The sequence below is a fragment of the Ovis canadensis genome, chromosome 10 (genome assembly GCF_042477335.2).
Source record: "Ovis canadensis isolate MfBH-ARS-UI-01 breed Bighorn chromosome 10, ARS-UI_OviCan_v2, whole genome shotgun sequence".
Classification (NCBI taxonomy): Eukaryota; Metazoa; Chordata; class Mammalia; order Artiodactyla; family Bovidae; genus Ovis; species Ovis canadensis.
Window position 1 is genome coordinate 34,597,203 of NC_091254.1, and position 243,793 is coordinate 34,840,995.

The following is a 243,793-nucleotide window of genomic DNA, read 5'->3' on the forward strand; positions in this document are numbered from 1 at the left end:
CAGCTTCTCCTTCCCCCTTTGTGTCCACAAGTCCATTCCCTACATCTGCATACTATTCCTGCCCTGCAAACAGGTTCATCAGTACCGTTTTTCTAGATTCCATATATATGCATTCATATATAATATTTGTTTTTCTTTTTCTGACTTACTTCACTCTGTATAACAGGCTCTAGGTTTATCCATCTCACTAAATTGGTTCTGCTGAGTAATATTCCATTGTATATAGGTACTACTTCATGTCCTGGCTATTGTAAATTGCACTGCAATGGACATTGGGGTACATATGTCTTTTTGAATTGTGGTTTTCTTAGAGTATATGACAAGTAATGGGATTGCTGGGTCATACAGTAGTTTTATCACTAGTTTTTTAAGAAATCTCTATACATACAGATATTTTGAGGATAAATAATGGATTGGATGTAAAGATTTTATATTAGGGGTCAGAAAATTTTAACATTTTATGCCTGGTGTCCGTTACACACTTTAAGGCTTTTCCATATATATCCAAACTGTGGTTGTATTTATATACATAGGGTTTGCCTTCTAGAATAAAAGCATATCATCTATAATTTTTTAAAACTTTATTCAAATATCATCTTATACCTTCCTTACCACTCTTTCCCTCCTCTGAGAGATGTTCCCATGAACTCCTCGCATACCTGAATGTTCATTTTCTTCACAAAGAGCCTATAAGTCCATTGAAGACATAAATCACGTTTCACAGGTCTTTGTAACTAGATTTCACTATAGTGACCAGTGCGGTTCCTGAGACTCAGTAGATTCTCTAAAAATGTTTATTAATTAATGAATAATGGGAATCAGGTCTGTATATATATTGCTCATGATAATCCTTTTCTCAGCTTCCATGCTATCTTCCTAAATGGCTCTTCTCCCTAACATCCGAAATTCTGTCATAGGTGTCAAAACTCCATGTATCTATGAATCCTTCCTTGCACTCAATTCTTTTCACCAACTAGCTACTGAGCCCTCTTTATTTCTGCAGTGTCTCTCACATCCACCGTCTCCTTCCTATCATCTCCTGCCACAGATTTAACTAACTTCTGCATTATCTCACTTGAGTACAGCTTCCTCATCTTCTGACAGCAATAGCCCTGATTTCCAGACAGGGGGCCTCTAGAGGGCAAAAGATTTAGCCCTTACCATACTCCTGGCATATTGCACAGGATACAGAAAAAAAAATTTTTTTTTAATAAAATGTGAACTCCCGCCTATTATATATACTGTATCCAGAAAAAAATATTTTCAAAGCAACTTCTAATCATGTCCCTTCATTCAGTTCAGTCACTCAGTCTTGTCTGACTCTTTGCGACCCCATGAATCGCAGCATGCCAGGCCTCCCTGTCCATCACCATCTCCCAGAGTTCACTCAGACTCACATCTATCGAGTCCGTGATGCCATCCAGCCATCTCATCCTCGGTCGTCCCCTTCTCCCCCTGCCCCCAATCCCTCCCAGCATCAAAGTCTTTTCCAATGAGTCAACTCTTCGCATGAGGTGGCCAAAGATCTGGAGTTTCAGCTTTAGCATCATTCCTTCCAAAGAAATCCCAGGGCTGATCTCCTTCAGAATGGACTGGTTGGATCTCCTTGCAGTCCAAGGGACTCTCAAGAGTCTTCTCCAACACCACAGTTCAAAAGCATCAATTCTTCGGTGCTCAGCCTTCTTCACAGTCCAACTCTCACATCCATACATGACCACAGGAAAAACCATAGCCTTCACTAGATGGACCTTAGTCGGCAAAGTAATGTCTCTGCTTTTGAATATACTATCTAGGTTGGTCATAACTTTTCTCCCAAGGAGTAAGCGTCTTTTAATTTCATGGCTGCAGTCACCATCTGCAGTGATTTCGGAGCCCCCAAAAATAAAGTCTGACACTGTTTCTACTGTTTCCCCATCTATTTCCCATGAAGCGATTGGACTGGATGCCACGATCTTCGTTTCAATGTTGAGCTTTAAGCCAACTTTTTCACTCTCCTCTTTCACTTTCATCAAGAGGCTTTTTAGCTCCTCTTCACTTTCTGCCATAAGGGTGGTATCATCTGCATATCTGAGGTGATTGATATTTCTCCCAGCAGTCTTGATTCCAGCTTGTGTTTCTTCCAGTCCAGCGTTTCTCATGATGTACTCTGCATATAAGTTAAATAAGCAGGGTGACAATATACAGCCTTGACGTACTCCTTTTCCTATTTGGAACCAGTCTGTTGTTCCATGTCCAGTTCTAACTGTTGCTTCCTGACCTGCATACAGATTTCTCAAGAGGCAGGTTAGGTGGTCTGGTATTCCCATCTCTTTCAGAATTTTCCACACTCATCTAGAGTCAGACATCCAGGAATGTGAAGTCAAGTGGGCCTTAGAAAGCATCACTACGAACAAAGCTAGTGGAGGTGATGAAATTCCAGTTGAGCTGTTTCAAATCCTGAAAGATGATGCTGTGAAAGTGCTGCACTCAATATGCCAGCAAATTTGGAAAACTCAGCAGTGGCCACAGGACTGGAAAAGGTCAGTTTTCATTCCAATTCCAAAGAAAGGCAATGCCAAAGAATGCTCAAACTACTGCACAATTGCACTCATCTCACACGCTAGTAAAGTAATGCTCAAAATTCTCCAAGCCAGACTTCAGCAATATGTGAACCGTGAACTCCCTGATGTTCAAGCTGGTTTTAGAAAAGGCAGAGGAACCAGAGATCAAATTGCCAACATCTGCTGGATCATGGAAAAAGCAAGAGAGTTCCAGAAAAACATCTATTTCTGCTTTATTGACTATGCCAAAGCCTTTGACTGTGTGGATCACAATAAACTGTGGAAAATTCTGAAAGAGATGGGAATACCAGACCACCTAACCTGCCTCTTGAGAAATCATATCCCTTACCAATTCAAAAACTTTTCTGTTTCCCATGAGTTACCGAATGTAAAGGATGCCATTCATTCCCCAAGCCCACATCTCCTCACCTCCCAAGTTTACTTGCTGCTCTGGAGTACAGTCCCAAGACAGTTTTTCACCTCAGAGTCCTCAGCATCCTCTTTTCTTCCTAGAAGTATTTCCACCATTAAAGGAGCTTGTTCTACTAAAGGTATAACCCAGAAGCTGGGAAAAGTCAAAACCCCTGAAGGTGACTCTCACCCATGTGATTTGGGAGCCACTGGCTGAATGCCTCAGTCTTCTCTCTCTTTAGCTGGGCTCGGGTTCTCAGACGGCCCAGTGCCCACAATGGTAAATCACTCACTAACAAATGTTTTATTGGCTTCTCTCCTTTCCCTGTCTCATTCCCTTACTTCTTCCCTTGTGATCCTCTATGATCACCTCCCAAATAAACTATCTCAACTCAAACAGTGACACTGAACAAAATTTAAACTTCTTGGCCTGTCATTCAAAGCACCCCATAACTTGATGCTAATCTCTCTTGCCAAGCTATGTCATCTTTTCCTTACACATACCCCACCCTCCGGCCTAACTGGTACCCACACGACTGCACTCTAAGTCAGAGTCATTGAGCATTTTCATGCATTAGTAATGGAGTGAGATCACTGCGATTCACTTAGACCAATAAAGTTTCTCTCCCTGGTGTAGGGAAGGGCCTCACCTACCTTAATGGAAGCCTCTTAGGGGAAGGGGACTACACTATAGGGCTTCTCAGGTGGCGCTAGTGGTAAAAAACCCACCTGCTAATGAAGGAGATGTAGGAGACACAGGTTCAATCCCTGCGTTGGGAAGATCCCCTGGAGAAGGGCATGGAAACCCACTCAAGTACTCTTGCCTGGAGAATCCCTTTGACAGAGGAGCCTGGTGAGCTTCGGTCCATGGGCTCACAAGGAGGTGGACACAACTGAAACAAGTTAGCATGCAAGCAAAAGACAATGGTTCAGCTGATGGATTGACAGCCAATAGTGTCTGCCACAAACAGGTGACAGGAAGATAAGAAAGAAAATAGGTGGTCACCAAACTCTACCAAAAAATGCTGGAGAAGTGCTGGTGAGCTGTAGTGAGGAATCTGACATATACTCCAGTAGCAGACACTTGGTAGATGCCCACAGGCCCAAATCCATCCCTTCTGGACACCTCCTTCACCCCTACCATAGGGCCCTCCCAATGCTGGCCCATCCTGTGTGCAAAGTGAGCATGTGTGCAGACATGCCAGGACCCCTACGCCTGTGCTAGGACCGCTTCTGCCAGAAAAGGGACCGTAAAACTACCACCCACTGTTTTTCAGAAGTTGCCACCCTCTGCTGTAAAGACTGTCTGCAAAGCCATAACCTCCAGCCTCAGCTTCAGAGACCCATTCCTTTCTGCTCATGAGTTTCTGTTCAACTTGGATGCAGAGAATTTCCAAGTGTGCTCTGGAGCTGCCGTGGGTTATGAGACATTAATCAAACACCCACTTGAAGTGCTTTGGAAGCACCTCTGGTTTTGGGTTATTGATTTACTCATGTTGAGTGAAGGTATATTTCTGGTCCAATCATGAGTTCATTTCAAGACACATTAAAGGAGGATTTTTCCTTACTGCTGACTTCAGGATATTGGTCCCTAGAGACCAGGTGCTTTTCACAGCTCCTTAGAGGCCCATGAGGAGTGATGGAAAAATGCAGCCAGGCATTGCACATGGAAGTCAAACATACTGGAATTCCATTTGCATACTGCCTTAATTTAGCTGTTATTGATTCTCCTGGGGAGCCCACTTCACACCTTCACACGTCTCCCTCAAATTGTTTCCATCTCAAAGGAGGAGATGAGATGGGAATTTAGAAGCACATTTTCTTCAAGACAGACATGTGTGCCCCAACTAAGTAATGGGCATTTCCTTCCATGAAGCATTTTTCACTATGGAGAAATGTTTAAGCACATATTCCTCTTTTTTTTTTTTTTCATATATAGTCTCCTTGCCAGAATGTTTATTTTTTATTATTTTTTAAATATAAATTTATTTAATTGGAGGCTAATTGATTTACAATATTGTATTGGTTTTGCCATACATCAACATGAATCCACCACGGGTGTACACGTGTTCCCCATCCTGAACCCCCCTCCCACCTCCCTCCCCGTACCATCCCTCTGTGTCATCCCAGTGCACCAGCCCCGAGCATCCTGTATCATGCATCGAACCTGGACTGGCGATTCGTTTCACATATGATATTATACATGTTTCAATGCCATTCTCCAAAATCAGCCCACCCTCGCCCTCTCCCAGAGTCCAAAAGACTGTTCTTTACATCTGTGTCTCTTTTGCTGTCTCGCATACAGGGTCATCATTACCATCTTTCTAAATTCCGTATATATGTGTCAGTATACTGTATTGGTGTTTTTCTTTCTGGCTTACTTCACTCTGTATAATTGGCTCGAGTTTCATCCACCTCATTAGAACTGAGTCAAGTGTATTCTTTTTAATGGCTGAGTAATACTCCATTGTGTATATGTACCACAGCTTTCTTATCCATTCATCTGCTGATGGACATCTAGGTTGCTTCCATGTCCTGGCTATTATAAACAGTGCTGTGATGAACACTGGGGTACATGTGTCTCTCAATTCTGGCTTCCTCAGTGTGTATGCCCAGCAGTGGGATTGCTAGGTCGTATGGCAGTTCTATTTCCAGTTTTTTAAGGAATCTCCACACTATTCTCCATAGTGGCTGTACCAGTTTGCATTCCCACCAACAGTGTAAGAGGGTTCCCTTTTCCCCACACCCTCTCCAGCATTTATTGTCAAGCACATATTCCTATAGGCACATGGCAGCCAGCCCTGGAGATGCTCACAAGGATATAACATCACTATTGCATGTGACAGCCTGTACCCCCATCCCTGATCTGCTACCTCTCCCTCGTGACCTCAGACAAGCCATTTGAATTGTCAGGGCCTCCTTTCTCTGATTTGCAGTAGTAGTAAGGATCAGTCTAGCCCTTCAGCCTCCTTCCCTGGATCCCTGCCCAGTTATCCCCACTCTGGGTCTGTGTAAACAGTGAAGCATTTTGTGAAAGTAAGCGATTCAGATTCCTACCTGTCCCTCAGATCCAGGTAAACTGTTCCTCCCTGGAGCTGTCAGTCACCAACCTGAATCTGGCAGTATCCAGATGCACAAACTAGCACTTCCTTAGTGGAGGACTCCTTGTTCTCCAGATTAAACGTGACTGTGCTTCTGCTCGGGCCGGGTATAGGAGTAACAGGAAAGACTCCTCAGTTTATGTCGCTCGCTGCACAAGGGCCATGACTCTTACGTCACTGAGATGTTCAGTGCGCCGCAGCCAGAGTTTGCCCAGGGGTCCCCTACCAGGTGGCCCGTGTCAACATTCCTCCTCGCTGATTCAAGCTGAAGAGTCGCATAACCATGATACTGAGTCATTTGGAGGAAACCCAAATTCAACAGGCACCTTGAGTTAAATAAGTGAGATCGAGAGATGGATGCACCAGAAACCAGGAATGAGGCTGGACACTCACCAGTATTTCAGTCATTTAACATCTTGAAGCATTTTAGCTCAAATCAGAAGATGTGACAGTTAATAATAATAGCAGCTAGTATAATGTTATCATTTCCTTAAATTTTATTGGGTTTTTTTTTTTTTGTAGGGGGGGATGCAGAGGAGGAGAGAAAAGTTTTTTCACAGAGTTTTGCTGTTTTAGAAGCCAAATATGGTAATAGATGCTGGAGTCAACATAACCCACTGGAAACTGGAATGCAGAAATTGGGGCAGGGAATTGTCATCACAGCCCCACTGCCAACTATAGAAAAGATCACATAAGGCAGCTTAAAGGATTGAGAGGCTGCAAAATTAAATGGCAAATTAGGCAACTTCATCACTGATAGGCAGACTGTCCAGGGAACGTGCCTGGAGTATCACTTCCTTCCTTTCTGGGATGCAGGTGAATTTTCTGGCTTTGCAGTTCAACTGGTCCTTCATGAACAGGAGATGAATACTACCAAATGTAGAGGGAAGAAGTTTTTTTCTCCAAGAGCAGAACATTTATCAGCAACATTTAGTACTTGCTGAATTTCTCATGGAACAGAGATTCGGTATTACAGGTGTGCTAAAGTTATCACGGTCCTTTTATTCTATGATTTTGTCACCTAAAGGAAGAGACTCGGGTAGAACAGCCATAGAACATACTGACAGCCGAAATGGAAGGAAACCACCCATTATAATTGCTTGGAAAGATTCTAGCATAAAGAATCCGTGCTAAGATGAGAACAGGGTGTGGAAACTAAAGGAAGCCATGAGGTGATTTTGAATCAGACCGTGGATGATGAAAATTTGGCAGAAGGGAACCTTCATATAACATATTTGCATGTCCAGATTTACAAATATAAAGTCCATGGCCCAGAGCTCTGGAAGAAAACCAGCTGAAGAAACAGGTTTAAACCCTGGGAGGGAAAGATCCCCTGGAGAAGGAGATGGCAGCCCACTCCAGTATGCTTTCCTGCAGAATCCCATGGACAGAGGAACCTGGTGGGCTACAGTCCACAGGTCTCAAGGAGTTGGACATGGCTGAGCAACTGAAAATGCATTAGAGAATAAGATTGTTGAGTTAGATATCACCTGGTTAATATTCAACATACCATAAATTATTGGTGTTATGTGTTTGACTAATGAGAAATTATTTTTAAATCTCTTAATCAAAGTCTTCAAATTAACAGGTGGCTTCCTTAAGTCTGAGAACTTGATTTAGAATTAAGCAGCAAGGCAAACCAAAGACATTCCTTGAGAAGATCCTTGGGTGGCCGTCACCCTCTTACACTGAAAGGATGTGTCATCCACTTTCTTGACTTCATCCTAAATTTTGGATAATTTTTCCAACATTACCTGTGTTATTGGATTGTTGTGAAGATTAGATGAGTTAATACACAGGAAGTCCTTAAAGCAGTGCCTGGCCTTTACTTTGCAAATGCTATTGAAATTAATTTGACTCTGAGTTTGCACAGTTAAGTCAGGTCCACTTAATAATACCCAGAAAGCATTTAGAGCAAAAATCAAAAACGCTACTCCTAACAGCATTACCCTCCCTTCACCAGGAGAGACTTCCCACTATTAGAGCAGAAGAGAAATGAAGAGCAATAGCTGTTGTAATTAACACTGAAAATTAGCACTAAGGGTGGGAGTAAAATGGAGCACGGAGCAGGGGGCAAACAGAGACTCAAAGGGCCAAGCCCTCAGCTGCCACATCCAAAGGGCCGCCAGATCCCTTGAGAAGCCTGGAAACTGCCACCTCCTCACCACTCGCTCTGATGTCTGGTGCCCAGAGTGTCGAAGCAGGTTCCTCACGGGGCTTCTCCCTCCTGCTGTTTCTCTGCCCTCCCTTCATCCTGCACAACCGCCACCAGAACCTGCTGCCTAAAACGTGGGTCCAATCCTGTCACTCCCCTGCCCCTCAACCTTTAGCAGTGATCTGCTCCTTCGGTGACTCCCCTCCATCTATTCTTAGCAGACCATTTCCACCCCCGTGTCCCCACCTGGCTCTGTACCCTCATCCTCCATTCAGGAGGGACCGCCTGGCCCCCCTCCACCACCCACACCCACTGCTCCTGCTCGTCCTCACCTTTCACATCCTTACAGGCCTCTCAACTCTTTCACTTCACCTCTTTCTTCCCGCCTCTGGTCCAGTGCACACACCATCACTGGTAGTAAATATTCATCTGCCGAGACTCCAACACTTTTCCTGGGGCAGAGCCTCACTGGATGCTTAGAAAACCTATTTCCCCATCTCTCAAGGTGCAGAGTCTACACTTCTTGGTCAATGCCAGGCTGTGTGCATAATTTCAGGCTGGCCCAGGACATCTCCCATATATCCTAGAGCCCGAGGCCCTTCCTGTTTGTGTGTGTGAGAGAGAAAGCACTGAAAAATAATACTAGAGCTGAGAAAGAAAAAAGATAAAGGCAAGAAAAGCAACTCCTAGCATTTAAGCATTTGATAGACTCTCATTGTCAAGTACGCTCTTCAGATATTCAGACTGCACCATCCGTCTGCTTTCCCCTCTTCAGCTCTAACACGTCGCTTAGGACACAGGACTACCACCTACCATGCTGTTCTGTTTCCTGGAGTGAAAACCAGAGCAGAACTATATCATTTTTCAAGGGGTCAGGAAGTTAACATAGTATAAGGGAAGAAATACTTCCTGAGAGGAAAGTACCGTGAAGAACCCTAGCCTTGGATTTTCAGATGCGGAAACGACACGTGGGCATGATAAGAAACACCAGGTTCAGACTCCTAGTCATACTACAGACGCTCTTCCTGTTCCTGGTGCAAGTCAAGCGAAGAAGGGCCATCTGATGCTGTTTATTAGGGTTTTCGCTGAAGGTCAATGCACAGGGAAGAAGATGAGGAAGCAGATGTCCTGTGTCCTGGGGGACACCCTCCACTGAACACTCCTGGGATTTGTGGAGGCAGCCACTCCGCCAACCGGGCCTTATTTCCAGCCGTAAATAGAGAAGGAGAGCCTGGGGTGTATCAAAGAAAAGAGTAGCTAGCTACTCAGAAGTCTGCAGCAGAGTGAGGCTTATTTTCCCTTTGTATGTCTGTAAATAAATGGTTTTAATTTGGGGAAACGTACATCTGGAGTGTCGATGTATTGCCAAACAGATAGAGCCTCATTGCAATATGACAACAGCATCCAGAAGGTTGTCTGCTTTCCGTGAAGTGTTGCCCAGAGGGTGCTCGGTGTCTCAGAGCTCAGCACGATCAGTGGTTGCCCATCACGGGGCGCACGTTAACCCGTTAATTCTTGGGAAGAATTAACCCGAGAATGACACTTGTGATGCTGGGGTCGGGTGTGTGAACCCAGGGTGTTCAGAATTCTTGCCTTGGTCCTGCCGCTGCCTTTACTTCATAGCAACTCCATTTAACCTCTTTGTGCCTGAATGCAACCCTTGGAAAGGGAGATTCGGTGTAGGGCAAACTCCCAGTGTGACTATTCCTTCTTTAAGAAAATTAAACTTGACATACTAGATAAATAAGGTCTGCTAAGAGCTTCATCATGAGATTCTTGAAGGCAGAAAACTCCGTGGTATACATGTAAAATAGACGTCGATTCATTTAAAAATATACTTTCATTCACACTTTCAAGAAACAGTTGTTTCTCACAGAAGAGTGCTTTTCTGAATTACATGCCCTGTTGCTGCTTAATCAATGCCTGTTGAGCCCACAGCACTTACCAAATATAAAACAAAAGAAATGTTAACTCTATAGCAAAATACTGCTAGCATCATTAGTATGAAATCATGGTGGCTCAGGTGGTAAAGAATCTGCCTGCAATGCAGGGGACCTGAGTTCAGACCCTGGGTCAGACATACCCCTGAGGAAGGAATGGCTACCCACCCCAGGATCTTGCCTGGAGAATTTCACAGACATAGGAACCTGGCAGGCTACAGTCCATGGGGTCAAAGAGTCGGACATGACTGAGCGACTAATACTATCCTTAACACATAGTATGTTAGCCCTAAAAAAATGATCTTGGGGATCATTTTGTTCTCTCTCTCCATATTATAGCTGAGAAAACTGAAACCCGCTGAGATAAATTATGGCCATTTCTGATATTTCAAAATATGTCACCTGTGTAAAATTTTTGTAATGTTAAAGTACGGATCAGTTAAATTGAGACATCTCAGAATGAAATAGCAAGTATTTCCACAAGTCTCCGTTTCCCAAAGTTATCTATTCACATGACTATTTGTGTGTTCATTACCGTTAATATCTTCTACCTTGTTTCGTTGGGGAAAAAAAAAGACAAGATCTGAAGAGGGGAAAGCGTAGGAGTTGTGAGGGAGGAAAGTTTTCTTTTTCTTTCAGATCCTTTCTTATTGTTTTCATGACACAACATGGACTTTGAGATTCCCTTAGACCCACGAGGATCTAGTGTGAACCAAAATAAGGCTCCTGTGTAAGGAGACACTTGCTTTTTCTTGTTATCTACGAGGTATTTACTATGAAGTCTGACCATCTTGGTGTTCAGAGAGAGCTTGGAGAAATTCCTGGTCTCCCAAATACGAGTAAGGAGGAAGCTCATTTCAGGGAAATTTGGAATGGCAGGGAGTGTAGATGGCCAGGCCGTGATGGTTAGGCTGGTGTGGTTGGCCTGGGGTCGCAGGCTTGCTAGCTAGGGGATGGAGAGGACTCTGCCCCCAGGTGTTCTGCCAGAGAGATGGATGCTTTCATTAACCCCCTTTACAGATGAGGCCGTAGCAGCTGGAGAGGCTCGCTGTAGAGATCAGCCATGCATTTTGTCTCTAGGTTCCCTGGCATTCTGGAAGGAACAACCGGGACTACCCCCTCCTCCATCTGAACTGGTGACTCTGGACAGTGCCTGTGAGGGGAAGAGGAGTGGGAGAGCGGGGGGGCACGGAGGGACACACAAGGAGAGTCGCTGAGAGATCCTGGGGTTTGGGGGTAAAATCCACCATAACTGTGCCCAACCTGGGTTCCATGAACCACACTCCTTATTAAATCAGCCTATGAATGCCGTCAGGAGAAGGAGATGGCAGCCCACTCCAGTGTTCTTGCCTGGAGAAGCCCAGGGACGGGGGAGCCTGGTGGGCTGCCGGCTATGGGGTCGCACAGAGTCGGACACGACTGAAGCGACTTAGCAGCAGCAGCAGCATGCGTGCCGTCAGGATTGTGGCGATTTCCTGCTGCAGTCCATGGGGTCGCAAAGAATCAGCAGGACTTAAGACTGAGCACGCACACACTGTTGCCTAGATACAGCCCTGGGCGTGGCTGGGCTCTTCCTGAACCATTTGAAGGGCCAGGCAGGGCTGTGCCTACACCCGGGACCACCTACACTGTCTCCCACTCACACAGTGAGCACCTGCCCAGGGCTCCTACGCCACTCCAAGCCCCAGAGGAGGTGACCCCATGGGGTCAGGGGATGTGGGCAGTGAGCCTTACATCTCCAGAAGAGGCAACCCCAGGGCTACCTGGGGAGTGGTTGGACAGGGTGAAGTAAGATACATGTGTGTGCGCGCCAGTGAGTGTGTGTACTTGTTCTTAGAATTCCAGGAACACTCGACTCCAGGCACATCTGACACTCCCTATCATCTCCCCACAGGCCAGTTGCAGGGGTGGATTCAAGCTTTGTAGAGCTGAAAATGTACATAATTGGAGGGCTCTCTTTATGAAAAATAATTACAAAATTATGAATACCATTTTGTGTGAAAATAAATATTTATTTAGAATGAGAAAAGAAACTACAGCAAATGACAATTTTAAAGATCTGACAAGTGCCAGAAACATTGTCTAGAAACATGTTTTGATTCATTAACAGCCTGACACCTTTACATGTTTTTCACATTTTCTTGGCTGGTCTTTGACCCACTTTTCCTCTGACGATGATATTGTATTACCATTTTCTGCAGAGAGAATGGACATAAAATTCAATTTCAATCTCTGTTTTCTAGCTGAAAACTTTCAGCTTCACAATTTCTCGTTGGCAATGTTTTACTTCTTGTTTTTTTTAGAACTGTTGTCAAACGTGGGGAAATCTCTATCAAGTTTCTTTCATATATGAGCTGCAGGATTTAAGGTTATTTTGACTTTTCTAGCACAATGACTAATCCTAGATATTCTTTAAATTGATAACACCCATTAGCCAGAGAATCATATATTGTATATTGTGGTGGTGAATATGAGTTTCCTGTTTTCTTCATTGAAGTCAATATTTTATGTCAGATCAGCAGGAAATGAAAACATTTTTCAGTGTGTTCAATAAATCATATGAATGATTTACTCTTCTTTCATTGACTTATCAAGTCATCCAAGAATCTGCCTATTACAGGCATACCTCATTTTATTAAACACCACTTTATTAAAATTTGCAAATACTGTGTTTTCTATAGACTGAAGGTTTGTGGCAACCCTGCATTGAGCAAGTCTTTTGGCGCCATTTTTTTCCAACAGCATTTGCTCACTGTATGTCTCTGTGTCACAGTAGATAATTTGGGCAATATTTCAAACCTTTTCATTATTGTTATATTTGTTATGGTGATATGTGATCAGTGACCTCTGATATTACTACTATGGCTCATTTGAAGGTTCAAATGATAATTAGCACTTTCTAGCAATAAAGTATTTTTTAATTAAAGTATGTACTGGTGATTTTTAGACATGCTGTTAGACATTTAATAGACTAAAGTATAGTGTGAATATAACTTATATATGCACCAAAGGAGAAGAGGGCATCAGAGGATGAGATGGTTAGATAGCATCAGCAACTGAGCATGCATGTGCACACACACACACACACACACACACACATCAAAACATTGCAGTGGTCTGGAACCAAGCCTGAAATATCTTTGAGATATGCCTGTATTTCTGTTTCCAGAAGATATCTCTACACACAAAATGTATTAGCCCAATAATTATATGAAGAAATGACTGTGTGTCATGTATATGCCTCAGTAAACCCAAAATAAAGAAATCCCCAATGCAGGCACCCTTTAACTATTCCCCAAAATGTCCTCAGACACTCTGACACCACTGGACAATAGGGAGAAGTGAGATCAGAAATAGACAGCAGTCTTAACTGATTGCAATGAAATATGTGTCTTTTGCAAATTTTACTGAAACATATGGACCAAGTGAACACATTTCCTCCTCCCAGGGTCTTGGTGCTCGAGCTCATGCTGAATCATGTTCAACTCTTTGCAACCCCATGGACTGCAACCTGCCAGCCTCCTCTGTCCATGGGATTTTCAAGGCAAGAATACTGGAGTGGGATGTCCCTTATATGGGAGAGTCCTGAACCACAAGCTCCCCTGGCTTCCTGGAGCACCCTCCCTTGGCTGGCATGTAGCTAGTATAAGCGATGGAGCAGGTACCCTTGGGTAATGCATCACCTAGTCAATACAGGCAACCCAGAGGAAGGAAGAGAGGGTTGGAGGCAGCCTTCCTGAAACGAAGCTCACGTTTCTTCCTGGGCCCTAGAAGTTGTAGATCTTGTTTAAACAGCAGTTCCACCCAGGCTGTAACAATGGAAGACAATTTATCAACAAGCAGAATCTAACGCCAACGCTTTTCTTCTAGTAACACTTATGAAACACAGTAAAACTATTTGATGAAAGCTAGGCTGACATGATCTCTAACAATTAAGTATTCTGTCACCCACAATCTGGCTTCAGTATTAAACTTCCTATTATTTTCTCTTCTAGCATGTTTTAACATTCTAGAAGTTTATCACAACTACATAGACCCTCTACTACAGCTTACACCTGTGCTATTTAACCCTAGTTACATAGTGAAATCACTTCAGTAACTTTATAAAATTCTGTTGCCAAGACTCCACCCCTAGTGACTAATTGGCCCAGGGAGTAGGGTCTAGGCTTCAGTATCTTTTTAAACTCCTAATATGTACCATGGGAAAAACAACTGGATTAGATTTCAGTACTCACTCCCTTAGCACCGCCTTGTGGGCCACTCTTAGAAGCTCACAGGTAGCTATTGCATACACATGATGTAATTTTGAGGAGCTTCCCTCTTGGCTCAGATGGTGAAAGCATCTGCTTGCAATGCGTGAGACCCGGGGTTCGATCCCTGGGTGGGGAAGATCCTCTGGAGAAGGAAATAGCAACCCACTCCAGTACTCTTGCCTGGAAAATTCCATGGATGGAGGAGCCTGGTGGGCTACAGTCCATGGGGTCGCGAAGAGTCGGACACAACTGGGCAACTTTACTTTCACTTTCAATGTAATTTTGACTGTTCGTTTGTTTTGTAAATTGATTTCTCAAACTTTGAGAAGTAAGGTCAGTTTGTTTCCTTGCCAAGTGCAGAAATTAAACGGCTGTCTAAAATAATGGTTGTTTTATTCGCTTTACCTTGGCCACCTGATATCATAAGCAGGTGACAGTGAGTGACACGCCTGAAGATGGGTGGCCCATAGGCTGCTTGGCCATATGTGACAACCCTGGTGAAAATAACATCTGAGCCAGAAATAAATGTGAATCTAGCCATAAAGAGATTGGCCCTCATATTTTCTCCAGATACAGTCTGATTACGTGGTCAGCTCTTTTAGGAGCAATTGACAGTTTCCTAGCCTGGCCTTGAGAATGGGGAGCTCTGAGAACAAAAGGTAGCCCTGAAATTGATTGTTATTTATATAAAGGGGTTCCAGACTCTTCCCACAGAGGAGGTTTGGGGGAGCGAGTGCTGTAGCTCACTTCAAGTGAAAAAAAATCCAGTTATTTTTGCTTATATAATGCCAGTGACCTGCATCATATTTTTGTCACCTCCTTAAATGAAGATGCCAGGCACTAAAGAACAGAATTCAAGAAATAAAGTAGCCATTTAAATCTTGGGACTTTTTTCTGTTGTTTTTTTTTTTGAAAAATCCTTGAAGAAATGTCATCTTGGTATTTCTTAATTTCTCAAGGCTTCCCTTATGTAGGAATTTTATTTATCCCACAGCAGAGAGGTAGACACTGGCAGAGAGAAATGCATCTCAGGTTATAGGATACACTTTGGTTGGAATCTGAGCCACTCCCGCAGCATGAGGAAATGAAGTTTCTATATCCAGGTAAAGGGCCCTCCTGTTTCAAAGGAGATCCCAAAATAGAAAGCATCAGAGTTTGTCTGGAATGGACAAGAAGACCCTTGTTCTTTCGCCACACTGATTCCCATATGAGGGAACAGAATTTATTTGGGAATTTCTCACTAACCTGGGAAGATCTTCAGTTCAGTTCAGTTCAGTCGCTCAGTCGTGTCCGACTCTTTGCAACCCTGTGAATCGCAGCACACCAGGCCTCCCTGTCCATCACCAACTCCTGGAGTCCACTCAGACTCATGTCCATGGAGTCAGTGATGCTATACTTTGTTCCATTAATTTGATCTCTTCATAGATAACTGTCAGGTCAAACCCAGAGCACTGGGAATGTGTGATCACTGCCTAACTTAATTCTTCTTTTATTAAAAACAATTCTGATCTTTCATGCCTTTATTAAAAAAAAAAATGGACCATGCAAAATGGTCCCAAGCTGTGATGTCCTTGGCTTGCTTTGTGACTCACCATTACTAACCAAAAGCTAGAGATAGGCTAGCTTGTATCATCTCTAAGAGATCTACACATGCTTTCCTAGAGGAGGCTGACCTAAGCAAATCAGCTTGGGGTCAATGGGTTCTACATTTCTTAAACCAAACAGATCCTCCTGGCTTCTAGAGTCTTTCTCTCCATAGTCCCTGGCTGTGAGACTGGGGCCCACAGTAACTTTAAAGAAGCAAATTTACCCTGAAGCCAGGCCATGGCACCACGGTCATTCACTTGCCTACTCTCTCAGTTAACAAATGCAACTTGACAGGAAAGGGAGATGGAATGTGGCCCCTCACCCGTGGTATCCTTGCTCCAGCTCTCAGTTCTATTCCTTAGAAGAGACCGATAAAAATGATGCTGAAAGAGTGCGCTCAGGGTAGATTGGGAAGGAACGTGGCATTTGTCCTGTTCAGCATTTTTCAACTCAAATGATAGTTCAAGTATTTATAGTCTCCTTTCTGAACCATTCAATACTACATGTGTGTTATACATATTTGGGTTCCTACTGAATTCATTAATAGATAGCAAATGTTATTTAAATATTCTTTCAGCAGTTTAAAAGTTTCTATCAGCAACCTAAAATGTTAACCCCCACAAAAAATGAAATTATTTTAAAGCAGCCTACAGAATCGAGATCAGGTACATAAGCTGGAAATCAATTGATCTCTGTTCAATTATATTTCAGTTCTTGTATTTAGAAAAGACTATGACTGCAAATAAGAGTGGGGCTAGATCACTGTTGCCCAATCTACTTCAGTTCAGTTCAGTTCACTTCAGTCGCTCAGTCATGTCTGACTCTTTGCGACACCATTAATTGCAGCACACCAGGCCTCCCTGTCCGTCACCATCTCCCGGAGTTCACTCAAACTCACGTCCATCGAGTCAGTGATGCCATCCAGCCATCTCATCCTCTGTCATCCCCTTCTCCTCCTGCCCCCAATCCCTCCCAGCATCAGAGTCTTTTCCAATGAGTCAACTCTTCATATGAGGTGGCCAAAGTACTGGAGTTTCAGCTTTAGTATCATTCCTTCCAAAGAACACCCAGGGCTAATCTCCTTTAGGATGGACTGGTTGGATTTCCTTGCAGTCCAAGGGATTCTCAAGAGTCTTCTCCAGCACCATAGTTCAAAAGTATCAGTTCTTCGGCGCTCAGCTTTCTTCACAGTCCAACTCTCACATCCGCACATGACCACTGGAAAAACCATAGCCTTGACTAGACGGTCCTTTGTCAGCAAAGTAATGTCTCTGCTTTTCAATATGCTACCTAGATTGGTCATAACTTTACTTCCAAGGAGTAAACGTCTTTTAATTTCATGGCTGCAATCACCATCTGCAGTGATTTTGGAGCCCAACAAAATAAAGTCTGATCTACTTAGGATGATATAATTTGCCTTCCTGGAGAAGGAAATGGCAACCGACTCCATGAACAGAGGAGCCTGGTAGGCTACAGTCCACGGGGTCACAAAGAGTCGGACATGACTTAGAGACTAAACAGCAACAGCAGTCTGTCTTATGCATAAATGGACACTTTTGACCTAAAAGTTTTAGGAATTATGTATCTTTGGTGGTGGAAGTTAATCAATCACACCTTCCATTTGGGGGTGGTTATATAACCGAGTTCTGGTTGGTAGACTGAGTAGAAATGAGAAGTATCTGACCAGGAAAAGCTCCTGTGTCCAGTCCTTGCCCTTCCACCATCCTCTGGTTGGATGATGAGGTCTATAAAGAGCAGAGCAGTCACCAGACAGCAGGAAAACAGGTCCCTGAGAGACCACCTGGGGCAGAGCCCCCACAGCCCTTCTGGCATGCACTGAACTGTGTTGTGAGCAAGAAGTAGAATCCTGCTTGTTAAGCAGCTACAAATTCGAGATGGGTTGTTAAAGCACTTAGCCCAGCCCGACTAACACTCTAGACAGAATGTGCTTCAGACAAGCAGAAGGAGAGTTCTGCAATAGAAAATGGGGATCCATTACCGGTTTTGAAATAGACTTGGTTTGAGAGGATGTAGGACTTGCACATGGAGCTCACTGGATGGAGTTGGTTGTTCTGGGACAAGCAGGTGGTGATGTGGGTCCAGAGAGTAGGTTTAGATCCTGGGTTCAGCCCAAGAGAAGCAGTTGGCATTCAAATCCTCCTCCCAGGAACTGGGGCTCCGTGGTTAGAATCCCCACCAGGAGTCCAGGGCAGGAAACTCCGTCATGGTAGCGGAGGGGACCGTGAGGGAGGAAACTCAGCCAAAGTCAATACTGAGAGACATCTAATCCTTTTCTGAAGTATGCTAATATAATAAAGGCTCCAGACACAGGGACTTTGTATCACGCTTTTAAGGCTTTACTCGCTGAGCGACACTTAAAGAAACAGTTTTTTCTTTGCAAGTTTTTGCATTTTAATAAGAGAATCAGAAAGCATTTTAAAGTAGGAATGGGTAATGGAAAAAGAGTAGGTGTTCCTTTCTTCTTAGTTGTATCTAAAAAGCATTTGTGTGTTTTCTTAGGTCTTGGATTCAGTAGCAATTATTTACTCTCAGGGCAGGAAAAGATAATTAAAAGATTAAAGGGGTTTGTCTTGCTTAGATCTTTAGACACATAACTATGGAAAACGGTCAGAGATGCAAATTCACTTCCGTTTGGAAAATGCCGAGGACACTGAACATCCCTCTGATGGCCCATTTTTCTTTCTTATTATTACTGTTTTGCTGTTATTACTATTTCATTCCCTCAATGAATGAACCCTGATTGTACCCCCTTAGAGCTGCCAGAATCTAAGGGGGCACACAAGAGAGTTGTAAGAATGAACCACGGTCCCCTCCCATCGGGAACATTCTTGAACTCATTTGGTCAATGTTTCGTGAGTGTTTATTCCTGCCTAGGAGAGCCTCCTGTGTCCAGCCCCGCTTCTGGGTCACGCTGTTTTCGGCTTTGGAAAAAGACGATGACTTCATGGTGTTCATGGAGTTCATGGTGTAACAGAGGGGTGGGTGAAGAATGAAGGAATTGTCTGAAACACCAAAAATAAATGGATTACTCACCTTACTTTATAAAACTGAGTGCCCTTTTGGCCAAATTGGGCATAAACTGAAACCTGGGAAATCCTGATTCCACCTAAGTTTGGGACAGGGTGGAGTGGGCGAAGGGATCCCAGGCAATGCCAGGACTCTCAGAGGATGTCTGGTTCTTCATCATCCCCTGATAATGCTGGCTTCCACGGTGATAGCCACCATCCATCAGGGTCTCAGCCCACAGCCCCTCAATCATGCGTGCAGGGTTTCATCAGCCTGGAGCCTCCTTATGCTAGGTGTGGGCCATCCTTGAGCCCCTGAGAAATTATTCAGCAGCTCCCAGGCTGCACCAAGGCATGAAAAACTCTGAGGCTATCTAGGTCCCATCTCTACTGCAAGTCATGACAGAACTTGTAAACAGGACGGTGTTACCAGCCATTCCCTCCATTAGAGCACTAGCGACTCCCTGGGACTGTCAAAGCCCCACTGTTGCTTCTCTGGAGTCTCCTGCCTGCCAGGATGCTGGGAAGGCTCTCGCTCGTGATCCCACACACCTGCGTGGGCATCTGTCCCACCTTACCCACGCCTGCAGAAAAACACATCCCTTGTGGAAGCACTCTTTATTCCCCTCCAACTCGTCTCTTTCACCTAAGCTGAGGAAGTCAGAAGCTCTGCTTTTCACCTTCACTGCTTTTTTTTTTCCTGGGCTTTGGTTTTGGAAACTCCAAAGCCAAACGAGGCTTCCCTTTCTCTGCTTTCAGTCAACACATCCTCTCCCTGAGTCAGTAAAACCACAAACAATGAGCTTTGTCTGGTTGGGAGTGAGGCAACAGATGGGCCAAGATGTAACAATACTGGTCTATTCAGCACGCACACATACGTGTCCTCCAGCCTCCAAATTACACAGAGATAACTGCTGCCTGGATTCACTCAATGCCCCTCTTCTCTAATGCACTGATAAAATCTGCACCGCAAACGGCCGGGTAACACACCTTGTCCCTGTCTAGATTCCTGTATTCAGTTTCACGGTTCTGTGCTGTTTGCTGATGCTCTTCTCTGTTTCACTTTGTCTGTGTCCCAGCTTAACCTGGAAGATTGGTCAGATTAGTTACTCCCAGAGTGATTTTATTAACTACAGAGAACTCTGTCTGCAATTTTAAAAAGCTGTTCTGATGTGACAGTTTAGACTCCAAACATGAGATTCTTTAACAACTACATTTCTGTAGCGCTGGCTATTCCCATTCCCAGTTGAAACTGCACACATCTGGGCAAAGGCAGAAACTTAAGATGATTTTGGCCTCCTCTAAAATGGGCTCCATAAAATGACTACTCCAAACTGTCTTCTCTGCGCTATTATGGAGGGGAGTGGTATTATAGGCCCCGCTGGTTTGGGGACAGCAGTTGAAAATTCTTCTGTTTACAAACGATCTAGAAAAACTGTCTCCTCATTTCTCCACTTCTTTGGAGTGATTTCCTCTTCCCTTGCAGCTCAGCTGCTAAAGAATCTGCCTGCAATGCGGGAGACCTAGGTTTGATCCCTGGGTTGGGAAGATCCCCTGGAGATGAGGCTACCCACTCCAGTATTCTGGTTGGGAGAATTCCAGGGACTGTGTAGTCCATGGGATCACAAAGAGTTGGACACGACTAAGCGACTTTCACTTTCACTCTGTGATTACTGCCTGTACTGCGTTGTCTTCATTCTCCCAATGGCAACAACAGGGGGGTTGATGATCTCTCTCCTGCGTTGCTTAAGTTTTTCTATGTAGCTGTTTGTCCACACATATGTGTGTATACACTAGCAAAATGCCCCTAACACTCTTTGAAGGGGAGGATGAGCGGGGAATGATTTAATTTGAGCAGGCAATGATTTAATTTGAGCAGGGAATGATTTAATTTTGCCTGGAGGGAAAAAAAAAAAAGGCTGGGCAGGGACAGTGAAGGCCTTATGCAAGAGGTGATGTTTGAAGGAGGTTTGAAGAATGAATGGAATTTCACCGTTCAGGAGAGATGGCTGGCTATCTTGGGGGCAGTAGGTGGTAGAGGACACAAACCAAGGAGTGCGGCAGACAGAAAGGGGCAGGAACAGAGGCATAGGTGCTCAGAAGACTGTGGTGGGAAAAGAACAGGGGCAGCTTCTGCTGATTAAAGGGCACGGAAACCACATCAGAAGAGAAATATCTATCACCAGTGTCCAGCCCTGGTTGGCTGTAAAAAAAGAAACTGAAAGTCTTTAAAAATAAAGCATATAGGCATGTAACGAAGGTTACCAAACTCAGAAGAAGCACTCCTTCCGCTGCCATTTCAAAAACTGCCCTTTGCTTGTCAGAGCTTTATGCAGGACTCACCCTCTCCGAGGAATAAAGAGCACCCAGATAGGGTACCTGTGAGTAACTCATTGCTACAACACCCCAGGCATGAACAAACAGAGAGAGCTTCCGTCCATCCTCCTTAGCGGCCCTTTGATGAAGAAAAGGAAGCATCTGAAGTTATACCCACTACCTACATGGATGTTAAACCCATGTGAAGTGGGGCTTTCCTGCACACCGAAACTTTCGCCTGCCCTCCAGTCCAGCCAAGTCACTTTAACAATGACGACCAAAATGATTACGCTGAATGAAACTCCAAGGGCTTGAGTATTTGATTTGAATAAATACTCCACTCAGTTCCTCAAATTCTCAAATGATAGGGATAAAACTTGCGGCCATTGAGTGAGCTGAGGTGAAGAAACACAAGAGCGTCAATGGCCTCTTGGAGTTTTCTGCTGCCCCCAGCTCCCCTCGCCTCCGAGGTTAGTGGATTAGTTTTGGAGCTCACCACCCCAGGCTCCTCCCTCATACTCTCAATTTCTCCTTGGGCGATGTCTAGAGATTAATCAGGGTGGCCCACCCAGAGAGTGACCACAAGCAAGCCAGCAATGGGCTGGACTCCCTGTTTGGCAGGAATGTTTGAGGAGGCTTTTTAAACTTTACAGAAATAAGGATCGTGACCCTAAGAAACATATTGCCTGCAAGTTTACCCTTGGGAAGCAACTTCCAGCCTCTCCTAGTTTTTAAAAACTCACTGAGATAATGAAGAGATCAGAATGCTCTCTTGGGATCCCAGAATGTCTCAGCTGAGAGAGCTTCCAGGAAGTAGTCAGTTTAAAAGACAGGGCCAGCTCTGGGTACATGCTCAGCCCTCCACACAGCTTGTCACTAGGCAGTTCCCAAGCGTGAGGCTACGCCTGGCCGTCGTCCTTCAGCAGCACAGAGCTGCTTTTTACACTTCGACGTGTGTCTCAGCCCCACAGTTTTCTTCTTGGAGTGTCCTTTTTCTTTTTTCTAGGAGCAAGGTAACTTCTGCTTGTCTACTGTGCTAACTTCTGCATGCAGTTAGCACGGGCGATCAGTGACTCAACACTGACCTCCACTGGTTGGCGTAGAAATACCTAATCCCTTTCTCTCCAGGCCTTGCACATTTTCACAGGTTGGGCCCGCCAGCACCTTGCTTGCATGTGCTAGGGTTTAAATGGTGATTGAAATTTTCAATGAGTATGGGCCTACCTCATGGGGTTACATGTGTAAATTCTGAAAAATTCTGGCCCAACAACATTGAACCTTGGGACCATAGACCTTGAATTTCCTCGAAGCCCCCATACTGCCACACACCAAGCAAGATGTTGCACTATTTTGCTTGCCAGATTTGGACGGTCAAGGTTCCATTCACAGGGATCCGAGAAATCTAGATCCATCTATTCCCCTGGTGATACTAATAACTTCTCAGTTTCCAGTATGGGCTTCCCAGGTGGCTAAGTGGTAAAGAATCCATCTGTCAGTGCAGGAGACCCAAGAGAAGCCGGTTCGATCCTTGAGTTGGGAAGATCCCCTGGAAAAGGAAATGGCAACACTCCAGAATTCTTGCCTGGGAAATCCCATGGACAGAGGAGCTTGGTAGGCTACAATCCTTGGGGTCACAAAGAGTTGAACACAGCTAAGCATATTCACACACAGGGTTTCCAACTGATTTATTATTATCTTTTAAATGCTGTAAACTCACTTTGGCATTGGTACCCCATTTTCAATAGTACAATAACCTTACCTAGACTCACCGTGTGCAAGGTACCATATTATCAATGCCTTCATTATCTGCCAGGAGGCAGTGAGATCAGTGCCCCCAAGTTTGGGCTGTAATTCTCCTCACGGGGGTCATCAAGGTTTGGAACCAGCCAGCCATGGTTTTCTGGAAAGATGGAAGGCAAAGTCAACAAGGGGATCTCTGGACCCTGAAAACGTGCAAGCCCACTATTTTTCCTGGAAATATGTCTGGAAATATTTACAGTACATCCTTTAAATCCAGAGCAGCCCCTCAGACACTGAGGCTCTTGCTGATGCTGATGAAAGGCTAACGGAGGCCTCCTCACTCAGGAGCTTACAATAAGGGAGCAATTGGAAGAGGAGAATCTGATTTGGAAATAACTGCCATTTGGTCCAACTGAACAGAGGTCAGAAAGGTCTAAGCAAATAATATAACAGGTGTTCCTGACTGCTAAGAAAACCAGAGCCAAAACCAAAACTTTAGGAGAGCAGACCTGTGTTATTTGAGCTGGTGCCTGCATTTGGAACAGGATGTTGCCTTAACACCACTGTCAAGATGAATTTTAAGCAGAAGTTTTAAAAGATACATTTGCAATAGATATAAAAAGTTGAGTGAAATAGCCTCAATGGATATCATTGTTGCTTCAATGCCCTTTAATGTATTTAACTATTTCATATCAATTTTGAGTAGGTAATATATTGAGCATTCATGCATACTCAGTTGCTTCATCATGTCCAACTCTTTGTAACCCCATGGACTGTAGCCCACCAGGCTCCTCTGTCCATGGGATCTCCAGGCAAGAATACTGGAGTAGGTTGCCAATTCCTTCTCCATATTACTATAGAGGAGAAAATTCTATCTATATAGGATTTATATAGGAAATCCTACTATAAGGATCAATAAACTATAGGACAGTTCCTTGTTTTAATAAACGAAGTTTTGCTAAAACACAGCCATGCTCATTTGCTTACATATTGCTTTATGATGGCTGAGTTGAGTAGCTTCAAGAGAGACTGTATTGTCTACAAAACCTAAAATATTTACAATCTGGCTGTTTAAGAAAAAGTTTGCTGGCTCCTGTTGTAAAAAGTTGGGTTTACATTTCAATATGTGTCACTGAAGACTCTTACAACTTTTTCTCATCTCAGCACCCACGGGCATCTTCTTTGTGGGACCTCTTGTGTCCTTGTTTGACCCTCACTGGTTTTGGAAGACAACGTTCTCATTTTTCGTTTTGGGGTCTCTGTTATTTCCTAGTTTTACAAAGGATAAGCTTTGTGTTACTATTTTCTCTGTTTTCCTTTCTGTTTTGGGGTGGTTTTCCTGAGAAGTGAATGAGAAATGCTGAATTTGCTCTGCATATTAAAATTAGAATTCCTCAGATAATATTCCAAGAAATTGTTTTTCGTTTGCCTCTTTGGCTGGCTCTTGGTCATTGAAGAGAGATCCTAGCATACTAGTTGTCTTTGTCCTAAATACATCTAGACATTTTCTTTTTAATTGTTTGTATGAGTTTTATAATTCTCTTTAGGTATGATTTAGTTCTCAGTGGAAAACATAAACATATATTTAAAATCTTTAAATATATAAATAAGTAAGAGAAATTTTATATTTTCTGTTGTCCTAAATCCTGACTCATATGGGACAGTTTAAAGTGATATTTAGCATTTTAAACATCAGAAGTAATTGTAAATAAACCCTGCTATAAATATTTTTAAAAAGAGATGGAAATAATATGCTTTAAAGCACTTCCCAACTTCACCCTCAAATTTTACTGCTATCTAAGTCTTATTTAGTTACATACTGGACTTATTTTTAAATTATAACAATTTTTTAGAACTTTAATATATTTGCATATTTTCCAAAGCCATCGTGTCCAAATATCTTCCCTAAATTTAATTTCATTTTTACTTATAAATTTAATTTTTAAAATGAAGTGAAATTTTAGTTACAATTATACAATTCAATAGGAGGCTTCTATGGTGGCTCAGATGGTAAAGAATCTGCCTGCAATGCAGGAGACCTGGGTTCATTTCCTGGGTGGGGAAAACCCCCTGGAGAAAGGAAAGACTACCCACTCCAGTATTTTTGGCTGGGGAAATCCCATGGACAGAGCGACAAAAACTTTTTCAAATAAAATACTATTCAATATTTTATTTCTGTCTGCTTCTCTGCCTTTTATTTTTAAGAGTAGTCTGTTTCTGCAAACTTTGTTGTTGCTATTGTTTAATCGCTGAGCCACATCTGACTCTTTTGTGACCCCATGGACTTCAGCCCACCAGGCTCCTCTGTCCTAGTTTTCCAAGCAAGAATACTGAAGTTGGTTCCTGTTTCATTCTCCAGGGGATCTTCCCACCCCAGGGATCGAACCCACGTCTCCTGCATTGGCAGGCGGATTGCTTACCACTGAGCCACCAGGGAAGCCCCTCCGCAAACTTCAATGAAGTATTTATTAATGGTACTTCATGGGAAATTCATACAAGGAGAGAGTCTTTTGGAAGAAACGTCCTTGCATGTAATTGCTGCGAAAACAGTTCCATAACTGTCTTGTACTCGACTGTGTCTCCAACACCTAAAGCAATGTGTGGCATATAGTAAACACCCACTATTCATCTGTAGAGTGATGATGGACAGGAGACCCTAATGCAAGATTTCTTCTGTTCTCTTGCTGTTGACTAGGTAGAGAACCAAAAAGTGAGACAGGAACTCCAGGAAGAGGAGTTAGTTTTGGTGTAGGTAAGGGTGAAAAAGATGACTGATTTAAAAACTGGGTTTAGGAATCAAAAGTTAAGCTCCAGAAATCAGGAATAGCGTTAGGTCTTCAAATGAGAAATTGTTGATATTCTTGCAAATTGCGCTTTTTCTATAAAATCATGGAATTAAAAATCTTTCCTCATTTCCAAATAAAAATAGAAAAGTCAAGGGCAATAACCAGAGGGATAAAGAAGCCATAAAGGGAACTACTGTGGTGTCCTGGGGTACATTTTAAATTAGAAGGCACTTCAGCAAAAATCTTTGTGTTGAAGACTTTTTAAAAATTGGATCAATTCCCAGTTTCCCAGGCAATTTACTCTTATGAAGCTTGTCTACGTGACTGACCCAACCATGAAAATGATAATAGCAGCTTGATGAACTGTCAGATAAAGCTTGGCGACTTTTCCTCACCAACCACTGGCCCCATAGGAAATATTAATCACTGCAGTTTTTACCTTGTACCAGATATTTAAAAACTAAAACTTAAGAAACTCATTTCCATGTGTTTAAGTAGGAAAAAGAGAGAGAGACAGAGAGAGAGGTTTCACTCAATCTATTCCAGAAATTATAGCCACCTTGGGACTAAACAGTTCTTTCAGCCTTAGCCCAGAGGCAATCACATGGGGACACTGTATGCATTTGGGGTGATAGAAATTGAGCTGTGGTCTAACCTATTGCATAATTTTCATTCTAAAATTACTTTGCTCTGGACATAATGACCCTATCAGTCAAGCTATCATCTGGCTAGTTAAATGAAGTCAGAAAATAATCTCAGCCGGTCTCAGAGGAGTGGGAATTCAACTGCCTGAGGGGCTGAGATTTCCTGAGAGTTTGTTCTAGATTTCTTGGGCAGGCATTTGGTCTTACCTTCAGTCTCCACAGCGAAGGCCATTCAGGCCAGAGAAGAAGCTGCTTTAGACGAGGCCTCTAACCCAAGATGGAAACACTTAACAAGGCCAGACTTTTTTTTTTTTCTTCCTTTCAGATCTAATGCATGAGATTGTTCCTAATTAGGCAGAGTCTGCCTCGAAAAGTACCCCCTCCACAAATGCAGGAAAGAGCTCTCCTTTAAAAATGTCTTCAAAACGAAGATACATCAGGCTTGAAAGTCAGTTTTCATTTAAGGAATCACAGCTGCATAAACAATGTTTGTTCACTACAAGAAGAAAATGTATCATCTTTGTCAGGATAAAGTAAGCACATCGGGGACCCTGTTAGTGACACGGTGTCACCCTGCATGGTCCTTTGAGATGGCAGGCACGAGAAGAGTTCAACAACGGAGGCAGCTTTCTTGCCGTGTTACCCCCTTTCTGACTCACATTTCAGACTGATCCTGCATTCAGACCACCCAAATTACTATGAGTGCTGGGAAAAGAGAGCAAGTAAGGTGACGGACCATTTACCATCCTTGTTCTCTATACTTTTCTGGGAAAGAAGTTCTTCAAAAAATAAAATAAAATTTACATTATTTCAAGAATTTCAGTGGTTGCAGGCATTCACTCCTGGTCTTGGGGTCTGACCCAGCCTTACAGCAATGTTTTCCTGACTTTAAATTTCATGGAGAAGTAAAATTGAAGACAGAGCCTGCCATACATTTACCTGTAAGAGACGGTTCAGTCTATTTTCTTGGTCCTTCTCGTCTCACTACCGAAGTTGAAGACTATGTCAACAACTGGCCCTGGCCCACAACTGGCATTTGGAAATCACTCCATTAGGGAAAAGACCACAGAGAACTTCTGGTGCCAAGAACTGTAGAAAGAGGAGGTGTCTGGTTGCACGCTGTCTGTGCATAGTCCTTCACAGTCATCCATCACGACTTATATCTCAGCAATCTGTAAGTGTTCTAAAGAGGCCTAGCGGGGGAATCAACTGTTGTGAATTTTTTTAGTTTATTTAAAAGTTTGGCAAAACTTACATTAAACACCACAGGAGTCTTAAATCTTTAAAGCCCTGTGGAATTTCAAAGAGCTTAATGATGTTTTCTTTTTAATGACCTTGACCCGAGAAATTAATTTTTTTTAAGTAGTGTTACTGTATTATAGAAAGGGTTCTAAAATTTTCAAGACATCGTGTGGTACCAATGAAAACACATAGACTTCCTGGTGGTTTCATGCAGGAAAATGTATACGTGTGTGTGTGTGTGTGTGTGTGTGTGTGTGTGTGTGTGTGTGACTGAGTGTGTGAGCTGGAAACACCTTCCAGGAAGAGCCGTGCTTTTATTTGTCAGGGCCCCAGAAACTTGCTGTGACCCCTCAAGAAACAAATTCTGCAATTTCTGTGCTTTATGCCGCTGCTGCTGCTAAGTTGCTTCCGTCGTGTCCGACTCTGTGCGACCCCATAGACAGCAGCCTACCAGGCTCCTCTGTCCATGGGATTTTCCAGGCAAGAGTACTGGAGTGGGGTGCCATTGCCTTCTCCATCAGTGCTTTATAGGGGGCTTCTAAACAGGAAAAAAAAAGCAGATTATTAATAGAAGAATGCAGGCAGAAACTGAATGTCAAGGAACCAGAGAAAGCATTTAGAAAGGGAAGCAACCAGAGAGGTTCCCGGAGGAAGACCATCGAGGGAGGCAGTGGCCATATCAGACCTCTAACAGAGTGTCCTTGGGCCTCTGTGGACACATGGTGGTCCTAACTGGAGCCTCATAACCTCTCTCTTTTCTGTAGACTCCTTCCTCTTTAACAGCAATGCTTATCATTGGCTGGAACCTTCTATCCCAGAAAGTATTGTAACAACTGGCATTTCTGAGAGGAAAATCTGCTCACCTGTGAAACGTTCCCGACAGGGAACTCTGTGGTCAGGCCCATGGAGAAAATAGATCCCCTCCAGGAAGCTAAGCATTAATGCCCCTCTCACCTTTCATCAGCCATTCATCTGAGCCACATGGCCTGGTAGCCCCAAGCCAAGTAGAGAAAGACAGCTACTCCAACAGCCTGTGCTTTAGCCATGAGGCTTAACAGCAGGAAGGCTGAATGAAGAGTCGGGAGAACTGGATTGGTCTCTGTACCTGAAGAAAAGTTGCTCAGATTCTCTGGCCTCGTGTTTAAAAAACCTGTAAGATGAAAAGAATTGGAGTTTATCTGTTTTTTGGTTTGCTTTTTATTCATTTCTTTACGGTATTTGTGTGTTGTTGTTTTTTTCACTTTTGTTTTCAGTAGTGGAACCCGTTTTTCAATAGAATTGCCCTTTGAAAGTTGATGTATACACATAGATAATGTTTTCAAAGATGAGTTTTCGTCTGTACATAGAGATGTAGGTGGCGCAGCGATAAAGAATCCAACTGCCAATGCAGGAGACACAGGAGACATGGGTTCAATCCCTGGGTCAGGAAGATCCTCTGGAAAAGGAAATGGCAATCCACTCCAGTATTTTCACCTGGAGAATCCCATGGACAGAGGAGCCTGTTGGGCTACAGTCTGTGGGGTCACAAAAGAGTCAGACATGACTTAATGACTAAAAAACAAAAAACAGAAGATGTAGGGTAAAGAACAAGAAAGGCCATGGTAAGATAAACAGTTTACTTCTGAGCACAAGAAAAGCAGTTATGAAGGACCTAAGGTCTATTACAGGACACTACAATCAGCCAGTTCAGCAGAAAGGCATAAACTTCAGTCTGCAGAATTAAAAACAAATGCTTTTCAATCAGTCACAGTTGGGATTGAGGGTATATGTAGCTTGTTGATATACATGAATAGTTGTATGTAGTTTTACATGTATAACTCTAGTTCATAGATAGGTAGATATTTAAAGTAATGGAGAAAAATCTGGAACATAGCTAAAGCTGTAGAATGAATGAGAAAAAATACGTATATTTATATATACCTTAAAACTTCTGTTCAAAGTTTGATTCAACCTATTGCAGGTGACAAGCCAAATTCTCTAAAAGATAAAAAACTAAATGAATTATTTTATTCTCAGAGTAAGCTACAATTATCAGAACTCTTCAGGTTGGTGGTATGATAGCTATGTCATGTGAAATGTACTTATACTGATATGTCTGAGTTTGACCAAAATTGCTGCAAGCCTTGGAAAGAAGGATAACTATGGGTTTAAATACACTCCCTTTAACAACTGGTAGTTAGTCAACAGTCTCTGACTCTTCACAACCCTATGGACTTGTAGCTCTCCAGGGTCCTCTATCCATGGAATTCTCCAGGGAATAATACTAGAGTGGATGGCCATTTCTTTCTGCACATTAACCTGAAAAGTCTCCATAATTTTTATCCAACATAAGAATGTATAAACACTTTGGGGTAAATGATAGAGGTCTTTGATTTACATATTGAAGAGATCCTGAAATTACATGGTAAAACAAAGAAGTGCTGTGTTTTATGCCTCAGCCATCTTAGGAGATATGCATTACTTTGGTTAAGTTCTATTTATTTTCCATGATTTACTTTTTTTATATGAAGAATACCACTTTTCTCTCTAATTAGATTGAAATAGAATTTCTAGGAGGTATTTCTTTCTACAAATGTGTTCTCATCAATTTTAAAATGAAATAGCAAATGTCATATTTTGATCTTTGAAATAAATAACCAGTTTATATTAAAGACCTTGAACTTCTATATTTAATGTCTAGAAAGACAAAAAGAACACAAAAGTGACATTTTAAGCAATATATATTTAAATTAAACTTCAACATGGAAAGTTTTTAAATTAGCAAACATCTACACCTGATAGGAGATCAAATGAGCAATATTTTACAGCCTAGTTTAAGATACAGAAAAACGCATTAAAAAGGGAAAAGACCGGCTCTGTATCTATCTGAGTGAGGTCATTGTCACCACTAAATATTTGAAGGGGTCTGTTGTGAAGTGAAAATAAATGAATTCATTTAAAGGGACAGGGGCACATTTGGAAATATTTACCTCATGATTTTGTCATATGGATTTAAGAAAAGAATTCACATGTGGAAATTTCATTCTGTCAACCCAAAGTAAGAGAATGCTCTTACTTTGATGATTTTGATGAAGATTTTCATGGTGGTCATTTTTGTTACCAAGAGCTTATCAACTTGGCAGAATGTCCAGAATGGGTTTTACAAAACTCTTTTATTTAGAAAATGAATTTTGAAGACAAGAAAAAGAAACAAACAGAAGTTGAATCCATGAGTCCTTAGCTCTCCTCTACAAACCAATCCAGTCTTAGGTTAAGCGGACCAATACTGGTGGAGCGCTGAGCAACCAGACCACCTATCCCTCCATCCGTCCATCCCTATATACATTTTTGAGAACTAATGTAGTTCCTGCAAGTAAATTGAACTTTAATTTAGTCATATAAATTATGTTGTTTATTTTTCTTCATATAAGTGAATGTTTATTGGTATGTTCCTTGGAGTAATGGAACAGTTTGTCTTTTTTTTTTTTTTTGGAGTACATTTGATTTACAATGTTGTGTTAGTTTTAGATGTACAGGAAAGTGATTTATGACTTAAGTCTATTTTTTTCAGATCATTTTCCCATATAGGTTATTACAGAGCATTAACTATAGTTCCCTGTACTAAATGTCCTTGCTGATTATTTTATATATAGTAGTGTATATGTATTAATCCCAAACTCCCTTTTGGTAATCATAGTTTGTTTTTTAAGTCTGTGACTCTATTTTGTAAATAAGTTCATTTGTATCATTTCTCTAGATCCCACATATAAGTGATATCATATGATATTTATCTTCCTCTGACTTAACTTCGCTTAGTATAAAAACCTCTAGGCCCACTCATGTTGCTACAAATGGTATTATTCACTCTTTTTATGAGTATTATTCCATTGTATATATGTATCACATTTTCTTTATCTGTTCCTCTGTCAATGAACATTTAGGTTGCTTCCATGTCTTGGCTATTGTAAATAGTGGTGCAATAAACATTGGGGTGCATGTATATTTTCTGAGGGTAATTTTCTCCAGATACATGCCCAGTAGTGGGATTGCTGGATCACATGGTAGATCTGTTTTTAGCTTTTAAGGAACCTCCATACTGTTCTCCATACTGGCTGTGTCAATTTACATTCCCACCAACAGTGTAGGATGGTTCCCTTTTCTCCACACCCTCTCCAGCATTTCTTGTTCATAGACATTTTGATGATGGCCATTCTGAGCAGTGTGAAATAATACCCCCTTGTAGTTTGGATTTGCATTTCTCTAACAGTAGTGACACTGAACATCTTTTCAGTGTTTTTTTGACCATCTGTATGTCTTCTTTGGAGAAATGTCTGTTTAGATCTTCTGTTCATTTTTTGATTGGGCTGTTTTTTGCTTTAGAGCTGCATGAGCTGATTGTACATTTTGGAGATTAATCCCTTGCATTGTTTGCAAATATGTTCCCCATTCTGTGGGTTATCTTTTCATTTTGTTTATAGTTTCCTTTGCTGTGCAAAAGCTTATAAGTTTAACGAGGTCCCATTTGTTTATTTTTGTTTTTATTTTTATTACTCTAAGATCCAAAAAGATATTGCTGCAATTTATGTTTTATAGTATCCAGTCTTGCATTTAGGTCTTTAGTCCATTTTGCATTTATTTTTGTGCATGGTATTAGAGAATTCTCATTTCTTTCTTGTACATGCAGCTGTCCAGTTTTCCCAACATGACTTACTGAAGAGACTGCTTTTTTCTCCATTGTGTATTCTTGCCTCCTTTGTCATGAATTAATTGACCATTTTTGTTCAGTTGCTAAATCATGTCCAACTCTTTGCAACTTGATGGATTGCAGCACGCGAGGCTTTTGTGTCCTTCACTATCTCCATGAGTTTGCTCAAACTCATTGAGTCAGTGATGCCATCCAACCATCTCATCATCTGTTGCCCCCTTTTCCTGTCACTCTCAATTTTCCCCAGCATCTGGGTCTTTTCCAGAGTCAGCTCTTTGCATCAGGTGGACAAAATATTGGAGCTTCTGCTTCAGCGTCAGTCCTTCCAATGAATATTCAGGGTTGATTTCCTTTAGGATTGACTGCTTTGACCTCCTTGCTGTCCAAGGGACTATCAAGAGTCTTCTCCAACTACACGGTTCAAAAACATCAGTTCTTCGATGCTCAGCCTTCTTTATGCTCCATCTCTCACATCCATACATGACTAGTGGAAAAAGCATAGCTTTGACCATACAGACTTCTGTTGGCACAGTAACGTCTCTGCTTTTTAATACATTGTCTAGGTTTGTCATAGCTTTTCTTCCAAGGAGCAAGTGTCTTTTAATTTTTTGGCTGCAGTCACCATCCACAGTGATTTTGGAGCCCAAGAAAATAAACTCTGTCACTATTTCCACTTTTCCCCCTTCTGTTTGCCATGAAGTGATGGGACTGGATGCCATAATTGACATCAGGTTCAGGGGTTTATTTCTGAGCTTTCTATCCTATTCCATTGTAAGTCTGTCTTTGTGCCAGTGCAACATCATTTTCATTATTCTGCCTTATAGTATAGTATGAAGTCAGGGAGCCTGAATCAGGGAGCCTGATTCCTAGAACTCCATTTTTGTCTCTCAGGATAGCGTTGGCTATTTGGGATCTTTTATGTTTCCACACAAACTTTAAGATTTTTGTTCTAGATCTGCAGAAAATGGCATTGGTAATTTGATAGGGATTGCATTGAATCTGTCGATTGCCTTGGGTAGTATAATCATTTTGACAATATTGATTCTTCCAGTCTAAGAACATGATATATCTTCCCACGTGTTTGTGTCATGCTTTCTTTCATCTTATAGTATCTGATAGTTTTCAGAGTACAGGTCTTGGAACAGTTCAGTTTTGACTGTAGTGATTACAGAAATCTCTACCTAGAATCAAATTCCATAGAACTACTAACTACTAACTACACAACAGTACATGTAGAGACTGATAAAAACTGAATAATGTTTGTAATCTGGTTAGTACCATTGTACCAATGTCAGTTTCCTGGTTTTGCTATTTTTTTAAGCCAAAAAGTAAGTATTATTTAGGAAGAGAGAATGTTAAGAATGTTGCAAAAAATTGGAAAACGTTGTAAGCATCACAAAATCTGGAATTATAGCATAATATAGTTTTTCTATAGTCATATAAGATATCATCATGGGGAAAATTGAGTGAAGAGTTTACGATACCCCATACAATATATATGGCAACTTTATATATGAATCTACAGTCTTTGAATAATATATTAATTTATAATTATTTTAAAATAAAAGGTTAAAAATAAGTAGATGCATATGTAACAAGTTATCAGGATACACATAAAAGCTCCTGAGCATTTTACTTGGCAAACTCTATTCTTCACTAGTCTTACTGCTTTTCCAAGGGCTACTTTCATTTTCCCAGAAACTCATTTGTTTGCAATGAACAGTTTTATAACCTTTAATGAAAAGACCTCTGGAAAATTATGATATGATAACTAGTACTCAAAAATCCCATTTAGGAACATGTTAGGTATGTAATCATTACTTTCAACGGGGTGTCATCCTGGAATTTCTTGTTTTTATGGATACCCACTCTAGTACCCTTGCCTGGAAAATCCCACGGACAGAGGAACATGTTAGGCTACAGTCCATGGGATCGCAAAGAGTCGGACACGACTGAGTGACTTCGCTTTCACTTTCATTATTAATAGAGGGCTTCCCTGGTGGCTCAGTGGTAAAGAATCCACCTTCAATGCAGGAGCCACAAGCGATGTGGGTTCAATCCCTATGTCGGGAAGATCTCCTGGAGGAGGGTATGGTAACCCACTCCACTATTCTTGCCTGAAGAATCCCAGGGACAAAGGATCCTGGAGCACTACAGTCCCTATGGTTGCAAAGAGTCAGACACGACTGAAGCAACTTAACCTGCACACATTGTTAATAGAAAAATACCTCCACTCAAAGATCTTTTCAACCTATTGATATTAAACTACTGAAATGGGTAAAGGAAAGTGTGAGAGGACACTTGGAAGTCATATGTTTATTGATACAGGAAATCACGAGCACACACACACACACACTCCTGCTAAATTGATTGGATTTGTTGTCAACTCTCTTCCTATAATTTCTATCCTAATTAGATCAACTATTGAGCAGTTTCAGTCATCAAAACACCTAGAAACAATGGACCCATTGTCTCTTCCATCTAGACAAGATGGTGATTTGCAGTAGAGTTAGGCCCAAGTTAGATAAGAATGTATATTTATTGATCCTTTGGCTAAATTTGAAGTAAATAAGCCCATGGACCCACTTAGGCTGCACCTAACTTTGTGAATGTTTGTGACTTGACAATGCAGTATTCCAGAAGAAGCAAGACCTGGGAACAGGAGCAGAACAACATTCAGTACAGTCTCATGGCAGTAATTCCAGCCCTATTAACTTAAGCACTCCTGATACTTGAAAAGCAGCAAAGCTACCTTTTTAATGGAAAATTCAAAAATTTAATTTCAAAACAGGAAATATTCTTGAAGTGGCTACCAAAAAAAAAAAGCATAGAATTTCATAATATAGGGTAGTATAGGTATTGTATCAACTAATTTTAATCAAACAAACAAAAGTGTGAAGAAAATTGCATCAGCAAGGTTTATCTTATTCTTTTTGTCTTTCTATCAAAATTGCCAATAGACAAGAAAGTGGATAGAGGAGCTTTATTCACATCCTAAGTATGACTATTTACCCTATGTGAGTGTGAACAGTATTCCTACTATATACACATTTAGTTCAATTTTGAGTTACACAGGAAATATATGTCTAACAGTTATTTAACTGAGACTCTAAGAGAGGCAAGGAAACCCAAGAAAAATCGAGAGAAAAGAATCAAAGACCAATAGCTCTTATCTTTAGTTATATATGAGGATGTTTAGATACAAAGCATTATGCAGTTAATAACTTTATGCATGATGGTCCAAGACAGAGTGAGAGGCTGAGAGATGAGAAGAGATGGAGACAGATTTTGAGGATAGCTGTCACATCAGCTATATGCAGATAATCAAACGGCTCGAAAGGTTTCAAGTGTGAGGAGCACTATGTTTTTTATTTGATCAAATCAATAAACCAATCAAATTCATTTGATGACTTCTTCATCTTCCAAGTTATCCCACTGCTTTCTTTGTGTTTAGGCTTATAACACCAGGCTCAGGTATTCTTCCTCCCCTGACCTCCCTTCCTCTAGCCCAGACACAAAGACACACACAGACACACACACACACAGACACACACACACACACACACACACACACATGTTCTAAGCATGTGCTGTGCCCCTATATGCCTCCATCACATTTAGAACTAGATTACACAGGCAGGAAAGGGAAGGACATTTATGTAACCTCATCTCTCCTCTCTGTAACAACTTAAGCCAACACTGTCTTTGGCAACATGTTTCTCAGATCCCTGTGAATTTATTTTTCCACCAGATACCCTCTACACTCCACAGACATTTCATAATGCTTCCTTAAGGAAAAAGAAAATGAAGCCATGATGATAACGAAGTCTTTATCAAGGCAAGAGGAACAAATTAGTGTTACTTCTGTCCTGGGAAAGATTCCTGTCAACCTTGAAACTGTCTCCTGACTTACAACTGTAAGTGTGGAGTAAGTATGAACTTGTCTATAAGAATAGAAATTTATAAACCAGGGCTCAGCTTTAAATATCACTTCCATTGAGTGCAGCAGCATGGAAGGCATCAGATAGAAGCAAGCTCTCTGGTAACATACACCAGGACTACAACAGCCTCGACTTTCGGTTCTGATGTGAGCTAAGTGAAACTAGGATGGTGGTATTTTTTTGGCTGTAGAAAGGAACACTGGGATCCTTGGTGCAGATACCCAGATTATGCAGAATACCTCTTATTCAAAGTTCTGCTGAATTTAGTGTCTTGGAACTCATGAATCCACAGAACTGACACTCCTCTGAGATAGATTTACTGCATAAGTATCTGGAATCAGAGCATAAGGAACAATGGAGAATGGGGCCAACTGTTTCAGAGACTCTTTAGACGTGAAAGATATGATTCTTATAGTCTTGCGTTCTGCACAGAACTAGTAACTGAATGATTTCCTACCCTTTAGTGGCCTTCATTTAAACCAAGGAAATTAACCCACTTTGGGGAGAAGCTGTAAGAAGAGTAAGAGCAGTTAAATGAGAGAAGAGAACTGATCCTGAGGAGGCCAAAGAAAATGGAACACAGCCAGAGGAACGTGAAGATGGCTTCTGTATGAGCAGAAGGCGTGCGGTCAAAGGCTGTAGGATCAGGCCAAGCTAGGACCTGGCGGAGCTTCCAGAAAAGCAAAGAAAAGAGTGAGGAGAGTATCTAGGGACAAGAGAAAGGGTTGTAGGTATGACCTTGTCACTTGTCTGCCCAGCTCTGCTTAAAGCCCTCAACATGGCCCCTATTTTTAATCCACAGGCAAATATGCTTCCAGAAATCTACTGTTATAGAGCATACAAACATAAGAGTCCAGGGGAATGGGGAGGTTCAGTATCTAAGGAAATCCAACAAAGAAATTATCAGATGACTCAAATTTTTCTCAGCATTATGAAGATACCCTCAAACTACCCTGATGCAAGTGTCACGCTTGTTCAAGGTGCTACATGGTATGAAATGAAACACATACACACACACACACACACACACACACACAGAGCCTGTCTCCAAGATGACCAAATGTCCCCCAAACTTTGCTGGAACCACAAAAATGTAGAAACTTCTATTAAGCATGATGATGGTGCCATGGCTGCGGAAGAAAATAGTCCACAGTAATAAAGTTTTAAAATGTACCTTTAAAGGCACATTTATGCAGCTTTAGGGTAAAGGAGAAAAGAAAAAAGACCCTACTCTTCTGAGTGTCCTAGGCTGGCCCAGTCACTATTAAGACGATCATCCTAGCTGTCCTTTTGTTGTTCAGTCACCACGTCAAGTCTGACTCTTCGCGACCCCATGGACTGCAGCACACCAGGCTTCCCTGTCCTTCACTATCTCCCAGAGTTTGCCCAAGTTCATGTCCATTGAATCAGTGATGCCATCAGTTATTAATGATGATCATCATAGTTATTAACCATTTATTGAATGATAGCTGCATAACTTTAAAACTCAACACCTGATCAGAATGTGCTGATTGTTTTAACCCTTAATACTGTCCTTTTAACTTATTTCTCAGATAGTAAGGAGTCTGCCTGGGTTCAATCCCTGGGTCGGGAAAATCCCCTGGAGAAGGGAACGGCTTCCCACTCCAGTATTCTTGCCTGGAGAATTCTATGGACAGAGGAGGGTGGCGGGCTACAGTCTATGGGGTCACCAAGAGTTGGACACGACTGAGCAACTTTCACCTCATTTTAACTTTTTTCTTTGAATTTAGATATTTACCAAAAGATACATAAGAGTTGGGGGATTTCTGGAGAAATCAAATTCCTCCATAAAAAACAAACAAATGAAAGAACAAACAAAGCAGCTGAAAGGACTAACCACATGACTTGTATGTCTTCATTCATCAGACATGTATGGGGCTACTGCTCTATACCAGGCTTGTGCAGCACTGGAGATATTGCCGTGCACAACATTCTGGTGCTTATTTGCCAGTGAGGAAAGACAGGTGTATTCATTTCTTATCACTGCTGCAACAAGTTATTACAAACTGGGTGCTTTAAAACAGCGAAACTTTATTCTCACAGTTCTGGGGATGAGGAGTCCAAAATCTAGATGTCAACAGGCAGCTCACCCTGTGAAGGCTCTGATTATTATTATCACCTAATTTTTTAAACGGGGCTTCCCTAGTGGCTCAGATGGTAAAGAATCTGCCAGCAATGCTGGAGACCCAAGTTTGATCCCTGGGCTGGGAAGATCCCTTGGAAAAGGAAATGACAACCCACTCCAGTATTCTTGCCTGAGAAATACCACGGGCAGAGGAGCTAGATATAGTCTTACCATACAAACCCAGTTTACAATTCCTCAGAAAATAAGTTACATGTATACATTATACTCTTTAAAAAAAAATCTAAAGCTGTTTCTGCTAAAACTTGAAGAGAAAAGCAGAATTTCGATTTACTTTTGTTCTCAACACAGTCATCATTAAACAACAGGAAACTTAGTTTTCCCTAAGCACATGCAGGGGGCTTCCCAGGTGACTCAATGGTAAAGAATCCACCTGCCAACCAGATGCTGGTTCGATCCCTGGGTTGAGAAGATCCCTGGAGAATGAAATGGTAACCCACTCCAGTATTCTTGCCTGGGGAATCCCACGGACAGAGGAGCCTAGCGGGCTACAGTCCATGGGGTCGCAAAGAGTTGGACACCACTTAGCGACTTAAACAGCAACAACAAAGCATGCACAGATTATTGTTGTTGCAAAAAGTCACTCTCTTTTCCTAGGCCTAAATGTTTAGGGAAATTTGCTAGTATATCCACTCCCTCCTTTTTTTCACCAGAATTTCCTACTTCACGGGGAATGTTTAGAAAGAGCACGAGGAGCTAGATGTTTTCACATGAGACTTTAATAATACTGTACTTTGTATTTACATATTATATAGTCTTGGTACTTCATAGCTCATTATCATTTCAAATTTAGAAACCAGTATATGAAAGCACAAAGTTTAGAAGCAGCTCTCCCCTGCCCGACAGCAAGTTATTAATGCCAGGATTGGAGCTCAATTACTGACACATGTGTTTGTAGTCCTTCAACCTTCAAAGATCATTTTCATAACATAAAATGAAGTGTTCAGTACGTAGGACATATCAGTTATCGAACATTCTGTTTATTCAAAATAATGTTAAGAACCATGGAGCTTTAATCATACAAATAACTATATTAAACCCCACGTGTGCTCAGTCACTTCAGTCATGTCCAACTCTTTGGGACCCTATGGACTATAGCCTGCCAGGCTCCTCTGTCCTTGGGATTCTTCAGGCAAGAATGGAGTGGGTTGCCATTTCCTTCTCCAGGGATCTTCCTGACCCAGGGATTGAACCTGTGTCTCCTGCGCCTCCTGCATTGCAGGCGAATTCTTTATCACTAGCCATCAGGGAAGCCCCATTAAACCTCATAGGCCAACATTAATATGAATATAGACTAAAGGTGTCATTCAATTAAAATTAATATTTAATATAAATTCATAAATGTATATACATATATAATCTAATTAGCTCCACGAAGTTGAATATATTTCAATCAAAAAGTCAGCAAACGTGTTAGCACACTTAAAAATGTGAACTACTGCTTTAAAAAATTTTCACCAACATGCTGTAATTCCAAAGGGCACAAATGCCACTGGTCAGACTGCTATGTATGCTATCAAGTGTCTCCTCACTGGAATAAAAGCATCCACTGTCTGCTGATTTACTCGGGAACTAAGGTATTCTCCAGTTCTCTAAGCAGTGCTCGCCGTTGTTTTAATTCCAGCATCTTGAATACTCATATGTCAGGGAGATTCTGTAAGATCTGTCTCCAGGAAGCACAGGCTACCATGTGGGCATCAGAAGGAAGATTAGCAAGTGACTGAATCAGCTTCTCGACTATCATTTTCAGACACTGGCTGGTGGGCAGCATTCATATCTCTGTCAAACTGCTGTCCTTCAGTTTGTAGAGTCAAATGACTGCAGATGTTTCTAAACTCAACACTGTCCTGAAAGGAAGAGCAAACACAAACAAGCAATTAGGGTATGGAGGACAGTCTTCACTCCCATCTTCTCTGATGACAGAATCTCAATTTTCCTCTCAGAGCATCATTCTCCTCCATTCTCAGCCCACACAGTTTGACCAACGCTAACCCTATTCCTCAACTCCAGGGGCAAGGTCAATCAGAGCACATCATCCCTCAGCCACTTCAACTGACCAGGGATGGGCAGATGACCTAAGATGGGTCCGTAAGCCACAGTCCCAGGAGATTGCTCAATTGGGAAAGAGAAGTTCTATTTAACTGGAGCTGTTGGAAAACATCTTGCCACCATAAGGAGAGAATTCAAATGAAAGTAAAGCCAACACATTTAAAAAAAAAAAGTAGAAACGAGATTAAAAGAGACTGACTTCAATTACATTTTCTGAGCATGTCAGTCTAGCTGTGCTTGGACAATAAATCCCAGGATTTTTTAGCTATCTGAATCAATAAATATTTCTTTCTACTTAAGCCATTTGGAGTTGAATTTCTCATGTGTGCTAAGTTGCTTTAGTCATGTTCAACTCTTTGCAACTCTCTGGACTATAGCCTGCCAGGCTCCTCTGTCCATGGGATTCTCCAGGCAAGAATACTGGAGTGAATTTCTCGTATTTGTTCTTAAAAGAGCTTTGATGAATACACAGATAGACTCTGTTCCTTTTATTCCACAATTACTATCTTCAAGATTCCCAAAACAGGATTTGGTATTTAATGAAAATGGTCCCAAGAAATATTTGATGCAAATCTAGAAAGAGTTCACAAGTAGTTTTAAAGAATGAACTAATTAAATAGATCTTTAATTTTCAAATATTTCACATTCTAAAATCCATTGCATGTAAATGGTACACTGAAATTATTCCACATCAGAGATAATGTTTGCTATATGTTTTATTTTAAATACAGTCGACTCAAAGAGCACAAGATTGAACTGCACAGGTACATTTATATACAGATTTTTTCCAATAAATATGAACTACAGTACTAGAGGCTCAGATGGTAAAAGTCTGCCTGCAATGCAGGAGACCTGGATTCAACCCTGGGTCAGAAAGGGCCTCTGGAGAAGGGAATGGCTACCCACTCTAGTATTCTTGCCTGGAGAATTAATTCCATGGACAGAGAAGCCTGGCAGACCACAGTCCATGGGGTTGCCATGGCTGAGCAACTAACACTATCACACTATCCATAGTTAGTTGAACCCATGGATTTGGAACCCTGGAGCTGGAGGGCCAGCTATAAAATCATACACAGATTTCTGACTGCTTGGAGGGCCAGCACCTCTAACCCTATCCTTCAAGATTCAAATGTACATGAAAACGACTCCCCCCAGACTTCTGGTTCTGTCACTTGGCACATACAGTTTCCCTATAAGGTCTTGCTACTAAATTCTAAGCAGTAGAACAAACATCCTTTCTGAGCTTGCAAGGGAGTAATGGAAATTTCCAAGGGCCAAGTATAAAAGAAAGGCAAATTACTTTAGCTGTGTGCCAATACCTATCAAGAAGAGAAAGCTGGTCTCTCTTGAGCTGGGTTTGGGGTAGAAGGTACAGTTGTCCTTATGAATGTGCGATGGCAGACCTGTACGATACAGTAGTTCCAGTTTGGAGTTGCCCTCTATACCATATACATGTTCATAGAGCACTCATGCCAAGAAGTTAATTTAAAAATTGGAACTGGTCTGAAATATCCATGGACACGTGGCAAAAGCAAACAAAAGCCTATTCCACAGAAACCTGTTCACAACCCATGCCCCACAATAGTACTGCCAGAAAGTCTGTTGAAGACAAACAGAATATGAAATTTAAAGTACAGTCCATCCTGATATAGTATATATAATGCAGGGCAGAATTAGACTCCAAGAATTTCAGGCATAAATTATAAAATATATGTATTATGGTTAAACATATAAAAGAAAAAAGTCAGAAAAAAACTCCCAAGAGAAAACAAGCTTGAAAAAGAACCTAATCCCACTTCTAGAAATGACAATTATCACAGCAAATTAAAATACTCAATGGGGAACACATTAATAAACACAGCTGAGGAGAAGATTGGTAAAGTGGATGATAAGTTTGAGGAAATTATCCAGAATGCAAAATAAAGACTTGGAAAATATGAGAAGTTGACTGACATGGACGACAGAATGACAAAGTATGACAAATACATTTTCAGGAGAGATAAGAAAGAACAAGAGAGAAGTAGTGGTCAAAGAGAATAATGGATAAAAATTATCCCAAATTGATTCAAAATGTGAATCCTAAGATTTAGGAAACAAAACAAGCTTTGAGTAGAAATAGTTAAATGAGATCCAAATCTAAACTCATTAAGGTAAAACTGCTCTTAAAAGCAACCATATAGGAAAAAGATGGCACTCAGCCTGGATAACCAAACAGCTAAGTTCCAGCCAACTTCTAAGCCACAACAATTGAAGATAACAGAATAGAATAACATCCTCAAATAACTGTCGGCCAAGATTTTTTTTTTAATTCCACTGAACTACCATTTAAATATCAAGGCAAAATAAACGTGCATTCATTTCAAAGCACAAAAGGAGTTATCACAGTAGACATTCACTGTCAGATCTTAAAGATATAATTCAGAAAGAGGAAATTCAAAGAGATGTAAGACGCAACCGTGAACAGAGAAACTTAAAAACACAGCATAAATCTAAAGATTTAGTTAATCAAAACAAAAATTTTAACAAATAACTTGGGTTTCACAAAAGCAAGATGGTTGTAAAACACTGAGGTGCAGTCCCACGTAGGATACAGTGGCGTTCTAAGACATTGCATCATTGAAGACAAAAGTGGCAGAGGGGATCAATTTTAGGCTTGTTAAGTATGCCTGTGAGAAATGTAAGGATCATTGTTAAAAGGAGAGAAATAGGAGGCCAGAAAAGTGGTGCCACGCAGGACAGGGCAAAAGTGTTCAGCTGCCCCTTCCCAGACTGAGTAAAGCACCGCAGGCTTTGAGGTCCCTTTCCTGTGGCTGCAGCGGACTTCGACCATGTCCAGAAGATAACAGTGCTGGAGTTTCTGTCCATGGGAAACCTTCTGTGGTATACAAATTTTTTTCAAGTATAGAAATAGTCCATAATATTTCAGAATCAGCAGAGGAAAAAGATATATCCAAAACTTAATTGATCCTACTGATAGAAGGTAAAAACGGAGAAATAAAGGATTCAAACATAAAGCAAGATGAATAGAAATCTAAAATGTGGCACAAATAAACCTATCTACAAAACAGAAACAGACTCAGCCATAGGGAAGAGACTTGTGGTTGCCAGGGTGGTGGGAGGCAGGGGAGAATGATGGTCTGGGAGTTTGGAGTTGGTAGATGCAAACCATTATATATAGGATGGATAAACAACAAGGTCCTACTGTAGAGCACAGGGAACTGTATCCGATATCCTGTGATAAACCATAATGGAAAAGAATATAGAAAAGAATGTATCTATGTGTAAAATTGAGTCATTTTGCTGTACAGCAGAGATTGGCTGCTGCTGCTGCTGCTAAGTCGCTTCAGTCGTGTCCGACTCTGTGCGACCCCAGAGATGGCAGCCCATCATTGCAAATCAGCTATACTCCAAATGAAAAAGTACCAAATAAGTCACTTTTTGAAATACAGTGGTTCCCAAGTTGGATATTCAAATTTTATCTGAATGCTAAAAGCAAAACATTTAAAACTAAAAACATCCAAGATTGAAAGTAAATGGATACTAAATATATATCAAGCAAAGTCAAAATAAATCCGGAAAAATCATTTTTAGGGATAAAATAAACTGCAACATGGACTATTGCCCAAGAAGACAGTTTTGTACTTGTGTGTGTCTAATATGATAACCTCAACTTACACTCAATCCACAGACATAAAGACTAATTTTAACTCATCTTTCTCAGAAACTGATCAGACAACAGGACATTCAGCCTAGAGAGAAAAGACTGAAAATCTTTTCTAATCATAAGCTTGGTCTAATGGAGACAAGCAAATATACTTTATTCTCAAACATCTATGGATTACTTATGAAAGATGAACGTGAAAGTCGCTCAGTCGTGTCCGACTCTTTGCCACCCCATGGACTATACAGTCCATGGAATTCTCCAGGCCAGAATACTGGAGTGGGTAGCCTTTCCCTTCTCCAAGGGATCTTCCCAATCCAGGAATTGAACCAGGGTTTCCTGCATTGCAGGCAGATTCTTTACCAACTGAGCTATGAGAGAAGCCCTATGACGTTATAGTAATGCCACAAAACAAATCTCAATATCAAATGTTATATCATTCAAATCAGAAAGGAAAAAATGAGAAACCAATAATATAGATAACCTTCCCCAAACAAGTATGACTTTAAAATCCACTTCTAAATAACTCATGGGTCAGTGAAAAAAATAATTGAAACTTTAAAATGCTCTATTTGTTGTTGTTCTTCAGTTGCTAAGTCCTGTCCAACTCTTTGCAACCCCATAAACTTCAGCATGCCAGGCTTCCCTGTTCTTCACTGTCTTCCAGAGTCTTGCACAAACTCACATGCATTGAGTTGGTGATGCCATCCAACCATCTCATCCTCTGTTGCCCACTTCTCCTCTTGCCCTCAATCTTTCCCAGCATCAGGGTCTTTTCCATTGAACTGGCTCTTCACATCGATGGCCAAAATATTGAAGCTTCAGCATCTATCTTTCCAATGAATATTCAGGGTTGATTTCCTTTAGGATTGATTGGTTTGATCTCCTTGCTGTCCAAGGGACTCTCAAGAGTCTTCTCCAGCACCACAGTTCGGAACATCAATTCTTGGGCACTCAGCCTCCTTTATAGTTCAGCTCTCACATCTGCACATGATTACTGGAAAAACCATAGTTTTGACTAGATGAACCTTTGTTGGCAAAGTGATCTCTCTGTTTCTTAGTATGCTATCTAGGTTGGTCATAGCTTTTCCTCCAAGGAGCAAGTGTCTTCTAATTTCATGGCTGCAGTCACCATCCGCAGTGATTTTGGAGCCAAAGAAAATAGTCTGTCAACTGTTTCCGTTGTTTCCCCATCTATTTGTCATGAAGTGATGATGGGACTGGATGCCATGATCTTAGTTTCTTGAATGCCGAGCTTTAAGCCAACTTTTTCACTCTGCTCTTTCACCTTCAAGAGGCAGTTTAGTTCCTCATCGCTTCCTGCCATTATAGTGGTATCATCTGCATATCTGAGGTTGTTGATATTTCTTCTGGCAATCTTGATATCAGCTTGTGAGTCATCTAGCCCAGCAATTAGCGTGATGCATAAAAGTTAAATAAGCAGGGTGATAATTTATAGCCTTGATTTACTCCTTTCCGTACTGAACAATTATGGAAATACCATATTTCAATTTGTGGGATGTAGCTCTGATGATAAAAGCATAGACTTAAATGTTTATAGAAGTAACGAATAACCACTTAACCAATGAAAATCCATGAGCTATGGATGCAAGGCAATAACTTAAGAGAAACAGATAAGAATAAAAAAAAAATCCTAAAAGTTGAACAAAGTTTGACAAGGAGCTAGTTTTTTAGTTTTTTTTTTTTTTCTAATTCTGTGTAGAAAGGGACGCTATTCTCCCTAATAAAAACTCTCTCGGTTGGGTGAGAAGAACCTGGGTTTCTGGCAAAGTGTTTACTAGAAAACATTCTCCAAGAAACAAAACAAATGTCCTTTCATTCAATTCGGCAAACAACAGCAGCAGGACTCCATGTGGGCTAACACACCAGAGTCGCCTTCTGGGAGTATTCACAGGTTACCACCCTTCTAGAGTGCTTTTCTCCTTAAAGCATTCTTGTTTCCCTGCCTTTGTGTGTTGCTTATTTATTTCTGCTCCGAAGGTATTAAGGGGCCCTGTAGATAATCTGTCCCACAGGTTTTGGAGTAACGTATATTGCTGGAGCATGTTGCTTGGAAATGAGAAACCAGAGGGAAAAAATGACTCTGGACTGCTTTCCCAAGATCCACATCAAGGGAAATTGTCCACTTGCTTTATAGAAGCAATCCAACTCTAAGTACAAAGTGGAAGGATCAAAGACAACATGCAAAAAGAAATTGAAAATAGAAGGACCCACCAAAATGTGTGCTGACGTGTGCCTATTAGCCAGTCTGCAAAGGCATTCATCACCCAGAGAAGATTAAAATGCCTTTAAAAACATATTTGTAGGCTGAAAATCTGAAGCCAATTTCACATTTACTGTAAAGAATCAAAGAAGGCATCTTTAGGGAAAATTATACATACAATAAAATTCCACTGCTGAGCTATACTGGTCCCTGAGGCCCTAGGTAAACTTCAGATCTCTGGCGAGCTTTGCAAAGTCTCTTTATTTTACTATTTTAGTACAGTATTTCCATTTAATCCTTTTTCAAATATATTAACAGTCAAAGAAAACAAATTAATAGGAATAGGCTTTCCATGGGACTCTTAAGCCAAGGAAGGGAAAAATAAAACAGGTGGTTGCTTCCCTTCCTTTCTGGAAGGTCTGAAGGCCAACTATGGATCCAACAGCCGTGACCTCCAACCCAACCTCTCCTGCAGAAGGTAGGGGCCGCCAGTGACAGCCTTAAAGCAACAGCATATAAAATGGCACATGGGTTTTCAGTAGAAACTCACATGATCAATACTGGTGATGATTTCACTTATGGTGCTTTCCACTCAATGACAGAAGGCATCCTCCCAGCAGCTTTTATTTAGCAAGTTCCAGATGCTTCCAGAAATGATGTAATATCCTACACGGTGCTTTGAGCGTTTTGCCAGAATTAGAACACGATGGTGGCTGAGCAATCTAAAAGCAGGTTTTGGAACGTCTAAAGCCTTGTGTAATCTCAGATTTTGGATATGAAATGTATTGATTGCTACAGTGGTCCAAATCGATGGCCAGCACTTACATTTTAAAATGAGTTGAGATAATCTCTCATGACTCAACTAATCTACTGGGACAATGGCCTCAGTCTGTTTGCCTGTTAATGAATCTGTTAAATTTATTTCGAATGTGTACTTAGCCTCTAATACATGACTTATTACTACACTGGATAAAAGGCAATAAGACATGGCACTTGACCTTTAAAGAGCTTATAACTTAGTAGAAGGAATCACACACATACAGCATATCTCCCAATGTCCAATGAAATGTGATGAGTGAGGGATATGGTATAAAAAAAACCAAACATAAAAACCCAGTCCTACAGAAGAACAGGCATTTATAGACTCATGATCTAAACATTGTACACAGTTCATTCTGGGGGGGAATGCTTTCAATAGCATACCTGATGCGTGGTTGCCCAAAATCTGCAAGATGCACAAGATGACAAAGTTATGGAGATTGTCTGAACAAAAATGTGAATGTACTTAACACTACCCTTAAAACAGTAAATTTCACTTTGGGTTTTTGTTTTTTTTTTTTCTACTACAATTAAAAAAAAAATAGTGGTTGAAACTATCAGGTTACTGCCAGCCTTTGTAGAAGGGAGTGGAAATTTGGATGAGGCATCAGCGAAATGGTAGGTAAGAAGGACTGTACAGTTGCTATAAGAGGGATGGTGTTGGGGAAAACAATATTTGACTCTTAGAGGAAAGAGATGGCCCAGAATTAGAATGAATGATGCTGTTACTGAAAGGTGTGTGGTCTGGCTGCTCACTGCTCAAAAGCCAATAAACAGGCCAGACTGGTGGGAAGGAAAGTCTGCTTTATTTCAGACGCCGGCAACTGGGGTGGGGAGGGTGGCAGACATGTGTCCAAAGGCCAACTCCCCCCTCTGCACCCCTCCACATTGGCAACCAGTGCGCAGGAGCTTTTATAGATAGTAGTGGGGAGGGGGCTACAGGCAGGAACAGCATCATCAGCTCTGACAGTCATCTTCAAACTGGTCATCAGTGGTCTGACCAGCATTGTGTTGGTTATCTAGGTACAGTTATTCTTCAGTTCCAGGGTCCACTTGTTCCCATTTCTTTGCAGTCAGTTCTCAGAACTGTGGCAGCTCATGTCCTGAGTACAATCTGGTCATCATGTAGTTGACTTGTCCACCTCATGTTTAGTATTTATGAGACAGCTCACAGGATATGGCTCAGAATACTATCTATAGCCCTTGAGAAAGAACTAAAGGTCCTTGAATATTGTTACTAACTACATTATTATTATTTAGTCTCCTTTGACTGTTTTTTCTTTGTTTCCGTGTTTCTCATTTCTCTGATTTCCGTGTTTCTCATTTCTCTGATTAAATTTATTCTTTGACTAAAATTTTCCATAGACAAAAGGCAAGCAAAGGTCGGGGGCCGGTGGAGGGTGGAGGCAAGGATCGTAGAGTCCTGCTCAATTTCAATACCAGCAAAAACCTGGAGCCAAGTTGGGCCTGGGACTGGAAGGAGATCAGTCTGAAAAAACAACAGAGCATCATGTTACCTATTCAGAATAAGCTGGTGCAGAAAGCCTTGAATGCCAGTCAAGTCCCTGGAACTTCTGAGCATGGCAAACCAGCATTTGAAGAACACTTGTCAAGCCTATGAGCCTGAGCACCTATTAGGCGCCAGGCTCCAAGCGAGGCTCCTTATATACCATATTTCACTCAGCCCTCACAATCATCCAGGAATTAGAGATGAAAAGAAATGCTGCTTGGAGAAATTAAATGACATCCCTAAATAGCACAGCAAGTAAGTGGCAGAGCTGAAATCTATCTCTCTCTCAAAACTCAAGTGTTCATCAAAGACTCACCCCACATCAGAGACTGGGCCAGATGCCAGGGTGACAGAGAGCAGAGCTCACCGTCCAGTGCGGGAGTCGGACCAGTGAACGGGAGGGACAGAGCTGCAGATGCCACCCTGGGGTGAACAGGGACACCATGGAAGCCAGCTACGAGCACCCAACTAGCTTTAAGGGAGGAACAAATATGTCTCCTTGTGAATTGTTACATGTTTCTTTTCCGGCTATATTCATGCTGTTTTTCTTAAGGTTAACTAAGCGTTAAGAAGCTCAAATTGGCGGTGATCATATCCAAACTGAAGACTGTCCCGTTGGTCCTGCCCTCTTCTCTGCAACATATTTGAGACGGCTTGGTTATCTGGAAAGGATTCAAGGCATGGAAGCTTCCACGGCCCATGTAAAGCCAACTCCTAGCTAATCAGAGACCTCCTAGCCAGAGCTCTCCCTTCCTCCGCTCTGTTCTCTCCCACCCAGTGGCAGGGAGGTCTCTTACAAAATCCACCCAACGTGTGCTCTTCTGCTTCGTACACTGTGTTTATTAGGAATGCACACGTCTGGAACCTTGACAACTGAAAATGCACCTGCAAAGTTCAAAAAGGGTAGAAAAGCTAAGCTCCTTTTTAGCTTTTTACTGAAAATAAACACTCCCATCAAAACCAAAGGCTTGAAAGCAGAAAGAATCTGGCAACAGGAGTCAGTTTCAAAGCTTGTTTTCTGAAACCAACACCAATGGATAATAAAGTCAAAAATTAAAAATGACTTTATAGGTTCTATAATACAGATAACTTTTAAACAATACACAAAGGTTTTTTTTTTACCCCCTCCACGACATCACCTTCAAAATCATGTCTAGATCTTCACAAACTATAAATCAATTCATATTCCCTTCACCTCTGGCTTTAAGATAAGTTGATTCTTTCCAAAACAGTCCTGTCTTGAGCTGCTTGCTCTTATAATGGTCTCCACAAGCTTGTTTCTTCTCACATTTTCCCTCCCACTCTCCCCAATGCCTAGCATCTTCTGCAATGAGTATTAATGAAAGAGCTTTTCCCCAGCTCTCTGTGATAAGGCCTGACCTTAGTGAACTTTGGCCTGGACAGCAGACCACTCTCCACTAAAGCTGCCCAGGGGCTGGCCCTTCAGGGGAACACAGATCCTCCCCTGGACCCATCAGAGTACTCCACGCTGGATACGCACGTAAAATGGGACTGTCGTTTCTCTATTTTAGAGGGATGTTATGAAAACCACACTATCAGGAACAGTATACTACAAATTGCCCCAGCTGCTCTTCGTTCATTGGTATCTGGCTTTAAACCACAAATTCGTAGGGCCCAGAACAGTCATCAGTTGCCTAAACTCAAGGTCAATCTCAAGTAGATATGCAACTGCATATTAATAAAACACCCAATGAAGAACCACGGTATCTGCCAGTCACCATAAAAAGTCTATCGTCCACAGGAAATTAAACATTTTTACTTGTGGTGTACCCAGTGTAAACGCTCACAAGTAACTATGGTGCCTTATGCATTTGCTTTGGGTACGGTACCATTTTCATTAGGAAAGTCCAGTGAAAAACACTTTGTGATGCATACAAGCACTCGATTCAAGTGCATTCACAAGGCAGACCCCAAAATTGTAAAATAAAGCACAGCAGCATTTCCACAAGACATTACACATTTAAGTATTTAGTTTTGCTTTAGGGCCATCTTGCAATATCTTTCCCCAAATGTTGATTTTGAAAAGATTTTATGTCCTGGTTTTCATATCATTCACCTTATAAGGAAAGACAAAGCCACAACGAAGCTACTTCTAGGGTTGTTACTGAGCCTTTTCCTGACATAGACATGCAATTTTGTCCCAAATAAAGAGCACTCCCCTGGCCATGGCTACTAATAATATAACCATGAGAACTTAATTATTCAATAGGAATATTAGAAATTTGTAAAAATGCCATTCTCAAATTTGCAGAAACTGGCTTTATTAACCAATATTTATGGGGGAAAAAAGCATTCATCATCAATGTCTTCCTCTGAGTAACTCAATATTCACACGGAATTTGCAAAGAGCCTTAGCAATGACTGTGAAGCCAAAGCCAACGGTTTTACAACCACTACTCTTGCTCTGTGGAATGAGAAAACCAGCTCAGACCACTGAATGTGACGAAATTATTGGTACCAGAATTAGTTAGTTGAATTCATAGGCAAGTTGAGCTCATAGGCAAGTGAGCAAAGGCAGGCAGGGAAGTTTTTCTGCCTCCAAAAGCTGGCATCAGCCATAGTTTCCATGAAACTTGCTTCAGAACAGAACTCTTGGAAACCATAAATGTCTTCAGCTATCAAAGGAAGATAGACAAAACTCAATCAGAGTGATTTCCTGATTGGTTGAGTTAACAGTCTCTATGGGTTGGTCACTTTTAGCAGTTTTTAAAATCCTAGACTGGCTTCCTTCTGGTGCTCCACACATTTCTATGCTCCCTTTGGATGGACAGTATTAAAGCCTCTGTGCTAATATTACTAGTTTGACAATGATTTCCCACATTTATCTGGGCTTTTTGTCACTATGTAAGGTAACCATGAGAACTTCCTTAGTGGCTCCGTGGTAAAGAATCCTTCGGCAATGCAGGAAACACAGGTTCGATCCCTGGTCTGGGAAGATCCCCTGGAGAAGGAAACGGCAGCCCACTCTAGTATTCTCACCTGGAGAATCCTACAGACAGAGGAGCCTGGTGGGCTACAGTCCATGGGGTTGCAAAGAGTCAGACACGACTTAGTGACTAAACAACAGCAAAGGTGACCATGATTTAAGGAGACACAAGTCATTCCGTGTTACGGACTGAATTGCCTCTCACCAAAATGCATATGTTGAAAAGCTAACTTGCAGTTTGACTCTATTCAGAGATAAGATCTTTAGGAAGATAATTAAAGTTAAACTAGGCCACACCCCTAATCCAGTAGGATTAGTGTCCCTACAATAGTAGGAAGAGACCTACGAGATATCTTGCTCTATGCACAGAGGAAAGACCACAGGACGACACAGTGAGAAGGTGGCCGTCTACAAGCCAGGAAGAGAAACGTCCCAGAAACCAATCTTGCCCTTAGACTTCCCAACCTCCAGAACAGTGAGAAAATAAATGGCTATAGTTTAAGCCACCCAGTCTGTGGCATTTTGTTATGGCAACCCAAGCTAAGATACTCAGGTTGCAGCTTGACTATTGTGACCCAAGCAGTGTGCAGACACACGGCAGGTATGACCGTGCCCTCTCAACTGTGCACGCTCATGTATTTGATTTCAGTGTGATGTTCACCACACGCCCATGAGCTAGCACTGTGAAAAGAAAGTGAAAGTGAAGTCGCTCAGTTGTGTCCGACTCTTTGCAACCCCATGGACTGCCTACCAGGCTCCTCCATCCATGGGATTTTCCAGGCAAGAATGCTGGAGTGGGTTGCCATTTCCTTCTTCAGGAGACCTTCCTGACCCAGGGATTGAACCCAGGTCTCTCGCACTGGAGGCACACACTTTATCATCTGAGCCACCAGGGAAGTCCAGGACTGTGACTGGTATCAATGGAAAGTCAGACAAAGCCACGTTTGAATAATGGGCTACTACTTCTTGAGCAAAGCTCTAAATTCCTCTGAGCCTCAGTTTCCTCCCATACTAAATTTTTATCAAACTGGTTAACTCCATCTTCTCCACCAAATTTAACAAGACTCAGTTTTGTTAAGCATTTTTCATCCACCATGAAAAGACTCGCTTCACGTTTTGTTTTGTTTTGTTTTTCGCATAAATTTGATGATTTCTTCCCTGGTGGCTCAGCAGTAAAGAATCCACCTGCCAATGCAGGAAAGGTGGGTTCACTCCCTGGATTGGGAAAATCCCCCCAGAGGAGGAAATAGCAACCCACTCCAGTATTCTTGCCTGGAGAATCCCATGGACAAAGGAGCCTGGTGGACTATACAGTCCCTGGGGTTGCAAAGAGTTGGACATGACTTAGTGACTAAATAACAACAACATACTCAAAAGGAATATGAAGTGTTGGCTTCTTAAAGAAAAGAGTGAACTACTATAAGGATATGTATTATTACTGTGGTGAGGGTTTCTCTCCATTTATGCCCAGAAATTTCAGTCCCTTAATGCTGGTGGTTTGATAGGCGAGTCACCCGTGGTCACATCTCTCAGTCAATCATCGGCCATGGACTAATGCTGACCTCTGAAAAGTCACTTCCTGGAAATGTCTTTGGGTCATTCTGTTTTTGTCAACAACCTCAGAAAAGTAAAGACAGAGTTTATGAGTCAGATCCATCAATATCAAAAATGAAATACAATAATAAATAGTCAATAAAGACTCCTGAAGAAGATTGAGGCATCGGTCTCTTAATAATAATACTAATAAAAGTTCAAAAGTATTGCAGTTTACCATGAACAGCCAGTATCTAAGACTTTGTATGCATTATCTCAATAACCTTTATAGGTCAAATACCACTGTTCCCACTTTACAGGTGAGGAGACTGAAGCACAAGAAGGCTAAATGACTTGGCCAAGAGTCTGCAGCAGGAAGCAGCAGAGCAGGTTTGAAATGCTCCATGGGACCAGATTGCTGTGTTGTTCCTCTTCCTCCTTTCTGTGGCAAGTAACACTGTGGGAGGGATCTGATGTTGGGGAAATTTCCACACACTTTTAAGTGCCACACAAGTGTTGTTTCCTTTAGCACAAATCCTCCTGAAGCCATTCTGGTGTATAAAATCAACCTGCATGGTCTTAATTTAAAAATATAGAAGACACGCATCCAAATCACTTGAGTCGACACTAGTAATGATGATGTCAAGTCTGTATAACCAGCACCCCCCCCCCTAGAAAGACAAACTGCTATGTCCTTGAGTCTAAGTGCTTTGTAATCATTACCCTACAATCCAAACTGAGATACTGCCTTCTCTCCTGACAATAAACCAAGCTAGCCAGGATGCTAGCCAGGAGACAAATCATCTAGAAAAACCACTTCTCTCTCTTCTGAAAGCACTGGCTGTTCTCAGGAGCCCTGAAACTCATTATTCCCCTGAAAGTGAATAGCACAGTCCAGTTTGCAAGCAAGTTGAGATCCCTTGTTCCTAATGAGGACTCTGGATGCCTCTAAAAACACTGGCAAACATGCACCCAGAAGTCTGCATGTTTGCTTGCGATGGAGAAGAAAGGGACCAGGACTCCAGGGGTTGGGGGAGTGAGGGAAGATTTGAGCATATTTATGGATTAAGGGAACTGGCAGAGGGAACGCACTGGAAAATACAAGGTGAGAGGAGAGAACTGAAAGAAAAAAGTCCAGGGGAAAGTCTAGAGGAAAGATTTGCTCCAGCGCTTAAGAGAAAGAATTTATCTGGGGGGTGGGCAAGGGTGGGAACCACAGTATTTCTTTATTAGAGGCAAGAAAGAAGATAATTGGAAATGAAATCTTTTAGGTAAAATGAAAGATATTTGTGTCAGATGGCCTCAATTTTCTAGACAAGGAGTGAGAGGGCTGGGGTTTGGATGAAGAAAGTTTGCAGAGAGTAGAAAATGTTTAGGACAAAAAGTCAAGTAGAGAGGGTTAAAAGGATTACCAAGTAGAAGTGACAGCTGTGTTAACCTCAAGTGGCATGAGCTGTAGTCCAGAGCAGAGGGCGGCCTTGCTATTAAGCTGGGTCAGGTCCTCCGACAATGGTTTTCTGGCCTGACCTTGCCTCTGTGATTTATCAGGGTCCTCTCTTCAGTCATTTCAACAGCTGCCTTTTTGCCTGCAAGATAATCCAAGGTCCTTAGTATGACCCAGAGGCTTTTTGCATCTGACCCCACCTAACTCTCCAGCATTTTTTTTTTTTTCCGCCTTCTGCCATACTGAACTAATTTTAGTTCCCCCAAAGCCCTAGGTGCTTTCATTGCTTCTGGGCCTGAAATCCCACAGCTCCTCAGAACTGTTTTTTTCCTTTAATGCCTGGAGAGTAAACATTCTTTTTTTAAAAAAAAAAAAAAAAAAAAAAAAAAACCTCCTCCAAGAAGCCTTTCTAGATCACCTAATGTAAAACTGATCACTCAGCTTTTCCTTTTGTCAACCCACCTGTGCCCTATATAGGTTCCTGGCATGACAGAGTACTTCATGTTTCATTAATTCTAAGGTGCATGTTTTTTCACATTTCAAAAATCTCTGAAGTGAGGATATGTCTTATATTTGATAGTGTGTCACAGTTTAATTGGTAGGATTTTTATTATTATTATTTCTCAGTGGTACCAAAAAGTGCATCTTACCTCAAGAGCACTGGTGAAATGCAGCTTCGTTTTTAAAAACTTTTTAGAATGAAGCAGTGATTCGCATCTGGAGGTGATCTCGTTTTCCCTCCCAGCACACACACTTCAGCAATATTTGGTTCTGTCCACTAGTGGGGAGGGTAGGCTGCTGGCATCTACTAGGTAGAGGCAGAGGATGCCCAGACCCTGCCCCGCAACCCCCATACACACACACAAAGAATCATCCTGCCCAAAACATCAGCAGTGTGAAAGTTGAGAAACCCTAGTTTAGGGTGACAATATTTATTCGGGTATATGCTATGCTTTATTATATTTGATTTTAAATCAATCTTCTAATATATATCAATGTTTTCCAAACGTTGGCTTGTAGAGCAAGAACAGCAACTCTTGAAAAATACCCTTTCTTCATCACCCCTCCCCCATGTCCGTCCACTAGACTCCCCAGAGAATGAATGAAGCAATATTAGGGATCAAAACTGGAAGGCCAGAGGGTCTAAAAGGGATCTGTGACCTTAAACAAATTAGGAGAGTTAATAGCAAGGCCAAGACTGGATCCCAGACCCCCAGATTTCCCTGCTGCCACGCAACCTGGGAGGCAGGCCGCTCTGCTCTCTGCCTAAGTTGGCTAACACAGTTTGGTACCTTAAGAGGAAACCTGTGCCCTTCAAATATGAGCAGCGCGACTTAGCAGGAGTTTAGCCTGAGTATTCACGCTTCAACACCCAGCACCCACGCCACTCTGGTGCTACTTTATGAGAATTTAGGTTGACTCTGTAAGGCCCCCTGAGCTCCGTGGGGAATTGGATTTATGCAAAAATAACTGCGATTCATAAGTGTGAAGGAACTTCAAATACATGTAGGTGATTTCGTCATACAAACGGCAGAGCGAACGGAACACGTGTATTGGAGGCTGTAGGAGAGCGGTTATTAATTTGGAAGGAGAGCAGGCAGAGCCTTCCTCCATGCCCAGAAGCTGCACGTGTGAAAAGAGCCTCGCACTGGGGCTGGAAGCTGATTCATGTGAGCGAGGGAGGGGTCCCAGAGGAAAGTTTTGGCAAAGCCTTTCTGTGTCTCCGTGCTGCAGTCAGGTGGGCCCCGATTGCCCACTCCCTCGAGCACCACCTGCCTCCTTCCCACTCCGAAGGCTGGATCACTCTGGGGGAGGCTCCACTCTGGATCTTGTGGCCCACCTTCGTGTCCACCAATCCCCTCTCCACTCTGCGCCGCCGCAGGGGGATGGATGCCGGAAGCCAGGCTCACCTTCAGGCGGATGGGGAAGGACCGCTCCTGCGGAGGGGGCCCAGGAGCGTCTGTCTGCTCCACTCTGACCAGCTCCGAGGGCCAGCGGGCTGCGCGTCGCCACCCGAGCCAGGATGCAGGGCCCGCGGCCCCCGGGAAGGGCAGCAGTTCCGCGCCCCCTTTGGCACCTCGCACAGCTTCCACCTCGGCGGAGCTCGCCTGCGCCCTCGGACCCCAGATTCCTGATCCCCCGGCTCCCGCCCTCCTCTTCCCTCCCTCTCCTGGGCCCTGCCAGCCCTGGGCCTGAGCGACACGCCGGGGTGGTGGGCACGTGGTCTAGGTCATGCGGGCTCCCGGGGGCGCCCGGACGGTCCCCTGAGGCCCCCTCCTGCTGCAGCAGCTAAAGGGTGTGCAGAGCCACTATCTGAGGGCCGGTGGAGACCTCTGAGAGCACGGGGCTGGCCCTCGCCTCCGCCGCCGGCTCGTTGCGCTCCACCCGGGCAGGTGCAGCCGCGAGCGATGGAGGCGGGGGCGCGTGGGGTCGCTGGGGTCATTTTCCCAGCCCGCCGCTCCTCCGCCTCCGGGCCTCTCGGCATGTGGGGCCCGCCCCGCCTCGCACCCGAGGTCAGCGACCCGCGCTGGCCCCAGCATTCGGTTCGAGTCCGAATGGGCTTGTTCCGACTCGAGACTGCCTCAAGTCCTGCTCCCCCCGTGCACTTGAAACCCCGCCAGATGCTGCGCGCTGGTTCGCCCCCTCTCCTGCCGTTTTGTGCGGAGGCATCTATCCAGGGATACTCTGCCCCCGTCTCCTTTGAAGAAGGCCTACCTGAGACCCTTTGGGGGCTGTGATGGGGGGTGCATGAGTTAAAGACCCACCAGAAACGAAAAGTGTGCAGGACCAGAGAAAAACTCACGAAACCAAGACGGTGCTTGATCCCCCTCCCACCCTTTCACAACCCTAGGGGAATTTTCAGGGACTTCGTGAAGTAGCCTTCAAGGCCTCTATCCCTCAACACAGAAGAAAGGGACTGTGTATCTTCTCAGGCCCCTTGTGCTGGAAGGGCCTGACTGCCGAGAGCAAAGTTGCCTCAGGGAGCAGCCAGGCCTGCTCGCATAGCAACTAGGGAAGCAAGGGCTTGGCACTGCCTAGATGAAGAGCCTCAATGTTTTTTTGTGAAACTCCCGAAGGACTTAGGCAGCAGAGTTTGAAGCTAAATCCTTTTACCAGCCATGAACCCGGGACAGCTGTACAAATAGTTGCTGGTTTTAATTAAACCTAACTTCAGCTACTTCCTTAACTTAGGAAAAAGGACTGGCAAATTTATGCTTTGATAAATTGGAAACTATTGGTGTGTGATTACACTTAAAAAAAAAAAAAGACATTTGAGGGGACTGGTAGGGAGGACTGTCTCAGAGCAGAGTGGTTTCCACTCTTTTCTTGCATGGGAAACAGTTTAGAATCTAAATTTTAAATGACCCCACAACCAAGTAAAATGGGACAAGGGTGCAGGCTCATGGCAGACAAGTAGACCCTAGCAGACCCAGAGGATGGGGTTTCATTCTTCCTTTAGAAGGAAAAGTCCATCTTTGAGGCTGTGAAGTAAGATCCGGGGAGGCCCTTGCATGGGAAAGTTTCTCCAGGGAGTCCATTAATCTAGAAGTGTGGTCATCAGAGATACAGGGAGGGATTGGGGGTCCTTGAAGGTCTCTTTAACTCTGGGATAATATGACCCCATATAATCCTCCCAACTCTCCAGTGAAGGTTCCTTCTCATTCTCAGTATTTTCTTTGCCTATGAAAACAAATCTGAATGCCAAGGTAAAGAAAACCTTTCAAAAAAAAAAAAAAGAAAGTGTGTTCACACTAATTATAACTCAGTGAAAATGCATGTCTGTGCATTGACAGAGAGGAAATTACTTTGGAGGGAAGTAAATAGTTTAAAGTTGATTAGATTCTCTTGAAGTTACTTAAGTTCATAATGAAAAAGAGAGAAATTCTTCTTTATTTATTTATTTTTTTAATCCTCAAACATTGAACTACATTAGTTCCCAGAGACTAACTGGGAATAACAAAAACTAACCCCTAATTTTCACAGAGCATGTCAGGTCTCCAGGGGTGCTCCTCTTTCCAGATACACTGGAAATCCTAGTGGACCCACTGTTCCACTATCAAATGACTGACTGTGAAAGCTTCTTGACAGATAGAATTCCAGCCAACTGCAGAATTGAAATCACCCAATGCAGACTGACCTGAGGCCCCAGTGTTCAAGATACCAGGCTGACTCTGAGAGCCATAACACCAACTGAATCGCCGGAGGTAAGAGAGATGGGACCAGAAAACCATGGGGCCTGGCATAGGGTGATACATGAGGCTTCATTAGCTGCCAGTGTTTTCTGGTATCCATTAGAGAGCACTGGATTATCTAGAAATTCAAAGCTTTGTCTGTCTTGGCCATGACACCTTTTCCTTTGCCATGACCTTGAAATGGCTGATGATATGAGGCCCCAACTGAGGAAAAGGATCCATAAACTATTGAGGTGAGTCCATAGGAGAGCAGATCTACTTTTGATCTAAAACACTTCCAAAGTTATATATGCTGGGCTACCAGACCAGGTAACTAATTACACAGTCCCTACTCACTGTACAAACAATTTAAGGCCACTGGACAATAAAAGTCACATCCAAAAGGATGAAGGACTGGACACCTGGTGTTTTTGCTTCACAGTATCTATTTCACTATTTTATATAAACCATACTCTAATTTCCCAGTAGCTAGTCTTTCTCCTCTGGGCTCAGTCCATCTCATCAGGTGGGATGAACCTGTTCCATACAAGTGGGCTGGAGCATCTAGGCTGAGGCCAACCACACATCAATCTGAGTTCCCACTGTGAATGGTTAGGAATGGGCACATGACATAACAGGAGCCAAAGACAGTATCATTTAGAATGCTTTCAGCTGAAAGTACCATAGAAGAGAGAATAATGGAACTGGAATAAAGTCCAGGCCAAAAGATGAAACAGCAAAAAAGATGAATTCCCCTGTAACAAGAAAGCTCCATATAAAATAATCAATAAGTTACTGTCTCAGATCAAGTAGTCTTCAGGAGTGTCAGATATCCAGGGGTCCTCCTCTTTCCCAAAATACTGGAACTCCAACTTTCTGAGGCTGGCACTCCTAATATCAAATAACTGACTGCATCACATCCTTGTGGATGTGAAGCCAAGATGTAATTTCTGGAGCTTCTTCAGCCATCTTGTAAGTCTGAAGACAGAGTCTGCCTGTGAATGAGCAACACTAAAGACAGCAAAGCCAAGAGATCTGGAGAGAGAGACTTGTGGTCTTATAACACCATCTGAGCTCCATATTGTGCTGCATAAGAAGAGAGCCCCATCTCTGAGCTTTTCAGTTATTTGTTGCATTGCTCAGTCATGTCCAACTCTTTGCAAACCCATGGACTGCAACACACCAGACTTCCCTGTCCTTTGACATCTACTGGAACTTGCTCAAACTCTTGTCCATTGAGCTGGTGATGCCATCCAACCATCTCATCCACTGTCATCCCCTTCTCCTCCTGCCTTCAATCTTGCCCAGCATCAAGGTCTTTTTTAATGAGTTGTTTCTTCACATCAGGTGGCCAAAGTATTGGAGCTTCAGCTTCAGCCTCAGTCCTTTGAGTGAATATCCAGTCCTTTAGGATGGACTGGTTGGATCTCCTTGCAGTCCAAAGAACTCTCAAGAGTCTTCTCCAATGCCACTTTAAAAGCATTAATCTTCGGCACTCAGCCTTCTTTATGGTCCAACTCACACATCCATATATGGTTACTGGAAAAACCTTGGCTTTGACTATAGGGACCTTTGTCAGCAAAGTAAGGTCTCTGCTTTTTAATATCTGTGCTGTCTAGACTTGTCATAGCTTTTCTTCCAAGGAGCAAGTGTCTTTTAATTTCATGGGAGGCTTCCCAGGTGGCACTAGTGGTAAAAAATAACAACAACAACCCATCTGCCAATGCAGGAGACATAAGAGACTTGGGTTCGATCCCTGGGTTGGGAAGATCCCCTGGAGAAGGGCATGGCAACCCACTCCAGTATTCTTGCCTGGAAAATCCCAAGGACAGAGGAGCCTGGCGGGCTATAGTCCATGGGGTGGCACAGAGTCTGACATGACTAAAACGACTTAGCAGCAAGGGGGAGATAGGAAGAAGCAATGTTTAATTAGATTGCAGCTATATGGCCCCAGCTATTTTTTTTTTCAGTTATACAAACCACTGAAATCGCTTTTTGCTTGAATTTGCTTTAGGTTAGTTTATGCCTCTTGCAGCAGAAAGTCACAACTGAAGCAAACTGCTTGAACTATATTATAGGGTAAATAAGTTAATGGAGTGATCCTAGGATCCAGTGTTTCTTGGGCAAAACCGTGCTAAAAGGTCCCTCCAACCATTTCCAGCAATGCTGATTCATTTACCTCATCTCTCTACTACCTCAACAGTTGTGGGGAAAGATAATCTGAACAACTCTGGTCGTTCCTAAAGACAGACAAGAGCATTGGAAAATGACTAGTGGAGACATTCATGACTCATGATGATGTGGGATGGAAAAGGGAACAGAATAGAAAAACTCAGTGAAGTAATAAGCATTTTTCTACCCATTAATAGACAAGGTTGAGGGTTGTTAGGTAAATGAGTATTCTAATGCTTCTTTTATTACAAAGGTTCTTTTTCCACATGAACAACAGATATGATCCCTTATGTGGAACCATGAGGAAGCCAGGCACAGTGAGAACAGAAGGGAGCTGGAAGAAGGTGCAGCTATGTGGAGCCTTTCTCAAAGGCCTTGGCAGAGCCCAGATACATCTGAGCCCTCCTTATATACTTTGGCAGTTTTCTCCAAAAGGGATCCAAGAAAATTCCAGAAATGGGGCCGTTAACCTTCAACACACTTCAGTGGAGTTCATATGTGGGGGCAAAACAAAACGTGTCCAAAAGAGACCAAAGAGTTATTATTCTTGAATGAAAATCATGATTGAGGAGAAACAGATGCTTTAGCGATATACCAAGATATGAAAATGTACTATAAAAGAGAAAACAATGGAACTAGGAAAAAAATGGAAGCCCAAAGAAGAAAGAGCAAAAAAGATCAAATTCCCGTTTTAAACACACAATTGTAATGTTTGAATATGCCAAGTCATAAAAATGCGCATGCGATTCTAACTTTGGCCTAAACATTTGATTAAAAAAAAAAAAATGCAGTCCTGCCACGAAACCTCTGAGTTGCCAAAAACAATTGTTTACACAGGGCAATGTGTTTTCGGGACGTCTTATATGTGCTGCCTGCCCAGGCCCTGTTAAGCTGGTGAAACTAAGTGAAGCGTAGTAAAACTAAGTGTAGAAAAATAGGGAAGTCTAGCAAAAGGAGGGAAAAGAGAAGTCAAAAATGTTGAACCCCACCTGCTTGTGCTGACATAATCTGATACGAAATTCACCTCCTCAACATAGAAAACACAGAGTGCCATTCCTTCTGGACACATACATCATTTTACTTGGTTCTGTCTTAATAAGTTTATGTCCAGGAAGAATTCTTGATGTTGGCAAAAAATGAATTCAAAAGTGGATTTTAAAAGAGTCAATATAACTTTTCTTAATTCTTGTGCTTTCAGTAGATGGTTTCCTGCTCAAGGGTAAGAGGACGGCCATGGATTTTCTTGCTGCTTGCACATGGTTCCAACAAGACCGCCCTGCTGTGTTTCCTCTGTGTTTCTGATTATAAGATGTCACCCCTGAAAATATCCTTTCTCTTTGCGGGAAGAATTTAAAACATGCTTTAGTTCCTGAACTATTGGCTTGGCCAAAAATTTCGTTTGGGTTTTTCTGTAAGATGTAATGGAAAAATTCAAACAGACTTTTTGGCCAACCCAGTATTTCAATTTTATGTGTAGATGTGATTTGTAATACTGAAACTGGGGAAGAAATGGTAATAACAACTGAGAAGGGATAAACATGGGGAGTGCTTAAATCAGACTAAATTCCAGGTTCTTTTTTAATTCCAGATTCTTTAATCTTAATGGAAAAAAAATGTTTCCACCCTCATTATTCTTCGTGATCACCCTCTTTTCAAACTCTGGTAGGTACCCTTTTAATGCAATGCGGGGGAAAAATGCTTGACTTGAATTGATATATTTTTAAAAATTAATCTTTCCTATCCCTTTCCTTATGTTCATCCTCAGACCCTTATGCATTTTTTCTCTAAGAAATTATCTACTCCAATGTCTTTTCTGTCAGGCTTCATGGTTGAACAGACATGGGGGTTTTATCCACCCTCTCATTTTCTCCTCTCTTCTATTTTTCCAGTGATCCCTTTCCTATAGTAATTGTAATAAAAAGGGGGATGGAGAGAGGGAATTCGGAGCCCCATGGTTTTTTGTTAGTTTTCTCTACAAGATCACTATGCCTGTGTTTCCATGAAGTCAAAACTTCATACTGGGAGATTCAGTTTGGTCTCCAACTCTTTTTTTTTTGCAGTCTCCAGCTCTTAAACCCTGGATGCAGCAAGGGAGAACTAAATCCAGTTTAGAGAGCTGGATTAGTGCCTTCCCACACTGGCTGTCTGTGCTAGGAAAACGAGAGAGGCCAACAGAGCTGCTTGCTTTGTTTGGTTATTTTAATCTAAATCATTTTGTTTCAAAGTATTATTGAGAGTGGTCCAAAAAGTTGAAATCAGGTAAAAATCACTTAAAAAATGAAGACCTGCTGATCATGACTGGAATGACCCATATTATTCCTTGGAGGAAAAAGATAAAATACTTTAAGATGTATGTTTACATAAAAACATGAAATGACATCTTTTAGTGTAAAGACTATTTTTCAGTTCTTATCATATGGTTCTCTGACTGTTCCCTGTTAATTAGCAAGTGGGCTCTTATAGATGCTAATCTGAACATAAAGTTCAAATATTCCATAGAAGTGATCAAATTTCCAGGTATTTGTTCCAAAAAAACTATATGTAAATTTTATTTGGTCTTTGCTTCCCATTTAAAAATTGAAACCACATTCAATAGGATCCTTAAAGCCCTGTTCATATATCTAAGCTTCCTCAGAAGCTTAAATTGTAGCCTTTGATGCCTCACTCTTAGTTAATGGTAGATAATTTGTTAAAGAAGCATTAAAGGAATTCTTAATTTCCTACTCTTTTTAGCTAAGAATAAAATCTAAAATGTTAGGTGAATATTATTTTAATATACAATTCTGTTTAACAATGCCTTATTTTTTAAAAAAAAGTTTAATGACGGTTGTTCCAAAGCCAGGGTTAAAAAATAAAATACACATAGTGGGCAAGAAGTATACCGTGAAATCTCTTTGTTCTTGTTGCTCAGTCGCTTAGTCGTGTCTGACTCTTTGCGGCCCTGTGCACTGCAGCACGCCAGGCTCCCCTGTCCTTCACTGTCTCCCCGAGTTTGCTCTAACTCATGTCCATTGAGTTGATGATGCCACCCAAACATTTCATACTCTGTCACCCCGTTCTCCTCCTGCCCTCAATCTTTCCCAGCAGCAGGGTAAAATCTCTTATTTACTGAAATTTACACTATGTTTTAAATTAAAAGTTTTTAGCTCCCATCAATGTCCATGCTAATATTTTAAATTCCCAAATTTAGCACTCATAGGGGAAGGGAAAGTAATGTAGTATGGAAGCTAACAGATTGGGCTCTAATAGATGGTAAAAAACATCTGCCTAGAGAATTTTCAAAAATTAACAGAAAAACTATACGAAGAAAGAAGAATTGACTTTAGATACATATATAGTAAACATATAAAACCTGATTCACTTTCCTATGCACCACAATGGCCGATTAGAAATGTCAGGGGGGAAATGGCCCAATTCTTAATAACAACAAGTGTATAAAATAGCTGGAAATATACTAAACAGAAGGCAATGGCAACCCCACTCCAGTACTCTGGCCTGGAAAATCCCATGTACAGAGGAGCCTGGTAGGCTGCAGTCCATGGGGTCGCAAAGAGTCAGACACGAATAAGCAACTTCACTTTCACGAAGGAAATGGCAACCCACTCCAGTGTTCTTGCCTGGAGAATCCCAGGGACGAGGGAGCCTGGTGGGCTCCCATCTATGGGGTCGCACAGAATCGGACACGACTGAAGCGACTTAGCAGAAGCAGCAGACGTTTTCAAGACTTATGATGAAAACCCCATGTAAAACAAAATTACCCCAAACTATAAAAGATGATGTAAATAAATGGAGAAAAATATTCTATTTCTGATTAAACAGTCCGTATTTGTAAGCTATCAATTTTCCCTAAGTTAATCTAGAAACCCAATGCAATTCCAGTAAAACCTCAACATAATCTTTATGAAACTAAGCAAGCTCATTCCCAAATTGATCTTCTCAAGTTGATTTAGAAGAGAAAGCATCAAGATAGTCAAGAAACTTTTCAAATGGCAACAATTAGGAGGAACTTTCTCTGCCACATATCAAAATGTGCCATAAGCTATACTAATTTTAAAAGTGTGGTAATGGTACTGAAAATAGACATATAGATCAATAGTCAAAACAGTGTGTGTGTGTATACACACAGTAGAAGCATAATCTATATATAAGTATAATTTCATTTATGGCATCTCAGTGAAGGTAGTGGTATGACATCTGGCTATCATCCATTTGGATAAAAACAAAGTTAGATCTGTTGCAACTTCATATGCAAGCATAAATAGTAAAGTGCTAAATACTTTAGTTGGAAGGTACTATTTGAATGTTTATAATTATTGAGTGGGAAAGGCATTTCTAAACACAATATGATATATATACATCATAAAGGAAAAACTGATAGATTTTATTACATAAAATATTGAAATATTAAAAATTTAAATATTTAAATTTATTAAATATAAATTTGAGGAAAGACATCATAAATAACATTTAAAAACAAGTGCAAAAAATATTCTGAAACATAAGATACAGGCAAAGGATTAATATATGAATATGTAAAGAATAATTATAAACTTTTTTATGAGAGAGATTTTAATTAAATATAGGCAAAGGATATACAGAAAATCAGTGGCCCAATGGATATATGAAAAGATAATCAACCTCATTGGTTATCCAGAAAATGCAGATGGAATCAGCATTCAGGGTACAACTACTATGAAGAATAGAATGGGACTTCCTTAAAAAACTAAAAATAGTTTGATCCAGCAATCCCACTCCTGAGCATATATCCAGATAAAATTACATAATCTGAAAGGATACACGCACCCCAGTGTTCACTGAAGCACTGTTTACAATAGCCGAGACATGGAAGCAAACTAAATGTCCATCAACAGAGAAATGGAAAAAAGGATGTCATACATATATACATGGAATATTACTTGGCCATAAAGAAGAATGAAATAATGCCATTTGCAGCAACATGGATAGACCTAGAGATTATCATATTAAGTGAAGTAAATCAGACAGAGAAAGACAAATATCATACTATATCACTCATATGTGGAATTGAATTTTTTTAAAAAGAGATACAAATTAACTTATTTGCAAAACAGAAACAGACTTATAGATATTGAAAACAAATTTATGGTTACCAAAAGGGAAGAGTCAGGGGGAGTGATAAATCAGGAACTTGGCATGAAGACACACTACTATATGTAAGAGAGCCAACAAAGACCTACTGTATAGCACAGGGAACTCTGTTCAGTATTCTGTGATAACATATATGAGAAAAGAATCTGTAAAAGAATGGTGTTAGTATTATCCTAACATCAAAACCTGCAAAAGACAATAAAGGAAGACTATAGGCCAAACAGTGTCAGGCTTTATTTCTGGGGGCTCTAAAATCACTGCAGATGGTGACTGCAGCCATGAAATTAAAAGACACTCACTCCTTGGAAGAAAAGTTATGACCAACCTAGAGAGCATATTCAAAAGCAGAGACATTACTTTGCTGACTAAGGTCTGTCTAGTCAAGGCTATGGTTTTTCCAGTGGTCATGTATGGATGTGAGAGTTGGACTGTGAAGAAGGCTGAGCGCCGAAGAATTGATGCTTTTGAACTGTGGTGTTGGAGAAGACTCTTGAGAGTCCTTTGGACTGCAAGGAGATCCAACCAGTCCATTCTGAAGGAGATCAGCCCTGGGATTTCTTTGGAAGGAATGATGCTAAAGTTGAAACTCCAGTACTTTGGCCACCTCATGAGAAGAGTGGACTCATTGGAAAAGACTCTGATGCTGGGAGGGATTGGGGGCAGGAGGAGAAGGGGACAACAGAGGATGAGATGGCTGGATGGCATCACTGACTCAATGGACGTGAGTCTGAGTGAACTCCAGGAGTTGGTGCTGGACAGGGAGGCCTGGCGTGCTGGGATTCATGGGGTCGCAAAGAGTCGGACACGACTGAGCGACTGAACTGAACTGAACTGATAGACCTGTGTCCTTCAAACACGAGCCCCCAAAATGCTGATAAAATTTTAGCAAATTGAATCCAACAATATATAAAAATTTAATACATCATGGTCAATTAAGATTTATTCAGGAATACAAGATTGATTTAATATTTGAAAATTATTCAGTGAAACACACTGAAAAAGAGAAACTATATCATCATATCTATAGATACAGAAAGGCGTTTGAGAAAATACAGCATCTCTTCCTCATAAAAACTTGTTGCAAACTAGAAATGGAAAGAAACTTCCCCGATCTGGAAAAGCATATCCTTGGAAAACATACAGCTATACCATACAAACGGTAAAAGACTGAATGCTTTTCTCCTGAGATTTAGGACAAGGAAAGAATATTCACCATCACCATTTTTATTCAACTGTGTTCTAACAGATTCTAGCCAGTGGAAAAAAACAAGAGAAAAATAAATTAGGCATCCAGATGGAAAAGAAGAAAAGAAAAACTACCTTTTTTCTGCATTCAACATGGTTTTTTATGTAGAAAATCCAATGAGAATTTATTTTAAAAAATCACAGGAACTAACAAACATAGCATGTTTGCAGGAGCTCAATATTAAAAAATGAATTGTATTTCTATGTATTAGCAAAAAATTCAAAACTGAAACTTTAAAAAAGTTCCATTTATAACACATCAAAAAGTAAGAAACAGTTAACAAAATATGCACAATACTTGTATGCTGAAAATAATAAGAAATTTCTGAGAGAAATTAAAGATCAAAATAAATAGATATTCCATGCTCATTGATCAGACACATTCAATATTAAGGTGTCGATTCTTCCTAAAAGGATATACAAATTCAACACTATCTCATTCCGAATTTCAGAAGACTTTTTGGTATAAGATGACAAACTGACAATAAAATTCATATGGAAATACAAAGGCCTAAAATAGTCAAAACAACTTAGAAGAACAAAGTTGATTTCAAGACTTTTTATAAACCATAGTAATCAAGATAGTCTGTTGCTGGAATAAGCAAAACAAATAGATCAATGAAACAGAATATTTTCCTTTGTTGTGCAGAAGCTTTTAATTTTAATTAGATCCCATTTGTTTATTTTTGCTTTTATTTCCAGAATTCTGGGAGGTGGATCATAGAGGATCCTGCTGTGATTTATGTCTGAGAGTGTTTTGCCTATGTTCTCCTCTAGGAGTTTTATAGTTTCTGATCTTACATTTAGATCTTTAATCCATTTTGAGTTTATTTTTGTGTGCGGTGTTAGAAAGTGATCTAGTTTCATTCTTTTACAAGTGGTTGACCAGTTTTCCCAGCACCACTTGTTAAAGAGATTGTCTTTACTCCATTGTATATTCTTGCCTCCTTTGTCAAAGATAAGGTGTCCATATGTGTGTGGATTTATCTCTGGGCTTTCTATTTTGTTCCATTGATCTATATGTCTGTCTTTGTGCCAGTACCATACTGTCTTGATGACTGTGGCTTTGTAGTAGAGCCTGAAGTCAGGCAAGTTGATTCCTCCAGTTCCATTCTTCTTTCTCAAGATTGCTTTGGCTATTCAAGGTTTTTTGTATTTCCATACAAATCTTGAAATTATTTGTTCTAGTTCTGTGAAAAATGTGGCTGGTAGCTTGATAGGGATTGCATTGAATTTGTAAATTGCTTTGGGTAGTATACTCATTTTCACTATATTGATTCTTCCGATCCATGAACATGGATAAGCAAGCTGTGGTACATATACACAATGGAGTATTACTCAGCCGTTAAAAAGAATTCATTTGAATCAGTTCTGATGAGATGGATGAAACTGGAGCCGATTATACAGAGTGAAGTAAGCCAGAAAAAAAAACACCAATACAGTATACTAACACATATATATGGAATTTAGGAAGATGGCAATGACGACCCTGTATGCGAGACAGCAAAAGAGACACAGATGTGTATAACGGACTTTTGGACTCAGAGGGAGCGGGAGAGGGTGGGATGATTTGGGAGAATGACATTCTAACATGTATACTACCATGTGAATTGAATCGCCAGTCTATGTCTGACGCGGGATGCAGCATGCTTGGGGCTGGTGCATGGGGATGACCCAGAAAGATGTTATGGGGAGGGAGGTGGGAGGGGGGTTCATGTTTGGGAATGCATGTAAGAATTAAAGATTTTAAAATTTTAAAAATAAAAAAAAAAAGAAACAGAATAGAGTCCAGAAATGTCAATCAATTTTTGATGAAACTGATAAGGCAATTTAATAGGAAAAGAAAATCATTTCAACAAATGGTGCTAGAATACTTGTAAAAGATTTAGAATAGTGAGAATTATTCTGAAAAAGAAGAATGGAGCTAGAGAACTTTATTTATCTATCTATCTATCCAGATAAGGTCCATCTAGTCAAGGCTATGGTTTTTCCAGTGGTCATGTATGGATGTGAGAGTTGGACTATAAAGAAAGCTGAGTGCCGAAGAACTGATGCTTTTGAACTGTGATGTTGGAGAAGACTCTTGAGAGTCCCTTGGATGCAAGGAGATCCAATCAGTCCATCCTAAAGGAAATCAGTCCTAAATATTCATTGGAAGGACTGATGCTGAAGCTGAAACTCCAATACTTTGGCCACCTGATGTGAAGAGCTGACTCATTTGAAAAGACCCCGATGCTGGGAAAGACTGAAGGCAGGAGGAGAAGGGGACAACAGAGGATGAGATGGCTGGATGGCATCACCGACTCAATGGACATGAGTTTGAGTAAACTCTGGGAGTTGGTGATGGACAGGGAGGCCTGGCATGCTGCAGTCCATGGGGTCGCAAAGAGTCGGACACAACTGAGCGACTAAACTGAACTGAACTGATCTATCCAGATAATTTTTGCCAAAAATCAATGAATGGGGGAAATGGAAATCTTTTTAATAAATGTAATTTTATTGAGAAAATGATTTGCCAAATCACAAACTGGAGAAAATATTTACAATAAATATTAACATCTGACAAAAGACTATATCTTAATATACACAAATTGACAATTTAAAAAAAAATCTTGTTTTTAATGAGCACAAAATTTGTACAGACATTTCACAAAAGAAGGCATATGAATAGTCAACAAACAGGAAAAGTAGCTGCACATCATTAGTTATCTGAAGAGACAAATACTGGAGTGGGTTGCCATTTCCTTCTCCAGGGGATCTTCCCAACCCAGGGATCAAACCCAGATCTCCTGCATTGCAGGCAGACGCTTTATCCTCTGAGTCACCAGGGAAGCCCCATTAAAACCACAATGTGCTGCAATTTCAGTCAATAGAGTGGCTTTAAAATAAGAAGACTGATGACAACGAATGTAGGGAGGACATGGAGCAATTGAAACTCATAAGTCGCTGGTGGGAGTGTAAAAATATGGCACAAGCAACGTGGAGAACTATTTGGCAGCTTCTTATAAAATTAAACATACATGTCCCCTGTGACTCAGCAATTACATTCCTAGGTACTTAGCAAGAGACGTTCAAACATATGTTAACTAAAGGACTTGTAAAACAATATTCATAAGATTCTTACTCAGAATAGCCAAAAACTGGAAAAACACACGTCAGTCAAATAGGAAAGCAGATAAACAAATGATCATATATTCACAGAGTAGAATATTTTCCAAGAAAAAAACTTAAAATGATTGATAATAGCAAAACATGCCTGGAACTTACAGATACTAAATTTATTGCATTCAGTTCAGTTCAGTCACTCAGTCGTGTCTGACTCTTTGCGACCCTGTGAATCGCAGCACGCCAGGCCTCCCTGTCCATCACCAACTCCCAGAGTTCACTCAGACTCACATCCATAGAGTCAGTGATGACATCCAGCCATCTCATCCTCTGTCGTCCCCTTCTCCTCCTGCCCCCAATCCCTCCCAGCATCAGAGTCTTTTCCAATGAGTCCACTCTTCTCATGAGGTGGCCAAAGTACTGGAGTTTCAACTTTAGCATCATTCCTTCCAAAGAAATCCCAGGGCTGATCTCCTTCAGAATGGACTGGTTGGATCTCCTTGCAGTCCAACGGACTCTCAAGAGTCTTCTCCAACACCACAGTTCAAAAGCATCAATTCTTCCGCACTCAGCCTTCTTCACAGTCCAACTCTCACATCCATACATGACCACTGGAAAAACCATAGCCTTGACTAGACGGACCTTAGTCAGCAAAGTAATGTCTCTGCTTTTGAATATGCTCTCTAGGTTGGTCATAACTTTTCTTCCAAGGAGTAAGCGTCTTGTAATTTCATTGAGTGGATTAAAAAAGAAAAAGAATCTTTACTGCAGGTAGCAAAATTTTGGCCTCATGACTTTGGTCATGCTGTTATTCCTGTAAATATGTTACATGACATAGCAAAAGAGATTCTGAAGATGTGATGGAGGTTACTTATCAGTTAAAATAGATTGTTCAGGATTATTCTGGGGGGTGGGGGCTCCACTTAATCATATGAATCCTTGAAAGCAGAGGCTGAAGGGGAAGTGAGAGTTACTGAAGCTTGAGAAGAACTCACATTAGCTTGAGGATGGAGAAGGCCATGTGAAAAGTGTGAGAAAGAAATGGATTCTGCCAACAATCAGTACTTAGAAGATGACCTTGAACCCCACGTGAGACCCTCCCCTCAGCCAATGCTTGATTTTGGCCTTGTGAGATCATGGGCAGAGAATTAAGCCATGCCGTGCCAGATTTCTGATCTATAGAAACTTTGAGATAATAAAGATGTGTCATTTAGGCTGCTAAGTTTGTGGCAATGTTTTACACAGAAATAGATAATACACTATATGATTCCATTCATTTTAATCATTCAGTTCAGTCTTTAAGTCATGTCCAACTGTTTGCGACCCCGTGGACTGCAGCACAGCAGGCTCCCCTGTCCTTCACCATCTCTCAGAGCTTGCTCAAACTCATGTCCATCGAGTCAGTGATGCCATCCAACTATCTCATCCTCTGTCGTCCCCTTCTCCTCCTGCCCTCACTGTTTTCCAGCATCAGGATCTTTTCCAACGAGTTGGCTCTTCACATTGGTGGTCAAAGTATTGGAGCTTCAGCTTTATCATCAGTCCTTCCAATGAATACTCAGGATTGATTTCCTTTACGATTACTGGTTTGATCTCCTTGCTGTTCAAGGGACTCTCGAGAGTCTTTTCCAGCACCACAATTCAAAAGCATCAGTTCTTCAGTGCTCAGCCTTTTTTACGGTCCAACTCATATCTGTACATGACTGCTGAAAAAAACCATTGCTTTGATTATATGGACTTTTGTCGGCAAAGTGATGTCTCTGCTTTTTAATATGCTGTCTAGGTTTGTCATAGCTTTTCTTCCAAGGAGCAAACATCTTTTAATATCTTGGCTGCAGTCACCATCCACAGTGATTTTGGAGCCCAAGAAAATAATGTCTGTCATTGTTTCCATTTTTTCCTCATCTATTTACCATGAAGCAATGGGACTGGATACCATGATCTTAGTTTTTTGAATGTTGAGTTTTAAGCCAACCTTTTCTCTCTCCTCTTCTACCTTCCTCAAGAGGTTCTTTATTTCCTCTTTGCTTTCTGCCATTAGGGCGGTGTCATATGTGATTGTTGATATTTGGTCATATCTGAGGTTGTTGATATTTCTCCCAGCAATCTTGATTCCAGCTTGTGCTTCATCTAGCCTAGCATTTCCCATGATGTACTCTGCATATAAGTTAAATAAGCAGGATGACAATATACAGCCTTGATTTATTCCTTTCCCAATTTTGAACCAGTCCCGTGTTCATGTCCATTCTAACTGTTTCTTCTTGACCTGCCTACAGGTTTCTCAGGAGGCAGTAAGTGATCTGTTATTCCCATCTCTAAGAACTTTCCAGTTTGTTATGATCCAAATAGTCAAAGGCTTTAGCGTAGTCAGTGAAACAGAAGTAGATGTTTTTCTGGAACTCTCTTGCTTTTTCTGTGATCCAACAGCTATTGGCAGTTTGATCTCTGGTTCCTCTGCCTTTTCTAAATCCGGCTTGTACATCTGGAAGTTCTCAGTTCACGTACTGTTGAAGCCTAGCTTGAATGTCAATTATTAGCACAGCCAAAATTAAGCTGTGATAATAGAAGTCAGAAAATAGTTATCTGTGTGAAAGGAGAGAACTAATTGAAAGGGGTACAAGGGAAATTTCTGGGGTTAATAGAAATGTTTTATATGTTGTTATACATGGTGATTACATTATTTATAAAATCATCAAAATTCATTACACTTTATATCCCCATCAGACACAAACAAACACAGTGAGACACCCTATATGCCCACTAGTCTGGCAAAAATAAAAAGGACCAACTGTAAGTGTTGGCTAGAATATGAAGCAACGAGAACTCTCATGCACTTCTGTTGTGGGTCTAAAATGGCATAACCAGCATAGAGACATGTTTGGAAACTTCTTATAAAGTTAAACTTACATTTTCACCATAACCTAGCAATTCCACTTGTAGGAGTTTACCTAAGAAAAATGAAAACTAGGTTTACAGAAAGACTTGTGCAGTAATGTTCATAGCAGTCTTATCCATGATGGCCCCAAGTTGAAAAAATAACCTAATGTCTATCAAGAGGAGAATAGAAAAACAAATTGCAGTATATCCCTACAGTAATACAGTGTATTATTGTTGTTTAGTGGCTAAATTGTGTCTGATTCTTTTTGTGACCCCATGGACTATAGCCCACTAGGCACATCTTTCGATGGAATTTCCCAAGCAAGGACTGGAGTGGGTTGCCATTTCCTTCTTCAGGGAATCTTCCCAAGCCAGGGATCGAACCTGTGTCTCCTGTTTGGCTGGCAGATTCTTTGCCACTGAGCCGCAGAGATGCCCAATACAATGTATACTCAGCAAAAAAAAAAGTAATGAATGATACTCATAGAAACATGAGTGAATCTTAAAAATATTATATTGAACAAAATAATTTCTGTACAAAAGAGTGCACACTGTTGGTTCCATTTATATGAAGCTGGTGAACAGTAAATAAATAAGTAAATAAATAAGTAACTATGGTGATTAGAACCAAGAATTGGTTGCCTCTGGATTTGGGATGAATGATTAATTGGAGAGGGTCAGGAAAAAACTCTCTGGGGTGATGGTAATATTCTATAATTTGTTTCAGATGGTGATGACACAGGAGTAAGTAATTGTCAGAACTTATTCAAGTGAACATTGGAATCCTGTGCATTATATGTAAATTTGTCTCTTTGTAAATGAAAAAGAAATCCTAAGAAAGTGGGAATAGTATTTATTTGGTCAGCATTTACTCTCTTAATGTAATGACTTAAGTGTCTTATCTATTGAACACCTGACCCTGTGCTGAGCCCTCATGCTGGAAGACCATTTTGTCTTGATTTTATCTGTTTATTATCTTGACAGATGTGCTTCAGATGCTTCCTTAATGACAAATTTCACAAGTTCAAACAGGTCTTTATTACATTAATAGTAAAAAGTTACATGCAGATGTCCACAGAGACTCCATGTACAGTGGTGTGGTATCTGCATATAATGTACACACACCCTCTCATATATCTTAAATCATCTCTAGATTATGTAAAATACCTACTATCATGTAGATGCATATAAATAATTGTAAATACAACGTAGATGCCATATGAATGGTTGCCAGAGTGTGGCAAACTCAAGTTTTGGTTTTTGGAACTTTCTGGAATTTTTTTTTCTAGATATTTTTGACCTATAGTTGGTTGAATCTGTAGATGAAGAACCCACAGATAAGGAGCATTGACGGTATCATAACTGCACCCCATCTCCGAAGCCAGCAGCTTTAAGGGTTCCCTCTTACTCGTCTTGCTGTGGCTGCTACAGCACTTCAATCATGTCTGACTCTGCAACTCCATGGACTGTAGCCCACCAGGCTCCTCTGTTCATGGAATTCTCCAGGCAAGAATACTGGAGTGTGTTGCCATTTCCTCCTCCAAGGGATCTTCTCAGCCCAGGGTTCAAACCACGCCCACCCCCGTTTGATCCCTGGGTCGGGAAGATCCCCTGGAGAAGGAAATGGCAACCCACTTCAGTATTCTTGCCTGGAGAATTCCATGAACAGAGGAGCCTGGTGGGCTATAGTCCACGGGGTCGCAAAGAGTCGGACACGACTGAGTGACTTCACTTGTTCACATCAAGAGTAGAGGGATTATTATAGAGATATAAAATTTATTTTAAATTTCTATTTTGCCCTTGCAGAGCATTTTGCTTCAAAATTTAAAGCAGTTCACAAAAGGAGAAATACAAATGATTAATAAGCGTATGACAGAAGTTAAGCTATTCCAATAATGAAAGAAAAATAAATTAAAAATTAGATACTATGCTTTTGCTTCTCAAGTTAGCAAAGATTTATATAAGTGGTGTTATCCAGGTTTGCCTGGGTTGTAACATGGGTTGATGGTAGAAATGTAAACTGGTACAATTTTTGGAAAAGCAGTGTGGCTTTGTACATCAGTACCCTTACAAGTATAGGCAGCCCTCTCCTTGCATGGTGCCATGTTTAACTGAAACTCATTCATATCAGAACTATGCAAAGTAAGGAGTGTCTTTCTTGCTTTAGATATAATAATTCTGCCTCCCAGAATCTTATTTTGAGATAATACACAGAGATGCCTAAAAGATTACATATAAGTATATTTATGGGGCATTATTTATAATAAAATGAGAAATAATCCACATATCCAACAATAAGGAATTGGTTAAATAAATTATGGTGCTTGCATATAGTGGAACACTCCGCTTCTATAAAAATCATGTTTTCAAACAATAACTAAAGACATTTGGAAATGCTTATGATATAATATTCAATAAAAAAAGGAGAATGCAAAAATTACATGCAGAATGAGCTCAATTTTATGTGCATCTGTGCAGCCATGCTCCCAAAAATATATACACATGATTCTAGTTTAAATTGAACCAAAACGTTAAGAAGGCTCTTTCTGAGTGATGAGATTATGGATAATCTGTAATTTTTTTTTAAGTTTTCTGTACTTCCTCCAATTTTTGTTATAAAACTATTCATTCTTATTTTATATTTTAATACTTATAATAAATATGTTTTATAGTACATTTTAAAAATCTGAAACTGTATAGAGTAAAAATGTAAAGTGCCCAGTCTGTTTTCCTGTACAAATGTCCAAACCATTTTCTATGCACTTGCATAATGATAAAGGCATTATCCAAATTAAAAATGACTTCATTGAAAATTAAGTTACTGTATACAGTAAACCACATCCATTTGAAGTGTACAGTTTAATGAATTTGGCAGATGTACCTCTCTGTTAAACGGGCACCATAATCAGAACAGAAGATACTCCCAGTACCCGCAGAAGTTTGGTCATGTCGCTTACAGTTCAACACTCCCTCCATTCATCAATTTTTGTTATCTTATTTGAGAACTTTATATAAATGGAATTACATAGTATTTAGTCTTTAGTATTTAGCTTATTTTGCTCATCATTATGGTTTTGAGGTTCATCCATGTGGTGTGTATAGAAAGAGTTCCTTTTTTATTGCTATAGTATTTAATTGCATATATATAAGAAATGTTGTTTACATATTCACCTGAAAATATTTGACTTGTTTCTAGGTTTTTTACTATTACAGATGAATCTGCTTTTATCATTTGTACATAGTATTTGTGTAGACATAACATTTTCATTTTTCTTGGCTAAACACCTGGGAGTGTGTATTAGTCTGGGTTCTCCGGAGAAAAAGAACCAAGAGAATATATGTAATAAATATATATTACATAGATAGATATATAGGGAGGTAGATAGAGAGACAGACAGGATTTACTATAAGGAATTGGCTCTCTTGACTGTGGGGGCTGAGAAGTCCTAAAATCTGCAGTTAAGTCAGCTGGAGACCCAGAAGAACTATTGGTATAGTTCCAGTGTGAGTTCAAAAGTCTGAGAACCAGACGAGCCGATGGTTTAAATTCCAGTCTGAGTCCAGGTCTAAGGGCAGGAGAAGACTAATGTTCTAGCTCAAAGAGAGCCCTACAGAGAGAGTGAATTCATCCTTCCTCATTCATTTAGTTCTATTCAGGCCCTCAACAGATTGGGTGAGCCCACCCTTAACGCAGAGGACAATCTTCTTTACTCTACTGATTCAAACATTTATCTCATCAAGAACCACCTTTACCAACATACCCAGAATAATGTTTGACCAAGTATCTGGGCTCCCAGAGACCCTGTCAAGTTGACACAGAAAATTAACCATCACAGAGTAGATTGAATGAGTCATAAGGTAAATGTATGTTTTACATTTTTAAGAAACCATGAGAAGTTTTCTGAAGTGATTGGGCCATTTTCCTTTCTTACCAGCAATATATGAGTAGTTGCACTTTTCCCACATCCTTTCCAACACTGGTACAATCAGTCTTTTTAATTTTAGCCATTCTAATAATTGTTATTTATTTAATTTATATGCAGAGTACATCATGAGAAACGCTGGGCTGGAGGAAGCACAAGCTAGAATCAAGATTTCCGGGAGAAATATCAATCACCTCAGATATGCAGATGGCACCACCCTTATGGCAGAAAGTGAAGAGGAACTAAAAAGCCTCTTGATGAAAGTGAAAGTGGAGAGTGAAAAAGTTGGCTTAAAGCTCAACGTTCAGAAAACTAAGATCATGGCATCCGGTCCCATCACTTCATGGAAAATAGATGGGGAAACAGGGGAAACAGTGTCAGATTTTATTTTGGGGGGCTCCAAAATCACTGCAGATGGTGATTGCAACCATGAAATTAAAAGATGCTTACTTCTTGGAAGGAAAGTTATGACCAACCTGGATAGCATATTCAAAAGCAGAGATATTACTTTGCCAACAAAGGTCCATCTAGTCAAGGCTATGGTTTTTCCTGTGGTCATGTATGGATGTGAGAGTGGGACTGTGAAGAAGGCTGAGCGCCAAAGAATTGATGCTTTTGAGGTGTTGGAGAAGACTCTTGAGAGTCCCTTGGACTGCAAGGAGATCCAACCAGTCCATTCTGAAGGAGATCAGCCCTGGGATTTCTTTGGAAGGAATGATGCTAAAGCTGAAACTCCAATACTTTGGCCACCTCATGTGAAGAGTTGACTCATTGGAAAAGACTCTAATGCTGGGAGAGATTGGAGGCAGGAGGAGGAGGGGACGATAGAGGATGAGATGGCTGGATGGACGTGAGTCTGAGTGAACTCTGGGAGTTGGTGATGGACAGGGAGGCCTGGCATGCTTCGATTCATGAGATTGCAAAGAGTTGGACACAAGTGAGCAACTGAAATGGACTGAACTGAGTGTTAATCTTCCAACTTTGTATTTATCACATTTAATATGATTATTTTAGATTCTCTGTATTTCTATACACACTTTAAAATTAACATTTCATTTCCTACAGAAAGCCCTTTTGAGGTTTCTACCGAGATTGTGATAAATCTATAGATTCAGTTTGGAGACAGCTGACATCTTAATATTGAATCTTTCATCTATCAGCATGGTTTCAGTATCTATCTATATCTGTATTAATCTGTCTATCCTAAACATTGCTGAAGCTATCAGACATTATTAATATGTATATCAGCAGTGCACACACTCACACACACAATATTGTTAAAACCATTAAACACTGCTGAGATATATATCAGGGCCTCGTGATACAGGGATAAAAGTCCCAAGACAGTTAAGATTCTAGCAGACTTTGGGAACAATAGAAGGATCATAATTTAGATGTGAGCACTCCCATGATATTCAAGTTCACATAGTCTAACATTTGAAACAGCTATTTCAGGAGCCAAATTATTAAGGATAATTTATTCCAGATCTCTGCTGGAATAAACAATGCTTCTGAGTTCTGTACAGATGTGTAGCCAACAGCGAACCGCCTGACTGCATCAGTTTCTAGACATCTTTCAGCAGAGTCAGAACTCCACGAGGAAAGCCAAGTATTCAGGGCCTCTGTGCATTTTCGGGCTCACTCTGGGGCCTCAGTCTAATAAGGGGATTACACTCTTCTCTGTGTGTAATTTTTTCACTGGTGACAGATTTAATGTGGATAATAATGCTCACTTAATATAGCAGTACAGTATAATTTAACAGAAGTTAGTAATTCAAGTAAAAATGAATTTTCATCTACAATTTTCAGAGCCTCATGTGTGTATGATGGAGAAGATCAGTGGGTGAAGAGCTAACCTAAAAATAGAAACATCCTGAATTGTGTGTTAGTGGATTCATTTCTTTTACTTAAACAGTTGAGACAATGAAAAGTGGAAAAGTGTATGTCATGGTAGAGACAATTTGCATAAATAGTAAGAGCTTAAACCGAAAGATTGTACCCGTCACCTAACATAAGACATGAAGTCATGTTTTCTTACAGTTTTAGCCTATCATCGAAACCAGTGTTGGCAAATGTTTTCTCTAAAAGTCCAGACTGTAAATGTTTTAGACTAAGTAGACTATCCAGTTTCTGCTGCAACTACCCAACAACTGTTGCCTTTGCAGCCTGAAAATAGCCATAAGCAATGGGTAAATAAATGAGCATGGCTGTGTTTTAGTAAAACTTTATTTACAAGAACATGTAGCAGGCTGAGTTTGGCTTGAATAAATAGGTGGGAGCAGTGGAGCTGAAATTAGACTCGCTACAAGAAATTATAAGTTGTGCACAAAATGTGTTGATCCATGGCTGGCTCCGGGCAGAATTAGTTGATCTACAGCTGGCTACAGGCTGTGTGTTACGCATCAATTATGACTATCACGCAAATACAAGATGAGACTTATGAGTGGGTATTATAGCAATACGCCATGGCCATTTTCCTCAGGGTGCTCAGGGAGATAAATCCTCAGTGGACTCAGTAGCTTTCCACTGAGTGGGAGAAGAATTAATTAGATTAAGATCGTTTAAGTTATAGATGTTTTCAACACCACTCATTCATTCATCCAGCACTATGTTGTTCATATCTTGCTAGGATCTGGGAATACAAAGATAAATAGAAAATAATATCTATTCCCAAGGGCTCAGTCTAGTTATAGGAAGCGATGAAAAAATAATTAAAAGGATTTAACAAATCTCATACCCGGTAGCCCAGTGATAAAGAATCTGCCTGCAATGCAGGAGATGCGGGTTTGATCTCTGGATCGGGAAGATCCCCTGTGAAAGAAAATGGTTACCCTCTCCAGTATTCTTGCCTGGAAACTTTCATAGACAGAGGAGACTGGCTAAGCCTATGGGGGTCACAAAGAGCTGGACACGACTGACTGACTGAGCATAGCGCAACACGCAGTAAAAGCGTGGACAAGGGACTCTGATGTGGGGAAAGAGAAGTTCGCAACTTTTCCTGAAGCTATTAAGGCAGGCTTTGCAGAAGAGACGGACACGACTGAGCGACTTCCCTCTCCTTTTGCAGAAGAGATGTCATTTATTTGGTCTTCAAAGACTAAATGTTTGCCAGGCAGACAGATGAGAGAGAATTCTAGGCAGACAGGCAATTTCATTTTACTTTCTTCACTTTATTCTTAGCCTCTGGTCATCAGGCTTCTGTCTCCACAACTTAAAACTATTCTCTCTCTCCTATCCGCTGTTTCTCAGGCTGTGTATTCTCCTTGATTTTTCTGCCTTACGTCACATTGTTTAATCACTGTCTTCTCCTCATCCATTTTTTTCCCCTCCTTCTTTTTTTAAACAGATACATACTTTTGGAAAATCCCTCAGCTTAAAATATGGAAAATAGATGGTAACAGGGAGACTGGTTACAATTTTATTGTGTTAAGTAAGAAATGATAGGTCCCGACCTAAGTCTTAGAGTGCTAATTGAGACAGGGGAAAAGATTCTTGAGGTGTTAGGAAAATTGATTCCTAACAACTGAGTAGGGACTGATCAGATTTGGCACTGTGAGAGGTGAATAAGGTATGACCCATGACCCCACCAGACTGAACTTCGTGTGTTAGAACCTTGAAAAAGCAATTGACTCCTGTCACAGAAATACTATCACCCCTGAACACATATAAAACAGATGGATAATTTTACTTGTTTCTTTGAATTATTTTTTGTCTTAAAATACACATATAAAAAAATAAATAAAATAAAATAAAACACACATATAAATGTTACCATCATCACCAGTTTTAAGTGTACATTTCAGTGGCCTTAGTACATTCACGTTGTTGTGCAATCATCATCACCACCCATTTCCAGAACTGTTTCATCTTTTGTGAAACTGAAAGTCTGTATTTATTAAACAAAACTCCCGTTTCCTCCCCCTGCATCGCTGGCAAGCACCACGTACATTCTGTCTCTATGGATTTGGTTACTCTAGGTACCTTGCGCAAGTGGAATTACACAGTATTTGTCTTTTAAGGAGTGGCTTATTTTACTTGGCATAATGTCTTCAAAGTTTATCCATGTTGTAACATATGTCAGAATTTCCTTTTTAAAAACTGAAAAATATTCTATTATGTGTATATACCGTATTTTGTTTATCCATTCACCCATTGATGGATATTTGTGTTTCTCCTAGCTTTTGGATATTTACTTACTTTCTAAAGCTTAAAATAACATTGTAAGATGCTTTTCAAACTAAGTACTATTTAAGTACTATTGTAACTACTATTTCAAACTAACAAATCTGCAAATTATCAACATTTTCAAAAATGCATGATTTTTTCACTAATTAACCTAGTGTAAAAAAGAGAGGAAAGCACAAAACTGTTCTTAACTGCACAGATATCTCAAAAATCTTCCATCTTCTATATACTCTTTTTGTGGTTTTTCTCTGCCTTTCCTTTTCTTCCCTTTTATGATACAGTTAGGAAGAAATTGGCTGTTAAATAACCCTCAGAATAGCCAACATGTATAATGATTACTGTTTGGTAGTTACAGCTTGTTTTGTTTCATTTGCACCTTTGCCAAATAAAGCAAAGATGTATTGCTTCTTACCTCCCAATTCTGTCATCTGGTTTCAGTATTCTTCTTCCTGAAGAACATAATTCAGTAGCTCTTACAAGGACCTAGTTGATTTCTCAGGCTTTGTTGCTCTGAAAAGTCTATTTTGCCCTCATTCTTGAATGAAAGTCAGAGGACCATAGTTGGACACATTGCCGTGAAACCTCAGGATACCAAGGAGAGAGAAGCCTTCTAACTTAACTTAGATGCAGACATTTGGCATATGACAGAAGCAGCATTATAATTAGTAGTCTTGGGAAATTTGGCGGCTCAGATAGATGAAAAACCTAAATTTAAAAAATGCAATATTGTAAAAGTTTGGGGAAAAATAGAAAATAATATCTTAAAAAAAAGAAAATAATATCTTTATGGTATTGTAATATAGTTATTACTATATAAGATTCAAGAACATAAACTATAAAAAATAGTAAATTTAAATCTTAAACTTTAAAAAGAATCTTCACACAATACCTTATACAAGGGAGAAAAGCCACACACAGGGTAAGATATTTGCACGGCATACAGCAGATGACTACTATTATGTAAAGAATTCCAAGAAATCAATAAGAAAAAGTGATCATAGAAAAACTGGGCAAAGAATGTGAATAAGCAACTTATAGAAGAATAAACTTGAATAATCAGTAAGCATGTGAAAAGATAGTTGGTCTCACCAATAATCAGAGAACTTAAAAATGAAGAAACGTTGAGACAGTGGCTTACTCTCACTGGCTTGGCAAGGAAAATATTTTAATCTGACTACACAGAATGTTGATAAGGACATGAGAGAAAAAGAATTCTTAAAAAATCATTGATTAGAGAGTGAATTGCTATAATCACTTTGAAAAATTTAGTACTGCCAGGGGCTCAGTAACTAAAAATTGCCCTGCCATTCCAGGAGACTTGGGTTCAATCCCTGGAATAGGAACTGGCAACCCACTCTGTACTCTTGCCTAGAGGATTCCCATAGACAGAGGAGCCCAGTAGGCCACAGTCCATGAGGTCACAAAGAGTCAGATATGACTTAGCGACTAAACAACAACTACAACAATAAATTTGAAGACACACATAACTTACAATTTATTTGGCACACAATTTGGCACTGTGAGAGGTGAATAAGGCATGACCCATGACCCCCCCAGACTGAACTTGGTGTGTTAGAACCTTGAAAAAGCAATTGACTCCTGTCTCAGAAATACAGTCACCCCCGAACACATATAAAACAGATAGATAATTTTACTTGTTTCTTTGAATTATTTTTTAATTGTCTTAAAATACACAAAATACTTAAAATACACAAAATACTGCTTGCTGGCTGTTCCACACCTGAGTGTCAATTACCCATTTAATAAAATACTATAAAACAGAGATTCCTTTTCTAAAATAAGGTGTAGGGATACTCTTAATGTTCTGTTCTACCTTATGAATAAATACACTTAAAAAAATCATTTTAGGATAAGAGTACTTAGGGTAACCATACAGCCAAATACCTATCAAGGTAATGCTTTCCATATAAGTTTTAAAATCCTTAATTGTTAGAGCAGACAGATTACCTGACTGTAATGTATAAATTGAAATATTATAGCCTATCATTATTAAGTTTAAATCAAAAATAAGTAAAGATTAGCATTTTGGTACAACCGCTCCTCACTCAATGAGTGACAGTTATTTTCCAATTATTTTCCTGCAGCCTTTGGCATCTGCGCTGCCCTACACAGCACCTAGCCTCGCCCACCACTGGAGAAGCCAGGAGTGTTCCTGGACAATGGAAGAGGTGCTGGGGATGTGCTCACAGTCTCCCGTTCTTCCTGATGGTAAGTGGTTGCTCAGCGGCAGTTCATGTGACACGTATTCCCCTTCTCCGTATCTGTTATTCTGTAAAAGGAGAAAGAGTAAAAGAGGGGAGAGGAAATCAAGGAGACGAAAGAGAAAAGCAAGAACAGAAAGATGAATTAGAAGGGCTGTGGTTTTCAAACACAAGGCCTGAATAACAGAAAATGGAAACAGAATAAAAAACTTAAAGCTATGGGACAAAGGAATATGAGAAGTGAAATCTTTAATCTGGAAAAAAAATGTTTGATGATAACGAGCATCGTAAGATGTTCTTAAGAACATCCTGAAATGCCCTTGATTGCCCTAAAGGGAGAACTGGACCGAAGTGTTTCTCGTGGTCACTTTATGTCTATAAGAATGGTAGGTGTACATGACGTACATGATGTAAATGTAAATGATGAAAAACAACCTTGTAGGGGAAATCCCAGGGACACGGGAGCCTGGTGGGCTGCCATCTATGGGGTCACACAGAGTCGGACACGACTGAAGTGACTTAGCAGCAGCAGCAGCAGCAGCAGGGGAAATCAAAGTGCTAGTTTGGTTTAACATGGCCCGAACAAGCTACATACACCCACTTTATTCAAGGGCTTTGCAGCAGTCCATGGACTTTTTCGATTCTATGAGACCCTTGGGATTCCAGCCATACTTAGGATTCCCTCGCCTTGTAGTTTTGGTACCAAAGCCTTACAAATGCAGTTTGTGTAGAGAAATGAGTGATGTTAAAGAAAGCCATCATTCATAAGGAAAATTCCAAAGGGAGCAGTAACACTAAATGATGAAAATGCCAAAGATATGAAAATAAAGACAATTGTTACAAGACACAATAGCTCTGAATGTTTGCTTTTATGTGACAGATGTTTTTAACCAAAGCTCGACGTTGGCAGTTTAAGTACACTTGTGATTTTAATTTGTATTCTATCCCCTTTTCATATTGATGTCTACTTACAACATCTGTGAAGGCTCTGTAACCTGAATTTGACAGGGGAAAGTGAACAGACTGCCTTTGGAGTATTTCCATTAAGTCCCCGTAATAGACTGTTAACAAAAATCTTAAATAACTATTCTAATCATCAACAGCAATCTTACACAAATTAAATTAGACCCAAAGGGCCCGATTAACTTTAAAATGCCTTACAGGCATGTAGCATAAGTTTAACTCTTTTTTCCTTTGGAATAGAATAGGATTGTTCGGTGTGTGTCTGATGTACAGTTTAAAAAAGAAGTTAGCATGCAGGTCGGATTCATAAGGACTCAAGACAGTTTCATTTGCTTTATCAGGAAACCACACTTCTGTGCCTAGAAATTCAGTTACACCACAGCCAAGTTCCCTGTTTACATGCAAAGTAGATGCTTTGAAAGAGGTAGGGAACACAGCTCCTCTAATAAGCTCAAGGAGGTCTTGCTGGTAGAGAAAAGAGGCATATAACAATAGGCATTAACATTAAAATGATGCCATCAGCAGAGGTTAAAACTGAGCTAGAATTTCTGTAGTTCAAATCTACCTATTAAGAAATAAGCTGGATTCATGATGTGAAGTATAATTATACTATGAATCAAGGAAGAACCATTGTTATAAATATCTTCCATTCTTTGCTTTAGCCAGTTCCCCAGAGGCCTGTCCAAACATACTTCTTGAATTTTCACTCATCTCAAATTCCATCCATCATTTGTACATTTTGGTATAGTCTCCAGTCTTCATGGATGGTTGGTAACTTCATGTAGGCACCTTCCTTCCGGCTGCATGGAACATGTAATTTCTGCCCAAATCAATAGCAGTGAATGAGAAAGTCGATTCATATTAAAGAATATTAACCACCAAAAATTCCCCTAACTATATGTGGACCTTTGAGGGAGATATGGCCTTTCAAGTCTTACAGAGCTATCACAGACACCCAATACTTGTCAACACCCCTGCGTTCTGGGACCCTAACAGTAAGTTTTTTCACCCATTTAGGTGAAAAAACTGCTCCCCATCTCCCCAGACACTGGATCAGGGTCATGCAAAATGTCCACTGCCTGCAGAATATTCATTAGTACCTTACAGAACCAAAACACTTTTTTCTCTCCCTTTCACACATCTCAGGATTTAACGACCACCTGGATCACCAAGGATAGAACCAGATCCATTCAAGTCAATGGCAGCCACTGTCACTGGGCCAAGGATGGGCATATGATCTGAGATGACATAGACAAGGAAGAAAGAAGGCTTCTATTAATATTTCATGCTTCAGTCTAAACCAGGAAGTGCATAGCTCCCATTGCCACTGGCAGCCAAATTGTGAGCGTGAAGAAAACCAGTCCTCGGAGGAAAGTGATGCTGCTTTACCTTTGTGAAAGTGTCAGTCGCCCAGTCGTACTGACTCTTTTTGTGACCCTATGGACTGTAACCTGCCTCTGTCCATGGAATTCTGCAAGCAAGAATACTGGAGTGGGTTGCCATTCCCTTCTCCAGGGGATCTTCCTGACCCAGGGATGGAACCTGGGTCTCCTGCATTGCAGGCAGATTCTTTACTGTCTGAGCCACCAGGGAAGTCCTGCCTTTGGGATCTAGTTATACAAAGAAATTTTCTTAGTGTTTATGCCAACCTGAGTCAGGGATTTTAATTCCCTGTAGTTGAAAATACTTAACTGATTTAAGGGGTCTTCTGAGCCATTTGTATGCCAATGTCTCTGAATTTTTCCTAGAAAAATTCCTCCAGTTCATGAGGGCTGGGCCACGACGCTGTGAACCACAGTGTGTCCTCCATGCCTTCTCTGTTCTCCAGGGCTAGAGATCTGGTTGTGAACCAAGCATGTGCTTGGCTTTCTAAAAATGGATTTGTCTCCCAAGAGAGTTCTATCCTCATGAAACTAGACTTCCTACCCACCCGTCAAGTATGTTCAGGTAAGCCGTAAAATATATCAGGCTAGGCTCAAACTAGAACCTTTGTTACATAAATACATGTATTTTTTATTCAGTTCAGTTCAGTTCAGTCACTCAGTCATGTCCAACTCTTTGCGACCCCATGGACTGCAGCACGCCAGGCTTCCCTGTCCATCACCAACTCCCAGAGTTTACTCAAACTCATGTCCACTGAGTCGGTGATGCCATCCACCCATCTCATCCTCTGTAGTCCCCTTTTCCTCATGCCTTCAATCTTTCCCAGCATCAGGGTCTTTTCTAATGAGTCTGTTCTTCGCATCAGGTGGCCAAAGTATTGGAGTTTCAGCTTCAGCATCAGTCCTTCCAATGAATATTCAGGACTGATTTCCTTTAGGACTGACTGATTTGATCTCCTTGCTAAAACCCACTTTCTTAGTTTATCTTCACACGCCTCAATTTTAGATGAAACCTGGAGTGAGGAAGGGGTGGCTCAGACAGTAATGAATCCTCCTGCAACGCCAGAAACTTGGGTTTAATCCTTAGGTCGGGAAGATCCCCTGGAGGAGGGCATTGCAACCCACTCCAGTATTCTTGCCTAGGGAATCCCCTGGACAGACGAGCCTGGAGGGCTACAGTCCATAAGATTGCAAAGAGTCGGACATGACTGAGTGAGCACAGCACACAGGCTCCAGCTAGAACACTTGTTACATAAATAAATGTATTTTTTATTCATTTGTGCTAAAACCCACTTTCTTAGTTTGTCTATCTCCACATCCCTCACTTTTAGAAGAATCCTGGACTGAGGAAGGGGCCAGACTCAGGAGAACAACGGAGGAAAACCTGAGCTGGGACTGACCTCGCATCCCTGCCCTCAGTTCAGGGCTCTGCCTGAGGCAGACACGCAGCCTGCCAGGGCAACCCCAGTGCCCTTCCCCAATGGCCTGGGAGTGCAACGCGTGTGTTATGCTGGCGATTTGGAATAAAACTGTTGAAATGCTGTATTTAAGAAGTTTGAATTTTTTGTACCGGCCAAATTAGCCGTTTACATGATTTTTACTATTTTTCTTGAAATAGGGCTCAGGTGCAGTGAAAATCTAAAGAAGAATCAACCACTTAGAAGGGCTCTAAGCTCCAGGTCAAAGCTCTGCAAACGGCATCTGACTGATGATAAGGTTCGTCCAGTTACACTTGGCCTTCTCTCCACAGGTGTGTTTTAAATTGAGTGGTCATTTAACAACAAAAATTGTATATTTTAACAGAAAAAAAGAAGTAGACTTTTAATTTTCTGCATGTGGACCTTTCATGTCATGCCTTGTGCTCAAGCTCAGTCGCTTCTGTTGTGTCTGACTCTTTGCGACCCTGTGGGCTGCACCCTCCAGGCTCTGTCCATGAGACTCTCCAGGGCAAGAAAGCTGGAGCGGGTTACCATGGCCTCCTCCAGGGGATCTGCCTGACCCAGGGATCGACCACTGGCCCCTGTGTCTCCTGCAGTGCAGGCAAATTCTTTACGGCTGAGCCACCTAGGAATCCCATTTTATACCTGCTGCTGCTGCTGCTGCGACGCTTCAGTCGTGTCCGACTCTGTGCTACCCCATGGACTGCAGCCTACCAGGCTCCTCCGTCCGTGGGATTTTCCAGCCCAGAGTCCTGGAGTGGGTTGCCATGGCCTTCTCCGATTTTATACCTAATCCATATGAAATACTTGATTGTAAAAAATTGCTACCAAACACATCTGGAAATGTGGTTTACAATATATCTCTGACCTACTCAAGAACACACACTGATTCTTTCCTTCTTTCGCTCCCTCCTCAAGTCTAGAATTCTCTGGCTGATTTTCAAAGCATTCTGTGACCACACACCACTAATCAATTATTCCACTTCATCACCTCCCGTGCTCTCCAACATATCTGCACTATAGACAGATTCAGCAACATACTCTGATACTCAATCCGGTTTTAGCCCCCATTTAGCAAACAACTGGAATGTCCTCCACCCTTCTACAACTGTTCAAGTTCCATCCGTCCCCCAAGAATCCTCATAACCCCCTCTTCATTGCTGGTGAGCCCACACGCTTCGCTGCGGCTCAGCCTTATCCATTGCTGTATTATGTTTTTCTAATTATTTCTTATGTGTGGGCCTTTTCAAATTTGACTGTACACATTTTAAGAATAAGCAATGATGGTATTCTTTCCTATATTCATTCTGCAGAGCACCTTATACAGTATGGAATGTGAATGATCCTCTACAGATGCTTGTTGATGATGGAAAGAAATAACCTGGAATACAGGTGAAGAGGCACCTTCCCCTGCATCACTGGCCCCCAGAGCCTTGGTTGCCTTGGTCCTGCTCAGGTACCACTAGCATCTGTTATAAGCTCTTATGAGGACTGATGGCCAAGCTTTCCTGTTCTCTTCCTCAGTGTCCTTCTTTCTTTGTTGCAGATTCTGAGTAGATCAGTAAAGATCAGTAAAGAGTAGATCATAAAGATCAGATCTATAGAGTCGGTGGACAGAATCTCAAATTTCAGAGGACATCTGTGACATCGGTAATCCCTTCTGGTTCCAAGTAGGCTAGAATCTAAGCTGTTTCAGCAAATCTCTTATTCTCAAAATCCCCAGGCAGTCCTGAAAGTCTTACAGAGATCTGAAATTATTTCTTATGTCTAATCTAAATCTCTCTGACTTCAACAGTTTGTTGAAGTTTATTTCCTTCAACATAGAAACATTCCGAAGCCTGTTTCCTTTATCACAACCCTAAGGATTGATAGAAATAGAGATGAGGGCTTTCTTTGCTGAAAACCATGTCCACACCCTAAAACTGATTTTTTTTTTAATGTATTTATCAGGCTATCTTCTTTGCAACATAAGCTGTACCTTTTCAGCCTTTACATAATATTTATAAATGCTATCTGTTTGGAATAGTGTAGCTGGAGACTTGAAGTGTGAAGCCAGTGTGCAGTGTGCCCTGCCTCGCTCCTTATTGGCATAGCTGAGAGGAGATCTGGAGGACAGATGAGAGGCATGGCCTCAGTGGACTTAATTTAGTAAATAATTTAATAACTAGCAGGAATTTGGGCACAGAAGATGAAAATCAATGAGTAGTCCCTTCACCAAGACATTCTGAGAATTCATAGAGTATCAACAAATTCTTGATTCTCGAGAAATTGTAATTTGGACTCAATAGGTTGTCCTTGAAAAGTTTAAAACCGTTAGATAAAACTATCTTTATTAGTCAAAGGAAATCATAATTAATACTCACTGATGAATTTTCCTTTCATAATTATTCTACAGCAATTATTCTAATTTTTAGACTTCAAAAAATTTGCTTATTCATCCGCTAACAAGAATTTACTGAGCATTGATTATGCACCAGACTCTGTGCTGTGAGGAAATAAGACAAGATAGATGGGTCCCTGCCCTCATGCACCTTATACACCTCAAGGAAATATGTCATCAAAGGGACAAGTTTAATTTGTGCTGTGACAAGGGCCCTCCAGCACCCTCTTCCTCTTCTTCACACATGGGGCTCCTTTCTTTCCTCAGGGTCTCAGTGAAACTGTCATATTCTCCAAGAATCCTCTCCCCACCAGCAACTAGTCTCTGGTCCAGCTCAGAGCCCTGACTTAAGATGCTATCCCCACTTACTCTCGTTTGGGTGTTTTTAGACAGTCTGTCATCCTAACTAGACTAAGAGCTCCACAAGGACTCAGAGCCTGTCTCTTGTCCTGTCATCTTTCCTGACCATCGCCAACATCTAGCGCAATGCCTGGCTCATAGATGGAACTCAACACACTTGCTAAATGAGTGAATGAACACGTGAGCCAAGAAGAGGAGATCTAGGAAATGAGTTGGCTTTGTCCAGGAAAGAAGGACATGAGAGGAGTGTTGGATGGGAGTGGAAACAATTTCCTGGCAGAGGAAACACCCTGCGCCTGATTTTTGAGGCTGGAAGGAGCATGGCATGCTGCAGAGGCAGAAAGAAGACCAAGAGACTGGAGTTGCTGGGACCCAGTGGTGGGCAGTGGCTTCCCTCGTGGCTCAGACGGTAAAGAATCTGCCTGCAGTGCAGGAGACCTGGGTTCAGTCTCTGGGTTGGGAAGATCCCCTGGAGGAGGGCATGGCAACTCTCTCTAGTATTCTTGCCTAGAGAATTCCATGGACAGAGGAGCCTGGCGGGCTACAGTCCATGGGGTCACAAAGAGCTATACGTGACTGAGCTACTAACACACACACACACACACACACAAACACAGAAACACACACACACACATAGTGGTGGGCTGGGGTCGGTTCATCTTGGTTTTGAATGCCAAGCTGAGGATTTTAAATTTTGAAACATTGTTGGAAACCACTGAAGGGGTTTAGGCAAGGGAGTGATTGGTTCAGGTTCTCATACCATCCACATCAGTGCTCAAAAGCGTAAGTGGCTAGTGGCTACCCTAACAGAGAAAAACAGCTATAGAGCATTCTCATCATTGCAGAAAAATCCACTGGGTAACACTGTGGAAAAAACTGGCCACTCTTGCTCTGTGGCCAATGACAAATCTAAGAACTTTTTGCAGTGGCAAATATATATATATATTTAAAAGTACAACCTTGTTGAAAATGAATTCTGAGTTTTGAAAGGGCAATTTAACGGTTCAGAAAAGTACCAGTCCTTATATATTCATAAAACCAAGCTGTTCTCAAACATTTTGAAAAACTTTAAAAAGATTTTTGAGATCTAGTTCTAAAGTTTGCACTGTTTTCTAAAACAACTATATCTAAACATTGGTCTGGAGATAATGAACAGAAATCTATTAGCAAATTTACTAATTAGGGTAATGACTACACTTTTATGGAAACATTAAACATTTGTTTATTTGAAGTAAAGTCTCTTTAGTCAGCTACCATAAATATTGGCTGCCTGTCAGAAATGATGTGCCCAAATTTCACATGTTTTACATTTCCTAACAGTGACCCAGCCCACACAAGATTTTTATATGACTACGACTGTCATGAAAGCAGAATATCTTATATATACATTGGCTTTTGATTAATGAGCTAACGGTGGTTCCCTGTTGAAAGTCATTAGGCCTTATGTGTGTTTAGCCAAAGCTCACTCAGAGTTGACAAAGATGATGATTATGTCATCCACATGTTAGGGTGTAGCCAGAACGGTCACATTACCGATTAGCCGTGCTCTCTTAACTGTATATCACAACCCATTACTAGATTGTGAAATCAACTTAGTCATTGTTACCAGCATTGAATAAGGAAAAGAAACCCAATAGCCTAGATTCAGAGTCCACTGAACATTGATGTGTGTCAGTTTGGGTTTGTGTACCTTTTATTTGTATGTGTGCCTTTTGTGTGATGGTTGGGTGATGCTGTAAAATACGTTCCTTACTGTGGATGACAGTGGAAACATTTTGAGCAACACTGGGCTTTTCTGTCATGTTTTTAGTTGCAACTATTCTTGATTGTTCTCCCTTTCCCCCTTTTCTTATCCTTTATTACACTCTTTTAGCTTTCCTTGGTCAGCCCTCTGGAGAATCCCATTTTACCTCTTCCCATGGCATATAAGGGTTTCCCTGGTGGCTCACACGGTAAAACCTCTGCCTGACCCAGGTTTGATCCCTGGGTCGGGAAGATCCCCAGGAGGAGGAAATGGCAACCCGCTCCAGTACTCTTGCCTGAAAAATCCCATGGACGGAGGACCCTGGTAGGCTGCAGTCCACGGAGTTGCAAAGAGTTGGATGTGACTGAGCGACTTCACTTTCTTTCTTTATGGCATATAAGGTCCTTACTTCTCCATACCTGTCTCCTGCTTCTCTTCCCCTTGCTCATTTTGGTCAAGCCACACAGCCTTGTTTGCTATCCTGTAATATGCCATAAAAGCTGTAGGCTGGAGGTTTTGCACTGGTTGTTCCCTGTGCCTCCCCTTCCCTCAGATATATACACAACTTCCTTTTCTCCTTCAGGTCTTTGCTCAAAGTTTACCTTCTTAATGAGGCTGACACTGACCACTTTATTTAAAACTGCACCCCTCCTCGTCCTCATGAACCCCTTGCCCTGCTGTCCCTCTTTCCTACAGAGGACTAGCCCCCTTCTTTTGCACTATAAAATCTATTTATTATGTGTGTTGCCTGTCTGTCTCCCTCCACTAGATGTAAAATCCAGGAGGACCAGCATTTTAATTTATTTACTGATATAGCCCAAGGCACCAGAACAGTGTCTAAAACAGAGTGGGTATCAGTAATATTATAGAATTAATTTAGATTTGCCCATGCAGGGAGGGAGAGAGAGAGAATGAGAAGGACCAAGCATCAGAGTAACCAGGAGACGGCATGCGTGCTTAGTCGCTCAGTCATGTCCAATACTTTTGCGACCCCATGGACTGTAGCTTGCCAGGCTCCCCTGTCCATGGCATTCTCCAAGCAAGAGTATTGGAGTGGGTAGCCATTCCCTTGTCCAGGGGTCTTCCCAACCCAGGAATTGAACCCAGGTCTCCTGCATTGCAGGTGGATTCTTTATCATCTGAACCACTAGGGAAACCCCTAACCAGGAGATTTTTATTGCATTACTAGGTCATTTCCTGCCTTTTATCCAAACTTTCTGAACACTGAAGTTTGTAAGCACTTTTAAAGGACAATTGCTTTATGACACTCTTAAAGAACTGTTGTTTAGTCACTAAACAGAGAAGTTGTTTCTGACTCTTTTGTGACCCCATGGACTGTAGCCCACCAGGCTCCTGGGCCCAAGGGATTTCCCAGGCAAGAGTACTGGAGTGGGTTACCATTTCCTTAAAGAATTAGGAATGCTTAATAAACTAATGAAGAAGACTCTAAGTTTTCAGGGACGTTGCATGGTCAATTTAACTACTAAAGTCAGTATGAAAGTGAATATTATTCTGTTGAAGATGCATCAGTTCTTCCTTAAATAGTCAACCATTACTTATTTTTTCTTTTGAAAAAAATCAGGTGGAATTCACATTACTAAGAACATTGTTAATCTTTTGCAACAGATCAGCCATATTTAGCAATTGCATTTCCTATTTTTTGCTAGTTTGACAGAATGAATTAATAAAGGATCACATTACTATTTGAAGAGTATTTTATTTGTAGGGAGAGAAGAGCAGAAATGTACTGCTTAGATGTTATAAATGAATGTGTATCTTTTTGATGTTCAGTCATTCAGTCGTGTCTGACTCTTTCTGACCCCATGGGCTGCAGCATGCCAGGCTTCCCTGTTCTTCACCATCTCCTGGAGCTTAAACTCATGTCCGTTGAGTCTGTGATGCCATCCAACCATATCATTCTCTGTTGTCCCCTTCTCCTCCTCCTGCCTTCAATCTTTCCCAGCACCAGGGTTTTTTCTAATGAGTAAGCTCTTCACGTCCTGTGGCCAAAGTATTGGAGCTTCAGCTTCAGCATCAGTCCTTCCAATGAATATTCAGGATTGATTTCCATTAAGCCTCTTGATTATGAGATCATGAGTAAAAGTTATCAGAACTAACCACATGAGAACCAGAATGTTACTGTTTTAGTAGCTAGGAGGAAGCACAGAGTCTTAAAAAAAAAAACCAAATAGAAATGAATTATATTGCTATTATCAAATTTAAATTATTAACTGAACAATTTTTAAAAATATATCAAAGTAGAAAAAAATGATTAAAGGACAACTATGGTTAGATGTTAGTCACCAGTCCTTTATTTTTATTATTCTTCTTAGCTGCAATAATGCCCTCTATACAAATTTGTATCCTGCTTTTGAAAATTAATATTTACCTGAAAAATAGCCAACATTTTGGCATTTCTCCATTTCTCCTTGTCAGATAACTCATAACTTAAAAGATACATCTCTGTACTAAATAAAATATTGAAAGCACATATAAAAGCAAAGTGGGAATAAATAGAACATCAAGTTACTGAAAGTTTCTGAAGTGATTGCTTAGGCTGTCAGGAAGCAAAATATGTAATTATTTGACTGTCTGCTTCACTTGAGGAGTAGGAAATGGCAACCCACTCCAGTGTTCTTGCCTGTAGAATCCTGTAGATGGAAGAGCCTGGCAGGCTACAGTCCATGGGCTCACAATAAGTCAGACATGACTGTGCAACTGACCTATTGCTTCACTTGAACGTGGCAGCCTAGCTCTATAGGCTGCAAAAGTACATTTTGGAGCTTAAATTGCCTGAATTTTCATACTACCTTAATTTTACGTAAATATATGTAAGGTTTGTGACTGTACGCACACGCAGAAAGGAAATGTGTAAACACGGTGTCAAGCCCAAGTTTAGCCCAAGAACAACCTGCACTTGATCAAGCAGATCCAATACTCAATTGCAGGAGGCGGAGCACAGGCCATGGGAAGTCCGGGTTGTTGGGAGCCGCGTTAGGCATTACTGACAAAATAGGGGCACGGCCCTAAACCCCCTCCCTTTGCTCCGTAGGCACGGACCCGGAATGAGGGAGTTAGGTTTTGTGATTCTGACTTGTTTTTTCCTTTCCTTGGCTGAGTTGACTAAGGAGACTATTAAGGTGCTTATTGTTTTTGAGAGGAGCAGGAGAAGGCATAAAGTCTTCTGCAGCTGTGCTCAAAGAATAATTCATAAAGTTAATCACTGACATTTGTTCAAGGACTTTTACAAAAAAGTGTTCCAGGGTGAGCACAGAGGCCGCAGCTTGAGACCATGGGAGGGATTCCTATCTGAAGCCTATTTGTGAGAAAAGTGTTTTTGGCAAAGGAGTTTGCTGAATTTAGGGCTTAGGAATAATTAAAATAGTTAGAAGCTAAAGATTTAAGGATGGCTGTAATGTTACAATATTCTACTATAGCTTATAAAAATTAGGGACTTTAGAGATATTATTAGCTAGAAGCCCTTTCTAAGAAATAGTGAACTTAGGATACTAGGGGCAAACAGGACTTAGACAGATAAGAAATAAACTGAGGAATGTGGTATGCAGCCCAGACATTAGCATGAGTTACAGTGTATTCACAAGGACACATGAGAAGAAGTAGATAAGAGAATCGCTGAGGCAGGAACTCCTTTTGAGGGGCAACAATGATTTTTGGAGAAAAATAAATCTGGGTCAATGGGAACTAAAAATATCAAACCTCTGACCTAAAGCTTTTGTAAAAGTATAAAAGAGAATCATAAGCTTGAAATAAACAAGCAGTCCAAGAAACCTGAGAGGCTGCCTCAGTTTCTCTCGCCGACACCGCCCACCCCTTCAGGGTGAATCCCTGGCTGCTGGAGCTGGACTCTGGCAAGGGGTGTTGAGTAGGAGGGGGCTGGGAGGAAGCTTGGGAGGGTTGGGCTCTGGTTGGGTGACCTGGGGAGGGTCTAAGGACACAGGGATCCACCCTGGCTCTGGTGCTATGAGAAGGCAGGGCAGATCTACCATTGGTGTCTCCTCTACAAGGAGGGGAAGCTGGGGGAGGATGAAGCTATAATTGCAAAGAAGTAGCAGTCACTCATTTTGGCTAGGAGAGGAGGTTTCAGTATTTTGCCGGTCACCCAGTGACCTGTTTTTGTCTTTGCTTTGCCCAAATCGTGAAGCGGCCTTACTCTCTCATTTTATCGTGGTCTCAGGGCAGCCTTGTCTGAGGCTAGTATGGTCCTGGGAGAGTCATGGATTCCAGGGGGGCCAGGTTCTGAATGTCTGAGGCTGCTGTTCTTTCTCTCTCAATAGCTTCAATCATTCTTGTTCTATAACTTGCAGATCTCAATTTTATATGTGGGTATTTGCATATAGGATATGCAGCCTTTTGCAACAAGTACGATCCTGTTGGGTTGGATAAGAGAGTGAATATAAGAGGAAATATTATCCCCAGAAAGAACAGCTCAGTACTACTCCTTGGTCTCCCATCTAAACAGTTGGCCCTTTTGAGAACTGATGCCCTTCTCCTCCCCATCTTTTGCTTGGGTACCATGTTGCCTTCCTTGATATCCCTAGATGAATGCTTGGCAACAGGACAAAGACACAAAAGAACAATCCTTTCTCAGGATAAAAGTGATGATAAACTAGGATTTTCATTCTCATTTTGTTTTGAAAGAAGGATTCTCATAAGTGTTTAATAATTTATAAGAGGAAAAGAATTTTATTTCATTATCAGTTCAGACTCCGTGTTCTGATCATCACTAACCATTGCTAGAGGTCACTGGACTGTGAACTGTCTTTAAAATTTTTTTCCCCAGTTCTTTGTTTTCTTCCACTAGAAAATAAACATTTCTTATTTCTGGTATCTAGAAGAGGTGTTTTTTTTTTTTTTTTCTACTCAGAGGTATTAATGTTGCTATTCCCTTCTTACTCCTTGGAGAATGACCTGTTGGTCTCTTTGTGTGTCAGTATCACTAGTACAAAAATTAATTTATGGAATATTTTATGATATACTAAATATAATCACTTTGTTCTTGCTTATGAAGCTTAGGATTGCCACGCTGACTTTTACGATAACTGCCTATCTACCCACATGCACGTTTACTCAGAAAATATTTGTGGGGCATATGCTATGTGCCCATACAGCTTTGTTCCAGGCACTGGGACACTAAGGAGGGAGGGAGGGGAGGCCAAGAGTCCAATGTCTGGGTTGGAATTCCTGCTCTGCCACTGCTGGGTAATTAGTTGACCTCGTTAAAGTTGGCATTGTTTCTCTATAAAATCTGGGGATCACACTGCTCCTTCCGCTTAAGACTGCTGGGAGGACTCAAAGAATCAGTCACATGTTCACCGCCATGCTTGTCACAGTTAGTATGCAGTGAAAGTCATCTCCCGCTCTCTTTTTTTTTGAGGATAAAGTGTTGAATTATTAGATGCTGTCCTTCCTCAAGGAACTGACTGAAAATCAGGCTCACTCCCTTGTAAGGAGGCATCTCACTCATTCATGGGGAGGGTGTTTGGAGAGAGGAAGAGGAGTGCTAATGAGAAGTGAGCCTGATGGGTGAGGGTCCAGGCTAAGTGGAGAGTGAGAGAAAAAGTGGAGTTGAGAGCTTAGTCCATAGTTGTGTGTGTATGTGTGTGTGTGTGTGTGTGTGTGTGTGTTAGTCACTCAGTCATATCCGACTCTTTGAGACCCCATGGACTGTAGCCTGCTAGGCTACTCTGTCCATGGGATTTTCCAGGCAAGAATACTGGAGTGGGTTGCCATTTCCTTCTCCAGGGGATCTTCCCAACCCGGGGATTGAACCCGGGTCTCCCACATTGCAGGCAGACGCTTTACCATCTGAGCCACCAGGGAAGATTTAGTCCATAGTTGAGAGCAGTGCGGTTCCAACATTAGGGACACAGTGTCAAGTGCTGACAGACAGCACTTCTTAGGACCTGCCAGACTGTGGTCAAGGTGGGGAGGGAGGGAGGAGGTGGAAACTGACGGGAGAGGCACGTGAGGACCAGATCTCATGGGCCATGTGTTCCAAGCTTAGGACCTTAGACTTTACCCTGAGGACAGTAGGAATCTGGAGCCCGTCTGGAACATCACCGCTTCCAAGAAGGCCACCCAGTTGTGTCAGACTCTTCACCACCCCATGGACTGCAGCACACCAGGCCTCCCTCAGCACACAGAGTCTGAACTGATAATGTCCTTTGCATCCAACCATCTCATCTTCTGACGCCCTCTTCTTCTCCTGCCCTCAGTCTTTCCCAGCATCGGGGTCTTTTCTAATGAGTCATCTCTTCCCATCAGGAGGCCAAATTAGTGGAGCTTCAGCTTCAGCATCAGTTCTTCCAATGATTGGCATGTGAATGTGAAGTTGCTCAGTTGTGTCCGACTCTTTGCCAGCCAGTGGACTCCAGCCTACCAGGCTCCTCCATCCATAGAATTTTCCAGGCAAGGGTACTAGAGTGGGTTGCCATTTCCTTCTCCAGGGGATCTTCCCAACCCAGGGACCAAACCCGGGTCTCCTGCATTGCGGGCAGACACTTTACCATCTGAGCTACCTCAGAATAATCCAATGATTATTCAGGGTTTACTTCCTTTACTGGTTTGATCTCCTTGTTGTCCAAGACAGCAAGGGTTCCAAGAAGGTACTTAACTAATTTTTTGATGGATAAATGAAATTGCATAGAGATGTTTGTTTCAGCACATTAAAAAAAAGAGAAAGTTTTCATACTTGGACCTACAGTGAATTATATTCTCATTCACAGAACATAGTGACAGTCATCCACGTGCCCCTCCAACCCCTCTTTTGATATTTCTTGCCTTCTCATTCCTTATCCCATTCTTTTGCCGTTTAAAGACACCCATTTCTTATGTGTTTGATATATAGCCTTAAATGTGCATGTATCCTTCTAAAAGATATGTTGTTTTATGTATTTTTAATTTACTGATATTTTTTTCTGCCCTAAATCTTTTCCTACTTCTCTTTTTCCCTCTTGATATAAAGCATCCATGTTGCCATGTGTACATTAGTTCAGTATGTATACCTCTAGTTCATTGCTTGGCTCAGTGGGTAAAGAATCTGCTTGCAGTGCAGGAGACTCAGGTTTGGTCCCTGAGTCAGGAAGATCTCCTGGAGGAGGGCATGGCAACCCACTCCAGTATTCTTGCCTGGAGAATCCCATGAATAGAGGAGCCTGGTGGACTATAGTCTATGGGGTCGCAAAGAGTTGGACACGACTGAAGTGACTGAGCACACACTCCCACTGCATAGTCCATATATAGTATACAGAAAAGGAGCACGTCAAGGCTGTATACTGTCACCCTGCTTATTTAACTTATATGCAGAGTACATCATGAGAAACGCTGGGCTGGAAGAAACACAAGCTGGAATCAAGACTGCCGGGAGAAATATCAATAACCTCAGCTATGCAGATGACACCACCCTTATGGCAGAAAGTGAAGAGGAACTAAAAAGCCTCTTGATGAAAGTGAAAGTGGAGAGTGAAAAAGTTGGCTTAAAGCTCAACGTTCAGAAAATGAAGATCATGGCATCTGGTCCCATCACTTCATGGGAAATAGATGGGGAAACAGGGGAAACAGTGTCAGACTTTATTTTTTTGGGCTCCGAAATCACTGCAGATGGTGATTGCAGCCATGAAATTAAAAGACACTTACTCCTTGGAAGAAAAGCGATGACCAACCTAGATAGCATATTGAAAAGCAGAGACATTACTTTGCCGACTAAGGTCCGTCTAGTCAAGGCTATGGTTTTTCCTGTGGTCATATATGGATGTGAGAGTTGGACTGTGAAGAAGGCTGAGTGCCAAAGAATTGATGCTTTTGAACTGTGGTGTTGGAGAAGACTCTTGAGAGTCCCTTGGACTGCAAGGAGATCCAACCAGTCCATTCTGAAGGAGACCAGCCCTGGGATCTCTTTGGAAGGAATGATGCTAAAGCTGAAACTCCAGTACTTTGGCCACCTCATGCGAAGAGTTGACTCATTGGAAAAGACTGATGCTGGGAGGGATTGGGGGCAGGAGGAGAAGGGGACGACTGAGGATGAGATGGCTGGATGGCATCACTGACTCGATGGACGTGAGTCTGAGTTGGTGATGGACAGGGAGGCCTGGCGTGCTGTGATTCATGGGGTCGCAAAGAGTCAGACACGACTGAGCTACTTCACTTCATAGCATTGTTTAGAATAACTGTTTGAAATAACCTAAATATTGCAAGTTAAGGAATGGGTGAGTAACCATGGTACGTTAGCAGTGTGAAATAGCCTGTCTCCAATGATGGTTCTGGATGCCATGGGAAAGGTATTTATGGCAATGTTAACAGAGAAAAGCAGACAAAAATAGTTTTGTACTGTCCATTCTAAAGGATATCAGTCCTGGGTGTTCTTGGGAAGGACTGATGCTAAAGCTGAAACTCCAATACTTTGGCCACCTCATGCGAAGAGTTGACTCATTGGAAAAGACTCTGATGCTGGGAGGGATTGGGGGCAGGAGAAGAAGGGGAAGACAGAGGATGAGATGGCTGCATGGCATCACCGACGTGAGTTTGAGTGAACTCTGGGAGCTGGTGATGGACAGGGAGGCCTGGCATGCTGTGATTCATGGGGTCGAAAAGAGTCGGACATGGCTGAGCAGCTGAACTGAACTGGACTGTGAAAACAACCACATAAAAACACATATTCAAACAGCCAATGGCTGGGAATGTTCAGAGAAAGATGAAAATAGCTCTAGAGCAATACCTCTCTGCGGCCTGCCCCAGAGCTGGCCTCTGGGTGCCCCTCCTCTACCAGAAAGGCTTCCTCTCCGCCAGGTGCTTCGTGCAGTCACCTTCAGTTGCATTTGTCTGCCCTGGTGGGAAGTAGGATGGAAACAGAATCTTTTCAGAAGGTCGAGATGATCTAGTGCTGCAGCATTTACCTATCTTCAAGATTAAACAAAAACCGCTAAGTGCCTTAAGAGTTATGCATATTACTCTTTCATCTGTGCAAAATAAGAGTAAGACACAGGAACTTGTTTGTGAATGGAAAAATTCTGGAAGAACGGATAAGAGACTGATAACAGTAACTACCCTGGGGGAGGGGGATTGGGGGTCTGGGGTAGCAGGGTGTCAAACTTATTCTTAAGTAGGAGACACACACTTGGTACCTTTTCTAAAACCGTGTACAATTAAAATTTTATTTTTGAGAAGTTTAAATACGTAAATATCATGACTCTGACTTTGTAAACATCGCTTTTAAAAAGTCTTGACTTGTTACAAATCAACGTCTTCCAAAACAACAAATGTACATTTTGGGCCTCAAACTGTGCCCCTCTTTGGAGTAATGACGACCAACCCCAATTTGAGGTCTGCTTTGCATGCATTTTGTCAAGAATCACAAAGCACACCAGATTCTGGCATTAATTCCAACGCAGAATGCAAGCGCTATCCAGAAACGTTGACGAGGAACAGCGGCATGAGGATTCGGGTGTGACGGACGGTTTTCGTCCTCAGGAGGAATTTGCGCCAGGCTTTGCGTCCGGCCAGGTGTGCGCGCGTCCGCCAGCCTACTGGGGCGGCGAGCGTCCAGCCTCCGGGTGCCCCATGGCCCGGGGACCCGGCCTCGCCGCGATCTCCCCGGGCCGCGCCCCGCCGCGCGCGCGGACGGCCGCTGGGAGCGCGGACCCGGAGCCTCCGGGCCCCGGCGACCCCGCCCCCGGGCCGCGTCACGGGGCGCCGCGGGTGAGCAGCTACCATTGGCCGAGCCGCGGAGTGGGGAGAGGCCGCGACCCTTCCCTGCCGGCGGGCGACGAGCCAGGGGGCCGGCAGCCTGGGCTCGGCGCTCAATTTAAACTCTGAAATCTGGGCCGCTGGCGGACTCCGGAAACGAGACGACGTTCGCCCGGCCGGCCGCGCGCCCCGGGCCCCGCCGCATTCCCGGAATCGACCCTTCTCCCGCCATTTGCCACCCGCGTCTCGCCGAGCCCGCGCTCCGAGAGCTGAGGCCCGCGGCCGCCGGGAGCGGACGAGTGGCATGGCGCGCGGCGCGGACGGCGGGGAGGGGGCTCGCGTTTGGCAGCACGTGTTCCTGCTCCCAGGTAACCACGCCGGGCCCGGGGCGGCGGCGCGCGGGCGCGGGCGCGGCCCCGGCTCCTGCCCTGGGCGGCCCTGCCCGAGAGCGCGCCGGGCGGGTTCTCGGCGACGGGGCGCGCTCCCTCCGGCCCGCGGTCCCTCGCGCGCGCGCGAACCCTGACTGTTTGCGAGTCAGCGCCGAGTCTAGGGGCTGCCAACCCCGGCCCTGCCCCCGCGGCCGCGCGTGGGGGACCCGAGTGTCACCCGGAACACGTGGTTCCTCCTCTTGGTCACAGTGCCCTCGGTTTCGCTTTTTTTTTTTAAACCTGAGCCGGAAGCGCAGAAGCAGACCGAGTGGATTTTCCCCGTTCGGGTTCTTTGTGGATCGGGTGGCCTGGAGGGAGCGGCGCAGGCTTGGGGAGGGCCGCGCGGGTTCAGGACCTGGGGGCCAGCGGCGAGGCCTGGAGGTGTCTGCTCTTGGGGTGTAATTTGGTATGTCCTAGTTGACAGTTGTCTTAGCGTCTGAGCCCTACTAGATCGGAACCTAGAATCCAATAGGTTCGCATTGACCTGAAGGCTGTGCTGTCTTAACACTTTCCCTCCACTGGGACATGCCTTGATTTGTGAGGCTGCATGGTGGTGGGGGTTAGGACAAGGGTGATTCGGAGAGATTCAGGCAGGTAGCTAAGGATTGGAGCCAGCCTTGTCAGCCTCCCCGGGATGGTGACCACATCCAGGCCTGCAGGGGCTAAAGATGATGGACGTCAGTTGCCACCTATGACGGCATGAAGTGGCAGAATAAATGGAGTTTGGGACCAGGGAGTGCAAGCCAGAAAGTTTTGGCCTTTTCATAGAAGGATACATTGATTTGATGGCGTAATTGAATATAGGAAAGCCCATTCTTCTCTGTATCTAATTTTGAGATGTAGCTCAGCAAATGCAGTATTTTTGCAGTAAATGATACTCTGATGTCAGATGTAGTTGCCCAGTAATTTAGATTTTTATATGTGCTTAGTTGCTCAGTCGTGACCGACTCTGTGATCCCTTGGACTATAGCCCGCTAGGCTCCTCTGTCCATGGGGTTTTTCAGGCAAGAATACTAGAGTGGGTAGTCATTTCCTTCTTCAGGGGATCTTCCTGACCCAGGGATGAAACCTGAATCTCTTACGTCTCCTACATTGGAGGCCGATTCTTTACCTTCTGAGCCATCAGGGAAGATTTTTATGATAGATATTGAAAGTTATTACAGGATAATCTGTCAAGGATATTTTGTGTGTTGTTTAATTTTCCTCTTTGTAAAGAATTATACATATCGTTGTCCCTTTATAAAGAAATATAACATATATATTGTTGTTTAATCATTTGGTCATGACCAGTCCGACTCTTTGTGAACCCATGAACTGTAGCCCGCCAGGCTCCTCTGTCCATGGGATTTCCCAGATGAGAATACTGGAGTGGGTTGCCATTTCCTCTTCTAGGGGATCTTCCCGACCCAGGCCCAGATCATACCTGCCTCTCCTGCACTGGCAGGCAGATTCTTTACTGCTGAGCCACCTGGGAAACCCATGTACATATAGTAAAGTGTAAAAGTTTTAAGTGTGCAAGTCCATGAACTTTTCACATGTGTACACCCCTGTCACCATTCCACACATTAAGACCTAGAACTTATCCTGTGAGCTCCTCTTGCCTGTTCTAGATGGGCTCAGTAACCTCTATGCTGACCTCTGTCACCAGGTATTTGTTCTGCCTGTTTGGTCAAGCACGTGATTCTTAACCCCTTGCATCTTTTACTCAGCGTTACGTCTGTGAGGCTCATCTGTAGTCTGTAGCAGTGGTCAGGATTGTTGGTTCATTTGTGTTTTCCTTGCTGTGTCTGTTTTATTGTATGCATAGTCATATTATTTTTTTCCACTACTGAGGGTGGATATTTGGATTATTTTTTCCTGATTGTAACTATTACGAGTTGCTGCTGCTGCTGCTAAGTCACTTCAGTCATGTCTGATTCTGTGCGACCCCATAGATGGCAGCCTACCAGGCTCCTCCGTCCCTGAGATTCTCCACGCAAGAACACTGGAGTGGGTTGCCATATCCTTCTCCAATGCATGAAAGTGAAAAGTGAAAGTGAAGTCGCTCAGTCGTGTCCGACTCTTTTTGACTGCATGGACTGCAGCCCACCAGGCTCCTCCATCCATGGGATTTTCCAGGCAAGAGTACTGGAGTGGGTTGCCATTGCCTTCTCCGTATTAGGAGTTACACTTCTACGAACACTTTTATGAGGCTTTAAGTAGCAGGATGTAATCATTTCTCTGTGGTGCAAACCCAGGAATAGAATTGCTGGCCCTGGATATTGTGTTTAGCTTTGGTGGACACTGCTCAACAGTTTTCCAAAGTGGTTGTACGGATTTATTTGCCCAGCTGTGTGAGAGTTCCCGTTGCTCCACATCCTCACTGGAGATGTTTGTAGTTTGTGTAAGGCAAATTAATGCAAAATTCAGGGTTTTCATAGAGTCTAGTAAATAGTAAAGGGATGCCTGATACCTGCTTTACAGTAGAAAATTTCTCACTGTTACCATGTTATCTCAATGAGATTTTAATAGTGGGAACTCTAACCATTCAGAGTGCATAAGAATAAGTCAGATACACGTAATGGCTGAGAATAATTTGAATTTCTTGTTCTATTTAATAAGTGTTGAAATTTTCATTCTTCAGGTATGTTTGTATCCTCATAGTATTAAACACACAATCTTTAAGATAATTAAATATTGATTGCATCCCTGAAATTCATAGGGTCAATATTTCTTCTTTCGGACCACAAGAATTTCAGTCCAGTTCCTGTTCAAAGCTGGGACGTACCGTGACCTTCAAACTCATTGGAGGAGGCTGAGCCAGCTGTTAAGAAACTGTTGAACAGTGTGGTCAGGCAGGCTGGCTCTGGAACACTTAGAACTTGAGCTTCTAGTGCCTGTAATTCTTCTAACTGGCCTTTACTGCCACCTGCAGGCTCTGGGAGTTACAGATGCCGGTGGTGTGATAGTTACCTCTGTGCAACTGTACTTCTCAAACTTGGGGGCATCAGTCACCTGGGGAACTGAGCCTCGGAGAGTCTCTGACTCAGTAGGTCTGGGGGCAGAATGCGCATTTCTAACAAGGTACCCAGTGATGCCAGTGGTGCTGGTCAGAGGTTCCACTAGGAACCACTGCGTAGGCCAGCCCTAGGGAGCTGGACTGGGAGATAGAAACAGCCAGCCTCAGGTTTAGCTGTCTTTATCTTTATGGTGGGTCCGAATTCCCACAGTCACGGGAGTACATGTAAGTACAGGGTATGAGGCCCATCTTCACAGACTTCTTGTTTTTTTTCCAGTAGATGAAAAGTCTGCCCCAGTAAGTTATGCATTTGAGTGGAGGAGAACCGTACCCTACCGCTGTTGTTTGCTTGGTTGCTAAGTCATGTTCCACTCTTTGTGACTCCATGGACTGTAGCCTCCCGGGCTCCTCTGTCCATAGGGTTTTCCAGGCAAGAATACTGGGGCGGGTTGCCTTTCCCTTCTCCAGGGGACCTAACCCAGGGATCAAACCCATGGCTCCTACCGAATCTCCTGCATTGCAGGTGGATTCTTTACTGCTGAATCAGTGGGGCAGCCCATACCTTGCCATACGACTGTATTCTATCTTAAAGGACACAGTAAAGGACGTATTAAAAAGTACTAGTTAGGTCTCTCTGCTGCTAGTTTTCAGTTTGTCTGAGAAGCCCAATATCCCAGAAAAACAAGAGCTGAAACTTGGAAGGGACACTTGTGAGGTAGTCAGACGTGGGGCCTTGATTTTTATAGGCCAGTGGAAACAGAACGGCCTCCCGTTTCAGCAAGGTAAGCGTTTCTTGCAGTTTGGGTTGGTCTTCAACATTTCTCCCACATGGCCTGGAACACTAGCTGGTTTGCACTTTTAGTTGCTACAAGAGACCGTGAACATCTCTACTTTTTGGAATAAGGTAGAAGTTTCCAGCTCTCTTTGCTGCCCTAAAAGTAAATGTTTTAAGTTATATTTTTAATATTTTTCTCTAGTCCAAGTTTTGTATGCTTGTCGGTCCTAATAAGTTGGAGTGGATGCCAGCAGGAATGGATTCAGTGAATGCAGGAGAGAAGACTGGGTAGACTGCTCCTGTGGCTGAACTCTGTTACTTAGCCATCCCCAAGGAAACATGAAAGGGTTGGGAAACCCTAATGTTATGTGAGGGAAAAAGAAAGTACAGAAATGATCTCAGGGATCACGCTGAAATCTCGCCTTAGTCAGCCGCTGCCTGATTGGAGAGTCCAGGTCAAACTAGGGCTTCCCTGATAGTTCAGATGGTGAAGAATCTGCCTATAATGTGGGAGACCTGGGTTTGATCTTTGGGCCAGGAAGATCCCCTGGAGAATGAAATGGCAACCCACTCCAGTATTCTTCCCTGGAAAATCCTATGGACAGAGGAGCCTGGCAGGCTACAGTCCATGGGGTTATAAAGAGTCAGACATGACTGAGCAACTAACACTTTCCCTTTCAGGTCAAACTGGATTAAACATCTTCAGCTGTAGACAAATTCTGCAATAAAGTTATTTCCCTTTACTTTATGGAAATACACGTTTTAAAGTATTTTAGGTATTTGGTATTTTTCCCTCACAGATCGCATTAGCAATGCCAGCTTTTGGAGGTGGAGTGCAGACGGAGTGCCGTCTGGGAGATTATTCCAGGCCTGCCTGCCTTAGACATTCCAAGTACAGAAACGACCCTTGCGTGTGAGGTGCCATGTTAATCACACAGAATAATATCAGATTTGTCTCTCAAGAAGAAACACAAAAATAGATTTGTATGACTGCAAGCTTTAAAGCTATACTCTAATTTTAATGGATTAAAAAATATTAAAAAGGAAAAACGAATTTCTTATTTAATAATAGAGAAAATTTATATTAATGTTACTTTTGATTAGAGACTCATAGCTTTTTTTTCATAGGCCCACAAGAAACACCTCTTGTTTGAAAAGTAAAAGTTTAATGTGGCAAAGAAAGAATTACTATAGACCTGAATGACTTTTCAATGACCCTAAAAAAATAAAACTTTTTTCCTCTTTTTACCTGAAGGCATATGGTTAGCCTCAGAAGAGTGTAAGCAGCTTATTTTGTTCTTTGTCAATACCGTTTGCATGTATGTGTGTCTGTGCTTAGAATTACAACTTGTGGGCTGGAAGCTTCTCTGCTTCCAGAAGAGCTTGATCACCTGGGGGTAACCTGCGTTAAGTTGGCCAGAGACAGGGAACCTGGCGGGTTCACGTGCTGACTTTCCACAGCTCCAAAGCATTCAGCGCAGCTTCCTGGAAGATGTGTCGTTTACCGAATAGTAAGGCTGATGGCCGAGAGGGAGTCTCTGAGTTTTCCAGCAGAATGTTTTTCACATGTTCCATACAAATCCTCAGTCTGGTTTTGTCTTTATGAAACGTTTTTGGAGTTAACCTGGCTGACCTTTCTCCGATGACCGCTCACTGGACACGCTCCCCTTGCTCTTTGAGCACGTTCTGGAGTGAATGGACTCAATCAGTTGCCAGTCAGTATAATCCAGCGGTTTCCAGAGCATGATCCGGTCCTGCTAGCAATTGTTCCAAAAGGCCTTGGATGTTTGTAAGTCAGGACTCAAGACTCCCACATATTTATCCTCCAGGGCAGAAAAGAATTCATAAAAGGAAAGTAAGACATGCTCATGATTTTTTTTTTCCACTTGAATAGCAGAATAGGGACTGCTTGGTTCTCCCCCAACCCCCGCCAGCTCTGAGCGCTAACCATGATGTTTTAAGAAACAAACAGCTCATCAACGTTCTCGAAAGCCTGGCTATAATAAAAACACACCTAAAAAGTAGATGTATACTATTTATGAGCTCTGTGTCCTTGGAAAAACTGCTCTTTGTAAAGCCTCCATTTCCTCATCTCTGCAGTGGGGAGAATAGTACTGGTCTCACGGGGTTGTTGTCTGTTGGCTTGAATTAAATATCAGCCCCCTCTTGGACCCCAACCTCTTAGCTCCCAGACCTGGGACAGAGGAGGCATGCAATGAACATTTGCTGAAAGAACAAATCTCTTTCATTCTGTTTCTCCCCACAGCCTTTGTCTTTGCTCATACTGTCCTTTTTCTTCCCTTTCCCCTTCCATCCAAATTCTACCCTTGATTCAAGGCTTGGTTCGCCTTTGTCTTCCCTGAAGCTAAGCCATTTGTATGTATCACAAAATGAATTCCAGTGTTCTCTTTTCTGTCTCTGCCTTGATTTCACTGTTGACTCTTACTGTCTATTTACTGGATTCCTCAGTGAAATACTTAGCACTACTTTGGGGTTACACAGCTTCTCTTTCTTTGAGTGCCCATGACTTGTGCCTGCCTGGACCCCTGCGCACTCTTTTTCACATACTTTGCTTGGCAAAGAAATGCTGAAGAACTCTTATCTCTAACCCAGCGCAGGTGTCACCTCCTGCAGGAAGCCTGCCTTCAGGCCCGCTCCCACTGTTAGTGTGCTACTTAGCCGCACCTCTCCCACCACCTACGCGTTTCATCGCGGTTGTTCAGTTCGTTGTCGTTTATATGAGTGTGTGTTGGATGCCCAGTGCGTGCCTGTAGCTGGGGAGGATCCAGGCACTTTCTCCCCAGTGGCCCCATTAGTTCCTCAGTGGTAGGCTCGCCTCTGAAAGCATACATGCCACCAGACCCTTCCAGCGTTTTTTGTTCTGAGGTCCTCCATATGTCCTTTTAAAATACCTTTAAAAGGAAGGGCCTTTCTGTTCTAGGTGTGGCTGTTTGCTGAAGTGGAGTGAGCCCTCTGGTGAAAGGTTCTGACCTGCTCTGAGCCCATTTTCTACCTCCTGAACCTGCAAGGATCCGGGCCACTGAAGGCTCTCCAGCCAGAGTCAATCCCCCTGTGAGGGTCTGATGTCCCCACAGCTTTTGACAGGGCCCTCTGCCATCTCCAGCTGCTCATTTAACCTCGGTTTTGACCATTTCACTGTTTATTTAACCACATTGTTCTCCAGTGTGTTTTTTTCAGTAACATTTTTTAAGTTAGGACGGTACATAGTCAGTGCAGAAATTTTAGTAATGCAGAAAAATATACAGAAAAAAGAGATTTGCCCATCATCCAGCCACTTAAAAATAACAATTTTAGGAATATATTTTCTAACCTTTTTGTGTTGTTGGTGTCGTAGAATAAATCCCAGTGGCATTTTTTTTCTCATTTTTCTATTCCTGCTTTTATTTCACTGTTTACTCTTATTTGCTAGAACAGTGACTAAAACACTGAGGGACATTGAGGTTACACAAGAGTCCTATGTGGCTCTGTGTGCTATACTTCTACATAGAATTAGGGAAGGATGGCTAGACTGATTTAATGCAGAGCTGTGTGTGTGCTGAGTCATTTCAGTCGTGTCTGACTCTCTGACTCTCTGTGACCCTGTGGACTGTAGCCCACCAGGCTCCTCTGTCCATGGGATTCTCCAGGCAAGAATACTGAAGTGGGGTGCCATTCTCTTCTCCATGGCATCTTCTAGGGGGCTAAAATTTTTTTCTCCTTTTTTTTGAGAAAGACAGAAACTCTGTGACATGAATAAGCTGACAAAGAGAATCTGTAGGTCATACTTTGAGCATTGAAGAGGCTTGTGACGAGCCAAAATCCGATGGTGACTGCAGCCATGAAATTAAAAGACGCTTACTCCTTGGAAGAAAAGTTACGACCAACCTAGATAGTGTATTCAAAAGCGGAGACATTACTTTGCCGACTAAAGTCCGTCTTGTCAAGGCTATGGTTTTTCCTGTGGTCATGTATGGATGTGAGAGTTGGACTGTGAAGAAGGCTGAGCACCGAAGAATTGATGCCTTTGAACTATGCTATTGGAGAAGACTCTTGAGTGTCCCTTGGACTGCAGGGAGATCCAACCAGTCCATTCTGAAGGAGATCAACCCTGGGATTTCTTTGGAAGGAATGATGCTAAAGCTGAAGCTCCAGTACTTTGGCCACCTCATGCAAAGAGTTGACTCATTGGAAAAGACTGATGCTGGGAGGGATTGGGGGCAGGAGGAGAAGGGGACGACCGAGGATGAGATGGCTGGATGGCATCACTGACTCGATGGACGTGAGTCTGAGTGAACTCTGGGAGATGGTGATGGACAGGGAGGCCTGGTGTGCTGCGATTCATGAGGTCACAAAGAGTTGGACACGACTGAGTGACTGAACTGAACTGAACTGTGACTAGTTTATTTATACTGTAAGAAAGCAACCAAATAAGAATTGTCACTTCACAGGGTGCTGCTGCTGCTGCTAAGTCATGTCAGTCGTGTCCGACTCTGTGTGACCCCACAGACGGCAGCCCACCAGGCTCCCCCGTCCCTGGGATTCTCCAGGCAAGAACACTGGAATGGGTTGCCATTTCCTTCTCCAATGCATGAAAGTGAAAAGTGAAAGTGAAGTCGCTCAGTCGTGTCCGACCCTTAGTGACCCCGTGGACTGCAGCCTACCAGGCTCCTCCATCCATGGGATTTTCCAGGCAAGAGTACTGGAGTGGAGTGCCATTGCCTTCTCTGGCTTCACAGGGTAGGCAGTACATATTAGGAATGGCTTATCTTTACGAGTGGACAAAGAGAGAAAATTCAGTCAGATGCCAGAAGGGTGAAGATAAATTCATAGACCCATAGTGAACGTACAGCCAGGCTAGGATGTTTTGGAAGCCATTTGAGCTTGAATTTTTGAAGACAAGTGTGGTTTCCTGCAAGCGACCCTGGCACATTTGCCATAAGTAGGATGCTTGTTTGAATGGACCATGGGTCTACCTTAGTCTGGAAATTACTCTTTCTTTCATGTGGGACCAACACATCCTAATGGTGTGTTAGGAAACCTGACTATGCTTCTTCAGGACTTCCTTAGCAGGGCCATGTGTGCTTGGCAAAGGCTAGCTGTGTGGGGCAGGGTGGCGGGGTGGTGGAGAGCTCTGAGACCTCGGGAGTAGGGCGCCCCAGCACCTGGAGGTCCAGGGTGTGTGCCTGTCTCAGCAGTCACTTCGTCTTTTTAAACCAATTTCCTCCAGTCCGTATGAAACAGGCTGCATACACCCTGCATCCAGGCCTCAAACCTCCTGGTGTCTGCTGGCAGAAGCTGCCCCCTTCTCTTAGCTGTCTGTCTTCAAGACAGCCTTCTGACTGGTTCCCTGTGACTGCTTGTAACCCAGCCTCCACCCCCCGTGAGTTGTAACTGAGGAGCTGTGAGCTCCATGAGCAGCGTAGGTAGGAGAGGAGGACCACAGAGGGTGCTGAGGGTGTCCCCTTTGTCCAGAAGAAGGAAAAAGTGCAGGGTGGATGGCCCAAGAGCCAGCCCCTGCCTTCACTCAGCCGTGAGACCCAGCTCTAGCCAGGAGCCTCAGCCACATGTGACCTGGCCTGTCCTGGTAATTGGTAGTCTTTGAATGGCATAGAGGTACGGCAGTGCCTGTGTGCCCAGTCACTTTAGTTGTGTCCAACTCTCCTTGCTTTGCCAAGGTTTATATCATTTTTAGGAAACCCACCTGCTAGGCCTGTATCTTCCATCTCTTACACTGTTATAATACACGCTGGTATATGTTATTGTATTTGACCCTCACGGCAACCATGGGAAGTAGTCCACAGAGGCTTTCCCCATTTTAAAGACTTCAAGAAGTCAAATAATCTGCCCAACGCTCAATAGGAGTTAAGGGGCAGAGACCGCCAGCTCTCCCAGGTCTTCCAGGCCCTCTGCTCTGTGTGCAAGGCCACTCTGCCTGCAGCTGATGGTCCTCTCCCCCATGGGGGCAGTGGGAGGGCCAGGCTGAGTGCCCTCCGTTGTCAGTGTGATGACCGGGAGCCAGACTCACCTCCTTTCCATGAACCAGAGCTGTTATTGGACATCCCAGCCAGGTCTATCCTTTCTACCTCTCCAGGATTCTCCTGTGTCCCACGTATTTCAAGGCCTCGGCTCCATTTCCTTATGTTGCTGACCTTTGTGGCTTTGAGTGGTTGCAAACCTGGAGTTCTGCATTAGTTTCTTTAGTGCACAAGCCATTCCTAGAAACATGGCCACTGATAGGTCAGCCTTAAAAGAAAAGAGATTTTATCTCCTGTGGTCTTGGCTCAGGAGGTCTTGGCACTTTTATTTTTTCTTCAAAACTTCAAAATGAAAAGATATTCTTAGAGGAACCCGTTACTGGGAAATTGTTTCCCTAGTCCATGCCACTCCAGCTTTTCTTGGTTTGCCTCCTGTAGTGGTTGAGCAAGCTGAGAGCTTCAAAGCAGGGAAAATGACCCAGATCTCTTTGATAATAGTGCTGACATCTTGGGAAGGGAAGGCATATAGTTGTTACTGAAATTAGCATTCCTGGAAGCGGCAAGTAGCTTGAAAACTGTGCTGATTTGTCTTGCATGCCTTATACTTGTGTCCTAGCAAAGCCTTCCCAAGGAGATATCCCTGGCCATCAGGCAGAAGGACCCAGCGGATCTGAGTATATTCTAATGACTGGAGTCTAAAAACGAACTGAGACCTATTTTAGAGCACAGCATTACATGAGCATGAGAGTGATAATCTTTTTTTTTCCCCTGCTGGATCTTCTTAAGAAACCTGAGTAGCCTTGATATGGTATCTAAAAATAAAATGAGTGGTGCTTTGATGTCTGTTCCTTCTTCTCCATGTAACAGTGGGTGTGTGTTTCTCAGGGCTTATCTGCTATGTGCCAAAAATCAGACAGGGTCAGGAACAAATGCGCATGGCTTCCAAGTCATGAGAACACTTGGCAAAAAGGTGGCTCTTCTCTTTTCCCCTGTTTCGTGTCTTTGAACAGTATGAAGAAACTTGTCTTAACCAGGAGAGGGATAAGAAACAGCTGCCAGGTTTAAAAACTAGTTGATAAGTATCTGCAGATGAAAAATAATGTTCCATCTTGGCTTGTATAACGCTTTACAAGTAACCTTTCAAAATTACTGAATGGTTTTATTACAGATGAAATATTTAGAGAGGAACATAATCATGTAACTGAAAAATACCTTGATTTGATACATTGAACTATTTTATATATTGTATTTACTGTTATCTACTGAATTTGCTTTCACTTATTTAAAGCAACGTCAGTTACCTCTTGTAAATATTGAACTTTGTTTTCTTCCTAATGAACATGTTTTGTCATGTACTGTTCTTTTCTTACCCTCTGAAATCACCATCTACACATATTCATTAAAAATTACTGAATGGTTAAGTCTGTGCTTTTGATTATGTGCTGTACCCTAATTTTTAAGCATTAAAATGTCATAGATAATTGGGGGAGGGCTGTATACAGCTGTGCATAGGATATTGTAATAGGAAGATCAGTTTCTTTTCTTTTCTTTTTTTTTTTTTTTACCAAACTTCACTTAACTGTTTATATTACCAGTGTTTCTTGTATCTCACAGTAGATATCTCTCATCCTTCTTTTATATATTTTTTGATCCTGTCTTTTTCTCTTTCTCCTTTTCCTCAGCTCCCCCTCCTTCCTCTTCCTTTCACTTCACCCCTGGCATTGTGGGGTACGGGCTGGCTTGGAGTGAGGGCAGCTGATTCAGCAAGAAGACTCTAAGAAGGACAGGATAGGGCTTTGAGGTGGTAGTGTCACAGGACAGCAGTTATACCAAGATAATTATTGTGCTTCAGAGCTTCCTTCTCATTTCCTGAGTTAAGAAGGAAGAGTCTTCAGATTAAGAGTTTCTCTAAAGGATCATAGTTTAAAAATGTTGCCTGATTTAAATATTGGCTCTCTGTATAGCTGAATAGCTCTATGACCTTGGACAGGTTTCTTAACTTCAGTCAAATTTTTCTTTAAAAAATTGGAAGTTAAAATTGTACCTCCCTCATGGAGGTATATTATGTATATGTATGTGTGCGTATGCATATCTGCGTGCTCAAGTTGCTTCAGTCGTGTCCGATTTTCTTCGTGACCCCGTGGACTGTAGCCCGCCAGACTCCTCTGTCCATGAGGAGATTCTCCAGGCAAGAATACTGGAGTGGGTTGCCATGCCCTCCTCTGGGGGATCTTCCCGACCCAGGGATTGAAATCGCAGCTCCTGCAGCTCCTGCTTTGCAGGCGGATTCTTGACTGCTGAGCCACCAGGGAAGCCCATGTTTATGTGTATATGTATATAAAGGATGTTGTCTGGTCTAAATGCTGTATACAGATGAGCTATTATTTTACGTTGACTGTACACAGTTGTCTCTGTGTCATTGTATGTTTTCGTTAAAGTTCACGTGTCAGGAAAGTAGCAATCTAGAGTTCCCTCTTTGTTGAGGGGTTCAGATCGGGATGGTAAACAGATGGAAGGTTTGCCTGTAGGGTTGATGGTGACCAGTGAGACATAAGGTTGGATCTTTATAGGGAAGATGGAGACCATAAGGAAACTATGTGGAATTGGTTAGACACAAGAAACTTAAGTGGCAGGGCTTGAGATAATGGGGAAGTTTAAGATACTATTGAATCTAAAGTGGCACAAAAGACTCAGTACCTGCTTCTGATTTGTCTGAATTTTTTGTTTTTGTAAAAACGGTTTTAGCCAGCATGGCTTATGATGTCACCTCTTATGTAAGAGAAAACAGTCAAAAAAAAAAAAGAAAGAGTAAAGCTTACTTTTTAAAAAATATAATGTGAAGTCTTATTTTACTCAGCAGGGTTTTAGAAGGTGTTCCACATGAGTAAATATTCCATATAAATGAAGTTTGGCTCATTAAATATAAAAAGTTTCTTTTATCATTTCTTACTGAGAAATTTTTCTAAAAATCAAACAACACATTCATGTAACATTTATCAAGCACATTGAATGTGCCAGAAACTGCTGAGTATCTAATATATGTTATCCTAATTTTTGCACATAAAATGCTTTGCGTTCTGGTTTCTTGCATATGTTTTGTTGTTTAGTTGCTAAGTTGGGGACACTCTTTCGTGACCCCACGTACTGTAGTCTGCCAGGCTCCTCTGTCCGTGGAGTTCTCCAGGCACGAATACTGGAGTGGGTTGCCATTTCCTTCTCCAGGGGATCTTCCCCACCCAGGGACTGAACCTGCATCTCCTGTGTCTCCTGCATTTGCAGGCAGATTCTTTACCACTGAGCCAGCAGCGGAGACTATACAGGCATAATTTTACTGCGTTTTGCTTTCTGTGCTTTGCAGTTACTGCATTTCTTCTTTCTTTTTTTTTTTTTAATTAACAGTTTGTGGCAACTCTGCTTTGGGTAAGTCTATTGGTACCATTTTTCCAACAACATTTGTTCAGTTCATGCCTCTGTGTCACATTTGGTAATTTTTAGAGTATTTCAAACTTTTTCATTATTGTTATATTTGTTGATCAGTGATCTTTGATATTACTGTTGCAAAAGGATTATGACTGAAAGAGCAAATGATAGCTTTTTTAGCAATAAAATATTTTTAAATTATACTTTTTTAGACATAATGCTATTATACACTTAATAGACATAACTTTTATGTCCACTGGGAAACCGAAAAGTTTGTGTGACTCACTTAATTGCAATATTCATGTTGGTACAGTGGTCTAGAACTGAACCCACAATATCTCTAAGATGTGCCTCCACTGGTACTGATTTAGCCTCCTCTTGGATGGCTAATTGTTAGGCCCTTTGGTCAGTTCTGTGCTTGGATTCTTGACTTTTATATTTTGACCTGAATATTTCTAGCACACTCTTAATGTTTCCACAGAGTTAAGAGCAAGGAAACTGATTCTTAACTGAGTGCTTATTGCATGTTCTAGGCACTTTCACATTGAGTTAAGCCTAACAAAAACCTATAAATTAATTATTGTGCCCATTTTGTAAATGAAATAAGTGAGGTACAAGAGATTGAATGTCTTGCCCAAGGCTGCACTGCTGAGTAAGAAGAGGAGCTGGGAATATATTATGGATCTGTCTGACTTAAGACCTTGTGTTCTTTCTGTGCTGACCTGATTAAAGAAATAGATATCAATTAAAAATAGTTTATAGAGGAAAACCCTTCTTTACACTCCTACTTTTCTGATTCTTTCCGACTAGTCTAAAAGCAGATTTTTTTCTTCCTTAATTAATTTAGCTGTCTTTCAGCTGTGCTGAAGGTACACAGAAAAGTTAAAGGAAAAAACGGAGATTTCAAGCTTGATAGGTAAGGGACTAGCCCAAGGGATGACCCAGGATTTTCCTAATTTAAATGAGAAATTTTAAACTCTGTATCTTTGACAGAGCCTTTAGTTTAGAGTCAAAAGTAACCTTATGTGCTTCAGGCACACACACAAAATTATCAACTAAGCATTGTAGCAATAAGAGTTGTTTTTTCATACCAGGCCTTCACAATCTGATGGTGGTAGATCCATCCCTCCTTAAAAGCAGTGAAAACATTGGCAGAGATGGCCAAAATCAGCTATTTCAGAACTCTTGAAATTTGCCAAAGGCTTCCAACAGTTGAGGAGTGTTTATTCAAGAAAAACTGCTGAATCTCATTGAGCAGGGTTTGTGGCATTGCAACTTGAACTGCGCTCATCTCTCTTTGCTCAGGTCTGCAGTAACCTTGAAAACCAGCAGGCTTGCAACCACTGGATGGGCAGGGCTTGTTTGGGGCGCCTCAAAAAAAAAAAAAAAAAAGGCCCATTCCGAAAGCATTGTCCCTGTTTGACCTGTTGTCCAGCTCCCTGGAAAAGCCCCGTTTCATTGTCACTTGACCTGACGGAAGCTCAGAACTTGATCTTCAGGAAAACCTTGTCCTCAGGGCCTTGGTCAAAAACAATCAGTGGCAACTGATACTCAGCTGCTGAGGGGTCAGTAGCAGTTGTGGAAATAAGAACCTGACCCAAAACTTAAGAAAAGGATATGAGAGTTAAACCTCCATAAAAGACTTCGAAAAGCCGTTAGTATAGCCACTTCAGCTGTCCTTGCCCATCAGCAGAGACTCTTGCAGGTGGTAAATGTATTAAACATTCCTATTAAAAAGGTGGAGACTGACGGGATGGAGAGGGAGGAACATGATCCAGCTGTGTGCTATCTACAGGTCACACACTGGAGAGTCAAAGACACAAACAGGTTGAAAGTAAATGGATAAAAAAAGATACACCGTGTAAATGGTAACCACCGGAGAACTGAAGTGGCTGTACTAATATCAGATGATCTAGACTTTAAAGCGTTGTTATTGGACAGAAAGAGGGATGCATTGTAATGATAATTAGGAAGCTATAACAGTTATAAACGTATGACCTAATGACAGAGCCCCAAAATGCACGAACCAAAACCTGACGGAGTTGAAGGGTGATACGGAAATTTGAACAGTAATAGTGGGGGATTTCAATCATCCATTTCAATATGGAGAAAACAACTAGGAGGAAGATCATTGAGGAAATAGAAGACTTGGCCAGCTCTATAAACCAGTAAGACCTAAGAGACATCTATAGAATGCTCATTCAAGAACATTCTCCACAACAGACCGTATTCGAGACCATAAAACAAACCTCAATAAATGTCAAAGGACTGAAATTGTACAACGTGTGCCCTCTAAAGATAGTGAAGTGACATAGGCAATTAACAGAAGAAAATGTGGGGAATTCACAAATATGTGGAAATTTTAAGTTTGCATGCTTCTAAAAATCAGTGAATCAAGGGAGAAATTACAAAGGAAGCTAGAAAGTACTTTGAAATGAAAGAAAATGAAGTGCAGTGACATAGGAATGCAAGTAAAGCAGTGTTCAGAGCAAAATGTTTAGCTGTACATGCTTATATTAAAAAAGAAGAAGGGTCTCAAGTCAGTAACCTAATCTTTCATCCCAAGAAACTAGGAAAAGAAGAACAAACTGACACCCAAGCATTCAGTTCAGTTCAGTCGCTCAGTCGTGTCCAGCTCTTTGCGACCCTATGAACCACAGCACGCCAGGCCTCCCTGTCCATCACCAGCTCCACTGAAACCCATGTCCATTGAGTCAGTGATGCCATCCAACCATCTCATCCTCCATCATCCCCTTCTCTTCCTGCCCTCAATCTTTCCCAGCATCAAAGTCTTTTCAAATGAGTCAGCTCTTCGCATCAGGTAGCCAGAGTGATAGAGGGGAAGAAATAAAGATTAGAGAAAAACAACACAGAAAAGAAAAAAAAATCAATGAAAACAAAAGTGGCCCTTTTGAAAAGACCAGCAAAATTTTGCAAATCTTTAGCTAGACTGACCAAGAAACAGAAAATTAAAATTACTGTTTATCAGTAAAATCAGGAATGAAAGACAGTGCACCATTACTGATCTTATAGAAATTTAAAAAAGGAGCATAAGGGAATGCTGTGAACAACCAACAAAGTGGATAATTTAGATGAAATAGGTAAATTCCCAGAAAAGCATAAACTACAAAAGCGGACTCAAGAAGAAATAGACGATTTGAACAAACCCGTAGCAGATAAAGGCTTCCCAGGCGGTGCTAGTGGTAGAGAATCACCTGCCAGCGCAGAAGATGCAAGTGACGTGGGCTCGGTCCCTGAGTCAGGAAGACCCCCTGGACTAAGAAATGGCAGCCCACTCCACTGTCCTTGCCTGGAGAATCCCATGGACAGAGGAGCCTGGCGGGCTACAGTCCATGGGGTCACAAAGAGTCTGACACAACTGAGCGGCTGAGCACACAGAGCAGGTGAAGGTGCTTCCCGGTGGTGCCACTGGTAGAGAACCCCCCTGCCAGTGCAGACACGGCAGAGACGACGTAATCGCTGGGTCAGGAAGATCCGCTGGAGGAGGGTGTGGCAGCCCACTCCTGTGTTCTTGCCTGGAGAATCCCATGGACAGAGGAACCTCCGGGCTATGGTCCATAAGGTCGCCAAAAGTTGGGCGTGACTAAAGTGACATTACACACACACACACACACAGCAGGTAAAGAGATTAGATTAGTAAATTAAAACTCTTCCATAGAAACAACCCCAGTCCCAGAGTGCTTCACTGGTAAAACCTAAACACTGAACAAATTAAAACCAACTCTTTACAAGCTTTTCTCCAAAGATGAATAAAGAGAGACTACTTCTCAATTCACTCTGTGAGGCCAGTATTACCCTCATACCCAAACCAGACAAAGATGTCATGAGAAAACTACAGACTATCCCTTATGAACATAGATGCAAAAATTCTCAAAAAGTAACAAATCAAATCCAGGAGTGTGTAAAAAGGGTCATACATCATGACCAAGTAGGATTTGTCCTATGAATATAAGGTTGGTTCAACATACCAAAATCACTTAATGTAATATACTATTTCAGAAAAAAAAAAGACCCCAAACCACATAATCATCTCAGTAGCCATAGGAAAAATATTCAAGAAAATGCTCTTTTCATGACTACAAACACTCAAAAAATTAGGAATAGGAAACTTTCTTGGTCTGTTAAAAGGCATCCATAAAAAATCCCCACAGCTAACATATTTCATGTTTTTTATGTATTGAAGTAAAGATATTTTAGATATATTGGGTTAAATATATCACTGAAAATCTATTTTATGTATTTTTAATGTGGCTTCTAGAGAATTTTTAATGTCACTTGTGACTCATATTTGTGGAATGCATTTTATTTGTGTTTGACAGTGCATTTCTGGACACGGGGCCTCTCAGATCTGAGTCCTACTCCCTGCCCTGTAGGACTGGATTATGAGACACAGGGCAGAAGCTTGAGGGACTCAGGTGAAGAAGCAGCAGTCAGGAAGATGAAGGGGCGTCTGAAATGCAGTTTTTCTCAGAGGGGTTTGTTTTATTCACGGCTCTATCCTCAGTGCCTCGGATAGTCAAACTGGTAATAGAGTGGTTTTCAGTAAGAGGATAGTATTTATTACTAAATGGTTATTTAGTCAGCATCTGATCTTTGCTGTAGGTACCTAGAAAATGAGAATAGTGCAGTTTAGTGAGCACAGACGTGGCGTTTGATAAGCATCCAGCCATGAGATGAGTGTACAGACGCCTTGGAGGACGAAGGGAAACTAGACAGTGGTAGCTGCCATTTAACAAAATCTTTGTTGCCAGGTGTTTTGATAGTACAAGGCAAAATCTTTGCCTAATAATTTTTTTTTTTAGTATTTAGGGAGACTATATCTGATGTAAAATTAACTGATTTCCAAATATTGGCACCTAATTCAATTTTTTTTTAATGTGTATATCGAACAAAACCTGCCTGTACACTGGATTTGGCCCAAAAGCCAACGGAATGTCTGACTGGTAAAGTGAATATATAGTTCCTTTGAACTCTTAGGCATCAAAGCAAAGGACTCAACCAGTGCTACACACAGGAAGCCTTCCTTCCCAGACCTCCTTATCTGTATTATATCCTGTCACAAGATCTCATAGTCCATGTATTTCTTCTTCTCAGCAGTTGTTACGTTTGATGTCAACATTTGTGTGATTATTTGATTCTAAGATATGTCTCTTCCATAGGACATCCAAACACTCCTCATGGGCAGGACCTGGGTCTGTTTTTACTAACCAGTAATTAACAAATAAATGAATAAATTGAACAGGAGAGATGAATTTTGAAATGCATTCTGTATTTTAGTTAAAGAGTATAGCATCTTACTTGGAATTCTGTGTTGAAAGATTACATCCAATAACAAGTTGTTTTGTTGGCTCTGTATGAGAAAAGATGACTTTTTTCCCCATTACACAGACATTTCACTGTTATCTGCATTAATATATCTTAAAGCATATTTCAGAGCACTCTGGCATTTGCAGCAGAACACATTAATGTCAGTATTTATTTGTACTTAGTAATTCCAGAGTTCTTATAGTCTGACATGTTAGGCTATAGCTAATCCTCTGGACTTACTGCTCTTCCTGGGAAAAATAGAAACACTGCTTCCCTTGAATGGTTATTACAAATATCTTTTTAAGATTTTGGATATTTGTAAAGTTTGATTATTTTAAGCTCTGGGAGGGGAAGGGAAGGGTGGGAACTGGCAGGCATCACTAGAAGCACAGTTTTCAACTGAAAAACAGAAAGAAACAAGAATCAATAATAATCTGCCACGTTCAAGCTGAAATATTTACTGTCATACCAAAATAAAATAAAGTCTGTCTTGCTGAAAAAGAGAGGTCACCTTTTCTCTGCCTTAAGACAGAATGAAGAAATGTGACTCTGGGGAAGTGAGAAACAGCAGGCAGGAGGGGGAAGGAGAGGAGGCCACAACCGGCTGCAGTCTCCTGGAATCGTCGTTAACAGTGCTAACGCTTATCCTTTATGTTTTTGTAAGCTGCAGAAAAGAAAGCCTTAAAAGATTTCTTAAAATTGAGTCTGTATGGTTCCGTTTACATAGCATTCTCAAAATGACAGCATTTTCGAGATGGAGAACGGATTAGCGGTTGCCCAGGATTAGAGGTAGGGCAAACGGTTTTATCAGTTTTTGCTCTGTGTATCTTAAAGCTCTCTGTGTGTGTAACTGGAAACATCTAGGGTATCCTCCTGATCCATCATTGTGAAATAGCCTTCTTTATCCCTGGCCATATCTTTTGTCCGTTGTTAGCAGAGCCATTGCATCTCTTCTTTAGTTAGTTTAGCATGATAACCACACTCATTCTTCTTCCTTGTAATCAACATGTGTCTTTATATATAAAATGTGTTTCTTATAGGGAGCGTATAATTTTATCTTCCTTGTTTACCTGGTCTGACAATTTCTGCCCTTTCAATGGAATGTTCACTCCGTTTACCTTGAATGTGATTACCGATGTGGTTAGGTTTGAGTCTTTTATTTTGCTATTTGTTTTCATTTGTTTCATCTGTTCTTTGTAATGCTTTAACTCCCTTTCTGCCTTCTTTTGAATTCAGTGCTTTTTATGATTCTGTTTCATCTCCATTGTTGTCTTTTTAGGGATACCATTTTTGTTTTGTTTTGTAGTTTTTACTGGCGCCTTTGGGTTTACTGTCCACATATTTAAATGATTACATCTACCTTCAAGTGATGTAACACCACCCCACATATAGTAGAAAAAACATTCAATGGTGTGTTTTCATTTCTCCCGTCCTGGTCTTTATGCTATTATTGTCGTGTATTTCATTTATGCATAGATTATAAACCCTGCTGCACTAAATTGTTATTTTCGTTTAGCCAGTGATCTTTAAAGAGATTTAAATAATAAAAGAAAGTTATTTACCTCTGCAGTCACCATTACCAGTGTTTCTCATTCCTTTGTTTAGATTCCTGTTTTCCTGGGGTTTCCTGTTCCTTCTAGCAGAACTTCCCTTAGCATTCCTTGTTGTGTGGGTCCGTTGATGATTATTTTTTCCAGCCTTTGTATGTCTGAAAGAATCTGTTGACCACCTCCACTTTTCAAGGGTATTTTCTGTGATTTCATCATGTGTTCTTTTAGTATTTTAAAGACATTTCTCCGTTATCTTCTGCTTTACATTGTTTCCAATAAGAAATTTGCTCATTTTAAACTTTGTGTTTCAGTACATAGTGTCATTGTTTTCTCTCTGCTTTTAAGATGTTTTCTTTAGTACTGGTTTTGAACTGTTGATTCTGATGCATAGTTTTATTCCTGTTTCTTGTGCTTTGGGTTTATTGAACTTCTTGAGTGTTTAGGTTTATAGTTTTCATCAAATTAAAAAATATTCTGCTGTACTTTCTCCAAGTTTCTTGTTTCTCCTCTCTTCTCTTTCAGGAGCTCCAATTGCACATATATTATTAGGATGCTTGAACTTGTCCTACAGTTTGCTAATATTTTATTTTTAGTTCTTTTTTATTTTTTTCTGTGTTTTCATTTTAGATAGTTTCTGTTGCTGTGTCTTCAAGTTTATTAACCTTATGCCATTAATTGCATCTGGTATATCTTTCATCTCAGCTTGGGTCTTAAAAAAATCTTCTGTCTCTAGTTTTTTAGTACCTGAGGAATACTGTTTTTAATTCTTTTATCTCTACATTTTAACATCTGTATCTAACGTCAGTACCCCCTCTCAGTAATTGATTTCTTTATTTCTTTTCTCATTGTGGGTCACATTTTTTTTGCTTCTTTGAATGCCTAGTAATATTTGATTAGACACCAGACATTGTGACTTTTACCTTTTTGCCAGATGAATGTATTTGTATTCCTTAAATAACCTCAAGCTTCATTCTGGGACACAGTGGAGGTACTTGAAATAGTTGGTTCTCTTAGGTCCTGCTTTTAGAATTCGTTCGGTGGGACTGGCAGCATTTCGTCAAGGGCTGTTGGCCCCTTACCACTGAGGCAGGACCCTTTGGAGCGCTGTGCCCAGTGTCTTCTGAATTGTAAGGTTCTCCAGTCTGCCTGGGAACAGGCCCAGTGCAGGGCCCCGTGTGAATCTGGGGCACTGTTCCCTCTAATCTCTTTGGCCAGTTTTTCTCCCACCCTTTGGCAGATCCGTGCACGCACTGAGCAGTACTCTGCTGAATGTTCGAGCTGTGTACCCTTTACAGGTCTCCGGGGTTTTCTCTGCTCGTAGCTCGCGCCTTTGCTGACTTGGGAACTCTAGCCGTGGCGTCCTGAGAACTCTCCACTCCATCTCTTCAGCTCAGGGAGTCCGCCAGGCTTCAGCCGGGATCTCCCATTCTGCACCGTGGCCTGGGAGCTCTCTCATGGCAGTAAGCTGGGGCGACAGGGCTCCCCTCATTTGTTTCTCATCTCTCAGACATCACTCTCCTGTATCGCCTCATCCTCAGTGTATTGAAAATAGTTGTTTTGCCTATTTTTGTCCTTTTCATTTTTGTTTTTGGTCGTTAAATTGGGTTTCTTCTCAACAGATGTTAAAATGTCTTTTAAAGCTATAGTAATTAAGATATTGAAGTACTAATGCTAATACAGCCACAGACTCGTGGGTCAAAGTACAGTGTCCACAAACAGACTTATAAATGTGTCTTAAACATTTAACTTAGGTTATTCAGTGGATGTGGAGGAGGGCATGGCCACCTACTCTGGACTCTTGTATTCTTACCTGGAAAATCCCATGGAAGAGGATCCCTGGTGGGCTACAGTCCATGAGGGTCCCAAAGAGTCAGACACGACTGAAGTGACTTAGCACGTGCACACTCAGTAGATGATGTGGAAACAAGTGGACAACTCACTGCAAAAGTGAAAATTGGAAATCTCCTCCTCTTATTTTATAGGGGATGTATTCCAAATAGGTTAAATATAATTTAAAAGCATTAGAAGAAAATAAGGGCAATTCAGATAGTCTTGAGGAAGAGAAGGACTTTCTAAGTATGACGCAAAAGGGATAACCATGAAGGAAAATATTGATGAGATTATGCAAAGATTTGTTTATCTCCTAAGTGGCAAAATAATCATTAAAAACAGGGAGCTCCCTGATGGCCTACTGGCTAGGATTGGAGACTTTTGCTGCTCTGGCCCAGGTCAAATCCCTGGTCAGGGAACAGATCTTGCAAGCCACACCACACAGCCCCTTCCCCTGCCCCCTAAAAAAATCACTAAAAAATGAGTTTATATCCTTACTGTATAAAGACTCCTAATAAGGTAGTAAATATAAATGTCCTACTAAAAAAATGGACAGAGAATGTGAGTTAGGTAATCATAATTATGGGCAAAAAACATAAATTTATAGGAAATATTTATCTTTTAAATGTTCTGTTTCATAATAATAGTAACAATAAAATAATTAAAGTAATAAAAGCTGTCATTTATTATGGGTTTCTGTTTGTCTGAGTACGTTAAGAACTTTCAACAGATTAGCTCATTTAATCCTTGGAAAGGCAGGTATCCGTCCATCGTCATCATTTTATAAATGTGACACCTGAGACAGGACATGAGGAATCTTGCCTGAGGTGACAGCAGTCAGGTGGCTGAGCCAAGGTTTAAGCCGGCCATCTGAGTCCTGCTCCTCGTCACTTCTCCAAGAAGTAAATTAAAACTACCTTAGATTCCACTGCACTTCTCAGAGAAATTGGTAATTTGCACAACATCACATAGTTTATAAGCAGTAGAACAGAGCTAAGATTTTTAGAAAGAAAAATCATATAAAGAGAAGAAGGAAAAAGAGCCAAGTGAGCAACAAAGCAGCGGTCTTCTAATTTTACAACGTATTTCTTTCCAGAATATTTGAAGGATGCTTCAAAGAAGATGAAAAGTGGGCTTGTGTTTGTAAAACTGGCTAACCCATGTTCAGGTAAGTGCCCCTCTCCTCCCTTCTCCCCTGATAACTTGAACATTTTTAAAACGTTGTGGCTGAAAAGTGTGTACATTTGTCTTCTCATGTTTTTTCTCCCTGTCTAGCTTTTAAAGGTAAAACAATATTACGTGATGACAAAAGCAAGCTAATGACATAACCAGTCTTCTAAGATAATTCACTTGACCTGAACGTTTTTTTTAATTTCTTCATAATTTTAATCCATAGAACTGTTTATTCATCAGAAATGCTGGCAAAACAAAAAAGCATAGCATGTTTGATTTCTCTCTGAAAACAGATGAGTTTTCCTTGGCCTTTTAAAGCCAGCTTTTCTTAAAGTAGCTATCCAATATAAGATTCCATTTATACTCACGTTATAAAGTAAAATAAATAACCTGAGTTTAAAAAAGGGGCAGGGGAAGATTTTACTGGACATGCCAAGGTTTTGAATACTTTCATTTTTAGCTGTACTTCCCTTATTTTGTTCAGACCAAAAAGTATATATATATTTCCTGTCAAGGATGATTTTTTTTTTGCATTAAAAAACATTGTATTTTGAGGAAATACACATTTTATCAGGAATAATTTTAACTCTACACTCAGTGTATTTTCCTTTGTCTTATCATTTTCTGGCAAAAGTATTAAAATATACTAAATATATGGTGATATTGATGACATTATTTATCTTTGTGAAATTGTTTTTCCATCAATTTATTTTACGAGATTTATAAGGTTCTTCTTAATTTTACAAGGTTTTAAATAGCTGTCTGATATTTAGCAGACTAGGTCCTCCTCCTGGGGACTGTCATACTGAATAGTGACAGCAAGAGGCATCAGCGGGCGGTGCTGCGTTGTTACTGTTGTTGGAAGGACACGTAAATAGAAGTAGCAAGAGAGGCAGAAACTCATTCCAGTTTCCTTTTCCTCATAACGAAATTGGATGTAATCAGTCAGCTATATTATTTGGAATTCCTTAGTATGCATAAATGTAACATGAGGTGTGAAGTGTTTTTGCAAGAGAAATCTTAGATAACCAGTAAAGCATTTAACAAAGGTAAAATACAAAGAAAAGCCAGGCTTCCTGGAAAATTCTAAATGTCCATGGACAACACTGCTTTACTGACTATGGGAAGATAAAGGCTAACCTTTGCTGAGCACTAACTAATGTGCTGTGCTAGGAGCTTTACGTGCCCATATTCTCTTTTTAATCCTTAAAAAATCTCTGGTGAGGCAGTTCAGTATTGCTCCCACGTTACAGGCGTGGAAACAGGTACAGAAAGGGTGGCAGCGCTTCCCCAAGGGCACACGCCCAGATGCAGTTGAGATAGGTTCTAATTCAGGGCCCCGACTCTGCTGTTTGGAAGGAAATTCCTGCATTGAAGGGATTCACGCAGATGAGTGCAGTCCTCACCCCTTCTACTGGTCCTTTTTCTGGGGACTCTGAGGAAAGGGAGATTTTCATCTAGTTGGGCATGGCTCTCCTCACTCCTCACGGCTGAAAGTGTGCTGCTGTTGTGGGCCCTGGCCTTCCTCCCGGGGGCCTCCCCTCTAGGGTGTGCGGACCCCATCTTGTCCCTCGGTGTGGGAGGCTGCAACCCCCTGACAGGCCAACTCAGTTAATCTGACCGAGCCATTTGGGTTTGAGTGGCTTAGGAGTGATGGAGGACTCAATGAGAGGCTTTGGAGCAGTTAAGATAAATGATTTGCCCTTTTGTATTTATTGGTCTAAGTTCAGTGAGGATTATAGAGTTGGGAAACAAGCATTTGTGTGTAATAGCTACAAGCCTTCCTTGGAGTAACTTTGTATAGACTGTGTATGTATGTTTATGTTCATATTAGGAACATTTCTCAGAACTATTAGTCTTTTGTGTGTGTGTGTGTGTGTGTGTGTGAAAACTTACAAATGAAAAACAGATTTGTCTTAACAGGGGAAGGAGCCATTTACTTGATCAACATGTGTCTACCGCAGCTGTTTGAAATAAAAGTTTTCAAGGAAAAAAACCATTCTTGGTTTATAAATGAATCAGTTCAATCAGGTAAGTGACTAGTGTATATATTTCCATTAACTAAACACATAAGCTGACATTGCCAATCCTTCACGCGTGAAGTCTTGAGACAGTCTGCCTGGCTCGGAGTCTAGTCCATAATTGTTTTTTGTTGTTGTTGCTGGCATCAGAGTAGGGTTTAATCAAGGAGAAAGGAAAGATGGTTTGAACAAGTTTAGATCAACAACTTTGTGTCTTAGGTGTCAGGAAATTTTTAGCTGTTAATAACAACTCTGATTTTTTTTCTCCTAAAACACTGTCGCACCCTGAGTCAGAAGTAAGATGACTTTTGTACTATGGAGTACACACTGTGTTGACTAAAACTCTTTGCTCTTCTTTTAGCCTCTTTTGCGAGTCTTCAAATTTTTTAACATCTTGTTTCCATTGTAAATGGATACTGCTATAGCTTCTATCAATAAAGTAGAATAGAATAGAACAAAGATATTTTTGAATGCTTTGTCATATAAATTACCATTGCAAGCCCCCACCTTCCCTATCCTCTGGGCTTCCCTTGTGGCTCAGCTGGTAAAGAATCCACCTGCAATGTGGGAGACCTGGGTTCAGTCCCTGGTTTGGGAAGATCCCAGGAGAAAGGAAAGGCTACCCATTTCAGTATTCTGGCCTGGAGAATTCCATGGACTGTATAGTCCAGGGGGTCACAAAGAGTCAGGCAAGACTGAATGACTCTCACTTTCACCCTACACCCCAACACACACACCCAACATCCAGTTTCTCTCTATTTTCCTTTGTTTTGGGTCATTGTGGACTCTGAAGGAGACAGGATACCAAATGTAGCCCTGCCAGTTCTGAGGTGCTGGGGGTGGGGTGGAGGGGTATCCTGGGGTGGTTGAGGCCATCTCAGTTCCCGCTGTCTCATTTTTTCTGTTGCTTGGGTGGGGAGGGGGTGTGCATCCTGGGGTGGTTGAGGCCATCTCAGTTCCCACTGTTCCTTTGTCTTGTTTCTGTTGCTTCCTAAGCCCCTGCCTTCTGTCGAGTGTCTAAGCCACCACCTAGCGCTAAGGTTGAAAGGCCTCTTGACCTTTCTTGTAAGACATCCAGAAGAAGGGTTTATTGCTGGCAGTGTATTTCATATACCTGTGTGCATGAGAACATTTGAAGTGGTTTTCAGTTGCCAAAAGGCAATGGTAGACTGTGGTAGGTGCCAAGTATACTTTCCTTTTTATTGTTCCCTTTTATTTTTCATTTGCTAGTACGTAAGAGTTCCAACTTCTAGTGTGGTATACTTGCCTTTGGGTTTAGCTGCATAGACACAGTAATATCCAGATGAAACTGGAAAACATTCAGAGGCAGTGACCAGCTCTTCTGAACTGTCTTGAGTTGGTACCTGCTTTTTTTTTTAAATAGACTTTTTTTTTTTTTTTAGTTTTTGGTTCTCAGCAAAGGTGCCTGTTTTTTTTTCATAGTCTTCTTTTTAAACGTAACCTTGAAGAAGGAGCTGTTTTTAAGAATGGCCACTAGGATATTGAGAAACCTGTTTCTAATTTCTGAATATAGTAGATGTCTCATATAAACTGGGCTTAGAGTTTCTGATAGATTGTTTTCATAAACTTCCTTCTACTTTAAAAAAAAATCATTAACTAGGGTCACCATATAAAATTATGCCCTTAATTTTTTCTTAAACATACTATGAAATGTATTCACGTATATAACTTAGGGTTAGAATTTCTTGGCTGTATAGTTGGGTTGCAGTGTTAGAGAATAAAAATCAGTACCTGTTTCCTGAAACCAAATTGGTAAGTATGGAGATAAATGAATTGCTTATTGCTCTTCTGTGTCACTTCCATGGAAGGATTCTGGGATGTTTGGAGGGGATGTGATAGACTAAAGAAAAGTAAGGTCCAGGAGGCCTAGTTGGTTTGATTTGCCTATTTTCCTTTCAGCCTAGTGAGCATCACTCATCTGACTGCAGAGATCCCAGTTTCCTATGCTCAGTCTTGTTAGACACCTACCCACCTGCATTTTTTCTTTGGGGGATGGTCAGGATCTGGGGTGGGTAACAACCTCTGAGCTTTGAGTCATTGACTGTGAGCCCAGAACACATAGAAGGAGCCATGTACAGAGGGAATAATATCACTTTCCCATGGCTTCATCCTCAAAAGCACAGGAAGTTACATTTTACTGCAGCTCTGTAGATGGACTTACAGTGGTTTCCTAATACTTGCCTGGTTCACATTCTGTCCTCTCTCCCCCCAACCCTGCTATTTTGGGGGGGTGGGGGAGGAATGGGAGGTGGGGAGAGGAGGGCCTCTGTTAAAAATGATTTCTGAAGAAGAAATGGAAAGTTGAAGATCCAGTTGAGCGTCTTGGCTCCCCTCTCTGCACCAGGATTTGAAGCTCTTTGGAGTAGAACCTCAGGGACCACGTTCTGCCCTTGAGAGATTCTTGGGCCTGAATAGGGGGAGCTTCTGAATTTGGAGTTTCACATATATTTTTCAGTGGGTGGTTTCCACATTAGGATTAAGATGAAATGACTCAATTGTCTTTCCAGAACATTGAATTCTCTTTTTAATCTATAGGAGGTCTTCTTCACTTTGCCACACCTGTGGACCCTCTGTTTCTGCTTCTCCACTACCTTATAAAGGCCGATAAAGAGGTGAGTTTCCCAGGTTGAGATATTGACAGTGGGGAAATAGAATAGCTTTTTTTCTTGTTTAACTTCCTCTCTGTCCTTACAGTGGCCCCAGTGTAGATCCCCCACAGTTGAGATGTAACTTGGTTGGTGTTGCACGCCTGCATCGTGTGTGCCAGTGTGGATTGGAGCACTGGTCGGCAGGCCTGAGACACTGCACCATGACCTCTGGACTGGTTCACCAGAGACTTCTGAGAACCGCCTACCCCTCTGTGTTTCCTCCCTTCCTTGTTTGACAAAGCCTAACAATGAAAACCTCATTCGTTTTGAAATACAGTGCAGATGTTAAGACCTCAATCCTTAAGAGCAGAAAGTAGATTTATTGTCTTTCATTTTCTTCTTTGTGAGAGACTGTGAAATAGGTACACTGGAGTGTGTGTCCAGCAAAAAGCTCATTAATGGGGAAGCTATAGCCGAGACTTAAGGAATCCCAGACAGTAAAATTTACCTTTGTAATATAAAGACAGAGTTTATTAATAGTAATAGTTCCAAACAGAGGTTGTGAAATACTTTGGTCCTAGGATACCGTTACACTTAATAATTATTAAGGATCCCAAAGAGCTTTTTGTTCCTATGTGTTTTATCTATCAATATTGACTGCATTGGGCTTCCCAGGGGCCTCAGATTGTAAAGAATCCACCCGCAGTGCTGGAGACCCAGGTTCAATCCCTGGGTCAGGAAGACCCCCTGGAAAAGGATTAGCAACCCACTACAATATTCTTGCCTGGAGAATTGCATGGACAGAGCACTCTGGTGGGCTATAGTTTATGGGGTCACAAAGAGTCAGACACAACTGAGTGACTAACAGTACAGTTTCATTGACTACATCAGAAATTAAAACTGAGAAATTTAAAAATAGTCTTATTTATTTATTTATTTTGAAAATAAAAATCATAAGCCCATTTGGAAAATATTGTCTCACTGAATTTTTCAGGTCTTCCAAATGTCCACAGAACACAAGCACGCATGCACACACACACACACCTTTGTTAATTTAATATTACTGGAGGAACGGAAGAGCCTCCTGATGAAAGTGAAAGAGGAGATTGAAAAAACTGGCTTACAACTCAACATTCAAAAAACTAAGACCATGGCAACTGTTCCCATCACTTCATGGCAAATAGGTGGGGAAACAGTGGAAACAGTGACAGACTATTTTTTTGGGCTCCAAAATCACTGCAGATGGTGACTGCAGCCATGAAATTAAAAGATGCTTGCTCCTTGGAAAAAAAGCTTTGACCAACCTAGACGTCGTATTAAAAAGCAGAGACATTACTTTGCTGACAAAGGTCCATCCAGTCAAAGCTATGGTTTTTCCAGTAGTCATGTGTGGATGTGAGAGTTGGACTATAAAGAAAGCATAGCGCTGAAGAATTGATGCATTTGAACTGTGGTGTTGGAGAAGACTCTTGAAAGTCCCTTGGACTGCAAGGAGATCCAACCGGTCAATCCTTAATTAAATCAGTCCTGAATATTCATTGCAAGGACTGATGTTGAAGCTGAAGCTCCAATCCTTTGGCCACCTGATACGAAGAACTGACTCATTGGAAAAGACCCTGATGCTGGGAAAGACCGAAGGCAGGAGGAGAAGGGGATGACAGGATGAGATGGTTGGATGGCAACACCAACTCGATGGACATGAGTTTGAGTGAGCTCCAGGAGTTGGTGATGGACAGGGATGCCTGGTGTCCTCCAGTCCATGGGGCCACAAAGAGTCGGGCACGACTGAGCAACTGAACTGAACTGAACTGAGTGATCTCTTTAGAAAACTCTTTGAATGCTGGGAAGCATGTCATAGTGACAGATACAAATTTTCTGCAATTCTAATTTTTGTTTAAAGTTCAAATTTTTTCATTGGCTACAATACTGTCAGTCTTTCCCTTTAAGTGACAGATTCACTGCATTGATGTTCTGTCAAATACTCAAGTCTGAATAACCATAGTCCATAGTGATGTTTTCAGGTGAAAATCCGAGTAAAGGGCAGCTAGTTCTGCTCACAACTCAGATAGTTACACAATGCATTTCCTTGAGCCTCAGCGACAGCAGAAGGGCTTTAGCCACGCTTCACTTTCATCACACAGAACATTGAACCGACTTGCACTCAGGGTCAAGATTTAAATAAAAGTAATTGTTTTGCTGCTTGGTCCAGGAAATCCTTAAGTAAACTGACGTTTTTATAACGGCTTGTCCATGCAGTGAAGAACACAGTGACCACTGGGCAGTTCGCCGGCACCATCGTGACTGGTGCTGAAAAGCCAGCAGTTTTCCCCACCTTTGCACTGGAGTCATCAGTGCAAATGTCAGCACAGTGAAAACGCAGACAGCACGATAGCATTATTAGGAAAGTAGTTTGAAGTTTGTGGACCCCCTGCAAGGGTACTGGGGCCTCCCAGGGACCACCAACCACAGCTTGAAAACCTTCGAAATAACAACATCGAGGAATAGTGTTATTTAAACACTTAGCCACATCTTATTTTTGCACTCAACATGTTTCCCAATAGTTTAAGAGCTGATGGGTTCTCATTGAGTACTTAGGCCCATTTTCCAAAACTCCTGTTTTGTATTTATATCAATTTAATTTGCAATAAACACTGAGTAATGAAACTGACTTAAAATTCAAAATTGTGCTTTCTCCTCATGTACCTTGTTTTCTCATATTCTCCCCCTGTCTTGAATCTTTACTCTGTTTTCTAGTGTGGTTTAGTCAAGTTTTGTTCCTTAGTTTAATCATGTTTCCCCTTATCTGGAAGCTGCTGTGATAACCAGTATAATTAGGGCATGAGAGCAGTGAGGCTACTAAGCCATGTATATCTGAGGAGCAGAAATGGTTCTAGTCACCCCCAGGAAGGCCCTGGAAGTGTTCAGGGAGGCACCTTTAAAGGCCTTCCCCCCATTTAGGGCGACTGTTCCCCTGTTTCCCATTAAGAACCTGACTTGACTGGTGAATTAATCCTCACCTTGGCTCTCTGGGAGGCTCTGGGGGTGCTGTTACTGGCTCAGGTTGGCAGATGTAGAATGAAGCTCGTGGTGGTGGTTGGCTTTCATTGTAAACTGTTTTGCTGTCTCTTCTCAAATACTTTAAGTCCCCCTTGAAATAGCCCATGAGGCACTCAGATATTCCTCCCCTATATTTTAGATATGATCTTTCTCTATTTAATTAAGAAAAATACCACTGAGCAACTAACATTTTCACTTGGGACTTCCCTGGTGGCTCAGATGGTAAAGAAACTGCCTGCAGTGCAAGAGATTCAGGTTCGATCCCTGGGTCAGGAAGATTCCCCTGGAGAAGGAAATGGCAACCCACTCTAATATTCTTGCCTGGAGAATTCTGTGGACAGAGGAGCCCGGTGGGTGATAGTCATGGGGGTCACAAAGAGTCAGACACAATTAAGTGACTAGCACTTCCACTTTCATTCACTTTTGAAATGGTGACCTATTTTTTTTTTAAATATACAATTTATTTTACGATCAGTAAAAAATAATTCTTCTGTCTAGCTCTCCCAGCTGTTACTGACTTTATGTTCAAACAAACTTCTTATTTCAGAACCTTTTTGTGTATACATGGTAAAGAAAAGGAAAATGAAACAGTAGTTTATTATGAAATGATTCTGTCATGACTGCATAGTTCATTACATATAAGTAAATCATTGTTTTAAAGTAGTTAAATATTTAACACTTCGGGTGATCACAGAAGAAAATAGACTAAGCTAGGAATCTGAAGCCAGTGAGACTTGGGAAGCCTGTGGATTATTCTTACTATCTCGGAAAAAGAGAATATTTAAACTGAAGCCTTTCTTGCCACTTGTCAGTGGATCCCCAGTGCTTTCAAGAGCTTTCTAAAGGGAGCTGAGAGTCAGTTCTGGAGCTTGTCCCCATAGAGGGAGTTCTTGGGTGGAACAGATGGCTTGGAACTTAGTTTAAAGTTCCAGCTATGAAATTATGTATCTTTTTCTCTCTTTTCTTAAAAATAATGTCTGTTGACTGGAGTGCTTGCCTCCTGACTGACTTACAGTCTTTTCAGGGGAAGTTTCAGCCCCTGGATCAAGTTGTGATGGATGACATGTTCCCGGATTGCATCTTGTTGCTGAAACTTCCTGAACTTGAGAAGTTACTTCGACATGTGACAGAGGAGAAAGGTATAGCATGTGGCCTGTGAAGTCAGGCTTATGGCTGCTGGGGAAACTGGCCGGTCTGAGAGCACAGCAGCTGGAAGGCCTGCGGAATGTGATGCTTATTCGTGTGGGTTATAGGAAGAGTTCTGGCTCAGATTCCCTTCCATTTGTCGGTATTCTTCCTCTACTGCACTGCTTGTTCCGTCTGTGAGGTTTGGACCAGTGAAATATGGTGGCCTGTGTCCTGCAGGGCCAGGGTTCACGAGGCTCGGGCTTTAGTTCCGTTCTTTGAACGAGGCTGTGACTTTGCGTAAGTCCCTCAACTGCTTTTTGCCTTGGGTTTCCATGTGTAAAACTTGCATAAAAGCTATGCCTTTATTGATTCAGGAAACATTTATTGAGCACCTACTAAGATGCATATATTAAGCACTAGAGCCAGGCTCTAGGGATAGTCGTAAGTAAAATACTGGCCTTCATCTTACTTTGCTTTGACTCTGATGGAGACAAATGACAAGTTAGGGCAACAGCAGTAGAGTGTAAGGGAAGTGAAAACTGGGTTTTGCAGGGATGCACCGTATAGAAGTTGATGATATATCTGCTTTGAAAATGAAAACACATGGTCAGGTGAAGCAATGTTTTTATTGAAAAATTTAAAAATAATGGAAAACTCAGAGTAAAAAACTACAAATACTGTTTGTCCCCAACCCCAATAATCAACCACTCTTAATATTTTGTTATGTTTGCTTTAAATCTCAGGGAAATAATTTCTTTAGGAAAAACCTGGTCATCTGATTGCAGGATCTGATGGCCTACAAGAAAAATTAAAAATGTATTTGCTACATAGTTTTGAGTAAATCATTCAAACTTTTCAGCATCCACAATGTGCCAGATGAAGGGTGTGAAGGGTTAAGAGTACTCCTCATATTCTACTATACATTATAATTAGTCCCCTTCAGAATTGTTCTAAGTCATAAAATGAAGCTTTCCTTCTCTTAGCTTTAGATTGTTGAGATCGCTAATGACCAGCATATGAACATTGTTTAGGTATTACAATTAATAGTCTCTACCACAAAGAGATACTTCAGGAATTAAATGAAATAATACAAGTAAATCAGTGCCCAGAGAATGCTGGGTGCACAGTAAATGTTAGTGTCATTAAGGCTTCTAACTAGAGATTTCTAATTCTTTCCTAGTGTTTAAGTACTGCTGCTAAGTCGCTTCAGTCGTGTCCGACTCTGTGCGACCCCATAGACGGCAGCCCACCAGGCTCCCCCGTCCCTGGGATTCTCCAGGCAAGAACACTGCTTCCCAGGTGGCTCAGATGGTAAAGAATCTGTCTGTAGTTCAAGAGACCTGGGTTCCATCCCTGGGTTGGACATATCTGTTAGAGAAGAACATGGCAACTCATTCCAGTGTTCTTGCCTGGAGAATTCCATGTACAGAGGAGCTTGGCAGGCTACAGTCCATGGGATGACAAAGAGTCTGACACAGCTGAGCAACTGAGCATGCACGCTCACATATAGTAAATGACCAGTACACACTTGTTTGATGGTCCATTGATTAATATATAGTCAAGTGGTTTGAGTAGGAGAATGAGGATAATCAGACAATAATAAAAATGTCTGAAAATGAAGGTGTTAGTGTCCCGGCTGTGTCCGACTTGCCTGGTGGCTCAGATAGTAAAGAATCTGCTTGAAATGCAGGAAACCTGAGTTCAGTCCCTGAGTTGGGAAGATCCCCTGGAGGAGGGAATAGCAGTCTACTCCAGTATTCTTGCCTGGAGAATTCTGCCAACAGAAGAGCATGGTGAGCAACAGTCATGAGATGCAAAAAGTCAGACATGAACTGAGCAACTAACACTTAAGCCTGCTAGGTTTATGAGAACCTTCACCCCTTGCCTTCTCCCCACTGGATAAACCCAGCCCCAGTTGCTTGTATCCTGAATGGTGATGGTGGTGGCTTTAGTTAGCACTTCACTTTATTAGTGAAGGAAATGATGTGTCTCTGCTAGCTCTGGGGCTCAATATGTTTCTTGCCAAAAAAGCTCCCATTCAGTGGAGAGTTGACAGGGGAAAGGACTAATAAAGGGTTATGAACTTCGTCTTGAGTGTAATGCTCTGTTTCATATTGCAAGCAAAAGCTGCTCTGCATTGTCAGATAGGATTAACAGGAAGAGCCAGGAAAACTTACCTGATTAAAATAGCCCAAGCACCGTTGCCAAGTTTCTATTCCCAGGAGGCAAGAGGAAAAAAAAGAGACCATATGAGTTTCTCAGTTGTGGAAAACATTCAGAAAGTAGATGTGAAAATGTGCTCCAGGCAGTTTGTTCAACAATACATCAGGGAAATTCAAGTTTGAGAACCGATTACCCAATTGCTGAACATGTTATTTGATGGTGGACTCCTTTTTATTCCATCTTTATTTTGTAAACCCAGTCTTTCCAGATGTTCAAGACCAGTTTTACAGGCACCGGACAAATTAGGGAAAGAAACCTTTCCAGGATATGTACGTGTTATCTAACTCACAAACTCTTGCAAATATTAAGTTTAGGACACAATAGAATAGAAGGAGAAGATAATAAGAAGAGGTGGTAAAAATACACAGAAGAACTATACAAAAAAGATCTTCATGACCTAGATAACCATGATGGTGTGATCACTCATCTAGAGCCAGACATCTTGGAATGCAAGGTCAAGTGAGCCTTAGGAAACATCACTACAAACAAAACTAGTGGAGGTGATAGAATTCCAGTTGAGCTATTTCAAATCCTAAAAGATGATGCTGTGAAAGTGCTGCACTCAATATGCCAGCAAATATAGGAAACTCAGCAGTGGCCACAGGACTGGAAAGGGTCAGTTTTCATTCCAGTCCCAAAGAAAGGCAATGCCAAAGAATGCTCAAACTACTGCACAATTGCACTCATCTCACGTGCCAGCAAAGTAATGCTCAAAATTCTCCAAGCCAAGCTTCAACAGTATGTGAACCGTGAACTTCCAGATGTTCAAGCTGGTTTTAGGAAAGGCAGCGGAACCAGAGATCAAATTGCCAACATCAAAGCCTTTGACCGTGTGGATCAGAATAAACTGTGGAAAATTCTTCAAGAGATGGGAATACCAGACCACTTGACCTGCCTCCTGAGAAATCTGTATGCAGGTCAATAAGCAACAGTTAGAACTGGACATGGAACAACAGACTGGTTCGAAATCAGGAAAGGAGTACATGAAGGCTGCATATTGTCACCCTGCTTATGTAACTTATATACAGAGTACATCATGCGAAATGCGTGGCTGGATAAAGTACAAGATGGAATCAAGATTGCTGGGAGAAATATCCATAACCTCAGATATGCTGATGACACCATTCTTAAAGAAGAACTAGAGAGCCTCTTGATGAGCGTGAAAGAGGAGAGTGAAAAAGTTTCTTAGAAAACTAAGATCATGGCATCTAGTGCAGTCACTTCATGGCAAATAGATGGGGAAAACAATGGAAACAGTGACAGACTTTATTTTTTTGGGCTCCAAAATCACTGCAGATGGTGACTGCAGCCATGAAATTAAAAGGTCCTTGCTCCTTGGAAGGAAAGCTGTGATCAACCTAGAGAGCATATTAAAAAGCAGAGACAGTACTTTGCCAACAAGTGTCTGTCTAGTGAAAGCTATGGTTTTTCCAGAAGTCATGTATGGATGTGAGAGTTGGACTATAAAGAAAGCTGGGTGCAAAGAATTGTTGCTTTTGAACTGTGGTGTTGAAGAAGACTCTTGAGAGTCCCTTGGACTGCAAGGAGATACACCAGTCCATCCTAAAGGAAATCAGTCCAAAATACTCATTGAAGGGACTGATGCTGAAGCTGAAGCTCCAATACTTTGGTCACCTGATGCAAAGAACTGACTCATTGAAAAAGACCTTGATGCTGGGAAAGATTGAAGGCAGGAGGAGAAGGGGACGACAGAGGATGAGATGGTTGGATGGCATCACTAACTCGATGGACATGAGTTTGAGTAAACTCCAGGAGTTGGCGTGGGACAGGGAGGCCTGGCGTGCTTCAGTCCACGGGGTCCCAAAGAGTCAGACGTGACTGAATGGCTGAACTGAACTGACAGAACATACTGTGGTAATTTTCATAATCGTGGACAATCTGTGGCCTTCATGAATATTTTAAACCACTTTGCTTATCAAAATAGGTAAATTTTAAAATTAAGTGGTAGTTTATGTACTTCGTCCTTGTATAGCATTCTGGGGTATTCAAGTTGGATATTTCTTAGTGATCATCTTGTCCAGGGAATGTTTAATTCAAAATAAATTTGCAGCTTAAAAACTTAGGGGAAAAAAAAAAAAGCTCTAGGCCCACCTGGCTTCATTAAGTGAATTCTATGATACTTGAAGGAAAAAATAATACTCAAAAGAAATAATGATACTTAGATTATTTTAGAAATTAAATGAGAAAGGCATATTTCCCAACTAATTTTATGAAAGCAGAGTGGCTAAAAGAAAACTATAATTTAGTATTCTTTATGATCATAGACTGAAAAATACTTTAAAAATATAGCAAATTAACTGTGTAAAAAGGATAGTATGTTAAAACCAAGTGAGGTTTATCATAGGAGTGCAGAGTTGGTTGAACATTAGAAAATCAATCAGTATGATTCACCATATTTATGCATAACAAAAGAAAAACTGTATGATCATCTCAACAGATGTAGGAAAAACCCTTAACAAAATTCAGTCATTATATAAATTCTCAGCACATTAGAGATAGAAAGGAACCTCCTCATTCTTTTAAAGGACATCCATGATAAACGTAAGCTAATATCATACTTCACTGTGAAAGACTGAACGCACTTTTTCCCTAAGATTGGGACAAGATAAGGATGTCAGTCCTCTCCACGTCTACTCACCAACGTGGTGGACGTCCTAGTGGTTTTGATAAGAACAAAATTTAAGATATATAGCTTAGAAAGTAATAGTGAATTGTCTTTTTGCATCAACAATATGGGTCATGTATATAAAAAGCTCAAAAGAATTTACCAAAAAAAAAATCACTGGAACCAATAAACAAGTTCCCAGGATATAAGGTCAATATACAGAAATCAATTCTGTTTCTGTATATTAGCAGTGAACAATTGGACAGTGGAATAAAAGCATGCCATTTGTAATATTAAAAAATCATGAGGTTGTAGGGATAAAGGTAGCATAATATATGCAAGACCAGTACACTGAACAACGGTAAAACATTGCAAAGAAAAATTAAAGAATTAAATAAATAGATATACCATGTTCATGAGTTGGAAGACTCAGTATTGTTAAGATGACCATCTTCTCCAAAGTCATCTCTAGATTTAATGCAATGCCTCTCAAGCCTTTTTTTTTTTTTTTTGGTAAAATTCGATAAGCTGATTCTAGAATTTATAAAACTGTGCAGAGAATCTGTAGTAGTCAAAACAATTTTGAAAAAGAAGAACAAGTTGGAAAACTTATACAACCTGATTCAAGACTTACCGTAAAACTACAACAGACAAGAAAGTATGGCACTGGAACAAGGATAAAGAGAGAGTTACATGGAGCCAAGCAGAATAGAAGCGGACCAACATTTGTGTAGCCAGTTGTTTTCTTCAGTGGTGTCAAGACAATTCAGTGGGAGAAAAGATAATCTTTTCAACATATGACCTGGAAAAATTGGGTATCCATGTGAAAAACAACATTGACTCTTACCTCAGAATCATACACAAAAATTAACTTGAAATGGATTAATAACTTAAATGCAAAAAATGAAAACTACTGAATTTCTAGAAAAAGTCATAGAAGAAAACCTTTGTGACCTTGAGGACAGGCAAAGATTTCATAGAACACAAAAGCCACTATCCATTAAAAAAATTGTAGATTACATTCCAGTAAAATTAATATCTTCTCTTTTCTGAAAGATACCATTAAGAAAAAAAAAAAGACAAACTACAGTTGAAAGAAAATAGTTACATGACAAAAATCTGATAGTGTATGTGTGTATATGTGTGTGTGTGTATCCCAAATGTATAAAGACCTCTTAACACACTGATAAAATGATATCCTGGCTTCCCAGGTGACTCTAGTGGCAAAGAACCTACCTGCCAATGCAGGAGATATAAGAGACATGGGTTTGATCCCCGGGTTGGGAAGATCCCCTGGAGGAGGGCATGGCAACCCACTCCAGTATTCTTGCCTGGAGAATCCCATGGACAGAGGAGCCTGGCAGTCTGCAGTCCATAAGGTCGCAATGAACACCAAATCCATGGCTTCTCAGACACCATCCAGGTTGAGAAGGAATCCAGTGCTCCTGTTTACCAGCTCAGTGACTTTGGACAATTTATTTTAACTTCACTCAAACTTAGTTTTTTAAGGTGGAGACAAATAGTAGTTTCCACCTGAGATTTATTCTGAGCATTCAGTGAGAAAACGTGTGAAGAGCTTAGCACAGGCTTGAAGATGTGATGTTATTATCACTAATGAGCTATTTCATTTTTTCTTAAATAACATGAAGGACTTGCCATGTGCCAGATGTTGTGCATCCCCTCATTTGATAGGTGACTGGGGGTGTAGGAGCCCCAGCAGTACCGCTCAGAGCCTGGTCTCCTCTTCTGAACCAGCATTCTGGAGGGAAGGGGGCTGCAAGGGGCTCAGACAGTGAGCAAGAGGAAGGAAAGCTGTGGCAGGTTGTAGATCATCCTTTCACGAAATTTGGAGGCAGAGGCAAGAGACGAGCGAGCGGCAGAGTCAAGGTGGGATTCTTGGATGGGAGCCTCTAGGGAGATTGTCTCAGGCAACGGTCGGAAGGTCTGAGAGTCAGCAGCACACGTGTTCTGAGTGGTGGCCATGTGCTCTTAGAAGCAGCCCTCCTTTTGTACAAAGAAATACTGCATCAGCTCCAGGGAGGCTGAGTCTAGCCTCACCTGCCTTGGTTCCCCAGCAGGCCATTTGCAGCCCCTCCTTTTCATTATTCCAGTGGCACGTCCTGCGGACATGGGTGCAGAGGGCCAGCCCTGACTCTGTCCGCCTCCTAGTTAGTGCCCGCAGTGTTGACGACCACAGGCTGAGATGGGGAGGACACAGCAAGAGCTGGCTGAGGCCAGCCCCTCCCCGTACACACCGTCTCACTGAAACTCCAGCAGTTTAACTGTCTGCAGAAAACCACCCCTGAGTAAGCAGTTTCCGTTTCCCACCATGATTACGGAGGAAAGAGAAAGCATCTTTACAGAGGAAAGAAAAAGGCGAGCTTGCATCTGGCCTTAGGAATCCCAGTGGTCCTGAAGCTAACTCCTGCGTGGAGGCGGGAGGGAAGAGCTGCCCCTGCTGATGGCACAGAAAGCAAGAAACCCCGTGAACGAGGTGTTACCGAGGAAATAACAGCTTAATGTCATATACCATATATATGCTATACGTGACATTAAGCCGTTAGATTACATAAAGCTAGCTGGATTGTGAGAAGAGGAAGTATAATTTATAGGAGATGAAACTTTTATCCCCATAAAGGGCCAAATTGAACCTATCGTAAATCTAAATTCCCCTGAAATAGCTATGGCTATATTGGTAATACATTAAAAGATAAATCTTTTCTTCTTTCTCCACCAGTCCCACCAGAACAGTTCTAAGTAGTTAACACAATTCTTTTCCTGAATGTATGCAATGAACTTCTTAGGCACCTGCATTTAGCTTCAGTTTTTTTTCTTGGGATTTCCATTTTTATTTTAGAAAAGAAATCTTTCATTGAAAACATTGGGGTGATCTTGAAATTATTCAGAAAAATGAAGATGGCTTAGTGTGTTAATTTGCTGAGTTTTTAAAATGACCTTTTCAGACAATAACTAGATTTACTGTGGTGACCATTTCAGAGGATGTGTAAATATCAAATCACTATACCTGAAACCAATACAATATTGTTTGTCAATTATATTCAGTTAAAAAGTTACCTTTCCTCCAGATTTATCGGTACAGTTGTTTTCAGTTTTATTAAGAAATAATTGACATACGTCACTGTGTAGGTTTATATTGTACAGAATGATAGTTCGATTTACATATATTTTGAAATGACTATCACAGTAGATTTAGTTAACATCCACCATCTCATATAGATACAATGAAGAGAAAAAAGTTTCTCCTTGTGATGAGAACTATTTGTATAATTTAATAATTTTCTTTAATTCTCACTCATTTAATGTGAGTGAGAACCTGAGGTGTCCCAGTTCTGTTTAGGAATTTTTTTTTTTCCAGTGTCTGAAGAATGCTCTCAGGGTTATTAATTGAGTTTTTTAAGAATATAAAGTGTTACTTATTTTTTGACTGCACCTTGCAACTTGTGGAATCTTAACTTCCCCAACCGGGGATTGAACCAGGGCCCTCACAATGAAAGCACAGAGTCCTCATCACTGGACCACCAGGGAATTCCTTGAAATTTTTAAACTGTTACCTTGTATATGAAATAGCCTTATGAGTTTATTTTTTGCTTAACCTACTGCACTGTCTTTTTTTTCTTTTAATTTAATGCAGAAGTAGACAAGAAGAAATATTACAAGTACAGCAAAGAGAAGACATTAAAATGGCTAGAAAAAAAGGTACAGTACCTCTCAGTGCCTTGTGGAAGAAAGAGTTTAATGTTCCTTTTTAAAAATGTTTAGAGAGAAGGTAGTAAGCCTGACCCCAAAAACCATCTTGAAAGTCCACCTACAAGAGAGAAGCTATACAAAAATCTCCCAAGTGCAAGAGGAATCTTTGACTTTCCACTGCTCCTAACTCAGGTAGCTCTGGACTTAGCTTGATGTGCTTGCTCCCATTTCCCCGTGATGCTCACCACTGAATAAAGAAGTCCTTGCTAGTTGCTGGTATAGACTTGAGTCTTCCAAGCCAGGTAATAGCAGGGCCACGTGTACTCTCTGTCAGTCCTGCAGCCATCTCAAAGGTGACATTGCTCACACACGACCTGCAGGGGACCAGGCAGACGGGGTTCAGATTTAGCATCTAGATGCTGAAGACGAGTCTTATTCCAGGCAAGCCCTACTCAATATAAGATCTCTTGCAGTGTTTTTCCAATCAATTTAGTGGATCACAACCAGTATTTCTCTCGGAATGGAATGGAATAGAATGGGCTAGGATAGACTAGGATGAATTAAAAGGAAAGTTGGGTCGAGAGTTTGGGATTACCAGATGCAAAGTGGTATGTATAGAATGGTATGTATAGACCTCAACAGTGAGGTCCCACTGTGTAGCACAGGAAACTACATTCAATATCCTATGAAAAACCATAATGGAAAAGAATTTGCAAAAGAAAAAAGATTGTTGCATATAATCAAATATATATCCTTATATTGTTTAAAAAAAAAAGCACAAGATAAGGGCAAGTGTTAATTATGACTCTGTAACATATTTATATATGTTTTGGCCTATTTGGTTGCTCAGTATTTCTTACCGTGCATACAGCAAAGAAACAAAAAAGCCCCTGGTCTAAGGATATCGCTTGCTTTCGCAGTGATAAAGAATCTCAGCAGACCAGATCTGTGGATGACAAAGGTTTTGCAAACTTTGTGGATATCAGTTCTAGCAGTGAATCCGAAGCCTCTCTTCTGTCTTGTACATGAGCACCACGTTTGTCACGTCATGTTAATGGCACCTTGGGAGCCTGGGAACATGGAAAGGGACCTTGCAGTATTAATCAGGCTCCTTTGTGCGAAGTAGGGAAAAGGTTTAAAAAGTGCCTGTGTGTCACTCTTCACTTGCATCATCAGTAGTCTTTGCGTTTGTGGGATTCTGTATAGATGAAGAATGAGAAGTGCTGAGCAGAAACTGGGCGTTTAGCTTTTGCTCTTAGCAAACGATAATGACATGAAATAGAGAAGTGAAGTTTATATTTATTGTGTTTCCTTTCTTAAATTTCTAAACTTTCTAAAGTGAGAAATTTATATTATTTATTCTCCTTAGAAAGTCATAAAATACAAGTTTTGTGCCATCTTCTGTCTTAAGGCCTAACATCCATTAACTCATTTAGTCCTCACAGCAGTCCTGTGAGATCGGCGCTATCTTTCTTTCCCTTTCATAGGTGGAGGCACAGAGAGGTTCAGTAAGCAGTCTGTGGTCACAGAGCAAACCCAAGCAGCCTGTCTCCAGAATCAGTGCTTCTCGCACGGTGTAGGCCTTAGGCAGTCCCCGTACCGAGCTCAGCCTGCAGTGTAGTCACTACCCCTCACCCATCTCCAAATATGAAGCCATCTCTTATCTTCTGAAGATATATCTAGATCTGGACTACTTCTTCCTGGACCTTAAATGGATTGAGGTCATGGGTTTAGAAAGTCTGGAAAGTCAGGGTGTCTAAAGTTAGTTGAAAATATCCTGATATTCCCCCTTTGGTTATTTCGTAGGTTAATCAGACTGTGGCAGCATTAAAAAACAGTAAGGTAAATGTCAGTGCCCGGGTACAGTCTACTGCATTTTTCTCTGGTGGCCAGGTTTCCAGTGACAAGGACGGTAAGTGAATCATTTTTTGTTTTGTTTTGTCTGGAGTGAGTCGCCAATGTGTAAATGCCCGTCTTAGGATTTAAAAACCTTAATGTCTCAGAAACTTCACATTCTTGCCAATGTGTTCTCTTAGATCTCATGGCAGGTGTGCGTTTTATTTCAAAACCAAGTAGTACTTCTGCTGTAGATCACTTCTATCACTAATTGATACTTAAGTCATTCATTCACAAAATCTATATCTTGCACTAATAGTAATAACAACCCTTGCTATCATTTATTGAGGGTGTGTTGTGTGCCAAGCCGTTTACTAAGTTGCCAGCGTGCACATACTTGCTCATCTGAGCCCCCCTCCAAGTTTCACTTTACAGCGAGTTTCGAGGTGGTGTGCAGAGTCACACAGCTAGTAAATGGCAGAGCTGAACTACTGATGGAGCTCGCCTGGCACTTAAGCCCACACTCGTAACCTTTTTGTTGCACTGTTCTTGGGGGCGAGGATTTCCAGAGCTGTTCTATCTGTTTGCATCTTACTCTCCAGAAGCATAAGTCCTACTGTAGGTCTCAATATTTTGATTTTGATGAAAATTTATTCACTGGACAATTAATTCTTTAAGACACATTCTTAAAGGCAAAAGCCTTTCTCATTGTAGTGTCCTCTTACCTTTATATGTGTAGTTGAATAACAATAGCTATCTGATACAATTTACTTTCTGAAATGGTAGGACAGTAATTATCCTGACTTTAAACTCTTAATTCAGTGTTCCCCTGTTCTAAATATATGACTCCAAAACATCTGAGTTTCGTCATTTAAAAAACAAGTACCAAGCAGCCTGTTGGTGATTGGCTATGATGCAGGCAGCCTTTGATGCAGAAACCCACCTCACAGTGCCTTGCACACACAGATGGTGGCTGGCTCCCGCCGTCCTGGGAGTGGTGAGCTGCCCTTGCCGTCTGAGTTAACTAGCTGTCAGTGTCTCTGATAGGCTCCAACAGAAGGAGAGGGAGACTGAGTCAAATGGCTGGCTGGCCGGATAGATGGATAGATCATGGATGATGGATGGGTGGATAAAACCATGGATTTTCAGTAAAGCAGGAGAAGAGATGTTAGTGGTTATTTAGACAGATGTTCTCATCTTAAAAATGAAAACCTGTGGTCTCCGAGAAATAGATCACTTACTCAGGGTCACCCATCCTAGCTAGCAGACCAGGTCGTCTACTGAGTCTGGTGTTTTTACCAAACCAGTATTTAAATCTAAGGGTCTGGGCTTTGCTGTATCGCCATTTAGTGTTCTAGCCATCAAGTAAGCTTTATACTCTTCACATTCTTGCCTTGTAGCCATCAAGTAAGCTTCATACTCTTCATATTCTTGCCTTGTAGCCATCAAGTAAGCTTTATACTCTTCACATTCTTGCCTTTTTTAGACCTTTAGCTTGATATGTGCCAGAGGAAGCAAACAGATGTGTTGGCTTTCTTATTTGCTGTGTGACTCAGGAAGCTCAAACAGGAGCTCTGTATCAATCTAGAGGGGTGGGGTGGGGCGGGAGATCGGAGGGAGGTTCAGCAAGAAGGGGATATATGTATACCTACGGCTGGTTCATGTTCAGGTTTGACGGAAAACAGCAAAAGTCTGTAAAGCAATTATCCTTCAATTAAAAAATTAATTAATTTTTTTAAAAAAGAAGGGTCCAGTGACAACTTTCAGTTCTCAATGTTGGCAGTGAAAGTCTCTTACTAAACACTTTGAGATCAGGTCATCCAGGCAGCAGTCCCTTTCTAACTGTTGATAATACTGAGGCAGATTGTTATCCTGATGTCAAATGTAGAAAAGGGAAAAAAGATGGAAATGAATATCCCAGCAGCAAGCCTGGGATAATGCTTTTGGTAGTTTATATCCCCTTGTGATTATCCCATCTATTGAGTTTGATTATCCCCTAGTATTCTACAAAAAAAATACTGAATTGAGGAAGAGGGCTTTAAAACAGATTTTCTCTTTTGTAACTATTTAATTGATACCAGAGCTTCATTTTAACACTGAAAATCCAGATGCTGTAGACGTCATGATTATACACTCTGCTGAGTTTTGTTTTTTACATTTTTAAGGCGTTTTATTAGTTTGGGATTCCCTGGTGGCTCAGACGGTAAAGCGTCTTCCTGCAGTGTGGGAAACCTGGGTTCAATCCCTGGGTTGGGAAGATCCCCTGGAGAAGGCAATGGCAACCCACTCCAGTACTCTTGCCTGGAAAATCCCACTGACAGAGGAGCCTGGTAGGCTACAGTCCATGTAGTTACAAAAAGATGGACATAACTGAGCAGCTTCATCCCATTAGTTTGGGGTTATATGTAACATTCAGCAAGTGCTTAATCTTGACACATTATATATTATTTCTCTTAAATGAGCATACTCATTACTGTTCAGTAATTAGATTTATTTTATATTGAAACCAACCTAGAAAAGATGGCTATTTCATATTGTTACATCTGATGTTTGAACTTTATTTGTATTCAAGGGCCTCAACTAAGAGAAGAACCCTGAATTTGTATCTGTTATTTAGTGGGCATCTATTGTATTATACTTTATTATCTCATCATATCTTCAGTGTCATTGTATAGGATATCTCATACATCATATCCCCCCACCACTCTGACAGATAGATATGAGCATCCCCGTTTCACACACACACACAAAAAAAGCTTAAGTGACTCTCCAAAGCTAGATAGTGCCAGAATTTGAACTCCAGTCAGTTTGACTGTGAAGCAACCATAATTATTACTAAATTTTTTTCTCCATTCTGTTTCTTTCAGAGGATTATGTTTGTTATGCCCATGGTCTGATCTCTGATTATATCCCTAAACAATTAAGTGATGACTTATCTAAATATTTAAAGTAAGTATGGTCCATCTTTAGTCGTAATTAAGCATAATTGTGCTTGGTTTCCTAGAGATAGGGTTTCATTATGGCTTATATAAGGTTTCCCAGATGACTCAAGTGGTAAAGAATCTGCCTGCCAGTGCAGGAGCCACAGGAGACATGGGTTCGATGCCTGGGAAGATCTCCTGGAGGAGGAAATAGCAGCCCAGTCCAGTGTTCTCGCCTGGAGAATCCCATGGACAGAGGAGCCTGGCGGGCTACAGTCCATGGGATCTCAAAGACTCAGACACGTCTGAGCGCACAAGCAAGTATGGCTCGTCACATCACTTTTTCTGATGGGAGGTTATTCTTGAGTTGCGTCGCAGACTCTGTGGTTTGGAGGTGATTTTTAATGGACAGTTTTTTGATTGGAACAAATTAATTTAATGGATACTGGTTTCAAGAACCCCTGAGTATTACAATTAGAATTAAGGGTTGTTAAAATGTTAGAGGATAAATTGTGTTAAAATTTTATCCCCAGCCAGACTTAACTAATTTGGTTGATGGGATGCAAAGAGTAGATGGCAGAGTAAAATAATTTTGAAAGTTACATTTAAAGGTTGTGTACCATTTTTGTTATTTTATTATTATAATCATTAGCTGTTCCCTAGGTATTTTTATTATGCCCAGCACTTGAAACTCTACTTGAGGCTGAAAAAGATGTGTTTATTTTCTATATTTTAGCAACTACTGTTAAAATTTCATATATGTGATGATCTAATAGCTTTTCCTGATTCTTAGAATAATTTTCTCCTCTGATACATGGGAATAAAATGACTTTTTAATAGCTATGGTTGCATTTTTAGCAAATTGTATTTTTGGTCCTACTTAAAGAACAGTTAGTGGAATCTGGTTTCTGTAGTATAATATAGTACATTGAAAGCTTGCCCTGAATTGATAAAGATACCCTTCTGTTTATTATTTTCCTGAGTCTCTTTGTACCTGCTTATCTTGTTAGAGACTTGATATCTTTGTATTCCATTATTTTTTTAGATTCTTTTCTGCTGAAATTTTAAAGTTTCAGTTAAAGACTTGAGAGAAGGATGTGTCAGTTAAACTTTTCTTTAATAGAAAAGTAAAGTTCCTGTGACGTTTTGTCAATAGAATAATTTTCACTTTTAAATATATGCTAGATTCGTCATTTATGGTGAAAAAATACATACCAAAATACATATTTATAGAGACTAAAGGAAAGCAATTCCATTGCAACCAGTGACTTCTAATTTTGTTTTTTAGCTCAGAATTCCAGTACAGAGAATTAAATAGCTAAATGAACATTTTTTCACTTAGAAAAATTTCACTCTTTATAATGAGGTGATTGAACAGTAAGATATATGGAGGTGAAACTATTAGATGAAATCAGGACTTACTAAGTCTTAAGTTGGCCCCGTCATTCTGTTTGCTTGTCTATGAAAAATCACATTTTTATTTTTCACTCCTCAGGCTTCCAGAACCTCCAGCTTCAGTGCGAAACCCTCCATCAAAGGTAAGAAACTGTGACTAAAATATCTTTGGAGCACCTGGAAAAATAGTATACTTTTGCCACATACATTTAGTTTAGTATATGTTAAAGCATCTTAATTCACCTTATGTGGAATCAAGATTATACTGCTCTCCATCAGTATTTTTATTTTCATGGATTTTAGGTGAATCATAAATAAGGTGCTATGAAAATCAAGAAAGAGTTGGTTCTAACTCAATATCTACACTGACATATTAGAGAATCATTAAAATTAAGTCTTCTTGCGTGAGCTAGATCCTATAATTAACTTCATTAATCATTAGGAAAACTCTATAAATAAAACTCACTTTGCCAAATATAATTGTCATAGGCACAGAGGTACATAGAGCATGATTTTTGCAACACAGAATTCTTTGAGCAAGGATGACCACACTTTACTGTCTATACTCGAAATGATCAACGCAGTTTGTGAATCAGTGAAAAACCTTTCCTCTGCCAGATGTTCTCAAATTGCCACCCACAGCTCCTCTGCCCTGTGGACTCTCAGATACAGGGAGTAGAGAAGCCATTCACAGACCACACCCGAGAGCAAAGAGTAGCATCCCTAAGTCCAGGCCTGATTGCAGACTAGTAAGTGCTGCTCAGACACAGGGAAATAAGCACACGCACCAGCTTATCCATGAGGCCACCATTCTCCAGCAGGCAAAATGATGAGTACCTTGTGAATGAATGTAATACGGGTGCTAAAGAACTTTCCTTCTTCCCTGCCTTCTAGGTGGCCAACATTCTCAGGATTTTGTTGTTGTTGTTGTTTTTCATTTGTATACTGTTTGAAGGTGATGATGGTTCTAAAAACAGTCAATACTTTGACTTTTAGGAAAGGGCATCAAATTTAAAGTGCATCATTGTTAGTTGGGGACCGTTTTTAGCAAATTGTCCAAGGACGTTCATCTTTTCCTCACTGGAGGAAGCAGTTGGTGTAAGATCTTTATCTTTAGATCTGGGACAGACCCACAGCAGCACCAGGGGACATAAATATAGCTGTCTTGCTCTAACTAAGGTAACAGGCATATTTGTTTCTTTCTTATTTTTCTCCTTCCAAAAGCGAGGCATATTTCTTTCTCTCAAATATCTGTCTTCCTTAGTAACAGAGAGATCTAAAACTGCCCTTGAAGGATTTAGCCTTCGATGCGGTTGCTGGAAGGTAGGTTCTTTTTTTGTTGCACAAAGAGTTCACAGATGAGATTCGGAGGCGAAGTCAGCTCCGTGGGAGAGGGACAGGGTGGGATGATTTGGGAGAATGGCATTGAAACATGTATACTGTCATGTGAGAAACGAATTGCTAGTCTAGGTTCGATACAGGATACAGGATGCTTGGGGCTGGTGCACTGGGATGAACCAGAGAGATGATATGGGGAGGGTGGTGGGAGGGGGGTTCAGGGTTGGGAACTCATGTACACCTGTGGTGGATTCATGTCAATGTATGGCAAAACCAATACAGTATTGTAAAGTAAAAAAATTTTAAAAAAAGCGAAGGGTTCATTGAGCGACAGTGCACTGTCAAGAGGGAGGGAGCCTGGGCAGACTCAAAGGAGCCGCAGCGAGGCCCTTTTGGCAAGCTGGTTATATGGGCTGTGAAGGACTGGGTGGAATATTCACCCAGGGGGAGGGGGTGAGGGGGTGATTTCCTGGTTTTCGTCCCAGCTCCACCTTGCAGAGAGGAGGAGGAGTTTCTGGCCTTCTGTGGTCTTGCTCAGATCTGTCATGGCACCGGTACATGGTGGGCACTGCTCTGTGCAATGCTAATTCTGTTGTAACGTGGGCATAGTGAGCAAAAGGTTACATTCGGACCAGAGGTTCCCGTATTTCTTTGTTTGCTGCTAGGTCCCTTGTCATCACAAGACTTATGATCTCCTGTCAGCCCAGAGGTTCCCACTTTTCTGTTTGCCCCCTTGGACCCCTGCCATTGTAAGATGTATGTGGTCACCCGACCTATGCCTCCTCCTTTGCTCACGTCTGGCTAATGGCCTGCTCTGATGTTTCCCTAAAGGAGTCTGCACCCTTCAAATCTTTTAAGGGTCAGAGGGTCCATGATCTGTCTTCTGGAGCTGCCTCAAGCTGAGCAGGGGCATTGTGCCTGCCTACAGGGCCCAGATCACCTTGCCCTCTGTCAGAGATGAGGTCTCGGGGTCCTTGACAGTGGCAGAGACAGAGAGTGGGGAGTAGATGGAGGCTGCAGCCCTGTCCCACAGATGTTGGTGGTCCCCATTGTCATGAAAAGAAAAGAAAGTGAAGTCGCTCAGTCGTGTCCGACTCTTTGCGACCCCATGGACTGTAGCCTACCAGGTTCCTTCATCCATGGGATTTTTTAAGCAAGAATATTGGAGTGGGTTGCCATGGGTTGAAATTCCTGGTGTATCATCATCTGTAGGTGACACTGTTGTAACCTGAAGAAACGAGCTTAACAAGCAGGTTAAAAGGGACAGGGCCAAAAGTCAGTAGAAGTATGATTGCAATCAGAGGTCCAAGCAGGGGCAGGAACCAGGTTGTATTTGATAACACCCCTCTGACTGCAGGCCAGAAGGGGGTGGCACTGGGGTCACCCTTCCCGAAAGTGTGTAGCTTTGGGGCCTGTTCGTATGTGCTTTGGGCACCTTCTTCCACCCAGCCAGTGGTGTTGATGTCGGTGCAGCACAGTTTTTTGACTGCTGCACAGACCCTCCCTGTCCAGCTGGGATATAGTCCAGGGCTATCTGTTCTCCATCACTACATCTGCTAGGAAATAAAGGGATCCCCTGTAATCCTGGTCAGAGTAGATAGAATATCTGACAGGTTACAGAGCATTGCCTCAAGGGAGGCAAAGCCGCCCCCACCCCCTGCCATGGGGACACCAAACCAATAGCAGCCCCAGTGCCTTCCAGTATGTGGTCTGTACTGATGGTTATACCTGGGTTCCTCTGATTACTTGGTTGGCCGAGTGTGCCACAAACAAGGCAATATCTATACAAGGAAAGTGAAAGTTGCTCAGTCATGTTTGACTCTGTGCAACCCCGTGGACTATATAGTCCAGGGAATTCTCCACGCCAGAATACTGGAGTGGGTAGCCTCTTCCTTCTCCAGGGGATCTTCCCAACCCAGGGATCGAACCCAGGTCTCCCGCATTGCGGGCAAATTCTTTACCAGCTGAGCCGCCTGGGAAGCCCGTACAAGGAAAGGTCACAGCCGATCCCAGGGAGAGGCAGAGGAGTTGGGGTTGTTCTGAGAGGGGAAGTGACTTATGTTTCAGCCACAAAGGGACCACTATCTGGAGGAAGCGCACGCCTGGCGCACTTCAGAGGAGTTGAAAAACTCCTTAAGTGGTTTGTCCGAGAAGGGTACCCATGAAGCTTGGAGAGGGAGGCCCAGCATTATGAGAGCAGTTATGGGGTGTGAAGACGCGGTAGGACACGGGTCACGGGACTCTCAGACCGGCGGGGTTGCCACGTGGCCGCTGCCTCCACATTGGCCAAGGTTGGCAGGACTCGGTGCCTATAGCCAGTCCTGACAGAGGGGCCCCTTATCGGCCCCTGAATGGTAGTGCTCCTCTCTTTTACAGGAGCCCTCTCCCTGAAGGTTCACGGGAAGCCTCCTCTCCATCCCCGAGGATTCACCCCTGGGGTGCATTTTCATTCACGGGGACAAGTTTTTAAAACAGGAAAAGCTCATCTTCTTTTGTAATGCAGCTGGGCCCCGGTGTAAACTTGAGGACAAGAAAGCCTGGCTGGAAAATGGAAGCCTCAACTATAATACCATCCTATGATTAGGTTTTGTGAAAGGCAGGGAAATTGGATAGAGTTTCCTTATGTTCAGTCCTTTATGACCCTAAGAGAGAATCCAGAGCTATGCATGTCCTGTGTTGGGGAAGCTTGTCAGTTGGGACTGGTTCAGATTATATGAAAACCCTCTCTGGTAGCATCTCTGGAGGAAAAGAAATCTTGGACAGAAGCACCTAAGTCCTGATACTCTTTCACCGTCTTCACCCCTCCAGCACCGTGTAATCCTCTTTATTCTCCCGCGCAAGAAGTGCAGCAGAGTGCCCTTGCCCCCTCACCCCCGACCCCTGAGAAGCAGTAGGCAGACCTCAGGGAGATACCAGAGTCCGTACCCCTTTCCTTTGTCTGGCCTCAGCCAGCGCCGCTCTCACTTAGTCTGCTTCTCAGGGGCCCCTGGCCCATTCGCTGAAGGATTCTGGGAGCTAACTCTTTCCTTGCACCTTACTTGAAAGGACCCTGAATGTTGTCATTTCCCACTGCTGTGCCCCTGAGGGAAAGACCCCTATCTGGGCACAGCCTCAAGCATTTGATGATGAATTATGTATCATCTAACCCACTGACTGCCCCATGGGCATGATGGCAATGCCACTGATTGATCCCAAGTGGGACTATGAACCAGGCCAACCTGGTGTCCCTAGAAGAGCACGCACAACCCTTTGCTTCAGTGAAGGGACGAGATGGTGCACAGTTAAACCTGCCAGCTGTGATAGGGTTGAAGAGGTCACCCAAGATCAGAATGAACCCTGTTTCCCACCCGGTTGGTAGATGCCTCAGAAAGTATACGAATGTGGACCAGACACTTTCGAGGGATGTGTTGTGCTTGCAACTTACTTCATTTACCAGCTGGTGCCCGACATCCGTTGGAAACTTCAACAGCTCGCCTTGGGGTCCCAAACCCCTCTCAGCCTTTTTGTGGATGCTGCCTCCGGTGTCTTTGACAGTAGAGTCCAGGCTGAGGAAGAGAGGAAGCAGCAGCATGACTTAAGAAGGGCCCGTTGGCAGGCCAGACCTCCAGCAGCCGTCAGGGCGAGACGTGACCCTCCTCCTGATCACCGCAGAGGTGCTCCCAGAAGACCCCCGCCAGGTAAAGGAACCTGTTTCAGCAGTGGGAACTCTAAGCCCTGGAGCGGGGAACGCCCAGGAAACAGGTCCTGGCCTCTACCCGAGGCTCACTCTGCAGGAAGATGGGCCGTGGGACAAGAGGAGAAGCCCTCAGCTCTGAAGGCAGCGAGGAACTCGCCCACGTCAGTCACGGCCGTGGTTGACTGATGAGATCCAGGACTTCCCAGGGCCCCTCAGAATACAGCCATCGTCACATGGGAGGGATGTGGGGGACCACTGACGGGACAGGTACTCTTGTCCAGTTTCCAGTGGACACAGAAGCCGCATACTCTGTCCTCACTTCTCATGCTGGGCGTCTTGTCCCTGAAACCTGCTCTGTTGTTGGGGTAGAAGGAAGGCCAAAAGGAAAACGTTTGACCCCCACTCTGACTCATGCCGGGGGAGAGACCATCATAGCTCACAAGTCTCTTGTCGTGCCTGAGTGCCCTAGCCCATTATTGGGAAGAGACTTTCTCTCAGCCTTGGGGGCAACTTTTGCTCTGCCTGAAAATGAAAATCAGGGCCTATTTTTGGCTGAACTATGTGTCATACAAGACTCAGACAGTCCAGCCCATATTTTCCCCAGAAATTGGAAAACGTACAGATCCACAGATCTCAGATCAAAGAATCCCAGGATGGGCAAGATTTGCCGCTTCATTAAAAATCACCGTTAAGGAAGCTAGTATCTTCTTGCCTTCTAGGTGTCAGTTCCCCATAAAACCAGAGGCTCAACAGGGCCTCAAACCCTGATCTCAAAATTCATCAAATGTGGGCATTTGGTATTATGCCAGTCTCCTTGTAATACTCCAGCCCTGTCTGTCCTCAAACGAAATGGGGCATATTGAACGGTGTAAGGTGTTCAACTCATCAGTGAAGTTGTGATTGCTCTCCATCTACTCATCCCAGTCTGTACTCCATCTTTTCTCAGATCCCAGAGGACACGGCCTGGTTTATAGTCCTTGACCTTAAAGATGCCTCCTTCTCTATACCTGTTCAGTCTGATTCTCAGTACCTCTCTCCCTTTGAATGGACCAATCCAGACACCAGTGTGACCCAACAGTATACCTGAACTGTCCTTCCCCAGAGATTCCGGGACAGCTGACACCTACTTGGCAGAGCCCTAGTGAAGTAACTGCAGGCATTTAAATTAGAGCTGGGGGCATTATTACAATACATAGTTGGCCTCATTATTTGCAGTCCCTTGAAGGAAGCCTCAGATCAAACCACTGCACAGATCCTCAGTTTCCTGGCTTCAGAGGATATCCCCATAGAAGGCCCAAATTTCCTCCCAGAGAGTCACCTTCCTGGGACATGTTCTAAGCACAGGAGAGTGCACCTTTAACAGCAGTCCTCCACCTACAACCACCGCATTCAGAGAGACAGCTCAGAATCGTCTTAGAAGTGGCTGGATTTTGAAGGATTTGGGTCCCTGGGTTTTGTCTCACACCATGCAATAATGCTGGAGACCCCAGTTTGATTCCTGGGTCAGGAAGATCTGCTGAGGGGATAGGCTACCCACTGCAGTATTCTTGGGCTTCCCTGGGGGCTCAGCTGGTAAAGAATCTGCCTGCAATGTGGGAGACCTGGGTTCGATCCCTGTGTTGGGAAGATCCCCTAGAGAAGGAAAGAACTACCCGCTCCAGGATTCTGGCCTGGAGAGTTCCATGGACTGTATAGTCCATGGGTTCACAAAGAGTCAGACATGACTGAGCGACTTTCACTTTCTTTAGGAGCTTCCCTGGTGGCTCAGACTGTAAAGCGTCTGCCTGCAGTGCAGGAGACCTGGGTTCAATCCCTGAGTCAGGAAGATCCTCTGGAGAAGGAAATGGCAATCCACTCCAATACTCTTGCCCAGAAAATTCCATGGACAGAGGGGCCTGGTAGACTACAGTCCATGGGATCACAGAGTTGCACACAAATGAGCAACTGCACTTAAGCCATTATATGAGGACTTGAAGGGACTAGACACAGAACCTGTAGTCTGGATGGTCAGTTTACAGGAGCATTTGATTAGATTAGTTAACCTTAAAAGTGCCTTCCAGTATACTCTCAGTTCAGTCACTCAGTCATGTCTGACACTGTGACCCCATGGACTGCAGCACGCCAGGCTTCCCTGTCCATCACCAACTCCCGGAGCTTGCTCAAACTCATCTCCATTGAGTTGCTGATGCCATCCAATCATGTTATCCTCTGTCATCCCCTTCTCCTCCCGCTTTCAGTCTTGCCCAGCATCAGGGTCTTTTCAAATGAGTCAATTCTTCCCATCAGATGGCCAAAGTATTAGAGCTTCAGCTTCAGCATCAGTCCTTCCAGTGAATATTCAGGACTGATTTCCTTTAGGATTGACTAGTTGGATCTCCTTGCAATTCAAAGGACTCTCAACAGTCTTCTCCAACACCACAGTTCAAAAGCATCAGTTCTTCAGCACTCAGCTTTCTTTATAGTCCAACTCTCACATCCATACATGACTACTGAAAAACCATAGCTTTGACTAGACAGACCTTTGTTGGCAAAGTAATGTCTCTGCTTTTTAATATGTACCAATATACTTTAGGTGCAGACAAATGCTGTTTGATTCCATTTACATGAGGTACCTAGAATAGTCAAATTCATCGGGTCAGAAAGTACATTGGTAGATGCCAGAGGGTGGAGGGGGTGGGGAAGGGGAATGGGGAGTTGGTGTTTAATGGAGACCAAGTTTTCATTTAGAAAGATGAATTTGGGAGCTGGATAATGGAGAGAATATGAATGTACCTAGTGCCACTGAGCTGTACAGAGATTAAATATGGTTAGAATAGTATGTTCTATATTATGTGACTTGTACCACAAAAAAAAGAAAATGTTTTTAATGGCTCTGACTAATGCCCCAGCCCTAGAGATTCCAGATCTAAACAAGCTCTTTACTCTGTTTTCCCCAGAAAAACAGGGATTAGCCCTGGGAATTCTTGCCCCAAAGGTGGGATCAGTCCCATGGCCGATGGCATCTCTCTCCAAGCAGTTGGGCCCAGTGGCCTCCGGCTGCCTCACATTTTGTGAGGGGGTCCTCCAGTCAGCCATTGGTAACCCCTAATTTCTACCAGCTGGGTAGAAGCCTTTCCAACTAAGACTGAGGGAGCCCAGGAGGTAATAAAGGCATCACTTAAGGAAATAATTCCTCAGTTGAGACTTCCACAGTCTTTACAGAGTGGCCACAGTCCCTCTTTTGTGGCTCAGGTCACCCAACTAGTCTCTCCAGCCCTGGGCACTTGCCTGGAGGCCTTGAGGCCTCAGTCGTCAGGGAAAGTGGAGAAGGCAAATCAAACTTTAAAAAGAACCCTGGCTAAACTTTGTCAAGAGACATTGGAACCGTGGACAAAGCTTTTACCCACAGCCCTCCTGAGAATCAGGGCAGCACCCAAAACAGGGCTATGGCTCAGCCCCTTTGGAATGACTGGCCGCAGGTAGGCCCTTTGTTCCTTCCGATATTTTGGTGGACACCAGAACTGGTGAGCTCACTAAGTTAAGTAACTAATTGGGGCCAAACTCAACAGGCGATTTCATGGGGGGGTGGGGGGCAGGTTACCTACCTTGGGGCAGCACTTTTTAACCTGTCAGATATTCTGTCTACTCTGACCAGGATCACGGGGGATCCCTTAATTCCATAGCAGATGTAGTGATGGAGAACAGATAGCCCTGGACTATCTCCCAGCTGAACAGGGAGCGTCTGTGCAGCAATCAGTAAACTGTGCTGCACCGACATCAAGACCACTGGCCGGGTGGAAGAAGGTGCCCAAAGCACACACAAACAGGCCCAAAGCTACACACTTTCAGGAAGGGTGACCCCAGTGCCACCCCCTTCTGGCCTGCAGTCAGAGGGGTGTTATCAAATACAACCTGGTTCCTGCCCCTGCTTGGACCTCTGATCACAATAATGGGTTTGCTGATTTGGGGGCCCGTCCCTTTTTAACTACTTGTTCGTTTCTTCTGGTTAAAACTGTGTCACCTACAGATGACGATACACCAGGGATTTCAACTCATTTTTCATAACAGTGGGGACCACCAACATCCGTGGGACAGAGCTGTAGCCTCCGTCTACCCTGCACTCTCTGTCTCTGCCACTGTCAAGGACCCCGAGACCTCATCTCTGATAGAGGGCAAGGTGATCTGGGCCCCGCAGGCAGGCACAAATACCCCTGCTCAGCTTGAGGCAGCTCCAGAAGACAGATCATGGACCCTCTTAAAAATATCTGAAGGGCTCAGATTCCTTGAGAAGGGAAATGTTAGAGCAGGCCGTTAGCCAGACGTGAGCAGAGAAGGAGGCATGGGTCAGGTGACCGTAACACATCTTGCAATGACAGGGGTCCTGGAGCAAACACAGAAAAGTGGGACCCTCCGAGCCAACAGGAAGCCATACATCTTGTGAGAACAAGGTCCCAGAGGCAAAGAAAGAAATGCAGGAACCTCTGATCCGAATGTAACCTTTTGCTCAGTGTGCCCGTGTTACAACAGAATTAGCGTTGCACAGAGCAGTGCCCACCATGCACCGGTGCCATGACATATCCAAGCAAGACCACAGAAGGGCAGAAACTCCTCCTCCTCTCTGCAAGGTGGAGCTGGGACAATAACCCAGAAATTACCCCCCAAACTCCTTCCTCCCAGTCCTGCACACCCCATATAACCAGCTTGCCAAAAGGACCTCGCTGTGTCCCCTGAGCCTGCCCACACTCCCTCCTGAGAGGGTACTGTCACTCAATACATCTCTGCTTACTTGGCCTCAGAGTCTCATCTCCCAAAGTCTTTCTGCAACAAAACAAGAACCTACCCTCTGACCACACAAAGACGGCCACAGACAATTCATAAATGAACCAGTACAGCTGTATTCCAGTAAATCTTCACTTGTGAAAACAGACAGGTGGCCTGTGGGCAGTACTTTGCTAAGCCCAGGTTTCTCCTACATCTCAGCTTCATCTTCTGGATTATTTTAGTTGCTTTCTAAGGTGTCCTGCTCTATTGTGTCTTCCTGGGGCTCTAGCGTTTACATCGCAAACTGCACCAGATGATGTACCGTAGTTTAAACAAGAGTAGGATAATGTCTATTAACTTTAACATCTGTGTCCAGGACTTGCTTGATTCTTACAGAAATATAGTTGATCATTTGCAGAAAATCACATTCCAGTGGCCATTAGGTATCTTTGCATCTCTTTTGCCTTAATATAGTTCACATTATTTTATAACTCTGAAGTTTGCCTATTTTGAGGCCAGCTTCCAAACCTCACTTCTTCTGTCTTTTGACTTTGCCAGTGTCAGCTCACAGAGCTGAATACAGTCAGTGGATGTGGGGATGAGTTCTTTGCAAATCACTTGTAGGAATGATAAGACCAACCTTAGCACTAATTCCTGTGTTGTCTACTGTCTGCCCTTCTCTTTCCAGAGCTGTACCCATTTAGTCAGATGCGTTGTTGCTGTCTTTCTGAACCACTTTTCTATTTCTTCTGAAGCAGTCCCCTAAATCTACAGTGATTCAGTCTTTCAAATAACAGAAATTTAAGTAGGTGTTACAGGTGCTATGCTTTCCCAGCATATTCACTGGTATGCTGGTGAAGAATTTCAGGATGTGTCATTTTGCCCACTTGTGCTATATATGCGCTGTGGCATCTTCTAGCTCCGACTTTACAGTTCTTTGTTTAGTGAAGGCTTGGTGAGAAAAGTGAAGCTGGGAACAAGCCTGCATTTCCTAGTGTGGGTCTGTGTTGGATCATATCAGTGTCTCCACGAAGAGCTTGAAAATCTGTAGAGAGTCCCAGCTGTGATCCCAGTGCAGTCAGCTCCCCACGTTATACATCAAGACTCACCTGCCTGCCATGTGCCTTCTATGAAATAAGCATGTCACGATTCCTGCTATACTATGAACATAAAGGCCACAGTCTAGCTCTTGACCTGATTCTCACATTTGTTGATTGCAAAATGCTCATGTGAAAGGCGAAAGCAGGAGGTAACAGCTGACTTAATTGCATTGGGTCCCATGCAAAGAGCACCTGTAACAAAAGGTGAGATCTCAAGTCCTCTGCTAGGCGACCTTGAGCCTGTTCACGTAACCGCTGTGCTTCCCTCTGCTGCCTGCTTGCTTTGCAAGGTTGTTCTTATGTGGATAAAATGAGATAAACTGAAAGGACACAAAGATGGTAATAGTAAGAATACTGTTCCCATACTCCTAGATGGACATCACACTGGTCCTGCAGGTGAATAAAGGGGGTTCTGGCTGGACCCCTGGCCACCATAAAGGAAATTCTCTTCTTTGATCTATGTGTCTGTATGCGCCCCCTTACTCTGTCCTGGAAGTCAGCATTCATCTAGATGCCCCCCGTCCCTGTAGTATGTGATCATAGTGCTAGACAACCTCAGGACTGGGTCATGGGCTTGCCTGCTCACACCCTCTTACCACCAAAGCTGCTTCTCGGAAGGGTCGTCTGGCTTAGAACGTTCCTAGAAAAGTGGCAAAAAGTGAAGGGACTTATAAAGAGTAAGCGCCCCGCAGAGTCTGCGGCTCCCTTCGGCCGCCACAGGGGTCCAAACTGTTCACGTTTGGTGGTGTGTTTTTTTTTTTAATGGATTGATGTAAGTGTCAAGGTGACATTTGACAGTTCACTGCTCTAACATTGCAGAAAGCAAAGTTATCAGATGAGCCCGTAAATGCAAAAGAAGATTACACTAAGTTTAACTCCAAAGATTTCAAGACTGTAAAGGTACGTGTCCGGGTGTTAGTGGCATACTCCTGAATCCCGTGGCTGATGCTGCTGCCTGGGGGCTTCCAGGAACGATTGCATGCTTGAATGTGATTTTATCATTTTAACCGTGAAGAATTATTAACTTGAGTTTCAGTGACTTTAGAACTATTTCAAAATTGTGAGTGACAATGAAAGTATGAAGCAAGGAAGACCTTTTTAGAGATAAAGAAAGGCAGAGTTATGAGCAAGAGTATGCCTCAGCTTCGTAATATAGTATATCCAGAGTGGTAGGGTGGGGCAGAGAAACAGGCTTCAAAGGTAATGTTTTGTCAACTCAACTGCCTAGTAGCTTCCCAGAAATTATGATAATAACAATTATTAACACATAACTCAGCAATCACCCAGCAAATATTTTTATAACATTCCTTACGAAGCTTTATCCTTCACATCATTATGAATACATATGTAGCTTTCAGAATTGGCATACATATGTATTGGAGTTGTGCCCTTTTCATTTAGCTCTGTATTGTAAAAATATTGATGTCGTTAAGCTTTCTTTGAAAAATTATAAATGGTCTCATGATATTCAGTCGCTGTTATTTTATTTCACCATGTAGAATATAATCTATTTAATTCCCCTATTTTGGGACACATGTTATTCTGCTTCTTTTTGTCTAAATGAAGTGATAAAACATTCTTACTTACAGTCTGCATCTCTGTTTCATTAGACACAATTTAAAACTAAGAGTAAAGGCTTAGAAAACATGAGCTCTTTCCATGATTACTGAGACACATACATAGCTAAGAAGCTTTCCAAAAAGGTAGCAGAAATTTGTCCTCCCAGCCATTACTGCTGATGAGTGTTCATCTCACAGTCTTGACAGTATTGGGTATTGGTTTTATTCTTAAAAATTTTGCCTGTCTAATTAGGTTACATTTCTTTGGGTAGAAAGGTTGTTTTTCCAAATGCTTATTGCCTGTCTGCAGTTTTTTCTAGTTTTCAGTTCATGTCTCTTGCCTGATTTTACATTAGGATAGTAATGTTTTTCTTGTTGATTTGTAAGAGCTCGATCTAAATTAAGGCTGTTAACACTTTTCATGACATACCAAGTACAAATCATTTTCCAATTTTTTTAGCCTTTTCATTCAACTTTTGAACTGTTTTTTAAGCTTTTCTGAGGATTAAATATCGAAGGTTTTTTTTATGATTTTCTCATTTTTTTTAGGTTTAGACCTTGCCTGCCCCAAGATAAATTAATTCTACTTAGATTTTAGCAATACTTGCTCTCCCTTAGGTTTTATGGTTTCTAAAAATTGTATTCTTTATACGTAATTTATCTAGGCATAGCATATCAGGGAATAATCCAACTTGAGATCTGACTAAATAGCTGGTTATGTCAGTGCTTTCTGTGAGCGGGATGTTTCTGAGTTTCTCCGTGAGGAATATTTCTGCCCCACCCTTCTAAGTGCTGTTTCCCAGTGTGTCACCTTGGGCACAGCACCAGTGAGCTAAGAGGTTGAACCAGGATGTGAGTTAAGTGCAGGGGACAGAGGATAACTTGTCTCAGAGAAAGTGTCCCTCTTCGCCATCCAGCCAAAACATAAGCCTAGTAAGTTATAAGAGACAGAATGTAAGAAGCAAGTTTCCAGGGATCATATACTGACTGTGCCCTTAAGAGATACTTTGGCAGAGACTTTGTCTCACAGCTCGCAGGAGACAGATGATTTCTTCTTTGCTGATTCCCATCACTTACGCTTCTGTTGAACGCTGAAGTACATGCAGTCAGCTGCTGTTTCCCTTCTGCCAGTGCTTTGTTATAGGACATGCATGGCAAAACAAAACCAAACAAAAACAGTGACCAGGAAGAGACAGAGTTTTAAAAGGCAGTTATTGGAGTCAGCTTTTCGGAAGGTACTTTTCGTGGTTGGAGGAAAAGGGACCGCTATCCTGCTGGTCCTGGTGCAGCACAGGTTATCTTGTGAATGTAACCGCTCTGTCCTTGGTGTCCCAGAGAGCCTCTGAATGAAGTCAGATGGTAGCAGGCTGTGAATTATTCATCACGTGGTAATACAAGGCTATAATTCCTCCCTCTGACAATCGCTGCCTGTGTCAGCTCCATTGTTTGTGTTATTGCACTTAATGCACCCTCCAGAATTTTCTCCCCACAAGTAAACCATCAGTTGTAACATTCCACTCCTTAGAAGGCAGCAGTTTTATCTCCTGCCTGTTGACGTACTTTGTCTCAGGTATGAATTTTGAGCAGAAATCAGAACTTTTATAAAGAGTCACTCCTGATGAGGCATGTTTTTAGCAGCATGCTTACCTCCCTGAACGAACCTTGAGACATGCATGGTCTTGTCTGATTTGCATGTGTGATTTATAAGTGTTACATTTGTAATGATTTTTCTCTCTTATTTTCATTAACAGAAAAATAGCAAAATGACTGCAGCTCAGAAGGCTTTGGCTAAAGTTGACAAGAGTGGAATGAAAAGTATTGATTCCTTTTTTGGTGCAAAACATGTTAAAAAAAAATAGGAAAGATTTGAACCTTTGAAAGTGAAATTGAGCAAAAGTATCTGCCTTCTTCATGTCCCACTTTCATCCTTCCTCCTTGCTACTGTACTTCCAAACCCTTAATTACCACCTTTTGAAAAAAGGTAGGATGAGGCCAGTTTTCAGATTCACTTGAACATTTCTTTGTATTTGAATTTTGTGTTTCCTGAACAAAATATGGGAAAGTAATTGTGAAACATCATGGCTTATAGCCTTTGGAGTTTTATTTGACACCATGAAAAATAATCAAGTGAGTAGAATTAACCTTTAGCATCACAGATTCCTCAATAAACTGACATGTGACAATGTTTGAGTGTGTGCTTGTTATTTTATGCCACTTTGCACATGGTAGCTTTGGCAACATGGTTTTCAGTATACAGATAGAGATCAATAACACAACTATCAGATTAACTACTAATTTTTGGTAAATCTTTTGTTTAATATATTCTTTTTTATGAATATATGTTCTTTGTAGAAAATAGATAAAACTATAAAATAGAAAATATAATCTCCTATTTATTACCTGAAGATAATATGATGTATTTTCTTCTATAATAATTTTTAAATGAATTATAGTAGTAATTTTATAACCTTTCTTCTTGATGTCATTTGATGAGCATTTTCCTAGACTACTATTCTTCATAAATATACTTTTTAATGACAGTAATTTTTAATTATTTGAGTGTTTCACTATTTAATAATCATGGCCCTTTTTTTTTAAGATGTGGGCTTACTGATTCATAACTAAGTTTTTCAAATATATACTTGTGGGACTATATTTCACAGAAAGGTTATAGGATCTTTCACTCTAACAAATGATGGTATGAGTTCTTATCTTATTAGCTTTGAACAGTATCTTTGCAAGTTAGTGGAGGAAAAAAAGGCATGTTAGTGTGACTTTTAACTTATATCTTCCTGATTAGTAATGTCAGTTGAAGAAAAACCCACACAACCTACAAGTTGAGAGTTACGTTTTATTCGAGGCCCTTATTCGATATCTTGTGTATCCTCTTGATTGGAGTACCTTTTGAGCACCCACAGAAGTAATGCTGTGTCTTTCTTAATGCACCATGTCAAGTCAAGAGTCACATGACACAATACTAGAGATGTTAACTTTAATCACTTAATTAAGGTGGTGTCCGCCAGGTTCATTCACCATAATGTTATTTTTCTCTTTGCAGTTAATAAGTAATTTGTGGGCAAATACTCTGGGACTTAGAAGTATTCTATTCCTCATCCTACACTCACTTACCTGTTTTAAAATAAACCTGCTAACAGTTTTTCCAACTCCATCATTCCTTCTGTATTTATTCCTTTTACATTTAGTTGGCACTCCATTTATTTATTCATTTATGAGTTAATATCAATATGGACTTGTAGGTTATTTTATCCAGTGAGTTAAATTACAATATTCTGTTCCTCATATTGTCCCAGAAGGGTCACTGAGAGTCCCTTCAAGCTGGCCTCTGTATCTTTTTGCTATGTTTCCATCATTTTTAAATACTTCATTATTTCTTTTGCAAGAGGGTATCCCAGGCTCTTTGTGTATTTTCCCTAACCAACCCTTGGAATCAGCCTCTTTCCTAAGGAGTCAGGTTCCTTTTAGAAAAGAATGGTGTTTAGAAACCAAGATCCAGGCGAGAGGTGTGCTCGTCACGCTGAAGAAGTTCTCTTCTGTTCACTGAGAACAGAATCATGAACGGGTATTGAATTTTTGTCAAATAATTTTTCATCATCTATTAATGATCATACAATGTTCCTTTAGTAAAGGAATATCTTTCCGTAGGGCTACCCAGGTGGAAAAGAACCTGCGTGCCAATGCAGGAGACACAGGAGAATGTGAATTCCATACCTGGGTCAAGGAAGACCTCCTGGAGGAAGAAATGGCAGCCAATTCCAGTATTCTTGCTTGGGAAATCCCAAGAACAGAGGAGCCTGCCCATGGTGAAGAGGAACTAAAGAGCCTCTTGATGAGGGTGAAAGAGGAGAGTGAAAAAGCTGGCTTAAAACTCAACATTCAAAAAACTAAAATCCCATTACTTCATGGCAAACAGAAGGGGGAAAAGTGGAAACAACAACAGATTTTATTTTCTTGTGCTCCAAAATCACTGTGTGTGGTGACTGCAGCCAAGAAATTAAAAGACGCTTGCTCCTTGGAAGAAAAGCTACGACAAACCTAGACAGCCTATTAAAAAGCAGAGACATCACTTTGCCAACAAAGGTCCACCTAGTCAAAGCTATGGTTTTCCCAGTGGTCGTGTATGGATGTGAGAGTTGGGTCATGAAGACTGAGTACTACAGAATTGATGCTTTCAAATTGTGCTAGAGAAAACTCTTGAGAGTCCCTTGGACAACAAGAAGACCAAACCAGTCAATCCTAAAGGAAATCAACCTTCAATATTCATTGGATGGACTGATGCTAAAAGCTGAAGCTCCGATACTTTGGCCGCTTGATGGGAAGAGCCAACTCATTGGAAAAGACCCTGATACTGGGAAAGATTGAAGGCAGGAGAAGGGGGCCACAGGATGAGATGGTTGGATGGCATCACCAACTCAGTGGACGTGAATTTGAGCAAAATCCAGGAGATGGTGAAGGACAGGGAAGCCTGGTGTGCTGCAGTCCATGGGGTCAGGGTCAGACACGACTAAACAGCTGAACAACAACAACATCTTTCAATATGTGAAATATAATGATTGATTTTTGAATGTTGACTTTACATTCCTGGGATAAACTCTACTTGGTCTTCTCATGTTTAGTATTGTGTTTTACTGCCCAATATTTTGTTAAGGATTTTTGTATCTCTGTTCCTGAGGGATATTGGTCTAGTTTTCCTTATTTGTAATGATTTTGTTTAGTTTTGGTACCAGAGTAATAGTAGCTTTATTAAATGAGTTGGGGAGTATTATCTCATCACCTGTTTTCTGAAAACGTTGTGAGATTAGTATTGTTTTTATGTTGGACATCATTCACCAATAAAGCCATTTGGCCTGTGATTTTTATTTTTTCTGAGAAATTTTTTTAATTACTAGTTCAATTTCTATACTAGACATAGAACTATTCTAATTTTCTCCTTTTTCATGTGCCAGTTTTAGTAATTTATGTTTTTCAAGAAAGATATCTATTTCATTTAGTGTCAGATTCATTGGCATAAGTTGCTTTTTATATTTTTATGTCTGTGAACCTGTAGTGATAGTCCTTTCTTACCTTCTTTGGTTATTTGTGTCTCTGTTTTCTTGATTATTCTCATCAAACTGGGAATATTTCTAGCCAGTATTTCTTTAAACACTATTCTGATCTTCAGCTGTGCCCCTTCTTCTCTTCACCCCCTTGGTTTTTGGGACTCCAATCACAGGTATGCTAAACTACTTGATGTCCCATAGATCCTTTCCTTGATTTTTCTTCATTTTCAATTTTACTTTGACTTTAGCATTTCATCTGCTATTAACGTCAGCTAGTGAATTTGTATTTCATATATTGGAATTTCTTCTCTAGATGTTCCTTTTTTTTTGTATCTTCCCATTTCTCTCCTCATTGTGTTTTCTTTCAGATAGTTTGTTATAGTTACAATACGTGTGTGCTAAGTCACTTCAGTCATGTACAACTGTGTGTGACCCTGTGGACTGCAGCCTGCCAGGCTCCTCTGTCCATGGGATTCTCCAGGCAAGAATACTGGAGTGAGTTGCCATGCCCTCCTCCAGGGGATCTTCACAACCCAGGGATCAAACCTGTGTCTCTTATATATCATACATTGGCAATAGCTGCTTAAATCGATGACATTTCTGTGTTTATTTCTTTCTTCTCTTTTGTCTTTATCTTTTGAAATAATTTTAGACTTATAGAAAAGTTGCAAAAAAGTAGAGAATTTACATATTCCCTTTACCCAGCTTCCTCTAACCATAACATCCTATGTAACCAGTACAGTTAAAACCAGGATCCTTACAGTAATACAGTTCAGTCACTTAGTCATGTCTGACTCTTTGCGATCCCATGGACCGCAGCATGCCAGGCCTCCCTGTCCATCACCAACTCCCAGAGTTTACCCAAACCCACATCCATTGTGTCGGTGATGCCATCCAACCATCTCATCCTCTTTCGTCCCCTTCTTCTCCTGCCGTCAATCTTTCCCGGCATCAGGGTCTTTTCCAATGAGTCAGCTCTTCACATCAGGTGGCCAAAATGTTGGACTTTCAGCTTCAACATCAGTCCTTCCAATGAACACTCAGGACTGGTCTCCTTTAGGATGGACTGGATGGATCTCCTTGCAGTCCAAGGGACCCTCAAGAATCTTCTCCAACACCACAGTTCAAAGGCATCAATTCTTTGGCACTCAGCTTTCTTTATATTCCAACTCTCACATCCATACATGACTATTGGAAAAACCATAGCTTTGATTAGAAGGACTTTGTTGCAAAGTAATGTCTCTGCTTTTTAATATGCTGTCTAGGTTGGTCATTACTTTCCTTCCAAGGAGTAAGAGTCTTTTAATTTCATGGCTGCAGTCACCATCTGCAGTGATTTAGGAGCCCAGAAAAATAAAGTCAGCTGCTGTTTCCACTATTCCCCATCTATTTGCCATGAAGTGATGGGACCAGATGCCATGATCTTAGTTTTCTAAATGTTGAGCTTTAAGCCAACTTTTTCACTCTCTTCTTTCACTTTCATCAAGAGGCTTTTTAGCTCCTCTTCACTTTCTGCCATAAGGGTGGTGTCATCTGCGTATCTGAGGTTATTGATATTTCTCCCGGCAATCTGGATTCCAGCTTGTGCTTCCTCCAGCCCAGCATTTTGCATGATCTACTCTGCATATAAGTTAAATGAGCAGGGTGACAGTATGCAGCCTTGACGTACTCCTTTTCCTATTTGGAATCAGTCTTGTTCCATGTCCTCTTCTAACTGTTGCTTCCTGACCTGCATACCAATTTCTCAAGAGGCAGGTCAGGTGGTCTGGTATTCTCATCTCTTGAAGAATTTTCCACAATTTATTGTGATCCACACAAAGGCTTTGGCTTAGTCAATATAGCAGAAATAGATGTTTTTCTGGAACTCTGTTGCTTTTTCGATGATCCAGCAGATGTTGGCAATTTGATTTCTGGTTCCTCTGCCTTTTCTAAAACCAGCTTGAACATCTGGAAGTTCATGTTTCACATATTGCCAAAGCCTGGCTTGTAGAATTTTGAGCATTACTTTACTAGCGTGTGAGATGAGTGCAATTTATGTGGTAGTTTGAGCGTTCTTTGGCATTGCCTTTTTTTGGGGATTGGAATGAATACACCTTTTTCAGTCCTGTGGCCACTGCTGAGTTGTCCAAATTTGCTGGCATATTGAGTGCAGCACTTTCACAGCATCATCTTTCAGGATTTGAAATAGCTTAACTGGAATTCCATCACCTCCACTAGCTTTGTTCGTAGTGTTGCTTCCTAAGGCCCACTTGACTTCACATTCCAGGATGTCTGGCTCTAGGTGAGTGATCACAGCATCGTGATTATCTGGGTCGTGAAGATCTTTTTTGTACAATTCTTCCGTGTATTCTTGCCACCTCTTAATATTTTCTGTTTCTGTTAGGTCCCTACCATTTCTGTCCTTTATTGAGCCCATCTTTGTATGAAATGTTCCCTTGGTATCTTTAATTTTCTTGAAGAGATCTCTAGTCTTTCCCATTCTGTTTTTTTCCTCTGCTTCTTTGCACTGATCACTGAGGAAGGCTGTCTTATCTCTCCTTGCTATTCTTTGGAACTCTGCATTCAAATGCTTATATCTTTCCTTTTCTCCTTCGCTTTTCGATTCTCTTCTTTCACAGCTATTTGTAAGGCCTCCTCAGACAGCCATTTTGCTTTTTTGCATTTCTTTTTCTTGGGGATGGTCTTGATCCCTGCCTCCTGTGCAGTGTCATAAACCTCCATCCATAGTTCATCAGGCACTGTGTCTATCAGATCTAGTCTCTTAAATCTATTTCTCACTTCCACTGTATAATCATAAGGGATTTGATTTAGGTCATACCTGAATGGTCTAGTGGTTTTCCCTACTTTCTTCTATTTAAGTCTGAATTTGGCAATCAGGAGTTCATGATCTGAGCCACAGTCAGCTCCCAGTCTTGTTTTTGCTGACTGTATAGAGCTTCTCCATCTTTGGCTGCAAAGAATATAATCAATCTGATTTTGGTGTTGGCCATCTGGTGATGTCCATGTGTAGAGTCTTCTCTTATGTTGTTGGAAGAGGGTGTCTGCTATGATCAGTATGTTCTCTTGGCAAAACTCTGTTAGTAATACCATATTATTAACTAATCTCCTACCTTATTTGAGTTTCACCTATTTTTACACAAATATTGTTTTTCTATTCCAGAATCCAGTCCGTCCTTCCACATTGCATTTAGTGAGCATATCCCCTCTTTTTTTATAATTTGTCTCTCAGTCTTTGTCTTTCAATGACCTTAACACTTTAATAGTACTAGTCTATTGTTTTCTGACATTCCTCTTAATTTTTGAGATACCTTGAAATTGTCCTGATTCTCATGTGATCATTTCATAATACTAGTAATTAATGATACTAACAACAACAAATACTGTGTAGCTTTTATGTGTTTGATACTGTTCTGAGCATTTTACAAATAATAACATTTAATCCCCACAGCGTCTATAGTTGTAAGGCAGGGTGCCATAGGAGCCAAAGGGCAAAGGTTGCGAGAAAGGCTACTTAAACTCCTGGATTATCAGCCCTGCTGTAGGTAAGCTCCTTAAGAGCAGGAACTCTGCGCTATTCACATTTGGGTTTTTCCATAACATTTTATGGAAAAATCCAAACTTTGAGGCCAACCCAATACATGATAGGTGGGCAGGTTGAGTAATCTAACCAGTGTCCTCACTAATTGAGACTTAACTTTTTTCCCCCAAGGCTCAAAGTCATGATCTTGGTCTGTGTTGGTCTTTTAAAATGCCTAAGTTATTATATGGCCTTCTGTTTGGTCCTTGAACGTGCCACACTGTCCCACATCAGTGCCTTTGTGTGACCAGTTTATCTTGTATACCCTTCCTCCAGATCTTCACATGATTGCTCCCATCATATCCTTACTTCTTATCTCAGGCATCATTTTTTCAGAGACCCAGTTCCTGGCCTTCCTCCCTTGCTGCCAACGCTCCTACTTGTTGCCCTCCACCCCGTCTTCCTCCTCACCCTCCACAAAGCCTTGCCTGACCAGGTCACAGTCAATGTCCAAAGCACCTCACATGGGACAGCACAGAGTAGGCCGTCCATAAAGGCATGAGATAATCAGTTGATCAATTAATCAGTGTGAACTGAACACCTCCGAAAATGATCTGCTGTACAACATTGGGTTCCTTGACATGTTATGGCTGAACTTTGAAATTCAAGCTTGATTCTGATTCGTTTTCGGTGGCGTGCTTAAATTTGAAGTCTAAGGACATGCTCATAAACTCCTTGTGTAGGCTTAGAAATGCATGTGCTCGCTCAGTTGTGTCCACCTCTTTGTGACCCCATGGACTGCAGCCCACCAGGCTCCCCTATCCATGCAATTCAGGCAAGAATACTGGAGTGGGTAGCTAATCCCTTCTCCAGGGTGTAATAGAAATAAATAGGTATAATCATTAATCTCTGGATAAAGGGCTGTGAATTTTCTTCTGTCAGTTGATTAAACTGCTCTTACTGTAATCATTTTATCTGTCAGGATATCCACAGTTAGAATATATTGTTTATATCTGTGTTAGTGTTAATAAATTTTGCCTTTACATGACATTTAGAAATTATTCATATAAAGCCCATAATCTAAGTTATTGAAGTTTGAGAATATATGTGGTCTGCATACTCCTGTCTTCACAGAAGTTATTTTTTTTCAGCTTTATTGAGGTATAACTGACAAATTTATGTTATATATTTAAAGTGTACAATGTGATACTCTAATACACATGTACATTGTGAAATGATAACCACAACCAAGCTAAGTAACGTATTTATTACATCACATGTTTACCTGCGTGATGAGAACCCTAAAGGTCTGTTTTCTCAGCAAATTTCAAGTATATAATACAGTGTTATTAACTGTAGTCACTATGCTGTGCATTAGATTCCAGGAGCTTTAGATAAATGCTCACATCATGACTTAGCTGTCGATTAAATGAGAATTTATGAAATCATCAACTTTGTCTTCCATATTTGAATTTACCTTTAATGTCAAGATGAAGATTCTTACTTACAGTGTTGACTAGGCATTGACTAGTAATTGAAAAGTGAAATACTGAAGGGGTTACACATGCCACATGCTCTTTGGGGGAATAATATGAGAAACAAATCAGTGTGGGCTTATGTAAGCATGCCAGTACACACAAATAGACACGCTTATGCACACACCAGACTTATATACACATATATAGCCTATCCTTTTGAATGTAAAGAATTCCAAACTAGAGACTTTTTTGACTTTATTACTCAAACATTGGGGTTCCATACCTTCCTCAAATCCTTTGGCGCCTTGCTTCTCTTACCTACCTCATTTATCTTTTTTATTAATGTGCCAAGTTTGGAGACAGCTTCGAAAAATTTCAGCCAACTGTAAAACCACTTGTGTACACACACAAGAGCCTCTATTGTTTTCATCAACCATATGCATTTCTGAAACTGATCTCAGATTAGCAGCATTCTCTCCTTTTTTGTGCCTGATTTATCTTCAGTTTAAATTTTCCTTGTGCTCTGGCCCTCAGGCTCTCTCATCTTCCAGGTTTGTGCCTCTCTGGTTCTGACTCCCAAGGAGATTCCCCTCCATCAGGTTTCACATGGATGCCAAGTGGGACTATGTTTCATCAGTTTGGATCTGTTTTTATTGTGCCACAATCGATTGCCAGGATCCTATTTCTCTTTTGGGGTGCCTTAGCTAGACACCAAGGCAATATGGAAATGAGGAACTAAAACGTACCCATTTACTTACTAAATGCACAGTGTCTGTACTGCATGCAAACTTACAACAGCAACAGTAGACAGATGGAAGTGAGTGAAGTGAAAAATGACCAGCCGTGTTTCAAATTAAGTTTGCTTTTAAAAAAGTAAAATAATTGGTCTGAAAAGACCAATTAATTTAAAAGAACTGGGTTTATATTCTTAATTCTGCCTCAACGCTGACCAGTGGACAAGCTACTAGCCGGGCTGGCCCTCAGTGGTGTCTTCCGTGTGAGATGAGACTAGGCCACTGGGTTGGTTGTTTGATGTTCTGCGTTCTGCCTTGTGGTCGCTGGCTGCTCCGGAAGCCTCTTCTCCGTACTGTGAGGAGGATGCTCTTAGATGAGCATCCATCTCAGGCTCACCAAGCATCAGGCCCTCCTCTGAGCTCCTTGGGTGGATTATCTCATCTGTTTAGCTGGAAGGAAATACACCAGCGTGCTCGCTCTGGCTGTTGTGTTCCTGGCATAGATTTGTTTCTTGTCTTCATTTTCCGTGGATTACATTACTTTGCAGTGGAAAGAAAGAAAGCAAATTCTTGGAAAGTAATAATAAAGATCGACCACGTGTTTTGCCCTTGTAAGCGCTTCTCACGTGCATTTATGTTTTTAAAATCCTTCCAGAAACCATGTGGCAATTGGTATTATTTCCCCCGTTTTACAGTTGAGAAAGTAAGGTCACCTTATTAGCCAGAGTCGCATGGCTAATAAATGGGCCAGAAGCTAAACTTAGGACTTCTGGCCCCCAAACCCTCCGCACCAAATTAATTCCCTTTCCCCTAACTTTGACTTTTGTTATATCCTGAGAAGTCACCCCTTCACCAGATTTGAAAGACAACCTCTTCACATAGGTTAAGATTGACTTTCTCGGTTCTTGCAGTTGGTTAAACTTAACTAGCTGCCTTGTGTCACGTTTTTTTGTTTGTTTGTTTGTTTTTTGGTGTTTTGTTTCTTTTTGCCCAAACAGTCCTTTCTCCAGGACTAACCCACAGTTTGGAGCTCTCCAGATATCGCTGCATTATACAGTTGGAGAAGGAAATGGCAATCCACTCCAGCACTCTTGCCTGGAAAATCCCATGGACAGAGTCGCAAAGAGTTGGACACGACTGAGCGACTTCACTTTCACTTTCCCTTTATACAGTTGAACCTCTTGGTGAGAAACAAGCAGCTCTGAGTCTAGGAAGGCAGGTGAAAGGCTGTTTTTAGTGTCCTTGGAAGATGCCCACAGGGTTTGACCTCATCTTATTAAGGACGAAACGGTTAGATTCATACACCTTTTTAAACACAGATTTATATACTCCTTGGGGCCATTAGACTGATGAAAAGTACCTTATGTTTAATGGTTTTACAGGTCTTACAGCAACCCTGTATCAGTTAATTCTTTACCACAGCCGTCTAAGGCGGGTCAGAAAGGGGGCGCGTCCCTGTTTCATAGATGGTCAAAGTGGAGTCACCCAGACTGAGTGGCCACGCCATGCACTGTTCTTCCATTCTTAAGCCCAGCCCTCTCTCTTTTCTGCCGCCACAAGGTTTTTGTCATTTTATGTACAGCTTTATGGCCATTTATCCTTCAGTATCTGAAGTAGGAAATGGCAACCCACTCCAGTATTCTTGCCAGGAGAAGCCTGGCGGGCTGTAATCTTTGGGGTCACAAAGAGTCGGACATGACTGAGCACAGATCCCTCAGGAGTCTGTTTTAATTGTGAATTTTGTCCTTAGAAAGGAAAATCAGATTTAATCCTGCTTCTGTTCCTAATGAATTCTGCAGGTCACTTTATCCTCAGCAGCGCTGAGCCAGAATTCAAATAAAGCTTCCACTTAGCCTATGCATTTGCATGTCAAGTCTCTAATTCAGCTGTCAGCTTTCTAGCAGTTGCTGTACTTTGGTTAATAAATGTTTGTGATGGTCTCACACTAATCAAGGGTATTTGAGGCAGGGAGGGGGCGGAGGGAAGCACCAAATTTACAGATAATCAGAGCCTCTTCACAATGTTAAGAGAACTGCTGCCTTATACATGTGTTTTGATCAGAATGTGTAAAATTAAAGTTAGTCAAGTTCTTAGTTCTTTCAAAAGAAAAAAGGAGCCAAGGAATAGGGCTTAGATTCATTTATTCTTTTAAGAGCCCCCAGCTTTGTGCCAGTGTTGTCTGGGCACTGGAAATGCAGCTGTCTACATGGCAGACAAAAATACCTGCCTTCAAGAAGTTTCTGCTCTAGGGAGGTGGAGAGAGGGGCTGTCAGGCATTGCCGGGGGCTGTGGAAGATGCTGGACTGGGAGGTGGCGAGAGTCCTGGTGAGATCGGTGGTCAGGAAAGGTCTCACCTCTGCCCCATCTTACCCACATTATGGCATAGAAACTTGGCTTCCATCAACATCTTTTTTGATAACATAGCTCCACAATAATTATGTTTGAAGTTTAGTCCTCAGAAACCAGCTTTCAGCAGTCACGCTTGTTCCATGGCATTCTTCAGGGGGATATTAAGGACGACTACTTCCACCAGCAAGTCTGTATTCATTTCTTTTATACATTGGATCTGCATGAGGAAAAGAGAAAAATTATTTAAGAATTATCCATCTTAGAACCTTTTTTCATGTGTTTCTTGAATTTTCTTTTTTTTTCCCCTAAAATGAGGGTGTCCATTCCCTAAGTATGGGCAACCTGAATGTTATTTTGTATTTCACTCCCTTTGAACACTGGAAGGAATACTGGGTCTCACCCACCTCCTGCAGTCTAACATTGACCCTAGAATGAGGTTGTTAGATGGAAATCCCTTCCTTTGTCTGAAGGCTTCTCTCTTTTTATTTACCGTCTGAGCCACCAGGGTAGCCCATTTATATGCATATACATTTATATATATACACATATATACATATGTGTATATATATATGTATATATATATGAGGAGGAAATGGCAACCCACTCCAGTATTCTTGCCTGGAGAATTCCACGGACAGAGGAGCCTGGTGGGCTATAGTCCATGAGATCATGAAGAGTCGGACATGACTGAGCAACCATCTGCTGCGCGAGCTTTCTGTAGTTGCAGCGAGTGGCGGCTACTCTTTGTTGTGGCACAATGGCTTCTCACTGCAGTGGCATCTCTCGCGATGGTGCACAGGCTCAGTAGTTGGGGCTCCCGGGCTGTCTAGCACAGGCTCGGTAGTTGGGGCTCCCGGGCTGTCTAGCACAGGCTCGGTAGTTGGGGCTCCCGGGCTGTCTAGCACAGGCTCGGTAGTTGGGGCTCCCGGGCTGTCTAGCACAGGCTCGGTAGTTGGGGCTCCCGGGCTGTCTAGCACAGGCTCGGTAGTTGGGGCTCCCGGGCTGTCTAGCACAGGCTCGGTAGTTGGGGCTCCCGGGCTGTCTAGCGCAGACTCGGTAGTTGGGGCTCCCGGGCTGTCTAGCGCAGGCTCGGTAGTTGGGGCTCCCGGGCTGTCTAGCGCAGGCTCGGTAGTTGGGGCTCCTGGGCTGTCTAGCACAGGCTCGGTAGTTGGGGCTCCCGGGCTTAGTTGCCCCGCAGCATGTGGGATCTTTCCGGGTCAGGGGACAAACCCTCCTCTCCTTCACTGGCAGGCAGATTCTTTACCACTGAGCCACCAGGGAAGCTCTGAGGGCTTCTCTTTGAAGCCCAAGTGCACAGCCGCTGGTCTCAGGATTGGACCCGCCAACCTCGCTTGCCTGTTGTGAAGGTGCAGACGGTCCCCGGGGTTGCAGGTGACTGCGTCTCCTCACCAGGATACGTCTGCTTTCCTTTTCTCCCTAGGTGGCAGCACGAAGACAGAAAAGGGACAAGTGACAGCAGATCCACGCAAGGCTCTCCTGCTTCTCCTGGGACTTAAGACTCTCCCGAAGGGCTACATACAACTTCTTCTGCACTTTCTAGAAAATCACCAGATGCCAAAGGAAGCATTTTAAAGGACTAACCAGGAATGCTTTATTTCTATGAGCAATACCACTAGTCCCTTCGACCAGTGGCAACTCCCTGTGGAGGCGACTGTCATGGAACTAGAAAGCACCCCAAATGTGAACCTGCCCTGAGGAATTCAGGCCACATCAGTGCTCTGCTGATCTACCTGCCATAAAGCTGTGGATTTTTACAGCCTGGTGCTTCAGATTGCAACACATTGGGAAGAGACGGCTCATTGTGAGTTTCAGGTCATTTCTTATGCCGGACCCCACTGACCTGCTCTGCTTTCCTGGGGTTAAGAGAGCACTTTTAGGTTGGCATGTGGTGACTGTAAGTACTAGGTTCCACACCAGAAGCTTTGACAAACCAAGTTTCTAGACTTATTTAAGAAAAGAAAAAAAGGGGAGGGGGGATTTCCCTGGCAGTCCAGGGGTTAGAACTTGGCGTTTTCATTGCTGTTCCGCGGGCTCAATCCCTGGTCAGGAAACTAGGATCCTGCAAGCCGTTCAGTGTGGTTAAAAAAAAAGCGCCTGACCTTTCTTTACTCCTTATCAATTTTGGCAGCTTCTAATTCATAACAGTACCTGAACATGTGCATTTTATGATCTGCTGGGGTTGTAAACTTTGCTTCATTTTTAAAAGACTTGTCCAATATGTGCGTTATTATTACTATTTACAGTGAGGGCATAAGATACGGGGGAAAGTTAGAAGTAGATGCCAAAAAGTAATTTGGCAGAGAATTCTGTGCATAGTGAGTATGATTAAGGGGTGGCCAGAGGTTTTGTGCAAACAGGTCAGGGAGTTCATGAACTGGTGAGCTTGCTCTGCAAGAGCTGGAAGCCACGCGTGTGATCTTCATGCCTCAGACAGGACCCCAAACCTCTTCAGGAAATAATTTTGCTTGTGATTGTCTTCCTCCATCAGGTAAGTAGGTTCTGGAAAGTACGCTGTAATTTTTTATATACTTCTTTCACACAGGGACCTTCAACACTCCCAGACTTCTGGAGCTGATGCTGTGTGGTATTTGTAGGAAATCCGCACCTCCAGGGGCTTCCCTCAGAGCTCAGTCCGTAATGGGTCTGCCTGCAACGTAGGAGACCCGGGTTCGATTGCTGGGTCAGGAAGATCCCCTGGAGAAGGAAATGGCAACCCACTCCAATATTCTTGGCCTGGAAAATCCAATGGACAGAAGAGCCTGGCAGGCTACAGCCTATGGGGTCGCAAGTGTCGGACATGGCTGAGCAATTAAGCACACACACACACACTCGTCTCTAAAAACCCAGTTCCAGAAGTCCGTTGTGGAATTCAGGATGTATGTACCACAGGCTTCCAAGAGGGGGCGCTCAATAGAACTCATCTATTTGATAAGCCAGACCATGCGGATAAGAGTCAAGAGCCTAACATATAGTTTAATACACAGTTGTGGAGTTAAAATCCAGCTTTTCTGCCCTCTCCTTGCACAATCCGAAACTCTGTTCTTGGAGGTAGGTGGCAATATATTTTGGCCCCAAGTTTCCTTCTCTAGCAGATGGTAACCAAATGACTCTCCTCTCCGGTGGGAACTGAAGTCCCCCATCCCACCTGCCGGACCTCCAGCTCTGTGGTGTGTACGAAGCACCTGCTTTCCTTCCAGGCCTCGGAACTTGGGGACGTGCTGCCCAGGGGGTGCCCACGTGCCCAGCCCCCCAATAAAGACCTGAGCCCAGAGTCTCCGGTGGGCTCCCAAGCGGTCACCACGCGCCCGTGGCCGCACTTGGCTGTGGGGTGCGCTCTCAGGGGAGCGAGTGACCCCTCTCCGGGGGAGACAAGCCCGAGGAAGCCGGCACCCGATTCCTCCCACTCCGCCTGTTCTTTTTGCTTGCAACTCGGCTCTATGTCCTCCTTACACCGCTGCATAAATCTCCGCTGTGAGGACAGTTGCAGGACTCCTGTGAGTCCGCACAGCAAATATTCGAATGTCAGAATGGTTTTGTTCAACACACCATGGTAACCCAGAACCCTGCACAGTACCTGACACCTCATAGATGATGAACTGGGCTTTCCCGGTGGCTCAGACAGTAAAGAATCTGCCTGCAATGCCGGAGACCCAGGTTCCGTCCCTGGGTTGGGAAGATCCCTGGAGAAGGAAATGGCAATCCACTCTAGTATTCTTGCCTGGAGAATCCCATGGACAGAGGAGCCTGGCAGGCTCCCTAGGGGAAAGTTAAGTACATGGGGTCTCAAAGAGTCGGACTCGACTGAGTGACTAAATACTTTCACTTTTTCAAATGATTTACTACCTATTTTTTGAAACAAAAATGACCTCAGAAGCCAAGGGCTCAGTCTGTCCCATGGAAATTCTCAAAAGAACTAAGAAATATGTTATCGACTACATTCTAATGACCCAAAGAAAGTACATACTTCTGAAAAAGGAAGAATAAAAAATGGTTCAGGAAATTTAGCAGCGTCAAAGCCTGTCAGAATGTCTTTCTCATGAAGATGAATGTTCTTTATTTGTGATGGGGGTGGGGGAACCCTGGGCCAGGACCTGCGGCCTCCCCGCCCCGCCCCCGCCCCCGCCCCGGAGCAGTTTCCAGCTTCCCTGTCCCCTCCATCCCTCACCATGTCTGTACATTGTCAGCCAATTTGATCAGGCAGAGTGAAACTCGGTATTGGGCTCAGTGCAACTTTGGAATCATCTGGAACCTTTAAAAAAGACATGCTTGGCTGCAGCCCTAGAGATCTGGGTATAATTAGTGGGCAGCCCCTCCTTATACCTCCACTCCCCTTTCTTTCCTGCCTCCCCCCTATCTCCACCTTGACAATCACATTTCCCAAGGTCCAGGCTCACACTCAGGGCCAACCGATTCTTATTTTTGGAAGATTTCTTATAATTTCTGTTTTCTGGTCTTCTAGCTCACAGCCAACAGGCAGGCACAGGGATCAGAGGGAGAAATAAGTCCTTTTATCTCAATAGCACCCGGGGGAAGCCGCTAGGGCAAGCAGGAGAGCTCAAAACTGTAAAAATCAGATCCGTGCCAGAGTGGGTCACAACTAAGGACATCTTGACAGTGCAGAACAAAGTCATTCCTGGGAACGGTGTTTCTAACGGTTCATGGCTGTCCCCTCCCCCGCCCATGCATGCTTCACTGACCTATGAAATGAAGTTCATTAATTTTATTTTGAATTTTTGATAAGAGCTCATTGTCCATGATGAGGGTGTACATGTCATTTACTGTCTCAAGAAAGTGCTTTCGTCCAGTGAATGTAAACCCATCCCTTGCCAGTCCTTCACTCTTCTCTGTGAAAGACAGCCAACTCTGAGATGCATCAGTGCTAATCGGCAAAGCTGTGACTTCTCTCTTCTTTGTAACATCCAGCAGGGCTGCTTGGGGAACCCAGTGGGGAATAAACTGGGTGAGGAAGGTTGTCCGGGGTCTTGAAAGTCAGCAGAAGAGTTTGGCTTGTCAGTGGATGGAAATGTAGGTTCTTGAACAGAAGAGAGAAGCTATAAAAAGATGGAGGGCTCCATGGAGAAGCTAGACCTGGGATGGAATGATTGGATTTAGGCAGGCATGTCCTAAGGCCAGGCTCACAGGAGCAGAGAGAATTAACAGTGAATGCACCTACTGTGTGGGCTTCCAGTAGGTGGCGCTATTGGTAAAGAACCCGCCTGCCAGTGCAGGAAACCTGAGACAGGTTCGATCCCTGGGTTGGGAAGATCCCCTGAAAAAGGAATGGCAACCCACTCAGGTATTCTTGCCTGGAGAATCCCCATAGGTGGAGGAGCCTGGCGGGCTACAGTCCATAGGGTTGCACAGAGTTGGACATGACTGAAGTGACTTAGCACACACACACACCTACTGTACACCCACCTGCCCTTTGCTCAGATGGAAAAGTGGAAATCCCTTCAGAATATGATTTCAATTTTCTTCTGCTGGATACTGTGGCCTAAAGGTGGAAATGCCAAGGTAGGTTGTGGTCATGACCTCTGCCCTGGAAGAGTCCGAAAAGGCTACTGAGGAGGCCTGGGAGGTCATGGCCTGTCCAGGGGCCCTGGGGCCAGGCAACCCAGGTGGGACAGAAGCAAAGTCAGGAGACCTCATTTACTCAGGTGCTAAGAAAGGCTCACCTTTCAAAGCCCTCCAGTCGCTTTTACATTTTAACAAGGAGGGCAGAGGTGACAAATGATTGAGCAGGCACTAATCATTTTGTGGCTCATTTATCTCCCCAGTGAATACTTTTCAACACAAGCGTTTACATTTCCAGAGAATAAAGACTTGTAAAAAGACTGTTGGAGTTTATAGCTGCAGGAAACTGGCTCCCAGTTTGCTCTGCTGACAAGTTTATAAGGTCAAAGAAGTTCATAAGGTAAAATGAATTTCTAAGTAAATGTGTTTTTAGGAAATGAATTTTTTACCTTTTTTTAGAAAAAAAAATATCAAACTTACTTGCATTGATTTCATCAGTGAACAAATGAAAAGTGGTCAAAAAGCAGTGTCTTATTTCCTTTAACACGTTCAAAAGCACCAGTAGGTTTGTGGATTCTTTTTTAAGAAATGATCTGGGTAAAATATACCTTGTGTCTTCAAAGGTATCTATTTGGTCTAGTTTTTAAACAGATGATTTGTCTAAATAATTTGGTAAAGTGTTTGTAAATGAACACCCTGTTGTTTATTTTTTTAACTTTTTATTTGGTATGGGGATATAGCCAGTTAACAACGCTGTGATAGTTTCAGGTGAACAGCGAAGGGACTCAGCCATGCATATACACGTAACACGTATCCAGTCCTCCCCAAACGCCCCTCCCATCCAGGCTGCCATATAACACTGAGCAGAGTTCCATGTGCTGTACAGTAAGTCCTTGTTGGCTATCCATTTTAAATACAACAGTGTGTACATGTCCATCAAACTCCCTAACTATCCCTTCCTCCATCCTTCCCCTCCGGCAACCATAAGTTGGTTCTCTAAGCCTATGAATCTGTATCTATTTTGTAAATAAGCTCATTTCTACCCTTTTTTTTTAGAGTCCACATATAAGGGATGTCATACAATATTTCTCCTTCTCTGCCTGACTTCACTCGATTACCGTATTGTTTAGAGCACAGTTTCCAGAGCACCGGCCTGAATAACCAGAACCCGTTCACCTTAACACAGTCTGGATCTACTCATCAAGGAACCAGGAGCAGAGGGGATCTTGTTATTTTGGTTGCATTTGGGATTAGAAGCTAAGTCAGTACATATTTAAAGTATGAAAAGGCCTGGTTTTTAAATAACTGCCATGGAGATGAGAAGGAAGGCAGGAAGCAAGGGTCCTGGAGCCTGAGAATGTTCCCTCAGCCCATGCATGTCTTTACAGGGTTTACACACCTGTGAGGGTTGCTCTGGGAAGAACATTTGGCCATTTCAATCCTGGTTCTGCCATTGTAAATAAGTTCTCTAACCCCTTGTGCCCCTGTTATCATGCCTCTAAAATGGAGCTGGAAACAATATGTGCTCCCAGGAACATATCTAAAGCTCCTAGCCCAGAGCCAGGTCCTAGTAACTTCTCTCCACAAGTTAAGTTCTCTGCTTTCCACTTCAGAGCCCCAAGCTGCTCCCGCATCCAAGTAGCCTGGAGCCTAGACTCCACCGCTCAAGATTCGTGTCTTGCTGTTAAACCTTGGGTTGTCCATCCTGTCTGAAGTTTTTAGAGAGCCCTTCCCCTCACTGGAAAAATGAGGTCCAAAGGATAAGAAAATACCCTAAATATTTTAACCCTGAAACTGTGTAATCATCAGTTAATCCATTTCACCTGTAACCCGTTTTCATCCATCAAGGTGGTTTTAATTGTTGCTACAAGACTTGCATGTCCTCCAAGAAGTGTGGCGCCTAAACAAGGTTTGCCCAAGAGTTGTCTTCCAGAAACTTGGCTTCACCTGTGTCTAGTTGGAGCCAAGCCAGTTAAGACTGGTTGGGACCACCAACTCTCCAACAGGGCATATGCGAGTGTCCTCTAGGTGACCTTTTGACGTCAGAGGGCCAAGAACCCCACGTTCAGGTCACTCCAAGTGCCTACATTTTTGAACTTGTGGAATGTGTAGCTTAGTTGCAGTTCCCCACCTTTTACCAATCACCTTGTCTCAAGCTCCCCATGCCCTAGACCGCCCAGCTTCTTTATTCTTTATCCCATAAGTCTCTGCGCCCTGAGCCTTTGACAGTCAAATTGGAGACCTCTTTTCTCAGTTGCTTCTCTGCTGCTGCTGCTATGTCGCTTCAGTCGTGTCCGACTCTGTGCGACCCCATAGACAGCACCCCACCCGGCTCCCCCGTCCTGGGGATTCTCCAGGCAAGAACACTGGAGTGGGCTGCCATTTCCTTCTCCAGCCTCTCTGCTGCAGGCCTCAGCATCTCGGCGTTTTGGTTTGCTGGGCAACAGGGAAATGAACCTGGCTCAGCAACAAATCTACCTGAGGCTTCAAGATGTCTATATACCCTGGACAGATGAATCCTCTGTCCTTTTCTTTTTCTTTAAAAGATGTTGAGAGTTAGCTGCTTCAGGCCTTGAGGCTTTTCATGCCAGAGTTTGCAAGATTAAGATCTATGTAGTTTTCTGGTTTAAGATGAAGGAGGGGAGCTGTCTTTCTTCTTTGAAGTTGTAAAAAGCAAAAGGAAAACAAGAAATGAAGATTAAGTTTCCATTTTCAGGAAAAAGTAGGAGGGAGTTAAAAAAACAAAGCAGGTGGATGGGCTAGAAGAAGCGTGGAGCAGTTAGGAGGGCGAGGAGAGGCGAATGCCTGGCCGCAGGTATCAGGAGCAGTCAGCAAAACGGCTTTGTAAAAGAGGTGAGGGACAAAATCAGCCTCCTGTTTACAGCAGAGGGGCACGCACAAGCAGGCAGCAGAAACTCCCCTGGACTCAGTTTGGTTGTGTAGAGTAGAGGTGATGGGGTTTTAAAAATCGCACATTCGCAGGGAACGCCCTGCTTAGATGCAGCGGGGGAAAGGATGGATGCTTTTTTGACATAGGGAACAAGCAGACTTGTGGACACAGCAGGTGAAGGAGAGAGCGGGACAAACAGCATCGCCGCATATTCACTGCCGTGTGTGAAGCAGCTAGTGCGAAACCACTGCATAGAACAGGGCGTTCAGCCTGGTGCTCGGCCACCGAGGGGCTGGGGGAAGGGAGGTTGAGGAAGATCGGGGTGTATGGGACAGGGGTGTGGGTGGGAGGTTCAAGAGGGAGGGAATGTATGGATACTTACAGCTGGTTCACGTTGTTGTAGAGTAAACCAACATAACATTGCAAAGCAATTATCCTCCAATTTGAAATACATTAGGAAAAAACAAAAACAAAAAAGATGCTTTTTGAAAAACCCCATAGCTGCTTATCTTCACTGGCTGGGGAGAAGATATTAGTATCTATAGCCAGCATAAGGCCTTGGTTCATAACGACAATTCCTACTAGGCTAGGAGGTGATCTGCAAATTTCTGGTTCAAGAAAAACTCACCTGCCTCAAAGGTGAGACATCAAAAAGAACAAATCCAGCTTATTTCAAAGATATAAAACCAGAAAAGATCAGGAAAAGTAAATGGCAGATAAAATATTGCCAGAGAGCCAATGAAAACACCGTAAAATATTTTACTACAAATGTAAAATATTTAATGAAGCAGTTACCGCTACAAAAGCTGGGCACAAAACACAGACACAAGTCTATTGGTAGTGATAACAAGACGAGACAGTGTGTGAACTGGCAGGGTCCAGGGTAGAAATGGGAGGAAAAGAAACAAGGGTGAACTGGAAGGAAAAAGAGACAAAAAGAAAAGTTTAAGTAAGGAACTTAGAGAATCAAAATGAGAAAAACCAAGCAAAATGAAATGGATATGAGCATAGAAAAGATTTATTAAATAGGACACAAAAGGTAGGCATAATAGTGATATAAAAACCTGGTAATGTGTACAATTGAAAAAAAAACTTAAACTGATGCAAAAATATGATCAAAATATTTCCAAACGTGAGACTTCCCTGGCGGTCCAGTGGTTAAGACACCATGCTCCCAATGCAGGGGCCTAAGTTCGGTCCCTGGTTGGGAAACTAGGATCCCACATGCCTTGGGTGCCCTGCCTGCCAAATGATAAAAAAAATTTTTTTTTAATTACCAAATAGACTCCAGCAACTCTAAAGAATTAATGCAATGTGATAAAGTGGGGGTTTTTGTCAGTGCAAAGGTAGTTCTGTTACCAAAAGTGGGGTCGGGCTGCTCGCCACTCACAAGCTAAAAAAGAAGCAAGGTTGGTGGAAAGGAAAGTTTGCTTTATTTCGGAGGCTGGTGACCAGTTGGGGTGAGGGGGTGGGGTGGGGAACTCCTGGTCAAGGGCTGACTCCCCCCCATAGAGACAGAACTAAGGGAGGGGGCTCCATGCAGAAGCAGCAGTCAGCTCTCGCAGTCATCAGCGGTCTGACCAGTGTCGCGGTGATTGTTTTAAGTACAGTTGCGGGGTTGGTTCGTTCCCATTTCCTTGAGGCTAATTCTTAGAATTGTGACAGCGTCTGTCTCGGCTCCAGCCTGGCCATCCGTGTCGTTAACTTCTTCCATCTGGTAGGGGTTTCAGTCTCCACAAGACAGCTCATAGTGGCTCAGAATATTCGCTCTAGCCCTCGAGAAGGAAGGTCCTTGACTTCACTTACTGACTAAACTCTTTTGTCCTGTTTGACCGCTTCTCTTTATTTCTGCATTTTCTTACTTCTCTGATTAAACTTGATTCTTTGGCTAAATTTTTTCCACAGACAAAAGGCAGGCTGAGGACATAGCGGAAGTAGACAGGGAAGGACCACAGGGCCCTGCTCTGTTTCAGTTCAGTATTAGGAAGTCTAGTTATATGAATTCACCATATTAATGATCAAAGAAAAATATGTACTAATCTCTTTAGATGCTTAAAAGTGAAATTCAGTGTCAATTATTGATGTAAATTCAGCAATTAGGAACAGATGTGTTCTTCCCTAACACAAACAAAATTGAGAGTCAGCGTGTTTAAAGGAGAAATACCAATAGCATTCCTATTAAAGTCAGGAGTAAGATTTAAATGTTATAAACAGTTAGCAAAGAGAGAAATTAGGCATATAAAAATTGAAAAGTAATCATAATTTTTATACTTGGATAACTCAAAGGGATCATCTGAAGAAAATTATAAAAAGACTTCAGCAAGGTGGCTTAATAGAAAATCAATATACAATTTTCAAAGGCTTTCATGCATTTAAACAACTTGTTAGAAGATGTAACCCAAGAAAAGACTTTTTTATACTTACAGTAAGGAACAAAAGAAGTTAAAGTAACTGAGACTAAAGCTAAGAAGTGTTCCAGTATGTGTGCTGAGTCTTGTCCAGCCCTGCGACCCCACGGACTGTAGCCCACCAGGCTCCCCTGTCCATGGAATTTTCCAGGCAAGAGTACTGGCATGGGTTGCCAAAATGTTCCAGATCTATATGAAAAAAGCTTTTTAAATTGATCCTGAAAGATACAAAAGCAGACTTAAACAAATGCAGAGGTACACCATATTCTTGAATAAAAGGAGTGAATTTCATAAAGATGTCAAATCTCCCTAAATTAAATGTCCCTGTGTATAATACTACCAAGATAATTTTGTAACTACAGGTATGCATAAGAACAAATTCCAAGTGGATCAAAGATTAAATACTAAAAGTAACAGAAATTTGGAAGACAAAATTCTTTATTGCAAAAATCAACATAAAGTTCAAAGACAAGTGGGAAAAAAATACATGCATCATATCACACAGAAGTGATTTTCTAGAAACTGAGACGTAAAAGAAAAAGCCAATAGAAAAATGGGCAAGGAAACGGACACTAAATGAACAGAAATAAAGCAGATTGCAAATGCATTTTTTGACTCAGTTTCAGCTCTGGGAAATTACATACTTGCAACAGCATAAAAAGATATACAGGCAACAAGATTAACCATTACATCTTCAGTTGAACATTCAGGTTGTTGCCAGTCTTTTATTTCATCGATGAGGGGTTAATTAAATAAATCACATGTACCTGCATATTGTACTCAGTTTACCAACCGCTATGTGACAAAGACCTCAAAATATAGAAGTTAGAACAACAGTGTCTTCTTTCAGCCCCATGGGGTTGATGGGGCTCAGCTGGGAAATCTCACTTAGGAATTCTCATGGAGAACAGCTGGTAGTTGAGCTGGAATCATGAGTTCTCCAGTTTTCCCTGCCCTGTCTGAGGTGTGAGCCAGCATGGCTGAACTAGCTGGGGACCAGCCAAGCATCTCTGTTCAAGGTCCCTCCACATGGCTAGCTTGGGCTGCCTCACAGCATGCAGGTTTCAGGGGCATCAGACTTCTCCCCGGGGACTCCTGACTCAAGTGACGGGAGGCAAGAACAGACAGCTTCTTCACTCCTGACCTACAAACAGCCTCACTTGCACTGTATTCTGTTGGCCAAAGAAGTCACTAAGGCCACCACATATTCAAGAATTCACCTATCAGTGAGACAAACAATTGGGGGCCATCTTTAACATGCCACATGATGAAATCATGCATGCCTGCTAAGTCACTTCAGAGTCCAACTCTTTGCGACTGCAGGACTGTAGCCCCCGGGCTCCTTCGTCCATGGAATTCTGCAGGCAAGAATGCTGGAGTGGGTAGCCATGCCCTCCTCCAGGGGATCTTCCAGACCCAGGGATCGAACGCGCATCTTCAGCATCTCCTGCAAATGCATCCTTACTCACTGAGCCACCTAGGAAAGCATATGCAGTTATAAATCCTCTATATACCAACATGGAGACACTCTGGGTTTTGTTGGTGAGTGAAAAAAGCTAAGTGGAGAACAGCGTAAATAGTATCTTTTTAGTAACACAGGAAGTGGTGGGGAATACAAATGCCTCTGTGTTTACTTCTGTTAAAGAAATAAAATAAAGAGAACAATGGATGCGCAGGAATGGAGATAGAAGAGAGACCTCGTAATATACACCCTCTATATTATTTCGACTTTTGAAGTGAATTGACAAATAAAATACTCGGATCTTAAATCCAAAGCTGCTCAACCTTGCTCCTTACAACGCTGGAGCTACATGGGAAAGTAACATCCGGGCCTACTTGTTTTATAATCCTAGATATTTTCAAGGAATCTTCTCTTTCAGTTACCTTCTCTTTTAGTTACCTCTGAGTTGATAATTAAAATCAACTCAGAAAATAGTGCATCAGTTATGGCTAGTTACAGCTGGTAATATTGCCTACAAACTGTCATACTTGCAGTGGCCTGAGGTTATGACCCTTGTCCTTCATTGTCAACCCCAAACTATCCTTTAAAGTGCAATTTAAAATGTTAACATTGTCAAAGTGGAAGATAGCTAGTGGTGTGCTGGCTCACGAAAGCCATTCGTTAAATATTCACAGTTTCACAAGCCATTTGTTAAAAACAATTGGTAACTTAACATCAACATGATGGCTGATTCCAGTATATAAAGAAATGAGTTTCAGGTTGCTTTGAGTGTTACAAGTTAAAAACACAGGGAAGCGTATCGGAGAAGGAACTGGAGGGAGTCCTCACTTATACCTGGAAATCAGGCAATGTGGCACATGAAAATAACAGTCTTCATCAGTGAGACAAGATTTCTACTTTTTTCCTGTTTTTGTAAGAAACCATACAGACGGGCTGGACACGATTGTTTTGAAAAAGTTAACTTTATGGCATAGTTAATGTGCATGGCCCTGTGTTAGCATTATCTTGCTAGCATTATCTTGCTAATGATCATAACTTTCTGATGTAGGCAGCGTGATGGTTGCCATTCTTCAGAGAGAAAACTGAGCGTCAATGAGCAGCAGAACCAGAATCCAAATCTGGTGGCCTGGCTCCACTCCCCCTCACTTCAGTATCTCACTGAAAGCCCATTACATTATCATTTGGAAAACTCAAACACATAAAGGAGAAAAACAAAGTCACCCATAATTCTTGTTCCTAACGATGACCACTATTGACATTTGATCTAAATCAGAGGTTTCCAACCGTTTCTCCACCCTGGTCCAGCTGAGAACTGTGACACTTCCATGAGTAACCGTGGCTCAGTCTAAATAGATTTCCTCCAGGGTACGAAGACTGAAATCTGAAAAATCCCACATTTGGTTTTTATGTGGTCTGCCCCGTCTCATTTTATTTCTTTCAATAAAGGGCATGGTTTTTCAAAGTTCACATTGCCCATGATCACGTGTGAAGAAGTTTGATATGTTTTTATTAGGATGGTTAATGGAAAGCTTTCCTGCACTGTTGCAGGCAAGTACTGATTTGTCGGTACTTTCATTGGCCAGCAATTTGCTTTACTTCTCTTAAGATGCTAAGGTGGGGACTTCCTGGTGGTCTGGTGGCTAGGACTCCACGCTCCCAAAGCAGGGAGCCTGGGTTCAATCCCTGGTCAGGGAACTAGATCCCACATGCTGCAATTAAGACCCAGCACAGCCAAAAAGATGTGGTAATAGAATATGCACATACATAGAGTCACCATACATACGTTACCTGAGAGTTTGCTTAATACATAAATACACACACACATTTTTTGGAAGAGCTGGGTCAAAACCAATTCTGATTTTGGCAATCACAATCACTTTGAAATAGTCACAATCACAAGATTATAATATTTTCTAGTGTGTTAAAGAGAAGGAAAGGTAAAACCAATTCCTTTTTAATCAGAGGGTTTTGAATTGTTTTCTATCATCAGTTGATGGCCACAAATTTTGAATGGTTTTCTAAATGTGTTTTGATATTTGGGAAGCTAAACTGACTAATGATTTTATGCATGTGTGTAAATTTCTGATGCTCATTAATCGCAGGCAAATTCATAGACTATTCAGGTTCAAGTAATTATCCCTGGAAATTTGGGCGTCTTGACCTTTCAAAATGGTACTTGTTGAACCTGAGAAAGTGTTAGAGGCTTCTCTGTAAACTGATAGTGCTTTTGGTCAAATGCTTAATTTAAAAAAACTTCTTGATGTGTGAAAAACTTATAATGACAGTTTTCTTTGTGGAAGGATACACTAATAATTAATCACAGACGTTAGCCAGTTGAATCACATTAGTTATGACAATATATTTTGAGGCAGCCTCTTGATTTACTTCTTGATTTAAAATTTTTGAAGTTCCTGATTTTTAATTGGTTTTCCCATTTTCTTTGCTCTGATTTTTTTCTTTTTAGTTTGCTAGTGCTCATCAGGCCTTCCTGTGATGGGGGTGGTTCAGCCTGGCCTGTTCCACCCACAAGATGATATTCTCCTTGCTTTGTTGAGCTCCTGAGAGGTCCATTTCTTGAATAATTTGTGACTTTGGTCTCCTTTTTGCTTGTCAGTCATGTTTTCAACCCTTTTAAATTCAGGCCTTTATTGAAGAAGATACTTTAATGATGTTTTTCATTCCTGCAATGCAAGTTTATAAGAGTATTTCCAAACAAATGTGTTCAATAGAGATGAAGAAAGTCAAACTAGCTTTTCTGTAAGCGGAAATTTTTTCCTGACGAAGCTAATGCCCTAAATGATTTCGGATCTCCTTAAAAGTTTTTCTACCCGTGAATAAGGTAAAACAAGTCACGATTGGACTGGTGTTTATTAGTCGCTGGCAAACTAGTGGACGTTTCTGGACATGCCCTGCTTTATTTGATTGATATATTCTATCATGGGACCTCATTGGCATTTGTTGATCTGAGAAAGCATTAGAGATTCCCACGTAAACCTATTTTATTTATTTTATCTTATGCTTAGTTTACAAGATGCCTTTTATAGAAGATAAAATGTCCTTCCTTTTTCTCAGTTCCCGTTGGCATCAGCCTAGCCTAGTCCAAGGTCATGACGTAGTTGGGGGAACTCACAGGCTGTGAAGTCCAGAGCCTCAGACCAAAGCCTGCTTGGAGTTTTTTCCTCCAGGACACTGAAGAGCAGCTAGGATTTGGGGACACCTGACTTTTTGGTAATATGGTTGATTCCAATCCAGTCTGGGACACATTGAGCAGTAAATCTTACTGCATGTTTCAGGCTCCAAACTAACCATTTGTTTAAACAGCTGGATATTTTAGGGGGAAAATTCAACGTCTTTTTTTTTTAGGTCTCTCCTGTGTGTGTATGTGTGTGTGTTAGTCACTCTGTCATGTCCGACTCTTTCCAACCCCACGGACTGTAGTCCACCAGGCTCCTCTGTCCCTAGGATTCTCCAAGAAAGAATACTGGAGTGAGTCACTCCAACTCTATGCATGTGATGTAGGTGCTTTCTAAGGGTGCACGAGCTATTGTGTGTTATTGATGTGTTAGGAAGGTACAAACCACTGGCCAAGAGCTAAGACCAGAGTCGGGCAGGGCCAGAAGTGAAGCCCAGTTCTTAACTCTGTGCCCATTTCCCCATCTGTAAAATGTGGGTAATCGTGGACCTACCTCACACACACAGGATCGTACTGGTGCCCAGCAGTAACAATTGCTGGCCCAGCAGCCACCACGATGATGTTACCACCATAGTTTCCTGCATAAGTGCCTGTGTTTAACGCTGCCCATTGACCAGAAGCTACTCCATCAGGTAGACGCCAGGCCACGACCAGCCCCTCTTCTCCTTAAGCCCACTACAGCCCTCTGTACACGGGAAGCCAAACAAGAGAAAATACTGCAAGGCTTTGCACTTGGAAGCTGGAAAACAGATGTGCAGAGCAGCTCCTCTGTTTCAATTGCACATGTGACGGGTGGGCTGATGGCGCCTTTACAAGGATGAGTTAAGTGGTTCGTTGACATATCATTATCACATTTTGAAGTTAAACCGCCACGGGATCCATGAACTCTCATCATGCAGTTAATTATTCCTGGATTTCTCTGCGCTCTTGAAACATATTCTGTTTATTTAACCATCCCCTGGGAGCGCGGGCTGCCTTTGTCCCCATGACACAGCCAGTGGTGTAAAACCCCTGTATCTGTCAGAATTCTGTGTGTGCAGCGTAATTGCCTGATTTCCATTTGAAAGTACAGCCCTGACGTTACTACCGCATAGACCCACCAATGATCACAGTGATGTCCCGACACCTACAAGGGGACAGGGGTGCGGGGGTGGGTGGGGGGGCCTGATGCCATAACAAATGCACACCAGATGAATGCTCGCCTTCAGATGGACCAGGTCTGAGTTTACAGCTGCAGATGAAGTGTGCCTTGGGAACAACAACAAAAAAAGAAAAGACTAAAGAAAAAGAAACCAGCAGATTAGCATCAGCGTGAGTCTGGTGGAGCCAGATGGCTCTCTGTGGAAACGGATCTTTCCCGCCCTCTTCCAGTAACCCCGACCAGCAGACAGTGAGCGTGCTAAGAGGAGAGAAAAATGATCTCACGCCTCAGCCAGGCACACGATTCGCCTTCTTTCTCTCACATACAACTCAAGCTGAAGGAAAGTTGGAAAAGAAGAAGGGATGAAAAAAGAAGAGAGGGCGGGGGGTGCGGTGGTGGTGGTTGGGTTGCACTGAAGAATAAACTGGTCAGAGCCCAGAGGAGGGTGAGGTGCCAGCTCCCTGGCCAGGCCGGGGCTTCGGAAAGGCAGGCTCAGATGTCCACAGAGGGGACAGCCACGCCAAGTCGTGGGAGGTGGAAGAGACCCCTGGCACATTGTTAGCCCCTCTGCACACACCCACCAACTTGTCCACAGGGGCGTGGTGTGTAAGAGGCTGGAGGTGGGTTTAAAAGCGGTGGGATTAAGCTGTGTGCTCCCTTGGGAAGGACAGTGGATGGTGTTTTCAAATTTTTGCAAAGTCACTTCAATTGTATCCAACTCTTTGCGACTCTCTGGACTGTAGCCCACTGGCCAGGCTCCTCTGTCCATGGCATGAAGACCAGAATGGGTTGCCATGCCCTCATATCCACCTCTCTCTGAGGGCTGGAGGCCAGACTTTGTAATAGTCCTTGACCTGCTGGACGAGGTCGAGGAGAGCTGGATCAGAGACCTGGGATTCCAGTCCATGGCATCCTGGGAAAGGGGCTGGAAAACCAGACAGGGTTACTGGGGAAAAGGAACCTTTCACAGGTTGTGGGTGTGGGAGGGGGGCCTCCAGAGTCACTCCACCTCCCCGGCTGAGCAGAGCATTCGCTGCTCATAAACAGCAGTCTTACCTGCAGTGACAACCAGACCTCGGACTGCTGGCCACGAGGCGGGCCACCAGCTGTTGGTGCCCACACAGCCCTGGCAGGGGCCAGTGGGTGCAGGCATCCCGCCAGCTAATCTAGTGTGCCCTCTGAGCAAGTGTGCACACACCCCCAGCCTGGCACCAAGGGCTCCAACCCAGAAAGAATGCTCCCCTGGGAGTGGCAGGTGCTCACAGTCAGCCTGGCGAGGTTTCCTGGGCACCCGAAGTTTGTCTCCACCAGTGTTCACTCCGAAGAATAAATAGTGGGCTCCAGGAGAGGCCAAATGCAGGCTGTAGTCACTCGGTTACAGCTGGAGAAGATTACCTTGATCATAATAAACATGGAACAAAATCCACCCCATTTTCAGCCAGGGCTGGGACACCTGCTTTGCCATTTCTGGCAGCCTTCGGTGGAGCTGAGCAGTAAACTGGCATAGTCTGTCTGGGCCAAGGGGGCAAAGCGAGCTGCCAGCTGGGAGCTGGGGCCGCAGGCTCCAGCTTTGCTCCTTCCAAAAACAAAACAAAAAACCACTACTCAACCAAGCAACCGTTTTGCCCTTCATCTCTCAGGCAGTGCTACCACCTAACCATGTTCCTAGTTCTAGGCAGGTTTCTCTCCCTCACAACTGGGCTGAAGGATTTTGAAAAAAAAGCACACAGGGAAAGTCACAGGAATCACAAGGTGGATCCGCTCTCCTTGGCCCTACTTGAGCAAGAAGACCAGTCAACGGGAGGAACATTTTGAAAATAACATTTACAGAGGGGTAACTAAATGTCAGTAACTTTAAGTGCTTTGTGGATATGTCATTAATCCTCATGACACCCCTACAATGCAGGTCCTCTGATTACTCCCATTTTACAGATGGAACCTTCAGGCACAGAGATGTTAAGCAACTTTCCCCCAACACATGCAACTGCCAAATGGTAGAGCAAGGATTCAAACTGGGCTCTACCCGGCTCCAGGGTCCACATCCTGGCTATTCTGCCTTTTTGACCTTATAGTAACACTGGAATGTGTCCCACTCAGCCAGTGCCAGCACTGTGGGCTACTGAGTCTCCCGGAGTTGACTTCCTCATCTGTCAGTCAGGGACTAGAAACCCTGGCTGCTTATGGGGTTGTTGCCAAGAGCAGAAGTAACGAGTCACATACGTGCAAGGCCAGTGCCTAGCATTTGATCGAAGGTCTATAACATGTTAGTAGTTACTGTTGTTGTGAATATCAAGGGCAGCTTTGTGCTCTTGCAGTTCACTGTGAGCTCAGTGGAGCAGCTGCCACTAACCCCATTTTACAGGTGGTGAAATTGAGGTACCAAGACATCCAGCAGCAGAGTCTGGACAAGAACCCACATCTCTCAAAGCTGCATTCAGTCTAATCCTGACTCGCTGTGAACTACAGGCTGCACCCCCTATTTCTAGAAACATGATACCGCTGTCATCTAGAAGGACAGCAGAGCAAGGAATTCAGCTCTTGCCACCTTCTCTTCCCCTCCTGCTCCCAGGATTGGCGGCCACAGAAGTCAAGTCTGCCCTCCCGGAAGACAGTTAATGCCTCTGGGGACAAGTAAGGTCCTGGCAAGAATAAATCGCAAAATTCTGGTGCCCTTCATGTGGGTTAAAAAATACTTGTCTTTTCACCAAAACCAAGGGCAGATGCAGAGACCCCTGGACCACTTCTCAGCCTCCCGCACCCCAGGCCTCCGAGAGCGTGTCCAGCGCTCACCACCACCCAGGCGTCCCCACGCTGCAGCTAGAAGCAGCAGAGGAAACGAGTCTGAAGAGGGACAAGGGACCTGGTGGGCCGGCCGCACTCTGCCTCATTTCCCCCTCTTTCCTCACTCTGCCCTTCTGGTGATTTTCACATTTTCTCCTCCCTTTTACGTTCATAAAAACCTCTGGGGAAGGCAGCTTTTATTCCATGGCTTCATATAATTCCCAGGGCTGGGAATGAAAGTGATTTCCTTTCACAACCCCTGGCTGAGTGCCTTTCACATCCCGGTTGTGTTGTGGGGTGATTTATCAACAGCAGAGGCCAGGCTCCTTCCCCATCCTCCCCGCTCCCGCCATCACTTAGAACAAGAGCGTGCCCACAGCCGGCTCCGAGGCCAGGGCGTCCTCTCAAGACGGCTCCGAGGCCAGGACTCGGTGGAACCACCGTGATGAGAGCCGTTTGTTCTCCTCCGAGAGAACAAACGCGGCCTGAAGTCTCCAAGTGACAGGGCTGGCTTTGAACCGAGACTGTGAAAGCATATTTTTCCAAACTTGTCAGGATCGTGTTTCATTTCTAGACCTTTATTCTCCGAGGGACAATGAGAAAGAGACACAGTTTAAGAAGTCTTGGGCTGAGAGATGAAGTTCCTTTTCTTTGTCACCATTAAACCGAGCAGGGGGAAAATGAAGCTGAGGGGTTCATGTTTCGCTGTCACAACAAAGCACAGAGGCCAGACGGCAGCGGCCCACTGGGAAGGCCGCGTGTCTCTGTCTGTGCTGAAGGCCGCGGTCTGGCTGCTGCCTCCTCGGGTTCCCGTCCCTCCACTGGACTCCCTTTGGGTGTTGACCAGTCAGAAGCTGAAACAAGACAGAGCAGTAAGCTGAACAGTTGGCCCCAGACCGATCCCCGGTCAGGGGGGTTCTGTCTGCGCCTGGCCCTGGGGTACAGTGTGGGCACCGTGGGGTTACCATACCACCTCCTGCGGCCGAGAACATCTTCCCAGTGAGGCCAGAAATGTCCATTCAGACCTCAGCCTTGTTGCTCAATTATTGCTCTAACCTGTATCACTTTGTTGGCCACTTAGCAAATCCTGGGAGAAGGAAATGGCAACCCACTCCAGTGTTCTTGCCTGGACAATCCCAGGGACAGGGGAGCCTGGTGGGCTGCCGTCTGTGGGGTCACACAGAGTCGGACACGACTGAAGTGACTTAGCAGCAGCAGCAGCAAATCCTGACTCGTGCACAGCTCTCATAAGAGCCCCAAGCCTCCAGACCTGCTGCCCCATGACTGTCTACACAAGGCCTGGGCATCACCACGCACAGGGTTCAGAGCCATGGCTGCCACTGCTCATCACTACCCTCTCCGGGCCTCGTTCGTCCTCATCTGAAAGGTAGGGAAATGCTGAAGCTGAAGCTCCAATACTTTGGCGACCTGATGCAAAGAGCTGACTCACTGGAAAAGACCCTGACGCTGGGAAAGATTGATGGCAGGAAGAGAAGGGGATGAGGGAGGATGAGATGGTTGGATGGCATCACCAACTCGATGGACATGAGTTTGAGCAAACTATGGGAGACAGTGAAGGACAGGGAAGCCTGGTGTGCTGCAGTCCACGGGGTCACAAAGAGTCAAACCCAAGTGCACAGCTGAACAACAGCAGCAGTTATAGCCTCCTCCCACAGTCGTTGTGGTAATTCAATCAGATACCTTCTATGAAGTGAGTACATCATGCCCCACACAGAGCACAAACTCGAAGATGCCAATTCTTTTTTTGAAGTGTGGGGAGCCCATGGAGGAGGTACTGGAAAAGAACCTAGGACTGTGAGCCTCAGCAAAGAGGGGGAGGGAGCAGGACTCAGAAGGAATGGAGACCAGCAGGCTGGGTGGAGACGCATCTCCTGCTTGCCCTGCAATTTCATTGGGAAACGTCCGCATTGAAGATTTTAAAGTCGTCCATCATTTCCACTTCTCTCTCTCTCTCTTTTCACACTCATCATTGTTCTAGAGACATCCAAGTTCAGAGGGGCTCCTGTACTTGATTTGAGGTTCTAATAGTCTAGAAATCAGGAAATGCAGGTGGGGCTTCTGTCTCCAGCCTTTTATCCTCAGATGAATGAATGACTTCCTTCACCACTGGGGGCTGTCAGTGTCTCCCTTCCTCCTCAACCTGGATCGGTTATTACCTCTGTTTTTAGATTCTAAAAGCTATGGGCAATTTTCAGCACAGAGAAATCAGACGGCAAGTTCCATTTGCTAATGGACCAGTCGTTAATGAATGTAAGTGATGACACACACGTGGAAAAATGCGGGTGACTGGACCCATCCCCAGGCTCACTCAGACTCAGGATAAGGTGAGAACTTGGCAGATCTAGAACCATGTCACTGGGGCAACTCTGAGTGATGATTCATATGGAGTATTTAACTCCTGCAGAAGCCGGGGCTAACCTGATAAGGTCTATAAACCCCTCAAACTCAGCATAGTATAAGGTATGGCTTGAGACCAGAGCTGGCTAGGTGACGATGTCATAAACTACAGGTTCGTTTGAGCATTGTGGTACAGCCCACTCCACACTCCACCCCCCAACCACACACACACACACACACATGCAAAAGACTGACTCCTGCTCAGCAGGATTTTATGGTCTTTGGAAATAAATTATTCCAATATGGCGTGGGATTTTTGCTTTGTTTTTGCTAATTCTCTGCTAGTTTTATTATTCCACATAGCCTTTATCCCTTTCACTTTGAATTACAGAGTTGATTGCAGTATTGTTTTTCTTTGACATGTAAGCCCAAGTATGATTTAAAAAGGAATTGAATTTTTCAAAAAGGGAAACATTCAGGATAAATGTTAAGGACAGTGTGTTTGAAAAAGCTGAGTCTGGTTTTGTTTGGGCATCATCGCAAATAAAGGAAAAAAAGGAACTGATTACAGACAGAAATTGTAGTGTTTTGTTTTTTTCCCTAGTAAGTGTAGCACAGCCTCCAGGTTGCCCATCAGCACCAGGAAAGGCTGGACCCTCCCCATCTAGTTTCTCCCTGTGCCTCCCCTGTAATGGGATCCTAGACCATACATCGTCTCCTACTCAACCCATGGAAATGTTATGAGAACCGGCGAGAGTAAATCTCCACACAGCAGTACTGCGATCACAGAATGTATTCTGTGTCTTTGTCATTATACCCAAAGTAGTGGTTACCCTGATAAAAACAAGAAGGAGCTGGAGTTTTGTTTTGTTCTTAAAAAAGAGGGAATACAGTAAAGAAAAACTGTCTCTTTCCCTATCAGCACTTCAGGCTCTGTGTCTAAGGTGCTCCAGCATCGAGATGGCACCAAGACTTCTTTTGTAAACATGATGAAAAATCTATTTTATGACTTAACCTCTCACAGATAATCTTGGAAGTAAACTCAGCACTAGGAAATAACATTTACAGACCTCTTAATCTTCCCTTTATGCAACACCTAATTTCTCTTATCAAAAAAAAATGTACAACTTAGCTTTTCACTTCTGATTTCCTTTTCTTGCGTCCACAGCAGTTTTCTCTCGTCGTACTTGGACGTGTCTCATTTTCTTGCTTATGTCTTAACTGTGGTCCTCTCCTCCTCTTCCATTTCTGCTGCCATTTCCCTGCCTATGAAACCTGTTTTCCCCTCTTCCTTTCTCCCCTGGAGGAAAAGTTCCTTGATCATTAGACCAAGATGACAACCTAGGACTGTGTTGGGGAAAGAGCTGAGACTGCCTATTGAAAGCTAAACAGGCCCAACCTGAGTGATGCTGCCTGACAGTGTTGAAGGAGAATTGGTCAGCACAGAATTGCAAGACTCTTGGAATCTCTACACATATGTATTTGACATTTTACCCAAATCCAATTCCACAGCCCGGATGGTGGAAGAATTTCCTTGTTTACTTGAGATAAATGCTCACCCATCATCCTTTGTTCCCATGAAACCATTGCTCATAGCCCTCGAGGACTGCCTTGTAGGACCCTCACGTTGCTACAGTTGAATGCACATTCTTGTGCACAGCTAGGAAATGCAGCATCCTGATTAATTTCGTGTTCTAATTGAGAATTACAATGTACATCTTCTAATCTAAATACCAAACCTAAATGAACTAGGTGAGTCCTTGGAAAACTCAGAGGCAACTTCAGGATTCACGGAATGTCAAGGTCACCACAGAAGTGGTACAGATCGGCAGAAGGACAAGATAATTGGGGTTTCAATTGGATATAAAGGAAATGTAGCTTTTGGTGTGTAGCATCAGGGAGCAAAAATAAGTGCACCATTTCGAGCACATTATTTTTTTATATACATACAAAATTCGAAATGTTTTGAAATGTTTAGGTGTTCAAAGGAAAGAAATTCATGGCCTGCCAATTTACAAAACAGTCTCTGTGTGATAATCCCAGGACTGTAAGAAAAAGTATATATGTACACACATATACACATACCCTCATGCACTCAAGTCTGGGAAAATAGCCACCAAAATTGTAACAATAGTCTCTCTGGGTGATGGAATTAGAGAAGCTTTTGTTTTCTTCTTTTGTTTTAGCTGCACTTTCTAGTTATAAAAGATAATGGTTAAATATTCCTTCCATAATGTAAATGAATAAACAAATAGCCTTAGTTGAGCAAACCAACATGGCCTCATAAGTAATTAAAGGCAGCACAGAAACCCATTTCAATGTAGATTAAGAATGGATTAAATGGAAAGAGTGGTAGCAGAAGAAACCTTCCTGTTACGAAAACAACCATCACACGAGCCGTGTTGTCAAACGTGGGCTTGGCTGGGGAGGGCGGTGCGGAAGTGATATTGAGGGGGAGTTTGGGGGACTGCCACTGCCTTGGGGGAGTATACACGGGATTTGGGTCATTGCCTGGTTGTTACAGGCAGGGCTCTGCGAGTCATAAAGGATATGACTATCTTGGGGTCACAAGAAGGGATTCTTAACATTTGCAATGAGAACAATTCCTTGTCTGCATTTATGCATCTAACTTCCTAGACAGAATCAGATATGGGAAACCACATCTTGGTTTCAATCCTGATTTTCCCCCACTGAGGGGAGGGGGTTTGGCTTGAGCCTGAAGTCAGACGCCATCGGGTCTCCCCAGGACCCAGTCCTGGTCCTTCCCAGCACAGGGATGCTTGCTGGCCTTCCCGTCTAACTGGTTCCTCCCACCCTGGCTTTTACTTTCCAGGGTCTCCATGTGTGGGGGGGCATGTCATCTCCTCCCCCTTGGTTCCATCAGGGTTAATGTTCCAGGAGACTGACCTGCTCTGAGGAAAAGGCAAGCGGACCACACCATAATGTTCGTAGGTATGAACAGAGAAAGGAGCCATGGGTTCTGGGAATATTTGTGGAAGGAGATACCATCGGTGAGGGAATTTTATCCCATTCATAAAAAGGGCTTGATGGAGCTTCCACGTTTAGGGCAGGTGTTGCCAATCTAGGATTGCCCACCTGCCTGCTTCCTAAGTCTGTCCATGAGCAAAAGAGACCATGCCCTGGAGGAATGACATCTCCAGCTTCCAGAAGCCCCTGCATTCCCCAGGGATCAGAACAGAGGCCCCATCCTTGCTCAGCCCTTTCCTGCCGTCACCTGCACCTTCCCTATGTTGTCATTGTTGTGTTAGTCACTCAGTTGTATCAGACTCTTTGCGACCCCGTGGACTCTAGCCCACCAGGCTCCTCTGTCCATGGAATTCTCCAGGCAAGAATACTGGAGTGGGTCACCATTACCTTCTCCAGGGGATCTTTCTACCCCAGGGATCGAACCTGGGTCTCTTGCATTGCAGGCAGATTGTTTGCCATCTCGCCACCAGGGAAGTCTGCACCTCCCCAAGAGGCTCTCAAGTCCTCAGTGTGCCTCAGCCTCTCCTGTACTTGCTGTTGGCCCTGTAACACCTCACACTGGGCAGTGGTCCTGACTTCCTTGGGGCTCTGCTACACCTGCTGATCTAAAGCTCCCTGTGTATGGCAAACCAGTCTTCTTGAGTTTTGTGCCAAGACTCACCTATTTGTTAAGTGAAAGGACTCTCAACAGTAGAGTCCCTAAGTGATGAAGAATTGGCATCCTTGACCTTTTTATTTTTCAGCCCTTTACAGCTTTCAGATGATGCACAGCATCTCACATGTTCCTCAAAGCGACCTCAACCTCTTAAAGCAGGCGTTCTATCACCCCTGCTCTCCAGATGAGAAAAATGAAGCAAAAAGGGTGGCCCAGAGCCACCCAGCTAGTTACTGGGAGCAGACCTGGGAATTCTGATTAGGGGCTAATGCTCTCGCCACTGTGACAGTGGTTCTGAAGCCTGGCAGCTCATCCGACTGCCCTGGGGAGATGACAGAGAAACCAGGGTGGGATACACCCTGCTCTGGACCTGCGAAGACCCTCGGCATGAGGCTCTGCCACCTACATTGTCAACCACAAGTGACTCTGATGGCCCCCTACAGCCTCCCCACACCCCCAGCTCTGACGCTGCATCCCCATCTGTGACACCAAAGCTGACAACCAGCGACTTTACGGGCTAGCCCTGACCCAGAAAGCCGGGTCACTTACACCTCCCAGGATCTTCCTTCTTTAGAACATTGCTGAGTTAACAGCTCAATGTCTAGAAAGCCCGAGGTTAAAAATAACCATGCCTCTTCATCAGCCCCCAAGCAGAAGGGGTCAGGAGAAGGTGACAGCCGTGCTTATGAAGGCCTCAGAACAGCTGCTGAAAAGCTTTGGAGCCAAGAATAAGGGCCCAGGTCTGTCAGCCTGCTCCAAAGCAGTTGGACCTCAGTTCGTGGGACAGGTCTGGCAAAGACCCTTGTGTTCTCAAGACTCTGTAAAGCCAGGGACAAAGACCCTGACGATTAAGGGACCACAAACCCATCCAAGAATTACCCATGGAGGGTGGAGGGTTTGTGTATGGTGGAAAGTTCTTCCCGTCGGGAAGGAGCATGTTAAATGTGAAGGCAGAGTCCCCTGCAGGCGGACTACTAAGAGCTCAGTCAGGAGAGAGAGCTTCAGCACTCATGTCTCCAGGACAATTAGGAACTGGTGTAAGAAGTCCTCGGAGCTGACTTAACCTGCCCTGAACTTGGCGAGTGGACACCCTCAGCCCATGATTTATGGGGGAGCCCGGGCTCCCTGCCTGAGCACCGTATAAGGGTCAGCCTGGAACCCATTATAATAATCGTCGGGAGAATCAGCTTGGAGACAAGTTGAAGCAAACTGAAATTTGAAAAAAACACATTAACGGGGTCTGAAGGGATGCCAGAAGAGCCTGCCAGCAGGGGCAGCTGGAAGGCCAATTTTTCAGTCAATACTGAAAGGTGGTTGCTTAAATCTCTGAGTCAAATACACAAGATTTTCTCTCCGGCTCAATACTCCCGTTTAATTGCTCTGCGGAGTCTCTCCACTGACGCATCTAACACCCAAATACCAAGTGGGGAGGGAGAGAAAAGCGTGTCATTGACGTGCAAATGAGGAAATGAGGTCCTGGGTGCAGCCTGGGTCCTGCACTGACTGCCCCACCCCCCCAACCCCAGGGAGTCACCAAGGCCCCCCTCCGTAGAGATGGCTGGGAGTGGGCGGGCGGCACCTCTCAGCTGGCCTCAGGACTCTAAGGGGGCAGCTCTTCACCCCTGCAGCTCCGGGGGAGGCTGACCTGAGGAGGGTCTTCAGGAGCCAGGGTTTTCACAGGTGAGAGAGGGGCAGGGGCCCCTCAGAGCCCAGAGCAAGGGAAATGTGAGCCACCGGAGGGCGTTCCCACATTTGACACCGAGGTAACAACCTGGAGAGACTGAGGGCAGACGTGATGGTGATCGGTGAGGAAAGCCTCGACTGGGGTCCTGAGATTGGGGAACAGAGGGGTCCCTGAGGGAGCGAGGCCCAACAGCCTGACCTTCAGAGGGAATCCTGACAGATGGGCGGCTCCTGATGGGAGCCCTTACCGTGACGACGCCCACAGAGGAGCCCGGGGCTAGGTCTCCATTTCTCGGAGCCTCTGGCTCACACAGCACCGTTTCCTATTCACCCGCAGCGTGGGGGCTGTTCCTTGTCCACACTTCTGCTATTCACACCCAACAATCAGAAATCCACTCACATGGGACCCAGAGGATCTGACAGAAGCATTGGCTGTCCTGAAGCCAAGAAGTCCACGCGCAGCTGCCTACACCCGGGGGCCTTGACTGCATGCGTTCCCGCAGGAGGGCGCCCATGGTCTGCCCCAGACAGACAGCCTGAGGGGCGAGTCCAGCTTCACCCACTCGCTGGTTGTGGGACCTTCGATAAATCATATAACCATTCTGAAATTCAAGCTTCCCACCTCTTAGGGGATTAGCCATGTGACTGACGTATAACGTGACTTGTATGGAGGGCACTATGTCTGGAGAAACCTCATTTTGTGGGTTCATGGGGACTAATAAGCTTTTCTGAGTATTAGAGGTTCTTTGGGGAGGGCAGCAAGGGCCCTTTCAGAATGAGGGGGCCCCTACTTGGGACACTTGGGATGGGGAGGCGGGTAGGGTGGGGAGCATAGAGAAAAACTTGCTCAAAACACAGAGAACAGCCATCAGAAGCATCCCGCCCAGGGGCCCCTCTCTGGCCCTCTCCCCTCCCCCGGGAGCCGGGCCTCTGGCCCAGTGCAGTCTGGAGGGCTCTGCAGCCATCTGGGGTACTCCCCACAGGCCGTGCCACTCTCGTGCAGCTTCCAGCTGTCCGCATACCTCATGGCAGTCAGAGTCTTGCCATCCCGACTTCCCTGATCACTTGCTTCTGCGAAAAAGGCGTGAGGGGAAAGGCTGTGAGTACGGGTCAAGGTGGGACCTTTCTTTGAGCCCCTGGGGACCCCTAACCACACCCAGGACACGGAGGGTGCCCAGACCCCTCCCTCGCTGCACACTGGAGACGCCTCCAGTCCAACCCTTTCTGGCCATGAGGGGGAAACTCCCATAGCCCCTGGAGGTTCAGGGGTCACATTCTCAAGTCCCCCCAGACCCCGAGCAGTGTCAGCACGGGGTCTTTCCTGAGGGATCCCAGTCTTCCTGTTTCTGGTGGGGATAGGAGGGGCAGACTCCCCAGAGCCTGACAACCAAGGCTCAGCATCAGAAATCCTAGGCTGATGGGGGGAAAGGAGAGGGAGATACAGAGAAGCGTGAACATGAAAAGAGGCGGCGATCCCCCAGCTTCTGGGTTCCAAACAGGGTTGTGTTTCTCCGCACAGAGATTCCTAACCAGGGGTTTGGCTGGGGCTGCCATTCACCTAGAAGAAGGGTGACTTTCCTCCATTATAAGCCATGTCTGGGGACTACCTATGCCCAAAGAGCGCCTTTTCCCGTTTTACACACACACACTGTTTGGGGTCTGGGAGGGGCATCCTCTCTTCCTCCTCTTTTTCTGGGTCCATCGTGAAAGCTGCAACCAAGAGACCCTTTACTCATTCCTGTTTTGTTTCCACTCAGAACTGAAAGTGGGTTGGATTCTACTGGCCCAGACCAGGAAGAGAATCCTGTTTCTCTAATTTCCAGCTCAAGCGCCCCTACAGGGAGAAATGGGAAGAAGTGGTCCGTGGTTTGAGCCAGGTACACCTAGTCAATGTATCCCGTACAGCCCTCCGTCCTTCGGGGAGGACATGCTGGTGAGAAGGACAGATGATGCAGGTGGGTGAGGCACCCAGAGCCTAGAAATTCAGAAACTCTACTTCAGGTACCTCCTGGTCTTTATTAACCAAAACTCTTTCTACTTTTTCATTTAGATCTTTCTACCTCAAGTGTCTCCAGCAATAAAATGTGGCCAAAATCAATCACAGCTCCCAGGCACACTAAGGTGAGCTGATATTTGAATGACAGCGCCACCAAAGCCATTGAAACAGTTCCCAAATTCCCCTCTCCATTGGTACAACCCCACTTTTAAAAATAGGAACCGTAATTCATGCGTCCCCAAGTGACCTCCCGCATAAATGAGCTACATAAATGGGGAACCTGTGGATTTAGAGATTTTTCTCTGTAGGCCCCAGGAGCAACTAAAGATTAGTTCCAATCAGAATGAATGCATTTCCTTCATGAGTTTGCTTCAAACGTTCAGGAAGCTTTGCCTACTGGATTAGTTTTAACCTAAACTCATCCTCTTGTCATTTCTGGAACCAAGTGAGTCACAGATTTTATCTTTCTTCCCAGTTTTGGAAGCCAGCAGACAATGGGGAAGGTGGAACCTTCCAGTGTGTGAAGAGGAAGCCTGTCTGGAGCCTCCCTGGAGGCTGAGGAGCAGAGGGAGGCTCTGAAATCCTCCCCCAGCTGCAGGCTGATGGGGAAAGCCCCTTTCTTAGACAGGGCAGAGCCTTAAAAATGAACGCATGTGGGACTCTTGAGGCTGTGTGCGTCAGCAAAAGAGGATTCAGGCACAATGGTCCCATGACTCGTCAGGGGCTGTGACTGAGTAGAAGGTCACAGCCTGGGGGTGGGCGGGATGGTACCCAGGCTGGCCCTCAAATACGCTTGTTGCTGTTGTTCAGTTGCTAAGTCGTGTGACTCTTTGTGACCCCATAGACTGTAGCCTGCCAGGCTCCTCTGTCCATGGGATTCACCAGGCAAGAACACTGGAGTGGGCTGCCATTTCCTTCTTCAAGGGATCTTTCTGACCCAGGGATCGAACCTGCATCTCCTGCATCGGCAAGCGAGTTCTTTACCACTGAGCCACCAGGGAAGCCCACTAAACAGAGCCGAAGTTGTTGGTGGAAAAAACACCCAATAGGAGTATTGATGAGGCTTCTCTTTCTTGCTTACCCTCAGAATCAAGCCGAGCCTGAGGTTTCCCCATGATCTCATCCTCTGAGGCCTTCACGTTTCGTATCAGAAAGTAGGTGGTCATCTTCCCTTTCCCTTTCGCTTCGATTTCACCCCGCTCAGTTATTTCAAACCCTTGATTCTCCAAGGCTCTGCACAGAGAAGAGAAAAAGATGCCCCAGGTCACAGAGCTGTGACTCAAGAGTGGGCTGCAGTGGGCAGGATGATGTGCGAGGAGAAGTCTGAGACCCAAGTGAACGGGGAGGGGCCTGTGCAAAGGGACAGGGCTGCAGAGTGACTAGGAAACTGCACGTGTTTATGTATTTACTGGCTGTGGAGAGATGCCGAAGACACACCACAGACCAGTGCAGACTAACATCACGTCCGGTTCACAGTCAGCTGCCCCAGCCAGGGCTTAGCACTCATCAGTCTTCCCTTGACCTTGGCTTTGCCTGGTTTCATGGAGATTTCAGACCTTCACCAGGCTCCTCACATCCCCTCATTAGGCACCTGAGCTCCTCGCCCACATGCTGCCGACCGTGCATCCTACCGCGTGACTTGTTTAGCTGCTCAATCGTGTCGGACTCTTTGGGACTCTACGGACTGTAGCCCACCAGGCTCCTCTGTCCATGGGGATTCTCCAGGCAAGAATACTGGAGTGGGTTGCCATGCCCTCCTCCAGGGGATCTTCCCAACCCAGGGATCGAACCTGGTCTTCTGAATAGCAGGCAGATTCTTTACCACTGAGCCACCAGCAAAGCCCACTCTGTCACCTGATCTGTCCACAAACTGGAACCCTTAGAGCCGAGACCCTGCACCTTCTCATCCCATTGACCACACCTGCCCTTCCCCCAGCTTCAGAGGTTGAAGTATCTTGTTGAAGGGTGCCCACACAAAATCCACTCCCACCTCCTCAAGGCCCAGCCCCTGGGCCACCTCTTCTTTTATCTTCAGCTCCCTCTCCATTTGCCTCCTCCCCTAAGCCTAACCAGCTTGCTAAGGTCTCTTCCATCCTAGTGAGTGAAGTCGCTCAGTCGTGTCTGACTCTTTGCGACCCCATGGACTGTAGCCTATCAGGCTCCTCCATCCATGGGATTTTCCAGGCAAGAGTGCTGGAGTGGATTGCCATTTCCATAACAGAAGTAAAAATCTTCTTACTTGTTCATCTTCTGCTTTAATGCCATACGAATGCTCGTTCCTTTTATCCTTCAACCCACAATCCAGTGTCTATTCATTCCCCTGCCCCTCACTGACCACAGTTACTTCTGATAATGTTCCCACATCTCTGACTATTTTTCACTCCTTGCCATGGAATCCATCAGAGAGCCACCAGGGGAAGCCCAATTATAGTTGATATTTTCGTTCCATTCTTCCTCCATAAAAATAGCCAGAAGGGTGCTTCTCTTCCTGAACTCTCTGCCTCTCCTGCCTTTTCCATGGCTCCTTCCTCCATCTGCCAGGGAAATGTTAGTTCTCCCCATTGTCCTTCTCACGCGGCATCCCTCTGCAGGTGGGATAACCACCTCTGTGTTATTACTCCAAGCCTGGTTTCCCAACCAACAGCCTGATTCCAAATCTCACCCAGTGAGTTAATGCCACTTCTCTCTAGATGCTTCCCAGTTCCTTTGATTCAATACTTCCAAACCTGAGCTTATCATCTCCCTCCTGGACTGGAATCCCTTTTCCCTTGTCGCATCTCAGATGATGAGATTCAGGCCCAAGTTACCCACGATGGAGACCTGGGAGACAGTCAAGGCTCCTCCCTCTTTCTCAGACCCCATTTCTACCAATTACCAAATTTAATTGATTTTATCCTCAGATTCCTACCAACGAATGTTCTGGTTCAAACCAAACTCTTAACAAGTCTTGTCTTTCCCATCTCGTGATGCTCAAATCTGCCCTTACATGGCCTTGAGTGACGGTCAGTGTCAAGCAGGACCCTGACCTTGCCGTCGTGTCCAAGCTCACACTCCTTAGGGGCTCACACTCTTCACCGTCGGTGTGAGCCCTGCCCCTCAGGGAGGCACACACAGCTCTCCCCACTTTCTGCCTCAAAGCTTCCACCCCAGCAATGCTAAATCATTTACAGTTCTCAGCCCTTATTCTACGTCTGTGTTTGTACTGCTGGATATTCACTCCAATATCCCAGTTTAGGCTAAACTCTGCTCTGGAGTTCCTTGTTCAAGACCCAGCTCAGGAAACTCCCTTCTCCACACAGAATCTCCTTACTGGGCTGGGCTCCTGTGCCCCACAACACACACAATAATTCTCACAGGCATGGGAATGGATGGTTAAAGCCTGACTCCCTGGGTTATATCCAGGCCATTTTCCTTGCTAGCCAACTTGTGACCTGAAGCGAGTGAATTACCTCTTTGTGCCTGATTTTTTTTTTCTCATCTGTAGATGAGAATGATAATAGTATATCTTCATAGGGTTGTCGCAACAGTAAATGGACTAACATATGTTGACGAGGGCTTCCCTTGTAGTTCAGCCGGTAAAGATGTCTGCCGTGCAGGAGGCCCAGGTTCGATCCCTGGGTCGGGAAGATCCCCTGGAGAAGAAAATGGCAACCCACTCCAGGATCCTTGCCCGGAAAATCTTATGGACACAGGAGCCTCATGGGCTGCAGTCCATGGGGTCACAAAGAGTCAGGAATGATTGAGCAATTAACACTTACTTACTTATGTTGATGAACTTAGAGACTGTGGCCTCTAACAAGTTCTCAGCAAACTGTAAGTATTGTTTCATGCATATCGTGACCACTGCACTTCTCACACTTTAAAACTAATTATCTGTGAATATTTCTTTCTTCCTGCACTACACCAGGGGTCAGCAAACTTTTTTCCTTCATAAAAGACCAGATAGGAAATATTTTCAGCTTTAGGGACCACGGTCTCTGCTCAGCTGCTCAACGACTCAGCTTTGCTGTGGTAGCGTGAATGCAGCCGTGGATAAGATAAAGATCCTGGCTGGGTTTCAATAAACCTTTATTTACAAAAACAAGCAACGGCTGGAAGTAGACTACCTGCATCTGATAGCTGTGAGGTACTCTGTACCTTCTGGAAGAAGAAGGGGCAAGGAGCGGAATCAGTGGTACCTGTAGGTCGTGGGGCCGAGATGCACTTTGCTGGGAAGCCCATGACTTTCCATCTGAGAGGCTGTGTTCACAGTGTCGCCAAACAAGCAGTACCGTGGCATCTTGTCCCCCACAACACCTGCCAAGACTTGTCCCGTGTGGATCCCCACTCTGATCTGCACAGAGAGAAACTGACTGAAAAGGGACCATCAAATACTCTTATTTTTACTCTTAAGTTGAGGTATAAGTTACATAAAATAAAAAAGACTTTAAGGTATTTAGCTCCACCAGTTTGGCAAATACCCCTGAGCCACCAATCAAAATCAAACACAGACTGTCTTCATCACCTTGCAAAATTATCTCGTCCCCTTTCCAGTTAAGTTCCATCTCTCCCTGCGGAGGTCACTACTTTATTTCCTCTCCCCAAGAGGAATTTTCCTGTCCTCCAACTTCACGTACATGGAGTTATGTAGCATAGTCTGTTTCGTATCAGACTTCATTGATCAAAATCCATGTTTTTGAGATTCACCCATATTATATGTATCAGCAGTTCACTCTTTTACTTTTAAATACTATTCTGTTGTAAGAATTACATCACAATGTATTAGTCCAGGCTTCTCTTCATGAGCATTTAGGTTATTTCCCATTTGGAGCTGTTATGAACAGTCTCATACCGATCTTTTTGTGGACATACATTTTCCATTTTTCTTAGGAAAATATCTAGAAATGGAACTCTTGAATCGCAAGGTAGATCTATACATGGAGGACATTCTGTGACTTTATATATACATTTTTCCTTAATAAGCAGACATTTAAAATTTTGATAAATATATTAGTCTGCTGGGGCCAACAAAATGCCACAACTGAGTGGTTTAGACAAGAGAAATTTACTTTCTCACAGCTCTGAAGTCTGGAAATCCAAGATCAAGGTGTCAGCAAGTCTGATCCTGAGGTCCCTCTCCTTGGCTTGCAGATGGCTGCCTTTTTGCTGTGTTCTCACACTCTCTTCCCTGTGTGTACGCATCCTTGGTATCTCTTCCTGTCTCCAAATTTCTCTTCTTATTAAGGACATCAGTCAGACTGGAGTAGAATTCACCCTAACAGCCTGATTTTGACTTGTTCACCCCTTATGAGGCCCTATCTGCCAATGCAGTCCAATTCAGTCACCTTCATGAGGTAGCAGGGATTAAAGCATCAGCATATGAGTTTCGTACGTACCTCGGAGCAATGTGTCATGGTTCCCTTTCCCTAACAATACCCTTCCATGGGCCAGCAACTTGTGTTTGGGAAGGCCCCATATACTTCTGGAACTGGAGCTCTCTCTCAGGTCTCCTCCCCTATTCATAGCCTTTGACCAAATGAACCTATGCATTTGTGAAGATCTGTGGGGAAAATGTTGGCAAATGGCTAGAGACTCTGTGGCTAGAACTTATCAAAGTCGAGCTCTTTGAGATTCTAACCCGTCATTCTAGCTCCAAGGTGGCCATGAAAATGTCACTAAACTTTAGATGGGTTTCATCTTAGCCTCCCCTTTGGTGGCTTATTTCTGCTGCTGTCTAGGGAAGAAACATCATGGGTTTCCTCTTGAAAGGTCTTGCCACTTTCTGGAATTTAGTTCCTTTCTATTTCTTTTCTATGTGATTTTTTTTTTTTTAACTACTCCAGTGGCTCAACAGTAAAGAATCTGCCCTCAGTGCAGGAAATACAGAGATGGGTTCATTCCCTGGGTTGGGAAGATCCCCTGGAGGAGGGCATGGCAACCCACTCTAGTATTCTTGCCTGGAGAATCCCATGAACAGAAGAGCCTGGTGGGCCACAGTCCGTGAGGTCACAAAGAGTCGGACACAACTGAGCATGCATGTGGAAACAGATTCTCTTGCAGCTTTCTACATCCCACATTACTTGTCTTTTCATCTTTCCATGGCAGATTTTCTTTTCCTTAAAATAAGATTTTAAACTCTTTTCTCTGAATCCTTTAAAGCACCTTACTTTCATGCAAGGATGATCTCAGCAAATGTGGATTATAGACTTCACAAGTGACAGAATGAAAGATCTCAATGAGTATTAATTTTAAGGGAGAGGATGTCTCCAGCCCTTTCCTCTACTTCCTTAAATTAACTCACATGATACGCAGTTTCTGGTGGATATTTAATGAGACTCCTATGTCACCTTTTTTTTTTATATATTTATTTATTTGGCTGTGCCAGGTCTCAGTTGCACACATGGGATCTTTCTTTAGTTGCTGCATGTGAGATCTAGTTCCCTAACCAGGGATTGAACCCAGGCCCCCTGCATTGGGAGCATAAAGTCTTAGCCACTGGACCACCAGGGAAGTCCCTATTCCCTATTTCTATCCTTAGAGTTGATAACATCTTTTCCTCTTTTTCTTCCCCCGATTGGTAAGTTCACTATGCAATTTTCCAGGAATTCATTGTTCATTTTCAATCATATTGGTGTAGCACTATTACCATCTCTGTTGCCATGCCTCTTTCACAAACAGACACTCTATTTACACAACAGTGTATTTTCCATATTCTTCAATGGCTTTCATTGGGGGTTTTTAGGTGGTGCTAATGGTAAAGAACCTGCCTGCCAGTGCAGGAGACATAAGAGACACGGGTTCGATCCCTGGTTCAGGAAGATCCCCTGGAGGAGGGCATGGCAACCCATTCCAGTATTCTTGCCTGGGGAATCCCATGGACCCAGGAGCCTGGGGGCTACAGTCCATAGAGCTGCACAGAGTTGGACATGACCGGAAGGATTTGGCATGCACAAATGTGCGCATGGCTTTCATTAGAATTTTTTAACCAAAACACTTATCTCATTTCTGACCTTCTTGTCTCTTCTCTCTCATTACTTCCCTTCCTGATTTTTTATTTATGACATTGGGGGTTTTATACAACAGCTGTCTCTGTGTGTGTGCAATGGGCCAGTATCATGGACATGACCTGTGACCAGCTTTTGCTCTGAAGACTGCCACAGACACCACTACCAGTGCCTGCAGTACTCCTCAGCTTCTAAATCGTTAAGGGGATGGTGAACGTGGCACATTTCAGAATCCCCTACACAGGGGCTATTGCTAGGGAAAATCCTACTCCACCTTATAGCCGGCTTTGTTTTTAGCTGGCTGTTTAGTTGATTGCACAGATCTGATTGACAGGAGCTGTGAAGGGACTTTGATTTTTAGAGGACAGAGACTGTTCCAGACCACCTCGGGACCGCTGGGCTCAGCCGAGCAGACAGAAGATGGCATTTACTTTTCATCATCAAAAGCGTCCAACTTTTATAGTGTGAACAAACTTCCATACTTGGAAAAGCAGCTTCCTGTGTTCCTGTGAAAAAGGCGAGCAGATGTCTCGCTCGTGGCCACGTGCTGGAGGGAGAGCTATTGTGAATATCTTACGGCACCACGGTGTCTGGCCTGCTGGCTGGAGACAGTTTCACACCTCAGCCTGAGTTCCGAACCCGTCAGACGGCATGTCGGATACACAACTTCCCTAAGCAAAGAGAAGTTGGCTGTTTAGTCAACCTGAACCACTTGTTGAAAATGCCCGAGCAAAAAGGCAGGAATTGGAAACGAGCTGGCTTCCTAAGGATGGAAATCCACTAAGCCAGGATTAGGGACAAAGGAAGCCTGCATTAACCCCATCATAACCCTGAACTCTGAAGCCTCTTCTCAAATTTGGGAAAAGCTGAGGCAATAACCTGGATAAGGAAATGGGAACCCACTCTAGTATTCTTGCCTCGAGAATCCCAGGGACAGAGGAGCCTGGTGGGCTGCTATCTATGGGGTCGCATAGAGTTGGACACTACTGAAGCAATTTAGCAGCAGCAGCAGAGGCAATAACATCCTAATATCTCTGTTACTTTATGCAAGAGAAGAGACAAGTTGGGAGAAATGACCCATTTCAATTATGTCACATACCCAGGAGCCATCCAAGCAGACTAATAGAATTCTACTATATTGTGTGAGGTAACTGGTATTAAGCAAAGAACTCGGTTACTCTTTACCTGGATGGGTTCTCCGGTAAAGGATTCATCACTTCTTTTGCAGAAATCATCATTCCCAAGGCAAAGTTCACTACTCTCTGAGCGTGGCTTCCAACAGGCCCTGGTACACCCCCCACCACCATATAAGCATCTCCTATTGTTTCCACCTATGAGGGGGGAAATAAGAGGGAATTCAGAGGGTTTTCTTAATGCGCTAAATATAACACTACATATTTTTTTGTCAATCTCTGGTAAAGAACCTGCCTGCAAATGCGGGAGAACCAGATTTGGTCCCTGGGTTGGGAAGACCACACCTCCCCCACCCAGCCCCGGGAGAAGGAACTGGCCACCCACTTCAGTATTCTTGCCTGAAAAATCCCATGGACAGAGAAGTCTGGTGGGCTACAGTCCCTGGGGTCACAGAGAGCCAGACATAACTGGGTGACTAACACACACACATTGATAGAAGGACCATATTAAAAGCTGGTGGTTATTTTCTATGGATGTGAGGGGCATGAGGGAGGGTGAGGTGAGAAAGAAAAATGACTCAGGAGATGCCACAAGGGAGCCAAAAGTTCTTTCTGCTTTTGGCAGAGGCAAGTCCCAGAGAGGACCAAGCTGTCTATTAGAGCCACATATAACACTATATATTAGATACACATTTAGGTTAGACTGGCTGCTGAAATGAAGGCATAGCATTCTCTGGGAAAACAGTATGCCTCTTGAAGGCAAACTTACCACTGGGCAGTATAGAAGGATTTTTGAAAAATTTAAATTTTTAGTTCTTCCTCCCATCCCCTCTGGCATCCACACCAAACCCTAGACTAGTGAGGGGAGAGGAAAAATGAAGACCCAACACCAGGTACGCACCCTGCCCCGACACACAGGGACACACACAGCCCAGGGCACCACATGCTTACTTTGTAGACCTCATGGATGCCGGTTAACCTGTCGAACTTGGAGTACGTTGAATTCAGCATGTTCACTATCTGGATAGGTTCGCAGGCAGCACAGATGTTCGTAAACGTCACCACGTCACTGAAGAGAATCGTGCAGGTTTTAAATTCTCCTGCAACATAAACCAGATGTCAGGGAGAGCCAAGGATGTAGAATAATAGTTCTATTAATTCTGGATTCAAGTAGCCTTTAGGAACCAAATTTGAGTGTGGCGCAGGGAGAAGGAAGCTGGTCCGCATCACCATTCACCATCCACCCACCAGACATCTGTTGCATGTCTGTTATGAGCTGGTCATCATGCTGGTGGAATCGTATGATATGAAGCAAACAGGAGTCCTTGCCCATAAGGAGTGCCTAGTCTAGGGAAGCAGAGTGCAAACAAACACTTAATAGGATGTGCAGAGCACCAGGGGATGTCCGGATGGTCTGGGTGGACACCGGCTTACAGAGAGGTCGGTGAGTTAAAGCAAAGCCTGAACCACGGGAGACACAAAGGGATGGGAAAGTTCCATGGAGGGGAGATTATTACCAGAGGGACACCCACTCAGAACTCAGCAGGCAACCCTTCACCATGTACCCCTGTGTTCCAGGTACAACACCCTGCCGTGTTTACCCTCAGAGTGCCTTACCTTGATTCTTGCTGTGCCATTCTCTTGAAATGCCTTTCCTTATTTTTTTTTTGGCAGAACTCAAGGCGGCCCAACTCAGGTGCCACACTCTATATATCAGCCTTCACCCCCACACCTAACCCCTGTCTCTTTCTCTTCTGACATTTATAAACCATGAATTTCTGTGTTATCTATGTTTCTAGAGTAACTTCCATGGTGGGGAAAGAAGGACGAAATTTGGAGTTAAATGGACTTCTGATCTGTTTCCTGCTCTTTTACTCATTAACTGGAGTGAACTTGTTCCACCCTTTTAGCTAATAACACCTCCCTTCTGGAAATGTTCAGAAAATTAAATGAGAGAGCATATATAACCTATCTAACAGAGATCCTGGCAAGATAACTTCTCCTTAATGCACATAAATTTCCTTTTTTTCAGTCACCCCCATTAATGTATTCTGTAGGTACCAGTCAAACTCACAAGACTATAAGCTTCTTTGAGTCCCAGCACCCAGGACAGCACCTTGGCACTCAGCTTCCCATGCTTGCCTGGTGAAATGAACACTTGCTGGTGACCAGCGGAAAGTGAGTTTGGAATAAACATGGCTGCCTTCCCTCTAGAAAAAGCTTGCTTTCCCAGAATGGTCCTTAGGGACATCCCTTTATTTATTTAGCGTGACTGTATCAGCTTCCCTAGTGGCTCAGACAGTGAAGAATCTGCCTGCAATGCGGGAGACCTGGATGCTGGGGACCTGGGTCGGGTTCCATCCCTGGGTTGGGAAGATTCCCCTGGAGAAGGGAAGGGCTGCCCACTCCAGTATTCTTGCCTGGAGAATTCCATGGGCAGAGGAGCCTGGCAGGCCACAGTCCATGGGGTTACAGAGTCAGACACGACTGAGCCACTGACACTTTCATTACCACGTCATTTCCAATTGTGGTGAAGAACCCTATATGGTCACTATTATTATTCTCAAGGTAGAAAGAAGAAAGCTAGGCTATGGAGCTTAAGTAATGAGCCCAAGACCACAGTTGCTAACAAGCGATGGAGACAGACTCCAAACCTTGATCTGCCTGGTTTCAGAGCGGGCGCCCCGAGCCAGCAAGGCGCCCTGTGCGGGGCCGGCACACCTCACCTGCGGCGACCTTCCTGCCCTCCTTCAGCTGGTTGGCCACGTGCTCAGGCAGCATGGCGTACAGCAAGGTCTGGTCGTCTTCTTTTCTGCGGCCAAGTGCGTGGAGAGGACCCGCAGCTCCTCCTCCTTCCTCTCCAGCTGGTTGGACAGCTCGATCTCCGCCAGGCGCTGCTGGTTGAGGAGGATGAGGTCCCTGGTGGGGTCGTGGGGGGCGATGTCGGAGAGGTGCATCCGGCGCTCCTCCAGCTCCTGCAGGCTGCGGAGCCTGGGGGAGCCACAGGTACAACACGCGGCGCAGGGGCTCCGTCCAGATCATCTGGCCTTCCGCCCGGGAGAGAGATGGGACAAGGTGGCAGGGCACACGGCGCCCGACCGCCACCCCCACGGCCCGCCCTGCTCGCACGGCTCAGTCGCGCTCCTCCCCTCTCCGTGAAGGTCCTGAAAGTCCTCTCCTTTCTTCCTGTCTCCACATCCTGCACTCCCGCTCTGTCCACAGCAGCTCTCTCCACCGCTGCTTTTCTTACCTTGAAGGGACCCCCGTCCATGACCTCCAAACTACCTTTCCTGTAACACAAGTCTTTTCCTCACTGGGCCCTTCTGCCATTTAAGGGTGTAGAGCTAATCCTGCTTCCTGGAATCTACCTCACTTCTGGGGACTTTTCTGACCCTGCTTTCACTTAGATTTCTCCTACCTCTTTCCATCTCTCCTTTAGGACTTTCACTCAACCCTTAGATGCTGGCGTCAGCATGCCCCAACTGCACTCCCACAGTGAATTTATGGAAAAACCTTGCTTCCTGGACTCAAGATACCTATTACTTTTAACAATTTATGTCTATTCTCTTATTATAAAAGCAGTAGACATTCACTGCAGAAAATGCAAAAAAGTGGAAGAAAATAATAAAAATCACCCACAATCACACCACTGATAATTGCTGTTAATATTTGGAGGTATATCTTTTCACTCCCCAAAAATGGGATTATCAGCCATCTTCTTTGAGTAAGCTCAATTTTTCACTTAAATTCTATAATAGATATTCTTTCATAGCATTAAATATAGATAGGTGTCACTGTTTGCTGGGTACATGGGTTATACTGTACTTTATTTAAGCAATAAGCTAACATTGATTATATGATATCTATTTCATCATTCCATATACAGTGAACTACCTTGAAGTACTGAGTGTGATCACTCACCTAGAGCCAGACATCCTGGAATGTGAAGTCAAGTGGGCCTTAGAAAGCATCACTACGAACAAAGCTAGTGGAGGTGATGGAATTCCAGTTGAGCTATTTCAAATCCTGAAAGATGATGCTGTGAAAGTGCTGCACTCCATATGCCAGCAAATTTGGGAAACTCAGCAGTGGCCACAGGACTGGAAAAGGTCAGTTTTCATTCCAATCCCAAAGAAAGGCAATGCCAAAGAATGCTCAAACTACCGCACAATTGCACTCATCTCACACACTAGTAAAGTAATGCTCAAAATTCTCCAAGCCAGGCTTCGGCAATACGTGAACCATGAAATTCCAGATGTTCAAGCTGGATTTAGAAAAGGCAGAGGAACCAGAGATCAAATCGCCAACCACTGGATCATCGAAAAAGCAAGAGAGTTCCAGAAAACCATCTATTTCTGCTTTATTGACTATGCCAAAGCCTTTGATTGGATCACAATAAACTGTGGAAAATTCTTCAAGACATGAGAATACCAGACCACCTGACCTGCCTCTTGAGAAACCTATATGCAGGTCAGGAAGCAACAGTTAGAACTGGACATGGAACAACAGACTGGTTCCAAATAGGAAAAGGAGCACGTCAAGGCTGTATATTGTCACCCTGCTTATTTAACTTACATGCAGAGTACATCATGAGAAACGCTGGGCTAGAAGAAGCACAAGCTGGAATCAAGATTGCCGGGAGAAATATCAATAACCTCAGCTATGCAGATGACACTGCCCTTATGGCAGAAAGTGAAGAGAAACTAAAAAGCCTCTTGATGAAAGTGAAAGTGGAGAGTGAAAAAGTTGGCTTAAAGCTCAACATTCAGAATACAAAGATCATGGCATCTGGTCCCATCACTTCATGGGAAATAGAGGGGAAAACAGTGGAAACAGTGTCAGACTTTATCTTTTGGGGCTCTAAAATCACTGTAGATGGTGACTGCAGTCATGAAATTAAAAGACGCTTGCTCCTTGGAAGGAAGGTTATGACCAACCTAGATAGCATATTCAAAAGCAGAGACATTACTTTGCCAACAAAGGTCCGTTTAGTCAAGGCTATGGTTTTTCCAGTGGTCATGTATGGATGTGAGAGTTGGACTGTGAAGACGGCTGCGCACTGAAGAATTGATGCTTTTGAACTGTGGTGTTGGAGAAGACTCTTGAGAGTCCCTTGGACTGCAAGGAGATCCAACCAGTCCATTCTGAAGGAGATTAGTCCTGGGTGTTCTTTAGAAGGAATGATGCTAAAGCTGAAACTCCAGTACTTTGGCCCCCTCATGGGAAGAGTTGACTCATTGGAAAAGACTCTGATGCTGGGAGGGATTGGGGGCAGGAGAAGGGGACGACAGAGGATGAGATGGCTGGATGGCATCACCAACTCGATGGACGTGAGTTTGAGTGAACTCCGGTAGGTGGTGATGGACAGGGAGGCCTGGCGTGCTGCGATTCATGGGATCGCAAAGAGTCAGACACAACTGAGTGACTGAACTGAACTGAACCTTGAAGTACATCATTGTGCATAATTGTGGCTATTTTGTTAAAGGATATATTCTTAGGCAAAAATATGCTCATTTTAAGATTTTTGATACATATTGCCAAATTGCCCTCTAAATTGTGACAGTTTATAGTCCTTGTTAAATGATTTATTATTATTATTGTCTATTAGGTGTTTATACATGGATGTTTCCAACTGGGCTCACCTTTAGTCCCATCTACAAATCTCTTTTCTTAACTCTTTTATCACAGACATTTTTAGTCCCTACCATAACTCGGGCACACTGCTGTAGGTTTATGGAAGAGGATACTGACAAAGTTGTACTCAAGTTGTCAATACCATCTTTCCTTAATCACACCTTTATAACCAGTTACCTAAGCAAGAAAGCTAATAATTACCCAAATATTCTCTTTTTTAACCTCTACACCAGTTTCTGCCTTAACTCCCTCAGGAGTCTGTTCCCCCGTCAGCACCCCAGGGTCCCTGCTTGGCTGCACTCAGCACGCTGAGCTTCCCGCCTGCTCTCCAGGGGCGGCATCCCCTGGCCTCCCAGCCTCCATCTTCTCAACACCCCTGGTCCATCCTTCATGTGGCTCCAGAATGACCATTCTAAATCTCAAATCTGATCACGGTAGACACGTAAAAAATGTCTCCAACTACAGGATAAAGCTCAAGTCCTCATCTCACCAGCCTCTTCTCCCATCATCCCACTCTAAAGTTCAATCAGGGTTCCCAGAACATGTCATTTTCCTCTCAGATGTCCCCACCACTCTGCCTGTGTTTTTGCCTACAATACCTACTAGTCCAACAGAAAGCTCAAAGTATGTGCGCCTTGTAGCATGTTAAAAAATTAATTCAAAATGGGTCAAAGACGAAATGTAAGAGCTAAATCAATGAAACCCTTAGAAGAAATCATAAGAAAAGCTTCATGACGTTGGATTTGGCAATGATTTCTCTGATGTGACAGCAAAACCACAGGCCACAAAAGGAAAAATAGGTAAATGGGAGAATATAAAAATTAAAACCTTGTGTGCCAACAATACAATCAACAGAGTGAAAAGAAACCCCACAGGGTGGGAGAAAATATTTGCAAATGATAAGGGGTTAATATCTGGAAAACATGAAGAACTCTTACAAGACAACAATAAAATCCAAACAACCTGATTGAGAAATGGGCAAATAATTTGAATAGACATTTCTCCAAAGAAGATATGCAAATGGCACTGAACATCACTAATTGTTAGGGAAATGCAAACTAAAACCACGGTGAGATACCACTTCATACCCATTAGGATAATATTATCCCCAAAAAAAAACCCAAAACAATAACAGAAAAGAACACGTATCCATGAGAAAGCAGACAGATTGGAGCCCTTGTGAACTACTGATGGAAATATGAAATGGTGCAGCAGCTATGGAAAACAGTATGGCAGTTTCTCAATAAATTAAAAATAGGATTGCCATGTGATCCAGCAATTCCACTTGCGGATATAAACTGAAAGGAAGTGAAAGTAGGGACTCGATGAAACGTCTGTACACCCATGTTCCCAGGAGCATTATTCATTACTCAAAAAGTGAAAGCAGCGCAACAATCCACTGAGAGATGAGGGAATAAGTAAAGTATAGTCTATACATGTGGGAATAATAATAATTCAGCCTTAAAAAGGAAGGGAATTCTGACATGTGACAACACGGATGAACCTTGAGGACATTATGCTAAGTGAAAATCGACAGTCACAAAAGGACAAATACTATATGGTTCCACTTATATGAGGCACCTAAATTAATCAGATTCATAGAGACAGAAAGCAGAGTGGTGATTGTCAGGATGCGGGGTTGGGGAAAATAAGGAGTTGGTGTTTCATGAGCATAGAGTTTCAGTATTGCAAGATGATTAACTTCTGGAGATGGATGGTGGTGTTTGCACAACTTTGTGAATGCACTTACCCCTACTGAACTGTACACTGAAAAAGGGTTAAAATGGTAGACTTCATATTCTGTAAATTTTACTATAATTGAAACAAAGCCAAAACAAAAATGTGTGCCCTATTAACAGTAGGGCAGATGATCATGTTACTGTATAAAGGACAGACCATTACTTGAGTACAAATAGTACCACCTGTATTCTGAAAATTCTGGTAACAGAAACCAGAACTTTATAATTACATGTAAATATAATCAGAGTTCCTTTATGCCTAAACTAGACATGGTTTAAAGAAATAAAATATATTGCTACCAGATGAAGCCAAATGGAAAAAACATACGCCGCTGTCAATGTAGTCCCCCACTTTTTAGCCAGCTTTTTTGAGGAAATTAGAAAACTGCTTCTTCCCTTTCTGTCTGGTCTCCCAGGGCAGAGAGCAACCAGGAAGGAGCAAGTTACTACCTCGGAGTTTGAGCGCGGGCTGACTTCTCCAGGCTGCAGGCAGCATCTCCCTGAGTGCCTTCAGGACAAATTGACTTGATAAATTTGCAGATGCTGAAAATGTTGAAGGTGACTTGCGGATGGACAATGGAGAAGTACTCATCTAATCGAATCTTCTGGGTTTGGAGACCCGGAACATACTTCTGAATGCTCATTTAACCTTGTTTAACCTGCAGCTATCCACAGGGGACACACGTAAGACCGCGGAAGAGACAGCAACCCGAACAGTAAACGTTCCCCTAGAAATAACACAGCCCACCATGCTTTGTGACTCGCTACGGGTGAAGGGAATGAAATAAATACCACGGTAGTGATGAAACATTTAAAAGGCAAACCTGCAGCTGACCTCTGAAAGAGAAAAGATCAGCATGGGAGGGCCTGAGAGCACATTCACTTCTTGACTCACAGGAAAGAGGTTAAAGCAGTCCATGGGGATAACAGTTCTTTCTGAGCTTCAGTCCTGTCTTCTGACTTTGTCTCTCTTTGGAATTAACTAATAAAGGAATGAGAAAATTCTGTAGCTTGGACCTGACACCCAGATCTGGATGAAGAAAGGAATTCATGATGGAGGTGGGGTCACCTTTCACTGCCATCTCCAGGGAACACACAGAAGGAAAAAACAAAATAAGTGTCCTTTACATAAAAAGTCCAACCAGGGTTATCCAGGAACACTCAAATTAACTTCACTCTGTCAGGCTATAGAAATCAACCTAACCATTTGGAATAAGGGTCGTTAAATTGTCTATTTCTATGCCCAAAACCCAAAAAGAAAGGGAGTGTTTAAGTAGATCAGAATTTTAAATATTAATAGTAGCAGTAATTATAATAATTAATACTAATATCCTCATGGCATTGGGGGAAAGTCACAGTACATAGCTTTATAATGTATAGTTATTTCACCAAGGGGTGTTTGATTTTCTCAGATCATAAATTCTTTGCAGCCAGAGATGACCCTCATGTGATGTTTCCTCAAACATCACAGAATCTGTATCCAGCATCTACTGGTAAGTGATCATGTGACATATATATTTATATTCACATAAATATCAGAGCAAGTCAGAATGGCTGAAGGCATTTGTAACTGGCAGTTTTGGGACCAAATTTATTTTGCCCTTAAATGAGTTTATAATTCAGTTTTATCAATCACTTTTATCCAAGGAAACTGACCACACTTAAATGATCACTGTCCACCACCCCTCCCACAGAACAGTGGGTACAGGCCTCTCCCTCCTCCTTCCCTCCCACAGAACAGTGGGTACAGGCCTCTCCCTCCTTCTTCAGGATGCAGAAAGACAAGCCTGGTGGAACTCAGCCATCCATGGTGGCTGTAAAGATGGGGAGTGGTCACATTTAGAGTCCCACCCTGCCACTGCTGCTGTGGGCTTTTGTCTCTTGCTGGAGTGACTTCAGTGTCCCTTCTCTTTTTCTCTAATGGCAAATTTGCTCATGCACCCACTGGTTCAGTCCCCCTGGAACTGCTCCCTTCCGCATCCATCAGGAAGATGCTGCATTCTGGAAGATGCCACAATGAGAAGGAAGGTAGCAGTCCTGCCAGACTAAATCCTAGCCTCCCAAACCCTGGGTACTCCTCAGGGACTTGAAAGTCCCCACCAGCTGTCAAAGACTGACTATGACACTTACTCTACCCTCCCCAGCCTATCCCCTGTTCAAGAGAGACAAGTCCCCCTTACTGATTCATCAAATATCACGTGAAAGGGAAAAGCAGTGCAGAAGGTCTTCACCTCTATCCAGAGCCGCTCGGGATAAATCAGCTCACAGTTGTCCCTGAGATGCCCTGGATGGAGAAAAAGAATCCCATTCATTCACAGACAACACTCGGGCAACCAACCCCAGAGACTATCTCAAACGTTTTCCCGGCAAAGCGCAGTCCTGCCCCTTGGCATCTCAAGCTCCCTCAGCATCTCCAGATGGCCACGGCAATTCTGCTTCCAAATTAAAACAAACAGAAAACTTGCTACCAGGTTGAGAAGCGCCCCCCCTGCCCCCTGCCAAGTTTCTGCCCGCCGCTCAAGAGTTCCTGGGCCAATTGATTGTGTCTCGCCATGAAAACAGGGCCGGCATTGAAACGCTGACAGCCAGACAATGAGCTCGCCGAGTGCAGCGCGCGCCCGGCCGGCGTCAGGGACATTTGCCATGGAGCTCTGCAGACTGACAGTTTTGGGTGGCACATGAAAATTTCATCCAACAGCCCTATTTGGCAGGGCGTGGAGATTCGAAACGGAGCCTTTTTGATATGAAAATCTCCTAGACAAAGGATGTCAATTGCATGTTTGACTCGCTTGCAGAGGCTTGAAGGCCTCAAAATGCAGTCCTTTGAGCGCAGTTGATCTTCTCCCAGACACATGTCGTCATGACCCATGGTTTATGACCAGGGGTCTCCAGCCCCCTGTTCTGACTCAGGTCTTATGTGCTGATCGTGAGACCGGACATCAGCGGGGGCGTGCCTTCGAGAGCCTGATACCTTCGCTTCACAGGAGGAAGATGGAGCACTTAAGCTCCCCAGGGACACGGCCAGAACTCTGTGATCCTGGCTCCCGACAGAGCGTCCTTCACACTCCTGGACATCATGGTTTTTATCTACAGACTTCCGGGCCAGAAATGCCTTGCAGTCCCGAAGGCCTGAGGAGCTGCCACAAGCTCCTGTTATTGATAAAACGTCAGCATTCATCTGCCTCCTCTTCAACACAGTCACCAACGGGAGCTCAGTCCTGTCTCCCCTCCAGCAGCTTCCCCCGACTGCAGGGGAGACTGTGCCTCTGTGTCACCCCCAGCACAAGTGAAAGGGGCAAAGGAAGGCAAGTTAGAGCTAGTGTTTTGGAGCTATAAACCATGCCCACCAAATCCAAGCTCTGCAGAAATCAGTGACCATCCTCAGGATTCACGCCAAGTGGGTCTTCCACCAGCTTGTACCCTATCCCAAAGGGGTTAACCTTCCGTATCTTTCCCATTGCTTCTCAGGGAATGTTTTTGTTTTTGTTTTTGTTTTTTTCGAGTATAGTTGATTTAAAATGTTGTGTTAGTTTCTGCTATCATAAGGTGGGGTGAAAATCGCTCAGTCGTGTCCCATTCTTTGTGACCCCATGGACTGTAGCCCACCAGGCTCCTCTGTCCAAGGAATTCTCCAGGCAAGAATACTGGAGTGGGTTGCCGTTTCCTTCTCTAGGGGATCTTCCAGACCCAGGGATTAAACAGGTCTCCTGCATTGCAGGCAGATTCTTTCCCATCTGAGCCACCCTGCTGTATACCATAGTGAATCTATTATACGCATACATGTATCCCCTCTCTTGTAGAGTATTTCCTCTGAAATTCTTTCAAATGGATCCAGGGTTAAAAAAGCAATCAGTGGCATCCTGATGATAGAGGACTTGGCCCATTTGTGTGCAGGAAACAATTACCCTGGTCTCAGAGCTGAAGTCAAGAGAGCCCATTCACCTTTTCCGAACATGACTATGTTCCTCACAACTTCCCAGCGGGACTCCTTCACGGCATAAATAGAGACACTCAAATATTTCTCTTTCATCCTAAGGAAAGCTGCCTCCGGGGTCTGCAGATAGCAGGGAGAGAAGCATACACCGCTGGTCATGTGACTGGTCATGTGACAGGAGGTACACAGCCCCTTTGGCTAGGATGGGGCCAGAGGAACAATGGGGCCGTGCAAGGTCAACGTTAGCAAGATTTCATAAGCCCCAAGACTGTCATCCAATGAATCCTCATGCTGTTTCTCCACCAAAGGCAGCATTATATAAGGCAGCAGATTATAAAATCTCAAGGGGGGTGGTGTTGGTGACAGGAAAATCACCTGGTGACTTCTCTTCCTGTGGGTGAAGATTCTGCAGTGAGCAAAGCAAGCTTTGAACACTCTGAGATGCAAACATTGTGTGCTCCAGGAGTCACAGACTTCTCTGGATAGTCCTGTGAGCTCTGTGGACACAGAGAGCCATGCACCTGATAGATATGGTCCCTAAACGGATGACAGTCACTCCACAGACTGCAAGCAAGGCAGCCGTTCGCAGGCTTCTGAGTTCACTCCAGCCCCCAGCCTGGCCCCAGCTGCAGAAATGGGCACTCGGGACTTAAAAGGTCAATTTGCATCATGGGAATTGCAAAACAAGCCACAAGCTCCAAATTTCAAGGCCTTGATAGTTTTTTAACAGGCAAAAATGTGCCAGGCTAAGGTCCATTCCCAAAGAGCCTCCCAATTTTTATTCAAATGAGCTTAGCCCAGTGGCTCTCAACCAACAGTAACTTTGTTTCCCACTCCTGCTCTGAGGACACTTGGCAGTGCCCAGAGACGTTTTTGCTTGCCGCAACCCGGGTGGTGGGGGGAGAGCTGGGTGCCACTATCATCCAGTGGGTAGTCCAAGGATGCTGCTAAATTCCCACAGGACCACCCATCATAACGAAGAATTATCTGGTCCAGAATGTCAGCAGGGCTGAGACTGAAACACCCTGCCCTAACTCCACTGTTAGAAGGTCCAGTTGATTCTGTTCTTTGCATCAATTGTTCTGAGACTGGTCGCTCCCCAGAGAAACTGTGCTTTCTGAAAACACACCACACCCGGTACCTCTCGACCTCTCTGGCTGTCCTGACTGTCTTGTGATCCCTTTGGCTTTGCCCTTCTCATCTGTCCGTGTGACTTTTGCACAACCAGAAACACTACGTGCTCCTTCTTCCCCGTCCTCTCCTCCTCCTGATTCACGTCAAGGACGTCCACAGTCACGTCAGTGTCGAAGAAGTCCTTGGCCACAGCTTCAATGATCCCTGCAGCAGAAGGGCAGGTGAGGGATGGCAGAAGGCAAAATCTTAAAGCAAATCAAGTTATACAACGTTTGACAAATATTCCTGAGTCCACCAAGCCTAGGCCCTGTGTCAGAGCAGGCAGCACATGACAGATTAATAAACGAAAAATAATAACTTAAAGGTGGCGATTTCTATAACAAGGCACTAAATATAATTCCCACCACTCTAATTTCTAGTTTGGCATCTATTCATTGGTTTGTTTTTTCCAGGAAGGCATGCAACTCATTAAACAAACTCTAGAGAAAATGTAAGAAAAAGTCAACTCTAAAAGTATTAATGATCACTTTTTTTTAAGTGTTCCTCTAAAAATCTATCCCAGGGTTTTAACATAAAACATCAGAAAAGCATGCATGAAGATGTTCACTTCAGCACTGTTTGCAACAGCAAAAGAGTAGAATCCACTGAAAATTCAACAATAGGTGACTAGTTAATTACGATATAGAATATGAGTCAGCCATTGAAGACGCGGCTTTAAAGACTCTGTGAGGAGCTTCCCTGGAGGTCCCAGTGGTTAAGACTTCCCCTTCCAATGCAGGGGGTGTGGGCTTGATCACTAGTCTGGGAGCTAAGATGCCTCTTGGCCAAAAAAAACAAAACATAATAACAAATTCAATAAAGACTTTAAAAATGATCCACAGCAAAAAAAATCTTGAAAAACAATAAAGACTGTGAAACTCTGAAAGGGCGCTTTTTCTATAATACTGAATGCAACAAAAGGATATAAAATAATATGCAGAGTTATCACAATTACATGAAAACTCACATGATGAAAATGCTGAAATGAAAATCATTCCTTTGTTTGGTACTTGGAAACTTATTTCAGGGCTCAACTTTGGGAGTTATGGTCACGATAGCAAAAAGTCAGGCTATGAAAGAGATGGGACTTGAACTTCCTACCCACAGCCGACTCTTACTCATTCTGGGGAATCTATGGGGAAAGACATCCTTACTCCGTAGACCTCATAGCTCTGGGTCTGGTTAAGCCATCCCCCTACCTGGTACAATGTGGCACAGACCGCTTCTATCAGAGTAGTAATGGAGAAGCATCTTCCCCTCTGCCCCTCTCTCCACACGAAAGGATGGTGCATTCATCTCCTTTTTAAAAGACACAGTACATTTTTCCCAGTGGATACAGGTTATCTAAACTATGCTCTTGAGACTTTGTGAAGCAACAGTACTTACTTATCACGTCACATAGAACTGTATCCCCAACCCCCTTCCAATCACATCCACTGGAGAGTGGCCTAGGTCGCTACAGGTCCTTAGAACAGTCAGGGAGGAACTTTCTACACCTCTAGGATAGGCTGGGGTCTTTGACCCTTTTCTAGCAGGAAGAAGTTTCGTAAGAAAAGACCTCCAGCCCCATACCCCTTAAGAACAAGGGTATAGAGTCTCTCCAGGGGAATGAGACAGGCTGGGACCTTTTGCTGCAGTCACTGCAATGCTTGCGCCTATACAACACCTCTTCTCAAGCAACAAAATACAAAGAAACTGTATGGGGCTAAAAATAACCATGTGCATGCAAGCTGTTGGGGTAAATTCTGGACAAAAGATACAGAGACCAAAAATCCCCTACTGCTACTTCTGAAGAGCCAGGAGCAAAAACTGGGTGTCAGGAGCAAAAGCAGGGTCCTGAGCGTGCCCCTGCACTCAGCACCACCAGAGGGGTGGGCAAAATGCCTAAGCCAGCCCCCCAGCTCGACCCCTGGACATACCCCTGCCCTCACCCCATATGGGGAACAAGCTTTGCTCCCTTTGGGGAGTAGGCATGCAAGGGCACCTGTTATTTGTTCTTGCTCCCCTCTGCTTCAGTGTCAATAAGTTCAGTTGTGTCTGACTCTGTATCCTATGGGCTGTAGCCTGCCAGGCTCCTCTGCCCATGGGATTCTCCAGACAAGAATACTGGAGTGAGTTGCCATGCCCTCCTCCTCTCCTGCACTAGGGGCTCCAATAAAGCCTTGCCCCCCTCCAAAAAAACACCCACGATTTTTCAGCCCCTAAGAATCGGGAATTTTATATTATACCTAATCACCTAACCAACTCTATATGCAAGTATTATTGCTGCTGTTGTTTAATCACTAAGTCATGCACAACTCTTTTGTGACCCCCTGGACTGTAGCCTGCCAGGCTCCTCTGTCTGAGGGATTCTCCAGGCCAGAATACTGGAGTGGGTTGCCTTTTCCGTCTCCAAGGGATCTTCCCGACCCAGGGTTTGAACCCATGCCTCCTGCATTGGCAGAAGGATTCTTTACCACTGAGGGACCAGGGAAGCCAAGTGTAAAGAGGAGGAAATTGAGGCTCAGGGAGGTTAAGGCCAGATTCACTGTAGAACATTCTTGACCCCCCAAATGAGTCTTTCTACCATGCCATGCTGCTTCTGTCTATACTCCAAGAGGTGGCTGGCTGCGTGCTTGGCCTGTGACCAAGTGACCATGAGCATCTTCAGTCTGAATGAGCAGGAGCTTGGAGGAATTGGCAAGTGGAGAAAAGTTCGTCTCTTGCTCTGGAAACATAAGGCCATCTGTGCTGCAGTGTTGCACATCTGAAAAATCAAGGCTACATCCGAAGAGACCATCTTGCTCTGGGAATAAATGTTGACATCCAAGTATGTACCATCTCATGATAGATGGTGCCAGGATGTCAGGATAATCCCTATGGATGAGTGAAAAATTTGGGGTGTTATTTTGGCGGGGGGGGGGGGAATGTCAAGGGGAATCCCTGAGAGTAGCTCTTTTCTTGCTCCCTTGGGTAGTAAGCAGCTCAGCACCCAGGTTCACAGCTTTTGGCTTGAGTGAGGGAAGAGATTAAGGACGTGGGTTCCTTCTGAGATTTTTGCTCCCTCCCACAGTGGTGGTGGTAGTGGAGGGTGGGGGTGAGAGAGTCAGAAGGAGGTAAAGAGGGGGTGCTAGTTAAAACGAGGGTTTTCCCCCAAGTATCTATCTTTCCAAAAGCATATACATATAGATGGGCATGCTTACATTTGAGTAATCTGAAGAAGATTTGAGGCAGCACAATGTAAAAATATGATAAAACAGGAAAAAGTTACTTTAAAAAATTATATCCAAAGCCTACCTAGTGAGAAATAACAATAATAATAGAATGCAAAAGGGCTGAAACGAAACACAAGCTTTTGCTAGCATTTTACCCTCACTTTGCGCCCGAGCCTCAGCTACTTCCTAGACACAGTTCTTGAAGCTGGTGTTTTAATCCTTCTGGTCATGTCTCCAGCCCTCTAAATATTAAGACTGTGCTTTTATATTTTACTTGAAATGTGATTTTATAAAAGTGGAGAATCAGGGCAATGGGAAAATACTGAGAAGCCAACCAGAACATGGTTTTTGGAGACAGACACACCCGGGGATGGGTCCTGACTCAACCCCCACAACCTGGGCAATTTGGGACAGTTACTTTGACTTTCTGGACCTCAGTTTTCTCATCTGTATAATGGGAAAAATAAGAGTGCCTAATCTTAGGGGTAAGAGGATAATTCAATGTTTATACACTACTTAGCCCAACATCTGTCTCATAATTGGCACTCAAATGAAATTCAGCTAAAAAATAACAAGATGAATGGCAACAGTTAAAACCAGAAATACAAACCTGAAGATTTTACCAGATTACTAGAGATAGACATAAAGAAAAAGTCAGCTTTATCTTATTGTATTTTTGCCTAAAGAGATGATTATAATCTTTTGCCTGGAAATCTATCAGATATCATTGCATACATTTTATTTCAGCTCATATAACATTTATATATTTTATTTATCTCATTATATGCAAAATGTCCTCACTGACACCGAGAAGTTCTAGTCTATTGCTCCTCTCATTATTGTTTAGGCGCTAAGTCATGTTGGACTCTTTTGCGACCCCATGCACTAGCCCACCAGGCTCCTCTGTCCATGGGATTTCTCAGACAGAATGTTGGAATGACTTGCCATTTCCTTCTCCAGGGGATCTTCTCGACCTGGGGATCAAACCCTCATCTCCTGCACTGCACGCGGATTCTGTACCACTGAGCCACCTGGGAACTCCCTCAAGAGTAGTCTGAGCATTCAGTATAGAAATGGTGAAGAAAAAGCTTAGCAAACTGTAAAGGGCCCTAAAAACAAATATCAACTCTTTTATATAAAATAATAAGCTATTATTATGACGTGCAAATGCCACTTTGCCTCTTTAGTACAGCATTTTCCTTTTTTAAAAAAAAGCCTGGCCATTTAAATTTCCACCGATGCCTACGAACAGGAAAACCAAGAACTGAACTCCTGCAGGACAGATCCCAGTAGGGAAATCAGTTTAGCACCTCAGGTAGTCACACCATGGGTTAATCAGAGTTGGGTGGTGTCCGATTCCGGCTCTTGGCCCTGTGAAGACATTGCATCTAATACATGAATGAATGAATCTGGCTGCACAAGTTATTTATCAGCTCCTTCTAGGCCAGGAAACCTGAGGAGAGAATTTGCAAATCCCCTGAAACCTGACTGGTTCCCAGTCTTTGTTCCCGTTGTGATTAATCGTTAAATCTTCTGGACTTAATGTCAAACCCCCAGCAGCTACCATCAACAGGGGCTGTCCCCCAGCACAAAGTCAACCTCCCCAGCTTGCCCTTCTTTGATCATTGGAGCCAGTTTATAAAAGTAGCCAACAAGTTTTCATTTTCCATTCGTGCCCCCAGAAAACACCCCACTGATGCCATGTACCAAGGATTCCACAAGCCCCTGGCAACTGCAGCCTCTTAGGGGAGGTGGCGAGATGACCCAGGACTGCTAGAAGCACCTGCTTTCTCTCAGGGCCACTGAGCTCTGACCCAGATAGGCTTACCTGGTAGGAGTGCGCCAGATAGCTGTGGAGGACATCTAGGTTTTCAATAAACTCTGTGAGGTTTCCCCCCAGTGTCCGTACCATCCGGTCATAGCCAGACGTTTTGCAGAATTTAGAGAAGTATTCCCCAAAGAGTTTCAGAATGGCTTCCATGGAGACCCCTGTGGAACCCAAAATACAAGCCCTGGCCAGGTGAAATACTAAACTCCACTCGTGTCTTTTCCAAAGGTGATGAGCCCTGGGGAAAAGAACTTCTGAAGAGTGCATGGACACATGTGGAATTGTTCCTTCCTCTTTCCTCCTTCCACCCCTCCTTTCCTGCTATTAATAAATCTAACTTATTCAAGGTGAGAAAAAAAATAGCTGTGTTGTGGGCCCCCTAGGCTGAAGCTCTGAGCAGGTGCATCCTGTCACCTGCTGGGAAAACAACCCCAGAGGCCTCCCCATCCCCAGGACCTCTGTCAGGAGGGGCTGTTTGGAAAGTTGGGTCTTAAAGTGGCAGTGTGCTCGGGGCTGGTGCACCGGGATGACCCAGAGGGAGGGGATGGGGAGGGAGGTGAGAGGGGGGCTCAGGATGAGGAACACATGTATACTCGTGGTGGATTCATGTCAATGTATGGCAAAACCACTACAATATTGTAAAGTAATTAGCCTCCAATTAAAATAAATAAATCTATATTTTTAAAAGTTTAAAAAAATTAAAAAGTTAGAAAAAAAAAAAGTGGCCATGGCAGCCTTGTGCAGAAACACTGTCTGCTTGACTCTTAGGTTCTATAAAGGTACAAAAATCCATGAAGTTGCTGTTCCAGACACTGGTTATTCTGTTTCTGCCCATCCCACTCTATTCATAGGAAAGGACCTCTGACTGTTTCTTGAGCAACCATCTTGGGTTTGGGTGTGGTTTCTCCCATCCCTGCCGGGCTTGGAGCTTCCTCTAGGATTCGTAGTTGAGAATGCTTGTCAAGGAGAAGACAAAGGTCACTTTTCAAAACCAGCCGCTGCGTTGGGTAGCTAGACAGTTTCCCTTCAGTGAATTTAGGATTCCCCGAGTTTTCTAAGTTACAGGACATCAGGAATATGTAGGAAATGACAAGACAATGCAGGAAAGAACTAAAGACAAGTCGTAGATGCCTTAGCATATTTTTTGACAGTGTATAGGAGAGTCTAAAACATGCTTAGTATTCTGTCTTTTGTGTAGTAAATAAGGGGCAATAAGGAAATACGCATCTATCTACTTATTTGTGCAAAGATAAACACCAGAAACTACTGAGATTGGTTACCTATAGCAGTGGTCCCCAAACTTTTTGGCACCAGGGACCAGTTTTGTAGAAGACAATGTTTCTACAGACCAGGAAGGAGGGGGATGATTTCAGGTTTGTTCAAGCACATTTGAAAAGACCCTGATGCTGGGAAAGATTGAGGGCAGGAGGAGAAGGGGATGACAGAAGATGAGATGGTTGGATGGCATCACCGACTCTCTAGACACGGGTTTGGGTAAACTCTGGGAGTTGGTGATGGACAGGGAGGCCTGGCATGCTGTGGTTAATGGGGTCGCAAAGAGTCAGACACGACTGAGGGACTGAACTGAACAAGCACATTTATTGTGCACTTTGTTGCTATGATTATTACATCAGCTCCACCTCGATCATCCAGGATTAGATCCCAGAGGCTGGGGATGCCTGACCTACAGGGCGCTGGGAATGGGTGGAAATAGAACAATCGTGGAGTGTGCGTGCGTAGGGAAGGGCACTTCTCTGAGCAAAAATTTTGCACAGTTCTGGTTTGGGGCATCATGTTAATGATTCTTACACTTGAAGAAATAAATAAGGATAGAGAAAACTCTAAGATGGAATACAAACAGAGACAAATGAACAAAATAGTATTTCAACAGAAAAGTTCTGAAGAACCTAATAACCTAGGGGGCAACCAAATAGCCCAGGCAGCAAAAAAAATAGTGAACTCCGAACACAGGATTTTGACTGTGTCCTTTAGGCTAAAGACAAAACGAACTTTAAATAAATATTTGACTATGTGAGTAGGCTTCCTTCCCACAGCGATGTGAGTTAGCAAATCTGAAATGACTTTCTGAATGCCCAAGGATTAAACTTATAAGTAAATATGTGGGAAATGATGGGAACCAGGTTTCTCTTTGTATGAGAAAGAAGAAGAGTAGAAGGAAGCCTGTGGTGCGGATTAGGAAAGCTACCTAAGAAGACCACAGAACCCATCCCAGGTTCAGACAGATACAGATAGAGAGAGAGAGAATTTGAGCATCAGAATAACAAAAATATAAGATTATAGCCTATTAAGGAAAATAAGCGTAAGGAGTTCACACTGGTATTGATAGGGAAAATTCTTGATAGTAGAAATTCAACTAATGAATTAAAAGGAATGATATGCCTAGAAAAAAATCACCATTTGACCACATTATAATTATGGATTCAAATAAGAATCACCAACGCATACTAAAATTAGGGAAGGGAGAGTTTGAGAGGCAACAAGATATAGACATAGTCTGAAAGTCTCTCTCATAAGATACTATTCAAAGGGGGAAAAATAATAACTTTACAGCAGAGAAACCTGGTAGATTCCATGTAAATCAAGCAATCAAATTAGCACCACTAATGGGACAAATAGGCATAAGATGTCTCCTATGATGAACTGGGAAGGACAAAACATAACCCTCTGGTCTTCCTGCCAAGAAAGTGTAGCCTGAGCTGAATCACGAGAAGACAGCAGATAATCCTGAGTTGACGGGCATGTTACAACATAGCTAGCCAAGGGGACTTCCCTGACAGTCCTGTGGTTAAGGCTTGCCTTCCAGTGTAGGTGTGCCAGTTCAATCCCCAGTCAGGGAACTAACTCCCAAGTGCCTTGTGGCCAAAACCAAAACAAAACCCTCATAAAAACAGAAGCAATATTGTAACAAAATCAAAAAAGACTTTTAAAACAATGATCTACATCAAAAATTTAAAAAATAGCTGACTAGCACTTTCTAAAGATGTCAACGTTACAAGACACAAAGACTCAGGGACTGTTCCAAACTCCAGAAAGTCAAAGAAAAGTGACAACCAACTTGATCCAGGGTGTTCTTTTGTCCTACAGGACATTACTGGGAAAGCTGGGGAAATCTCAATCAAGTCTATAGTTTAGATAACAGCGCCATAGCGACATTCATTTCCTGAACTGAACTGGTTACATAAGAGCACTTTTGGAATAAAGAGACATCATTTTCTTAACATACCAACGATTCAGGAAAAAACATAGATAGAGAGAGAGGATAGAGCCAACATGGTAAAATGTTAACATTTTGGGAATACGGATGAAGAGCGTACGGCAATTCTTTGTACTATTCTTACAATCCTTCTGTGAGTTTGAAATCATGTCAAAGTAAAAAGGTTTCCCTGATTGTCCTGAAAAAACCTTAGGAAATCTAACATCAGAAGACCACAGTTCTCCACCACCAGCCAAGGTACAGCTGGCTCCCGGGTCTCTGGAACATTCAGAACTTTGCTAGGTAGAATCATGGCATTATGGTTATGCCTTAAAATGCCTTTATCTTGTGAGAGATTCATACTGAAATATTTAAGGGCACAATTATGGGAAACCTGAGATTCGCTTGAAGATTTTCCAGCAAAAACGAAATGAGAAATAAGGGAGGAGGAACCACAGAGAAGAAACGAGATTGGCAAAATACGAATACTGATTGAAGCTGGGTGAAGGGGATGTGGGCTTCGGTGTGCAATTCTCTTGATTTGTGTGTGTGGGTATGAAAAATTCTATTAAAAAGTGTTTTTCTTTAATTTTTAATTTTTTTAATTTTAAAATCTTTAATTCTTACATGCGTTCCCAAACATGAACCCCCCTCCCACCTCCCTCCCCATAACATCTCTCTGGGTCATCCCCATGCACCAGCCCCAAGAATGCTGTATCCTGCATCAGACATAGACTGGCGATTTGATTCTTACATGATAGTATACATGTTAGAATGCCATTCTCCCAAATCATCCCACCCTCTCCCTCTCCCTCTGAGTCCAAAAGTTAAAAAGTGTTGTTTTTTTTTTTTAATAGAAGGGATGGCAGGAAAATAACATTCACTGAGTGTCTGTGCTTGGCTTTCCAGGGGAGAGAGCTGTAGGGCCTTCTGGGAAGCTTTTCAGTTGGAATGATGTATAAGCTCAAACTTTCTGACTTAACAAGCTTGGCTTTTCAGCATCACCAGGAAATGTTTACTACTTGCTGGGCAACAGCTCAAGGGACTGGAAAGAGCAGAGGTAGGCTGTGCAGGGTGGGTGGTGGGAGGGGACACCTGGTAAGGCCCAGGAGGGCCCAGAGCCGCCGCTGCCTGCACTCGGCCTTCTCTGGGCAAAGGGCCCTCTCCAGGCTGCCCTGCCCACAATCTCTGCCCTCCTCCTGTCACCCAGAAACAAGTGACAAGAGCTGCTCCTCTGGGGACCCACCCGAGGCACCCAGAAAAGCACGTGCTCTTCCACAAGACAGGGAAGGGACTGCCACGCATTTTCGAGATTTTTCCTTTGAAAATGGGTCTTCCCCACCCACCCCACCCCCCTGCCGCCAAAGCTTGGGTACCCAGAGGAATAAGCTTCAGATACCTGGAAAGAACCATTCTTCTAGAGCACTCTTCTTCTCAACAATATTACTTCAACCAGGCATGAGATAGCTGATGGGAACATCTTGTGTGAGGAGGCAGAGGCCTTTAAGGAAGGGAGAAGGGGACTGCCCTGGCAGTCCAGGTGGTTAAGACTCCAATGGGTGGGGCACAGGTTTTGATCCCTGGTGGGGGAACTAAGATCTCACATGCCACAGCCAAAAAATAGAAGGAAAAAAAAAAAAAAAAAAAGGGAACAGCTCTCCATGTTGGTACCATAGGTTACAAGGAGGAAAAGTGAAAGTGTTAGTCACTCAATCATGTCCCACTCTTTGCAACCCCATGGACTGTAGCCCACCAGGCTTCTCTGTCCATGGGATTCTCCAGGCAAGAATACTGGAGTGGGTTGCCATGCCCTCCTCCAGGAGATCTTCCCAACCCAGAAATCAAACCCTGGTCTCCTGCATTTAGGCAGATCTTTTACTGTCTGAGCCACCAGGGAAGCCCCACAAGGAGGAAACAGATTTTCAGTTGGGGGGCGAGGGGGGGGGATTGATTCCTGGTATAGCAATGTGTGTATCAGGTAGTAGGGGAAAAATAAAAAAGAACTGGGAAACAGCTGCAGGCAGCTCAGGTGGAAGACTGTCTACAGCCAACGTGCCGCGTCGCTCACACCTGGTATGAGCTGCCTGCTTCCTGGTGAGCTTTGGAGCAGAGAAGTCTGCCCAACAAGGGGTCCACCAGTTGGGCTCAGGAGGGAGGGGCCTGCTTTTTTGAGTGGAAGGCACTTGGCTCACATGATCGAACTTCTTCTTTAGGATAACCACCAGATGTAGGTGCTGTAGGTGCCAGCAATGTTTACCGATGAGGAATTTGCCCCAGCTCACCCTATTAGGGATGATGCAGAGCCAAGGAGTGCACCCAGGGCTGCCCAGTTCCAAAGACCTTGTCAGGAACATCCCTGGTGGTCCAGCGGTTAAGACTCTGCACTCTCAATGCAGGAGCCCAGGTTCCATCCCAGGTCAAGGAACTAGATCCCACATGTTACCACTGAGACCCAGCACAGCCAAATAAATAAATATTGTAAAAAAAAAAAAAAAGCGATCTTGTGCCCACCCAGTCCACTACTCCTCCTGCCCACCAGCTACAGTGCTGGCCTGGGCGTCAGGACACCTGAGTTGTATTCCCATTTTTGGTTGGTTGCAGGATCTGGGCTGTTTATTCCACCTCAGAGAGTCACAGTAAAGATCAAATGATAACGCCTGATTACAGGACCTTGTGAAATGTTATGTTGTTCCTCTTCTTTTTAATAGAGCTAGGTGCAGAGAAGGCTTGCTGGCACTTGCTGATGGCTAGCTGTTGAAATGTGTTTTACTGCTGGTTTCTTAGCGGGCAAAGTCTAGACGGGCACAGCTGTGCCAAATGGCTGTGGTGTGTTGTTTTGAATTTTGTCACTTCAGATCACTAATCACCCACTTACACGCTAAGTAGGCGCTGATTCATACACAGAGCGATTCTTATGCAAGGCCCAACCTGCCATCTGGTGCCTCCCTGAATTATGCTAATTAGAAAGCGCAGAGCTATGCAGTGGCAGAGTGGCCTGGAAAAGTCCCAACAATTGCTTAAAGGTAGAGAAATGGCATTCTGGAGCCCGTTAGGAAGGCAAAGTACTAACTAGTCCTTCATAACCCAGCATGCGCTTATCCTTTGTCCAAGGGAAGAGTTTGTCTCGATTGACCAGTGTCTTTTGTGAAACAATGAAACGCCCTTCCTGCAGACCTCTCTCCTCCATCAGGGACTTGCTCTCTCTGATTTATGGAAGATAGATAGACAGCCAGCCAGCCAAGACATTCACCCAGATCTGTCTGATTCCAAAGGCTTCTCTAAAGACCTAGTGCCCACCCAGTAGGTGGGTACTATTCATACACATCTATGGTGGGTGCGTGTGTGCACAGTCAGTCATGTCTGACTCCTTGTGACCCCATGGGCTCCTCTGTCAATGGAATTTCCAGGCAAGAATACTGGAGGGGGTTGCCATTTCCTTCTCCAGGGGATCTAACCCATGTCTCTTGCATCTCCTGCACTGGCAGGCAGGTTCTTTATCAGCTGAGTCACCGGAGGCCCCAATATCTGAATCTATATTGGTATATCTACAGCTATAAAGATACTGCACAGGAGACAGGAATCAAGACCATCCCCAAGAAAAAGAAATGCAAAAAAGAAAAATGGGTGCCTGAGGAGGACTTACAATTAGCTGTGAAAAGAAGGGAAGTGAAAAGCAAAGGAGAAAAGGAAAGATATACCCATTTGAATGCAGAGTTCCAAAGAATAGCAAGGAGAGATAAGAAAGCCTTCCTCAGTGATCAATGCAAAGAAATAGAGGAAAACAACAGAATGGGAAAGACTAGAGATCTCTTCAAGAAAATTAGAGATACCAAGGGAACATTTCATGCAAAGATGGGCTCGATAAAGGACAGAAAAGGTCTGGACCTAACAGAAGCAGAAGATATTAAGAAGAGGTGGCAAAATACACAGAAGAACTGTACAAAAAAGAGCTTCATGACCAAGATAATCATGATGGTGTGATCACCCACCTAGAGCCAGGCATCCTGGAATGTGAAGTCAAGTGGGCCTTAGAAAGCGTCACTATGAACAAAGCTGTGGAGGTGATGGAATTCCAGTTGAGCTATTTCAAATCCTGAAAGATGATGCTGTGAAAGTGCTGCACTCCATATGCCAGCAAATTTGGAAAACTCAGCAGTGGCCACAGGACTGGAAAAGGTCAGTTTTCATTCCAACCCCAAAGAAAGGCAATGCCAAAGAATGCTCAAACTACCACGCAGTTGCACTCATCTCACATGCTAGTAAAGTAATGCTCAAAATTCTCCAAGCCAGGCTTCAGCAATACGTGAACCGTGAACTTCCAGATGTTCAAGCTGGATTTAGAAAAGGCAGAGGAACCAGAGGTCAAATTGCCAACATCTGCTGGATCATCGAAAAAGCAAGAGAGTTCCAGAAAACCATCTATTTCTGCTTTATTGACTATGCTAAAGCCTTTGTGTGGATCACAATAAACTGTGGGAAATTCTTCAAGAGATGGGAATACCAGACCACCTGACCTGCCTCATGAAAAACCTGTATGCAGGTCAGGAAGCAACAGTTAGAACTGGACATGGAACAACAGACTGGTTCCAAACAGGAAAAGGAGTACATCAAGGCTGTATATTGTCACCTGCTTATTGAACTTATATGAAGAGTACGTCATGAGAAACACTGGGCTGGAGGAAGCACAAGCTGGAATCAAGATTGCTGGGAGAAATATCAATAACCTCAGATACGCAGATGACACCACCCTTATGGCAGAAAGTGAAGAACTAAAGAGCCTCTTGATGAAAGTGAAAGAGGAGAGTGAAAAAGTTGACTTAAATCTCAACATTCAGAAAACTAAGATCATGGCATCCCATCACTTCATGGGAAATAGATGGGGAAACAGTGGGAACAGTATCAGATTTTATTTTGGGGGGCTCCAAAATCACTGCAGATGGTGATTGCAGCCATGAAATTAAAAGATGCTTACTCCTTGGAAGGAAAGTTATGACCAACCTAGATAGCATATTAAAAAGCAGAGACATTACTTTGTCAACAAAGGTTCATCTAGTCAAGGCTATGGTTTTTCCAGTGGTCATGTATGGATGTGAGAGTGGGACTATAAAGAAAGCTGAGTGCCGAAGAATTGATGCTTTTGAACTGTAGTGTTGGAGAAGACTCTTGAGAGTCCCTTTGACTGCAAGGAGATCCAACCAGTCCATCCCAAAGGGGATCAGTCCTGGGTGTTCATTGGAAGGACTGAAGTTGAAGCTGAACTCCAATACTTTGGCCACCTGATGTGAAGAGCTGACTCATTTGAAAAGATCCTGATGCTGGGAGGGATTGGGGGCAGGAAGAGAAGGGGAAGACAGAGGATGAGATGGTTGGATGGCATCACCGACTCAATGGACATGGGTTTGGGTGGACTCCAGGAGTTGGTGATGGACAGGGAAGCCTGGCATGCTGCAGTTCATGGGGTCGCAAAGAGTCAGACACGACTGAGCGACTGAACTGAGAACTGGAACAGATATATCTATATCTATCTATACCTATAGATCAATAAATAGATGTAAAGAGAGAGAAGCCACACAGTCCATGCTTCCCACGGTCATCCTGATTCCAAGTCTCATGCATGCGTTTACTCAATTTTGAATCCCAACTTTTTATTTGAAAAATGCACTCACCATACCTATGCACCATTTCAGGGACAGGCCAACAGATGTTACTGTGATAAAGAAGAGGAAAATATCCTTCTGACTGTCAAAGCTAGACAGAGAGAAATCACAGCACTAGACTTTGGCCTTTGGTAGGAAGGCAGCGTGAGTCAGCCTACACGTTGGTCTACACACTTGTTGCTGCCTCTAAACGTGTTGGTTGGTTTGGAAGTGTGAGTGCACTGGGCAGGCATGTGATGGGATCTCTCTGCCAAAAGTACTGCTACACCACAATGGCATCCACAATCACACACAGTCACCAAAACAGCCTGGGTGTGATATTAGAGGTATATAGTATTTCTTTCTGGACACATAAATACTAATTAGAATTCCTGTACTGGTCTGCTAGGACTGCCTAAGCAACGTACTGTAGCCTGGTGTGTGGTCTAAAACAGACATTTATTTTTCTCAGTTCTGGAGGTTAGAAATTCAAAGTCAAGGTGCCAGTATGGCAGGTCCTAGTGAGAGCTCTCCTCCTGGCTTCTCCCTCTCTCCCTACATTATGTGTGTGTGTGGTGGGGAAAAACAGAGACAGACAGGCAAGAGACAGAAAACAAGCTCTTCAGTGTCTCTTCCTATCAGGGCATTAATCCCATCATAAGGATCCTACCCTCATAACCTCGTCTGAATTATCTCCCCAAAGGCCCCCTCTCCAAGTCCATCCCATGGGGGTTTGGATTTCAACACAGGAGCTTGAGAGTGGACACAATTCTGTCCACAGAAGTTCTCAATTTAAAAGAGATTTTCAAAATCTTGAAAAATATCTGTTTCTTACAGCTCCACTCTCCAGATCCATGAAATGACCAAACTTTCCCTGGAAAGGGCAAAGAGTCAATAGCTTCCCTTTTGCAGGTCAAGTGGTCTGTGGGGAAGTGCATGTTTGAATAAGAGGGTATCTATCTACCTGTGAGTTTTGATATTTAACATCGTAAGTGAAAGTTGCTCAGTCGTGTCCGACTCTTTGCAACCCCATGGGCTATATAGTCCATGGAATTCTCCAGGCCAGAATCCTGGAGTGTGTAGCCTTTCCCTTCTCCAGGGCATCTTCCCAACCCAGGGATCGAGCCCAGGTCTCCTACATTGCAGGTGGATTCTTTACCAGCTGAGCCACAAGGCAGGCTCAAGAATATTAATAGAGTGGGTAGCCTATCCCTTCTACATCTTCTCTAACATTGTAAACACATATGTAAAAGACCTAAGAAGTCATGTTTAAGGAGATAAGCCCCACCCCCCCGACCCCGCCCCAGATCTCTTGGGCAGGTGTGCTAAACAAGGAGACCAAGAGGCGGCACCGGGGGTGGGTATGCGGCTGTTCAAGAGCGGAGGTGAATGTGGCAGCCGGATCTCTGGGCTCCCAGCCCAGGGGGCGGCCCAGAGCCCTGTAAAGAGCCTTCGCCCCGGGGTCAGACTCCCGCAGGAAATCCTCGCCCCACCTGCCTCTCGACAGCCCAAGCCCCACCGCACCCCCTGGCATCAGCTGTGTGATGACAGAGGTTTCTGGGAGCCCGCCCCCCGGCAGGCAGGACAGGGTAGGAGTTGGGTGTGGACCAGGAGGTACTGGGCCAGCTCTTCTCTAAGTCTCCCTGTGAGCCCCTTTAGAAAGGGGAGTGAGTGGGGGGTTGCTCAAATGTGACCAGCAGGAGGCTGCAGGAGCCCTGCCTGCTGGCTGCCCGCGTCCTCTGTCACAGGGCCACCACCCGGGGAGGTGGGGCACTGGCTTGGGAAGCTGTCTGGAGATGGTGCTCCCTGGAACCCAAATTCAAGGAGCCTAAGGATCAACTGCACAGTTTACTCCCTGCACCGTATTTTCAGCCTCAGAAACAACCTTATCGAGTTCTATCAGGAGGTGCAGGTGTCAAGTGACTAGGAGTGAACAGACATCTGGCTGGACTAGTTGGTGCCCCGAATTCCTCCTCCTTCCCATCACCATCGTCCCCCCAGTTCTCACTGGCACCCCTGGCCCCTGCTTGGCTCAGACAAATGGCCTGATGAACCAGAGGCAGCAGCCCCTTGGCTGGGGCGGGTCTCCTCATCACACACATCAGCTCCCTAAACCTCAACAGGTCCCCTTCAAGCTCTGCAGATACTCCCAGCTTCTCCCAGGTGTGATGCCCAGAAGGGTTTTCTGCATCCAGGAGCTGACCAGGGACAGAAGAAGGGATGCAGATGTCAATCACATTGCTATGTGAAAATCCAGGGGAAAGCCTTCTTTTCTATTGGGTCCAGGTGCATGAGATTAGGGCTGGCACATTGGTTTGTTTTCTTCTTTTGATTAGAGAATTCTTCTGAGATTCAAAGGAAGGGGAAATAAACACAGTGCCTCAGCTGACACAGGTGCTTTACACACTCCTGCCGCATTCTAGAGCAGCTCCTTGTCCCTGTGGGTTGAGTGGCTGCCCTGGTGTGTTCCTGAGCATACCTGCTGGGCTGGTTATGCTGATGTCCAGTCACTCAGTCGTGTCCGACTCTTTTCAACCCCATGGACTGCAGCATGCCAGACCTCCTTGTCCATCACTAACTCCTGGAGCTTACTCAAACCCATGTCTATTGAGTCGGTAATGCCATCCAACCATCTCATCCTCTGTTGTCCCCTTCTTCTCCTGCCATTAATCTTTCCTAGCATCAGGGTCTTTTCAAATGAGTCAGTTCTTCCCATCAGGTGGCCAAAGTATTTGGAGTTTCAGCTTCAGCATCAGTCCTTCCTGGCCTTAATCTAGAACTGTCTCAGAAAGAGCTCCTCAGGATGGTAGATCTGTTGGTTGGGCCCTCAGAAGTATCCTGAAACCGGCTAGAAACCACATTCCTGCCCCCTGACCCTCTGGGGGTTGCATGGGAATGGGCCTGAAGGCCCTGAGCTCCTGACTCACCCACGTTTCCAACACATCTGCCCCAGGGTCTTAGGTGCCAGGTGACGATCCTGATGCCACCATGTCCACCTGCAATAATTCCTAAATGCTATCCCAGCATGACCCAAAGCTATGCTGCCTGTGAGGAATGGGTAAGGGAAATTTAATTTCGACTTAAAGAAGGGTGTTATCAAAGAGGCTGGAAGTGCTGGAGGGCTTCCTCGCCTCCCTGCTGGCAAGCCCCCTAGAGCTCAGGGCTGGAGAGGCCACCTGCCCCTCCTTCCTCTCCAGGCCCTGGCTCACTGTATGCTCCAAGCAAGGGAGAAGGAAGGAGAAAGGAAAGGAGGGTGGACTGGGTTGAACAGTGCCCCCATCAAAATCTAGGTCCACCGGGAAGCAAAGAAGGCCCTGTTTGGACTTACCGAGAACCTTGCAGGCCTCTTGAATGAGCTTAATGGTGATGACGTCATCATACACTGTATAAGTCATGAAGGCGTCTTGCACGTCTGCAGAAGCTCTGAAAGATAAATCACAGTACCATGGAAACCCAGCAACTGGAGTTCTGCCCCAGGAATACATCCATCGACCTGGCAAGATACAGCAAGAACATTCCTGATTGAAAGGAATGGGAAGCATTGGTGTGTTTGTGTCTCAGCTCTCCACTGACACTTTCCCTGGGCCCTGGTCTGAGCCAAGAGCTCCCTTCTCAAGTAGAAGGTAGCTCGCTTCACAGTAGACGATGTGGTTCCCCAACTTCTGTCGAGAACATTGGTCTTACCCTCTGGCCTGGGCTGCTAGATCATGACTTATCGTGAACTATCTTTGCGTGCTCACCCTCAGTCACTTCAGTCATGTCCACCTCTTTGCAATCCCATAAGCCCGTGAGGCTTCTCTGTCCATGGAATTCTCCAGGCAAGAATACTGGAGTGGGTTGCTATGCCCTTCACCATGGGATGTTCCCAACCGAGGGACTGAACCTGTGTCTCCTGCGACTCCTGCATTTCAGGTGGATTCTTTACCGCTTAGCCACAGAGCAAGGCCAAGCACCTCCAAACAACACTGTCTTGGCACGTGTTAGGAACCTAATGCATGGTAGTAAACTTGGAATTCAGTGATCATGCTCTTCTGAAACAAGTAGAGCAGCTGCTTCAGAATCTCACGGTTTTGCAATGTACCTGGCTGGGTTGTAGGAGTGACTGCTGGACTGTGGTTTTGTAACATCTGACCAGATCTGGTGAAGAGAGACTGAACCTGGGAGTCAGAAAGCCGGCACTCTTGGCTTGGCTCTTGTGTGGATCGCTAAGGTGTAGTTAGCAATTCAGTTAACGTAGAGGGAAGGAGGCAGGTCAGGAAATGCTTCCCTGAGAAAGGGAGGTTTCATCAAAACTGAGGAATGGGTAGGCAAAGAGGAGCACTCTGGACAGAGAGTTTATGCTTTGAGGCAGCAGAGAGCATCTCTGAAGAGCAGGGATGAGTACAGAGCATTTGAATTTGTCCCAGAACACATCACAGAATCTTGGAATTGGGAGAGGTGAGAAATTTTCTAATTGTTGAATTTCCCACCCTACACAACTCCGTTTCTTCTTAAAAAGAAGCTCACTGCTCTGCAAGTAATACTTTGTATTCAGAGACAGCTCTCTCTGATAGAAGGTTCTTTCTTAGGTTGAGCTGAGACCTATGTCTGAGCCTCATTTTGTTGAGCATCTGCTTTTGGATAGAGATTATTTCTAATCAACCCTTGTCCTACTGAGGAAACATGCTCAGAGAGGTCAGTGTCTCGCTGGCATCAGCCAGTTGACAAATGAAGGATCTGGGCTCTGAAGCCCATAGAGCTCCTGCATTTTGCTATCCCCTGCATATGCCTCCTGCTTAGTTCTGCCCTTCGGGGAAAGGCAGACTGGGCTAGTCCCACCTCCATATCCCAAGCCTTCTGTATTTGAAGATCCTTTCTCACTCCTAAACCTTCCAGTTTTTCCTGGGCTGAACCCTCCTTTCTCTTTCTAGAACTCACCTTCCTCACTGCAAAATGGAATAACGATCCTTGTCCCAGATTTCTGGCAGGAGTATGTGAAAGTGAAAGTCACTCAGTCGTGTCCGACTCTTTGTGACCCCAGGGACTAGTCCATGGAATTCTCCAGGCCAGAATCCTGGAGTGGGTAGCCTTTCCCTTCTCCAGGGGATCTTCCCAACCCAGGGATGGAACCCAGGTCTCCCACATTGCAGGTGGATTCTTTACCAGCTGAGCCACAGGGAAGCCCCGTGGGAGTACGGGTGAGGATACAATAGGGTGAGCAAAGGGAAAAGCCTGGGGGCAATGAGAAGCAGGCTCTCCTGTGGCCAGCAGGGGCTGTGACTGTCCTGAGAACACAGAGGTGGTCTGGGACACGGTGGGGGCGGGTGGGAGGGGGCGGCCACTGCGGCGGGGAGGCAGGAAACGTCCCAGGTCCACCCCGACACAAGTGAGCTCTGAAGGAAAATTACTTCCTCCCTGTAGGCCTCCATTTCCTTATCTGTAAAGGTGGTGGTGGGTGAAATCAGTGTTCCTCCGCCTTCTTCTCAATCCACGCTCCTCCCCCTCATACACACACTTTGGAGATCCCTGTCCCCACGGTTGCAATCACTGAACCAGAAGCCCCAGTCTCTCTCTGTCGATGTGTTTTCCCTGCTGGGTCCATGTCGGCACAGGGGCCCCTGAGCATCAGTGGATCCAGCTCTTCCAAGAGGCTGCATAAGGGCCCCCCCGCCCCGGGCAGATGAGGGTCCGAGCCACCACCTCTCCCTTAAGTGGGGTGCTCTCTGCCGTGTGGCCATCACCCTCCATCCCTGCCTGAGTCTGCCAGCCTCTTCTTTCCTGTAGGCTGAGCTCACGGCGTCAAAGGTGGATGTGGTTCGGGCATATGTTGTATGTTCGTGGAATGCCAGACATGCCCAGACTGAGAGGGTTATTCGGAGACTGTCAGCCTTGTTTATTGATCCCAGAATCTTGCATCTAACACCTCCCCAGAGTCAGTGCACACTGGCATACAGTCATTCGATCCGCTTTAGAGAAACAATATGCTCCCCAA

The 243,793-nt window shown here is 43.2% G+C and overlaps 3 protein-coding genes and 1 long non-coding RNA gene across 14 annotated transcripts; 2 read left to right on the forward strand and 2 right to left on the reverse strand.

The window, feature by feature from the left end:
* Window positions 1-40,166: 40,166 nt before the first annotated feature.
* DLEU7 (deleted in lymphocytic leukemia 7) lies at window positions 40,167-57,202 on the reverse strand. The gene is given in 7 exon segments (XM_069602486.1): window positions 40,167-40,286; window positions 40,288-40,377; window positions 56,628-56,706; window positions 56,708-56,759; window positions 56,762-56,834; window positions 56,836-57,030; window positions 57,089-57,202. Coding segments are annotated over 7 exon segments (723 nt in total).
* Window positions 57,203-101,436: 44,234 nt separating this feature from the next.
* RNASEH2B (ribonuclease H2 subunit B) lies at window positions 101,437-196,610 on the forward strand. Of its 11 annotated transcripts, none has more exons than XM_069601410.1 (11): window positions 101,437-102,083; window positions 125,116-125,187; window positions 127,116-127,223; window positions 129,770-129,846; window positions 133,904-134,018; window positions 142,509-142,573; window positions 144,371-144,476; window positions 147,268-147,349; window positions 148,817-148,859; window positions 160,390-160,470; window positions 162,881-163,314. In XM_069601410.1, exons 1-11 carry the CDS (start codon window positions 102,020-102,022, stop codon window positions 162,986-162,988), a joined length of 921 nt encoding a protein of 306 aa, XP_069457511.1. In that variant the 5' UTR covers window positions 101,437-102,019; the 3' UTR covers window positions 162,989-163,314. The 11 variants fall into 11 exon arrangements, 9 of the variants coding, with proteins under 9 accessions (XP_069457511.1, XP_069457519.1, XP_069457510.1 ...); XR_011259367.2 differs by lacking the exons at window positions 160,390-160,470; window positions 162,881-163,314 and adding exons at window positions 175,706-176,086; window positions 176,828-196,610 and having other exon boundaries at window positions 101,535-102,083; XM_069601409.2 differs by having other exon boundaries at window positions 101,536-102,083; window positions 133,895-134,018.
* LOC138446519 (uncharacterized) lies at window positions 163,794-166,000 on the forward strand. The gene is made up of 2 exons (XR_011259376.2): window positions 163,794-164,709; window positions 164,793-166,000. It is a non-coding gene; the product is annotated as an uncharacterized lncRNA (long non-coding RNA).
* Window positions 194,234-241,232, reverse strand: LOC138446500 (guanylate cyclase soluble subunit beta-2-like). The gene is given in 18 exon segments (XM_069601397.1): window positions 194,234-194,528; window positions 202,381-202,429; window positions 204,436-204,587; window positions 207,533-207,687; window positions 211,523-211,542; window positions 211,545-211,668; window positions 212,422-212,570; window positions 214,197-214,268; window positions 214,271-214,469; window positions 214,471-214,517; window positions 219,294-219,370; window positions 219,372-219,508; window positions 221,024-221,127; window positions 222,786-222,897; window positions 223,919-224,115; window positions 225,150-225,249; window positions 228,973-229,133; window positions 241,151-241,232. Coding segments are annotated over 18 exon segments (1,929 nt in total). The 5' UTR covers window positions 241,218-241,232; the 3' UTR covers window positions 194,234-194,521.
* Between the last annotated feature and the right edge of the window lie 2,561 nt (window positions 241,233-243,793).

Bases quoted from the DNA above. Each gene is read 5' to 3' on its own strand.
- RNASEH2B (XM_069601409.2), top strand. From the start codon at position 102,020: ATGGCGCGCGGCGCGGACGGCGGGGAGGGGGCTCGCGTTTGGCAGCAC. The intron at 142,574-144,370 runs GTACAGTACCTC...GTTATTTCGTAG, and splicing joins TAAAATGGCTAGAAAAAAAG to GTTAATCAGACTGTGGCAGC. The intron at 147,350-148,816 runs GTAAGTATGGTC...TTCACTCCTCAG, and splicing joins GACTTATCTAAATATTTAAA to GCTTCCAGAACCTCCAGCTT.